The sequence below is a fragment of the Pimephales promelas genome, chromosome 21, assembly GCF_988280905.1.
Source record: "Pimephales promelas chromosome 21, fPimPro1.hap1.1, whole genome shotgun sequence".
NCBI lineage: Eukaryota > Metazoa > Chordata > Actinopteri > Cypriniformes > Leuciscidae > Pimephales > Pimephales promelas.
This window is the reverse complement of record NC_142789.1, coordinates 15,591,327-15,879,684: the sequence shown is the minus strand read 5'-3', so window position 1 is coordinate 15,879,684 and position 288,358 is coordinate 15,591,327. Positions and strand designations below refer to the sequence as shown.

Sequence of the window (288,358 nt, the reverse complement as noted above, 5' to 3'; positions counted from 1 at the left end):
TTTTTTTTTGGGCGAAAAATTAAGTTTCTCCAATCTTCCCAAATTCTGATAGAGGGCCATGAGACTTAGACCTGAGTGCAAAAATTGAGGCTCTAGCCCCTTCCAGAGCTGAGATATCGAAACTCAAAAATTCGGCCCGAAAAAAAAAAACGACAGTGGTACCCCTTACGTTTTTTTTTTTGGGGCGAAAAATTAAGTTTCTCCAATCTTCCCAAATTCTGATAGAGGGCCATGAGACTTAGACCTGAGTGCAAAAATGGAGGCTCTAGCCCCTTCCAGAGCTGAGATATCGAAACTCAAAAATTCGGCCCGAAAAAAAAAAACGACAGTGGTACCCCTTACGTTTTTTTTTTGGGCGAAAAATTACGTTTCTCCAATCTTCCCAAATTCTGATAGAGGGCCATGAGACTTAGACCTGAGTGCAAAAATGGAGGCTCTAGCCCCTTCCAGAGCTGAGATATCAAAACTCAAAAATTCGGCCCGAAAAAAAAAAACGACAGTGGTACCCCTTACGTTTTTTTTTTTTTGGGGGCGAAAAATTAAGTTTCTCCAATCTTCCTGAAACTCTGGATTCTGATAGAGGGCCATGAGACTTAGACCTGAGTGCAAAAATGGAGGCTCTAGCCCCTTCCAGAGCTGAGATATCGAAACTCAAAAATTCGGCCCGAAAAAAAAAACGACAGTGGTACCCCTTACGTTTTTTTTTTTTGGGTGAAAAATTAAGTTTCTCCAATCTTCCCAAATTCTGATAGAGGGCCATGAGACTTAGAACTGAGTGCAAAAATGGAGGCTCTAGCCCCTTCCAGAGCTGAGATATCGAAACTCAAAAATGCGGCCCGAAAAAAAAAACGACAGTGGTACCCCTTACGTTTTTTTTTTTGGGTGAAAAATTAAGTTTCTCCAATCTTTCCAAATTCTGATAGAGGGCCATGAGACTTAGACCTGAGTGCAAAAATGGAGGCTCTAGCCCCTTCCAGAGCTGAGATATCAAAACTCAAAAATTCGGCCCGAAAAAAAAACGACAGTGGTACCCCTTACGTTTTTTTTTTTTTTGGGCGAAAAATTAAGTTTCTCCAATCTTCCCAAAACTCTGATAGAGGGCCATGAGACTTAGACCTGAGTGCAAAAATGGAGGCTCTAGCCCCTTCCAGAGCTGAGATATCGAAACTCAAAAATTCGGCCCAAATAAAAAACGACAGTGGTACCCCTTACGTTTTTTTTGGGGGGGCGAAAAATTAAGTTTCTCCAATTTTCCCAAAACTCTGGATTCTGATAGAGGGCCATGAGACTTAGACCTGAGTGCAAAAATGGAGGCTCTAGCCCCTTCCAGAGCTGAGATATCAAAACTCAAAAATTCGGCCCGAAAAAAAAACGACAGTGGTACCCCTTACGTTTTTTTTTTTTGGGGCGAAAAATTAAGTTTCTCCAATCTTCCCAAAACTCTGGATTCTGATAGAGGGCCATGAGACTTAGACCTGAGTGCAAAAATGGAGGCTCTAGCCCCTTCCAGAGCTGAGATATCGAAACTCAAAAATTCGGCCCGAAAAAAAAACGACAGTGGTACCCCTTACGTTTTTTTTTTTGGGCGAAAAATTACGTTTCTCCAATCTTCCCAAATTCTGATAGAGGGCCATGAGACTTAGACCTGAGTGCAAAAATGGAGGCTCTAGCCCCTTCCAGAGCTGAGATATCAAAACTCAAAAATTCGGCCCGAAAAAAAAAACGACAGTGGTACCCCTTACGTTTTTTTTTTTTGGGGCGAAAAATTAAGTTTCTCCAATCTTCCCAAAACTCTGGATTCTGATAGAGGGTCATGAGACTTAGACCTGAGTGCAAAAATGGAGGCTCTAGCCCCTTCCAGAGCTGAGATATCGAAACTCAAAAATTCGGCCCAAAAAAAAAACGACAGTGGTACCCCTTACGTTTTTTTTTGGGGGTGAAAAATTAAGTTTCTCCAATCTTCCCAAAACTCTGGATTCTGATAGAGGGCCATGAGACTTAGACCTGAGTGCAAAAATGGAGGCTCTAGCCCCTTCCAGAGCTGAGATATCGAAACTCAAAAATTCGGCCCGAAAAAAAAAACGACAGTGGTACCCCTTACGTTTTTTTTGGGGGGGCGAAAAATTAAGTTTCTCCAATCTTCCCAAATTCTGATAGAGGGCCATGAGACTTAGACCTGAGTGCAAAAATGGAGGCTCTAGCCCCTTCCAGAGCTGAGATATCGAAACTCAAAAATTCGGCCCGAAAAAAAAAACGACAGTGGTACCCCTTACGTTTTTTTTTTTGGGGCGAAAAATTAAGTTTCTCAAATCTTCCCAAATTCTGATAGAGGGCCATGAGACTTAGACCTGAGTGCAGAAATGGAGGCTCTAGCCCCTTCCAGAGCTGAGATATCGAAACTCAAAAATTTAGCCCCAAAAAAAAAACCACAGTGGTACCCCTTACGGTTTTTTTTTTTTGGGGCGAAAAATTAAGTTTCTCCAATCTTCCCAAAACTCTGGATTCTGATAGAGGGCCATGAGACTTAGACCTGAGTGCAAAAATGGAGGCTCTAGCCCCTTCCAGAGCTGAGATATCGAAACTCAAAAATTCGGCCCGAAAAAAAAACGACAGTGGTACCCCTTACGTTTTTTTTTTTTGGGTGAAAAATTAAGTTTCTCCAATCTTCCCAAATTCTGATAGAGGGCCATGAGACTTAGACCTGAGTGCAAAAATGGAGGCTCTAGCCCCTTCCAGAGCTGAGATATCGAAACTCAAAAATGCGGCCCGAAAAAAAAAACGACAGTGGTACCCCTTACGTTTTTTTTTTTGGGTGAAAAATTAAGTTTCTCCAATCTTTCCAAATTCTGATAGAGGGCCATGAGACTTAGACCTGAGTGCAAAAATGGAGGCTCTAGCCCCTTCCAGAGCTGAGATATCAAAACTCAAAAATTCGGCCCGAAAAAAAAACGACAGTGGTACCCCTTACGTTTTTTTTTTTTTTGGGCGAAAAATTAAGTTTCTCCAATCTTCCCAAAACTCTGATAGAGGGCCATGAGACTTAGACCTGAGTGCAAAAATGGAGGCTCTAGCCCCTTCCAGAGCTGAGATATCGAAACTCAAAAATTCGGCCCAAATAAAAAACGACAGTGGTACCCCTTACGTTTTTTTTGGGGGGGCGAAAAATTAAGTTTCTCCAATTTTCCCAAAACTCTGGATTCTGATAGAGGGCCATGAGACTTAGACCTGAGTGCAAAAATGGAGGCTCTAGCCCCTTCCAGAGCTGAGATATCAAAACTCAAAAATTCGGCCCGAAAAAAAAACGACAGTGGTACCCCTTACGTTTTTTTTTTTTGGGGCGAAAAATTAAGTTTCTCCAATCTTCCCAAAACTCTGGATTCTGATAGAGGGCCATGAGACTTAGACCTGAGTGCAAAAATGGAGGCTCTAGCCCCTTCCAGAGCTGAGATATCGAAACTCAAAAATTCGGCCCGAAAAAAAAACGACAGTGGTACCCCTTACGTTTTTTTTTTTGGGCGAAAAATTACGTTTCTCCAATCTTCCCAAATTCTGATAGAGGGCCATGAGACTTAGACCTGAGTGCAAAAATGGAGGCTCTAGCCCCTTCCAGAGCTGAGATATCAAAACTCAAAAATTCGGCCCGAAAAAAAAAACGACAGTGGTACCCCTTACGTTTTTTTTTTTTTGGGGCGAAAAATTAAGTTTCTCCAATCTTCCCAAAACTCTGGATTCTGATAGAGGGTCATGAGACTTAGACCTGAGTGCAAAAATGGAGGCTCTAGCCCCTTCCAGAGCTGAGATATCGAAACTCAAAAATTCGGCCCAAAAAAAAAACGACAGTGGTACCCCTTACGTTTTTTTTTGGGGGTGAAAAATTAAGTTTCTCCAATCTTCCCAAAACTCTGGATTCTGATAGAGGGCCATGAGACTTAGACCTGAGTGCAAAAATGGAGGCTCTAGCCCCTTCCAGAGCTGAGATATCGAAACTCAAAAATTCGGCCCGAAAAAAAAACGACAGTGGTACCCCTTACGTTTTTTTTGGGGGGGCGAAAAATTAAGTTTCTCCAATCTTCCCAAATTCTGATAGAGGGCCATGAGACTTAGACCTGAGTGCAAAAATGGAGGCTCTAGCCCCTTCCAGAGCTGAGATATCGAAACTCAAAAATTCGGCCCGAAAAAAAAAACGACAGTGGTACCCCTTACGTTTTTTTTTTTGGGGCGAAAAATTAAGTTTCTCAAATCTTCCCAAATTCTGATAGAGGGCCATGAGACTTAGACCTGAGTGCAGAAATGGAGGCTCTAGCCCCTTCCAGAGCTGAGATATCGAAACTCAAAAATTTAGCCCCAAAAAAAAAACCACAGTGGTACCCCTTACGGTTTTTTTTTTTGGGGCGAAAAATTAAGTTTCTCCAATCTTCCCAAAACTCTGGATTCTGATAGAGGGCCATGAGACTTAGACCTGAGTGCAAAATGGAGGCTCTAGCCCCTTCCAGAGCTGAGATATCGAAACTCAAATATTCGGCCCGAAAAAAAAAAAAACGACAGTGGTACCCCTTACGTTTTTTTTTTTGGGCGAAAAATTAAGTTTCTCCAATCTTCCCAAATTCTGATAGAGGGCCATGAGACTTAGACCTGAGTGCAAAAATGGAGGCTCTAGCCCCTTCCAGAGCTGAGATATCGAAACTCAAAAATTCGTCCCGAAAAAAAAAACGACAGTGGTACCCCTTACGTTTTTTTTTTTGGGGCGAAAAATTAAGTTTCTCCAATCTTCCCAAATTCTGATAGAGGGCCATGAGACTTAGACCTGAGTGCAAAAATGGAGGCTCTAGCCCCTTCCAGAGCTGAGATATCAAAACTCAAAAATTCGGCCCGAAAAAAAAACGACAGTGGTACCCCTTACGTTTTTTTTTTTTGGGGGCGAAAAATTAAGTTTCTCCAATCTTCCTGAAACTCTGGATTCTGATAGAGGGCCATGAGACTTAGACCTGAGTGCAAAAATGGAGGCTCTAGCCCCTTCCAGAGCTGAGATATCGAAACTCAAAAATTCGGCCCGAAAAAAAAACGACAGTGGTACCCCTTACGTTTTTTTTTTTTGGGTGAAAAATTAAGTTTCTCCAATCTTCCCAAATTCTGATAGAGGGCCATGAGACTTAGACCTGAGTGCAAAAATGGAGGCTCTAGCCCATTCCAGAGCTGAGATATCGAAACTCAAAAATTCGGCCCGAAAAAAAAAACGACAGTGGTACCCCTTACGTTTTTTTTTTGGGCGAAAAATTACGTTTCTCCAATCTTCCCAAATTCTGATAGAGGGCCATGAGACTTAGACCTGAGTGCAAAAATGGAGGCTCTAGCCCCTTCCAGATTTGAGATATTGAAACTCAAAAATTCGGCCCGAAAAAAAAAACGACAGTGGTACCCCTTACGTTTTTTTTTTTGGGTGAAAAATTAAGTTTCTCCAATCTTCCCAAATTCTGATAGAGGGCCATGAGACTTAGACCTGAGTGCAAAAATGGAGGCTCTAGCCCCTTCCAGAGCTGAGATATCAAAACTCAAAAACTCGGCCCGAAAAAAAAACGACAGTGGTACCCCTTACGTTTTGTTTTTTTTTGGGGCGAAAAATTAAGTTTCTCCAATCTTCCCAAAACTCTGGATTCTGATAGAGGGCCATGAGACTTAGACCTGAGTGCAAAAATGGAGGCTCTAGCCCCTTCCAGAGCTGAGATATCGAAACTCAAAAATTCGGCCCGAAAAAAAAAACGACAGTGGTACCCCTTACGTTTTTTTTTTTGGGCGAAAAATTACGTTTCTCCAATCTTCCCAAATTCTGATAGAGGGCCATGAGACTTAGACCTGAGTGCAAAAATGGAGGCTCTAGCCCCTTCCAGAGCTGAGATATCAAAACTCAAAAATTCGGCCCGAAAAAAAAACGACAGTGGTACCCCTTACGTTTTTTTTGGGGGGGCGAAAAATTAAGTTTCTCCAATCTTCCCAAAACTCTGGATTCTGATAGAGGGCCATGAGACTTAGACCTGAGTGCAAAATGGAGGCTCTAGCCCCTTCCAGAGCTGAGATATCGAAACTCAAATATTTGGCCCGAAAAAAAAAAAAACGACAGTGGTACCCCTTACGTTTTTTTTTTTTGGGCGAAAAATTAAGTTTCTCCAATCTTCCCAAAACTCTGGATTCTGATAGAGGGCCATGAGACTTAGACCTGAGTGCAAAAATGGAGGCTCTAGCCCCTTCCAGAGCTGAGATATCGAAACTCAAAAATTCGTCCCGAAAAAAAAAACGACAGTGGTACCCCTTACGTTTTTTTTTTGGGCGAAAAATTAAGTTTCTCCAATCTTCCCAAATTCTGATAGAGGGCCATGAGACTTAGACCTGAGTGCAAAAATGGAGGCTCTAGCCCCTTCCAGAGCTGAGATATCGAAACTCAAAAATTCGGCCCGAAAAAAAAAAACGACAGTGGTACCCCTTACGTTTTTTTTTTTTGGGCGAAAAATTAAGTTTCTCCAATCTTCCCAAATTCTGATAGAGGGCCATGAGACTTAGACCTGAGTGCAAAAATGGAGGCTCTAGCCCCTTCCAGAGCTGAGATATCGAAACTCAAAAATTCGGCCCGAAAAAAAAAAAGACAGTGGTACCCCTTACGTTTTTTTTTTGGGGCGAAAAATTAAGTTTCTCCAATCTTCCCAAATTCTGATAGAGGGCCATGAGACTTAGACCTGAGTGCAAAAATGGAGGCTCTAGCCCCTTCCAGAGCTGAGATATCAAAACTCAAAAATTCGGCCCGAAAAAAAAAAATGACAGTGGTACCCCTTACGTTTTTTTTTTTGGGGGCGAAAAATTAAGTTTCTCCAATCTTCCCAAAACTCTGGATTCTGATAGAGGGCCATGAGACTTAGACCTGAGTGCAAAATGGAGGCTCTAGCCCCTTCCAGAGCTGAGATATCGAAATTCAAATATTCGGCCCGAAAAAAAAAAAAAAAACGACAGTGGTACCCCTTACGTTTTTTTTTTTTGGGCGAAAAATTAAGTTTCTCCAATCTTCCCAAAACTCTGGATTCTGATAGAGGGCCATGAGACTTAGACCTGAGTGCAAAAATGGAGGCTCTAGCCCCTTCCAGAGCTGAGATATCGAAACTCAAAAATTCGGCCCGAAAAAAAACACAACAGTGGTACCCCTTACGTTTTTTTTTTTGGGTGAAAAATTAAGTTTCTCCAATCTTCCCAAATTCTGATAGAGGGCCATGAGACTTAGACCTGAGTGCAAAAATGGAGGCTCTAGCCCCTTCCAGAGCTGAGATATCGAAACTCAAAAATTCGGCCCGAAAAAAAAACGACAGTGGTACCCCTTACGTTTTTTTTTTTTGGGCGAAAAATTAAGTTTCTCCAATCTTCCCAAATTCTGATAGAGGGCCATGAGACTTAGACCTGAGTGCAAAAATGGAGGCTCTAGCCCCTTCCAGAGCTGAGATATCGAAACTCAAATATTCGGCCCGAAAAAAAAAACGACAGTGGTACCCCTTACGTTTTTTTTTGGGGCGAAAAATTAAGTTTCTCCAATCTTCCCAAATTCTGATAGAGGGCCATGAGACTTAGACCTGAGTGCAAAAATGGAGGCTCTAGCCCCTTCCAGAGCTGAGATATCGAAACTCAAAAATTCGGCCCGAAAAAAAAAACGACAGTGGTACCCCTTACGTTTTTTTTTTGGGCGAAAAATTAAGTTTCTCCAATCTTCCCAAATTCTGATAGAGGGCCATGAGACTTAGACCTGAGTGCAAAAATGGAGGCTCTAGCCCCTTCCAGAGCTGAGATATCGAAACTCAAAAATTCGGCCCGAAAAAAAAAACGACAGTGGTACCCCTTACGTTTTTTTTGGGGGGGGGGGCGAAAAATTAAGTTTCTCCAATCTTCCCAAATTCTGATAGAGGGCCATGAGACTTAGACCTGAGTGCAAAAATGGAGGCTCTAGCCCCTTCCAGAGCTGAGATATCGAAACTCAAAAATTCGGCCCAAAAAAAAAAAACGACAGTGGTACCCCTTACGTTTTTTTTTGGGGGGCGAAAAATTAAGTTTCTCCAATCTTCCCAAAACTCTGGATTCTGATAGAGGGCCATGAGACTTAGACCTGAGTGCAAAAATGGAGGCTCTAGCCCCTTCCAGAGCTGAGATATCAAAACTCAAAAATTCGGCCCGAAAAAAAAACGACAGTGGTACCCCTTACTTTTTTTTTTGGGCGAAAAATTAAGTTTCTCCAATCTTCCCAAAACTCTGGATTCTGATAGAGGGCCATGAGACTTAGACCTGAGTGCAAAAATGGAGGCTCTAGCCCCTTCCAGAGCTGAGATATCGAAACTCAAAAATTCGGCCCGAAAAAAAACACGACAGTGGTACCCCTTACGTTTTTTTTTTTTGGGTGAAAAATTAAGTTTCTCCAATCTTCCCAAATTCTGATAGAGGGCCATGAGACTTAGACCTGAGTGCAAAAATGGAGGCTCTAGCCCCTTCCAGAGCTGAGATATCGAAACTCAAAAATTCGGCCCGAAAAAAAAACGACAGTGGTACCCCTTACGTTTTTTTTTTTTGGGCGAAAAATTAAGTTTCTCCAATCTTCCCAAATTCTGATAGAGGGCCATGAGACTTAGACCTGAGTGCAAAAATGGAGGCTCTAGCCCCTTCCAGAGCTGAGATATCGAAACTCAAAAATTCGGCCCGAAAAAAAAAACGACAGTGGTACCCCTTACGTTTTTTTTTGGGGCGAAAAATTAAGTTTCTCCAATCTTCCCAAATTCTGATAGAGGGCCATGAGACTTAGACCTGAGTGCAAAAATGGAGGCTCTAGCCCCTTCCAGAGCTGAGATATCGAAACTCAAAAATTCGGCCCGAAAAAAAAAACGACAGTGGTACCCCTTACGTTTTTTTTTTGGGCGAAAAATTAAGTTTCTCCAATCTTCCCAAATTCTGATAGAGGGCCATGAGACTTAGACCTGAGTGCAAAAATGGAGGCTCTAGCCCCTTCCAGAGCTGAGATATCGAAACTCAAAAATTCGGCCCGAAAAAAAAACGACAGTGGTACCCCTTACGTTTTTTTTTGGGGGGGGGCGAAAAATTAAGTTTCTCCAATCTTCCCAAATTCTGATAGAGGGCCATGAGACTTAGACCTGAGTGCAAAAATGGAGGCTCTAGCCCCTTCCAGAGCTGAGATATCGAAACTCAAAAATTCGGCCCAAAAAAAAAAAAACGACAGTGGTACCCCTTACGTTTTTTTTTGGGGGGCGAAAAATTAAGTTTCTCCAATCTTCCCAAAACTCTGGATTCTGATAGAGGGCCATGAGACTTAGACCTGAGTGCAAAAATGGAGGCTCTAGCCCCTTCCAGAGCTGAGATATCAAAACTCAAAAATTCGGCCCGAAAAAAAAAACGACAGTGGTACCCCTTACTTTTTTTTTTGGGCGAAAAATTAAGTTTCTCCAATCTTCCCAAAACTCTGGATTCTGATAGAGGGCCATGAGAATTAGACCTGAGTGCAAAAATGGAGGCTCTAGCCCCTTCCAGAGCTGAGATATCGAGACTCAAAAATTCGGCCCGAAAAAAAACACGACAGTGGTACCCCTTACGTTTTTTTTTTTGGGTGAAAAATTAAGTTTCTCCAATCTTCCCAAATTCTGATAGAGGGCCATGAGACTTGGACCTGAGTGCAAAAATGGAGGCTCTAGCCCCTTCCAGAGCTGAGATATCGAAACTCAAAAATTCGGCCTGAAAAAAAAAACGACAGTGGTACCCCTTACGTTCTTTTTTTTTGGGCGAAAAATTAAGTTTCTCCAATCTTCCCAAATTCTGATAGAGGGCCATGAGACTTAGACCTGAGTGCAAAAATGGAGGCTCTAGCCCCTTCCAGAGCTGAGATATCGAAACTCAAAAATTCGGCCCGAAAAAAAAAACGACAGTGGTACCCCTTACGTTTTTTTTTTTGGGGCGAAAAATTAAGTTTCTCAAATCTTCCCAAATTCTGATAGAGGGCCATGAGACTTAGACCTGAGTGCAGAAATGGAGGCTCTAGCCCCTTCCAGAGCTGAGATATCGAAACTCAAAAATTTAGCCCCAAAAAAAAAACCACAGTGGTACCCCTTACGGTTTTTTTTTTTTGGGGCGAAAAATTAAGTTTCTCCAATCTTCCCAAAACTCTGGATTCTGATAGAGGGCCATGAGACTTAGACCTGAGTGCAAAATGGAGGCTCTAGCCCCTTCCAGAGCTGAGATATCGAAACTCAAATATTCGGCCCGAAAAAAAAAAAAACGACAGTGGTACCCCTTACGTTTTTTTTTTTGGGCGAAAAATTAAGTTTCTCCAATCTTCCCAAATTCTGATAGAGGGCCATGAGACTTAGACCTGAGTGCAAAAATGGAGGCTCTAGCCCCTTCCAGAGCTGAGATATCGAAACTCAAAAATTCGTCCCGAAAAAAAAAACGACAGTGGTACCCCTTACGTTTTTTTTTTTGGGGCGAAAAATTAAGTTTCTCCAATCTTCCCAAATTCTGATAGAGGGCCATGAGACTTAGACCTGAGTGCAAAAATGGAGGCTCTAGCCCCTTCCAGAGCTGAGATATCAAAACTCAAAAATTCGGCCCGAAAAAAAAACGACAGTGGTACCCCTTACGTTTTTTTTTTTTGGGGGGCGAAAAATTAAGTTTCTCCAATCTTCCTGAAACTCTGGATTCTGATAGAGGGCCATGAGACTTAGACCTGAGTGCAAAAATGGAGGCTCTAGCCCCTTCCAGAGCTGAGATATCGAAACTCAAAAATTCGGCCCGAAAAAAAAACGACAGTGGTACCCCTTACGTTTTTTTTTTTTGGGTGAAAAATTAAGTTTCTCCAATCTTCCCAAATTCTGATAGAGGGCCATGAGACTTAGACCTGAGTGCAAAAATGGAGGCTCTAGCCCCTTCCAGAGCTGAGATATCGAAACTCAAAAATTCGGCCCGAAAAAAAAAACGACAGTGGTACCCCTTACGTTTTTTTTTTGGGCGAAAAATTACGTTTCTCCAATCTTCCCAAATTCTGATAGAGGGCCATGAGACTTAGACCTGAGTGCAAAAATGGAGGCTCTAGCCCCTTCCAGATTTGAGATATTGAAACTCAAAAATTCGGCCCGAAAAAAAAAACGACAGTGGTACCCCTTACGTTTTTTTTTTTGGGTGAAAAATTAAGTTTCTCCAATCTTCCCAAATTCTGATAGAGGGCCATGAGACTTAGACCTGAGTGCAAAAATGGAGGCTCTAGCCCCTTCCAGAGCTGAGATATCAAAACTCAAAAACTCGGCCCGAAAAAAAAACGACAGTGGTACCCCTTACGTTTTGTTTTTTTTTGGGGCGAAAAATTAAGTTTCTCCAATCTTCCCAAAACTCTGGATTCTGATAGAGGGCCATGAGACTTAGACCTGAGTGCAAAAATGGAGGCTCTAGCCCCTTCCAGAGCTGAGATATCGAAACTCAAAAATTCGGCCCGAAAAAAAAAACGACAGTGGTACCCCTTACGTTTTTTTTTTTGGGCGAAAAATTACGTTTCTCCAATCTTCCCAAATTCTGATAGAGGGCCATGAGACTTAGACCTGAGTGCAAAAATGGAGGCTCTAGCCCCTTCCAGAGCTGAGATATCAAAACTCAAAAATTCGGCCCGAAAAAAAAACGACAGTGGTACCCCTTACGTTTTTTTTGGGGGGGCGAAAAATTAAGTTTCTCCAATCTTCCCAAAACTCTGGATTCTGATAGAGGGCCATGAGACTTAGACCTGAGTGCAAAATGGAGGCTCTAGCCCCTTCCAGAGCTGAGATATCGAAACTCAAATATTTGGCCCGAAAAAAAAAAAAACGACAGTGGTACCCCTTACGTTTTTTTTTTTTGGGCGAAAAATTAAGTTTCTCCAATCTTCCCAAAACTCTGGATTCTGATAGAGGGCCATGAGACTTAGACCTGAGTGCAAAAATGGAGGCTCTAGCCCCTTCCAGAGCTGAGATATCGAAACTCAAAAATTCGTCCCGAAAAAAAAAACGACAGTGGTACCCCTTACGTTTTTTTTTTGGGCGAAAAATTAAGTTTCTCCAATCTTCCCAAATTCTGATAGAGGGCCATGAGACTTAGACCTGAGTGCAAAAATGGAGGCTCTAGCCCCTTCCAGAGCTGAGATATCGAAACTCAAAAATTCGGCCCGAAAAAAAAAAACGACAGTGGTACCCCTTACGTTTTTTTTTTTGGGCGAAAAATTAAGTTTCTCCAATCTTCCCAAATTCTGATAGAGGGCCATGAGACTTAGACCTGAGTGCAAAAATGGAGGCTCTAGCCCCTTCCAGAGCTGAGATATCGAAACTCAAAAATTCGGCCCGAAAAAAAAAAAAGACAGTGGTACCCCTTACGTTTTTTTTTTGGGGCGAAAAATTAAGTTTCTCCAATCTTCCCAAATTCTGATAGAGGGCCATGAGACTTAGACCTGAGTGCAAAAATGGAGGCTCTAGCCCCTTCCAGAGCTGAGATATCAAAACTCAAAAATTCGGCCCGAAAAAAAAAAATGACAGTGGTACCCCTTACGTTTTTTTTTTTGGGGGCGAAAAATTAAGTTTCTCCAATCTTCCCAAAACTCTGGATTCTGATAGAGGGCCATGAGACTTAGACCTGAGTGCAAAATGGAGGCTCTAGCCCCTTCCAGAGCTGAGATATCGAAATTCAAATATTCGGCCCGAAAAAAAAAAAAAAACGACAGTGGTACCCCTTACGTTTTTTTTTTTTGGGCGAAAAATTAAGTTTCTCCAATCTTCCCAAAACTCTGGATTCTGATAGAGGGCCATGAGACTTAGACCTGAGTGCAAAAATGGAGGCTCTAGCCCCTTCCAGAGCTGAGATATCGAAACTCAAAAATTCGGCCCGAAAAAAAACACGACAGTGGTACCCCTTACGTTTTTTTTTTTGGGTGAAAAATTAAGTTTCTCCAATCTTCCCAAATTCTGATAGAGGGCCATGAGACTTAGACCTGAGTGCAAAAATGGAGGCTCTAGCCCCTTCCAGAGCTGAGATATCGAAACTCAAAAATTCGGCCCGAAAAAAAAACGACAGTGGTACCCCTTACGTTTTTTTTTTTTGGGCGAAAAATTAAGTTTCTCCAATCTTCCCAAATTCTGATAGAGGGCCATGAGACTTAGACCTGAGTGCAAAAATGGAGGCTCTAGCCCCTTCCAGAGCTGAGATATCGAAACTCAAATATTCGGCCCGAAAAAAAAAACGACAGTGGTACCCCTTACGTTTTTTTTTGGGGCGAAAAATTAAGTTTCTCCAATCTTCCCAAATTCTGATAGAGGGCCATGAGACTTAGACCTGAGTGCAAAAATGGAGGCTCTAGCCCCTTCCAGAGCTGAGATATCGAAACTCAAAAATTCGGCCCGAAAAAAAAAACGACAGTGGTACCCCTTACGTTTTTTTTTTGGGCGAAAAATTAAGTTTCTCCAATCTTCCCAAATTCTGATAGAGGGCCATGAGACTTAGACCTGAGTGCAAAAATGGAGGCTCTAGCCCCTTCCAGAGCTGAGATATCGAAACTCAAAAATTCGGCCCGAAAAAAAAAACGACAGTGGTACCCCTTACGTTTTTTTTGGGGGGGGGGGGCGAAAAATTAAGTTTCTCCAATCTTCCCAAATTCTGATAGAGGGCCATGAGACTTAGACCTGAGTGCAAAAATGGAGGCTCTAGCCCCTTCCAGAGCTGAGATATCGAAACTCAAAAATTCGGCCCAAAAAAAAAAAACGACAGTGGTACCCCTTACGTTTTTTTTTGGGGGGCGAAAAATTAAGTTTCTCCAATCTTCCCAAAACTCTGGATTCTGATAGAGGGCCATGAGACTTAGACCTGAGTGCAAAAATGGAGGCTCTAGCCCCTTCCAGAGCTGAGATATCAAAACTCAAAAATTCGGCCCGAAAAAAAAACGACAGTGGTACCCCTTACTTTTTTTTTTGGGCGAAAAATTAAGTTTCTCCAATCTTCCCAAAACTCTGGATTCTGATAGAGGGCCATGAGACTTAGACCTGAGTGCAAAAATGGAGGCTCTAGCCCCTTCCAGAGCTGAGATATCGAAACTCAAAAATTCGGCCCGAAAAAAAACACGACAGTGGTACCCCTTACGTTTTTTTTTTTTGGGTGAAAAATTAAGTTTCTCCAATCTTCCCAAATTCTGATAGAGGGCCATGAGACTTAGACCTGAGTGCAAAAATGGAGGCTCTAGCCCCTTCCAGAGCTGAGATATCGAAACTCAAAAATTCGGCCCGAAAAAAAAACGACAGTGGTACCCCTTACGTTTTTTTTTTTTGGGCGAAAAATTAAGTTTCTCCAATCTTCCCAAATTCTGATAGAGGGCCATGAGACTTAGACCTGAGTGCAAAAATGGAGGCTCTAGCCCCTTCCAGAGCTGAGATATCGAAACTCAAAAATTCGGCCCGAAAAAAAAAACGACAGTGGTACCCCTTACGTTTTTTTTTGGGGCGAAAAATTAAGTTTCTCCAATCTTCCCAAATTCTGATAGAGGGCCATGAGACTTAGACCTGAGTGCAAAAATGGAGGCTCTAGCCCCTTCCAGAGCTGAGATATCGAAACTCAAAAATTCGGCCCGAAAAAAAAAACGACAGTGGTACCCCTTACGTTTTTTTTTTGGGCGAAAAATTAAGTTTCTCCAATCTTCCCAAATTCTGATAGAGGGCCATGAGACTTAGACCTGAGTGCAAAAATGGAGGCTCTAGCCCCTTCCAGAGCTGAGATATCGAAACTCAAAAATTCGGCCCGAAAAAAAAACGACAGTGGTACCCCTTACGTTTTTTTTTGGGGGGGGGCGAAAAATTAAGTTTCTCCAATCTTCCCAAATTCTGATAGAGGGCCATGAGACTTAGACCTGAGTGCAAAAATGGAGGCTCTAGCCCCTTCCAGAGCTGAGATATCGAAACTCAAAAATTCGGCCCAAAAAAAAAAAAACGACAGTGGTACCCCTTACGTTTTTTTTTGGGGGGCGAAAAATTAAGTTTCTCCAATCTTCCCAAAACTCTGGATTCTGATAGAGGGCCATGAGACTTAGACCTGAGTGCAAAAATGGAGGCTCTAGCCCCTTCCAGAGCTGAGATATCAAAACTCAAAAATTCGGCCCGAAAAAAAAAACGACAGTGGTACCCCTTACTTTTTTTTTTGGGCGAAAAATTAAGTTTCTCCAATCTTCCCAAAACTCTGGATTCTGATAGAGGGCCATGAGAATTAGACCTGAGTGCAAAAATGGAGGCTCTAGCCCCTTCCAGAGCTGAGATATCGAGACTCAAAAATTCGGCCCGAAAAAAAACACGACAGTGGTACCCCTTACGTTTTTTTTTTTGGGTGAAAAATTAAGTTTCTCCAATCTTCCCAAATTCTGATAGAGGGCCATGAGACTTGGACCTGAGTGCAAAAATGGAGGCTCTAGCCCCTTCCAGAGCTGAGATATCGAAACTCAAAAATTCGGCCTGAAAAAAAAAACGACAGTGGTACCCCTTACGTTCTTTTTTTTGGGGCGAAAAATTAAGTTTCTCCAATCTTCCCAAATTCTGATAGAGGGCCATGAGACTTAGACCTGAGTGCAAAAATGGAGGCTCTAGCCCCTTCCAGAGCTGAGATATCGAAACTCAAAAATTCGGCCCGAAAAAAAAACGACAGTGGTACCCCTTACGTTTTTTTTTTGGGCGAAAAATTAAGTTTCTCCAATCTTCCCAAATTCTGATAGAGGGCCATGAGACTTAGACCTGAGTGCAAAAATAGAGGCTCTAGCCCCTTCCAGAGCTGAGATATCGAAACTCAAAAATACGGCCCGAAAAAAAAACGACAGTGGTACCCCTTACGTTTTTTTTGGGGGGGCGAAAAATTAAGTTTCTCCAATCTTCCCAAATTCTGATAGAGGGCCATGAGACTTAGACCTGAGTGCAAAAATGGAGGCTCTAGCCCCTTCCAGAGCTGAGATATCGAAACTCAAAAATTCGGCCCGAAAAAAAAACGACAGTGGTACCCCTTACGTTTTTTTTTTGGGCGAAAAATTAAGTTTCTCCAATCTTCCCAAATTCTGATAGAGGGCCATGAGACTTAGACCTGAGTGCAAAAATAGAGGCTCTAGCCCCTTCCAGAGCTGAGATATCGAAACTCAAAAATTCGGCCCGAAAAAAAAACGACAGTGGTACCCCTTACGTTTTTTTTGGGGGGGCGAAAAATTAAGTTTCTCCAATCTTCCCAAATTCTGATAGAGGGCCATGAGACTTAGACCTGAGTGCAAAAATGGAGGCTCTAGCCCCTTCCAGAGCTGAGATATCGAAACTCAAAAATTCGGCCCGAAAAAAAAACGACAGTGGTACCCCTTACGTTTTTTTTTTTGGGGCGAAAAATTAAGTTTCTCAAATCTTCCCAAATTCTGATAGAGGGCCATGAGACTTAGACCTGAGTGCAAAAATGGAGGCTCTAGCCCCTTCCAGAGCTGAGATATCGAAACTCAAAAATTCAGCCCAAAAAAAAACCGACAGTGGTACCCCTTAGGTTTGTTTTTTTTTGGGGCGAAAAATTAAGTTTCTCCAATCTTCCCAAAACTCTGGATTCTGATAGAGGGCCATGAGACTTAGACCTGAGTGCAAAATGGAGGCTCTAGCCCCTTCCAGAGCTGAGATATCGAAACTCAAATATTCGGCCCGAAAAAAAAAAAAACGACAGTGGTACCCCTTACGTTTTTTTTTTTTTTGGGCGAAAAATTAAGTTTCTCCAATCTTCCCAAATTCTGATAGAGGGACATGAGACTTAGACCTGAGTGCAAAAATGGAGGCTCTAGCCCCTTCCAGAGCTGAGATATCGAAACTCAAAAATTTGGCCTGAAAAAAAAAACGACAGTGGTACCCCTTACATTCTTTTTTTTGGGGCGAAAAATTAAGTTTCTCCAATCTTCCCAAATTCTGATAGAGGGCCATGAGACTTAGACCTGAGTGCAAAAATGGAGGCTCTAGCCCCTTCCAGAGCTGAGATATCGAAACTCAAAAATTCGGCCCGAAAAAAAAACGACAGTGGTACCCCTTACGTTTTTTTTTTAGGGCGAAAAATTAAGTTTCTCCAATCTTCCCAAATTCTGATAGAGGGCCATGAGACTTAGACCTGAGTGCAAAAATGGAGTCTCTAGCCCCTTCCAGAGCTGAGATATCGAAACTCAAAAATTCGGCCCGAAAAAAAAAACCGACAGTGGTACCCCTTACGTTTTTTTTTTGGGCGAAAATTAAGTTTCTCCAATCTTCCCAAATTCTGATAGAGGGCCATGAGACTTAGACCTGAGTGCAAAAATGGAGGCTCTAGCCCCTTCCAGAGCTGAGATATCGAAACTCAAAAATTCGGCCCGAAAAAAAAAAACGACAGTGGTACCCCTTACGTTTTTTTTTTTGGGGCGAAAAATTAAGTTTCTCCAATCTTCCCAAATTCTGATAGAGGGCCATGAGACTTAGACCTGAGTGCAAAAATGGAGGCTCTAGCCCCTTCCAGAGCTGAGATATCGAAACTCAAAAATTTGACCCGAAAAAAAAAAAACGACAGTGGTACCCCTTTCGTTTTTTTTTTTTGGGCGAAAAATTAAGTTTCTCCAATCTTCTCAAAACTCTGGATTCTGATAGAGGGCCATGAGACTTATACCTGAGTGCAAAAATGGAGGCTCTAGACCCTTCCAGAGCTGAGATATCGAAACTCAAAATTTGACCCGAAAAAAAAACGACAGTGGTACCCCTTTCGTTTTTTTTTTTTCGGGCGAAAAATTAAGTTTCTCCAATCTTCTCAAAACTCTGGATTCTGATAGAGGGCCATGAGACTTACACCTGAGTGCAAAAATGGAGGCTCTAGACCCTTCCAGAGCTGAGATATCGAAACTCAAAATTTGACCCGAAAAAAAAAAACGACAGTGGTACCCCTTTCGTTTTTTTTTTCGGCCGAAAAAATTAAGTTTCTCCAATCTTCTCAAAACTCTGGATTCTGATAGAGGGCCATGAGACTTACACCTGAGTGCAAAAATGGAGGCTCTAGACCCTTCCAGAGCTGAGATATCGAAACTCAAAATTTGACCCGAAAAACAAAACCGACAGTGGTACCCCTTTGTTTTTTTTTTCGGGCGAAAAATTAAGTTTCTCCAATCTTCTCAAAACTCTGGATTCTGATACAGGGCCATGAGACCTACACCTGAGTGCAAAAATGGAGGCTATAGACCCTTCCAGAGCTGAGATATCGAAACTCAAAATTTGACCCGAAAAAAAAAAAAAACGACAGTGGTACCCTTTTCGTTTTTTTTTTTTCGGGCGAAAAATTAAGTTTCTCCAATCTTCTCAAAACTCTGGATTCTGATAGAGGGCCATGAGACTTACACCTGAGTGCAAAAATGGAGGCTCTAGCCCCTTTCAGAGCTGAGATATCGAAACTCAAAATTTGACCCGAAAAAAAAACCGACAGTGGTACCCCTTTGTTTTTTTTTTCGGGCGAAAAATTAAGTTTCTCCAATCTTCTCAAAACTCTGGATTCTGATAGAGGGCCATGAGACTTACACCTGAGTGCAAAAATGGAGGCTCTAGACCCTTCCAGAGCTGAGATATCGAAACTCAAAATTTGACCCGAAAAAAAAAACGACAGTGGTACCACTTTCGTTTTTTTTTTTCGGGCGAAAAATTACGTTTCTCCAATCTTCTCAAAACTATGGATTCTAATAAAGGGCCATGAGACTTACACTTGAGTGCAAAAATGGAGGCTCTAGACCCTTCCAGAGCTGAGATATCGAAACTCAAAATTTGACCCGAAAAAAAAAAACGACAGTGGTACCCCTTTCGTTTTTTTTTTTCGGGCGAAAAATTAAGTTTCTCCAATCTTCTCAAAACTCTGGATTCTGATAGAGGGCCATGAGACTTAAACCTGGCCGCAAAAATGGAGGCTCTAGCCCCTTCCAGAGCTGAGATATCGAAAACTCAAAAGTTCAACCCGAAAAAAAAAACGACAGTGGTACCCCTTCCGTTTTTTTTTTTTTTGTGCGAAAAAATAAGTTTCTCCAATCTTCTTGAAACTCTGGATTCTGATAGAGGGCCATGGGACTTAGACCTGAGTGCAAAAATGGAGGCTCTAGACCCTTCCAGAGCTGAGATATCAAAACTCAAAAATTCGGCCCGAAAAAAAAAACGACAGTGGTACCCCTTACGTTTTTTTTTTTTGGGGGCGAAAAATTAAGTTTCTCCAATCTTCCTGAAACTCTGGATTCTGATAGAGGGCCATGAGACTTAGACCTGAGTGCAAAAATGGAGGCTCTAGCCCCTTCCAGAGCTGAGATATCGAAACTCAAAAATTCGGCCCGAAAAAAAAACGACAGTGGTACCCCTTACGTTTTTTTTTTTGGGGTGAAAAATTAAGTTTCTCCAATCTTCCCAAATTCTGATAGAGGGCCATGAGACTTAGACCTGAGTGCAAAAATGGAGGCTCTAGCCCCTTCCAGAGCTGAGATATCGAAACTCAAAAATTCGGCCCGAAAAAAAAACGACAGTGGTACCCCTTACGTTTTTTTTTTGGGCGAAAAATTAAGTTTCTCAAATCTTCCCAAATTCTGATAGAGGGCCGTGAGACTTAGACCTGAGTGCAAAAATGGAGGCTCTAGCCCCTTCCAGAGCTGAGATATCGAAACTCAAAAATGCGGCCCGAAAAAAAAAACGACAGTGGTACCCCTTACGTTTTTTTTTTTGGGTGAAAAATTAAGTTTCTCCAATCTTTCCAAATTCTGATAGAGGGCCATGAGACTTAGACCTGAGTGCAAAAATGGAGGCTCTAGCCCCTTCCAGAGCTGAGATATCAAAACTCAAAAATTCGGCCCGAAAAAAAAACGACAGTGGTACCCCTTACGTTTTTTTTTTTTTTTGGGCGAAAAATTAAGTTTCTCCAATCTTCCCAAAACTCTGATAGAGGGCCATGAGACTTAGACCTGAGTGCAAAAATGGAGGCTCTAGCCCCTTCCAGAGCTGAGATATCGAAACTCAAAAATTCGGCCCAAAAAAAAAACGACAGTGGTACCCCTTACGTTTTTTTTTGGGGGGCGAAAAATTAAGTTTCTCCAATTTTCCCAAAACTCTGGATTCTGATAGAGGGCCATGAGACTTAGACCTGAGTGCAAAAATGGAGGCTCTAGCCCCTTCCAGAGCTGAGATATCAAAACTCAAAAATTCGGCCCGAAAAAAAAACGACAGTGGTACCCCTTACGTTTTTTTTTTTTGGGGCGAAAAATTAAGTTTCTCCAATCTTCCCAAAACTCTGGATTCTGATAGAGGGCCATGAGACTTAGACCTGAGTGCAAAAATGGAGGCTCTAGCCCCTTCCAGAGCTGAGATATCGAAACTCAAAAATTCGGCCCGAAAAAAAAACGACAGTGGTACCCCTTACGTTTTTTTTTTTGGGTGAAAATTTAAGTTTCTCCAATCTTCCCAAATTCTGATAGAGGGCCATGAGACTAAGACCTGAGTGCAAAAATGGAGGCTCTAGCCCCTTCCAGAGCTGAGATATCGAAACTCAAAAATTCGGCCCGAAAAAAAAACGACAGTGGTACCCCTTACGTTTTTTTTTTTGGGCGAAAAATTACGTTTCTCCAATCTTCCCAAATTCTGATAGAGGGCCATGAGACTTAGACCTGAGTGCAAAAATGGAGGCTCTAGCCCCTTCCAGAGCTGAGATATCGAAACTCAAAAATTCGGCCCGAAAAAAAAAAAACGACAGTGGTACCCCTTACGTTTTTTTTTTTTTGGGGCGAAAAATTAAGTTTCTCCAATCTTCCCAAAACTCTGGATTCTGATAGAGGGCCATGAGACTTAGACCTGAGTGCAAAAATGGAGGCTCTAGCCCCTTCCAGAGCTGAGATATCGAAACTCAAAAATTCGGCCCGAAAAAAAAACGACAGTGGTACCCCTTACGTTTTTTTTGGGGGGGCGAAAAATTAAGTTTCTCCAATCTTCCCAAATTCTGATAGAGGGCCATGAGACTTAGACCTGAGTGCAAAAATTGAGGCTCTAGCCCCTTCCAGAGCTGAGATATCGAAACTCAAAAATTCGGCCCGAAAAAAAAAACGGCAGTGGTACCCCTTACGTTTTTTTTTGGGGGGCGAAAAATTAAGTTTCTCAAATCTTCCCAAATTCTGATAGAGGGCCATGAGACTTAGACCTGAGTGCAGAAATGGAGGCTCTAGCCCCTTCCAGAGCTGAGATATCGAAACTGAAAAATTTAGCCCCAAAAAAAACCCACAGTGGTACCCCTTACGGTTTTTTTTTTTGGGGCGAAAAATTAAGTTTCTCCAATCTTCCCAAAACTCTGGATTCTGATAGAGGGCCATGAGACTTAGACCTGAGTGCAAAATGGAGGCTCTAGCCCCTTCCAGAGCTGAGATATCGAAACTCAAATATTCGGCCCGAAAAAAAAAAAAACGACAGTGGTACCCCTTACGTTTTTTTTTTTGGGCGAAAAATTAAGTTTCTCCAATCTTCCCAAATTCTGATAGAGGGCCATGAGACTTAGACCTGAGTGCAAAAATGGAGGCTCTAGCCCCTTCCAGAGCTGAGATATCGAAACTCAAAAATTTAGCCCCAAAAAAAAACGACAGTGGTACCCCTTACGTTTTTTTTTTTTTGGGGCGAAAAATTAAGTTTCTCCAATCTTCCCAAAACTCTGGATTCTGATAGAGGGCCATGAGACTTAGACCTGAGTGCAAAATGGAGGCTCTAGCCCCTTCCAGAGCTGAGATATCGAAACTCAAATATTCGGCCCGAAAAAAAAAAAACGACAGTGGTACCCCTTACGTTTTTTTTTTTTGGGCGAAAAATTAAGTTTCTCCAATCTTCCCAAATTCTGATAGAGGGACATGAGACTTAGACCTGAGTGCAAAAATGGAGGCTCTAGCCCCTTCCAGAGCTGAGATATCGAAACTCAAAAATTCGGCCCGAAAAAAAAACGACAGTGGTACCCCTTACGTTTTTTTTTTTTGGGCGAAAAATTAAGTTTCTCCAATCTTCCCAAATTCTGATAGAGGGCCATGAGACTTAGACCTGAGTGCAAAAATGGAGGCTCTAGCCCCTTCCAGAGCTGAGATATCGAAACTCAAAAATTCGGCCCGAAAAAAAAAAAAACGACAGTGGTACCCCTTACGTTTTTTTTTTGGGCGAAAAATTAAGTTTCTCCAATCTTCCCAAATTCTGATAGAGGGCCATGAGACTTAGACCTGAGTGCAAAAATGGAGGCTCTAGCCCCTTCCAGAGCTGAGATATCGAAACTCAAAAATTCGTCCCGAAAAAAAAAACGACAGTGGTACCCCTTACGTTTTTTTTTTGGGGCGAAAAATTAAGTTTCTCCAATCTTCCCAAATTCTGATAGAGGGCCATGAGACTTAGACCTGAGTGCAAAAATGGAGGCTCTAGCCCCTTCCAGAGCTGAGATATCAAAACTCAAAAATTCGGCCCGAAAAAAAAACGACAGTGGTACCCCTTACGTTTTTTTTTTTGGGGGGCGAAAAATTAAGTTTCTCCAATCTTCCTGAAACTCTGGATTCTGATAGAGGGCCATGAGACTTAGACCTGAGTGCAGAAATGGAGGCTCTAGCCCCTTCCAGAGCTGAGATATCGAAACTCAAAAATTCGGCCCGAAAAAAAAACGACAGTGGTACCCCTTACGTTTTTTTTTTTTGGGTGAAAAATTAAGTTTCTCCAATCTTCCCAAATTCTGATAGAGGGCCATGAGACTTAGACCTGAGTGCAAAAATGGAGGCTCTAGCCCCTTCCAGAGCTGAGATATCGAAACTCAAAAATTCGGCCCGAAAAAAAAAACGACAGTGGTACCCCTTACGTTTTTTTTTTGGGCGAAAAATTACGTTTCTCCAATCTTCCCAAATTCTGATAGAGGGCCATGAGACTTAGACCTGAGTGCAAAAATGGAGGCTCTAGCCCCTTCCAGATTTGAGATATTGAAACTCAAAAATTCAGCCCGAAAAAAAAACGACAGTGGTACCCCTTACGTTTTTTTTTTTGGGTGAAAAATTAAGTTTCTCCAATCTTCCCAAATTCTGATAGAGGGCCATGAGACTTAGACCTGAGTGCAAAAATGGAGGCTCTAGCCCCTTCCAGAGCTGAGATATCAAAACTCAAAAACTCGGCCCGAAAAAAAAACGACAGTGGTACCCCTTACGTTTTGTTTTTTTTTGGGACGAAAAATTAAGTTTCTCCAATCTTCCCAAAACTCTGGATTCTGATAGAGGGCCATGAGACTTAGACCTGAGTGCAAAAATGGAGGCTCTAGCCCCTTCCAGAGCTGAGATATCGAAACTCAAAAATTCGGCCCGAAAAAAAAAAACGACAGTGGTACCCCTTACGTTTTTTTTTTTTGGGCGAAAAATTACGTTTCTCCAATCTTCCCAAATTCTGATAGAGGGCCATGAGACTTAGACCTGAGTGCAAAAATGGAGGCTCTAGCCCCTTCCAGAGCTGAGATATCAAAACTCAAAAATTCGGCCCGAAAAAAAAACGACAGTGGTACCCCTTACGTTTTTTTTTTGGGGGGCGAAAAATTAAGTTTCTCCAATCTTCCCAAAACTCTGGATTCTGATAGAGGGCCATGAGACTTAGACCTGAGTGCAAAATGGAGGCTCTAGCCCCTTCCAGAGCTGAGATATCGAAACTCAAATATTTGGCCCGAAAAAAAAAAAACGACAGTGGTACCCCTTACGTTTTTTTTTTTTGGGCGAAAAATTAAGTTTCTCCAATCTTCCCAAAACTCTGGATTCTGATAGAGGGCCATGAGACTTAGACCTGAGTGCAAAAATGGAGGCTCTAGCCCCTTCCAGAGCTGAGATATCGAAACTCAAAAATTCGGCCCGAAAAAAAAAAAGACAGTGGTACCCCTTACGTTTTTTTTTTGGGGCGAAAAATTAAGTTTCTCCAATCTTCCCAAATTCTGATAGAGGGCCATGAGACTTAGACCTGAGTGCAAAAATGGAGGCTCTAGCCCCTTCCAGAGCTGAGATATCAAAACTCAAAAATTCGTCCCGAAAAAAAAACGACAGTGGTACCCCTTACGTTTTGTTTTTTTTGGGGCGAAAAATTAAGTTTCTCCAATCTTCCAAAAACTCTGGATTCTGATAGAGGGTCATGAGACTTAGACCTGAGTGCAAAAATGGAGGCTCTAGCCCCTTCCAGAGCTGAGATATCGAAACTCAAAAATTCGGCCCGAAAAAAAAACGACAGTGGTACCCCTTACGTTTTTTTTTTTGGGCGAAAAATTACGTTTCTCCAATCCTCCCAAATTCTGATAGAGGGCCATGAGACTTAGACCTGAGTGCAAAAATGGAGGCTCTAGCCCCTTCCAGAGCTGAGATATCAAAACTCAAAAATTCGGCCCGAAAAAAAAAAACGACAGTGGTACCCCTTACGTTTTTTTTTTTTGAGGCGAAAAATTAAGTTTCTCCAATCTTCCCAAAACTCTGGATTCTGATAGAGGGCCATGAGACTTAGACCTGAGTGCAAAATGGAGGCTCTAGCCCCTTCCAGAGCTGAGATATCGAAACTCAAATATTCGGCCCGAAAAAAAAAAAAAAACGACAGTGGTACCCCTTACGTTTTTTTTTTTTGGGCGAAAAATTAAGTTTCTCCAATCTTCCCAAAACTCTGGATTCTGATAGAGGGCCATGAGACTTAGACCTGAGTGCAAAAATGGAGGATCTAGCCCCTTCCAGAGCTGAGATATCGAAACTCAAAAATTCGGCCCGAAAAAAAACACGACAGTGGTACCCCTTACGTTTTTTTTTTTTGGGTGAAAAATTAAGTTTCTCCAATCTTCCCAAATTCTGAAAGAGGGCCATGAGACTTAGACCTGAGTGCAAAAATGGAGGCTCTAGCCCCTTCCAGAGCTGAGATATCGAAACTCAAAAATTCGGCCCGAAAAAAAAACGACAGTGGTACCCCTTACGTTTTTTTTTTTTGGGCGAAAAATTAAGTTTCTCCAATCTTCCCAAATTCTGATAGAGGGCCATGAGACTTAGACCTGAGTGCAAAAATGGAGGCTCTAGCCCCTTCCAGAGCTGAGATATCGAAACTCAAAAATTCGGCCCGAAAAAAAAAACGACAGTGGTACCCCTTACGTTTTTTTTTGGGGCGAAAAATTAAGTTTCTCCAATCTTCCCAAATTCTGATAGAGGGCCATGAGACTTAGACTTGAGTGCAAAAATGGAGGCTCTAGCCCCTTCCAGAGCTGAGATATCGAAACTCAAAAATTCGCCCCGAAAAAAAAAACGACAGTGGTACCCCTTACGTTTTTTTTTTGGGCGAAAAATTAAGTTTCTCCAATCTTCCCAAATTCTGATAGAGGGCCATGAGACTTAGACCTGAGTGCAAAAATGGAGGCTCTAGCCCCTTCCAGAGCTGAGATATCGAAACTCAAAAATTCGGCCCGAAAAAAAAACGACAGTGGTACCCCTTACGTTTTTTTTGGGGGGGGGGGCGAAAAATTAAGTTTCTCCAATCTTCCCAAATTCTGATAGAGGGCCATGAGACTTAGACCTGAGTGCAAAAATGGAGGCTCTAGCCCCTTCCAGAGCTGAGATATCGAAACTCAAAAATTCGGCCCAAAAAAAAAAAACGACAGTGGTACCCCTTACGTTTTTTTTTTGGGGGCGAAAAATTAAGTTTCTCCAATCTTCCCAAAACTCTGGATTCTGATAGAGGGCCATGAGACTTAGACCTGAGTGCAAAAATGGAGGCTCTAGCCCCTTCCAGAGCTGAGATATCAAAACTCAAAAATTCGGCCCGAAAAAAAAACGACAGTGGTACCCCTTACTTTTTTTTTTGGGCGAAAAATTAAGTTTCTCCAATCTTCCCAAAACTCTGGATTCTGATAGAGGGCCATGAGACTTAGACCTGAGTGCAAAAATGGAGGCTCTAGCCCCTTCCAGAGCTGAGATATCGAAACTCAAAAATTCGGCCCGAAAAAAAACACGACAGTAGTACCCCTTACGTTTTTTTTTTTGGGTGAAAAATTAAGTTTCTCCAATCTTCCCAAATTCTGATAGAGGGCCATGAGACTTGGACCTGAGTGCAAAAATGGAGGCTCTAGCCCCTTCCAGAGCTGAGATATCGAAACTCAAAAATTCGGCCCGAAAAAAAAACGACAGTGGTACCCCTTACGTTTTTTTTTTGGGCGAAAAATTAAGTTTCTCCAATCTTCCCAAATTCTGATAGAGGGCCATGAGACTTAGACCTGAGTGCAAAAATAGAGGCTCTAGCCCCTTCCAGAGCTGAGATATCGAAACTCAAAAATTCGGCCCGAAAAAAAAACGACAGTGGTACCCCTTACGTTTTTTTTTTTGGGCGAAAAATTAAGTTTCTCCAATCTTCCCAAATTCTGATAGAGGGCCATGAGACTTAGACCTGAGTGCAAAAATAGAGGCTCTAGCCCCTTCCAGAGCTGAGATATCGAAACTCAAAAATTCGGCCCGAAAAAAAAACGACAGTGGTACCCCTTACGTTTTTTTTGGGGGGGCGAAAAATTAAGTTTCTCCAATCTTCCCAAATTCTGATAGAGGGCCATGAGACTTAGACCTGAGTGCAAAAATGGAGGCTCTAGCCCCTTCCAGAGCTGAGATATCGAAACTCAAAAATTCGGCCCGAAAAAAAAAACGACAGTGGTACCCCTTACGTTTTTTTTTTTGGGGCGAAAAATTAAGTTTCTCAAATCTTCCCAAATTCTGATAGAGGGCCATGAGACTTAGACCTGAGTGCAAAAATGGAGGCTCTAGCCCCTTCCAGAGCTGAGATATCGAAACTCAAAAATTCAGCCCAAAAAAAACCGACAGTGGTACCCTTTAGGTTTGTTTTTTTTTGGGGCGAAAAATTAAGTTTCTCCAATCTTCCCAAAACTCTGGATTCTGATAGAGGGCCATGAGACTTAGACCTGAGTGCAAAATGGAGGCTCTAGCCCCTTCCAGAGCTGAGATATCGAAACTCAAATATTCGGCCCGAAAAAAAAAAACGACAGTGGTACCCCTTACGTTTTTTTTTTTTGGGCGAAAAATTAAGTTTCTCCAATCTTCCCAAATTCTGATAGAGGGACATGAGACTTAGACCTGAGTGCAAAAATGGAGGCTCTAGCCCCTTCCAGAGCTGAGATATCGAAACTCAAAAATTTGGCCTGAAAAAAAAAACGACAGTGGTACCTCTTACATTCTTTTTTTTGGGGCGAAAAATTAAGTTTCTCCAATCTTCCCAAATTCTGATAGAGGGCCATGAGACTTAGACCTGAGTGCAAAAATGGAGGCTCTAGCCCCTTCCAGAGCTGAGATATCGAAACTCAAAAATTCGGCCCGAAAAAAAAAACGACAGTGGTACCCCTTACGTTTTTTTTTTTGGGCGAAAAATTAAGTTTCTCCAATCTTCCCAAATTCTGATAGAGGGCCATGAGACTTAGACCTGAGTGCAAAAATGGAGTCTCTAGCCCCTTCCAGAGCTGAGATATCGAAACTCAAAAATTCGGCCCGAAAAAAAAAACCGACAGTGGTACCCCTTACGTTTTTTTTTTGGGCGAAAATTAAGTTTCTCCAATCTTCCCAAATTCTGATAGAGGGCCATGAGACTTAGACCTGAGTGCAAAAATGGAGGCTCTAGCCCCTTCCAGAGCTGAGATATCGAAACTCAAAAATTCGGCCCGAAAAAAAAACGACAGTGGTACCCCTTACGTTTTTTTTTTTGGGGCGAAAAATTAAGTTTCTCCAATCTTCCCAAATTCTGATAGAGGGCCATGAGACTTAGACCTGAGTGCAAAAATGGAGGCTCTAGCCCCTTCCAGAGCTGAGATATCGAAACTCAAAAATTTGACCCGAAAAAAAAAAAACGACAGTGGTACCCCTTTCGTTTTTTTTTTTTGGGCGAAAAATTAAGTTTCTCCAATCTTCTCAAAACTCTGGATTCTGATAGAGGGCCATGAGACTTATACCTGAGTGCAAAAATGGAGGCTCTAGACCCTTCCAGAGCTGAGATATCGAAACTCAAAAATTCGACCCGAAAAAAAAAACGACAGTGGTACCCCTTTCGGTTTTTTTTCGTGCGAAAAATTAAGTTTCTCAAATCTTCTCAAAACTGTGGATTCTGATAGAGGGCCATGAGACTTACACCTGAGTGCAAAAATGGAGGCTCTAGACCCTTCCAGAGCTGAGATATCGAAACTCAAAATTTGACCCGAAAAAAAAACGACAGTGGTACCCCTTTCGTTTTTTTTTTTCGGGCGAAAAATTAAGTTTCTCCAATCTTCTCAAAACTCTGGATTCTGATAGAGGGCCATGAGACTTACACCTGAGTGCAAAAATGGAGGCTCTAGACCCTTCCAGAGCTGAGATATCGAAACTCAAAATTTGACCCGAAAAAAAAAACGACAGTGGTACCCCTTTCGTTTTTTTTTTTCGGCCGAAAAAGTAAGTTTCTCCAATCTTCTCAAAACTCTGGATTCTGATAGAGGGCCATGAGACTTACACCTGAGTGCAAAAATGGAGGCTCTAGACCCTTCCAGAGCTGAGATATCGAAACTCAAAATTTGACCCGAAAAAAAACCCGACAGTGGTACCCCTTTGTTTTTTTTTTCGGGCGAAAAATTAAGTTTCTCCAATCTTCTCAAAACTCTGGATTCTGATACAGGGCCATGAGACCTACACCTGAGTGCAAAAATGGAGGCTCTAGACCCTTCCAGAGCTGAGATATCGAAACTCAAAATTTGACCCGAAAAAAAAAAAAAAACGACAGTGGTACCCTTTTCGTTTTTTTTTTTTCGGGCGAAAAATTAAGTTTCTCCAATCTTCTCAAAACTCTGGATTCTGATAGAGGGCCATGAGACTTACACCTGAGTGCAAAAATGGAGGCTCTAGCCCCTTTCAGAGCTGAGATATCGAAACTCAAAATTTGACCCGAAAAAAAAACCGACAGTGGTACCCCTTTGTTTTTTTTTTCGGGCGAAAAATTAAGTTTCTCCAATCTTCTCAAAACTCTGGATTCTGATAGAGGGCCATGAGACTTACACCTGAGTGCAAAAATGGAGGCTCTAGACCCTTCCAGAGCTGAGATATCGAAACTCAAAATTTGACCCGAAAAAAAAAACGACAGTGGTACCACTTTCGTGTTTTTTTTTCGGGCGAAAAATTACGTTTCTCCAATCTTCTCAAAACTATGGATTCTAATAAAGGGCCATGAGACTTACACTTGAGTGCAAAAATGGAGGCTCTAGACCCTTCCAGAGCTGAGATATCGAAACTCAAAATTTGACCCGAAAAAAAAAAACGACAGTGGTACCCCTTTCGTTTTTTTTTTTCGGGCGAAAAATTAAGTTTCTCCAATCTTCTCAAAACTCTGGATTCTGATAGAGGGCCATGAGACTTAAACCTGGCCGCAAAAATGGAGGCTCTAGCCCCTTCCAGAGCTGAGATATCGAAAACTCAAAAGTTCAACCCGAAAAAAAAAACGACAGTGGTACCCCTTCCGTTTTTTTTTTTTTTTGTGCGAAAAAATAAGTTTCTCCAATCTTCTTGAAACTCTGGATTCTGATAGAGGGCCATGGGACTTAGACCTGAGTGCAAAAATGGAGGCTCTAGACCCTTCCAGAGCTGAGATATTGAGATATTTATAATGGCATAAATGCTACGTGGTATCTCAATATCTCAGCTCTGGAAGGGTCTAGAGCCTCCATTTTTGCACTCAGGTCTAAGTCCCATGCCCCTCTATCAGAATCCAGAGTTTCAAGAAGATTGGAGAAACTCAAAATTTCGACCCCAAAAAAAAAAAAAAAACGACAATGTTACCCCTGTCTTTTTTTTTGTGCGAAAAAATACGTTTCTCCAATCTTCTTGAAACTCTGGATTCTGATAGAAGGCCATGGGACTTAGACCTGAGTGCAAAAATGGAGGCTCTAGACCCTTCCAGAGCTGAGATATTGAGATATTTATAATGGCATAAATGCTACGTGGTATCTCAATATCTCAGCTCTGGAAGGGTCTAGAGCCTCCATTTTTGCACTCAGGTCTAAGTCCCATGGCCCTCTATCAGAATCCAGAGTTTCAAGAAGATTGGAGAAAATCAAAATTTCGACCCCTGTCGTTTTTTTTTTTTTTTTTTGTGCTAAAAAATTAGTTTCTCCAATCTTCTTGAAACTCTGGATTCTGATAGAGGGCCATGGGACTTACACCTGAGAGCAAAATTGGAGGCTCTATGGCGACCAAACGTCACTGGTGAGACAAACGTGCAATGGACGGACGGTCAGATTACGTTTTGGCAGGGGAAAAACTGATCAGAAAATGTAATGAAAATGTAACCGAAGTTGTAGAAATGTAGTGGAGTAGAAAGTATAATAATTGCTGCAAAACGTAACGAAGTAAAAGTAAAAAGTATGCGCTATTTATTCTACTTAAGTAAAGTAAAGATACGTGAAAAATTTACTTAAGTAAAGTAACAAAGTATTTGTACTTCGTTACATTCCACCACTGGAATTGGATGGGGTTTATTGCGGGTTTGGTTTTATTTTTAGGAAAAATAAATATAATTTGACACAAGAGGGCAGTATTGCCCTATTTATGGTTTTGAGTTTAAACTAAACCGTGACATCTACACATTTTCCAAAGTGGACCAACATGATTATTTCACGTCTTGTCGTGATACCGGGTTGAAGAAATGTTGTTTTGGCCACTTTGTTAGATATAATCACAACAATTTTACGTAAGCAGGAATGGGATTTGAACTCAGATCTTCTTGATTAAAGCCCAGTGCTTTATCAATTGAGCCACGGAGTCTGTTGAGTTCAAAGGTGTATTGAATGAATTTTTATTGACGGTTTGGTTTAATTTGTTGGGAAAATAAATATAGAAATATAATTTGACACAAGATGGCAGTATAGCCCTATTTATGGTTTTGAGTTTAAACTAAACCGTGACATCTACACGTTTTCCAAAATGGACCAACGTGATTATGATACGGGTTGGGCACTTAAGTTACAGGAGTTTCTTCCCGTTGCTAAGGGAACTAGGTCGAGTATTTAAAAGGTTATGGTTAACACGGTTAACGTGGTTTAACGTCGATGTAATACGTTGTTTTAGCGTACCTTTTGCTTAAACGAGGAGCTGGGGGAGGCCGAAAAAAATAGACATTTTACTCATTAGGCTGCTTCATTAAAAACGTGACATTTAGACGTTTTCTTCGGCGTGGATCCAGGCAAATTAATCCTTTTCACCTTGAAAATTTTAATTTTTTTATTTATTTTTATTTTATTTTAAATAATAGAACATTTCTCAGTGATCGTAAATAAAACAAAATTTTATTTTTCTCGGTTTAATGAAAACCTGACATCTACACATTTTCCAAAGTGGAATATTTAGGCTGCTTTATTAAAAATGTGACATTTAGACGTTTTCTTCGGCGTGGATCCAGGCAAATGAATCCTTTTCACCTTGAAAATAATAAAATGTTTTTTGCATTTTAAATAATAGACTATTTCTCAGTGATCGTCAATAAAACAAAATTCCATTTTTCTCGGTTTAATGAAAACCTATAGGTCGTGATGGTAAGTTTCAGTTTAAGTGTAAGTTTCACATTTGAGGGCGTTTAAACCGTGACTTCTACACGTTTTCAAAAGTGGACCAACGTGATTATTTCACGTCTTGTCGTGATACCGGGTTGAAGAAATGTTGTTTTGGCCACTTTGTTTGATATAATCACAACAATTTAACGTAAGCAAGAATGGGATTTGAACTCAGATCTTCTTGATTAGAGCCCAACGCTCTATCAATTGAGCCACTGAGTCTGTTGAGTTCAAGGTGTATTGAATGCATTTTTATTGACGGTTTGGTTTTATTTGTTGGAAAAATAAATATAGAAATATAATTTGACAAAAGAGGGCAGTATAGCCCGATTTATGGTTTTGAGTTTAAACTAAACCGTGACATCTACACGTGTTACTCATTAGGCTGCTTCATGAAAAATGTGACATTTAGACGTTTTCTTCGGCGTGGATCCAGGCAAAAGAATCCTTTTCACCTTGAAAAATAATAAATGTTTTTTTTTTTTTTTTTTTTTGCATTTTAAATAATAGAACATTCCTCAGTGATCGTAAATAAAACAAAATTCCATTTTTCTCGGTTTAATGAAAACCGATAGGTCGTTATGGCAGAGGCGAATTAAACATCTGGATATCTCTCCACTGGAGCGTGTTAACGCAATGGGGTTTTACTGCGGGTTTGGTTTTATTTGTCGGAAAAATAAATATAATTTGACACAAGAGGGCAGTATAGCCCTATTTATGGTTTTGAGTTTAAACTAAACCGTGACATCTACACGTTTTCCAAAATGGACCAACGTGATTATGTCATGTCTTGTCGTGATACGGGTTGGGCACTGAAGTTACAGGAGTTTCTTCCCGTTGCTAACGGAACTAGGTCGAGTATTTAAAAGGTTATGGTTAACACGGTTAACGTGGTTTAACGTCGATGTAATAGGGGAGAGCGGGGCACAACCTAACGCTTTCTGGTTTTGGCTCAATTAATTAAAAAATAATTAGGTTAGATTAATACTTTTTTTACACAAGCAACATACACATCTCTGCTAATGAACACTTAAAGTTTTTTTCTAGGACCTACCATTTTCGTACAGTTGCACTGAAAGTGACAGAAGTGCAAATGTTACAACTTACCCCATATGCGGGGTTAATTGTAACAGAGAGAGGGGTTAGTTGTAACACTTGTGTGTAACACACATAATTCAGTACTATTTTATTTGTATAGTTTGATATTGTTTGTGCATCTGTATAGACAGATATCCATACATATCCCTCATCCAATCATCCTTCTATTATTTATCAATATCATGGATAGAGACATAGAAAAGGGCTGCATAGTTTTGTAATAAATAATAATAAATAAAATTATAAATATTGTAATTGCAATTAAATTAGATTTGTGTGTGGCAGCTGCATGATGTACAATTATTATTATTATTAATAATAGCAGTACTGATAAATGAGCTTAAAATAAAAATTTAAAGGGTTTATTGCATTAATAACAGGCCATATTTTTAATAAATAAACAAGTTATCATTCACAGTACACTAAATTTTAAACATTTTAAATCCCAACATTGTTTGTGAAAGTCTAACAAAGTTAAATGTAGGCCTATACTCAAACCTGAAAAGTTGTGTGGCTCCGTTTTCATTTGATTATCATTGTACACTTGGAGGCTTAGTTGTACCACTCTGTTAGAATTAACCCCGCTGTGTATTACATATTTTAAACCTAGCTAACAGTCGCTAGGAATTGCTGACATGTTTCAAAACGGTGCTATGTTTGAGCCAACAAGACGGTGATTAAGGCAATATAAAGTTAGATTTGGAAACGTATACACCCAACTCAGAAACCGAAAAAAAACCTATGATGAAAAAAATTACTTTCATGGTGTCAAAACACTCTTTGTCCAGTATCTTCACGAAATATAATCAAAACTTTCCGCAAATTCGCGGGAGACCGTCTTCTGGCAGCAAGAGAAAAATAGGCCTAGTGGAAAGACGGCCGGCTTGATCCTGACGAACAGTGTAAACGGTCCGTGTTACATTTAACCCCGCGTTAGGTTGTGCCCCGCGCTCCCCTACGTTGTTTTAGCGTACCTTTTGCTTAAACGAGGAGCTGGGGGACGCCGGAAAAATAGACATTTTACTCATTAGGCTGCTTCATTAAAAATGTGACATTTAGACGTTTTCCTCGGCGTGGATCCAGGCAAATGAATCTTTTTCACCTTGAAAATATTATTATTATTATTATTATTATTATTTGCATTTTAAATAATAGAACATTTCTCAGTGATCGTAAATAAAACAAAATTCCATTTTTCTCGGTTTAATGAAAACCTGACATCTACACATTTCCAAAGTGGAATATTTAGGCTGCTTTATTAAAAATGTGACATTTAGATGTTTTCTTCGGCGTGGATCCAGGCAAATGAATCATTTTCACCTTGACAATAATAAATGTTTTTTTTTTTTTTTTTTTTTTTTTGCATTTTAAATAATAGAACATTGCTCAGTGATCGTAAATAAAACAAAATTCAATTTTTCTCGGTTTAAATGATGGAGCGAAGTATGTGCCTAAACCTCACACACAAACAAAACGTGTTTTACTCACACCCAATGATTCACAAACAAACTCAGTGTGGTTTGTAAATACAAAACATCACTCACAAACTAATGCATATTGTTCAGCAAATAAAAAACGTACCTATCAAACAAATACAGTATGTTTTGAATATATATAGAAACGTATTTCTTCAATGACCAAAATATCCTGCAAGTACAAACTAAAATCTTTGAAAGTACAAAACAAAATTCTACACGTACAAAACAAAATTCTACAAGTACAAAGCAAAATTCTACAAGTACAAAGCAAAATTCTACAAGTACAAAGCAAAATTCTACAACTACAAAACAGAATTCTACAAGTACAAAACAGAATTCTACAAGTACGAAAAACTGTCACGTGACTTTTGGCACTATTTTTCCGCGTCCAGGCAGAATCAGATTTTCTCACAAATACAGTGGAACAACTTCCTCTTCTATAGAACAGTAGATGGCGCTAAGATAAGGGATCAATTTACTCGCCTTTGCCCATGGGAAAATGAGCGGTGAACAGGTGTGTTTCTGTCCAACTTTATCTATAATTAACCTTATTGAGGTTTTGGAAAATGTTTATTATATAGACAGAAATCCACATTAGCACTTAGTAGTAACGTACTCCACTCTAGGATAAGGGAATCTATAAGCTGAAAGCTGCCATCATGTTGCTTTTACTTTTTGTAAAAATGTTTCATTTACTGAATGACTCTATTTCTTTCGTTCTCCATAAATTAATGAGAACATTTCATTTAATTGAAAGGGTCCCACTTATTCATTAATTTTGTTGGAATTCAGTCAGCGTAACTGTTAATGTAATAAAATAATGAATGAACAAACCAAACAATATAGCAGTTGTTTCTTCCCTGTGATGTATTGTCCACATTATTATTTTGGACAGACAAATGAAACCCTCCTTTCAATTAAATGAAATGTTTTCATTATTAAGAACGAAACGAAAGTAAGATTCGTTCAGTGTATACATAATCACTACTTTAGTCATTTCACACGCGTCTTGTAGGCTAGATTATTAATCCTGGCGCGTTCACGGCGAAGATCGCGAGTCAGCATTGTCAACTTCATGTTTTCAGCCGACACACTGACAAAGATACACTTGTTTATTAATAAACAATTAAAATATCTTCTTGCTATATTTTACATAGCCTATTCATAATCTTTTGCCGGTTCTTTGTGACAGCTTTAAGGTGCTTTATTGGCAGTGCCACCCTACATGTTACACGCGTCACCACCGCATCACCAGAATAGCCCAGTTTAGTAAACAGAATTAGATGGCCACAATTCTTACACTTCTAAAAGGCAATTCAATGCGGATGTAATCCCTCAGATTTAGTAGCTAATGTAATGGAATACGTTACAAATGACATTTTGGGGCATTTATTCTGTAACGAAATACGTTTTCCCAACACTGCCTATACTACAGCTGAGGAAAGTGAGCGGTGAACGGTGTGTTTCTGTATTACTTTATATAATTAACCTTATTGAGGTTTTCTTTTGCAAAATGTTAATTATTTCTTGACAAAAATCCATATTACCGCTATTAGCACTTCACTCTCTCTAGGGGAATCTAGGCTGAAATATATGTCATATGTTGCTTTAAAAATAATATTAATAATCTCTACATAAGACGCGTGTGAAATGACTAAATTAGTGATTATGTTCACTGAACGAATCTATTACTTTCGTTCTCCATACATTAATGAGACCATTTAATTTAATTGAACGGAGGGTTTCATTTGTCTGTCCAAAATAATAATTTGGACAACATCACAAGGAAGAAACAACTGTAGGCCTATATTGTTTTGTTCATTCATTATTTTATTACATTAACAGTTACGCTGACTGAATTCCAACTAAATTAATGAATAAGTGGGACCCTTTCAATTAAATGAAATTAATTCTCATTAATTTACGGAGAACGAAAGAAATAGAGTCATTCAGTAAATGAAACATTTTTACAAAAAGTAAAAGCAACATGATGGCAGCTTTCAGCTTATAGATTCCCTTATCCTAGAGTGGAGTACGTTACTACTAAGTGCTAATGTGGATTTCTGTCTATATAATAAACATTTTCCAAAACCTCAATAAGGTTAATTATAGATAAAGTTGGACAGAAACACACCTGTTCACCGCTCATTTTCCCATGGGCAAAGGCGAGCAAATTGATCCCTTATCTTAGCGCCATCTACTGTTCTAGAAGAGGAAGTTGTTCCACTGTATTTGTGAGAAAATCTGATTCTGCCTGGACGCGGAAAAATAGTGCCAAAAGTCACGTGACAGTTTTTCGTACTTGTAGAATTCTGTTTTGTAGTTGTAGAATTCTGTTTTGTACTTGTAGAATTTTGCTTTGTACTTGTAGAATTTTGCTTTGTACTTGTAGAATTTTGTTTTGTACTTGTAGAATTTTGCTTTGTACTTGTAGAATTTTGTTTTGTACTTTTAAAGATTTTAGTTTGTACTTGCAGGATATTTTGGTCATTGAAGAAATACGTTTCTATGTATATGTAAAACATACTGTATTTGTTTGATAGGTACGTTTTTTATTTGCAGAACAATATGCATTAGTTTGTGAGTGATGTTTTGTATTTACAAACCACACTGAGTTTGTTTGTGAATCATTGGGTGTGAGTAAAACACGTTTTGTTTGTGTGTGAGGTTTAGGCACATACTTCGCTCCATAGCCTATGTTAAGTTTCAGTTTAAGTGCAAGTTTCACGTTTGAGGGAGTGAAACCGTGACATTTTCCAAAGTGGACCAAGTGATTATTTCACGTCTTGTCGGCTGGAGAAATGTTGTTTTGGCCACTTTGTTTGATATAATCACAACAATTTAATGTAAGCAAAGAATGGGATTTGAACTCAGCTCTTCTTGATTGAAGCCCAACGCTTCATCAACTGAGCAGTCTGTTAAGTTCAAGGGTTTATTGGATGGGTTTTTATTACAGGTTTGGTTTTATTTGTTGAAAAAAATAAATATAAAAATATAATTTGACACAAGAGGGCAGTATAGCCCTATTTATGGTTTTGTTAAACCGTGACTACACGTTTTCCAAAGTGGACCAACGTGATTATTTCACGTCTTGTCGTGATAGGGGTTGGGCACTTGAAGTTACAGACGGTAACTTGTTGTTTCCGTTGCTAAACAACGGAACTAGGTCGAGAATTTAAAAGTTTAGAAAAGGCCCCAAAGTTATTTTCGAGTTGCTATTATTTAGTGTAGGCTAGTTGACCACATTAGGGTTTCACATTCACTTCAGTTGATTCAGCGCTTGTAACGGTGGCTGAGGCGCGCGCTGGTTTGTATATGACATCACATACTTAGTAAGCAGTACGATAGAGATAGTCGGTTGGTCAGTCGGTTGTGTGAGCTCAGCTCATAGACTGTAAAAAATATGGACGTAGTGTCCGTGACGTCACCCGTAGGTTTCTGAAGAGCGTTTTTGAAGACTAAAGTGGGCGGGGCCGGCCGTCGCCATCTTGGCAGTGCGTCACCTCTCGTCACTACTGGATAAATTAAAATGGGCAAAGAGGCGGGACGCGGGTGGAGCTGAGGTGCTAATGCTATGCTACTGCCACTGAATTGACAGCTGATTGAAAAAGTAAAGCCAATGGTTAAAGTTCATGTTTTGCTCTTCGAAATATTATAATAGTTAAGACGTAACTAAAAGTGAGACTATTTACTTTACTTTTTTTTATCAACTTTAATCTCACAAGGGGCAATTAGTTAAGAGCATGTATACAAATACATTAACACAGATCAAACACATTTCTCACAACATACAAGCAGTCAATGTGCATCGTGATGCATTATTATTCTGCTAGTTAAAAATGTATTAATTACTTACAATATTGCTCTAAGCTTGTGCATGTGACAGTGATTCAAGGCAAGCACACAAGTCAGTCGGCATCTCACGTCAAGTTCGTAAAGAGCTTTAATTCAGTCCATTTTACAATCCGATTTTGGCCGCCTCTCAGTTTCTCAGATGGGTCAAACCATTACTTCATAATGAACTAGAAATCCGCGCACATTCAAGGGTGTGCATCTATTGCATGGACGGAGAGAAAGCACTGAAATTATCAGACATACATTAGTGCATGCAAGGGAAACATCTGGTCGATCTCTCCACACTCAACACGAAGGAATGGGCTATATGCACGCATATATTCCGCATTTGACGCAAGGATGCTCGTCCATTTCCGGTTGTGGAGATTAAAGTGGAGGAAAACCGAGGAAAACGGGATTATGGCAGAGTCTTCAAAATTTACTGTCCTCCAGTCTTTGAAATGAAACGTATACGTTTAGATGTAATATTATATATATTTATTTAATATAATTTTAAAAAGAAGCATAACACAACGAGGGGTGTTTGTTTTATCTGTTTTTGTGACTAACGTTTCTTTAGTATAATTAAATTCAATATAAATTCTCGGTATTGCATTGGACTCTACGATCGGCGGAAGTTATCGAGCATCCCTAATGCTTCACCGGAAATACCGCCGTGCATAGAGCCCATTCAACGGTGTGCACAGGCGAAGGTATAATACATGTATTAAATTGTATGACATAATCCCGGAAAAAGCACAAACACAGCTGAGGGTGACGCTAACAGACAGCAGACAAACGACTAGCAGTGAAAGCGGCCGCAAGAATCCACCTGTCACTCAAGTGGCCACGCCCTTAATTATGCAGAAATTTAAGGCTAAAATATAATTTAAACAGATGAGTTGTAAAAAAATTCATCCCCCTCACAGTTGTCATGAAGGGAAAAATGAGCTCAATAGACCAAAGCCACTTTTTGCTCCAGGCTGTAAACATGTTTTTTTCTGCTGTAAAGTTGGGGATTTTAACATGGGGGAGATACAGATTTGACTCGCTTCTGCAGCCTGCCTCAAGCGGCCACTCGATAAATTGCAGTTTAATTCACTTCCGTATTGGCTTCAAGAGAGAGACAGGGAGGTTGCCGCTTAGTGAGCCCGTTCTCATCCCAAAGCGCCATATAAGACGCTTTTGCAAAAGCGTAAATATCCAACGCACATGGCACCCTTTAACGTGAAATGAGACGCAGATATATTTGGGCAGAAGGCGCCCCCTAGTGGTCTAACCCTTACCCTACACCATACCTAAACTTAACCATTAACCGAAGCGTCTCATTAGACGTTAAAGGGTGCCATGTGCGTTGGATATTTACGCTTTTGCAAAAGCGTCCTATATGGCGCTTTGGGATGAGAACGCGTTGGCTTGGTTAACACGCTCCAGTGGAGAGATATCCAGATGTTATTCGCCTCTGCCATAACGACCTATCGGTTTTCATTAAACCGAGAAAAATGGAATTTTGTTTTATTTACGATCACTGAGAAATGTTCTATTATTTAAAATGCAAAAAAAAAAAAAAAAAAAAATGAAAATAAAAAATAATTATTATTGTCAAGGTGAAAAGGATTCATTTGCCTGGATCCACGCCGAAGAAAACGCCTAAATGTCACATTTTTAATAAAGCAGCCTAAATATTCCACTTTGGAAAATATGTAGATTATTTAAAATGCAAAAAAAACAAACAAACAAAAAAAAAAAACATTTATTATTTTCAAGGTGAAGAGGATTCATTTGCCTGGATCCACGCCGAAGAAAACGTCTAAATGTCACGTTTTTAATGCAGCCTAATAAGTAAAATGTCTATTTTTCCGGCGTTCCCCAGCACCTCGTTTAAGCAAAAGGTACGCTAAAACAACGTATTACATCGACGTTAAACCACGTTAACCGTGTTAACCATAACCTTTTAAATACTCGACATAGTTCCGTTGCTTAGCAACGGGAAGAAACTCCTGAAACTTCAGTGCCCAACCCCTATCACGACAAGACGTGAAATAATCATGTTGGTCCACTTTAGTATGGAAAACGTGTAGATGTCACGGTTTAGTTTAAACTCAAAACCATAAATAGGGCTATACTGCCCTCTTGTGTCAAATTATATTTCTATATTTATTTTTCCAACAAATAAAGATCCGAGTTCAAATCCCATTCTTGCTTACTTTAAATTGTTGTGATTATATCAAACAAAGTGGCCAAAACAACATTTCTTCAAACCGGTATCACGACAAGACGTGAAATAATCACGGTGGTCCACTTTTGAAAACGTGTAGATGTCACCATGATTTCTACTGTAAGAAGCTGAAGAGTTCACACATCATAAGAATGAATTTGGAGTGTGTCACATTCATTATGAGTGAAATAGAGGAGGGTAAGAGAATTTGGTGACCTTTAAAATAGTCTAATCAAATTTGGTGACCGTATACTGTATGACATACAATTCGGTGATTTTTACAACTGCAGTTTTGAGTGATTTTTTTGTATTATTATTCTGTGCATTAATATAATAATTTACGCAAAAAAATAATGTTATTATGCTTTCATTGACTACTGGTTCCATAAATTATATCCTAATAAATAATATCCAATATAACATATATATTTTTCTGAATAGCAAAACACACTGAGAAAAAAAACTTTTCCTAAACGTGCACGGGCTTCAGGGCCGTTCTCTTCTTGCGTGAGAACATAAACATTAATGAACACGGAAACACACGTAGTCGGCTACTCAGAAAAAAAATAACACATTGAGCTCAATCTGGGCGAGCAAATAATCATTTATTGTGTAAATAACCATCACTTCTAAACAAACGTTTCGTAAATACCTTACCTTTGGCTTATAGTCAGAAGTTACGCTGTTTGCGTAGATCACGCAGCACAGTGACAACCGCGCCCACTACCGTCACAGAATATGATGGTCACAGATTCTGGTGTAACACCGGCCGGGTCCGTTGCGTGGTTTGTTGTCTTTGAAGTGAGGGGATGGAAGTTCCTTAGTTTGCCGGTCACGTGTGACTAGCAGCCGAATGAAAAGTCTTTACGATTTCGAAGCGTGTTGCGGAGAGCCGCTTAAAACGAAGCTTTGCAGCAAACTTAACTTTGAAACGAGACTTTTACGAAAAAGGAAATAAAGGAAAGAAATGAAAGTAAGACGAGTTAGATGGCTTAAATGAAGCTGTTTTAACCCCGATCTGGATGGGTTATTGTGTCTGCTGGTCGAATTTGGTCTAGCCGATGTAGAAGCATGCGAACACGCCCTTTGTTTCAGAGAGAAGCAAGAACAGAACACTCTCTTGCTGGTTTTAGAGAGAGGCACGAACTTAACGGTTACAGAACTGAACGAACTCAAATGGGTCGAACAGAAAACTGAACACGAGCAAAAATCTAACCGAAAACTCTGAACATGAGGTCCTTTGTTCAAATCTTTAACTTAGACTTTAGTCCAACCTCCCAGAAACTTCTGGCCAATGAGACAATGGCATCATTTTAGGAGGTGGATCTACTTCTGCTTATCATAAATTATGGATGGTCTGTGAGTTGCCTGGTCTCCAGCATTTAGCAGAGAACAAGAGAACACAGTTTAGGATTATATATTATAATCATAAAACAAAGCATTTTAGACAGATTTCAGTCAAGCCATCTTTTGAATTAGGAGAATACGGTTCTTTTGATAGGAGGCACGACACATTCACACTCCTACTGGTTGTATAACAATTACAAGAGTTAATAGTTAACAACAATTACATGATTAATATGTGATCTAAGCATAATAACACATGAAGTGTAGGAACAACAAGAATTATGATTGGTTATAAGTCCAAGAATTGTTCTGTGGTTAGTTTGATTTTATGTGGGAGATCTCCGATCTCAACCGTAAGGTTACTGAGGGTTCAACTCGTGGGGGGACGAGGAAAGATGTTCTGTGGAACATCTCTGTCAGGGGATCAAAGGAGTGCCCCCTTTCTGTGGCATTCTGTTGGTCTGCAGGACCATAAAAAGTCTTCGGAGGGGGGATTTATTGTCCCCCAAAGCAGACCCTTGGCGCCGTTCCGTGTCTTTGGAATGTGGGCTCCAGAACTTTTGGAGTGTTGAAGCCATGTGAATTAATCCCATGAGAGATTAATTTGATTAAGTTGTGTGTGATTCGCCTCGATTCTCTACAATACGCTTCCTTCGTTAATGAATAACTACACAAGAACCAATGAGTAACACAATATTAACAATCTAGTAACTATTATTAACTAACAAGAAACTCTGATTAACGAACTAGTAAGTAATAGCGCACAGATGAAGGTAGTTCACTATTAACTAATCAATAACTTCTATTTTTTAATACTTCCCAGAGAACTACTGAAAAAGTTTATTAATAATCTAGTAACTACTATTAACTAAAATAAACTCTTATCAATGAATTAGTAAGTAATAGCTCACAGATGAAAGTGTTACTAGATACTTCTGTGGGAATTACTAATTATTTGGATTCGTATTATAAAGTGAAGATCATTGGAACTAACTAGTAATGACTCAAGTGTTACTAAAGACTTTTTCTAAAAGTATACTAAAGTTCACCAAAAATCTCAAACGGTTGCACAAATCATGACTAGATCATATAGTAACACTTGAGTCATTACTAGTTTGTTCCAATGATTTTCACTTTATAATATGAATCCAAATAATTAGTAAGTAATAGCTCACAGATGAAAGTGTTACTAGATACTTCTGTGGGATTTACTAATTATTTGGATCCGAATTATAAAGTGAAGATCATTGGAACTAACTAGTAATGACTCAAGTGTTACTACATGATCTAGTCATGATTTGTGCAAAGATTTGAGATTTTTGGTGAACTTTAGTATACTTTTAGAAAATGTCTTTAGTAACACTTGAGTCATTACTAGTTAGTTCCAATGATCTTCACTTTATTATACGAATCCAAATAATTAGTAACTCCCACAGAAGTATCTAGAAACACTTTCATCTGTGAGCTATTACTTACTAATTCGTTTATAAGAGTTTCGTTTAGTTAATAGTAGTTACTAGATTGTTAATAAACTTTTTCAATAGTTCTCTGGGAAGTATTAAAAAAATAGTAGTTATTGATTAGTTAATAGTAAACTACCACTTTCGTCTGTGCGCTATTACTTACTAGTTTGTTAATCAGAGTTTCTTGTTAGTTAATAATAGTTACTAGATTGTTAATATTGTGTTACTCATTGGTTCTTGTGTAGTTATTAATTAACGAAGGAACCGTATTCTAAAGTGTTACCCATAGGACTTATGGGTGTAACGATTAAGTCCGGAAGAAAGTTGAGGTGAGAACCCAACCGCAATTTATTACCAAAACAAGATAAGCACAAAACAAAAGCATGACAAGGCATGGAAAACTCTAAACTGAAACAGGAAAACAAACCAAACCTAGCAAACAAGATACTGGAGTCAGAGCATAGAACAATCAATAGTCGACAAAGACACAGGGCAAACATTAGTTTAAATACATACAGGACTAATGATGAGACAAGGGACACCTGTGAACATTTAACCAATCAACCAATGACAACATGACAAAACAGAAAAGTGAACACAAGGCAAGATCACATGACTAGAACAGGGGATCACATGACAGACAAGAACAGGAACAAGAAACAAACCCCAAACCGTAGGTGTTTCTCAATGTCAAGGATACTTCCTTGGCAGGACGGGTCCTTCCAAGTCATTTCCTTCAGAGGCTAGGCAAGGGTCCTCTTTAGCGTTCGGAGAACATGTAAATGGAACAGGCTAGCAAGTGCACGTCATTGCGTCATTACATCAGTGAAAGGTCCGCTTCGGCGCTGCAAAAATCATTGTGCTGGTGTACTGCACTGTTTAAATACACTTGACAGTCCTTATTTTGTCTTGTCAGTCCTCATAGAAATAAATAAATAAAGGGATAATGTATAACCAGGCGGTTGTTATAGTGAATACAACCCCGCAAACTCTAAAGCAGAGGGGTCTTGATCAGCCGGTTGTATTCGCTGTAACAACCGCCTCGCTATACATTTTCCCACTTATAACATGGCTACCTACCAAATAAATCAATAATTTGACACAAAATATTGATTTAAAAAGGAGTTTATTCATTCAAAAACGATTATATTACCGGAGTTAACAGAACTACCTCCATAGCAACATGATCTAACGTTAGCTGTTAAAACACATGCAATTGTAAAATATGTGACCAACAAAAAAGGCTATGAAGTAAAAATTAAAAAGTTAATCAGTAAAAGGGAACAGCTTTAAATCCCCTAAGCAAATTTGAGCCGATATGCAAATAGTTTAACAAACATTAAATAAATGGCTAAACTGAAATTATACTTGCTTACATTTGAAAGCATATTGCCGTTATCACTCCGACTCCGCTAACGGTCGACATTTTTTTATTTTTTGAACAAGATAGCAAAGCTGCGCATAGGATTGTGGGTGATTTAAGAGCGCGAAGGCTACACATATGCATCCTTTCCTGTGTATGGGATATTTTCCGAACGAAGGACTCAGTCCTTGGTTGAAATTTTGAGGATCCTCGACATTGGAACAGTCCTTCGACGGACGTCGATGACGTAGCATCCTCGAAATTCCGGCTTCCGAGGATCCTTCCTTGACATTGAGAAACGCCTCGTGACAATGGGAAGTGTTCCCATTTCCGGCTGACCTAATCTATGCAGCCTAACATCGATTTATAGAAGTCTAATGTGTTTTGTGTATGCTAAGTCAGAGATGTTTTTTTAGTCTAGATTTGACCAGACAGAGTGTGTCTGCTTCCCGGACAAAATCCCGGAAGACTGTTACAATGTTTGAGTGCTAAAAGGATCTACAGCCAGCAGTCGATTTTGAAATTCTAGATATTATCAACTGGCCAGAATTTTGAAATTGCAATAGACGTGATGGGCTATTATACGTTAAGAACTCGTTCAAGTACTGGGGAGCTAAACCATTTAGTGCTTTATCAGCAATATTTTAACATTTATATGATTTTTAATTGGGACAGAACCAGATTAATATGATCATGGTAAGAACTCTTGCTGCTGTATTTTGGACCAGCTGTAGTTTGTTTATTACGCGTGCAAGGCAACCAGCCATAATAGCATTTCAATAATAGGCTTGATATCATGCACTCATCCCTCATAAAAGACACTTCATGTGAAAAATATTAGAAAACTGATACTTTTTAAGTTCATAGAGTAGGAGCAGGTGAGGAACATTGAATACGTCCAAGGTCGTGTAGCTTAAGGTTGTAACTGACTGAAAAATGAGTTGATTCTTGTATAATAATAAAAAAAACATTTTATTAAAAATCGGTTAACTTATTTTGATGAGTTAAAGCAATTAAAACATGTTGTCATAACTTTTTGATCATATTATTAATATCTGCAAGTAATGTTTTTACAAAGTTTATTTTTAAGATTTGAAGTACACTAACAATACACATTAAATATAATTAAGTACAATTCTTTTCACAAGGGTATACAAGAGAATTTTGTGTGACATTTATGAGTGAACTTCCTTTAAGCACCGCAGTCCTAAAGGATGCAGCACTCACAGCTGTTTTTCACACACACACACACACACACACACACACACACACACACACACACACACACACACACACACACACACGCACGCACGCACGCACGCACGCACGCACACACACACACACACACAGTTTTCTTTATGTGTTTGCCAGTATGTCAATCTTCTTTGCTTATACATGTGTTACATGGCTGATCCTCACGGGTTGGTTCTTGTATGTGTGTGCCAACAACATATGCTTGTGTTGGCATTAATGCATGTTTGGTGTACTTCAGACTTCACATCAGCAGGATGTGGTGCTGATATTAGATAAGGCTTTGAATAATGTCTCAACCTGTCAAAACGGGCCTTCCTTCCTCCATGATCTTTTATTCAGCTTCATCATTAAGAATTAGGAATAGGATTAAAATAACTTACATAACATACACACTTATACAAGCCCATACAAAGATAAAGATGAAGAAAATGAGTGGCAGCTTGCCCACTGAAATACAGGGTGAGTTGTGATTAATCTACTCATAAACTCAATTCAGTCAGTGCATCTACTCAGACTGCCCCAAACAACCTGAAGGGGGTGGATTGAAATCTTGTATATGTAATAAATGAGTGATTATAATCAAGGTATTAATCAATATTTTTCAAAATATCAAATGATTTCGACATTTTGGCACCCAGCAGCCAACATCTGTGACCTGGACGGTCATGACGTGCCTTAACGTCAGGTTCTGAGTGTCAGCTGCATAATCTAGAAATATGCTTCAGTCTATCTGTATATATGAGGAAAATTACTTAGACTATGTGTGTTCCTAGCCAATCAAAAACTGCAACCTGAAGCAAGGACGTAACTGAGACCTTGGTGAATGCTATAATTGCTGTGATCTTTGTCACTGTAAGGGGGGCGGCTTAAAAACTCCTGTGTGAGTTGTGATGCTGACTTGGTGTTTACAGTTTCCAAATTAAAGACATTTTGAAAATCATTTTACTGTTTTTAAGCAAATGATACTATACTATTTATAATACTATAATGTTTTTAAATTTAAAAAGACATCCACCTTAGATATACTTCACATGCCTTCAACCTTTATCCACTGGTCTTGCTGGTGAACAGTGATTTACACACTGTTTGATGTCATTTTTTGTGTAATTTATTCATTTAAAATTTCTGTACTGTCAGTTATTTTCTCTGTTTGGAGAAAACGTCCCTGGGGTATTTGTTCTGACTGATGGTGGAGGACAGATTGGCTTTCATGGTTAAAGTAGTGGAAAGGAAAATCAATTTTACTTTTAAATTGAACTTTGGTTGATAAGCTAAAAGACAAGTATGGGAGTCTGTACGATGGTGTAGGTCTGATTCATCAAGGTAACCTGTCATGTACCTCTGACAGTCTTTACAGCAAGTAATTCAATTTACAATCAGATGAGCCTTCAAGACTTTTGTATGAAATCTGCCATGTTTACTTTGGGACTTCAAGTCACCAGCCAGACTAACATTCTGAATGTGATCTTTTGGGTGCTTGCTCATTCAGAGGTAGGAACCGCCATGATTGATAAGTCTCAGCAACAATGATGTGCTTTCAAAGTCTTGATCCAATGACACACTGATGCCGAACAGAATATATCAGTAGCACCTCAATGCAGAACATGAGATCCACGGGGAGGAGTCGGATCACGATCCAAGGGGTGGAGATGGGTAAGATTAGGGTTGGGTTTAGGGATTAGGGGTGGGTTTAGGGATCAGGGGGCGGAGTTGGTTAGGTTTAGGTGTATGTAAGGTGGGAGGAGTTGGATCTGGATCCGACTCCTCCCCATGGATTTCATGTTCCGCAGTGAGGACCATCTCGAATATATGCACACAGGGAGACCGGAGTGTGTGTTTTTTTTTTTGTCTAGTAATTGTGGCGCGATTTGGGGCGTGGCAAAAGGAAGTGATTAAAATGGTTTTTGTTCTTCTATACTTCTACAACAAATCAGCAATACTGTTGGTATTCAAACCCTGAAAAATAAAAATAGCCGACTATACCACCTAGGTTGTTTACTAAAACCCAGGACCCAAGTTCACCCAAATCAATTTCTCACTGAGGGCTGGACACTATTGACACTCAAACAGTAGTAGATAGTATAAAAGTAGTAGAAAGTATAAAAAAAATGATTACCATAAAATCAGGATGATCTAAATATTAAAACAAGTTATCAAAAAAACAAAAAAGACATATGGCTCTATCTTGCACCTGGCACAAATGACCTTATACACTAACTTTTTTTCCTATTTTTTTTCCTCCAAAGACGCATATCGGTAATTGTATTTGTTGTTAATTACCAAGTCAAAATGAAAACTATGAACAATGTTGTGCTATTAAACGTTTTAATATAAGCAACAATTTGGTGTCAATAATAAAACAATTCAAAGATAGTAACGTTAAGTGCATTTGCAATATATTTGCATTTGACAATTAGGGAGACATCTTACCTTTAAGCAGAAAGTCGTGGGAGTTCATATACCGGGATGGAAAGTCTGTGTCATCGCTGATTTTATTTCTCGCGTCATGTCTGTATCGCCGTCGCAGGGCTCGACATGTTTCAGTAGTTTAGCCTGAAGAGGCGCAATCCGACACGGTTGGTTGTTCTTCTTCACACATCACAGTAGGAGCGATCTTAATGGGTGCCATCACTTTCACATTATCCTCAGCATCACTGATGTCTGTTTCTGTGAGAGTGTGTACTTCTGTTCCCCTCCGCAAATTCTTTGACATAAGCGTTGCCACAATTGCAGTTTGTTGTTCAAAGAAACGCTCAAACATTTACACTGAACTCTTCCACCTATAGTTCAAATGTCCTGTTTAAGTTTGTGTACTGGCAAGCAGAGAATTTGCTGTTTCTCTTTTAACGTGCATGTAGCAGTTGAACTTAGGTGGAAAAAAGAGACAATACATCTTACTTTGCCCAACAGTCGCTCTTCACTGCAAACTTTCATGGCCTTTTGAGACATCAGCTTGAGGGTGTGTGTAAAGCAAGTGATGTGGGGGGTAAATCCAGCAACGTTACCTGCAACAATCATATTGTGAATGTGGGCGTTATCAGTAACAAGAGCAGGACTTTTGTCTGCAATTGTCCACTCGGAGCAGGCATCGCGCAGCAATTCTCCAATGTTTTTGCCTGTGTGGGCTTCGTTTAGAGTCCTTGTTTGAAGAACGAAGCTTTGCATTTGCCAGTTCATGGAAATCAGATGTGCTGTAATTGTCACATAAGACTCGGTTGAACAAGACGTCCAAGAATCATTCGTCAGGGCGACACGGACAGATTGAGCTGTAGCTCCTCTTTCGTAGACCGATACAATTCTGGGATGCAGTTTTCACTGAAAAACTGACGGCTGGGTATTTTGTATTTTCGTTCTAAAGTGTTTATCATTTCTCGGAAATCAGTGTGTTTTCCACCATGCTATGGGGCGCATATCCTTGGAAATAAATCACGCTATAGATGCAGTTATTGCTTTTGCATGATGGGTGTTTTCGGGAAGACTAGGAGCCAGGAGTAGGACTTCTCACGTCTGACGCTGAAATACCAGTAATGTTAGCGTTATCTGCTTTAGGTGCATCTTAATGGCATGACGTCTGGGGAGATGGTGGCCAAGGTTCATTGTATTTCCAAAGTATTTCAACTCAGATTTACAATGTCTGCAAACTACAACGGACTTGTCAATTTTTCCATTTACTTTATGAAAACCAAAGTAATCCCAAACCTCCCATGCTGGCAGGTGCCTTGCAAATTTTTCCTCCTTTGTTGCCCTCCATAGTGCACTGCTGCATTTATTCAAATGAAAGCAAACATGCGCGATTTGAAGATTAGTGAGTGACGTAATCAACTTTACTTCACAGGCACAACTAATTTAAGATTTACATTTATTTTTTTAACATTAATTATCAATATCCATGTTATATAATCGCGATACATCCGATTTAAAAAAAGAACAAAAAATAAATAAAATCGATTATTGACCGAAACAAACGATTCATGATTCAAATATCCATGTTTCAAGATCGATGCATATGCATCGGCAGGATTTGTAATCAATGCATCGAGAAAATGAATGAATCATTACACCCCTAATAATTATATTTGAATTAGTTTTTTACCACTGCATTTACCATAGAAATGATGCATCGTGATACAAATGCACACTTATATCCGATGCACACTTATTTAAATAGATGCATCACATCATTAGCTTTTAAGCCAAAACGAATCTGCGAATCTAACCATCCCTAGGTCCCACCCAATCGACAGCTAGGAAAAGTATTTTCCCGCATATTCTGTTGGATTAAAGTTACCTGCGAGCCTGTGCCTAACAGGCCTTTACAAGGAACATTCTCAATCACAACATCCACCACAGGGCAATCAGCAATAAAGGAGTGGTTATCAATAAAGGAGTGGGTCCCTTGATTATCAGTTGAAGCACGTAACCCTTTCGTCTGGACCTCTGCAACAGGGCATTCTAGTTTAAAGCTTGTCTGGGCACTCTGTTCTCTCTACAATGCCTGGCCACATGACCTGATTGCTGGCAGCATCAACAAATTGGTCTACCATCAGGGTCCCATCGGTTCGACTGATACTCTCTCCTCTTAAACCCAGAAAAAGCTGGCTGTTGCAAGGATGGAGGACTTACACAGGCTGCACAATTAGAAGCTCTCAACTCTCTTACCACTTCCTGAGTCAACTCTTGAATCTGGCCCTTGACTCACGCTCGCCAATCTCACTGTCAAATTCAGCTGTCCAGTGAGGCCTATATGGCCGTTGATTCGATGCATCAAGCTGACTTATTGCAGCATTTGTAGTCTCATACCTCCCATGGCCAAACTCCACCTCCAGCAATAACGCCTCTTGATGCAGTCTTCAAGGCTCTTTGCATCGGTCCATCAAATACAGAGGAGGCAGACCCAGCCCTGGCTTTTTCTGTCCCGTCCACTCCTTGTGGTAATACGTGGACAGAATGCAAAGCCTTAGTACTTCAGACCAGCTCTGCTCTGTTACGGAGACCAGCAGAAAGGGAAGGCTGTTTCCAAGCAGAGGTTGGCCCACAGCATAGTGGTTGCCATCATCTTGGTGTGTTATCCCAAGCTACACGTGCCCCCCTGGGTAGTAAGCTCCTCCAAAAAGAGAGTATAGCTCCTGCCTAGGCGTTGACACAGAGTGCCTCACTGACAGATGCTTCAGAGCTGCAGGCTGGGCAACACCTATCACATTCGCTAGAAAAATACCCTACGTGTCGAACCCATGCTTCTTGTGGGCTCCCTTCTCATGAAGCCAGTTTTCACTGTGACCCCGGTTCGAAGTCCCGGATCGCTGCATCATTCCCCTCCTGGATACACGGACAATTCTTGCTCCTGTATAGTTCCTCTTTAGCCGAACCCTGTCGAGTTCCTCCATACTCTTATAGGCCTTTCTCTCATGTGCAATGGTGAAACCAGTGTTAGGTTGGGTCCATATGTTGTGATCCTTACGGCAATCTCATATGAGTATTTTTCCAAGGTATGGCTCCCTGCAACGAGCCTGTGTCTTTCCTTGGCAGAGCCCGCTCTACCGTCACTGACCAGTTGAGTCTCCCCCGTTATAGGCGTGACCCCAGTGACATTCCATATGTTGTACTGCCTGGTAATCTGCCCAGTCCATATGTGTACCCTCCATATGTTACCTCCCTATGGGCAGGACGTGGCTTCCACAGCGTATTCCTTTCCAATGAAAGAGAATGCTTTCCCAGTGGTCTTGTGGAACAGTAGTGACTTCCCTGGCCTAAGCCCTGCCATGTATCCGGCTCAATAATCCGGGGGTATCCGAAGGCTTTTGTCTAGGCACTGGAAGGTGGCAGCTCTAGTGACGTTTTAATTGGGATCCCAATCTGTTGAGTGAAGCGACTGAAAGGGAACGTCTCGGTTACGGTTCCCTGAAGGAGGGAATGAAGATGTAGTCCCACCTATTGCTGGACCACCGCTGATTACGGGCTCAACTCGGCTCCTCAGCAAAAAAAACAACTGGTGCGTACATACATCTACTTCCATATTTATACCCGCGCCGCAGGTTGGAGAGTGAGATTCAGATCTCTTTCGCCAATGTGCATTGGCTTGTTTTAACAGAACTCGAAGGTGACAGGCTCCCTAAGCGTTATCCTAATCAGTGGACATGTAGACTACGTCTCCGTTCCCTCCTTCAGGGAACGAGGGTTAAATACACAACTGAGATGTTACAGATGCTCAAACAAAAGGTTTTACTTTCATTCTTTGTCTTCCATATAAGCAAAGGAACCACCCACGTATGTCTCCTCTTCTGTAGTCCACATTAATCACACAGTTATTAGAGTCAGCTATAATTTTATCAGTTTGACTCCTGTGCATTTATGCAGTCCTTCGTGTAGAGCATTAAGACTTCTCTCTAGAGCATTTTCACATTCTTATACATGCATTTCAGTGCATTAGGAGAATCATTTTGTCTGACAGTAACAGTCTGTTGCTTCATTTATGGAGCCTTTTATCCCCGTGTACCTTTAGAGAAGCAAACACACTTTAAAGCACACTTTACCCATACATTACATTATAGAGGTATGATTCAAATATATATTTTTAAAGCTGTTAAGTTTTTATGAATCAACCTCACTCAAATAAAAGTTGAAGAAACTATCAAGGATCAAAACAAAGGTAGGACAGGATTTAGACTATGTGGCCATTTCTTTTGGTAGCCTATTTACTGTACAGTAAAAAGAGTCCTTACAGACAGGCTTCCCAGTGCTTTTTAGCTCTTCAGTGAATTGTTCCCTTCTTAAGCGGCTAAAAAAGGTGATCCATTGAGCTTTTGAAGTGAAAAGGGGGCTCTTTCCCTCCTCTAGACCAATCCATTCATGTTTTATTAATGTCATATGCTCATGGGTATAGAATCTTTTAAAAACAACTCACCAGGTCATCCTGTTCGATGTCACAAATCAAATTAGCCCAGCGAGCGATTAATCTTCCCGTCGAACCGACTCTGAAAAGGGCTTGACACCTTATTCATTTTCTTAATTAGATCTCTTATTAGGTGTCACAGTCATCTGCGTTAATTACAGCTTTCTTTGACTCTTGCACTTTTGAGTCGGCTGTGCAAACTATTTGTACAAAGTAAATGCAAAAACGTAAGGAGATTAGAAGCAATGAAATGGATTAATGTTTTAAAACATATGGGGGAAGTGCGGCGATGTGTTGGGACATTAGTTATGGACATAGATGCTAAAAAACAAATGTAAAAAATACAGATAGATATACGGATAAACATAATATAATTAAGACCTATCACATGAGCATGAGTGAGGTAGATAATTGAAAAAGAACATGATTGTGACTATGATATTGCTAACAATTTGAATAGTAACAGGTATAGCTATTCTCAATACTCAATATATATATATATATATATATAACCATATATATATACAGTATATAACAAAAAGTCATATATATATATATATATATATATATATATATATATATATATATATATATATATATATATATATATATATATATCTTATAGTCAATACGTTTGTCCAGTAATGCATTTGGTTCAAAAGCAACGATGTCCTACCTGTCAACATATGTTTTCCATTGTCGTTGTTTCATTATTATTGTAATGTAATGTGCTTTGAGACAAGAGGTAATTTAATGTTGTTTCACGTCTTGTGATGCTTTGCAGACTGCTGTGTGCTTTCATGTGTTTTAAAGGAGGCGTGGCTTTGGAGACACTCTGAAGGGAGGGTGGGATCTCATCCTTTTCAAAGCTTGCTTGATATTGCTAGTAAAATTTAGATTTTTTTTATTTTCATCAAAACAAACGACTGACCCTGATTTATTTCTCCAGAGATTGAGAGTGGCCTTCAAACCATTTCATTGTGAATCTGAAACTAAATTTAGGAAATGTGCTCTTCTTGATTAAAGGAACATCCTTGATCCAACAATGACCCCGCAGAGGAATGAACTTTTCCCTTGCTTTTCTACTCACAAATGACAATACAAAAAAGAGAAAACACTCATGAAACATAATGAATGCATTTTTATGAGCAAATTTTGTAAATTATATCTCTTGGTTTAAAGTTGCAGCACATTTGCAAATGAATTCAATTAAACATGAATAAAAACATTACAGCTTACCACTGAAACTCAGCATTTAAATGGGTCAGTCAGCAGAATGGGAATCAGTTGCCTTTGCCTTTGCGTGAACACTTTCTACCTTTGAGCTGAACAAAATGGGTGGAAAAGGGACCTGTAAAAAATTGACAAAGTAAACAGTTGTGCATGAAGCCTGGACTTTCTGTACTTGCTTTAGTGAAGTATTTGGCCTGCTGTCAGGAGTGAATCTGATCACACAGCAGGAGTGCAATGTTAACCTGGATTTTATTGATCTTAAGGTCTGGCATAGTGGGATTGTATTGTGGCGTAGAGCAGGGGTTTGGACATGTTCATCGCTTTCAGACAGTCTGGTCGTACAGATATTTGCTGATTCATATTCAGCATATATTCTGAGTTAAAAATGTCAGGTTCTAAGGAAATTGAAGGGTTTGGCTCCTTTGCTGGCAGCATTAAAGATCTGCATGCACAACACAACAATTGTCCACTGGGACCGTCCACCTGGAAGAAGCTATTTTCAATTTTTGAATTTATAAAAGTACAGTTATATTTATATGTATCACTTTGTTATTGCAGCATTTTAAATAACAAAACATTCTTGCATTTTTTGCATGCAGGCTATTGTCAAGTGTAACATTTAGCTCCTAGTTGTTGATTAAATATTCCATATTAAATCTTGATTTTGAAAAAAAGGACAAACATCAATGTTCAGAAACATACAAAACTGTATAAATAATTATATAAAGAAACAAGTTGAGTTTTTGTGTGTGTATTAAACCAGCCAAGTGCCAGAGAAATAACATATTTAAAAAAAAAAAAAAAAAAAAAAAACATCAAGAAGATCCAATGAAAATTGTAGGGAGTGAATGAGAATTAATGATGGATGAACAAAGACATGTTATGAAGTAACATTAAAAGAATATTATAATGAAAATCATAACTGCTCTTCCATCAGTGAGGCTTGTCTTTTTATCAAAATACTTCAACAAGAACCTATTTTACTTGTCAAAACAATATGCAACCTATTACAAATGAAATGTTTTTGTTTATATAGTTACTGTCATGGGTTTTGAGGGAGATACTAAACACATGAAGAAGAAGACAATGACAACACTGTACAAAATATTTTCAAGATTTGTTATCACAACATATTTTCTTTTGTCAAATCAACTTTATAAGATTGTATTTAGTTGAGATAACATATTATTTTGAGTTTCTGATGGTTAAATTAATCTACTTCATTGTATTAACTCACTTTTTCCACTTCAATTGACTTAAAATTTTAAGGCAACCCAGGTTACTTACTTTTTTAAGTTAAACCAACAATATTTTTTACAGTGTAGTAATCACAACATTTTTTCTTTTGTCAAATCAACTTAAATAATTTATTTAGTTCAGATAACATATAATTTTGAGTTTCTGATGGTTAAATTAATCTCCTTCATTGTATTTACTCACTTTTTCCAGTTCAATGAACTTAACATTTTAAGGCAACCAGGTTACTTACTTTTTTAAGTTAAACCATCAATATATTTATTTGCCTCCCTTCAGCCGGGTAAGGGCTCCACAGCGTTCCCTTCTATGGGTTGGCCACACCTCCCCAGTGTTATCCAAATCCACTTAGCGGGTCTTGCGGAACAGCAGTGTAATTCTTCCAAGCTAGCTCTCACCGTAAAGAAAACCAAGAAACTGCTTTGGTGGGAAGCTAACCTGGGCGCTGGAAGAGGCCAGCACCATGGCATTTTATTAGGTATCCCAATTCATTGGAAACTCCTCCGACGAGACGTAAGAGTTCCCAAATGAAAGGGAACGTTTCAGTTACGCATAGTAACCCTCCTTCTCTGAGGAGGGAAAGGAGACATATCGTCCCGTCGCCATGCTTGCTGAACCTTTGCAGAGGACTGGACACCGTCTGGCTCCTCAGCGTAAAGCATATGTGTCTGGCAGACGGGGCGCGGAATTCAAGTCCTGCATGCCAATGTTCATTGGCTCGTTTTAATTCACTCAAAGACAATTGGTCTCCCTGGTGTGATCCCAATTCGTTGGAAACTCCTCCGACTAAACATCTCCGTTCCCTCCTCCATACGTAACCAAAACGATTAGTTTATTGACAAAACATACTAATTAACATATGAGCAGAAACAGCTAACAAAATCTTATTTGATGTCCTTTTTAGAGTAAAAACTTAATAATCTATCCAAAAAAAAAAAAAAAAAATGTTATTTTATTTCATCTGTAACAGTGGGCATCTTCACGTTCATTCATTCATTCACATACTGAAACCTGATTCAAATTTAAACAGTATTTTTTGCGTTTACACACACTATTCTGTATCGCAAATTAGAACAAAGCACAAGAATAAAAAACGCACAATTCTCAGCTGGATTCTTGCTTCTAAGGTGAATGTCTCTTCCTCACAGCCTCGCAAGACAACATAGTACATTCATCTAACTAAATGTTGTGTGTTTATGTGGGCATTTACACTGCATGTGTTGCTTCAGATCATTTGCGTTTGAATAGCGTATACTCTCCATGGGCGTTTCACGTTAACAGAATAATGAGCTGCGAGAACGATAATTAGAACAACGGACATCTGTCTCTTTTTATATAGATTACCTAAACAGAGAATATTTATTTTAGTTTTGAATGAGACCATTTAAAAGTACACACTTAAATGGACCATTTTGCAAGATGTAAACAACACTGGTCCAGAAGCACTTCCTGTTTCAGATTTTTAACACTACATAAAAGCTGGGATAAAATACAACCAACAGAAAATATAAAACTGAATCAAAAAGTTAATCAAACATCTTTAAGATGTTTTCTTTTCATGTGAAATAAAGAAAACAGTTACAAACTGAAACAGGAAGTGTTTCTGGACCAGTGTTGTTTAAATCTTGCAAAATGGTATTCACTGAGTTTTGTTTTAAGTTTCGAGACGTGCTCCATAAAAAAAAGTTCACAGAGACAGAGATGTGGAAAGCACACCCTGTGTATTTTCTTAATTCTACAAAAGCACAATGTTTTAATATTTTTGTATGTGAGCACATAAAAAAGTAGACATTTAAAGGTGCTGTATGCGATATTTAGCGACCTCCAGCGGTGATGTTTCAGAATGCAACAACAAATAAAAAATTGTTACAATAAACTGCATTTAGCCGACATGTGATGTTATAGCATAAGCCATTTCTCTAACTATCCGTGTATCTTTCACAATCAGCACGTCACTTCTGATGGATTTCGCAGGAAATCCGACCCGGAGACCTCGCATATAAATAAGAATATTGGCCTTCAGAGGTGATGGCAAAACCCGAAAAGTGGATTGTTGCAATGTGTGATTACAACCCCTTCAAACACAGGCAATAAAAAAATGATTCATTTTATAAAAATAGTTACATATAGAACCTTTAACAGTTTATTTTGTCATATTTCTTGATTCTGTATGACCAGAAATGTTGGAGTATTTTAAGTCTATTTTTCTGCTATGTGCCACTGGGCAGTTAAATGGGTAAACCAAAGATGACATCTTGATGCCAAACTGCCATCTCATGTGACTGAGCTAGAATTAACCAATTGTCTATGTAATTGAAGACACAAATGTCCTGGAGTCTCAATGGAGCCAGTGCTGCGTTCATGCATTTCATGAATGTGCGAGGGTGTAACGCTAGGCAAAATGGAAGAACCTGATATCAGAGTCTTTTACCCCAAAAAGCAAACCTCAGGAACTTCCTGTGTTGTGGACGGATGCAAATTTGGAAGTAAGCGTCTTTCAGATCTGTCATGACAAATCAGTCATCGGAGTTGATTTGACTCAGGAACAACAAGGTTTGTTAACATCTTGAATCTGAATCTCCTCAGAGACCGATTCAGTTGCTGAAGATCTAGAATAGGTTCTATTGATCAATGAAGTACTGGGTGTAGAACCCAGACTCCCTATTGGGAGGTGTAATGAGCTCTATGCTATCCTTCGCCAAGAGGGACTGTACTTCTTGTTCTTGCACCCAACCCTATTCAAGGTCCACAGCAGTCTTGAAGATACTGCCGAACCTTGGTGGCCAGGACCCAAACTGGCTACTGTAACCTTCTCCCACCATAAGTAGACCCACTAAGAAAATGGGTAAATGTTTTCAAGCTTCTATATAGTATATAAGGGGACCAATCTCTCAAGAATGACATCGGGTACTTTGCAGATACTGAGTTCGGTGTCCTGAAGCGGATGCCCGGCAGGGAATGAAAAAATGAAATTTTCTACAGGCCTTGTGAGAAGAAGTGAATTTTGCAGGGCCGCAACGAATTCCGGTGGATTTGCGTTCTCTGGAAACCCAGAGGCATACAAAATGGTGGTGAAAGAACGTTGATTTCCTGAGGGCTGCATGAAAGAGCAAATTTTTTGACTGCCCTCAGAGGCTTGTGCATAGCGTCAGGACCTCTTTCCCGAAGCCTTCCTCGAAAGAATAACAGTCCTCAGATCTGTTTTCTACTTGGAAGGCTTTGGACAAGTGTGATGCTTCGAGGGGCTCGATAGACAACACTCTCCTTTTGCTGTTGCACGTATGAGGTGATAAAGGCGGATGGCTGGGGCAGCTCCCTGGTCTTTTAAGAGACGTAATAGCAATAAGAAAGCCATCTTACAGGGTCAAAGATTTTGCCACCACTGAGTCAATGGGTTCGAAGGGTGCCAGAGATAACCCCCTCTGAACCTTGCCGAGAGGCAACACTATCCTTTTGCAGTTGCATGTATGAGGAGCTAGAGGGTCTATTATTACTCCGAGGTTGGAGGAAGTTTGAAATCTGGTGAGAGGCAGCGGCTGCAATTTTCCGTGTCCCACAAGGGACAGGACTTGTCATGTATAACACAGACCCACTCAAGAAGAAAATGATGGATTTCACTGTTTGGCCTGTCTCATGCCAGTGCATTTCGACTTTAGTTTGTTTTGAGGGAACGCGAGGGAGGGAATGAACCGGAGATGAAATATATTATCATGATCATAGTCTCTGACAGTCTTGAACTTGTTAATCATTTGACATTGAAGATTTACCTCTAGGCAGATTATGACATCACAATTGGGAGACTTTGAGGTTTCAGATGGATCAAAGCTGTGTTCTATCATTAAACATTTACTCATCCTCATGTCGTTCCAAATATTGTATGGCTTTCTTTAAAGGGATAGTTCACCCCAAAAATTCTTCCATCATTTACTCACCCTCAAGTTGTTCCAAACCTCTATGTGTTTATTTGTTCTGCTGAACACAAAGGAAGATATTTGGAAGAATGTTTTAATCAAACAGATCTCAATCCCCATTGACTTCCATAGTAGGAAAAAATAGCTACATACTATAGTAGTCAATGGGGATTGAGATCTGTTTGGTTAAAACATTCTTCCAAATATCTTCCTTTGTGTATAGCAGAACAAATAAACACATAGAGATTTGGTACAACTTGAGGGTGAGTAAACGATGATAGAATTTTGATTTTTGGGTGAACTATCCCTTTAAATAATCTATTTTGAAGAATGACACTGGACCCCTGTGAAGTTCATTGTACATACAAAAAAGTAAATTTTTTATGCTCGACAGAAAAAAGAAAATCATTCTGTTTCAAGAGAGAGTAAATGATGGCAGAATTTTTGGCTAACTATTCAATTAATTCAGTTATGCTTATTCTAAATATGACTATGTTCGGATTAAGGTATATGAAGATGCTGTTTACATTTACTGTACTTTCAGAGTATTGTCAATATTATTAATTATTGCAGTCACTGTAAACATAACCTGGGATGTCTTAATGTATCATAACATTTTCATTTAAATAATCCTACAATGGGTGGTGGTTATAAATAAATATGAGATTTTCCAAGTGCAGAAGCCTTTTCTAAGAACTTGATTGAAGTTTCCTCAGCAAAATAACAAAGAATTGGGTGGTGGTAAATGCATTTGGTTATCTATTCAAAGGCAGTTCTTGCAGGGCTCTCTTCACAGCAAGACTCCAGCATTCTTACTCAGAAAAAAACAGATGCATGAAAGAGAATTGCGAGCTCTTCCACATCTATCCCATAGCACCTTTTATGACCCATCCACATTAAAACCCTGAATACTCAAAATCCCTTGATTCACATTTACATACTTTATTTTTTTTCCACAAAAATCTCACCATTCTGTCTCAGCGGCGCATCTTTCTTGAGGAAGGTCTGCTGTTGGGGCCCTGATTCCTATAAAGGATCGAATGCACACTTGAGGCTCTGAGCTGCTCTGTATCCTTTTAGATAGAAAAACAACAACAAAATGAGGGAACGCCTCATTGAAGAAGAGAAAACACAGCTTTTTGTTTGTAATTCCCTGCTTAGCATTCTGGGAAAACTGCTGGGAGATCGATGTAGCTGTCAATCTCAGGCCCTCTGTGACTTTGCTGATTGAAAAAAATGACTTGCAAAAGAAAAAAAAAACAGAGTTAATAATAATAATAATGATACTTGTTGAGGAGAGGAAGCAAACCTGAGGAAATATGGTAGTAAAGAAGATTTATTATGCGAGTCAGATGGGAGTGTTCTTGCCGTGGAACTGCAAATCTGTATCCTAATTGAATAAGTTAACAAAATGGCCAATGCTGATAAATGCAGTCTGCCACAGGGAATTATATAAATCAAAGATCTGGTTATGTCTGTATATACAGAATGCAAGCACTGCCCTATAGGCAAAGATGCACATGTTGCAATGAATATGTTTTCCTGTTTAAAAGGTTTCACTATTCAAGGCATAGTTGACTACAAGAACCACAAAGTACCTAATTGTAAAATGTAAGTCACTGAGTTTAACCAAGAACAATTCTTAAAGTGAGAAACTAAAAATCAAATGTAACTGTCGTAGGCCAGTAAGAGCTGTGCATGCAAACCTTACTCCCCTGATACAGTGATGTGAATAAGTTTGGACACCCATGCTAAAGTTGCCTAAAAAGAGGAATAAAAAATCATCTTATTGATATTGATCTTAATGCCTTAATTAGAAAAATGAGGAAAACTCCAACCTTTAATGACACCAATTTTCTTTGTGAATGAATAATGTATCATACATAAATAAATGTTTTTCCTTAAAATACAGGGTGCATAAGTCAGGGCACCCCTATGTTAAATTCCCATAGAGTCAGGCAGATTTTTATTTTTAAAAGCCAGTTATTTCATGGATCCAGGATAATATGCATCCTGATAAAGTTCCCTTGGCCTTTGGAGTTAAAATAGACCCACATCATCACACACCTTCCACCACACCTAGAGATTGGCATGGGGTACTTTCCATAAGATCATCTTTCAATGCAAATCAAACCAGCTATTAGGCTAACTGAAGTAAAACCATGCCAATCTCAAGGCATGGTGAATGGTGTGTGATGATGTGGGGATATTGTAATTCCAAAGGCCAAGGGAACTTTATCAGGATGCATATTATCCTGGATCCATGAAATAACTGGCTTTTAAAAATAAAAATCTGCCTGACTCTATGGGAATTTAACATAGGGGTGCCCTGACTTCTGCACCCTATATTTTAAGGAAAAACATTTATTTATTTATGATACATTATTCATTCACAAAGAAAATGTGTGTCCTTAAAGGTTGGAGTTTTCCTCATTTTTCAAATTAAGGCATTACGATCAATATCCAAAAGATGATTTTTTATTCCTCTTTTTAGGCAACTTTAGCATGGGTGTCCAAACTTATTCACATCATTGTATCTAGAGGCTATCTAGCAACTAAAGTGAGTCTGTGGTCTTTAACCTCCTTGTTAAAGCGCCTGCCCCCCATGCAGCAGAGTACGCTTCGAATCCCGCTCAACAACAACAGGGTAATTAAGTAATAAAACATGCTAATGAGATGAGAACAACATTACTGGTCGAGACATAAAGGTAGACACAGTGTATAGAAAACCATTTTAATATTGATTTGTTTCTGGTAAGGCTGCATGTTTATCAATCAGCGCTACTGTAATTGCATGTCTACTGATGCCAGTAAAGAGAAATGAAGCCCATCTTTTCTTTGACCTTTTACACCTTTGAAAACAGATTACACAGAAAACTAAAACATTTTAATGCAACATTCTAAATGACAATATCCCTCATAATCAATGTGGAATGGCAAATGTAAATTATAAGCTGCCAACAAGCATTATAAATATGTTTTATCTTTTGAGAACAACATCTCATCTACCCTATAACTCACTCTACTAAACTAGGGCTTCATTTTTCTGAACTGAATCAGGTCTACGTCCATTGACAGTTTGAAGTTATCATGATTATAGCCTTTAACAAGCTGAATGTCTTCTATTTTGTTGTATTTATGAAACCTACACAGGTATGTTAAAGCTTATCTATTCTCAGAACAGCACAGGACAAACTGGATCATGGACTGAACTTAACTGAGTTAGAACTGCCAACAGGCAATTATCAATGGTAATCTAATTCCAATAGGTGACTGTGGCTTCTTTTGTTGGGCTTGTCTTTATTACACTAATATATTTTGGAAAATTCACTAAGTATGAGTTGCGTCTGCCAAAGAGGCAATTATTTGCACTGTTTGCTGTGTTTAGGTGCCTGATTCACTGTGGAGGATACAGTGGACTATTATAATTCAATGCACTTTACTGGGACTGTACAGCACCACTGTGTGGTCAACTACTCTGCACAGCAGCTCTTCTCTATTATTGTATTATTTTATTATTATGCATTGAAGTATTGATCATTAAAATGTACATAAAGTCATTTATCATCTGATTTTTGCTGGCAGTAGTAACACAACATTAATTTCACTGGGTAAATAGAGTCTTCTGAATAATTTGTACTGAAAATGAATGACAGTGACTGAAATACTTATAGCTTAAGACTATTCAAGCGTCAAAAAGTGTGCAAATCATGTGCAAAAGTGTTGCAACTGTTTAGTGAATTTTTCGTTTGTTTTTCGGAACAAATTCTTATTTTAAGCAAAAAATGCAGGATGTCCATTACATGTATTTCCAAAGACAGCCTTAAATCAGGGATTAATTGTACTTGTTCAAGTATCCAAATCCATGAATACAGTCTCAATTCAAACCCACTAAACAGGTTTAAGGGCATGTTAGATCTTCATATGATGTATTTTAATATGTATCTATATGTATATATACATAAATATATACAGTTACTTTCAATACAAAGCTCCCACAAAATACATTGAGCATGCCGACAAATAAAAAGATATCTGCCCCAAGTAGGTGTAGACAGTGAGGTGACCATTGACCCGGAGGAATTCCAAAACGAACAGCATGTGGACAATTATAGCGGTGAGCAGTAAACTTAGAAGTCTCCCAGTCTATTACCAAAGCCAGCATGGAAGGCAAAACGACAAACTGATGGAGGGATGGGAAAAAATCTCCTATTGATTTCCCCCTCAATTTCACACAGCAACGCTTATCCATCATGATCCTTCATACAGTCGTTTCACAGCTTACATCAGGATTGTCCAGTTTACCTAGGGAGGTAAAGTCTTCAAATATAATTTGAAATCCAACAAAACGGCTCCCCTTAGCTGTATGAGCCCAGAATCAGAGGAAGGTGGTAAGGAGAAATGCAGAAAATCGAAAGAATTGGGCACAGCCACTGGAGTCTGCAGCGTTGGGTTCACTGACCAAAAACACAGATTAGTCAGATTTTTTTTCATATTCCTTGGCACCAAATGAGCAAATCTCGTCTTTATCCCCAGGAATGTCATTCTTTATTGTTCAGTCACAGGTAATCCAGCCAAACACCCCATTGAATTAATGGTTTCGTCCATTCTAACTGAAGAACAGTCACGTTCCGGGAAAATCCACATCCACTGCTTGTGAAGGAGCTCTTTGTTAGGTTCGGGGATGAATCTGAAAACAGACAAAAAGGAAGAGAAAACACACATACACGCTTAGAACAAATGTGAAGAATGCTTCCCAGAAGGAAATACTGAATTTTAGATGTTCAAATCAGCAAAGAAAGCTCATTTGAGCTAGAGCTATTGTCCATGTATGGATGGTTTTAATTAGTCTATTATACAGGTAATACCGATTAGTACCGATTGGCACCGCGTAAATGAATGTATATATGCATTCAGTTGGTCAGCCATCTGCAATCTCACATTTCTGTATGTTCCATGTTTACACAGTGAAAAGAGCTCAGTAGCATTGCCAAGAGGGAAATAAGATTATTTTCTTCCTCCCTGTTTCTCTGTGACTTCAGGGACCCCTATTTAGTCTGTCTGGTAAGTGTGTCTTGCTCTCAATGCAACATTGTGCTTCACTCAGACCGTTATTAACGATCCGTCCTCTCCCTCCTCGGATTGTAGGAAATGCACGATAACAGCCACAGTCACTAACGATTAGCCAACCTTATGTCAGCACAAATTGTCTTTTGATGTGCTTCCCAGAAATCTTGTCGCTAAACCAACATGAATACAAAAAGAATCACTAACACACCACATATATTGTGACACGGCACATCCATCTACACTGTAAAAAAAGATATTTTCAAGATTTGTTATCACAACATTTTTTCTTTGGTCAAATCAACTTAAATAATTTATTTAGTTCAGATAATTATTTTGAGTTTCTGATGATTAAATCAGTCTTCTTCATTGTATTAACTCACTTTTTCCATTTCAATCAACTTAAAATTTTAAGGCAACCAGGTTACTTGATTCTTTAAGTTAAACCAACAATATTTTTTTAGAGTGTACAGTACCTATTTACAGTATCTATCTATCTATCTATCTATCTATCTATCTATCTATCTATCTATCTATCTATCTATCTATCTATCTATCTATCTATCTATCTATCTATCTATCTATCTATCTATCTATCTATCTATCTATCTATCTATCTATCTATCTATCTATCTATCTATCTATCTATCTATCTATCTATCCATCTATCTATCCATCTATCTATCTTATAGTAATAGACAATATTTCCAAAGCATCCATTCATCAAGCAATCCATCTGACTTAGTGCTAGGTGGCGTTTTCATCATAAAGTCGTGATGTCAGTAGTGCAATGAAGCTAATTAAATGCTCAAGCCTGTGGCTTCGCCCTCAGCACATAAAGCATATGCTGACATTTTTCCGTCTTGATGCGGAGGAAGGCAACCAGGTGTGAGCCACAGATTGAGGGAGAGACATAGAAAGAGACAGAGAGAGTGACTGGGGACAGAAATTAGAAGTACCCCTTGGGGCCCCCCATAACCCAACAGACAGACAGCTATCATGCGGCAGAGTTACGCTCCACATACTCCCATCATCCTGGGCAAGGCAAGGCAAGGCAAGGCAGAGGAGGAGGAGCTGTCCATCATAACGGATCCCCTCTGGAAAGGAACCAGTTCATGCCAATCAAAAGAGGTTAGCCAGCCTATGACATCACACCAATCACAGCACCCTGGCTAACATCACTTCTGTGGCAATCCACCAATATTAACATGAGGCAGACGGAAAACAGCTGCTTCTTTGACAAAGGATGCAACAATCTTTGTTTAAAATAATCCGATTTGCTGGACCTAATGCTTATTTTATTTTATATACACGTAAACGCTGACAGCTCTGTGCCAGAAGTATTTTGTGCCAAGCGTTTAGTTTGTTCTAAGCCAAATATTCCTTGTCTTTCCTCTTTAAAATGAAAGCTTTTGTGTGCTGTGCAACTTCCAACCCCCACCTACTATGCGGGAAACACTATAGTGACCTTGATGCAATTTGTCTTCTGCTGTCTGCTAGTATGTATGGCTTTGTCTCTCCAAATGTGGTTTGTTATAGTGGACCATGCAAATACTGCCGTATTTCCTGCATTTCTGCCCAGGACTGTCCTCTTCCATTGATTGGCTGGATTCAGTGTTAACAGCACATCCCAAAGACATTTGTTGTAGACCTTGTGCATTTTAATTCTAAAACGATATTTTAATTTAGATTATGCAGCTGTTAAATGTGACTTTTAAATGAGGATAGCATACAGCAAGACTCAAGACAGCACGAATGTGTTAGAATTAATTTAATGTGACATTGACAGCTGAAAGAGATACAGATACAGTCAAGGCTCTGGGTTCAACAGGACTCTTTGGACAAACTGACTTGATCATCATATGATTTAATGTTAAACCATCACTCGGCAGATTACTTTTGCTCTGAAAAGTCACACAGATGGGATTCTTTGAACAGTACAGGTAACTTGTAAAAAGCCTTCTGTTAAGAACGTGTCTCAGAGACATATTTGCCGACCAAATCTGTCTCAGAGAGGAAACAGCAAGCCATTACATTTTCCCAGAGTGTTTCTGAGAACTGAACATGCTGTTTTCTTGTAAACATTTATTTGAATGTGAAGCATGCAGACAAGAGAATGTCGATAACAGAATTTATGATTGAGCACCAAAAGCTAATTCTTTTTGGGCAAAAATAAAAAATAAAAATAATTAAAAAAATGTTTACTAATTGGTTGGATATGAATCCTCACATAAACTAGAATGTACATTTATAATGAGCATAGTGACAGCATCTAAAAAATATGCATTTTAGAGACATACAAAAACTTTCTGAATCCTTTTAGCTTAATATATTGAATTCATGGAATTATTTTGATTGATTGTCGATTGATATGTTGTTGATATAGATTTATATGTTCAATGCCATGACATTTATTTAATGCATTTAGAACCTGCTGTGTGATTTTTGTGGCCATATTCAACTCATTTCATATTTCACCACTTTACACAAGCCTAAAATCTATAATTGTACAATTTATAATATAAATGTATTATAAAGAAATTTGATGCTGTTTAGATGCTGTCAAAATGTTCATATTGTACATTTCAGTGTCCATTAAAAAAATATGAATGTATGGATTTCTATGAATACTAATGGAACCTTGATGCGTATGCCAAAATTGTTCGAGACCAGCTTGTTTTAGGGGCCAGAGCTGAGGCAGACTGCACAGTAGCTACAGATTGAGCCCATCTTTCCTCTCAAATGAGGTAGATGAAGGTAAAAAAGAAACTAGGGAAATAAACCTGGTCTTGTTCACGTATTGATTTTGTTAGTTTATAAAGGAACTGAATGATATAGCCATTAGGAACATGTAGGGTGAGGGTGTCTCTCAGCCTCTCTCACTGTGTGCCTTCCTCAAAAGAGGCCTGCCTTGTCTGGAGCTACAGGCAAGGAGGGATCCCTCTCTGCAAGACATAAAGAAAAAAAGAGAAAAAATGGTGTCAGGCACACGCTCTGGCTTTTTCTTACTCACATGCCAATTTGAAAAAAAAAAAAAAGAGAGAATGGACGCCATACCAGCGTTTGTGAGTAAATAAGCTTGTGTGTGTAAGCGTGAACCGCAAAGTAAAAAAAAATCAGAGCAAACCAATTACTGCAAGTGATGGTTTTAGCATTTAGCCTTGCTTTTTGTTTGCAATGAGCATGGACAAACGTGGCCAGATTGCTTTAAAGTATCGAGAGGGAGTGTATAGGGTCTAGATGGGAGATGAAGGGTGACCGAGCCAGCAAGATGGTCAAAGGTGTTTATAGAAAGCAAGATAGCAACTCTCCAGTGAGGCAGATCAGACACTCCAGGCTAGAAGGTTACACATTACTCAAATAGTCAGGAAGTGCACACCTACTCTCACACACAAACACACACACACACCCTGAAAACCTCAAAGATAATGGGATAATGTCGGGAAACCCACAAACAAACATGGTAATCAAATCCTCGCCATACCCAGGAGCTTACAAAACAAGAGACAATGGAAGCAAACGACGAGGCTAAATACTGATTTCAGCATTATGCACTTATTACAGGCTACATGGTCACGCTTGAGCCCTTTTTGCTGTGTGTGTTTGCATGCTCATTAATTTGAGTCTGTCCCTACATGGGTGTGTGTGTGTGTGACCGTGTTTGCATACATGCAATTATGCTGCATTAGTACAGTGGCACAGTGTGTTTTGGAATGTGTGACTGCACACGACAAAGAGCGTTTGCTTGTGCATCTGTTTCTTCATCGGTTTGTATTCGGTAATTACTGCAAGGACTACCATGTTCACATTTTTCCATTATGTTATGCGCGTGCTTATAAATTACGCTGACGGGAGAATAGACACTGGAGGAGGCATATATTTGTGGCTTTTTAATCATCCACAGCATATAAATATGCTCACAAACAACAAACACTGACTCAGCAATAATTATGTTTGGGAGTGTAATGATGTTGATGAGCAGTGATTAAAATGTGCAAGCCTAATCATAAGGCTCAAGATGTTGGAAAAAAATAAATAAAAAATGGAAACACCAACCTTGATGAGGAGAAGGACGCCGCTGAGCTTCTGGTGAACCAGTTTTGGTGGCCGTCGGAGCTAAAAAGTTGAATATGGCTGGGTGTTCTGGGAAAGAAAATATGAAGGAGAAAAAGGAAGTTTAATATCAGGAGCAGTTGTTTTTTTTCACAATTACCTGTCTTTAAAAAAGATGGATAAATATGGTTGTTTCTTTTGATTTATTTATTTATTATGTTAATTCTGATTTCATTCACTCACCTTCCTGTTGTCCCAAAACATTTTTTTTTTACATGGAATAAAAAAATAAAAATCCTTGAAGAATTGGGTAACACTTTACTTGAAGTGGTGTGCATAAGACTAACACGACACCTTCATAATCATGACATGACACGTTTTATGCCTGTTTATGACAACTTTCATTAAGTGTCATTCATTCAGTTATGACATTTTTAATGCAAATATGACATTGTTTGAGATTTCTTGTTTATGACAACTTGACATAAACCAATACATCATAACCTGTCAGTGTCTTTGTCATGACAACTTGACATTACTAAGACAACACAACCTGTCATAAACATGACATAGCAGATTAATTATCAAACATATAAGAAACCACCTAGCTTTATTGGTTAACATTACATTAAACTGTCAGGCGGTTGGTTTTGACATTGGCTGTCATGAAGCCATTATAACTTTTCAATGTGTACCACAATAGTTGAAGTCACGAAAAATATTCCTGACACAGTTATACTGGCCTCATGACAGCCCAACACAGTCTCATGAAGATGCGCATCTATACCACGAGTGTCATTTCTCGTGGCATTTATAGGCCAAAAGTGTTTTTTTTCCTGTATATGGTACGCACTAAAAAACCCTGGGTTAGGTTTAGGGGGGAGGGGGTGGGGAGTTCGTGCGTATTATACGCAAAAAAGTGCGTATCATATGTACGCGAAAATCACGTGCCATATACACGCAAAAACTGTTTTTGGCGTATAAATGCCAGGAGAAATGACATTCGTGCCATAGATACGAACTTTCATGAGATCGGGCTGGACAGCCAATGTCAAAGCCAACCACATGACAGTTTAACTTAATTTAATGTCAAGTTGTCTTGACAAAGACACTGACAGGTTATGATGTTATGGTTTATGTCAAGGTGTCATAACAAAGACATCATACACAATGCCATCTTTGCATTCAAAATGTTACTTAATGACAGTTGTCATAAACATATAAACCCTATTTCATATTCATGACATATGTCATGTCATGGTTATGAAGGTGTCTTGCCACTCGTATGCACACACCTTCAGGTAAAGTGTTATCAAGAATGGTTTCACAAACTATTGCCATACAATGACAGTTAATAGCGATCAGGAGCTGCCAAGCACCAAATAAGATATGATTTGTTTGCTATATTTCTGTCAGAATTTGATGCAGGCAAACTGACGAAGATGAAGAATAACATTGCAATACGAAGATTAATGAGAATGCAAATATCAGCCAGGCAGGCAAGCAGGCAGGCGGAGCAAGACACACTAAATGCAACGGTGACCGGACAAACACTGATTGAATAAGAGGAACTTAAATACACATGCTGATTAACTAAAAGACAAACAGATGTGATGATAGAGTTAGTATCCATAGTAACAGATGAGAGGTGTGAAAGTGAAACAAAGGAACATGTGACTAGAGAATAAAAACTAAAAGTCCAAGAAAACTAAACGAAGTGAACAAAACTGTGACAATTTCTATAATGTAATGCATTATTTGTGAGGCACAGATCAGATTTAGTCTTAACTTAAAATATGAATCTCTACAAATTTTTCCACACAATATCCAAACTACAAAACGACACTGGCTCTTGTCCAAACGTGATGCGCTGTATTTGGTTTTAAACAAACATGGATGCAAACAAAGGACATGAGTTTTGGGGTTCAGTATTCAGTGAATATTGAGTTTTGAATAATCAGTAAATAATGAAAGTCTGATTATCTGTTCCTCACAAACCTATCAATGTTCTAATTGTATCATATGGACCATAATTATAGTTGTTGTAAGGCAAGAGTTGTATAATGAATTTATTACTTATATAAAGCATATGGGTTTAGGACAACAAGAATGTGTATGAAATTTCATTTTTGTGTGAACTGTCTCTTTAAGCTTGACATACATACTGTAGGTGGGCACACTATTTTATTTAATCTATTTAATGATATTTGTACACTAATGATGGCTTTCTCTGGTTAGGTTTGCATGCATGGTCTTACCTTGGAAATCTTGAAAATCATCAGACCACCATCGGATTCCCATAAGCAGGGCTTGGGATAGTTTAAACACGTGCAGAAGCCATGGAGGGACCAACCCCTCTGTAATACTATCTACTTGTGTTCACTGTCACGTGACTCTCACAGATTCGCTGTCTGCCACCTCTCTACTGAATCAGCGTATGGGAATACTGATATCCTCATAAAGTTTTAATAATGTATCATGCATACTTCCTGTCAGAGTTACGATGTTTATGTTATTTTTGTCTGACCTGTGTCCTAATGTCTTAAACTTCTTATTTCTTAGGTTGAACACTGCACAGCATCCTTTATAACGCTGAATTAGGACTAAATGAAGAAGATGTGTCTTCTGAACACGAGCTACCGCCACATCATATCATGAAGAATAAACAGGTTAGTGAGGTCCAAAGTTAAATGTGTCCCTCGGTCTGACAAAACAATCTTTCTTGTGTCTGAATCATTTAACAAGTCAAACTTCTGTTTTCAGAACATACAGAAGATTGCATTTATATTTTGTTTAACTTTTTACTTTTCTTTTTAAATTAATCAGATCCAATTGTATGTATGTGTTCGTGTATGAAATGATGTTCAGCATTCTCCGAGCCCTCACCCTCGTGGTCTTGATCTTGTTCCCAGAGGAACACATCCAGCCGGAGTTGTCTGGTAGTGTCTTGCACTCCTCTCCTTCCAGACACGGCTCCATTTCACACCACCACTTCCCAATCACGATGGAGGCTGCAGAGAAAAACACGTGTATGTTTGTGTGTGAGAGAGAGAAGGGAAGAAAGAAATAAGTTTCAGACATGTGGAAAAATTAAGAGTACCATGTCTGATTTTATAAAATTCATCTTTAGCAATGTGACAAATCTTAGCTTTTCACACTTTAAACCATTAATAACCAAGTTATTCTAAATGTTGCAGTCGTGGGTTATCTTGTCTCACACTAGCTTTTCCATCCACCAATTTTTTATGTGAATTTTGGGATATTGAATTAGAAATGCATTTTTTGATTGTAAACAGGAGATAAAGATAACAAACATTTCGGCTATTCAGTGTGGCAATGACTAGAAAGAACGCTGCAAGTCTTCAGGTGATCCTGATCATAATTAAACAATCAAATAATTAGTCATTAGACTCCAGTTTAAGTCCATCTGAAACAGTAGATAATGATTAAAAACAATTTTGTTTGTAAAAAAAAACAATCAAGAAAACAAGTTTAACATTTGAACCCTTGCTTAATTCAAATAAACAGTTCATAGACTCCAGTTTAATTCCATATGGGACAAAAAATAAGACAAGATCAGACAAGAAATGGCGTTCATAAATATTGTGCCCATATAAAAGCAAAAATAAATAAATAAATAAATAAGAAAACATTTAAAAAGCAAAAATAAATAAATACATAAATAAATAAATAAGAAAACATTTAAAAAGCAAAAATAAATAAATAAATAAGAAAACATTTAAACATTTTACAAACCTAAAGGGGGCATGGTTTGTAAATTAAACACGCCAAATGCCTCTCTTTTTATATATGAAATATTGGATATTGAATTAGACACACCAAGAGTGCATAGATTCCAAAAATCTGCACAAAAAACTCATGTGCCAAATTGAGGCAGATGATGGTTTTTTTTTTATTTTTTTTTAATTTTTTATTTTTTATAAGAGGACATGCACATAAACTATAATGGTAACATATTTATACAGTAACTCCCTTGATGTGCAACAAAAACAATGTGACTTTGCCTCAACAAAGGATTGGATAACTGGGCGAACCAGAAGACCAATTTCATTGCACAATCTCAAAATTGCAACCTTGGTCATTCTAAAATGCCTGAGCCAAAGTCTGTCATCAAATTGACAGAACACGATTGAGATCCCAAACGCCAGGCATCTGCTTCAAAACGCAAGCATTTATTGTGTTTTACCTGCATGCAAAAAAAAGAGCAAAGTGGCTTCCAAGATTGCAGGAACTTCTATTTTTATTACAGTTATTTTGCATTTATTTAAGAGGAAGTGAAAATTTTGTTCCCTTGAACACAAGGGATGGAAAATGTGCTTTATTGTGATATAAAAATGTTGTCCGTAAGTTAAATTTGCCGCTTTGAAAGTTAAATTTGGAAACTTTTGTATGAGCTACTGTCCATAATTTATCATGGGTCAGAAATTAAGGTTACACTTTATTTTAAGGTGACAGAGTTACATTGTATTGAGTACAAGTACTGAGTAATATTAATTCACTACATGTACTTACTATAGAGTTACGGTTAGGGTTTGGTTTAGGGTTAGTTGTAATTAGGCATAATTTACTGTTAATTACTATAGAAATGGTAATAGCAAGTAATAGTATTATTATAGTAAGTATGTAGTGACGTGTCACTTTATCACCTTAAAATAAAGTGTTAAAAATCCTGGACATTCAGGTTTCAAGTTTTTACACTGTACTTTTGTAAACCGTGGGTTACCGTTCTTAAATGCATTTGCATATTTATCAGGTCAATAACATTGATTGAACTAGTGACAAGTACGTTCCCGGTTTTAATTAGATAGTCCGTAGTCTATAATTTGTTTGTGTGTTGTTAAACAATCTTTTTTAATATTCTAGTATTGTATTTCATATTGCACAGCTTTGTCGAGGAAATTCAATGTTAGCACTGCAAAATCAAGAGTAGGGTATCATAATTCCAACACAGTCTCAGGAAAGTGCGTATTTATAACACGATTGTCATTTCTCGTGGCATTTATATGCCAAAAATGGTTTTTTTGCACCCCTTGGTTAGGTTTAGGGGGAAGAGGGATGGGGAGTTTGTACTTATTATATGCCAAAAAGTGCGTATCATATGCACGCGAAAAACACATACCATATACACGCAAAAACTATTTTTGGCGTATAAATAGCACAAGAAATGACATTCGTGCTATAGATGCGAACTTTCATGAGATCTGGCTCATAATTCAGGGTTAAAAATAGCATTGCCATATGATTGGTAACCCAGATTTAAGTGCAATGTGAAAAGCCTTGTATTTTACTTTGATATTACATGAATAAAAAAAAAAAAGTATTCAGTGTATTATGACATAAATATTTACTGGATGATATTTGCTGAATATTTTCTCTCTGTCTAAAAGCAAAACATGAAGAAAAAAAAATCCCCACTTCTAATTAGCATCAGTTTTGAGAGTCAATTTGTTTGTGTCCGTGTCAGAGCGCATTTACAGTACTGCTACACACTACATAGGGAGGAGAAAGAAATGTGGCGACGACAGAAATCTGGAGTCTGCCTCGAGTCACCATGTTGTCCCTTGATGATATACGCTCTAAAAATGTTTATCACAGTTTCAGTGTAGCTTCTATTTCAAACCAATACACTAAGATTACAATGGGACATTGTTTTTTTTTTAAAAAAATGGAGGTATAAAGGTAAGGAGCTTTTTCTTTTTAAACCAAGACTTTCAAAACATTCCCTTTTCTGCACTGGTCATACAAATATGAAGGTTAAAGGTTTCATTCCTCCAGACATTGACAATCTACTAGCTGCTGGTGTACTCGTTTTAACATTTGAATAAAAAATAAATAAATAAATAAAATAAAATAAAATTTAATCCATTCAAATGTCAAACAATTCGGTTTACATTGCTCACATTTTCCATTTCAATGTTATTTTACATTCACAAGGCAAAGTCTTAAACAAAACATGGACATTTTCCTGTCCTTACATTTCTAGATCAAAAATGAGGTGGACATATCTGGTCCAGTGTCTTTGAGGGGACTCTCCATAGACGTAATGATTTTTATACTGTACAAACTGTATATTCTATCCCCTTACAGTACCCTAACCCTATACCCATCACAGAAAACTTTCTGCTCTTTTACATTTTCAAAAAAAAAACAACATAATTTAGTATGTTAATTAATCAATTTCCCTCGCGGGAACATTGTATAGTCCTCGCAATGTATGTGATTTCACGTTTTACTATTCTTGTGGGGACATTTGGTCCTCCTAATGTAATATAAACATGAGCACACATACAAGAAGATATTTTGAAGAATGTGGTAGCCAACGGTTTTGGTAACCATTTACTCCCATTTTATGGACACACCTTCATTTCATTTTTGGGTGAACTATCCCTTTAAGTCTGTCCACCAACAAACACTTTCTCAACTGTCAACTGTTCTTGTTCTTGCTGCAGTGAAGAGGATTTTCTGAGGTAAATTGTTTGGGATTTAAAGGTTAAAAGTCCAGATTTCATTATTCTGAACATTATCTTTGCTGTCTCTCACCAAGGTTAAAAGGTAAATATCAATCAATATATAAAGTCTAAGCGAAATCCTCACTCATAGCTTAAATCCAAGAACAGGCTGACTCCTTTCTCCTCACAAACACACTCTAAGCTCACTACTTTACATCCTTCAGATTTTAACAGCAGATCTTTGTAAAATCCTCATTCTACTTTTCTCACTTCTCTGAGAAGGCCCGAAACGCACAGCTTACACTTTCGGCATAGATATGCAAGGGAGAAAACTTTAAGTCTGCATTAAGTTGAAGGTCCAGTAACTAGACAAAACATCTCAGCGAGTCAATGACGCTTTGGAAACGCCCCTGCATGATTGTCTGAAAACTGAAGCACTTGTGTCAACTAGTCCAATTGCGAGAGTGAATGTCACGGGCGGGAGACGTAACAACCAGCAAACGATAAAAGCACATCCGATTTGACCGGCATCATTTAGCCGAAGCAAGTCGATCACAGTGATGCAGGGAGTATAACAAAGTGACGCAGAGTCTCGTTCTGTTCTCAGGGAACTAGGTTTACAGTCGTAACCTGAGACGTTTTATCCAGTTACTGGAACCTGAACTTAACTTCTGCTTTCTCCCTTGCATATCTTTACAGAACTGGAAGTCCGCTCTATGAAGTGAATACTCATCACTTCAATGCAATTTCCTTGAGGAGGGAGCTCTGGAGTGAAGTATGGTCTCCACAACCTCAGTTAAGGGTAATGGGTCACCCCTCCCACTTGAAACCGAAGGTCCCTCCTGACCGGAATCACAGAGTGAGAGTCGTCGAGAAGGGACACCAGGTCCGAGAACCAGTCATCTCGACCAGTACGACGCTACTAGTAGTAGACTTATTCCATCGTGATGGAGCTTCTCCAGAACTCCTGGGAGAAGACTAATCTGGGAATATCTTACAGACGTAGCCTCTGCCATGTCTATAGCACAACGTCCAGCCCCAAGGGAGCTGGGTTAACACAGTCTCACCCCAAGAAGTCATATAACTGACGTCTTGGGACGTCTTTTGACCATACATCAACATCTGCCTTTTTAGGGTACCCTTAAATGTCGGTTACATGACGATCCTGGGCCGTCATAAAACTGACGCTTTACCTTTAACGTCTGTTAGGTGACGGGGTAGGTTTAGGTCTGGGGTAGGGTTAGGATCCGACAACGTCATCTAACTGACGTTTAAGGGTACCCTAAGGGTACGTATGGTCAAAAGACTTTCCAAGATGTCAGTTATATGACATCTTGGGATGAGACTGCGCTGGCTGGGTGTGTGAGGGAGAACCAAAGTGGATAGTACGTCGTACCCTGAGATGCAAAAGATCCACTTCCGTTTGGCTGAAATACCTCCCATATATAATTTCACCACCTTAGGCTGAAGTTTCCATTCCCTGGGGCTCAGCCCTTGCCTCAACAGGATGCCTCCTACATTCTGATGCCCCGGGAATAAACTGCTTTCAGGCAGAGCAGGCTGAAACTGTTTCACGGTGCATGACTGGCCTAGCTTTAACTCTTTCGTGTCTGTGAGGATGGCAGCTACATGAGCAGGCGATAGAACGGCTAGCATCGTGACTGAATCCAATACCACACCAACGAAAGTGGTTCTCTGTAGTGGAGAAAGCACACTCTTCTTGGCATTGAGTCTCAAGCCCATTTCCTGCATGTGTGCAAGGACGACATCTCAATGCCGAACCGCCAACTGCTCGGTCGCCGCTAGAATCAGCCAGTCGTCTATGTAGTTAGAACGGGGCCAGAGCTGAAACTACGCCTTTGGTGAACGTGCGGGGTGATTGAGCTAGACTGAATAGAAGCACCTGATATTGGTATAGCTTGTTTTCATATGACGTCACGCCACTGCGTTGCCGCATGGCGCGAAATACAAATGGAGGGCAGGAAGTGATTTGCTGTATTTAGAAAGTACTATGATGAACTCTAAATGCCTGTGTTTTTAGTTATTTATAGTTACTTGAATCGATCAAACCACAAGGAGTTTTTGTTGTGTAACAAAAGTTGTTCGGGGGGAAAATGCAAGAAATTGATCGAAAAACTCTGGAAAAACGACTTGTAAAAAAGTGTGTGTGTGTAACGTTAGTGATCACTTCGTCAAAGGTGAGTTAATACAACTCAAGTGACTGTGTAATGTGTAACGTTTCCGAACTTTGTAAAGTCAAAGTATGTCTGTAAGACGAGTTAGTTGCTACCTGCCGCCTCGATGGCAGGAAAATATTTCATTCAGTTGAAAAATCGCTCCTCTTCATAACGTAAGGATCACGTCCAACATATGTTTGATTGTTTTGTTTCTTTCTTTCTCTTGTAATAGTGTGTAAAGTAGTACAGTATGGACTTTCCTCCATGTCGTCCATTGCGCTCTTTACTCTCTGCCCTCCATCTGAATTCCGCGCGCCATCATATTCAGGTGAGTGAAACCCAGCTATTCATTATTCCCCGAAATAAAACCATAGGAACTTCCTGTGCTGAGGGAGGATGGAGACATGGAAGTATGCATTTTTTTTTTAGATCTATCGTGACAAAGCAATCCCCAGATCTGATTTGATTCACGATCTGTTTGTGTGTTAGCATTTTGAACTTGAGTTTCTTGACTGCATAATTCAACTGACAAAGACCTAGAATAGGATGCAACCCCCCATTCTTTTTCGAAACAATGAAGTAACGGCAGTAAAAACCTGATACTCAGTCGGGTGAATACACCTGCTCTATACTTTCCTTCGCAAATAGTGTAAGCGAGTTTTCACTTCTTGGTTCATTACCAGAGCTTGCTCGGGATTCACTAACATAAGCAACACCCTGTTTTAACGTAGCGGACGAGAACCAAACTGGATTCTGGCTTCTGGTGTAATTAGAACAGCCACTTTGGTGACCTGAAGCATACTGTCAGGAAACAACAAACTGACTGTTTTTGAACTCCCCTCAGAGGGTGCGAGTTTGACGCAGCGCCGTGGTGACACTGAGCCATGTGCTCACTGGAGACCACTGCAACTCGAGACACCAAGGGTGGCGGGGTTGGTAGAACGGCCCCCTGAGGGCACCAAGGTGGACGGGCACCGTATACTGAGGTGTACACCGCTACACCCTGGCAGGGGCTGCCCTCAGAGGTTTGACAGTTTCGTCAGGAGCTTTCTTTGGCCGAAGCCTTTTTTCGCAGGAACAACAGCCCTTAAATCCATCTTATGGAAGGCCCTGACATGGGTTATAAACTCCAAAAACTCCTTGTACACAGGGGATTGAGATAGCGAATCTTCAATTTCCCTTAACTCGATGCTCAGAACATCCATCTCCTCGGAGGTGGACAGCTGCAGCACCGTAATATACCATTTATTTCCTCAAAATTTAATGTAGCCAACTTATTTAATTACTCAAAATTAAATGCAGTAAAAGATCAACCAGACAAGTCAAAACCGTCTGAACTTATACATGAATCTAACCACTGAAAGTCAGATAAGCATATCGTTTTAACTCCTCAAAATTAAATACAGCCAACGTATTTAATTTCTTCTAAATTAAACAATAAAATATCAATCAGACAAGTCAACACGGTCTGGATGAAACGCTGAACTTATACATGAATCTAACTACAGAAAGTCAAATAAGCATTCATCACTTAATTCCTCAATTAAATGCAGCCAATTTATTTAATTCCTCAAAATTAAACATAGTAAAAGTTCAACCAGACAAGTCAGCATAGTCTGGATGAAAAGAATCATAAATTCATAGCTTGCAATACAATATGTACTCTTAATCAATGCATTTCCACAGCCATTCGATTTTTATTGCATAGTCCTTTTTTTGAGAAAAAGTAAGCAGCAGAGGAGGAAACTCCCGATAGGGCACACATATATACACTTCGGGAATTTTTATGAATGAACAGAGCCCGCCCCCTTATTTTCCTTTTTATATAGAGCTACATGACCGTGCATGCTCTTCGTAGATCAAAAACTGAAGTGAACCAAAGGCAGTCTCAAAAACACGATTTGAAATTGCTGGCGTTTCTGACGTGACAAACTTGTTAGCAATCATGTCCACACACTAATATGGCTAATATGCCACCTACTGTAGATATGAGCCTAATAGCCATCAGAGATTTCCAAATCCGACTGCGTTATCTGTCCCATAATTCCTCACTCCCATGTGTGGTGCACACACTAGCTCAAGGTTCATTAAACACTAAACTCCCTCTGGTTTGAACAGGATGGAGAGTGATTACCACAGACTCTTCCTGTTCCTTGAATAGAATGGCCACACATTATACTGTGAAAAATAGATCTAAAATGCAGAATGACACTCTCTACACACAAAATGTTGTATGTCTTTTAAAAGCAGATATTGCACAGGTGTTTTGCCACAGGGTGCCTGTTCTTAAATGTAATGTTCCTGAGCTTGAAATGCCAGAGGAACCAACAAGCCGCTTTTTCATTACCAGGCTGTGAAGGATTTATATTCAGACACTCTGAATGTTGAAGCCATTTGAAAATGAAAATAGTGAAGTAATACCTGCAAAAGGCAAAAATCAAAAAAAAAAAAAAAAAAAAAAAAAGAGAGCGAAAAAGAAATCAATTCCATGGAAGAGAGCAATGATGAAAACACTGCAGCCCAGATTAAAACTCTGGCCTAACAGGGAGTATGAAATGTGAGCCTTTTTTTTTTTTGGCTCAATTGCATTTACAACAACAGCATAAGTGAATGCAGTTTTGAAATGATCACATCAAAATTCAAATGATATAAATTTGATTATACAAAAGTTAGTTCCAATCCTTGGGATTCGATTGGCTGAGACTCTTTTCTAGCTTACATCGATACGTCAAGTAAATTTACAACAAAATAGATTGAAACATTCATTCAACCAATTTATTCAAAGACATTAGTATATTAATAAAGGAAATAATTAAGAGACAATGACCCACTTTGCATACTACCTAAGATGTTAAATACTTTTTAGAGTGGATAGTGTGCAAATTAAGATGCAGGGAGTGTTATTATGAATCGTTGAATCATTCATTTATTCATTCCAAAACATGGATGTGTGACTGGGCCTGTCCCAATGCCAACATTTGTGGTCTTGGCCACTTGAGAGCATGTGTATGTAACAGGAAGTAATTGTTCGCAAGACTTTCGCAGGTCTGAAAAATTCCAAAACTCAGTGCCCTTTAAAGCACACTAAATCCGCTTTGGAGCGTTGTTGGAGGCTAAGCCTATCCTGACATTTATCATGTATGAACTGAAATCACAAGATTTCAAGGAAAATTGAATACAAATATAATTTGGTTGCAAACTGTAAAGTGTTGCACATTTTATTGGTGCAGAAGTGAGTATTTGTTTATGTAAAACATTTGCAACTGAAATATATCACTTAATTAGAAGCCCCACAATTCAATTGTGTCGTCTCTCACAATTTCAAGTTACTATTGAAAAAAAAAAAACATTTAGAATTTTATTTATAAGTGCTAAATATTAAAAATGTGTAAATAAAGCTCTGTAAAAAAAGTGTACTTGCATTTTTATAACACAATGTTGTAACTGTGTCCCTTTGGGTGATCAAAAGTTCTACACACATTTGCGGTCTTCAATTGAACACGGGTCAAAAACTGGAAATGATATGTCATGTACTATAAGTAGACAAGTGGTAAAGTGCAAAGACCAAAGTGCAAAGTGTGGGTTTTGGAACAGGTCCACTGATTTTATGATTAAGTTATTGAATCATTTCCACAACCGATTTGTTCATAAACAATAATTTAGTATTGGCACTCCTGAATAAATTATTGGTAATTTTGTTGGATACTCACAAAAGTTAATTCAGCTGTGGCTTAATTTGGAAAAATGTTGCAGGCATTGCTAAAATATACAAAACTAATAAGCCAAATTTGTCTAAAAAATGTAATTCACTTTTTTTGTATTGAACCATTTTATAAAATATTGATTAATTTAACTCTAAATAATTATATCTATACACATTTTATTATGTCTGATTCTACATGCTTGTGCTAAGTTTCCATGATTTTGAATTACATTGCCATATTTAAAAAATAGTGAACAATATCTTTTTGCTGTATAAACTTAAAACAAGTTTACACAAAACTTGAGCAACATGTTGCGATGCCCCCCTAAATTCTGGAATACTTTCTGCATTTACTGCCAGCCTTTAAATGTGTGGATACAGCAGAGTCAAAGTGAGACAAATGGTCTGATGTCTGCCGCACCAGCGTTTGACCCATCTGACAGATGGCTCTCTCTCTCCTTCTCACTTTCTTTTCATCGCAAACTTGGCGAGCAGAAAAGAGCTCACTAGAGAGGACACTAGGGTCAGTGCTTTTGCTCTCAGACTTTTATCTGTCTGGATTCAGGCCAGATCCCGTTCAGGTGACCTTCTCAGTCAGGAAGCCAGGCCTTTCTCACCGGGCTTTGATCCTTATATGGTCCCCTCCGGCATCTTGCCCTCTTCTGGATCCTCCCAGCCTTCACAAAGTCACAATTTCAGCATCTTTTTTTTTTGCCACCGTAGCCTCAGCAGGATAGTGTTTCCTCCCAGGAGAGGGCAAGAAAAAGTGGATTATTGGAGCAGAGCAGGACTCGTGGGGCCCAGGTCACATTTTCCTGGTCATCTGTCTTCTTAGAGTAGCTTCCACGCGGTAAGTTTAGGAAGAGGCTGACTCTTTAAGATATTTTTTTTTTTCACGTTTGTGTTGTAATGGTTTGTGGATGCATTTCTTGATTATTCTAAGAGCTGTATGATTAGGAGCAGGTGTTGACGTTTTGGCATGCTTGTAGATCTGTGACCCCGCAGTTTGGCAGCACTGTCATGGATCAGCCAATGCGGCTCGTCGTCTGGCATTAAATAAATCAAGTTGTCAAAAGGGTCTGTCATTAACATCACACTTTGTTGTCCATCACTGATGCAGAGGTGACACTTACACACACATACACATGCCCATTCAAAAGCAAAAGTGAGAGTGACAAAGTATCTGTCAGTCATCTGTGGAAGGAAGCACCTTGAGGAACCATGAGAAATAGCTCTGCATGGTTATGTGGTCTCACTGAACCCCTCCCATTAAAAAAAAAAAAAGATATGAACTAATACTCTTAAATGTATAACATATTTAATTATAATAAATACATAATACACTTTTCGAATATTAATACTTATTTACAACACATGGGCAATTATATGGTTTCACTGAAGACGTGAAATAATACTAAAAAAACTGGGTGGATTTTAAATGTAACAATTTTTAAAAGCACAAAGCAAATTTTACTCATAGAATTGTTTGTGGATATTAATAAGCTTAATAATACATTGACATTTACGCTCATGTTACTGTTTACACAAGTCTTAAATCTTTTTTTTTTATTTTATAAATCTTTTTATTATTTAATTTAAGAAATTATGGTTTCAGTTTTTCATTTTAAAGTCAAGTTTTTTCTCTTCCTTTTAAATTCTCATTATATTTCTCACTGTAAAGCACTATGGATCAACTAAGGTTTGTGTAAAATTGTGCTCTATAAATAAAGTTTGACTTAACGTGTTACACCCAAACAATAATGGCAACTACAGCCTCTAAAAGTGTCACATTTTTCTGTAAACAATGTGTGCTCATCTAGATTTGAATTTTATATGACAGCACCAGGGTCTCCTAGATGGATTCAGCAGCACACTGCATTTTCTCAACGTCACTCAATCGATCACTTCCAGCGGAGATTAAGAGCACTAAGCAATTACACTTTAAATTCTCGTGCTTTTCTAGCAGGTGTTAATTCACAGCGCCGGGTCCGGATCGATACATCAGTGCAGATAATGGCGATCTTCCCCCTCCCCCTGCTGTCCTGCACGTCATCGAAGTGAAGAATGAACTTGCTCTTTAAATCCACTACCGCCACTCTCTCTTACTTTACCTGCGCAGAGAAACTGTCTGTTAATGACCTTGTTGATTAAATAAAGCCTTTGCTGGGCTCTTGGTGTGGAAGTCAACTGTGTTTTGTTTTTTTGAGTATGCAAAGGTAACGGTTGCAATAAAGCCAGATAAGGTCAGAGGGCGAGAAGCACAGCTCTAATGAGCCTGGGGTGTAATTAAAGGGGATCCGAGATCAGGTCCCTGTCTGAGGGTCAGAGAAGTCCGACCTCAGAAGGAATGGAGCGCCGTTAGTCTCCATTAGTCAGTGTTTTACTCAGAAAAAGAAGTGTGGCTTGATTAGAGATTCAAAGAGCAGCACAAGGCCTCTCAACCACGAAGCTCTCCATTCTTAATGAATAGAACTGAGAGTCATCATCTTTTGTCTCGAAGTTAGTGTGTGTTCTTGATGGAACACTTGACTCAGCCGTGGTGTTATGACAAGTGCATTGTTTGGCCGATTATGCTGACAAACTGTCCACAGCTCTCAACAAATTCACAAAACAATCTGTGAATATTTATAGGCTCGGAAAATTCTCAACACATAAATTATGCTATGTAAAATCAACTGTTTCGATGCCTGCTGCTAACCCACATTTAAAACCCTGTGAATTTGTTTGACAAGTGCAGTTTTCTTTTCTGAATTTACTTGTTCCCTATTTTAACTGGATGTGTAGGTGGGACATTTTGAAAGGCAGTAGATTAGGTTAGTTGAATAGGTATAGGTAATTTGTTATTTGCTAGTCAGCTGTGGGCAGGGTATAGTTGGGCAGGAACATTCTCATTCTACAGGATTAATCATCAGTATTTTTGGTCCAAATAATTCTTTGTGAGATGTGACAAATGTATCAATGTGATTAAAAGTTTCAATTGTGAAAGTGGCAAATGTGAGATACTCACAATTGTGAAGTATAAGATTGCAAGATAAAGAGTGATAAAGTCACAATTGAGATAAAGGTTCACAAAAATTTGATAAATTCATAAAACTGTGATACATAAACTTACAATTGTGAGACATAAGGTCACATTTGTTAGATATATACTTGCAATTGCGAAGAAAATGTTACCAACTAAGTGTTACCAACTAATTTTCAGCAGAAGATGCTAAAGGTTGTTTTTTTTTTAAATTTGAAATATGTTAATTTAGATTTGCTTATATATTATGTCATTTGTTATCATCTACAGTGCATTCTGTTTAAGTCTATCAAAGCATCTTTTTTAGCAAACAGACCACCAAAGAAATACATTAATGTTTTTTTAATTTAATGTTAAAAAACTTTTTCAAGACAAGCTTACTGTAAGTCTGCAGTGAGTGCACTAGAGCTTGAGCTTTTCAAAATGTTACGGATACTCTGTGTAGGAGATTCATCTTTATAAAAAGTAATCTGTACTATAAAATGTATATCAAAAGTGACAATCACAATAAAGGTGCTATTTTGACATGCAGAGATTGTCATAGTTTTGGGACGTCTGCCTTTACATGCATATTAACTTTAATGACATCCCATTCCTAATCCGTACGGTTTAATATGGAGTTGTCCCACTTGTTCCATCTATAACAGCTTCAACTCTCCTGGTAAGGCTTTCCACAAGGTTTAGGAGTGTGTTTATAGAATCTTTTGACCATTCTTCTAGAAGCACATTTGTGAGGGTTGAGGTCAGGACTCTGTGCAGGCCAGTCAAGTTCCTCGACACCAAACTCCACTCATCCATGTCTTTATGGACCTTGATTTGTGCACTGGAGTGCAGTCATGTTGGAACAGGAAGGGTCCACCCAAACCATTACCACAAAGTTGGGTGCATGAAATTGTCCAAAATGTCTTGGTAGCATTGCCAGAATGGATTAACAGGAGGAGAATCTGGCCATCACTGGACGCGCAGTTCAAGCCGTGGTAGCACAGATGTCTGAGCTCAACCAACAGCTCCAACACCTGGCTGTTCCCACTGCGCCCAGCACCTGCACCGCAGGTTCCCCATCTTCACACTGAGCCTCCCTGGGAAATTCAACGGACTCATCGAATTAGCACTGAGGGTGCATGCTTGCATACACCAGCTGGAGCAGCAGGCCAGAACAACCCAGTGTTCAAGCCTCAGAGACCTTCCGTCCAGCGGTAGTGAGGCGGTCAGCACCGCCTGTGATCCCGAACCCATGCAGGTGGGTACAGCTTGGCTTTCCCAGGAGGAAAGAGCATGCCAGAGATCCAGGGGCCTTTGCCTCTATGGCAGGGCGGGTCACTACTTAAACACCTGCTCGGAAAAAGATCGGGCCCGGCCGCAAATGATAGGCTACTGTCAGTTTGGATCTCTAAGAACAAGACCTTATCCTCCACTCTCCTTTTGGTTCCCTTTGGAAGCCCTTCTGGACTCAAAAGCTGAGAGTCATTTTTTGGACATATCTTTGGCCCCGACACTCGGATTACCCAGTACAACTCTCAAGAACACCATTTCAGTCAGAGCACTTAACGGTCAAGAACTTCCAGCATCCACCCCTTGGCACTTGTCACATCCGGCAATTACACTGAACAGATTTCATTCCTCCTCCTGGACTCACCGATGGCACCCATTGCCCTCGGTCACCCCTGGCTTATGCAGCATAGTCCTAGGGTTAACTGGGGACAAAATTCTGTTTCAGCCTGGAGCCTGTATCCAGTTCTGTTTTTCAGAGCGAGGCGGTGAATTTATCTAAAGCGCCCGCTGAGTATCGCAACCTGCAGGAGGTGTTCAGTAAGTCCCATGCTACTTCTCTTCCTCCGCATCGTCCCTATGACTGTGCTATAGATTTCCTTCCAGGTAAGTCTCCGCCTAGGCAAATTATACTCGCTTTCTGTTCCTGAAAGGGAGGTCATGGAGAAATATATTTCTGATTCTCTAGCTTCCAAATTCATCCACCCGTCCTCTCACTGTTCAGGTGGTCGGACACAGCTGAGACTGTGTTCACCGCTTTGTTTCGGCTCCCATCCTAGTCGCCCCTGATTCATCACGTTAGTTTGTGGTAGAGGTCGACCCATTAGAGGTGGGGGTAGGTTCTTGTCGTCTGTCTTCTCTAGACGACAAGATGCATCCATGCACGTTTTTTTCCCCTTATCTATCACCTGCTGAACGTAACTATGACATTGGTAACAGAGTTGTTGGCGGTCAAGTTGGCATTGGAGGAGTGGCTTCATTGGTTAGAGGGTTCTGGGGTACCTTCAATCGCTTGGCCCGACCACAAGAACCTTGAATATATTAGATATGCTAAAAGACTAAGTCCAGGCAGGCTCGATGGGCACTTTTTTTTCAGACATTTTGCCTTTTTTTCCTCTCGTGCCGCCCGGGATCCAAAAACATCAAGCCCAATTCCTAATCTCATATTTTTGATCCATCCGAATGCCTGGTTACTCTAGAGTGTATTTTACCCAAGAAAACAGATATCTCTACACTCACATGGGAGATCGAAACGGACAGGTTCGAAGGGACGAAAGGATCGAAAGGACAAGATGGCCTTAGAAAGGATACTGCCTCCACCTGGTTGCCCACAGAAATGATTATTTGTGCCGGAGGAGTTAAGGTCTGACGTTATTCGATGGGGTCATTGCTCCAACGTGGCTTGTCATCCATGATTAAACCGCACCCGCTGTTTAGCCAAGCGACGATTCTGGTGGCCATTAATGGCTTGCGACATTCACAGTTTTGTGTTGGTAAGATGTCTAACCGTCCTCCTGATGGGTTACTCCAACCGCTGTCTGTCCCTTTGAGATCCTGGTCCCACATAGCCCTAGATTTTGTCACCACCCTCCCACCCTCTAATGACATGGCAGTTGATTTAACCGTAGTGGACCAGTTCTCGAAGGCGGCACATTTCATTCCCTTGCCCAAATTACCCTCGGCCAAGTAGACAGCAGCAACTGTCGTAGATGGGGGTCGCCAATTCGTGTCCAAATTTTGGCAGGAGTTTTGTAGATTACTAGGAGCTACAGTCAGTCTGTCTTCGGGTTATCATCCCCAGAGCAATGGTCAAACTGAGCGAGCCAACCAAGATTAGGAAAGAGTGTTGCAATGTTTGGTGTCCATGAATCCTTCATCCCAGAGCAAACAATTTACTATGGTAGAGTACACACACAACTAATTACCAATGTCATCCACGGGCCTCTCGCGGTTTGAGTGAAGTCTAGGGTACCAGCCACCTGTTTTTCCAAGTCTGGAATCCGAAGTCGCGGTTCTCTATAGCCATGATGAAGTTGTAAAATGATCCCAAACATAACTAATGAACGTGCTTAATCGACGATCACTAAGTTTTAGCGATTAAATATACTATCAACAATTAATCGATCATTACTTAATTGTTAGCATCCCTATTAAGTAGTAAGGAAATTTCACAAATTAATCACAATTGTGAGATTTAAATTCACAGTTACTCTATTTTTATATATTAATTATTTACTCCGAGGCAGAAACAGCTTCCATAAGAGACAAAAAGAGCCATATATAGAAAGAGCAAGCAAGAGGAAAAATGAAAGTCCGTGTTTATTGGTGCAGAGTTGCTCTAATCCTGACCCGTCCTCTCTGCGGGCACCTGACTCACAGGTAGAGTTGTTTCTGAGTTCTTCTATCCAGGTGTTCAGAGGACTGTGTGCTCATGGATTCTGACAGCGTCCTTGCAGGCTGCCACTGATGTTCATTATTTCAGACTTCCATCAGACGCCCAGCAGTCACAATACCTCCCCTTGCATCAGATGAGCACTAAACGCTGCGTTAAAAAATTGTTGTTAAGGTGAGAAGCGAATGACACCATAAATATGCAATTAATCTTCAGAACTGGGGCAAAGTTTAATTGCGACTAAACAAACAGACAGAATATGCAAATGCATAAACATTATGAGAGCGGTGTAGTCGTAATTATGAAGTCACACATAATGGTAATTAAAAAGCTTGCATCCCGCAATGTACTTGCTGGTTTAATAGTGTCGCGGGCCAACACTTTTGATTGGGTTTGTGTAAGAAGCTGTACAATTTTATTCCACATGTCTGAAAGATCAAACATTCATAATCATATACATTGTTGTTGTATATACAAGTGGGTGTTGATGAGCTTATGAAGTCATTTTCAACACTTAAAGTGTATCTTATATATACGTGTATGTTTCGCAGGGCTTCTATCAAATGCACCGTGACAACTTGTCATGCTCTGCATTAACGGCCCCCAGCAAAACAGAAGGGCTTATTCTACATCAGTGGTGCTTGCGGAAAGAGAGAAAGAGTGAATGTGTGTGTGTGCATGTGAGAGTGAGTGTCTGTATACAACAGAGAGAAGTGGAAATGGGCAAAACGAACAGAAATAAGCTTGAAGAGAACAGAACGGATTAAAAAAAAGAGGAAATGGCAGTAGACTCTCGCACAATATTAGCAAAAGATGTAGCATTTTTGAGTGTTTTTCTGCTCTTCTGACCCAGCAAAATTGGGTCTAAAGCTGTGTGTGAATAGCCCCGTATGTGTGTATGTGGTGAATAAGCCCCGCATTTGACATGTTAAAAGGGATGTTCTTTACTAAGAGTCTTGTTGGGCCTGACATAACTGGGACGTAGTTCTCCTTGTCAAAGCTAATAATCAATTCCCATGCTGGGATAATCTGACAGCACACTCCCACTAATAGTGCCACTGTCTATATACACACAGCTACATATCTCCCAAAACAATCATTTTTTAATCTAACACAAAATTAGCGAATATACGTCTTCACTGAATCACCGCCGGTTTGAAATAAATATATTAAGGGATTTTCAGCTCATATTTTTTGTTTGTTTACCCTTCAGGTGGAAAGAGGGGGTACGTTTTGTATGAAAGAAGCATCATCACCTTGAGAGTTTTAGACTAAGCAGATTTTATAAGAAAAAGAAAAGAAAAAAGAAAAATATTTGTTAAAGTGGCATGTTAAAAAAAACGAAAGTCTATCCCCAAACCAGGCCTAACTAGTTCTAAAATGCACGTTTGACTTGTTTTAACTAAAAGCAACTTGCACTAACATATCTTAAAATATGCATTTTTTTGGTCTCAAGATTCACACCTGTAATGTGTTTTTTTTTTTCTAGGCCACAATTAAAAAAAGCTACCTTAAATGTCCTAATTGAACTAAGGCCTATTCCTGGCTTATTCTAAGCCCTGTCTGTGAAACCAGGCTTACATATTCAGGAGCAGATCACTTTTTTTATCTCTAAAGTGTGTTTTAGCATGATTATTACTTTAACCATTCAAACTGGTTTGCTGGACTGGTTTCCCAATCTGGACAAGCCTGTGTTTAGAGAAAAGTGCTAAAACTCTGTAAAGCCAGGCAACAGACCACTTAAACCACGCAAATTTGTGTCTTCCTGCCAGTTTGAATGAAATATTTTAAACATACAGTATATGAACTTTCTCTGCACAAAAAAACTTCATATATTTTGTTTGTTGTTTACCCTTCAGGTGGAGAAAGAAGGAGAATATGTTTTTGCTATCCCATTAATAACTTTGCATAAAACGACTTCTAAAAAGTCAGACGACAGGAGGGCGAATCTCCAAATTTAGCCACTCTCTCTTTGGCACGTGTGAAGGATGTGAACCCCATGCCCACTCGCTGACAGATTTTAGTAGGGCGACACAAATTGTGTGAGTGTGTGTGTAATAGAGAGAGATGAGGCAGTGAAAAACAGTGTGTGTGCTGCAAGTGTGTGTGGGGTGTGACTATGTGCATAAGCGCACTCGTGTGTGACAGCAGCAGTGTGTTCGAGTCCATCCCCGCAGGTCCTCCCTCAGGTCTCCGTCAGGCTCAGCAGACAGAGTCGTTACTCATAAAGACAGTATTATTATCAAGCAGAAGATGAGTATATAACCAGGCCAGAACACACATAAGGGAAGCAGAAACTTCCTCCACATCTGTATCACTCGACTGTCTCGATTTCATGAAGAAGACGCAGAGCAAGGCTTCATAAATCAGCATACACTCACTCAAACACTCCTGAAGCTGTTTACATGTATTCCTCTGATGAATAATAATATTGTGTTGGCTTACACAAAAAAACAGACATGATACACAGGATATAGTTCAGACAACATAATGCAAATAGTTGTAGCATCACACAGTGGAAAACAAAGGCTTGCATGTAATTTGCCAATCCCTCAGTTGTTTGTTACTATATTGAAAATATGGTAAAATTATATCTTTAATTTGAATCAACAATATTTCTGAAAAAACAAAGCCTGTCTGCATTAATTTTGAGTTTCCCACTTGTGAATATGATTTCACTTGGTCATTCATGTGCTCAGAGCTCACTTTTACGAATACTGTGAATTCGGACACACTACTCATTTTTACCAACTGATTCTCTTCTACTATAGTAAGAAAGTATATTTGGATGTCGGAGCACCTATGCCTACTTCCCATCTGACTACTATGCATATTCATTCTATATAAAAATAACTTTTTTTTGCCATCTCAAAGTCATTCCTCATGAAATGTAGAGACCAGTCAACTCATCTTTAGTTACAGTATGTGCCGCTTTATAAAATACAGACTGTTTCAAAGTATAGCGTCACAGTAATAAGCTGGACAATAACAGAATTGATGCAAGCTTCATCAAATATGACACAAATTCAAATTCAGCTATAAGCAGCTCTACAATATTGCAAAACTCAGACAGCATGCCATTTTGGATGGCATAGTTAGATGACGTTATCGGATCCTAACCCTACCCCAGACCTAAACCTACCCCTAAACCTACCCCGTCATCTAACCAACGTTAAAGGTAAAGCGTCAGTTGTATGACGGCCCGGGATCGTCATGTAACCGACGTTTAAGGGTACCCTAAAAAGGCGGATGTTGACGTATGGTCAAAAGACGTCCCAAGACGTCAGTTATATGACTTCTTGGGATGAGACTGTGTTACTTTAAACTGGTGGAATGTTGTATTGTCCTATCAGGGTTCAGCATTGGTTTTGTGCCAAATTTCTACTCCCTGTCAGATTATATGGCATAAAACTGGAGATTCCTGTTTAAAAAAAAATATGATTAAGATTTCACATTGCCATGTCTAAATTTCACATGGCCATGTCATAACCCAAATCCTACTCTTAGAAAACAGAGAATTCATATTTATAATCTGGTGACTCATATGTGCAACCATATGTAGATGGCAACCGCATCCAGACAGTCAACTCCTCACACATCACTGCCTAGTCTGTCAACTTCGTTCTTTATCTCACCTGCCCGCATAACAAGCTGCCTAGCTTGATCGATATGCTAGCAGATGTGCAGGACCCAGCCTTCCCTGCAGGACACGCGCATAGAGGCATAAAGTGTGAATCTTTTTTTATGCTATTACACAGATCACATCAGTATGCCGCAAAGAGAATCACATGCTCCAGCTCTAGTACCACCCTCAATGTGGTCTGTTGCGGAACAGGGGGGTGAAATCACCTTATTGAAAAAAAAAAAACCTATACAAAAGACAAATAGTGGAATCACAAGCTTGAAAAAGACTTCTGGGGAATGGATAATGTGATGTAGCACAAAAAAGTGACCTTTCAATGTTGAAAAATGTTGTATTCTTCTGATGGAAGGGAGCTGAAGTGCAATACTAATTTACAGTCGCTTTTGAAGATGTGTGTGTTTTATATAAACCTTATAAAGTGTGTACACACACACCTTAAAAGGTCCCATTAGTAAACATTATTATAAAATATGCATTAGTAAATGCTGAAATTAACATCAAGATCAATTAATGTTTTAGAATTTTTCTTTTTTAGATCATTTTAACTAACATGATTAACTAATGTTAGCAAGCGGAAAGTTGTTGCACACATGCATAGATTACATATATGGTCACACTTTATATTACATGTAGCCTAAGGGCCCTATTTTAATGATCTGAAACGCAAGTATCAAGCGTGAAGCGCAAGTAACTTTGTTGGCGGGTCTTGGGCGCTGTTGCTATTTTACCGGCGGGATAAATGACTCTTGCGCCTGACGCAAGTTTAAAAGGGGTTGGTCTGAAATAACTTCATTATTCATAGGTGTGGTTTGGACGTAACGTGAAATAAACCAATCAGAGCACCATATCACATTCCCTTTAAGAGCAGGTGCGCATGTTGCATGGCGGATTGTTATTATTATGGCGAATTTACCAGGTAAGGTGATTTCACAGTCTTCAGATATTTTTTTCCTGGTTTTTGACGGACAAATTTGTTAGATGTCCTTATATATATACAGTATATATATATACATATATATATATATATGTGTGTGTGTATTGCCACTATTTTTCCGGGGGTCAACAGTGTAATTATAGATCTAGTTACAGAAATTACATGCAGGTATTTTACATTAATTTAAAGTGGGAACATGTATCTATGCAGCATATAGGCCTAAATAATTATGTACATTTTGTATCTGCCATAGACATCTTAAGACTCAGGCTTTAATATTAGGTTGAGCTCATGACACACACATAATGTAAATGTATTTGTACATATATTTTTTTTTTTAATAAATATTTATTTAAGTGTTCCCAGAGGGTGATCTTGATTTAGTGGAGAGGTCATGTGGGCCCCCTTGGCATTTGCATCAAATTTGAATAAATCCTCTAAAATCACGTCAAGGTGACAGTTGAAGCGAAACGTCATATGAGGAAAGCTTTGAAAGTCTGTTATTCCAAATTATGCTTGTCTAAACTTATAATAGCATTCACTTTTGCATGGTCAAATGGCTCACATAGGAATAGTCTAAGCACGTTTTACACCTGATGCAGATTGAAAAAGAAAACAAGACAACAAGGTACTGATGCAGTTTGTAGAGTTCATTTTTTACTTTTGTTGTAATAGTTCTTGTCTAGATACGAACATATCTTTAATATTTAGTAAGTTTTGTCATGTCATTCATTTTCAGACCTATATGGCAAACAAATTGCGCATCTTTTAGAGTCTAAATTAAATTAAAATAAACCAAAAACAGTCAACAAACCTTTTCATTAATAATTATATGGACATTAGGAGAAATCTTTTAATGGAGAAAACCTGGAGAATATATACATTTTTTTCCCAGAACATTTCACTACATCCAATTGTGAAAATTACTTATGCACTAGCCTGGTTAAAACCAAATCATTCTCAATTGCAACTGAGTTATGGTCTGGCAAAGCTTCATAGAGAAATCATTTCCAAAAGCGCGTCACCAACGGACGTACTAGCTCAAATGCCTCTGGACGCAATTGGATAGACCTAAAACCAACCAGAGCGATGAAGGAGATGATGCATGCAGAGAAACGTTCGTCTGTTACAGAACAACTTAGTTTGAATAAACGAGCAAATACTGATTAGCTACTTGCTCTACGTTTATTTCAAATTAACAGCAAGACAACTAGAAGTGAATGTGCTTTCCATAAAATAAATCACACACAGTAAACAAAACATTAACAAAAAAACTTTACAATGAATTTAGACACGCATTGAGACGTACATGCTCAGGCAGATTCGACTCTAAGGCCTTGTTTACACTGTCAATGAAATGTGACCCAATTCCGATTTTTTGCTCATATGTGACACAGATCCGATTTGTTCTATGACAGTGTAAACAGTAAAAAAAACAAACAAAAAAAACGCATGCATTCGGATATTTCCAGATCGGTTTCAGGCCTCATTCATATGTGGAAATAAATCGGATATGTGCCAATGCGACTGTCATGTAAACAGGGCAGATCGGATCTTCTGAGGCATTAGGTGACGTCTCCGCGGTTTAATGACGAGAGAAACCCCCGACGTGCTTCTGCAAAGGGATGGATGGCCGACGATACGGTCTGTACGGGCACGGGAGGTGTTTTCACAGGATTGTAAATGTGCCGAAAATTGTTCATTTACATTTATTTTAAGCATTTAGTAATTTATTTGTAATAAACACTTTAAGTGGGCTATTTAAAACGTGCTAGGACTATTAACATGCTCAATTATATTTTTAAAACAGACGCGCAGAAGGTCTCCTGAGCGCAACTCCACTGTCAGTGTTGTGTAAGTACAGGCTCTAGGCAGTTTTTTTTTGTGTTCATTTACATTTGCTGTCTCTGTGCAGGCTCTTTATTGTATGACAGTGAACAGCAAAGTAATCCCTTTATTTTAAGGCTAAATGTCCCATAGATCGGTCCATTGCAGTACAAATAAAAGCAGTATCAATAATGTCAAACATGTGAAGTGCAGTCAAGTTCGGGTGTGTATGCTGTTTTAACGAGTGTTCTCACCGATACGCGTGTGATTCGTGGAGTTTTAACGAGTTTTATAGACATTGTTTCTTATTCAAAAGTGGTGTTTTGCAACTTCGCATATCGCAGAGCATGAAGCATATTTCGTGTTCGTCCATGTGTGCAAGATAATTTAACCCTGTAAGCATGTGCGATATGTTTCAGATACGGCAAGTGTAAACACATGAATTGGATATGGGCCACAATTTAAAGAACGTGTAAACAGACAGTTAAAAAAATCAGATATAGGCAACAAATCCGAATTGGGCATCAAGACCTGCAGTGTAAACGAGGCCTAAGTTGTTCATCCTCGGACGCGGCACCGTGGGTGCTGTTACAAAAAAAGCGCCAAGCGAAACGGGGTCTTGCCGGTCTTGCGCACCGAAGAGGTCATTTTTGCCGCGCACACCGTCACACCCCTAGTTCCTTGCTGCACTGTTGTCCTCGTGTAAAGCCCGCCCAACGTTTCTGATTGGTGCTGTGATTTCGACGGGTTAGAAATGGGCTTGAATGAGCTCTTTGCTAAAATTGCAGATTAAATTGCAGAGCAAATCTAAATTTGTCGGAAGTTGTCTGGGTTTTCCCAGGCTACTTATGCACATAAATGATGCTAAATTTTGGGTAACATGAAATTTTTTAGCATATTGTTTCTGCAAAGTCAGATCTGGATTCCTACCGTCTACACAGGAGGGTTTGTTCCTTGTTGTGCCGGCCACTTTTCCCGGTAAACACGAGCACTTGACCGTCTGGGAGCGTTCTTCAATGCGGTTCTTGTTGCAACACCGGTGCGCTGCGATGACCTCACATGTTCCTCCCTCTGTGGATACAGACACACACGTACATCAGTGGCACATATGAGATACTCCACCTTCGACATAGTGCCAGAATAAAGTGCCAGAATAAAAATGCACATATTTTAGTTTGATCTGAAGCAGTTTGATACATGACATGCATTAGAAATACACATTTTTGGTAACACACACCAGAGATTCAAGCAAATCAGTGACAAGTACACATTTGAGTCAGCAGTGAGAGAAGAACACGATTTCACAGAATCCACGGCCTATAGAAGTAAGGAAGGTTTCTTTGAACTTTTAGCTTCCATACTTCCATAAATATGACAAAAATTGAGCAGCAAGAGAAGCCTCATTTCTATTAGCGTGTGGGTTGTGTATGAGTAAAAATGGTTTCAGCTTACTTTACAGCAGGAGGGTCAGCCAAATAATATTCCATATAATATTCAAATAATAAATTCTCACAAGGACCAAAAAATAAAATATAAAGCAAGCATAAATACATCATCAAGTTACCTCCAGCCAAAGCAACAGTTAAGAAGCTTAATTTCTTTACATTTTAAATATTTCATTATCCCACACTATATATAGGCCTACTACATAAAATATAAATATAAAATAAAAATATAACTACAACTTAAAATAAAAATATTGTATCAAATTAAATAAACTCACATCATATCACTCTGCTTTTATAGTGACCCAGTTATTGGTTTGGTTACAATTTATTTTGAGATGTCCTTGTTACTATGTAATTATACATTAATTACTGTGTAATTACACAAGCACTGAGTAGTATTAATTAATAACATACTTACTATAGGGTTAGAGATATGATTGGGGCTTAGTTTAGGGTTAGTTGCATGTAATTATGTTAAACGTACTGTTATTATTACTAAAGTAAGTACATGTAACATGTGTATCATTGATTTCACTTATATTCTGTTCAGAAACCTTACACTTTTCCACGTTTTGATGATCATCCGTCATTAATTATCAACAAGATTCAGGTTCTTTTCAATGGTCATTAAAAAAGACATACAGCATGAAAGTGATAAAAAATTCCTATCGAAATATTGATCCTCATTATATATATATATATATATATATATATATATATATTCTTTCTCTTCTTTTTTTTCATCTTCTCTCAACAACCTCACCATTTCTCTGGTAATTTACTAAATCAGTGGTACAGTATATATCTTTGATTATTACTTTTGCTATACATATATTATATATAATGAGCATTGTTCTACACATATTAGGAAATTTATAATAGAGATATACAGATACTCAAAACAATTTTGCACACATTTTTCACATAATTACACCTACTTTCTGTTTTATGTGTTTTGGATTGATGGTATCATCTTGTTTTGTCTTGTATAAAGCAATAAAAATAAATATTGGATGGGAACACTGAACATATTTTCAACAAAAAATCAAGATTATTTCCTATTTTTGTCGGCATGTGGGTATTTTATAAATATTTACTTAAATCCATGATGGTAAGAAGACGAACGAAAATAAATAAATAAAAAAAAAGACCTGAAGCCTCTGCACCTTAATTAGATTAATGTCCAAAGAACGTCCAAAGTCATCAGTTAAAACAGCATTAGAGCAAATGGGCCTTGTAAAAGCCTCTAAAGAGAAAATTATAGGCTCTTCAACAGACTCTTACTGCTAGGCTTTCTATGTAATTACCATGTATTCTTTCTTCTCCCTGTGTTGCAAATTGCCCTTGAAGCATCCTGATTATCTTATCTAAATGACAAGCCTTTTACCCTTGTGTGATGTAAACAAGGGCTTTTATGAGGAGCGCAAGAAGGTGAGGGTTCTGTCATGGTTTGGTCTGAGAAGACAATGTGGAGATATACAGTAATAGCATTTATATGACTGAATAGGTAAGACTCATTTTTAATAAAGTGCCTTGAGACAGTGCAATTATGAAGTCCTCGCAATCATTTCCGTGCTATTTGCCCTTCAACATACACACTTCACAGGATATCTGCAGCTGGACAATATGCACTGCGGCAAAGTGCACCCCATTGTGACTAAAAGAGGAAAAAAGAAAGTGAAAAGATCAGAATGCGCAAAAGCTACTAGTGGGTCACCATAACAATAGCGAGCACCCTGAGCTGGGGGATTGATGAGAGGTAATGGTTCCCCCCTCAAACAGTGGGCTCCCAGCTCCGCACCAACACCAAGTAAGGAGAGAACAAGGGAACAGAGGAGCACAGAAGCGCAGGACGGGAAACGAGCAAGAGGGAGGGGAGGGAGCTCTCTCGCTGGGCCAGGCCGGACCGGTTGAGTAATGACATAGCTTTTGGAAGCGCCCCTCTCACACAATTATAAAGTGGCCAGGTAATTCAGCTAGTGGGGTTGCTGCAGCAAGGCCCTCCATCAGATGCTCCCCTTTCTCCAACACCCGAGGAAACCCTCTTTATCTTCCCCTGACAGATGTCCACCCATCCGCTCCCACATCCCTCAATTACACCACAGCTCATACGAGGACACACCAGAGAAATTGCTCCATACTGAGCGAGAACATATGAAGAAGAGGGAAGGAAAATGGAGAAGACGTTGTTCGCCCTATTTTCCACCAGTTTTTTCGAGATGCACAATTTATCAATTTCACATTGATTATTGGCGGATAGTTTTGAATTTAAGTTGATATTGGATATTTGGTAAAAAAATGAATAAATTTGTATGTGTACTGGTCAAAATTGGATAAATACAGTGTGGCAATAGTTAGAGATTGAATTTATCAACATCATTCAATATTTGATATACCAGCCAATATTAGCATATATACACATATATATATATATATATATATATACATATATATATATATATATATATATATACATATACTGTATATATATATATATATATATATATATATATATATATATATATGAAGAGTTCAGATGCAAAAGCCTCTAAGTGCCATTTGAAAATTTCTTCTAGAATGATCATTTTTATCAATCTTATATATTCAAGTTCAGTAATTTCACTTAAATGACAATTAACAGGTAATCTTCATTACAATTTAAGTGAAATTACTGAACTTAAACATACAATATATATATACATATATATATTTGATATATATATGTTATTCAATATTAAGATATTTTTCTTCTACTTTCAATATTGAATAATAATTGGCTGTTTTTTTATTTACAGATTTTTTTTTTTAAATATAACATATATTAATGGATATTTGATCATGCATTTTATCATGCATTTCCCCTATTTTCAATTATCTAATGCTTACCTAACATTAATCTTATAAAACAATAGGCATGATTGAATAAGTCACAGTAAATCTTTAGCAAATCTCAAAATTAATATAAATTGTTGCACATTGTACATTGATTTGGTGCCTAAATCACAAACATTTAAAACCACTGATTGTACCTTTTAGTAATTATAGTATAGTATAGTATAGAAGTTCAATGGTAATTTATGCTATTACTAACTTATTTACTTGGTATATCATTTTAATACTGCCGATTTATCAGTTACCATCTATAACAGAGAGGACATTACAGTGTGCTTTGCTTGATCTCTTTGCCTTTCCAGTCTTTATCAAACTCCTGCTTCAGGGTCAGAGTGAGCAATGTAAAACTAATAGTGCTAGGCCAGCGATGGACATGATTACCGTTGCTGCGCTGTCATCAGTCCTCACATTTGAGCAGGAGGCATCCATTTGTTCCAGCGTGTTTGGCAACACAAACGTATGTCTCTCATACCTCTCATTAAAACATCAACCCAATCATGCTGACAGGATTACACTCAAAACACTCATGACAGCTCATTCTGGACCTATCACTACTGTGCTCTCTATAAACTCCATAATATCTCAGTGTTCACAGAAATACCTGAAACCACAAAAGATCTCCTCAAATCCCCCAGGACTTTTTTAACCTCTGTTAACAGCTTTAAATGCCTATTGTCTATTTGACTACTCCGTATATGGCTTTCCAATGCTTTCCAAAGATTCTCATACTTATTCAGTTAGAGTGAATCATTGCTCCCCATGGTGTTTTTATTTGTCATTATTGCGGAATGTGGATTTCCATGAAGATGTGAATGGCTTGCCATGAGGAATAGGTTCTTTACGGCTCTGTCTAGCACTAAAGCTTTAAAATCCAGGCTAGTTCATTGATCCAATACTGGCCCAGAAATGTTTTCATCTTGGTTTTTGACTTCAGAAAACGAGCTGAGACACAAAATGAAAAATTGTGGACTTCTACAATATTCACAAACAAACAAACGGCCATTAAAATGTGCTCTGATAAAACGACAAAACATTTACCTGGAGGTAATTGAATGTTTTAGCTTTTTCTCAGCCAGAAGCATTTGTGACCAGAGGGAGACAGTATAACAAGCCTTAAACACAACAAATTGCTTAAACTGTCGACCTGTTTGCCATGCGTCAAAGCACTTAAAGTAGGATATATTCCTGAAACAACATTTCCACTAACCAATGCGTGTCCTCTAATTTTAGGTATAGAGTCAAAGCAGTGAAAGAAAAGCCAGAACCCAAGTACTGAACACTTCCTTTTAAAAAAAAACACTGTGCTGACCTGGCTTGACCCTTAAATGCATGTTTCGCCAATCATTATTACATATTCGGGTCTTTAACGACCAGGATCTAACACATACAGATCTCTACCTGTCGCGATAATAGAAAATTCCATATATTAGAGTACCAATTACGAATAAAATAAAGCACATTTTGTTACCTTTTGGAGTTTGGAAGGGTTCGGTTTGAGCAGATATTTTATTGCATCATCACTGTCCTTGTCAGAGCTCATTTTCCTAGTACTTTCAGCACCTGGCTCACTCTGTGATCCCAAACATTTTTTAAAACTATCATTTTCAAGATCTTCAAAATCAATATTTTGATCGCTGACAGCTTCTTCACCAGATCCACCATCAGTGACATTAATATTTGACTGCATTCAGTACATATTGAATATTACAATATTATTTAAAAGAGTATATTACACAAAAATAGGAATATAAAATGCAATAAATGTTGATTTTAGGAATAGGAATAGAACATAAAAGTCAGAAACAAAAGAGATTAAAGATTATGAACAGAATAAAAATACATCTAGATGAATAAAAACAGCCAAAAATGCCAAGGACAAAACTGAGTATGATACAACAATTACAGGACAAGACTCAAACAACACAGAAAACAGAGTTTAAATACACAAAGGGTAATAGGCAAATAAGACACACTTGGGAACAATCAGAGAACAAATCAACAAGAAAACTACAGAATGACTTACAAAAAGGAGACCAGACAGGGATTAACTTCAAAATACACACCCAAGATAACACAGTCTCATCCCAAAAAGTCATATAACTGACGTTTTGGGACGTATTTTGACCATACGTCAATATCCGCCTTTTTAGGGCCCCCTTAAACGTCGGTAGATGGCGATCCCGGGCCGTCATACAACTGACGCTTTACCTTTAACGTCAGTTAGGTGACGGGTTAGGTTTAGGGTTAGGTTTAGGTATGGGGTAGAGTTAGGATCCCATAACCTCATCTACCGACGTTTAAGGGGGCCCTAAAAAGGCGAATATTGACGTATGGTCAAAAGACGTCCCAAAACGTCAGTTATATGACGTCTTGGGATGAGACCGGGTTGAGCAAGACAGGTAAGATAACACAGTCTTAAAGAAATTATGAAGGAAATAAAATAAAAGCAATACAAAATAAAGCATATGACAAAATAGAGATGACTTTGTCAGTGGTTTACAGAAAAGGCGTAATGACACTTTCAAAGTGAAAGAAGTGTAGAAATCTAGTATATAAAAAAATTCTGCATTGAACAAATTAGACCAAAATTCATCAGAATGAACACTCTCTAAACGAGAGAATATAGAAATATAATACAAAAAATAAGATAAGATTACAAAAAATAAAAACATATTTAAAAAAGTCCAAAGCATTACAACTATTACACTTGATAAATTGGAAGTCATTGATTATATTTCTCACATGAAATGTGTTTAACTGATTTGTGCGACTTTAGGATTGATCGTCCCAATGTTGACTAAAGGGTTTAACATATGTTACCACATTTTAATGATTGGCCCTCAAAACTCTCCTTGCCCATAATTGCTTCTGTTATTAATCTTGCACAAGCTCAGAGATAAATCAGACCGCAGAGAACATTTACAGAACACTTTTATCCAGTAACAATAAAACGCCTTTCAGTATATCTGTTTTATGTGCATGTTGCTGGCTCAAATCGCAAACGATGTGACACAGAAGGTCTATTTCCTTGCACGGTATCTTATTGAGTTTGACTATAATGGCTTGAGGTGAGTCTAATGGAAGCTAATAATAGGTTTACCTACCGCAAGGAGTCTTTCATTTGGGATTTAATGCTTTTTACATCACGTGGCAGCATAAGTGTGTGTGTGTGCGGGTGTGTTTGCTACATTAATCTGTATGTGGGTGACGGCGAGAGATCAAGAGAGGCCAGAGAGGCAGCTTTTTGTACAGCCATCAGACAGGTGGACATTAAACCATCATACACTGGCACCATCTGTGCCCAGAATGAGCGTGGGGTAATGATACTTCTGGACTGTGAGCTAGCGCAATGTTGAATTTCACAGAAGACAAATGGTCATTCCAGCCCTGCTGCTGAGGCTAAACTCATTCACACCATGTTTCTGTTAGCTACTTCAGGTAATCACCACTCCATTAACTGTGCGAATGTGTGTGTAGGTGTGAGAGAGTACGGGGAGAAGATCTCTTTGCTTTATGACCGTGTGCTTGGGAATTAAAGGAATAGTCGTTGCTTTTTTTTTTCTTTTTTTTTCTATCTTTGTGTTCCACAGAACAAATATAGTAAGGATTTTGATAAATATATGAATGGTTTTGAACTATATGAGAGTGAAGAAATGATGACATAACTTCCATTTTTGGATGAACTATCGCTCAAAGGTAAGTGATGTCAGAAGCATGCTTGATACTAGTAAAATTGCTCATTTCTTGACATCAGTAAATGCTTTAGCTAACATGAACTAACAATGAGCAATATACTATTTCATGGCCTGTTCACATATCGCTCAAGTTCGCTATTTCAAACGCACTCATTTTTTCCAAGCACATCCACGCCACCTCAAAACATGTCAGATGAAAACATCTCAACTTTTTTAGAATGCTGCAAGCGCACCGTAGGTCATGTGACAAGAACCAACCACAGCAAACGGATATTTTTTTTTTGAAGAGTGCATGTGTGAACATGCTCTAGTACATAATACGGCGTAGAGCATGTTCACACGTGCACTCTTCAAAAATAACGCTTTAAATCAAACTAAAAGACGTTAATGACATTTGTATTCTAAATAAAAGATACAGATTGTACTGCATGTTGATTGAATCTGGAAATAAAGCAAAATAACTGAGAAAAATGAGAAATAGTCCTCAGATGCCATATCCGTCATTTATAGCAAAACTCCAAAAAGCACAATGTACTCTGATTGGTCGGCTGGATAAGTGTGTTGTTATTGGTCAACAGCTTCAAGCTTGTTTAGGAGTCAGGTCCCTGATTATAACCGACACGTTTCAACACACTAACAGAACTCAACTAGGTCTCTTTTTTTCATTGAAAATAACTCTTTGGAATGGTAAGTTTGCAGAACTTTTTAAGCTTAAACAGCAACATTACACACTAAAAAATGATGTAGAAGTATTGATCATTGTTCTTTCATTGTATTATTTTAACATAGAAACCTTATTTTAAAGTGTTACTGCAAAATTAACCTCTTCTTCCTCCTACATTTTCTCCCTTTCCCTCCCTTGAGGTTATGTTTGAGGTGGGTCACATCAATCAGTTCAACATGGTCATTCTCCCATCAGGCCTTTCTAGACCCAGGGTTATTACTGTAGCACATAGAGCTTACCTTTAAGGGAATCAATGCTTTAGTGTTTTTGTTGAGTCAAAGGCTAATTAAAAGCACAGTAATGAAGGAGTGTGGAATGGAGCAGTGGAGCAAAGGGTTCAGAGTAATTAAAACAGCTCTGACACACTTTTTTCCAAGCATTCCTCTTGCTGCTTACATGGTGTCCGATGGATTTATTTCTGCTTGTGGATATAGATAGTACGGTGACTTCACTTCACTTAGTTTTTTCGTGGCTACAACAAATCAACTTGTGGGAAGATGATCATATTTTGTGGTCACAACATTATTTTGTTGACGTAACGCCATCCTTAATGTATGTTATGGCCGTAGTCTCGATATCCTATGTTAAGTGATAAAAAGCACAAATCCTGTTCTTTTTAACTTTTAACACATCAAAAAATCCCTAAAAAAATTGTTTCTCTCCCCCCGACCCTTTACTAAAATAGTTGCTCATTTGCAAACTGGTGCTGTTTAGTGATATCAAGAACTATAATGACAAGATTAATAACAGGAAGAGATGTGTGAATGTTTTCACATTGTGGTGACAGGAATACATGTGGTAAGTGTCATACCTGAAAATCCAACACACACTTGTGATTTTTAACAAGAATAATTACCAGAGTCTCATTTCCATCACAGGATTAATATCAGTCATGATAGAGCCTGCAATGTATAGAGTGCAAGAGAAAGGGGGGTAGTTGGAGGAGTTAGACAGAGAGCTGGGAGAGAAAACACTCTGATTAGAAATTACTCTAGTGTGGAGAGGTACTCATTCTCAAATGGCACCCATTAAACCGTAATGTATTGTACAGGCAAAGCACACAAAAGTGCAGCTAACCAGACTAATTCACGGTTTTCATCAAACATGGCTTAATTACAGCACAGCCTGAAGGAAAGTGACTCTAATGCTTTTATTTTCTGAAGTTTACAAGCTATTTTATATTTATCAAATGCTCTCTCTCTTCACCAGTCTCTCAATCAGAAATTTTGAGGGTGTCATGATTCTGCCCTCATGTCCTTTTTCCAAGCACATCCACACCACCTTAAAACATCTCAGATAAAAACATCTCATCACAACCATTTCTAGGGTTTACAAAGAATGGTGTGAAAAGGGAAAAACATCCAGCGGCAGTCCTGTGGGCGAAAATGCCTTGTTGAAGCTAGAGGTCAGAGGAGAATGGGCCGACTGATTCAAGCTCATAGAAGAGCAACTTTGACTGAAATAACCACTCGTTACAACCGAGGTATTCAGCAAAGCATTTGTAAAGCCACAATCTTGCAGCGGATGGGCTACAACACTCATCTTCACTACAAATAGAAAAAAAAGAAGCAACAATTTGCAAGAGCTCACCAAAATTAAACAGTTGAAGACTGGAAAAATGTTGCCTGGTCTGACGAGTCTCGAGACATTCAGATGGTAGAGTCAGAATTTGGTGTAAAAAGAATGATAACATGGATCCATCATGCCTTGTTACCACTGTGCAGGCTGGTGGTGGTGGTGTAATGGTGTGGGGGATGTTTTCTTGGGACACTTTAGGCCCCTTATTGCCAATTGGGCATTGTTTAAATGCCGCAGCCTACCTGAGCATTGTTTCTGACCACGTCCATCCTCTGATGGCTACTTCCAGCAGGATAATGCACCATGTCACAAAGCTTGAATCATCATTTCATATTGGTTTCTTGAACATGACAATGAGTTCACTGTACTAAAATGGCCCCCACAGTCACCAGATCTCAACCCAAAAGACTCAGAGCATCTTTGGGATGTGGTGGAAAATCATGTGACTTTGTGCCCTGGATATGCATCCCATGCAGCTCCAGGAACAGGACATTTAGACGGGCCATAACTGTTGTTAAAATGTTCTGTTGTCTTGAATTCTCTTATTCTAAAATATTAAATGAGTACTGTTTTTGTGCCACCTGTTTCTAGGTCAGACTTATGATACTTTCATATCAACCAACACAAACCATGCATAAGAAATATTTTTTTCTTCAAGTAAAACCAACTGAGTCTGTTTCAGTATTGCATTCAGAGGCTTCTCTTATTGATTAGCATAAGAAATTTAAATCAACACGCTTCATCTAAGGGAATATGAACGAGCTGTTATCATGCATTTATGTTTAATAGCTTCAGCTTTCAGCGCTGGCAACCGAAATTTAACTTCTCATCTATAACACCCATCTGAATTCCATCCCTGCATGCATTTAAAGGGTTAGTTCACCCAAAAATTTAAATTATGTCATTAATGACTCACCCTCATGTCGTTCCAAGCCCGTAAGACCTCCGTTCCGTTCATATTTGGAACACAGTTTAAGATATTTTAGATTTAGTCCGTGAGTTTTCTGTCCCTCCATTGAAAATGTATTTACGGTATACTGTCCATGTCCAGAAAGGAAATAGAGACATCATCAAAGTAGTTCATGTGACATCAGTGGGTTAGTGGGCGAAAATACATTTTGGTCCAAAAATAACAAAACCTACGACTTTATTCAGCATTGTATTGTCTTCCAGTTCTGTTGTCAATCCACGTTCACGAGTCCGCAGTTACGCTGGTGACGTAAGACGCTGCTGACACGTTATCTTGTACGTCCGTGTATCCGGGTTCAAGTAAATATGGCTGGGCAAAAAAAATGCAAGTCTTCCTCTGTGTCGAAATCCTTTTATTCATGTTTGCGAAGATTGTTTTGTTTACAGCGTGTGTCTCCCTCAGACTGTAAACAAAGCTTGGGCGCATCAGATAACACGTCAGCAGTGTCTTACGTCACCAGCGTCACCGAACGAGGCTTGACAACAGTACCGGAAGGGAATGCTGAGTAAACAATGCTGAATAAAGTCGTAGTTTTTGTTATTTTTGGACCAAAATGTATTTTCGATGCTTCAAATGTATAACTAACCCACTGATGTCACATGGCCTACTTTTCTAATGTCTCTATTTCCTTTCTGGACAAGGACAGTATATTGTAATTCATTTTCAATGAAGGGACAGAAAACTATCGGACTTTAAAATATCTTAAACTGTGTTCCGAAGATGAGCAGAGCTCATGGAACAACATGAGGGTGAGTCATTAATGACATAATTTTCATTTTTGGATAAACTACCCCTTTAGCAGTACATATTTACTCCTAACAGCTTAAAATGAAGCCAAAAGCCTGTTTTGAGCTCTGTAGAATCATAAGATAACTCACGACATGTTACTCCCTCTGGGCTGACATTAATTTTGCTCACATGACATATTTCTAAAAAATGTGCAGGGAAATGAAGCGTGAATGGTACAAAGACTAAATGTGGAGTTGTCTGGAGCAATCTTATAGCTCTCACTGGCTGGGGAGATAATAATAATAATAAATAATACATTTTATTTAGAAAAGCGCCTTTCAAGGTACCCAAGGACACTGTACAAAATTGGCATAGTAAAGAACATACAAAAGGTATAAAGTACACTGTGAAGTATACAGTACATAAAATGACAAGATGGAGAGAAAATATAAACACCCTCAAATGGCACACATGAGTGCACTGAACAAGAGGTGAAGACAGTGCAAGCAAAATCAGCGGGCTGACAAGTAAGCTAAACTAAAAAAAAATGTGTTTTTAATTTGGTTTTAAAAATGGTTACACTTGTACTTTGGCGGATATCAAGTGGTAGGGCATTCCATATTTTAGAACCTGCCACACCAAAGGCCCTGTCACCCATGGAGCGAAGTCGAGATGAAGGAACTGCTAGGAGACATAGATCACTAGAGCAAAGGGTGCGGGATTGCAAATATGGGGTGAGGAGATCTGATAGGTAGGATGAGGCCAGATTATGTAGGGACTCATAAACAAGGAGAAGGACTTTATAATGGATGCGGTAGTGGACAGGAAGCAATGTAACTGCTGAAGGACCGGAATAACATGGTCCCAGGGCCTGGTGCGGGTAAGCACCAGGACATACTGCAGCCTATTTAGGATTTTTTCCAGAATGCCGAGAAATAGAGCATTGCAGTAGTCAAGCCTTGATAAATGCATGTATAAGTGTTTCAGCTGCAGATGAGTTGAGCGAGGGACGTAGTTTGGAGATATACTTTTGTGATGAAAGAAAGATGTTCTGGTGATATTTTGAATACGTGACTCAAAAGAAAGAGTAGAATCAAAGATTACGCCCAGATTTCTGACTTCCGCAGAAGTTGTAGTGAAATAGCCAGGGATTGATAGCTGCAGATTTTTACGTTTTTTTTTAGAATGTTAGGGGTGGAAATAAGAATAGCCTCTGTCTTATCTTGATTAAGTTTGAGAAAGTTTTGAATCATCCAGTTTTTAATAGCATTCAAGCAGCTAACCAGATTGGATAATGACAATGAGTCAGTGGACAATGTGTCAGTGGGATTGGTGTGAATGTACAGTAAATCTGAGTGTCGTCTGCATAACAATGGTAATCTGGCCAATAGGAAGGATGTAATTTATGAACAGCAGGGGACCTAGGACAGAAGCCTGGGGGACACCATGTAAGAGGGGTGAATTTGGAGATCTGAAATTCCCAATTGAAACAAACTGTTGTCTATCCGTGAGATATGATTTGAACCAGGACAGTGGAACACCAGTGATGCCAAGCAAGGACTCCAAACGAGAAAGTAAGTGGTTGTGACAAACAGTGTCAAAGACAGCTGTAAGATCGAGGAGAATGAGAATACTGACATGGTCTTTTTAGTCACAATGTGAATGTGAATTACTTCAACATAAAAAAAATCATGTTAGAACAACAGGATTTTCCAAATGTTGTTTTGTTTTCTGGACAAAGATTTGTAATCTTTACTCATGCATGCACGAATACACAATTGATTTCAATGTGACAAATGAACATTTTAAATTAACCCATAAAACATGAAAGTATTAGGCAATCAATTAAGACATTTGTCCTTGTATACAGTGGAACCATTTTTTTGGCAAGTGTTCTTTAAAATTTAGTCCAGAACCCTAGGGTTCTATAAATAACCCAAATGAACCTTAAACGATAGATACATTTATTGTTAATAACTGATAATTTGCTGTACAAGACATCTGTAGTTGCCTCAATTAAATTCTTGGCTGAATTAGGTATTTTAAATGTATAGAGAATGAACAAATTGACAAAACAGTGTTACTTTGGACAATTTGAAGACATTAGTTTAGAGAACCTAAATATCTGAATGCATTTAGTTGCTTTCAGGGTTTGAAATTTAACTCTTTCAATCACCGGCCAATTTGACTATATATATATATATAATTTTTGGATTTCATTCATTCAGTTCTTATTCAAGCACATCCAGCCATCTCCTCCCTCCCTTTCTTCCTTTCATCCTCATCTTTTTCACCAAAAAATTATTTGGATGGAGAGATCAATACAGTACAATATACAGTAAAAATAACAATGACTTTTCTGTTAATTAAATGCTTTTTTATCTTTTTTAATCTTGTTCAAGTAAGCCAGATATGCGCAGATTCTGCGCAATACGCAGTTTTTAATATACCATGATGACTCACGAGTTGAGCAGATTTGGCTTACATGACTTACATGGGGCTTACCGCCTCATTTGCAGTGGGTATCATCTGGCGGGTGTTAATTTCAAACCTTGGTTGCATTGAAATTTTAAGTTCTCTCAACTTTCCCTTGTCCAGGTCAAATGCCAGGACTCACACTTTGTTGCTCATTCAAAACAAGAAGCTTTCTCATACTGTAATATAAGGTGGCAAACTGTGTATTCACATGCCAGTATATCTCAAGTAGCTCCTCAGAAACCTGAGTCACAGGAGGGACTAAACTAAAAAGACTAAAAAGACCCAGGGCCCTATTTTAACGATCTGAAACGCAAGTGTCAAAGCGCATGGCGCAAGTAACTTTGTGGGCGGGTCCCGGCGCTGTTGCTATTTTCCCAGCGGGATAAATGCCTCTTGCGCCTGGCGCAAATCTAAAAGGGGTTGGTCTGAAGTAGCTTCATTATTCATAGGTGTGGTTTGGGCGTAACGTGAAATAAACCAATCAGAGTGCCATCCAACATACCCTTTAAGAACAGGTGCGCCAGGCGTCAGGAGCGTTTACAGCCGATGAGACCAACGTTCTTGTCAGGGCAGTGAAAGACAGAGAAGTGACGTTGTATGGGGATGGGAGAAATCCTCACATATCAGCGTCGGTTAAACATTATATACGTATGTTTCTTGCAACTATTGGGCAAACAGGTCTGATCCTTTAGTACTACAATTACCCTTTAAAAAAATGGGTAAGGTTTTTTCATCTTCATGTAAAGCACAATGATTTCCCTCATGTTTTAATATTTTTCCTTGTTATAATGTATGATTTGCAAAATAAAAACTGCTGCATCTGTGTTGATGAGAGAATCAAACTTCAAAGTGTATGCGCGCTGTGCACCCGCAACATTATGGCCAAGCATGCGCGCATAAAATAGCATTATGAACAACGCGCAACGCGCCACTGACTTTAAACCAGGTTTTTTCTGGTCAGAGGTGCAATTGTTTTCTGGAAGTGTAAAATATCACCAGGGAATGTTTGCACCGAAACACGCCTCCTTTTTGCGCCGATCCGCCCAGGGAGCGCAAGTTCATTTCCTAGTTTACCGACGTGCGTCTGTGGAGGGGAAAATCCCGCTTTACGTGGGTGCAAAATAGGAATGAGACATGCGTTTGTGTATAAAGTCATTTGCGCCGGGTGCAAGATAGAGCCCTCTGAGTCAACAACAACATGCAAGAATAGCCAAAGGGCCCATTGGTAAATGCATTAAAAAGAGGCAGCTTGAAGCTTATCAGTTCATGGTCCTGCTGCAAATTTATCGCCTGTCTCAGAGCGTTTCCGCGATGTCAGGAAAGCTTGAAGGAACAATTGGTTCATGCAAACGAACATGACATGTAGCTGTTTCCGGGAATTTTCCAAAAGCTGTAGAAGATCTGTGTGTTTTAAGACTAGGTACACACCCACTCACAGACTCATACGAATATCTGTAACCTCTTTTTAGTACACATACCCAGAATAACCTGCAGCTGAGTTCTGCCTCCCCTGAGAGGCGAAACAAGCAAATACATACAAGTAAATACACACCAGCCAGTGGACACATGCACCAGTGGGTGCTCGGATCAGAGAAAATGCATGCACACATTCAAACATAGCCTCAAGCAAACAGAATATGAGAGCTCAGAGAACCTGGGTGTTTTTCAGACGGAGTCAACGACCTCGCCACAGCTCAGCAACACAAGTCCAGCTTGTTTATTTACATGGACACACATTGCTTTATCTCTCAAAGTTTCCCCTACCTATAGAGCCGGCAGCATGCATGGACGATTTACACATCAAACCAAACAAAACAAATAACCTTTCCTGTTCAGTCCACAGGAGTAGATGTTGAAATTAAGCAGATAAGAAACGTCTTATTTATTCCTGCAGGAAACCGTGTTTGTTAAAGAAGCAATAGGTGTAACTCGAGGATGATATTACAAGAAAAATATACCATTGCTATGTATTTAAAGTCAATACATACATTTGAGAGCTTTACATTTTATTTTTGTTTTATTGTAAATATATTTAAAAATAAAAATACTTGTGACATTAGCAATAAACTCCAGCCATTTCACAAAAACTGAATATTTTTTTAAATAAATGCAAACAATACATACATAACATAATATATATTAATACTGCATATATATATATATATATATATATATATATATATATATATTTTATTTATTTATTTATTTATTTTTTTAAATACAGGGTGCGCGCGCACACACACACACACACACACACATACATGTCTGGATTACTATCTTTGTGCGGTCTCTCCATAGATGTAATTTTTTTTATACTTTTTTTTTTTCTAAACAGTTTTCTATCCCCTTACCTTATTTAGCGAACCCTAGCCAACTTTCTGCATATTTACATTTTCAAAAAAATCTCATTCTGCATGATTTATAAGGTTGTTTCCTCATGGGGACCTCAATTTAGGTCCCCATATGAAACGAGTCCCCATGAGTCACTGTGCATTCAGGTTGAAGTCCCCACCGGGATTGAAAAACATGTATGAAAAACACCGATTCCACCAGAATACTGAGTTCTTAAAGAAATGCTTTGTATAAACATGCAGTCCCTGCTGCATCCAGACTCGTCGTAAAAAGTAATGGAAGAGGTAATTACACCAAAAATAAATGGGCTCTATCAATCCTTAATGAGTGTCACAAAATAGCTTTACACGACCCACGCTGTCTTACGGAGCCCCCAGCACCCAAAGTTACTCTAAATCAACTCTAACACTACCATGAAATAACCACAGCCTGCTGGGGACTTCAGCAACAGGCCTTAATAAGAAAACTGCAGAAACGGGGAAAAGAATGATGCCTCGCACTTCTAAAGAAAGAGAGTTGTGCACCAAACCCGCATATTTACATTGAGGTTACACTTAGGTCAACGGCTGATGGTGCATTATGGGATGCCTGTTACTCTAAATGGAACTGCAACATTCACAGATCTTTTCAGACATTTAGGAAATTGAATTTGGGCAGGGACACCGCTGTAAAAACTGCCTAAAGAAGATGGGTTGGTTCCCATGTTTGCTATGCAAATTGCATTACACTTTGCACATGTTAAATATCAGTAACTTTTCTTATATTTATTTAGTGAATCAGGTTCTTAAGCATGCAGCCAGTGCATGCAAATAAACAATGTATAGATAATATATATATATATATATATATGAAGAGTTCAGATGCAAAAGCCTCTAAATGCCATTTGAAATGTTCTTTTTTAATGATAATTTTTATCAAACTTGTATTTTAAGTTCATTAATTTCACTTAAATGGCAATGATAATTACCTATTAATTGTTATTTAAGTGAAATTACTGAACTTAAATATACAAGTTTGGCTTTTGCATCTGAACTCTTCATATATATATATATATATATATATATATATATATATATATAAAATCATATTATCAGGAGTTGTGAATTCCCCTCCCTGACCAGTCTGACCACATGATGAGAATAACCAGCCTGTTCTCATCCCAAGGCGTCATATACTGACGCTTTTGACATTTCGTCTACATCCAACGCACATGGCACCCTTTAGCGTCAACATGGCCCTGTTCACACTGCAGACAAAAATGGCCCAAATCCGATTTTTTGGGGGTCAAGTGACCAGGTCAGACTTCTTCAGAGATAGAGTGAACACTCAAATCTTGCCCAGATCTGATTTTTTTGAAATGAGATTTGAATCAAACACAGATCAGATTTTTTTTCAATGCGTCCGCAGTGTGAACAACCAAGGATTTAATGTGACTCTGACGTCAATCTACAATCTGCGCCGGCGAGTAAGCACTAGACAAAACAGACACAGTCACAGACAGTAACATTAAAAACTTGAATACAGATGGAGAACAGTGATGGTGGAGCGAGTCAATGGAGGGAGAGTGAGGTGTTAGACCTAATTAATATATGAAGAGATACTTCAATTCAAGTCAAACTTGAAGGTTCCTACCGTAACCGGTCCGTTTTTGAAAAAAAAAAAAAAAATAGCACACAGGATGGAGGAACGGGGACACCGGAGAACATGGCTGCAGAGCCAAAGGAAGTTGAAGAGTCTTAAATGTAATTTTAAAGAAGCAAATGATCTTTTACGCATGCGGGTTAGTTTGAAACATGCAAACAGTTCACATTGGAATCAGATATAGGCCACGTTTTAAAAAGGTAATGTGAACAGCCAAACCAAAAAATCAGAATTGAGCATTAAGACTTGCGGTGTGAACAGGGCCTATGAGACGCAGATATATATATGGGCCAGAAGGCGCCTCCTAGTGGTCTAACACTAAACCTACCATAACCGAACAAAGCTCTGTGCGTGTTATATTGACGCTAAAGGGTGCCATGTGCATTGGATTTAGACTAAATTTCAAAAGTGTCGCTTTACGACGCCCTAGGATGAGAACGCATTGGAATAACTGTGTATACTTGAGTGAAAAAAAAAAAAATACAGCAGAATAAATGAATTGTATTACAATCCCAATGAAATGAATTCATTTCGCATGGAGAAACGTGATTTAAAATTAGTCGTACCCTCTGTTCTCATTTCAAAAATAGATTAATGCTCTTGATTTTAAGATTGCCCCTGAAAGGTGTTTGATCTGATCGTCTATTATGAGAAGGAGTGTTTAAGAGAGTCAGAGACAGATTGTGCTTGTCAAGACATGAACATTGAGAATGCTAAATAAGTGGGGAAATCAGAAAAAGGTGCAAAATCTCCATGCATTCAACTTGCAAAAGCAAACTTACAATTTAGTTTTATGTATTTGAGTTATTATCACGCATTTGGAGATTGAGCATAATTCAGTTGCATGCAGACTGAGAAACAGACGATCAATGTACTAGAAACCCTCTTATTTGTTTGAATAATGTTATACACTTATATTTCAAATCATATCATGGTGTGAAATTGTTGACATTTCAGTTTTAATACACTACAGACTTAATATCCGGATCAGGTTATGGTTTACTCATAGTTGTCTCTCAACATTAAGTCGGGATATGAGAAAGTATTGTAACATCAAACTAAATTATAGCTACACATTAACTTAAATGACAAACCAAGCTAAACACAAACTTCAAATATAAAGAAAGAAAGAATAAAAACAGAACAAGGATCAGGCCTAAACATTGACGACGGTGTCTCTGCCTACAACACTTTCTAATAGCAGCTTCTATCAGCTATGCAGTTTTTCACGGTCTTATCCTGCTTTAGCCTTGCTCTGTTCGTGTTCCCGTCACTGAGCTTCTGGCGTCTCACACACTGTTCATTTATTAATAGGCATAATGCTTCAGTTGCCACTTATCTGCTCCAAATTATGCATGCATGCTAAAATCATTGTACATGTCTGGAGAGAGAAATAGATAGACGGATACACAGAGTGAGAGAGAGAGAGATGCAGTGCTGTGCAAAAAACAAACAAACCCTGCCTTCATTACAATGGCACATTGGGGTCATGCATGAGTTTGCATCACAGGCCTCCATGTTGTTCCAGCGATGTCCATAAGCTCCAATTTATTCTGCTAGTTGTTTTGCATGTTGCTTGTTTTTTGAAGCATTTCTGAAGCATTTTTAACAGGACTGGCTTCACTCCAGAGGCGACATGTTGTGGAGTCTCTCCAGTCGTCTTCTGAGTGCCCGCCAGGCATCAATGCTACTGTCATTACATAGCTATGCATGATAGCGCTCTTTTGTCATGCTTTGTGTGTAATTGCTTGTGACATTCGTACATGTGTTTTATGGTGGGGGAGTTGGGAGACGTTGCCAAGCATAGGTTTATCATATTACTAAAACCATCCTCGCATCGCTTTCTTCAGATTTTCCTTATTTGCAATGCATCCATCACTTCGGATCAATCAACCATCTGAGACGTGTATGAAAATATACATGCATTTGAATAATTGTGGGGCTTGAACTGAGTTTAATCTGTTTGAGAATGGTGTTAAAGCTTGTATGTTGCCAACAAAGCGGTTCTTTCCAAAATTAAAATTCAATCATCACTTAGGTAGGGGCCATTCAGTCGGAACATGTTTTTGCATTTAAAAACGTACACAAAAAGATAAAAATAAAAAGATTAGAGGTGCATTTTTTTAAGTTTAAACCCCTTTTAACTTGAGTGCTGTATTTTTGTCACATCTGTATGACGTTCTTTCTTCTGCAAAACACAAATTAAGTTATTTTGAAGAATGTTACAGCTGTCTTTGTCAATAGAATGAAAGTCAATGGGGTCCAAAACATACAAACACTATCACAAAAGTCACAATGCGTATGATCTGTTATGTTATGTTCTGTTTTTCCTGTTTTCCCACTGTAAACAAATATTGTTGGTTGAACTTAAAAAAAATAAGTAACCTGGTTGCCTTAAAATTTTAAGTTGATTTAACTGGAAAAACTGAGTTAATACAATGAAGGAGATTAATTTAAATCTACACTGTTTAACTCTTTTAGTTTATTCTTAGCTAAAAAACACTTAGTTCTTTAAAAAATATATGTGCTCATTGATGTATTTACTTCGTTCATAATAAAGTATTCTTGTGAGTGTATAATATGCCATTGAAAATACGGGTAAGGGGTTCCAATGTCAGTCGCCATGTTGCCCCTCCATCTTGAAAGTACATTAGCCAAAGAAGGACATTCCCGTTGATTCAAGCTTTGCCTTTCGCGTTTACGTTTGAGTTAACATTCATGGACGAGGTCGAACTGGAAGCCATGTTAATCTTGGACTACATTGGCCACCGTAGGAGTTAAAACGAAATCGGAATTGAGATGAACAGAAACTATTATTCACTGGAAGGTCATATACCTTTTCACCACTAGATGGGGGTAAAATTCACACAGTGTAGCTTTGATCATCAGAAAGCTACACTTATAATAAGTACACTCCTACACTCAAAATAATAAGTTATCTCAACTAAATAAATTATTTAAGTTGACTTGACAAAAGAAAAAATGTTGTGATAACAAATCTTGAAAATATTTGTTCCTTTGTTGAGGGAACCAAAAAATTGAGGGTGAGTAAACGATAACAGAATTCTCACTTTTGGGTGAACTATCCCTTTAAGCCCTGATTTTCCTTGGTCCATCATTCTTGTATTGTCGATTTTAATGTGGTTATGCACTTTCTGTCTCCTGAGTTGTTCTGTTGTGGATTTATTGATTAAAAGACTGTTTTTGTTCTTGAATTCCCTTCGTCGGGGGTTTCACAACAGCCACACCTTGACACAGGTTTGGAACAACATTTGAAGAGTATGTATTTTATTTTTTATGGTGAACAATCCCTTTAAAGTCTAAGAGAATATCAAAGTCGAACAGAATGTAAACACTCATCTCTCAGGAGCTCTATATTTGTGATTGTGTGGTTGGAAAGGAAAACCTGAAATATGGAATATCTCTGACTGTAATTTAGTTTAGAACACAGCAACTACAGTACATGACACCTAAAAGAAAGAAAAAAAAAACAGACAGGAAGAAAACATAGTGTGCAATAAATTAACGGTGGGGCAAAAGGCACAGTGGCTGAAAGCAATCTATTCTATGTCAGTGAGCTCTGAAATTACGTTTTTTGAAAGTGTAATAGTCATGACCCCAAACAGAAAGAGAAACAGTGAAGTAAGACAGATTTATCCACAGATGAGCTTCCGCTTCACCCAAAAAAGATTCCTATTCACTCATTTTAGCGCTATATAAATCTGATTTGATAAACAATGATTTATCAGTTACTGACTTTGCTTTTTTTTTTAAATTGCTGAGCTTTAAAGGTCTCCTGATATGGGAATATTTTATTTTATTATTTCCTTGGTTGCCCTTGTAATGTTAGTATGTTTTTTTTTCAGCCCGTTATCATCCCAAGATTTCCTCTAACTGACGCTTATTATGTCAACATCCGACGCTTTAGGGTACCCTTTAACGTCGGTTAGATGACGCTATCTAACCCTAATCTTACCCCAGACCTAAACCTACCTGCGTCATCTAACTGACGCCAAAGGTAAGGCGTCAGTTAGATGACGCCCCAGGATCGTCATCTAACTGACGTTAAAGGGTACCCTAAAACGTTAGATGTTGACGTATGGTCAAAAGCATCGGTTAGATGACGTCTTGGGATGAGAAAGTGTTGTTTTTTTAGATCAAAAATAGGCATTTTTCCTAGCCTGATTTTAGCCTTTGATTTGAACGCTCTGTTTAAAGGGGCGTGTCTGCTGTGGGATTCATTCTAACCGCCCACTGCTGTGATTGGCTGACATGCTTGCGTATGAAATAGCTACGTATTACATGTGAAACTCTTTTGAATACTTTTATTACAGTACGTTTTACACTGTAAAAAATATTTTCAAGATTTGTTATCACAACATATTTTCTTTTGTCAAATCAACTTTATAAGAATTTATTTAGTTGAGATAACTTATTATTTTGAGTTTCTGATGGTTAAATGAATATACTTCATTGTATTAACTCATAAATTAATTATTATTAACTTTTTTATTAACCAGTTCAATCAACTTAAAATTTGAAGGCAACCCAGGTTAATTACTTTTTTAAGTTAAACCAACAATATTTATTACAGTGTAGTAATCACACCATTTTTTCTTTTGTCAAATCAACTTAAATAATTTATTTAGTTCAGATAACACATAATTTTGAGCTTCTAATGGTTAAATTAATCTCCTTCATTGTATTAACTCACTTTTTCCAGTTTAATGAACTTAAAAATTTTAAGGCAACCAGGTTACTTACTTTTTTAAGTTAAACCATCAATATTTTTTTTTACAGTTACAGCTATCGAGATTAACGAATCTTGAGACGTTTTTAAGTGTTTAGATCTATTCCCATCACATCACTGGCTTGACTTACTGATGCATAAACAGAATTGAACGATTTTGAGAGAAAGATTGCCTGTCTGAACTTGGAAAAATAGGCTACACACAAAATTAGGCCGAACACTGATCAACTGCCATGCTTCGTTTGCAAGCCATGATATCTCTCGAGGAAAAACTCATATCGTGTTCGTACTTCCTAGTTCATTTTCTCATGGAGGGTTAAAGCAGAGAAAGGGGAGGTTACATTTCCTCCATATGACGTCATACGAAGGAGATTCAAGATCAGCCCATCTGAGCTTTCATTTTCTCAAAGGCAGAGAAAGATAGCCAAAGCTCGGTTTATACCGATTGAAATTTCTAGCCACTGAAGGAACTCGTATTAATGTTAAAAAAACTCCATAAAGTAAACATTTCATGTCAGGGGACCTTTGAGAAGAAATTAATTTGTGCTGTTAACATCTGCTAAGAGAAACTACAGAAATGATTTATATACTAATCAAACTGCATTAAGTGCATTATCACCTCATAATGAGAGATTCAAGACTGAAAAAAGATGTGAAGGTCAGATTATATTAACAGGCTATTCAATGTCATATCTCAATTATTCGTTATATAATAAGACACGTAAAAGACCTTGGAGGTCATTTTGATTCCAAAAACATGGAGACAGGAAGAAAGGAATTTAATAAGGAAATGTAGAACCATTAATGAGGTAGATTGAAACCATGTACGTGTCCGTTAAAATGAACTTTTACCAGCCATTCTCAGGGGATGGTGTGTCTTGATTAGATATTGCATAATTGATTCATGGCTATTTGAAAACTATAACTCTGTTTAAACACATCTATTGGCTTGAATTACAGGCAAGTTAAATGTGATCTGTGAAGCTTTTTTTCTGTAACATGATTTTTCTATTTGTTTAAATAAACATGCTGTCTTTACAGTGAGAGACAGATCAGAGTGAAGAAAAAGGTTGTTTACTGCTCATTGCCAACAACTATCCATGCTAATAATTAAAAAAAAACACACACACATATATATATATGTATATATATATATATATACATATATATATATATATATATATATATATATATATATATATATACATATATATATATATATATATATATATATATATATATATATATATATATATATATAAGTGCTACCTATAATAACATAGTCAACCTGAGGCGTTTTATAATGGGCCATTTTAATGGCGACACAGTCGCCTCGGCAGAGATTAAATGTGGACGCCACTTTTCTAATCTTCCTGGGCAACACGCCTTTAAATTTGATTTGAGCTTTCAATGCAGACTGTGAAATCATGCGGCTACACATCAAAGTGTGACTGGGTTTGGCCAGCATGTTAATGTTAAGCAGGTGTATGTCCTTTGTCTTGAGAAAGGTTACGATCTAAAAGTTGACTTTCTGTGTTACACTGAGCTCAATACAAAAAAAGAAAATATTAGAGCAACATCAGTACTACGTTCCCTGCACCTTTATTGTATTTCATTAAACTACATACTGTTACTTCATTCAATTTTGCATTTGTTTCAAATGCATTCTGACTGAAACTCTTAGTTTTAACACTTTATAATGCTTTATAATCTTCTCCAGCCCCTTTAATGCAATATTCTGTTCTCTACTTCTGTTATTATTATTTTAAATCTGTCTTTCATATAAGGTACACTTTCAGATAAAAATAATCCTTTATTTCTTAACTTACTACTCTCTATAAATCACTGAGTTGGCGTATTGCAAAAACTTTTTTTTTGGTAGGTAATTCAGTATTATTTTATTTATATATTTATTTTTTGTTCAAAAGTTTGAGGGTGCATTAATACAGTAAAACAGTAATATTTTGAGATATTACACATTTAAATAATGGTTTCTAAATTCTAATATTTTCTTCAGTGTCACACGATTATTCAGAAATCATTTTAATGTGCTGATTTGGGGATGAAAAAAAACATTTCTTATTATCATCAATGTTGAAGAAACTTGTGCTGCTCAATATTTATATAATTTTAACATTATATAGTCAAGTGCAGCAGTTTCTATTCTACATCACTCACTGATCAAATAGGCTTTGGCGGGACAAAAAGTTGCTTTGGCAGGCGCCAAAAAGTGGATGATCTGACGGTTTTCGAAACTAAAAAAAAAACAGACCAGGCCTCTATTTGAGACTGGCTTTTATTTACTCAAACCTGCAGGCACATCAGGCATGTAAAACAGACAGGTGTCTATTTGGGACTTGGCTATTATTTGAAGTTACGGTACATTATTATACAGACGTATGCACGCACACAGAGTTTTCATGTTTTACGGGGACATTCCATTGACTTAATCATTTTTATACTGTACAAACTGTATTTTCTCTCCCCTTACACTCACCCTACCATCACAGAAAAATTTCTGCATTTTAGATTTTCAAAAAAGATCATTCTGTATGATTTATAAGCGGTTTTCCTCATGTGGACCAAAAGCGTGTGTCTGCAGTAAAATATATAGAATGTAGGCCAAATGGACTAAAGGTTTGACTGGCAATGTATGCATTTGCCTTTAGATCTGGCTAACTATAGCTTTGGTTGAGAGTAATACTACTTAAGCAAATAAAATATATTTGTTGTCTGGTTCCTCCATGTAAAATGATAATGGCTTTATTCTGGTAGCACAGAAGCATATTCATTACTTTGTGTCGGCACAAAGAGCGCTGCTCTCTTCTAGCATTGGGATGGTCTCCTTCTCAGTGGGTCCTCATTTGGCCGTGCTCTTTTTTCTCGCTTTTTGTAGGTAGGTCAAAAGAGAAATCCTTTCTGTCAACTCATTGCTCACGTTGATGAAGTCGCTTGTTAGTGGGACTCTCTTCTCTCTCATTAGAGTGAGCAGAGCTGAGGAGAGCGGGGCAGGGGATGAGTGACCGACCTGAACCCTGTCATGTCAAAGCGGGCTGGATCCTTCTGGAGATAGGCTCTCATTACTCAAGGTCAGGGTTCGCAGAAACCCTCAGCACTGGTCTAAGGACAGAAGCAAAGTGCCCACCAACACTATCTCTGAACTGGCAAGCCGCTAAGGTCAAAAATGCTCAGCATGTTAGGGAACATAAATGTCATAAAAGTAATGAAGTGTTTTAAATGTTGTTACACAATGCTACACAGTGATATGGTGTATATTCAAAACGCTACTCTGTGTATTTAACAAACCAAGCTGATACCGCAACAGTGGTTTAACCAATAGGCTATTTGTTTGTTTGCCCAGTGGCAGATGGGGGGAAAACCTGCTTAAGAATTGATCAAGTTTGTTGAATTTAATACATGTACATGTTACCTTTCATTTATATAGTGAAAAATGCAAAAAAAAACAAAAAAAAAAAAAACAACAACATGTCTTCAAAAGTCATTCAGAATCATTTTATAAAATTCAGTTGAACAAAATTGTGTTTGTGTGTACCTACTTAAATATATTTTGGGGACAAATTTGTACCCAGAAGTGACCAAAACCTGACAAAATCTCCAAAAACCTCCCTTTAGGAACGTCCTCATTTGTAAATATGGTATATAAATAAAGTAAAAATGCAGTATGTTTTGTGTGATGTGTAGGTTTAGGGGTGGGGTTAGTGTAAAGGCATCAAATATACAGTTTGTACAGTAAAAACCATTATGTCTATGGAATGTCTACATTTAGATAGCTAAATAAATGTGTGTGTGTGTGTGTGTGTGTGTGTGTGTGTGCGCGCGCGTGCGTGCATGTGTGTAACAATGTATAGTGGGGAAGTATACGATTGCGAATGCAGCCAAAGTCCATCAAAACAGAACATAACCCTGACATCAAATTAATGAATTTGTCTGCTTCACAAATGCATTAAAATCAACGAAGTGAAATAAAGCAACGCTTATGATTCCCTCCATATCAGACCCTGTGAAAAGATAATTGTTTTCTCTCCCCAGCATCTCCAGAGATGTTTGGAATCACACGATTTATCTCACTAATTTGAACATTAATATCTTCATCATTACATTGATTTGTCAACATCTATATAAACCAAGCAGAAAATACAATAACGGTGTGAACTTGCCAGCTGCTTGGGACGTGTAATTTAATTTGAGACCTGCAGCGGGCGTTGAGGCTTGAAGCGGGCGTTTTTGGGACAGACGGAATTGTGGGTAGTTTAAACTCGTTGACACTCAATGTACATTTTTTTTCCTGTGTACGTTTGCCATAGTTATTTCTTTTGCTGAAAGTATTATAAAAATAAACGAATACTGCATCTGGAGAAAAGTCAATTTCTCCTGTTTTTAAATGTCGCTAATCGAACTTCCGAACGGCCTCATATCACACATTCAGACTGCTGTTGTTGTCACTGTTGTCCTTGCCCGTGCGACAACAGACGCCTGAGTCTTTTTCAGCTTAAATGTCGAGCCTTTCAGAAATTTAATTAATCAACCTCCTGTCCTTTCCCTCAAAACACAGCGTGCTCTCACTGGGTGTTCCTGCCTTTGCTTGTTTACCCCTACTTCCTTTGTTGTGCACTTTACAGTGTCTCTCCATCCACAGCTCTCGATGCTCTGGGGGAGGCTGTCATATGGGAAACAATATTTAGGGGAGTGAATGGGGGGTCATCGGCCAGTAGTGACCCCATCAACACAAGCCACCGTCATCGGTTTGCTCAGTTCTGGTGAGTATTCAGTTGAGAGCTAACATGTTCGCACACACAAGTAGCTGGCTCTTGTTTATCATAAGGATGTCTAACATGATAATTCCCACTTTAACAATGCATTGCAGACTATGGAAGCAAAAACAAAGATCTGACGGAGACCTGAACAGTGCAGTGATTCTATCATCAGCAACTTCCCAACACTCAATCTGAAAATATACTGTACTGAAACACCAGGGTATCTGACTCGACACTATACTGACGCAGCAGGGCGCCTGAAACTACTATTCTGAAAAACAGTGTCTTCAGAAATATACATCATATATATTATAATAGCCTATGATTTTTTTTTACTCAAATCATGGGTTGTTTTCAGTATTTGGGTAGTTTTTGTGTTACCCAGCTCCTGGGTCAGACGTAGCAACCCAGTGTTTGGGTAGTTTTCCTGTGTTACTATAAATCTCATTCTGGTTATCGGACATAACAACCCAGGGAATGAGTTATTTGAGCCCGCTCTCATCCTTTGGCATCATATAGGTAACGGCCTCGGGTGTACATTATTTTTTTCTAATAATTCAACGGCCTGTAGTCAATTTTTCCTTACGTATATCGTTTAATTTTATGCAAAGCAACATACAGAGGCGTGATGTGACTCACCAAAACGACTGTCACGTGGATCTTTTTGTGTGATGGAAATATAAAATATGCTATAAAATATGTAAAATATGATTGTAAATAAAGGAATTATCAAGTTTTGTAAAAAAAAACAAAAAAAAAAAACGCTTAGAGGATTTAAAGTAATTCGTAGACATTAATTGATTTATGAAGTAAAACAAGAAAGAAAGAAAAAAAAGAAGCTATAGAGAAATGAATCAACTACTCGTTAAATCAACCTGTACTGGCCTTATTAGATTTCTCTGGCATCTAACTATCCAGTAAGTTAAACAGTGACTCAAAAAACCTCGCTGGACACTTCAAGTCGTTTCTGAAGTTTATGATTCAACTGTGAAACTGTAACAATATACAAAAGATACAATCACTATATAAGAAATTAGAAAATTACAGATTGACAATAACATAGGGATAATTAAACTAAGAAAATATACATCTTAATATCAAATAACCTTCTCATATGTATCACACAATAAATTTAACATTATGTACTTACAGACATTGCGTCTAACAGATGCAAAGAAAAATGATGCTTAAGGATGAAACAGCGATCACATTTCGCTGAACTACTGCAGTACTATTAGTACATCCTGTTTCCTGTACTAAGGGGTTGTCTGTGACTGCTTTTCAAAATTAAAGTCCTCACTAAAATAAACATGTTCAAAATGAAAAAAAACCCCTGAAAAATCATAAACAAATGCAGTCCTGCTCACAACCCATTATGCTAGGTTAAATAAACAACCCCATTTGCTGAGTAAAATTAACGCAACATGTGGTATGTCCTATATTTACCCAGCCCTTGGGTTATTGTTTTTAAACCAGTGGGTTTTTTTTTTTTTAGAGTGTGGATATAATTATGTGATGTATTTTGTACTGGTTTGGAGGCAGTCATATGCTTTTGTTTTTCTGTTGTGTTTTCTTTTTCTTTTCTCTTCAGTGCTGATTGCTGACACCTGATACTCATTTGCTGATAGCCAAGTAGCACTTCATTCATTGGCTCCTTCAGGGAGGAAGCCAGCTATAAAAGCCATCAAGAAAGCACAGATGGGAAAGAGGAGAGGAAAGGAACAGAGCCACTTTTCTCTCCACAAGGACCTTCTCTGTTGGCCCAGACAATTGTTGCTAGTGTGTTTTGGTGTTAAAAACTGAAAGGGGTGATAGAGTTCTAGTTAGTACTGCTGTTGTGCTCCTGCTGGAGTGTTAATTCCAACTTTCAATATTGCTGACTCGCTTGACAGTTCTCTATTTGTTCTTTTGTTAAATTGAATACTTTATATATAATTTGTAGGGAGGAGAGCAACATTTTTCTTTTGATGATGATTTTTCGGTAACACATTAATTCATGCTTAACTAATGCACAGATAATACTGAATTAATGAGTAACTAATGATTATCTAAGCTGTTCATTAATGATTACCACATTAGGAACTAATTAAGAGTCTGTAAGGTTTGTGCATTAGTTCATACACTAATTGTTATTAATTAAATATGTAATTGTGGATTAATTCCAAAATAACTCATTTTTTAACTAATAGTGTGAATTAATATGTTAATTACCAGAATGAGCCAAAACCTTGTATTTCAACATCCAGATAATATGACAGGTACACTAGTATGCATTAATACATGATTAATTACTTCATTGTTAGTGCAAATTCATGTGCAAATTACTACAATTACTAATTGACTAGTTAATAATGATGTGCCCCAGCAAGTAAAGTCATAACATAATGATAACTTTGCAAATCATTAGCTAACGATTAATTAAAGCAGACAACTGGAAGTTGAAGTGCATAGCTTTGTCTCATTGTGGTAATTAACACATTAATTTACACTATTAGTTAATAAAATATGTTATTAAGGAATTAATACACAATGACACATTGAATTAATAGCAATTCATGTATTACTTAATCTATTAATCATATAGACTCTTTATTAGTTGCTGATGCAGTAATCATTAATTAATGGTTCAGTTCTTCATTAGTTATACATTAACTCACGATTATCTGTGCATTAGTTAAGCATGAATTAATGCATATTAGTGCACCCGTATTGTAAAGTGTTACCGATTTTTCTCCTGTTTTGGGGTTAGGGGGTGCTATTGTCTTTTTTTCTTAGGTAAGTTAGATCTAAAATTGAGTTAGATTCTTTTTTTTGTTTGTCATTTTGGCTATGCCCCCCTCCTGAAGCCTTTTTTGTGATCTTGCTATTATTTCTTCACATACTAAACCAAACTTGCAGTAGATTTTAATGGTTGACTGTGTTCTTTAGTGCTGGGACTGTGAATGAGAAGCTCCATGTGGTCTCTTCTTTTGTCTTTGTAACATTTTCCCTCAATCCCCTGGCTAACTTTGAATCAAGGATCGTAACTATGTATGTAATCGTAACTATACACAAACTTTCTTCTAAGAGCAACAGAGTCGTGCGATGGCACAAGCGTCATCACTATGACACACCCCTTACGGCATTGGTCCTGGCTTTTGTTCACATAGCGTACGTTCCGGGACTGATTCCGCCCATGTTACTAGAACCCCTCAATCCCAGGTCGTGTTTGCGTTCTCACAGAAGGCGTTCAGGAAATTTCCCGGGATCAACGCGCTGTGTGAAAGGGGGTATAGAAAGATAGACAGACAGACAGATACATAATAATAATAATGAGGATGCAGATAATCTAGCTGGATATTGTAAAACTTTAATTAAACTGCAGCTGCAAGTCATAAAGAGATCATTGGGGATTTTCTTAATTAAGTTACATTAAAGAGGACCATTGTTCTTTTCACTATCAATACAATTATTGCATATGCACTGCTTTGATTTCATGCCCACACTCTCTCCTTTAGAAGTGGTTGTGAATGCAACATAAGGCAACACTATTGCTGAGCCTAGCCACATAATGAGATGGCGAAATATTAGGAAATACTAACCCTCCTATTTACCTTGGGGTCAATTTGACCCCATTCAATGTTTAACGTCTGTAAAAACATATATTTATTTTTTTTTTGCTTCAAATTTAATGACTTTTCCTAATTTAATGGGGACAACTCTGTAAACATAAAATTAACCTGCTAATATTTTTTCAAAGTCCTATACAAATTTTGTAACATCGGTGTTCCTTGGGGTCAATTTGACCCCAGGCTCTTTTAGATGTATAATAAAACAGAAGAAATATTAAAATTTCACACACATTTGTTTTGGTTGTTATATTGAGGTCATTATAACATGTTGTAATTTGAATTCATAATGTTCATTGTAATTTTACATATTCAATATCATTTTCAAAAAACGTCCCTCTATTTTAGGGCTCCAACCAAACATAACCATATCTGTAGTATTGCGAGAACTACTAGTAGTTCACATGACATGTGACATAATTCTCAAGATAACTAATAATTCTTTCCTGTGCATTGGGGAGGGGAAAACATCATTTTTGTGAGAAATTTGATGTTTCCCGTGCCATGGGGGAGGAGAAAACATATTTTTTGTGAGATTGACCCCAAACATAACTCGTGTTACTATCCTTGATAAAATAAATCGTTTTTCTTTCCAAATGTCATAGATTACATAAATCTATACTTAGAAATATTATAAAACAAATAAAACACCAGATGTATTTATACTTTTCCAATTTTAGGTCAAATCAGTAAGATTTTATGTTGATTTGTAAATTTGTCCATAGTCGTGCAATGGGTATTCTGGATGTATAAGGGGTTAGGTGGGGTTAGGTGGGGTGGAGAGGGGGTCGGTGGGTGGATTTCAACTTAAAACGTTACATAAGTAGTCAACAAAGACATAAATTAACTGAGACAAACATTTGTAAAAAAAAAAAATAATAAACATATTGTGGAGGTTTAAATTACTGGGGTCAAATTGACCCCAGAGGGTAAAAAGTGTTATCAGATTTGAGGGTAACAGGAGGGCTAATATGACAGACAACCAAATTTTAAACCTATCCCTGATTGTAATATGACAAAAATGTACGTACTGTGTATTGTATCTCTTTTTGTACATTCTAAATAATGCTGGCTTGTTTCAACCCAAATTTGGGTCAAATATGGACAAACCCAACTGTTGGGTTAAAAATGTAGTTTATTTGACCCACATTTGTGTTGAAACAACCCACCATTTTTAGAATGTGAGACACACAAAAACACTGACCATTTGTGTTTACTTCAGTAAATGTAAAAAATCTAGTACTGGTTGTAAAAGACCCTGACATGATTGTAAAGCACTTTGGATGTACAGTAGTACCATTCGTTCGTTCGTACGTTCGTTCATTCGTTCGTTTGTTCGTTCAGTCATTCATTCACTCACTCACTGACTCACTCATTGTTTGTCAGTAGATTTGTAGTAAGTGCAACTCTTGATCAGATCATTGATTGGTTAAAACACCTGGAATGAAATGCTTTGAAGTGATGCAATTTTAATAAACATACTAAAAGACTAAAGACTGATGGACACTGGCATAAATCGAAGCTTGCAAGAAACTGTGCATTTATTCGGAGGTTCCAGGCAGACTGTGCACGCTGCCATAGTTAATTTGGGTTGTACGGGATACAGGCATATGTATGTTCTCATTAAGATCTCTGTGTTCTCGGCCACAGGGCATTAGCTCCAAGCTAATACATTTGGCAGCTAATGAGCTGCAGTGAGTTTTAGGTTAGAGCGAAACGAGGGACTGGGCCAAGCATAGCCTCTCTCTTATACACACTGCTCTTTACTGAGAGCATAACGTCCATGCTAATGAATCAATCATCGCTAGCAGATAAATCACAACTAACATAGCGCTCAGGCTTACTGTCATTATGATGAATCCCTTTATTTGGAGGTATAGGCTCAGACCAATAGCAGACTGTCTCTTGCACATGCAAAAAGTAATGATCATGGACAGAATGTGATACGGTGTGGTGAAACAGAACTGTAATACACTGCACGCTCCACTGACTCATTTTTAAATTGCTTTGGCGTGGCAGGACGAATGCATTTCAGAGGGGCTTGAAGATATCGAGGCTTCGAATGCCATGATGAAGTTGTGCGATGCATATGCCTGAGACCATGAAGATGGGCTAAGAGATGTTTTAAGGGTCTTCATTACTTCTACATCACTCCACATCTTGCTGAAATTTACTTTGCATTGCCTATCTAGATTATAATTTTGATACAAATTGTGGTTTGACACTGGTGGGTAGTGATTCAAAAATGAGTCTGGCAAAACAATGCTATATAAAATGCATGTAGATAAATAGGTTTAGCAGGTTTTAAAATGGAGGAATTAAACACTTGGCATATGTTTTGTTGTTGATGCCAATATGGACAGGTTGTGTGATATGCACACATGCACAAAAAAATAAATGAAATGACACAGATAATATTAAATGCATGTCTACGTGCAATGAGTATCAATACGATTTGTGCAGACAACAATGTGTTTTAAAATAAGATTCAAGTTAATGTTCAAAATGTTATATGGAGAAATTAACATGAATCAAAATTAATGAACAGTACTTTGAAGGAAGTATCTCCATTCATGTTACTAATGTTAACAAATATAACCAAGTTTGGTAACACTGACTTTTTAGTACATACGGTTTCATGAATATGCAAATGAGCTCCGCCTCCACCCACTCACTCAACTCTTTGACGATCACACGTTAATCTGATTGGTTACAGGGTCGTTTGTGACGTCAGAAACACCAGCGATTTAAAACCGTGTTTTTGAGACTGTCTTTGGTTCACTGAAGTTTGATGAAGAAAATAATCAGCAATGCTGTCGACTTATGAATTTACATATTGTAGTAATAAAGTACTTACAAATCAATAACAAACTATTAGTTTATATATTGTAGTCTCTACATAGTTAATATATCAATAGGCTATTTATGAACAGTGAGTTATTCATTCATTTTCACTGTAATTAGCACAATAATTATTGTTGAATTAGCTCGTAGAAAAATAATTGTTAATTGGTTTTTAGAAGTGAATAGTTTTCAATTTAGATTATATCAAGGAAAATGGGAAAATGTGATTTATTAAGTGCTTTAAACCAATCTTTATTGAACATTAACTTTATTGCACACACAATTCAATAAATAATATTATGCTGTTGGGTTGCTACTTGATATCCAATGTAGAATGTGTATCCTGAAGTAAAACCAGTGGGACCACTGCTTTAAGATGCCCTTGAATACACCATAACCTTAACCCTTGTATAGTTAAGGTTTTACATTCTAATATACTGTATATATAAATACATTTCCATCAGAAAGTCGTGTAAGATTGTGAACTGATTCAGTGCTAGAGGGCTATTCAGCTGAAATAATTTAGCTTAAGAAATGTAATAGTTCATGAGAAAACAGTCTGATCAAGCCCAGTTAAACACACTTAGATGAAAAATACTTACATTATACAGTATACTAAATGCACATCAACAGGTTTTACTCCCACATTAAAGAAACTATCAATCATTTAATTGTAAATTAATGCATTTAGATGAGAAACAATTATAGCCGCTTTAAATGACTTGCCTTCATGATTCATCTGCAAGATGTATCCTGATTAGTTGTTGATGTTTTACTAAAAAGTATTATTGTGGCTTCCTAGGAAAAAAAAACACCCAATAAATGACTTTTGACTCATTGCACATAAATTGATTAGTATCTGCAATAAACTCCAATGTCTCGCATTTTCAGATGTTTGGCATGCCAGTCTATTGATTTGGTTTCATAAATGTCAGTTTGTCCCTGAAGAAACTACTATCAAACGTGTTAAACTGTCGCTCCCTCTCTTCGCGGTTTTCTCCACCTTGTACTCCCATTAAAACGAGAGTAATAACTCGCTTAATTATTTTTTTGCATGAAGAACAAAGTTCATAAATGAGCGTTTAAACGAGTCATGGTGGAGCCTGCCACCCTCTCCTTATGACTTTATCTGATAATTAATTAAAAACAAATGAGATACTCCTCTGACTTAACTGCTGCTGAAACATGACCAGGATATTGGAGGCATCCTTTAACGACCTGGGATAGGGTGATAATTAAAAATCTGTCAGGGCGCATTACATTATCAGGTCTGCACGCGAATGGATGTGTGTGTTTGTGTGCGTCTTCCCACAGATGTATCTCTTGACCCCAGCCTAAGTTGATATGCAGGGTTGGCTTCCACAGGGGTCAAAGGTCACAGATTAATCATGGCCTCGAACATTCGTAATTTTCAATTATGATGCCGCGGGGGAGCCAATCTCAAGGAAGGACGTGTGGAGGACAGCTTTACTGAGAGGCTCCTCCTGCCTCGCTCTCATATTTCAAGCACATTGTCACCTGCTTCATAGGCAGAGTGATAATTAAAGCTGTGCTAAACGTTCCATCTTTTTAAGAGCAATCAGTTTGGAAAGGTCACAAGCTGCATACAGTCCAAAAGAAAAAAAGGCATGATAAAAGGGCAAAACAAAGTAAATATGAAATCAATTTGAGTAGGCCCATAATAGTCCATAAAGAAGGTCCACTGCTGGTCAGCAAACTAATATCATCACTGCCACCCACTGAGGTCCACTTGTTAATGGTGGGCTTTAACCTGACGGGCTAAAAGACAGCCATTAACCTGCAGGCTAACTTGACTGAAAACTTACACCTACAGAGTATCAACCTGCTGTAGCCACGCAAACAAAGAGTTTCTTGCAAAAAAAAAAAAAAAAAAAAATGTTATGAAAGTGTCATAATGTTACATTTGAATTGTCCACTGGAGTGGAAATTTGTCTTTGGCTCCACCAATACATTAAACTACTGAGAAACTAACAAGCAATAAAAAAGATACACAGACAAGATCGCATTACATAGAAAAGTACAGTTCATGTCACTTTCTGTTACTTTATCAATCTCTTGTAGTGTTAAAGCCAATTCTAGACAAAAAAGTTCTAAACACATTATAAATGTTACATATGTATTGCTAAAACATATTACAACGACAATGAACTGTGAAGTACTGAAATGTGGAGTTTGACCGTTAAACAGTTTTTCACCATTGTAATTTTACGGATTGTTTTGGCGGGGCTAAAACAGGGCTCGATGATGCACTGGAGCCCATTAGCTCCTGTCACGCCCCTATTGAGTCTGATCTCTCCCCTAACACACAATAACACTCCCCGAGCACATTCACATTCACTGCTCAATCGCGAGTCAGAACAATTAGTTACTACAGCTGAGCCTACAGTTTTCTAGCTAGCTATGCCTTCGACACAGAAATGCATAGGCTACCTGGATGCGATCATGTACAAAACAGATCGGTATCTTCATTTAAATTCAATGAAAACGATCACATCAAGAAGAGGTTTTTAGAGAGCCAACCTTTATGAAGAGCTGAGGATCACCGCCAACGCCCGCCTCTGTAGTGATCATTTTACACTGGATAGTTTTATAAACTTTCCTCAGAGACAACTGGGATTCACTGATAATCCGCTGTTACTGGTGAACGGGGCCGAAACGAAGATCTCCCGCCTCAGTGTTCATCCTCCCGTCTCCAAAAGCTAAGCTAATCAGCTAACGGTAATATCACCGTCAACAGCTTTCCCGTGAGTGGGCGTGGTTTCAGCGCAGCCCGCCGACACGCCCCCAGCGTTTGAGAGCAGAGATGACTGCTCATTTTTTCAAGATTTTGATAGCTTATTTTATGTACTTGCCGGCTTTTTTATCATTCAAATTTGGCTGGGTGGCTAATAACACATTTTTCTGTGGTGTGACAAACTCAGAACACATACTTAATTTTGACTTTACAGGGACTTTAAGAATTTTAATGGCATTTGAGATGAAGGACTTCTTGAATGCATATTGTTATTTGCCAGAGGGATTCTGTAGCACATCCCAGTGAAAAGTTGTGTCAATGACTCCTTTGTTTTGGCAACATTAATTTCTAACTGCTTAAAGCGACACCAAGTTTTGATGGCCTTAAGGACGCACCGGGACGGATATCAGCGCATGTTATTCGTCAGCGTTTTTCAACACGTTTTTTTGTGTTCACACCCAAGCGATTTTCGCTGACGATGAGCCGAGTGAACATGCAAATTCATTCCCTGACATTAGATGGCGCCAATTTACTCTGTAATACCACTCCATATCAGTTTTCTTTAATCAAGATGTTTGTAGTCCCTGTCACGGTTGTCATATCGTTCTAGCACAAACGAGAACAGCAGCTCTACATTCATCTTACCTTGCATCTCCCTTGTCTTATTTCTTCCTGGCTGTGTAGATGGCGACGCTACTTAGCGTATATATCTTTTCGCTGTTGCATGTGTGCTTGTCAAGACCGTTTTGTGTTTGAGCGCCCCCAAGTTGTGTTTTACTGTAACTTCAGAAGCTCCAAACACGTGAGCAAAAGCACCAATCTCATTGGTCGGATAGTTTTTGACGCAGCGTGTCAAACTAAAAAAAAATGAACCAGAGGCGTTTTTTTTTTAAATGACGCTTTTACGAGTGGCATTTTACACGTTGGTGAGCACACTCACATTGGCGCCCTTTGTTTAGTCACGAGGCGTTAAACATCAGAGAATAACTTGTGCAAAATTTGTCCCGGTGTGAAGAGGCCTTTAGTGTGAGCCAGATAGGCAACATCATCTGAAGGGCTTGTTTAGTAGGGCCATGTCATCATCCTATTTAAATAAGACATATTTATATAAGGATATATTATCCTATTTAAAGTGTTATTCATTGATCATAAACTCATTAGTAAAAAGGGGAAAAGCACAGAGGACAGAACACAGCCTTATGGACAGCCTGTGCTCACAGTGAACACATCAGACAACATGAAAGAATGTACATGTATCTGATCCAGAAAACTAACCCTGTATTGATATTGAGGTCAGTCAGCCTTTTCATGAGAATAATGTGAATCTTCATTGAATTAAAAGTTGAGCTAAAATCTATGAATAAAACCCTGGCATATCCTTTGGGATGCATAATAAGTTTATATGTAGTAAGCATGGTCAGAAATGTGCCACAATCTCTCATAAATGAGAAATGTGGAGGTCAAATGACTTCATGGCATTTTTGTCACAGGTCTGATGATTGAGAATGTCCATTGTTTTGGCATTGTGTATGAGTCTAAAAGAAACTGAAAAACATTCTTTTAGTTGAGGAGTAAAATTTTTAAAAAGATGGGCTTTTAGAAAATCTGGGCCAGTGGTCTTCTTCGGCTTCAATTTAAAAGACTTGCAATGACATCTTCCTCATTGATAACTCTTAATGCTTCTATACGGATATCTCATCACATTCCATCCTTCCATCAACAGTATCAAATCTAAGGTAAAAAAAAAAAATAATTAAATCAAGCCTGAATCATTTCCCTCTATCCCTTAACTGTTTCCTTTACTCACACAGTAATTCCAAATTGCTGGTATAGAAAGCAACCCTACTTTCATTAAGGCAGCTTTTCAGCTGCGTAGATACCCAGGGCTTGTTATATGGGAACATTTTCATCGTTTTAACTTCAGACATAATAGTGTTTTGTAAGTTCATCAGCATCCTGGCAGGATTGAAATAAAATGTCCCAGCTAGTCTCCACGAAGCAGTCTCTCTGCTTGGTGACAGGTTTCACTCTCTTCACTACAGCCTTATATTTAGGCAGAAGATGAATTAAATTGTGATCAGATTTCCCTAGCGGAGGTCTGCATACCACTTTATAAGCATCTGGAATATTCCCTTAACATAGATCAATAGTCTGGTTTAAACGACTAGGACAGTCCACATATTTCCGAAGAGTGGGCAGATATTCACATAATAAATTAAAATCCCCAACAATTAACACAGGTTGGTCGGCAGAGTGAAGTGAGTGCTTTATAATATACTGTAGCTCTTTGCTATTCTCTCCCCTGCGGCATTGACGATCGGTCCGAGTACATAAGTAAACATGACAGTAATCTGGCCAAACTCCCATGGGAGATAAAATGGTCTTAAAGAAACTGTCCGGTGTGCTCAGTACTCTGTGCCCCAGCTATTGTCAACAAACACACACAGCCCTCCTCCAATTGATTTAAATGAGCTATGCATGTCTCTGTCTGCTCGTATTTTTGTAGGCCAATATCCTGTTAGGTAAGGGGTTGCATGGCAAGGTTCTGTAAGCCAAACAAGGTTGCTCTGTTTGAATTCACAATCATGTTCAGCTCATAGCATAAGTCCATCTAGTTTGCTTACCGAATGCATGTTTGACAGGGTAATGACGGGCGAATTCTGACGTTTTCAGAGTTGGTGCCTCACGCCTCCTTTCAGCCATGCTTTTTTTCCCCTTTCTTTCACCTCTCCATCCATTTGTCATGCCGCCGGATTGCATAACAATCCTCAGGTAGGTTTACAGATGAAGACCCACCAGTAGAGTGTAGTGACAACCGGTCTTGTCAGTCTGTCCTATAGTTATTCCCAGGCATGAATGCCTTAAGGCAGAATAATATTCGGAGTGGTGCGAAATTCAAGACAGAATACAATGTAAAATAACATTTCCAGCAAGTGTAATCCATTTCAGAAGAGTAAAACTGTTCAAAACAGACTTAAGATCTCAAACAAGCAGATCAGGTCAGCATTGGAGCCAGGAAGTCCAGTCTCAGCAAATGACTCATTTTTCAAAGTGGGGAACTATGACGTCAAATAGGATAAAACACCAACCCCGCAGAAGAAGATCAACGCCTACTTCAATACAACCGGATTAGCCCCACCCACCGATTCGCGCATTACACGCATAGCTAAATAACATAGATGCCTACCTTGTGACCGGATCGAGCTACCGAGCAATACAAAATACTGTGCAGTGCCTGGTTGTGGAAGAAGACAGTCGCTGCATTAGCTTCCTCAGGATTCCAATAGGACGGCATGGATTAACTTAATTTTTAATGACGTTCCAGCTGATGAGGTATAACATTGTCCGTCTGTTCGCTTCATTTCACTGAGGATTGTTTTGTAAACAAGACTGGATTTGCAGACAGATTAATAGTAAAGAACGGTGCTGTGCCGTCTATATTGGATCTGACAGGAATTGCGCAACACACGGACTCTGGGTCGAACATGTGTGGGCCGTTGCCATTTTACAACATTGGACGTTTTCAAAAAAATTTCCTCCACGTGCACCGACGGGTGAGTTGAAACTCATTATAATATGCAAAACTGTTATCCACTCACAGCAGTGGGCATTTACCTCCAAGTCTTCAGTGCAAGACAACCATAAAAAACAAAAGTTTTTTCAGCTAGGCTCAAAACTAGGGTACAAAATAGCCTATTACTTATTCATTTTGATGTTTTTGAATGCAAAAACCAAGCTCAGACAACATAATAACAAAATTTAAAAAGCCAGGTCATGACCCCTTTAACTTGTTTACTAACTTTGGAAAATCTAAAGATTAGTTCTTCCTTGAAAGCGACCTGGTACCTTCTAAGACTTCTATGACTTATGACTTTGATAAAAAAAATAAATTAAAAAAAATGTGATACACAACCCTTGATTGAAAACTTGCACCTACAGAGTATGACACACAAACACCATTTTTAGCAAAATAAAATAAAAATAAAAAAAACAAGAAAAGCTCATGCTATGAAAATATCATAGCAAAATATTACTGGCTTGTTACTTTGGCAAATCCAGACATTAGTTCTTCCTCGAAAGCACTTGTTGAAGCAACCTGTTACAGTAATTTCTTGGCATGACATAAAAAACACATGCAGCCATCCACAACCCTAGCTAAAATTAACATCTCTGAAAGCAGCCCACTTGTAGAGCAAGTCAAATCTGACATAAACTCTACACTTAAATATACTGCACAGGTGTATCTGTTTTAGAACATAGTCTCTCACACCAAAGACATGTGTCTTCTCCACTGCGCAATCACAATCCCAATAGAACATTTCATAAGTGCCAAATCAGAAATAGCTAATCACATCAAGTAACACAGTCTCATCCCAAGTCGTCATATAACTGACGTCTTGGGACGTCTTTTGACCATACGTCAACATCCGCCTTTTTAGGGTACCCTTACGTCAGTTAGTTGACGATCCCGGGCCATCATACAACTGACGCTTTACCTTTAAAGTCAGTTACACTCTAAAAAATGCTGGGTTGTTTTAACCCAATTTTGGGTCAAATATGGACAAACCCGAAATGTTGGGTTAAAAATGTAATGTAAAAATTTAACCCAACGGCTGGGTTAGTCCATATTTGACCCAAAGTTGGGTTAAAACAACCCAGCATTTTTTAGAGTGTAGGTGACGGGGTAGGTTTAGGTCTGGGGTAGGGTTAGGATCCGATAACGTCACCTAACCGACGTTTAAGGGTACCCTAAAAAGGCGGATGTTGACGTATAGTCAAAAGACGCCCCAAGACGTCAGTCATATGACGTCTTGGGATGAGACTGCGTTGCATTCAAGACTTAGCACACCAGGAAGCAGTGCTGTTAACCTTCATTGAAACAGCAAGTGGTGAGTTCACCTTGTGGATATGTAAAGGAATTATGTATATATTGTATTCTTGTCCACATAAATCTTCACAGAGGGATGCTGAGAGCCTGTTGGGCAGGTTTCCATCAGGCAGTTTGGGGCTGTGGAGTCCTAGCAGCAAGACAGTCTTTCACTCCCTCTGGGGCTTGAAAATGGCTGACCACCATCTTTTAGATTTGTCTCACTTTTATTCACTCTAGAACCTTCCATCCAAGCCAGCACGGCGAACTACATTCACCTCTAGACATTTCTTCCTCTCTATGGGATATCGTAATTGGTGACTTTTCAATTTAAACCATGTCACAACTGTCAGAAGCATATACTGAAAAATCTCTTTTTTCTCTTTTTCTCTTAGCCTAGTTCAGTCAAAATCTAACCCACTAAGGCTAAGGCCAAAAACATTTCTTTATGAACATTTGCAAATGCTGACGTGAATTTCCGGCCAACGCAATTGCAAGCTGTGACGTAATGGCTGTGTTGTATTACTCAATGGGGCACTAGAGTTATCATCAAAAATCATTTTTTTTTTCCTTCAAACTGTTGCTCCATGCTAGTAGTCAACCTCGAAGAAGATAGTTTACCATAATGTTCACCACAGAGTACTTGTGTTATGTTATGAATTGCAGTCTGACACATTACGGAAAGCAATGAGGCATGAAATGAGACAGTGTCATTTAAAAAGTGGGAGGGAAAGAGTGGAAGGAAGTACAGAGGTAGAGAAATGCTACTTTGCACTGCAGACTCTCCTTTTCTTTACACTGCAATCTGTATTTATAGATGACTTGCCTCATTTATCAATGCAAACACCTGCCAGAGGGGGAGAGAAAGACAATGAGAGATAGAGAGCTTTCGGTATAAAGTTCGGTCCACATTGCAGGTAATCTAGGCCAAAAACTGCTTGCTTGGACATCTTAAGTTGCCATATATAACTTGTTTAGTTTTTAACGTGATATTTAGGGCTGGTTTATTTAAAAATATTGTATATGATTAATTTAAATAACGTTACGGCAGTTATGCAGAGATGTGTTTGTTGCTTGTGTAAAAGAAAAAAAAAGATGAATCTTACTTAATTATTTTTTTAATAATTGAGCCAAAACCAAAATGTGTTCTTGTTTGAAAAAACTCATCTTGTTTGAAAGAGCATGAATGCCATCAAAACGGTCCCTGCTATATTTGGACACTGAAAATATTAGGTGCTAGTCAGTCTTGTGGAGACCACTGTTTCATTATTCATTTCTTTCCATCTGTCTCCTAGCTTCTTTGTTCCAGGAGCTGTTTCAAGAGGCTTACCAACAATAATTTGCAGTTATTATTTCCAAGCAGCACTGAGAATATTAATCCATTCCTAGATATTGTAGAAATGTTGTGTCAATATGTATGTATGAAATAATAATAATATAAAAAAACTGTTTGTCTCTCTCCAAGGAAAAAGAGAAAAGAACTCACCGGTGAAAAACAGCAGAAGCTGAGTAAGGTGTATAGTAAATATTTTAGAGACTTCCAGCCAGACACACAGGAAAGCAACTGCTTTACACTTCATTTACTGAGGACTGGTAGTCTAAATGTCCTCACTTGTATCAGGAAAGATGGACATCACTTACAACTTATACCACTGTAATACCCTGCAATGCTCACATAAACCTAATGCCCATGTACAGCCCAGTCATACATGTATAAAACCAGTATGTATAAAACCAATAGTGCACTTAAGACATTCTACTATCAATAAGTAAGTTTGAAACTAAATGTCAACTAACTCTCATTGTTGACATGTCAGTGACAGGTATACGGTAAGGCTAGTGTAAGTTAATGGAGAGAAAATATAACGTCACACTCTCTCAAGCACATTTTATTATTTTCAGTGTTTCGGAAAAACAAGTAGCCTTTGTCAAGGTACTACACATTCAGAAGTCATAATTTTCTATTGTAGATAAAACAAAAACAAAAAAAGAGAAAATATGAAAAATATGTAAAACTGAACTAATCTAATCTCAGTAACATTAAAATGTTCTTTTTTAATATTAATACTAAATTAACATGAAGATCTGAGGAGTCTCACAAAAATCTTTTATCAATTAACCCTTCTTTTCGTTGAAGGTTTGAGACCCTTCTCTGTGCACCCAGGGTCAGGTGCCCTTTGGATTTTTAGACCTATACAACTGCAAATCAATAGAAAGGCTTCGTTCCATGTTTACAGGTCAGAAAATACAGCAAGAGAGAGAAAAAATGTGCATCCATATCTTAAATTAACTCCTAGTAATATAGTCTGGTCACAGCGGCCTGAAACAGAGGTGGTCTCTAAGAATGCAAAGCGTGTGCTGCCCTCTTTCCACCATACACACTCCTCCATATGCGCTTCCTGATGTGCACCAAAAATCGCTTTTTCAAGGGTACGGTTTTTATCTCACGCTTGGCTTCTCCTGTGTCATGATTGATGCAAGACGCTCCCAGCCAAGTACTCATTGTTTTTAAGACCACATACCTGAGTTATGAATGTTGCATAAGTTGTGTGAAAGCTAAATATGAAATTCAAGGAGAGAGAGAACTTGCCTGCAGTGGGAATGGAGGCAGGACACATGTGCATTCAATATTAATCCACTATTTGTGGGGAAACTCCGACGGATGAGTGTCGGAGAGAAGAGCAGACATTGGTGAAATGACTTAATAAAAGAGCAGATGTGCATCTGTGATACTTTTTCTTTCTTTTCACCTATTGCACCACAACCATACTTTCCCAAAGTTTCCTTGGGAAAAGCTTCAAGTAAAAGGACAGACCAAATAAATCCACCTTATTGATGCCTTATCTATCTATCTATCTATCTATCTATCTATCTATCTATCTATCTATCTATCTATCTATCTATCTATCTATCTATCTATCTATCTATCTATCTATCTATCTATCTATCTATCTATCTATCTATCTATCTATCCATCCATCCATCCATCCATCCATCCATCCATCCATCCATCCATCCATCCATCCATCCATCCATCCATCCATCCATCCATCCATCCATCCATCCATCCATCCATCCATCCATCCATCCATCCATCCATCCATCCATCCATCCATCCATTTTTGCACTTAAAACAAGTGAAAATACACAGGGGGTTGTATATATACCATATGTCTGATCACATGGTAATGTATTCATACAACAATCAGACCAAGGGGGAATTAAGGCCACAAAGACATGATTCTTGATCTTGTGATTCTTATTTAAACAAACTTCCTCATGTAAATTGCATTAGGCAAGTGTAGTGCATTACCAGAATCTGTATAATGCATGACCTCATAGATAAAACACATAATTTTCAGTTGATACAGTACTCTAATAGTGCACAAATGACAGATTCAATTAATTCAGAAATCGAGAAAAAACAAAACAGTTGCAACTAAAATTAGAAATATTTAGTCATTTTTGCGATTGTTTGTTTGACAAGTGCGTCTTTTCATGTACAGAAGGAAGTGGCATGAGCTTGGGGGTGGTGGCTGGCGACAACACTTGTCATAAAGTTAAAGAATAGTAATGTGAGAAAGTACAATGTAAATAAGCTGTCATAAAAATAAAAGTCTGAGCTTGGCTGAGGACAGCGTGTTGATCAAACAAATATAAAAATATCTAAGATTACTTTAATTAAAAAACAAAACTGCAAAAATTGTTGAAGCTGTGGTATGGTGATTAGCACCCATGCATTGCATTGTGCATTGAGCATTGTGGTGCTCATGTGGCTGGCAAAAGTACAATTCCCAAATTGCATTACCCTTTTTTCTCCTTAATAACCTCTAAACAATATATTGTCTCTGTCTTATAAAGCAAAAAAAAAAGTATACAGGTAAAATGAAGCATCAAGATCAAGAACATAATGTTTTTCCACTTTTTTTTTTATAAGAATACGTATTAAGTACACTTGCATGTTAAACTATCTAAATCCTTCTGCCATTTCCTGTCTACAAATATTTCATCAGAAATTAGGGCATTTGGTTGATTCTCTCAGGGACAGCACATATATGTATAACCTTGAGGCATGCCTCTCAGTAGCAGTGTTTTCACTGTCTGGCCCGAAGCGAGCATGCCAGGACCAATCACGTATCCACTGTCACTTCTGGGGGTTGATCAGGCCTCATCAGGGCATCCTCTTGGCCCTCCAAATACATTGATCCAATGTGGAAAGGTCATGAACAAAAGCGGAGTTTATCTGAGTGAGAGGATCATGTATTACTATAATGTGGTTAATGTGTTAAATGTTAAAACTACAACATAAAATTGTAGCAGCGGTTTCTTGTAGTAACGTAAAAAAAATATATATATATATATATATATAATTTGAAATTAAATAGAGATTCGTGGTCTTCAACCACAGAAGAGTTTTTATAAAGCCTCTATAAATACACATATTAAATAAATGCACATACTGCATTAAGGGTTGGGAAACATAATTTTTTGTGTAGCCTGTCAACCCGATATCATAAAATGCAAGCATTTTATTTATTGTGCAATTAATATGTGAAAATTAGTTTTACGTGTATATGATATGCAATGTAAACCCCTTGGGTAGGATTAGTGGTGTTTGGTATGTGCGTATTACACGGCATAAAGTGTGTATCATATGCACGTGAAAACTGCGTCTCAAGTAAAAACTAATTGCACGATAAATACAATGCATGCTATAGAAACGCTTTTCATGTGATCAGGCTGAACCATATAATTTAATGTGAAATATGTAAGGATATAAAGCAAAAAAATAAATAAATAAATAAAATAAAAAAATACTTCGGTAACACTTTACAATATGGGTGCACTAATATGCATTAATTCATGCTTAACTAATACACAGATAATCATGAGTTAATGTATAACTAATGAAGAACTAAACCATTAATTAACGATTACTGCATCAGCAACTAATAGAGTCTATATGATATAGAATAGATTAAGCAATACATGAATTGCTATTAATTCAATGTGTCATTGTGTATTAATTCCTTAATAACATATTTTATTAATTAATAGTGTAAATTAATGTGTTAATTACCACAATTAGTCAAAGCTATGCACTTCAACTTCCAGTTGTCTGCTTTAATTAATCATTAGCTAATGATTTGCAAAGGTATCATTATGTTATGACTTTACTTGTTGGGGCACATCATTATTAACTAGTCATTTAGTAATTGTAGTAATTTTCACATGAATTTGCACTAACAATTAAGTAATGTATTAATGCATATAAGTGTACCTGTCATATTATCTGGAAGTTGAAATACAAGGCTTTGGCTCATTCTGGTAATTAACATATTAATTAACACTATTAGTTAAAAAATGAGTTATTATGGAATTAATCCACAATTAAATATTTAATTAAAAACAATTCATGTATGAACTAATACATTAACCTTACAGACTCTTAATTAGCTCCTAATGTGGTAATCATTAATGAACAGCTTAGATAATCATTACTTACACATTAATTCAGTACTATCTGTGCATTAGTTAAGCATGAATTAATGCTTATTAGTGCACCCTTATTGTAAAGTGTTACCAATACTTCCAGTGTAAAACAAAATGCCTGCAAACCAATACAGAGTTTCAGTTAGCTGATGATAGGAAAAGTAACAGAAAATAATTTCTTTACAAAAAAAAAAAAAAAAAAAAAACGTTAATAAATAAATAAAACTAGGCAACACAATATTGTAACATTAATTTGAAATCATTTCGCAGCTCTGTGTCTCACAACTTTGTTTGGTCTAGTTGATGAAAACCATTGACTTGGACAAAGTCAACAGAAGCGTCATGAACCAAAAACCTTCATGTCTTTGACAGACCTCATCAGCTGACTTCCATGTCTTGGGGCAGCAGGGGAACTCAGTCATATTATGGTTTGGTGACACTCAGCCTGCCCTCTCGATAAAGAGAGAGTTCGTCTGGATAGTTGAGGCATGAAGCCACTGTGCGCAGGATGACACGAAGCAATTTTTCAGCAGTTTTGAGCAGTCAATGTCTCTCTGTCCGCTGTCGGGGTCTTGAAAGGTCACCACGGCTGCATGGACATTGCGCTTTGGAACAGCCTCTCAGAATTGACTTTGATTCAGTTGGCTTGAAACAAACAAATGGCGGGTCCAGGGTGTCCAACTCTAATGTCTTTCCCTTTGTTCAAATATACAAAGAGCAATGATTCAACTCTTTTTCTTCTTTGGTGTGCTATAAAAATAAACATTGCTCTCTTCCTGCATTATCAATGTGATGGCTACGTTTAGATATATGTGTTTCTGTGTACATAAAGTCACTTGAGATTCCACAGCAGAAATAGAAATGATGGAAAGGAGCCTCCATTAACCCCTTTGGGGTCTGCAGTCACGCCAGCGTGACTAGCTCACTTTTTTTTTCTTCTTATCAGTGCAAAAGAGACTCAAAACACTCTGTTGATTTTGATCTTACATATAGTGTTAAATATTATTCGATGCTGTTAATTATCTATTTTTTTACAAAGTGTTGTGCTTTTTGCCAAATAAAGAAAACATAAACATACTGCACGTTCTGCCAACTCTCTCAATGTGGTCCAATCTGAAACGCGTCCGAAAATGTACTGTAACTCAGCGAATACTCAGTCACACATGCATCCAGACATACATCTTGAATTATCTACTTTTTTAATGAAGTGATTTATATAAAAAACAAATATTCTCAGTTTATGTAATCTATTTGAAAAGAGAGAGAGATATTAGTCACTCATTTCAGGTCATTATAGCTCATAAAGTGCTAATGTGAACACGTCCACGGAGAGCGTGCACTATTCAAACACAAATAATCTGAAGCAAGATGCAAACCTGTCAACGCCCACATCAACTCGATAAAACACATCAAGTTTAATCAGACTCATGTTCTTTACGATGCTGCGAGGAATAATACTAACGCAATAATAATTCTGGCTTTATCTCAAAAGTGCCGGTTTAGTTTCATTTCGAGGAGCAATGGATCCAGTTGAAGTGAAAGAGTAAGTTCTTTATTCTTAAGTGCTTTGTTCCAATCGGAGTCGCTATGGAGGATGCAGAGCAGCTGGCACAAGATCGCCGGCACTGGAAAGAACTGGTTCATCTGGTCGGCTCAACGCACAGGGACGGGATGTGAACCCATACCCAATGCAGGAGCTTAATACTACTAATAATTTGTTCCAATCGCGATATGCAATTTTTACCTTGGATATTATACAATTTGCATGCAAACAAAATAAGTCCTCACATTCTTTCTTGTGAACCACAGCATTATTCATGATCCTTCACGCCCCCCATAAACCCCCCCCTCCCAAAACAAATTGTGTCTTACAAAATTTAAATCAATGTATTGTTTGTGTAAATGATTAGGCAGGAGGATTTTTAGATCATTTTGAAGCAAAAACTCTAGGCGACAACATCCATTAGTCAAAAGTCTTTTTTGAGGTTTTTAAAAACCTGTCAAAAGGTTTTTAAAAGCAACTGAAAAAGCACAAAAGTCAAGGCCAGTCAAAACATCTCAAGGACCCTCAAAACACCTTAGATCCCAGAGGGTTAAAGGGGTCATGAATTGAAATAATCTGCATTGAAACAAGTAATTTTGACCATCAACCCACTGATAACCATTGAAGTCCACTATATGGAGAAATATCCTGGAAAGTTTTGCTCAAAAACCAGGTCTAATAGTTTTCAGGTCCCGAAATGTAATAAAATAGGCAGAACACTGCATAGTTTTCATATCCTTTTCAAAGTTCAGTGAGTGTTTTTTTTTTCTTTGTCCTTTGTTGTTTGGTTAATATTAAAATGCAGACAGTAGCAGGATTATTAGGATGATGCCACTTTAAGAGCGATTGCACGCACAGATCATGTGTTTTGTGTTTGCGTTCACTTAAAACATAACCAACTATGAGAAGAAGAGAGAAGAAGCAAAAACATATAGTGAAACATCAGCTGAGCACTCAGGCTGAGGCCAGGAGTATCTTCAGTTCCCCTCTGGGGAGTTAATTTAGAGGTAAAAGTTAAGCTCATACTGTAGAACTAGACAAGCTCACAGATGACTGATTGACATGGTAGAGTGCTCCATGCTAGAATACAGCCAGTGGAAAGTAATGGTTAACACATAAGAAAATGCAACTAAAAATGCATCTAAAATCTCCACATCCCGAAGGCCTGACGTCCCTCCCAGGTGTATGAATGCACATGCAAAGGCCCTGCTTGTAAAATGTTAAAGCAAAACATCTTAGCCACATCCTGAGGGGCGATCCGTACTGCACGCGTCGTATTAACCCAGGTGTCTGGCCTCTGGTTATGTGTGTCTCTCAAAGCCCTGCAAACCCTCCTCTAGCCCTGTATGTGCAACAACGACAGACACAACCTTCTATATTCAGACAATGAGGAAAAAACAAACCCTAAATAGCTACACTACCATAGAAAAAACCATACACTACCATGTTGTTATATCCAATGCAATGACACACGGGGCCAATGTGATGTAAGCAGAAAAGAAAATTCATTTCAGATGTTATTACATTTTTTTTTTTTATTACAGATTACCAAAACTTTTTTCCACCCCTGGGAATAACTGATGTTTCTCCATAATGGAGCTAAATTGACTGCTAAACCAATGTTTAATTTAATTTTATTTTTTTGGGAAAATGCTAAATAGCATGTGTGGCCTAAGTGACATCAACAGGAAAGTAATGTCAGAGGAGAAGCAAGTTATTACATTTTTATGCAATTAAGAAATATCAATGCACTGATGAATAGTTGACAATAAAACTAGGAAAATACAAGTAAAAAGGGTCAGTATTGATTCGATGCTCATTTTAAAAATTCTTCAGAACTGGCTATCAAATGTTGGCTCAGTGCAGACACCTTTAATAAGACTAAATAACATCAGCAATATATAATTACATCAGTAGCACCTCAGAACACTCTGTTTAGATCAATCCTGCGAGTCGTTTATTAGCCGCCAACCACCCAGGCTAATTTATCACACAGTAATCACATTGTCCAGGTTGACTTATGGCTCAAAACAATACATTTAACAACATCAATATGACACAGTGGTGACATATATGCACTGACTGGAAAGTAACAATGCCAATCTACCACCATACATTGGGTAGGAAAGTGCAGAAGATGCCCGCCTGGCAAGTCAACAAAAAAGACTCAATCCAAGTTTTTTTCTTCTCTGTGTTTTGCATGCTAATGCTTGTCTTGATATTCCAGTTTGGCATGCCAATATGGTCATAAAGCACAGGGGGATGAGGGCATTGAGAATCGGATGACACATCATCTTCCTAATATCCGATCGAGTTCAGTTCTTTCTATTGTGTTTGGCCAGAGAAACAAACTAATTTCCTCTCCAACCACAAACAGTCTCTGTTGACAATGGGGTCAAAAGACTCAATTAACCTCCAAAGAAGAGGGAAAAATTGTACAGAGATGTATTGTGAGAGCAGAGAAAAGGAAAAACGAATACTGCAGATGACTGCAGCTCTGTTGATGTTCTTATTTTGAAGAGATGCTATTCAAGGCTGGAGATGGAAGAAAGAGAGTAATTGATGGATCTTGATAAAGGATCCCAAGAAGCTCAGTGAGGCTTTTGTGAGGCGACGACCCTTTTAGAATCACATGGACTACAAAACTATAGAAAATAGATCTTCTTCCACACATTCGCTCTTTATCGCACAGACAAACACACTCTCTGTTCACACTTTTCAAATGCATAAATTATGTTGCTCTCTCTATATATCTCTCTCTCTACAGTATACATATACAGTTTATATATATATATATATATATATATATATATATATATATATTTATTTCTATATACTGTATACTTTATAGCACTGTAAAAAAAATAAAAAAATATATTGTTGGTTTAACTTAAAAAAATTAGTAATCTGGTTGCCGGTTCATTGAAATTTAAAAATTGAGTTAATACAATAAAGGGGATTGATTTAATCATCAGAAACTCAAAATATTATGTTATCTGAACCACATAAATTTTTGAAGTTGATTTGACAAAAGAAAAAAATGTTGTGATTACAAATCATGAAAATATTTTTTACAGTGTATATATATATATATGAAGAGTTCAGATGCAAAAGCCTCTAAATGCCATTTGAAATTTTCTTCTTTAATGATGATTTTTATCAAACTTGTATATTTAAGTTCAGTAATTTCACTTAAATAACAATTAATAGGTAATTATCATTGCCATTTAAGTGAAATCACTGAACTTAAATATACAAGCTTGATAAAAATGATCATTCTAGAAGAAAATTTCAAATGGCACTTAGAGGTTTTTGCATCTGAACTCTTCATATATATATATATATATATATATATATATATATATATATATAGTGTGTGTGTACTGCGTTTAGTAGCGTTCATACAAAAATAAATGTGTATTTACATAGAAATACACTAAAGATATATTTGTATGACTGCCATTGGACCCCTGAAAGAGATGATTGGTTTGTTTTAAGATAAAACTTCTGGTTTTGGTTTATAAATAAAAATAAAATAAAAAAAATCAACCCCCAAGAGATGTACCTGCAGCGATAGCCCAGCTGTTCTGCTCTGCTGTGTCCATCCTGGGAACAGTTTCCCAAGCTTACTTGCTCCATGCTCCGTTTGACGGTCTGCATTTATATGCGCAAGCACCATCGTAACTGCTGCACCTGCCTTTCTGATTGGAGAACAGCTTTACTTTGGGCACATCTAGTCTTAAAAGCTGGCAGGAGAGTGTGGCTGAAGCAAGAAGACGCCACTGTGACTCCTTTTTATCCACACCCTAAAGATTCTGCTCGGAAAAGCATTTTAGTGTCAGTGTGCTGATAAAAGGGCTGGAAAGGCTCCAAGAAACAAAAAATATATATTTTGGACAATTGAAATCTGCTGATCAGCTATTGACCATCTTACACCCTCTGAGGCTATCTACAGTAAGTATCTTAGACAATCAAATGACCATAGACCACCTTAGTTAAAAAACATCTGAGACCAGTTTAAACAACCATTCTCAAACCAGCTAATGACCATCTTAAAGCAGTTACCACCCAGAAACCAGCTAAAGATTATCTTAGATCAGCTAGTTACTATCTTAGACTAGCCACTAATCATCTTAGACCCTCTATTGACCATCTTAGACCACCTTACACTAGTATATAACCATCTGAAACCACATAATGATCATCTTAGATCAGCTAATGACCATTTTAGACTCTCATTAGGCAATATCCCTCTTAGAGCATCTATTGACCATCTTAGCACCATACTCTAGTAATAACCATCTCAGACCAGGTAAGACAAACTAAAGACCTCCTTATAGTGTTGTTAGTACTTGAGACTAGGGCTGAACGATTTTGGAAAATAATCTAATTGCGATTTTTTTAACCAATATTGCGATTGCGATTTAATATGCGATTTAAAAAAAAAAAAGTTATTTACCTTCTGTGTTAGTCGACAAAGACAAGCAATAAATCATTGTACAGTAGGGATGGGAATCTTTAGATAGCTCATGATCCGATCTACTTTTTTTCTTATTAATTAATCTTAATAACTCTTAAAATATGTATTTAATTACATGTGTAAAAACACATACTTTAAAAAATAAATATAAAAAAAAACATTTAATTAAACCAATTACATGTTAAGAATTTTAAATAGGCTATATAAAATAATATAGCTTCAAAATATAAAAGCTAGTAAATAAAGAGAAACAAAAAAAAAAAACATTACAAGCAATAAACAAAGAGTGGTCTCAGTATTTAAAAGTAGGCTGTCTGAATGTTTTTCATTCAAGAGCTGGAGTGATTTTCCCCTCAGTTTAGATACGATAAGCTGCATTCACACTAATGCATATATCTCTTTTGAAATTGTAAATGTGGTTTGTCCTGTTGGTTTAAGATATAACTGACCGTGTTTACATCAATTTCGCATCATAAAAGCATTTTGACATGCAAGTACATTTACCAATGAGTCGCTCACGGCCGCATGCACCAGCGCTCTTCACAAAGCACGCGTTAGTATTTTAAAATGAAAGCAGCCTTCTCAGTGATTTTCATGGTTTTAATATATAAGCCAACTGCATTCCAAAAGACATAAATAATGCCCCTGTGAAGCATTTGTAAAGAAAATACCCACGGGAGAAAACACGCACTGCAACAGTGTAACGTTATAACATCAAGCAAAGTGGCAAAACCTGTTCAATGAAGCCCGCGAATGTCCTTGTAATTTGGTTCAACCCCGACCTTTATAAAATAACGTTACTACACTCTAAAAAATGCTGGGTTATTTTAACCCAATTTTGGGTAAAATATGGACAAACCCAGCCATTGGGTTACATTTTTAAATGACATTTTTTACCCAATGGCTGGATTTGTCCATATTTTACCACCAAAATTGGGTTAAAACAACCCAGCATTTTTTAGAGTGTATGTTTTGGAAGGTTCGAGCGGTGTCGTGTGTGTGAGTGAGGAAGAGAGAGAGCGAGAAAATAGAAGCAAGCAGATTCAGAACACGGTTTGTTTCTGAAGCACGCGCAGCGTCATCACGCATCTGTGTTTAAAAACTAAGCTCATACTTGATTCTGAAATTCTCTGAATCGATCCAGGATTGTCGAGGAGAGAATAAATAACACAATAAACTGTTCTTTTCTGGACGCCAGACCGCGTAGCGTGGCAAGTTGATGCTTTATCTTGCAGACTGCTTTTCTCTCGCGTGTCAAGTGACCAGTGTAATCGCAGCTCTTGCGATTACAAAATCGCGTTTCATCATATCGCGATTTTATCGCAAATGCAATTAATCGTTCAGCCCTACTTGAGACTATGGTCTCGGTCTCATCTCGGACTCAACCACTTTTGGTCTCGGTCTTTTCTTGGTCTCGGACAGTGAGGATTTTTTTTTCAAGACTATAACTGTGAAAATATCACTAATTTGCCAGTATATTGACTATATTTTTGTTAACATCCTTGCTTTTATTGTATGTGAAACACACTTATTCAAATCCAATCAATAATGTGACTCATTGGTTATTGCTAATTATGTATTTTTGTTACCGCTGCCTATCACCCATGTAGTCATGTCCGTGTATTGTTAAGAAAAGGCGGAGAAAATGGACAACTTGTTTTACGTTCTGTACTAAATGATGGAAGTCACCCAGGAGTATTGAATAAAGATGGTTTATTTCAGCTTTGAGTGTTAAACATCTCTGTTTTTATGGGGATGTGGATCTTTCAGATCAATCTGAGAAGATTTTATATCTCTTTTGATCATGTTTCACATTTTATTGTGTCATGTAGTGTGGGGTGCTGGTCTTGGTCTTGTCTCGGTCTCGCCTTCCCTCAGTCTTGGTCTTGGCACGTAAAAGTCTTGGTCTCGATACACTCTGGTCTTGGTCTTGTCTTGGTCTCAAGTTAGGTGGTCTTGACTACAACACTAGTCTAATAATCCATAGACCACCTTACATTACAGTAGACAATAACCATCTAAGACCATTTTAGACTGCCATCATAAGACCAGCTAATGGCCATCTTAGACAAGTTACCATCCAGACAAACAGCTAATGATTATCTTAGATCAGCTAATGACTAATTTAAGATAAATCATATAAGACCCGTTTAGACGACCCAACAGTCTTCTTAGACCACCTTTAACAAGTAAATAAACATCTGAGACCATCTTAGACCAGTTACTATTCATCTCCCAGCTAATGGTCACATTAGAGCCTTAGACCCTCTCCAATGGCCATGCTAATGTTGCATTCTTAGACCATTTCCCATCCGGCAACCATGCTAATGACTATCCAATAACCATTTACCATCTTAGACCACTTTACACTAGTAATAACCATCCGAGACCAGCTTAGGTGAGCTAATGACCATATTTAATGACTTGCTTAGATCAGTTACCATCAAGCCACGGTCATTTTAGAACAGACTGAACTGTTCTATAGCCGCAGCTGTCTGACTGTACTTTAAGTTCGTGTTCTGATAAGTGTTATCTGCACGTCTATTTCAGTTTCATCAAGAAAACATACAGCGTTGCTAAAGGGTTAATAATCCTGTCATGTCTGAAGTAACACACAGTGAGAGTTTTTCTCTCTCCATGCATTTGGAGCTTGTTGAAGCCAGTCATTGGACATTACACAAGCGGGCAGCACAGGTCTGGCAGGCGGCCAGTGAGCAGACATCTGATCAATCATGCCATCTCATTACCCAGCATCCTCTGCTCTGGCGCAGCCTGACGGGAGCATGTGCAGCCAGTTCGTAAGCAAAATGGGAGTAGGAATTCATCTTCAGGTCACCTTGAATTAAATGGACATTATGTTTATATATATAAAACCACACACCTCACCGTTTCTTAATGTATCTGCAGCAAGGCGTATGTTTGGCCAGTATTATTGTCCGTCTCTCATCTGCAGAAGCTGACAGGTCTAATTTACATGGAAAGTGACTTATGGGGCTTGTGTTGCCCAGAGAACACAGATGGGGTCTCGTGCGCACGTTTACTCTGAGCTAACCCCAATGGGTATAACAACGACTGTTGGAATTACTGGGGCAGAAGTAGTTGACCAGTAATTCATCTTTGAGCTCGGGCCAAAGATCTGTCAAAATGGGTAGAGGGAATGCCAGCTTCTTTCAACATAAAGCTTTGGTAGTGGGGCATGCCTAGGTTTAGAAGTAAACTAATTTTGCTTGATGTTTGAGTTTGTTTGTTGTACAATGTAAAGTGTCAGAGCTGTAAACTACCGTCCCAGGCCAACAAAGACATCAAATGAAACAAAGCTGAAAAAATGGCTTGTGGTGTCAGGAAACCAAATTCATCGACATTTATAACCAGCAGATCAAGTAGATTCCTAAACACTACAGTGTTTGCATACAGTGCCATTCAGAAGTTTGTAGTCAGTAAGGTTTTACATTTTTTTTTATTTGAAAGTCTCTTATATGGTCATCAAGGCTGCAATAATTTGATCAAAAAGCTTAATACTTTGACAATAAAATAACTGTTCTAATTATATTTTATATATTTTTTTTAAATGTTATTTATTCGTGTAATGGCAAATTCCTGCAGCCAGTGTCACATGACCTTTCATACATCCTTCTAATATGCTGATCTGATGGTCAAGATGCGTTGTGGTAACTGTGATGCTTTGTTCAGGGTCATTTGATGAATAGGAAGTTCAAAAGGACAGCATTTATTTGTAACATTATACATGTCTTTACTCTCACTTTTGACCAATTTAATGCAATTCATTCTTTGCTGATCAAAATTATTAATTTCTTGCAAAACTTTTGAATGGTAACTACCTAACTAACTAACTAACTAACTAACTAACTAACTAACTAACTAACTAACTAACTAACTAACTAACTAACTAACTAACTAACTAACTAACTAACTAACTAACTAACTAACTAACTAACTAACTAACAATGAGAGTAAAGGTATATATATATATGACTCACAGAATATGTTTGCAAAATCCTGGAGTGTTAACTACGTAGCATAAAATAGCTCATTTGTCAGAAAGAGAGAGCGAGAGTGCATGGAAAGTGGTCGCGTGACAACAAATTATGGCTGTTTTTCACTCAAAACCCCTTGAATATTATAAGAGGGTCTCAGGGAAAAACGAATTACGATGCAAACGACCTCTTTAATACAATTATGTCTGGAAAAACACAAATGAGTAAGTGGAGCATTTATAAACATTATCTCTTGATTGAGTGTGATGTTATCAACCTCTAATACCTCAAACCTCCAATAATTATGCAGCATCTCGTAATATGTCACGGGTATGTCAATGTCAAATTGTACCATTTTGCAGACTTAACCCTTCTTTTATGGGATATTTTTATTGTTATGGTTCTCAGGAGCACTATTTAAAAGTATAATAAAATCAAAACACCAATAATGTAATGCTTTTTACTCATTCAACACACATCTATCCAAAAATTAAATAATGCATACTGACAATATAAACATCTAAAATAACTATTTTCCTCAATTTAATTTAAAAACAATACCATTAATTAGCCCTTACAACATAATAGCCCAGCAAGCCAAGATAACGTGCCTCAAAATATTCGACTAATCAAAAGTATAAAAGGAACACAATGCAATGTCAAAGTGCAAATCTATCCTGCACGTAAGCAATTTTTCATGATAAACACCATTCTTAATAAATAAACCTCTTGAAACCATGCCTTACAACCATTCTCTTCAGTGCCCCTCTTACTGTTATCTGTGACGCGCTTCATAAACAGCCAATTGCATGGTCTTTGAGGTCAGTGGTTCTGATATTTGATGGGAACGCTCCTAAAATAATTGCAATTAAAGTTATTAGTCATATGCTAATAGGCAAAGCAAAGCATGAGACATAATATCCTTTGCCACCTCAAGCTTTAGGAGCTACACAACCAACTGTTAATAATGCATTAATCTCTTGCTGCACATTGGAAACTTGGATTAACCCGACACAGCTTTTAGATTTAGATTTAGCAACAAAAATAAATAAAAAAAGCCACTGGAAGTAGGACGAGCTGCACTGTTCCAGAAATATAACGAGACCTGTCCTGACTCCTGACCATTATTATAAAATGTTAAATGTAAAAGACATGTTAAATACATGTTAGGTCTGGTTAAAGAAATCTCAAAAGTGTAAGAAGGTGGAAGGAAGGTACTGCAAATTCATGGTCTGTCAATCAAATCCTGCCTGCACACAAATGCCATGAGTGAGCAGGAGCGTAAATGAATGTATGAATTCAGCATGTTGGGGAGTACATTGTGTGTGTATTCATGCAAGTATGGGAATTCCTGACTGCTCTACTGCCCATCTCTCCCTGTGGGTGTTTTCGAGTGACCTCTTCCTGATCCGCTGCATACTACTGTTGCAGGTCCATTAAATCAGTGGCTTCTCCAGCCCCATCAGGGATGTTAAAAGCTGAACATTCTCTACAGGGAGGCAAAGATGGAGCTCTGAGTGCACACTGTACCCGTTCTCCATCAGCACCTTGAGATCCCGTCCATGTCGATATCTTAGTTATTAATAAACCCATTAATGACACATATCCTGTGTCTTTTCAGCCAACCAGTGCAGCTCTTTCAAACGGTTAGGAGATCATCCGTGAACCCCGGGCGCACCGTCCGCAAGCCCTGTCGTTTGTTGTCGGGTCATGGCCATTTGAGGGGACGTTTTTCTGCTCTGTTGAAATATTCATCCATCTGTATCTTTGGATGACAGGAAAGCGTAGTGTTTGTGTGTACGGTACGCGCGGGTCTATTTAGACGCACATACACAGACCGTCTAACATGCCCTCTGGCTTTTTCTAATGATTTCAATAACCTTTTATTAAGGACTGCAATGAATCATTGAAAGCCATCCCTTTTGAAGTAGTTTGCAATTAAGGTTCCTCTAAAATGATACTCTGACACCTGCGGTGTGAAAAAGTGTGAGAAATTAACTAATTTGATTTAGTGTCTGCATGATTCCAGAGCACATTTAACAAAAAATATCATTATTAATATCATTACATTTATGGAACGTCCTTTGGAGTAGATAACCAAGATAAACAAGTATGAAAGCAACCATTTGACAACCACAGAGTTGTATAGAGCAATCACATTAGCTTACATACAAAATGCAGCGGCTAACAAGATTTTTTTTTAGGCGTATTTGATTCAAATCAGTATAGCTGAAAAATATAACTTCTTAATTCGTATTTTGTCTTGGTTTCTACTAAACATATATAATCATCTTTGTAATAAGAAACATTTCTGAAACAAAAAAATTAAGATATTTAAGATATTAGGATCGCTCCTGCATACTAGTCCATAGGCTTCTTGAGGGAATGACACCATCAAAGACATCGTCAAAATAGTCCAAGTGACTACAGTGGCTCAATATTAACTTTATCAAACGACGAGAATACTTTTTGTGTAACAAAAATAACGACTTTATTTCAACTATTCAATTCTTCTCTATGGGCCTGTAGTCAGTTAACGTAGTGTGATTGCGTAGAGCTACATCACAAGTAGGCTCACTATTGGCCGACGCTGGTCATGTGTGTGATGTTTGTGATGTACAATAACAGAAGCTTACGCTATTAAACTAGTAACCTGACTTGAGGCAGAGGGAGAAATAAACAAATAGTTGAAATAAAGTCGTCATTTTTGTTGTTTTTGCGCACAAAAATTGTTCTTGTCGTTTGATAAACTTAAGATTGAGCCCCTGTAGTCACTTGGACTATTTTAACGATGTCTTTTAATGACTTTGAGGACAGCAAATCATTCCCTCAAGAAGCCTATGGACTAGTACAGGAGTGATCTTAATATCTTAAATATCTTAATTTGTGTTCCGAAGATGAACGAAGGTCTTACAGGGTTCGAACAACATGAGGATGAGTAAATACTGACAGAATTTTCATTTTTGGGTGAACTAACCCTAACGATAATGGGTAGTATAGCGCCGTTTTGTCATATAGCGTTCTATATGGCGCTAAAGGATGAGAGGATGAGTTTCACTAGTATGATGCATCGTTGGAAAAATCAACTAGTTAGTCACGACTGTTTCCCGAAACCCACTATCGCAAAGTATCGTTTACCACGTTGGTTTCGCACGTGGTGGAGTAATAACTACTTTTAATGAAACTGTTTAAGATCCAATCGACGCTAGATTTGTTTTATATAAATTACAGACATGTCATTTGAGGACTATTTCTAATTGTTCTCAGTTGTTCTGCTTTATTACCTGACTCAATATTTGGCTCATTCTTACATAGTAGAGCACGTTCGCACATGCACACTCTTCAAACACGTTACTTCAAATCTTTTGAAAAACTAAAAGACGTAAATTACATTTGTATGTATTCTAAATTAAAGGCACCGGTTGTACTGAATGTCAGCTTGCTTATTTTGCTCAAGATAAGGATTTATCGCCTCCAAATGTCATGCAATATAGAAACGATGCATTTAACCACAGGTCGAGAGCTGTCGTTGAAACGAATGTCCGTTGGAACGATGGTTTCGGGAAACACCGACTCGTTAAACTATGCAGATAACGACGGAACTTGCGACCATAGTTGGCTAATGATGCTTTCAGGAAACGCACCCCTGAATGCGAATATAAATGTGGTTTGTACAAGATGGAGGCCCGTTTATATTTTTGAATAGAAAAATATAAAATAAAATAAAATGGTAATTCCGACTTTATATCTCATAATCAAACTATCTCATAAATCCTCAAATTTCTATCAAAACTGTGATTTCGTTCCTTAAAAAACATGTCTTTGCATTTCAAAATGTGACTTTCTTGTAGACTTCTCACAATTGCCCATTTGAAATCTATGTAAAATCATATTTTAACTCTTTCCCTGCCATTGACATAATTTTCCAGCTTTCTTTGTTTTCACTGTTATATTGTAGGGGGTGCTATTACACATCTTCTAAAAAAAGTAAATCAAGTACTGAATCTCCTGACCCAAACACATAGCATACAAAGGCATTCTCATCCTTTAGCATCATATGTGACGCTATATGACAAAACGACGCTATACTACGTACATGGCACCCGTTATCGTTAATATAACACGCGCTGTGATGGGTAGGTTTAGGTGTGGGGTTTGGTAGGGTAGCCTCATTTTATGACGCCTTGGTTTCACGTGTTATATTAACGATAAAGGGTGCCATGTGCATAGTATTTCGCCGTTTTGTCATATAGCGTCACATATGATGCTAAAAGACGAGAACGGGCTGAGCATACATACAGTATGTAATCATATGCATATGCGTAAAAAATAACACAATCATCAGCATTAAACAGCATATAAATCAAATCTGCCTAATGTTACTGAATGAAAAGTCGACCCAGGACGAAATATAGAACTGTAAAGCTTTGAGTGTTTTGATGGACTCGATCTACTACATCTGTTTTGATCATCGTACTGAATCCAATCCAGTCGTAGTCTGGTGCTCAAAAAATTGGGAAACCACATTCAAAACTGTTAATAAAAAGAATGCATGAAGCTACTGTAGAATAAAACAGGGGTTTTTTTTGTTTGTTTGTTTGTTTTGTTGTTTTTTTTAAAGCAGAGGGACTGTTCTTACTTTTGATACAGCAAGTTCAGATATTCACACAACAAAATATTCTGGGGCCATGAAATTTTAATCAAAATGATCAAAAACGCTGGTGAAGGCTGGCCACTTAAAAAAATAATGCTGTTTTTTTACTGTTATTCTGGATAGTGTTTACCTTGATGTGACATTCACTGTGTATTGAATGCGTGCGTGAATGGTTTCAGACTGAATATGAGTGACTACAAAAATAGTAAACCCTCTGGCGCTTGTGCATTCTGATACAGTACTGCTGAATGGACATCAATTTAGGGCCAACATTTTCATTCTCTTTCCACAATCTTTCCACATCTTTCCTCTTTCCACATCAACGCCATCGTGTTGATGCTCAAGTCATCAACTGATGTACTTTACTAGATGTTGACACTGTCCGATTATATTACTTACAAAATGTTTGTGCATATGGTTTGGATTGATGGTTGTGGGCAACAACAGAACAGCAGTGCTATGATGCAATGATAGTCTTCTTCTCTGAAGTTCACTTCCCCACACGATGAGCCACACAGCAGCATGAGATGCATTCCAACAGCCCGAGTGTTCTTGTATGATGGAATCAAACCCTCTCAGATCATTTATAAATGAGCAGGCTGGCTGGGGTCTGGAGTGTGAGACGTGATATGGCGCCATAATCTCTTCTGCCTAGTCCAGATTTTGGCTTCACTCAGGATGTTGCTCCAAAACAAGAAACCTGCTGTAATCTTGGGTGGAAAAGCAATCCCCCATCAGCAACTGGCATTTTTTTTATTTCCATAATGTATGCAGAAAAAAATGGTAGAAGGGCATTGGACTGGCATGTAAAGTTTTTTTTTTTTTGATTTTGGTTTATATGATCCTGGCCACTTGATACCTTAGGCAACAGATAAACAGCCTAAGGAAATGAAATGACTCTTAAGCTACGTTCACACTGCAGGCTGAAACGACCTAATTCCAATTTTTTTGCCCCTATGCGACCTGTATCTGATTTTTTTCATGACAGTCTGAACGACACAAATCCGATCTTTTCAAATGCGACCCAGGCCACTTGGGTATGTGGTCTAAATCCAAAATGAATCCGATCTTTTGAAATGCGACTTCAATCTGAACGGCCAGGTCACATATATCCGACCCGCACGTCATTGCACGCACCTGTAGCTAGCCAATACACGCTAACTCCAACGCGTTTCTGCACTGTTATGGGCCGCTGCAGACGTGTCTCTTCCTCAGTGTTGTGCCTGAACGCGTTCATATACTGTATTACTGCCTGATGAACATTACTGAGAACACGTTCATTCTGGTGTCTGTGAACGTGCGCTCTCTGTCAGTTTAACTTCGTACAGTAGGGTGCCAGATTGATTTCTATAGAGCCTTCCAGGCGAAAACCTGGCTAAAACACATGTATACATGCCTTAAAATGTAGCGAAAAAACACCCAATCTGGCAACAGCGGCCGCTGGTGACAAAGCAAGGAGCGCCGAGGACGCGCACTATCAATTAAACGGGTTTTATGACGAGGTCGGTGAGGATCAGAAAAATCTTACATTTATGTGCAAACTTTGCCTGTCGATAAAATAATTGTTGTCTGTGTTATGGGCTGTGGCAATAATAATAATAATAATAATAATAAAAAGCTCGCAACAATTTGGGAAAAAAAAAACTATTCCGCAAACAACAAGTGACGTCGTTGACCGTTGATTGCTCTTCTGCGCATGCGGGTCACTTCTGGGTCATTTCACCTTCACACAGGAGATCACAAAAGGTCGCATTTAATTGGAAATGTGAACGGCCTTGCAAAAAAAATCGCATTTTTTCAAAAAATCGGAATTGAGCATTAAGCCCTGCAGTGTGAACGTAGCCTTAGTTTGTCAATACATCCAATAATTCAATCTCAATCTTTTTTTTTTCTTTTTTAAATACTATTTTCATATGTGTACTATTTAAAAAAATCAAAATGTTCATTGTACATTTTAATTAATTCTAAAAATGTGTTCTTAAAAGTAAACTAGTGTAATATCTATCCAGTGAGCAGTGTTGGGAAAAGTTACTTTGAAAAGTAATGTGTTGCGTTACTCCCTTAAAAAGTAACTAATTGTGTTACATTATTATTTTTATTTATTTATTTTTTTTTAGAAAAGTAATGTATTACGTTACTTTTATTTTACTTTTCCCCCCACCTGGGCTGGGCTTGCTTTAAAATAACAAAAAAGTTACATTTTTGTGCAAATGTAAAGACACTTTCACACCAAAAGTGAAATAATAAGCTTCAGGCTTAAGGAAATCCAAATTCACACGTGTAAAGTAGAAAGCACAGCTTTTCTTAAAAAAAAAAAAAAAAAAAAAATGTATAGTCATTTTTGCTTATGGTTTAAACTGAATCATTGAAGGTCAGAAGCAAGTACATTGATCAACTAAGTGAGATTAAATTATAGTTTTATTTAACATAATTAGTTATTTGGAGGTTTGCATAGTACTATACTTCACTGATTTTATTTATTTTGAGTAATATACTGAATCTTTTCTTTGTGCAAGGGAGATAAGCACACTCAAATTTAGTCTAGATCTACAATAACCATCATGTTTAGACACAACGCCTCTGCACTTCGATTTCTCTCAACATGGGGACAAGAGAGGTGCCAGTCAATAAATGGGAAAACAAAGTAACTTACATTACTTATCTGAAAATGTAACTCGGATATTTTGTTGTACATTTTGCATTCCTTTACTAATTACTTGAAAAAGTAATCCGATTACGTAACTCATTTGTCATGAGTTACCCCCAACAATGCCAGTGAGTATATCAATACTGTAGTTAATGCTCTAAAAACTGTGAAACTATACAGTACTGTGGATTTTCTGCATACTTACTGTATACCTACTGTCCCTTTCACAATTTTTACATTTAGGTAGAATATTAATAGCAGTCAATTATGTATAGTTACATGCAACTAACCCTAAAGTAAATTAATCTAAATTTTCATTCTATAGTAAGTTTACGTAGTTAATTACTATTCCGTACTGAATTGTAAAATTACACTGTAACAAGGACACCTTAAATAGTGTGCCCCCAATAAATAAATGAATGAAATCTTACCCACCCCAAATTTTGTACAGTAATGCAAAATGACCAGGTGTGTCCAAACATTTCAACGATATAGTGTATATGTCTAATTTCCCAATGTCATTGAAAGGACGTCAACTCATATTTACAGCAATTGAATACTTTTATCTACAAGTGGCTTCTAGCAGGTGGCTTCCTCATCTCAACTCTGTGACTGACAGGATGAACATGAGCTCTGCTGAGAGATGGAAACTCAGATTCTGTGCGGTCAGCAGGAGCGAGGGATTAAGAGTCGGAGGGCTTGCTGAGGAGGGGAAAGAAAAAGTGGAGCAGATGCTTTCCTTTGAGTTTACACACAGTCTGCTCGGTGACCTCTGCTCACGCGTGGACAAAGTTAACATGGCTCTGGAGTGTCATGAAGTCTACAGGAAAAAGAGCGAATCTGCAACTGCAGTGAACTAAAAAAACCAGATAAGCGGCGAGACAAGCTGTTGGAGACAAGGACTGTGAGAGACAAGGAACACAAATATCATAGATATTTTGAAATTAAAATTGACTTATGGCTGTATGACAAAAATATACGATATAATATATTTTTGGCCATATGGTGTATTTGACATCCAGATAAATATACATCATAACGTCTAAACGACTCTCATCATGAGCATCTAGGTAGGAGTGAGGACTACCAAGCTACCGTTTCCCGAGTCATGTCAATGACAAACATGCTTTCTAGGACCATAAACATAACAATCATCCACAGTGGGCTATTTTAACTATATTTTATCACTTGTTTGGTCTCAAACCACTACATATGCACTTCTGAAACTTGGAATACTCATTACTTGTTAAACATCTCTACATTATACATGAGATACTTCTGGTGTGTGTACAGTCTGAACTAGACACAGTTCAGGCCTGGAGAACCACACTTCAGTTTGACACTGGCCTAGAGCCGGCCTGAGGCTGCCACGCATTATCTTCAACCGTATTCTCACTTTCATTATTTATACATTTAGCTCTTCTGGCTAGACACTGATCTGGGACTTGGTCTTTTTCTTCCTGAATCTAATCTTACCCAGTTTGATGGAAATGACAGAACAGGTCTGGGATCACAATTAAGAGCACCATTATGAGCAATGTTCTAAAATCCTTGGCTGGTCGGAAATCCAGAGCTGAATACACACAATAACTCGGCATAAACAGAATAAGATAAACAGAAAGAGGGTAAAAGAGAACATTGCACTTGGTTTGGCATTTAAAGGCGGTACTACTACGGTTTCTCTCTTGGCAACTTATCTTGCCCTCTTTTGTTTAGAGAGTAAACATCTTTACTCCTCTTTTCTCTTTGTAAAAATGTGTTTTGTCAGACTGAAAAGGAAGGATGTTTGTTGATTTCCCCTCTTGTATTTTCCCTCTCTGACTAAATCTAGTGAGTTTATAAACCCTTAAACGATTTTTGTTTTGAACTATTTTGAATGCTCTGACACAGTACGCAGCATTTGAGCATGAATTCAGGAGTTAAACTGCTAATGATCGTTTGTACAAATATATTAATTCAGTCTTTGGAATTGGAATTGGAAGGATGAGGATGAGGAGGATGAGGATAAGTCAGGAGGAGGTCTGTACAGATGGTCTTTGACAGAGATTTTGGCAGCTCTTAACTTAAAAAAAAAAAGAAAAACCTACTCTATTCATTTGCACTCTAATTTTTTTGTGTCCATCTGTATGTCATCTGGCAGAGCACTGTTACATCGTTCTGTATTCATACTTGGATGTGGAGCTTGATTAAAAATACATTAAAAATATAATTCATAGACTCTAAAAGAAATCTGCTAAAGCAGATATTAGACTTTAAATGAGGTACATTACTGTACATCATAGAAATAACCTACAAAAACACTAATAACTTTTTGTGAATATCATATCTTAAAATATATAACTTGACAAGGCAAGGTTAGTTCAAGATGTAAAATTTTATGTGAATATCATCACAAAACTGTATCATATGTATTAATTCTATAAATATAAAGATATGAAGAGTTCAGATGCAAAAGCCTCTAAGTGCCATTTGAAATTTTCTTCTAAAATGATTATTTTTATCAAGCTTGTATATTTAAGTTCAGTAATTTCACTTAAATGGCAATGAAGATTACCTATTAATTGTCATTTAAGTGAAATTACTGAACTTAAATATACAAGTTTGATAAAAATGGTCATTTTAGAAGAAAATTTCAAATGGCATTTAGAGGCTTTTGCATCTGAACTCTTCATATGTAAAAAATGCATATATTTGTTGAAAACTGCAGTATGTGCATGCTCATGCATTCAAGGTATAAGGAAAATATGTACCCAACATGACATATTTATGAAAAAAAAACAAACACTTTTTTTAAGAATGCAAATATTACCTTTGTAAGAACTAAGCAAATGCATTTAAAATGAGATTTTAAAAATGTTTTATTTTTATTTATCTTAGACCCTCTTATATTCTGACCCCCTTAGGGGGCAGAAACCCTGGCAGTGCAGCATCAGAGAGCAAACAATCGGCTTAAGAAAGTCATGACTGCAAGTGTGTGGTCAGCAAGAGGAAGTTTAATACTTTATAGGCCCTATTCAGCTATCCAGTGTCTATCCATGCCTTTTTTTTTCTCCAAGCTCAACAGCTCAACATGTCAAGATCAGACTGTGATTGCATTTTTGTAGCGCTTTATCTTATCTGTATCTCTCACATGCTGCTGTGCATCACAAACATAGTAGAGAGAGGAAAGGGATATCTGTCTGTCTCTCTGTCTCTCTATCCATTTGGCTTAAACAATGACATACAGTAGGCCTACAATGGCATCGGTAAGTTTGACATCAGTAGGTGTCAGTGTAAGTTGACAGCCAGATCGGTCAGCACTTTAGATGTAAAATGCACTTGACACTCAACTGAACTGTACAGTATGTGAACAGAACAGGATTTAGCACTCAGAACACTGACGACCGTACTTAGCCGCAGTGGGTGACCATACATATATGAGAGAAAGAGCTGCAAAATGATGTCTGCACGTGTAAACACACATTTGTCTGAACATGCAAAGTATTGCTGAGGCCAAGCGTTTGATACTATGCTGGAATCTAATCACATCTTCAGAACAGGCACTGCAGAAGCGCAAGGATGCAATTACTCTCCCGTTGACAAGCTCATCCTCTGTAGCTCCAACTAATGACATTAAAATTGACCAAATGTGGTTCACTTGCAAGTGTTATTACTGTAAGATTAGCACTGGCCAAGTTGATACAGTGTCATCTCCTCGATCTCATTCCAATGCAAATATGAGATTAGAGAAAATGTGAGAAACACACTCCCTCTCCCTCTCTCTAACACAGCATCTGTTTTTCCAGCTGGGTGAGCGGGAATGTATTCATGAAGTGCTATCAAACCAATGCAATTATTTTGCTCATTTAAAGGTCGCGTTATTAGATTACAAATCGGTGCTGAACCTCCCACACTGTTTTTAAGGCTGCTTTCACAGTCGTTCGATTGCTTGGTTCAAACCCGGATTCAATTCCACCACGCTAACCTCGCAGGTCTCTTATTACATTGTACATTTGGGACTGAACCGTGGTCCGAGCACCGGTGATAAACTTCTTTGTTTTTGAAAAAAAAAATAAAATGAAATGTTGTTGACAAATCTCTTCATACACCTGGACGAGGAGAAGCGCTTTAGTTTTGGTATCACTCCGATTTGAAGACATTTGTAAATAGTGCTGCGTAAACGCAATCATAATTTTATGAATGGCCCAAAGCCGTTGCTCTTTCAACAGCTTCTGATTGGCCCAAATCACTTCTTATGTAAGCGCGTTTAGACCTCGTATATGCAAAATACAGGTAATCTTCACTCCGTTCACATGGCGCATATACCGGTAATTTACTGGTAATACTGTAAAAAAATAATCCTGAAAAAAAAACGTTAAACTACTGGCAGCTGTGGTTGCCAGCATCATACCGTAAAAATACGGTGTGTTGCTATTTTTGTGTTAGAGCATATAAGTTTTATGCTGTAGCTGACAATACGGTATTTATCTGTTAATTTCAAAAACAGTAACACACCGTTTTTTTTTACGGTATGATGCTGGCAACGACAGCTGCCAGTAGTTTACCGTTTTTTTTACAGGATTATTTTTTACAGTGCAACTTCGCAACTGGTAAATTGTCGGAACCAATTTACCAGTATATTGGAAAAGGTCCTGTTTACCGGTAATTTACCGACTGTAGCTGTGAAAGGGTCTAGTGTTATACTTTATATAATCTGACATGTCTGTATATTTCATTAATAAATTCCATTGAAAGAGAAAACCAGGATGTACATATCTATGAATACAGATAATATTGTAAATAGAATAGATATAGTCTAGAGATCATTGTAATGTTTCTTTATTAATATAAATAAGTTTTTTTGGCATTTGTTGCATTGTAAGCATTTGTCATTTTGAATGGACAAATGGCATTTCAAGCAGCAACGAGAAATATACTATTCATATGGCCACCCAAACTGCCCATTTAAATGAGAGAGAGACAGTCGGTGTCTCCAAAATCGCCACTCAAACCACTACTCCCTAGAGTAGAGCACTATATAGTGAGCTCACCAGCATAATAGAAACTCCACTTTCGGACACTACTCAATCGTCTCTCGGTGCCGTTGATTACGTCATTGCTGTCGCACTATTTAAACGCGCCATCATCTGTCAGCTGGTGCCGAGTGCTAAATAGATTTTTTTTTTTAAATAAATACATTATATTGAGCTTATTTCTCCAAAATTTTAAAACTAAAAGTCATTTCTGGCCGTTTCTGTTAAAATGCGCTACTCCACACATGATTCGAACTTATTTTTATGATCAGCGCAATGCATGATGGTATGTAGGGCTTGGGTTAGTGACCATCGGTTGTACACTACTATTCAAAATGCATTCTGGGACACATTCTGGGACACATTGAGTGGACTATATAGGGCATAATTATCATCACTATACATTCGGACAGCACTACAAAATGGCGAGCTCACTAGGGGATTTCGAACACAGCAAGAGATACCTGGTGATTTTTTTTCTATATATATATATATATATATATATATATATATATATATATATATATATATGTTGTGTATAACCCCTCCCCATAGGCTACAGTGGGGATCACTTGAAGGCTTTCAAGAGTACCGGTGCATATCAATATGCTGTGGCTGGATGAGTAAAAGACGTAAAAGTGTGGCACCTGGCCACCAAGGATTTATATGTAATCATGGGTTATGTAATCTGGATTAGGCCTGTCGCGCTATTCAATAAACCATTTAAATCACATAACAAAAAAATGAGCTTGATCATTTTTCCAGCGGCGATAATTTCTATTTGCATGCTTGTATGTTTTCCTCAATTCTTTCTCTCAAAGATGAGACATGATACAATATGAGACATGTAGCTCTTCTCTTTGAATGACAGCTAACCAATACTGTCTTCTATCGTTTTCTTTAGGTATGATAAAATACCAGTTCAGGGTTTCTCTTTTGGCTGCCAACTGCACAACATACTGCAGCCCTTACTGATACCGTCGGTCTTAAAGATGGCGACGAAAAGCTACAGTGACGTCATGTGACCCGAACGAATGCTCTTAATAAGTGTAACTGTGAGTATGCAAATATGTAAATGATATATCATCAATAGCAGATCACTTTTAAGGGCTAGGACAGTCATGTAAACTGTATTCAGGAAAAACAGCTTGAGCTGACATACATGGTGACGTTTCTACAGATGGCAAAGCAGTCTATAAAACCGCCTATGTGCCCTTTTTTAACTGTATTGATAGTGGTAAAATTCCACTTTATATGAGATTTAATTTTGAATTTTGATGTCTGGATGAGATTGCATGTACCGTATGATCACAGTTTGTGGTAAGGCTAAGCTCTTTTTTTTTTCTCAGCGTCTGTCTCTGTAACTGTGAAAAGAAGTGTCACCAAGTATAGAGTGTGAGGAAGTGTTGGTGCTAAATAACTGACACTTCCACACGTGTGCGTAGAGCTTAATAGGAGTTGAGAATAAAGGCTGTGCGCACGTGTGAACTGATAAGTGTTCAGACCTTGGCTCTACACGTGTGCCATTTGAGTTTGTTTGTCAGGTCGTAGCTGTTCCACGGGGCAAATAAAATGTGCGTTTGAAGTTTGCTGAAGACGCACTTTTGAATTAATCACAGAAACCTCATCCAGCACAATATTTAATGTGACGCTTATCCACATGGGTGGCTTATTTATTTGGGCTTCAGTGGATCACAGCCCAGATAATGGAAAAGGAAATACTGGCGCCTTTCAAACTCAATAGGCTGTGTAATTCCTCTCTAATGTTACGGAGATATGTTTAAAAGAAATACAATTTCACAGTTAAGCGATGTGTAAATAATGAACCGGAGAGCTTCCGTAGAGTTTTGTTTGCTTTCTCTTTTTCTAGAGAAGTGTTTTCCTGTAAAAAACATCTCGGCACTGCAAAAGGTTGGATTCTGAATTGTACTAAAAAGAATTTAGGATTATCTATCACTTTCTTAAAACATTAGGGCTGTCAAACGATTAATCACGATTAATTGCGTCCAAAATAAAAGTTTGTGTTTTTATAATATATTATATTATACTGTGTATAATTATTTTATATATATAAATACACACACATGATTGTATATATTTAAGAAATATTTTCATGTATATACTGTATATATATATATATATATGTATATATATACCCACATATATTATGTAAACACAAACTTTTATTTCGGATGCGATTAATCACGATTAATCGTTTGACAGCACTAATTTACTTTTTACTTAACCGCAAAATAAAAATAAAAAATACATTCATATTTTCAGAGAAGGAATCTGGAATATTTTTTAAATCATCAATCTAAAACATCTTTTAATAAATATTTTATCTCTAAAGCTAAAAAAAAAACATGCCAATGTTTTAAGAAATAATAAAATATAATATATAAAAATGTAAAATGATCTAAAAACAAATTTATCTTAAGCATTTGTTTCTGAATTAAATGTATCTTGTTTCGAATACATAGATATATTTTTTTTAAACAATGAAAATGCTATAATGTAAATCAGCAAAAAAATAAAAATAAATAAATAATAAAAGCAAAGCAAACCAAATAAAACGAACAAATAAAAAAATAAAAAAGCTAAATGCAACAAACGAAAAGTAAAGCAAAAAACAAACAAATAAATCTGAACTAGAAATGAAACTAAACATTGCTTATTTTAATCAAGTACATATTTTGGGAGGAACAGTGGCAGTGTGCCGGTCTTTGTTTTTTTTCTTTATTTGATAGTGTACTTGCCTAAAGTTTTTGGATGTGCATATATTACTACTACATATGCATAAACATAAACATAAAACATGTTATAAACAGTGATGGTTACTGCCAACCTCTCAATTTAACAGTGCACACTGTAGGCCTATGCTATTTGATCCAAGAGTACTTATTTGACTAAGATATATAGAGAGAGATCAAAGATACATGTCTGACTTTGCAGACATCTGAATTTGTTATTCGGGCTTTATGCTTTAAGTTCAGGTTTCAGTGTGGAAAGCTCTGTGAGGAGGCTTCAAGGTCTCAGAGCAGACGAATATGTAGCGGATGTAATGGCTATTAAGTTTTAACTTGATTTGATGCTCATTTGTTTGATGTTCCTAGAATTCGCAGATGTTGTTTATCTCCTCTTTAAGAACTAGCGGCAAGTGTCATAAACCTTCTGTCCTTTTACATTTTTTTTTTTTTAATTCATTCAGAAGTCAGGCCTTTCCATCAAGAGGTGCTAAACAGGGTCTGAAGTACACACACAACGTGCAATGAAAAGAGGTGCGTAACCTTCAGAAATAAATTGTTAATTTGGCCTTGTTATGATCATAAAGTCGTGCTGTTTTATGTTCAGTTCATTTGATATGAGGTATGACATTTTTGCAAACTTGTCTTTAGGACATGTCTAATTAAAAATTGTGGTTATGTGATTCTGAAATTAACCATAATACTTTAAAATCAAATAAACAAAACTAAGCCATACTGTAAAGGGTAACATTGTTGCAACTTGCGATTAATTTTTAAAGAAACCTATTATTAGAAAGTAACCATCTTTATTCAGTGCTGCTGTCCTACATGTCATCTTATGTGATTTGTGCACTGTATTCTAAAGTTCTGAAACGTCCATGTACCTTATGGTGTCCATGTATCCAAACGTCAACGCATGCATGTTCATTGAGTGAGTGAACCACCAAGTATGACAGCACATTAACACACTGACAGAGCCAGCACTTTTGACGTGTTTCTGACACTTCTAAAAATAATCTTGATTTTGTGCTTGTCAAGCCACAAAGAAGAAGATGTGCTCACAAATATCTTCCAGACAGATATGTGCTCTCATTTGTGAGCCACGGTCATGAATTCATAACAAGTAAGCAAGGGCACAACCACACATAAGTACGGTGTCATATTAATGAATAGACTTAATGTATATTCAAGATACGATATGGGAACATATGTTTATATTTTATGGTATATCATGCATTCATGTCATTACCTCGCCTCTAGGTAATGAATTAATGAGGCACTGGACACAAAACAGCCTTAATTTTACTTAATTTTACCAAACTTGTCATAACTTAACACATTTTTAAGTCAATTTAATGGAATTTAAGTTGAAATGACTTAAATATCCAAGTTGATTTTACTAAAAAATGTAAGGCAGCCACTATTTTTTTTCCTCTTATGCTCACTAAGTCTGCATTTATTTGATCAAGATAGCTTTTTCTATTTGACATTAAGACAACTAGTCATTCAGGGAACCTGCTGACATTTTGTACATCCCTATTAACACCAACTATTTGAATAGAGGACGTCTGTACTCTACTTTTAAACCACTGAGAGACAGAAGCAGAGGGTAATACAAAGACAAGAAGTTGACAGGATAGGGCCAGTGAGCAAGGTAAGAGGTTTCAGAGCAATTGTGTGCCCCAAAACTGACAGTAATGAGAAGTTTGAGGCACCGTGCGATTCCATTTTAGGTAATCCATGCTGCATATTCTGCCTTATAGGATTATGGTTCCTGGTGTCATCTTGACATTTTTGCCCCAAACAGATACTTAGACAGCATAAATTATTTGGCTCAGAATATAAAACCTTTTTCAGTCATTAAAGTAGTACAAAAAGGAGACAGCCTAACTGTAACAGTTCATATTATCTAAAATATGTCAAATTGACTTGATTGATAAGAAATGTAATGTCTATTATTAGGAGCACTCATCCACCTCTTAAGTGCAATGCATGACTCATTCCACTGCATTTATAGTTAATTTATTTACTTCATCGTTACAAAGACAACACCGAAAGCAACTTCAATCCTAGAGTGATGTGAAACGGGTATTGATTTACCCTTCCAGAGATCTTGTTTATCCTTCCTTTACTTCCCTGTAACTTAAAGGACCCCTGACAGGCTCCTAACGGCCACCTGGCAGAGTGGGAACAACACACGTGCTCTTAATAAATGACAACATGGGGGACATCTATTAAAACCTTACAGCTCAGTGCAGATGGCTGAACGAATACACATTCAATGTAGGGAAGAGAAAGACAGTAAGAGGTCAGAAGAGTCTGTCCTTGTTTACCGTAAAAACAGCAAGTTGAGGGAGGAGCTAAAGGTGTTCAAACAATAGGAGAGACCGGGGATTTGTCACAGGTTTTGACTCAAAAAGATTTAATTACACCCACTAAGGGTGTATTCACACCTGCCTTGTTTGGTTCGATTGAATCCAACTCTAGTTCGTTTGCCCCCTTGGTGCGGACCTTTTGGGCAGGTGTGAATACAGCAATCGAACTCGGGTGCGGACCAAACAACCGAACCGAGACCCAGCTGAAGAGGTGGTCTCGGTACGGTTCCAAGCGAACTCAGGTACGGTTCGTTTACGGTGTGAACATGAACCGACCCAATTGCAAGAAAGCACTGCGTCGAAAGAGAATATTGCGCGTCGCGTGTGAATGTCTAATCGCGCAAAGATGCAAAAAAAATAATAATTTGCAGTTCATAAAGCATTTGCAGTTCACCACCTTTTGGTGGTGGTTGACGAGTTTCCCCCTTAAAGCGAGTGCCAAGAAAAATTAAATGTAATGAATTATTATTATTATTAATGTAAGGATAGTTACAATACAAGGATGATGATGCGTTAATTTACGTTAAACTGGACAAACTTAATCGCAAGCGTTAACATTGACAGCACTTGTTAGTACACAATAAGAATCTCATTATTTGAATGAGTGAACATAGCCCCTCTGAATGAAAACTTTATACCTTCTCCGTCTTCTGTGCAGTGCCACTTGTAACGCAAAGTTGAGATGTTGCCCAGAGATAAAAAGAAACAGAAGGTGGTCGAATGAAAAGATGCACGAGAGACGAGAGTTGTCGTATTTCCCCGCGTTTATAGAGCAACTTAAACGTTACACTCGTCGTCTTCTCAAAATCCGAATTACAACTTCGTATAGATGACATTGTATCATATGATACTCATTAGTTTCTTCATATTGCATTTGTACAGAATTAACACAAAATTAGTAAAAGAACAAATATTGCAGTATGAAATATATGCATGGATATGCATGGTGCTCTGCTCCATTTTTTGCACTTCCTGATTTCCCTTGAGAATCCTTGTCCAATGAATGGACGACCTTAGCACACGTGTGGTTTGGTTTACAAATTTTGGTTCACTTGGAAAAAGAGCAGTGTGAAAGCGAACCGTACCAAAAAAAATAATAATAATAATAATAATTTATTTGGTCCGGACAAAAGCAAGTGAACTATCGGACTTTCCTGGTGTGAATACACCCTAAAAGTCCAATTATGATTATAAAAAAAGTTCAGATTGTGTACATACACATTCATAAAGTTATGACCACAAATTTGTTAAAACAAGATCAAGTTTGCCAGTAAACAGCACTGTAAAAAAAATATATTTTCATGATTTGTAATCACATCATTTTTTTACTTAGATAATTTAAGTTCAGATAACAATATTTTGAGTTTCTGATGATTAAATAAATCACCTTTATTGTATTAACTCAATTTTTCCATTTCAATGAACTTAAAATTTTAAGGCAGCCAGGTTACTTTTTTTTTTAAGTTAAACCAACAATATTTTTTTTTTACAGTGAGCCTGTTATAGATATCTCTAGATAGACATCTATTGTGGAACAATTAATGAAGCAAAAGCGTACAATAAGTCATGCATGTATCCATTTATGTATGAATTTATTTATTTGAACATATTTTTTATTTTAATGAAATCTTATATTTTTAAGTCATGTAATAAATTCTATACATTTTATATACATATTTATTTATGTATGTGTGTGTCTGTTTGTACACTTTTATAAATTTAGCTGAAATACCTATAACAGACTGTTTAATGGCAGAACCTGTGGTCATGACTGTATGTGTATGTACACAAACTGATTTTGAAAATCGAAATCTCAGAAAGCATTGTCTAAAAAGTGCGAGACCTCAGATGTGTGTATCTGTTGTCTATGTGAGAACAGTGAACACTTACGAATCGCACAGGAAGAAACATCCATCCACACATAATTCAAGCGGCGCGTCTCCTAAAGTCTGTTTTGAAAGTTGACGGGAGGCTCTTTACTTCTTTAACTCAGAAATAATTTACGTTTTCACTTCTCTTTCATTCTGCCTTTTAGCGAAGGGTTCCATTAGGGCCAGGGGATGAGGCTCTTTTAAAAGGAAGCGCTCAATAATTCAAAAGCCATTGTTTCCTGTGATGCGCTTTGCAAACTCATTGACCTTTGATCTATGTTGTTTATCCTTCTGCGCTTGATGGATCTGCCCTGGGCAGATGCGACATTCACTGCAGAGGAATAAATCACAACTCTGTTCGCAAGCGAAAGGTGATGGTGCACCGCCTAGCTGTCTCTCAGATAATACATTTATTAGCAGAACCACAGCGACTTTATCTCCCAGGCAACGCTTGTTTGTTTTAATGCCCGTCTTTGGAAAGTTTGTTCGACTCGGCACAGATACACTTTTCCCTTGATTGAACCCGCACATGCTGCGAGCACACAAAGGTCTGAACTTATCGAAACAACCATCTACTAATCAACTGACTTTGTCCGACAGTAAGAGGCTTATTAGACTTGCTGCGCGCAGCGAAATCCACAAACCTCCAGCTTAGAGACAACTAAAAGTCACCAAGAGGGAGAGTGAAGGAGACAGAGCTGAGTATTAATATGCACAGTGTTGCGACGCACACTAGGGAGGGTATTAGCGGCTATAACAGGCTCCGCTGATGCGTCTGCTTGTGCAATAACATACACCTTTAACTTCATTATCTATTGCCACAACATTGCAAACGGCTTTATGCACATGTGCACACACACACTTAGACCCAATTATGAAGGCTGGAGACATCATCCAGAACTAATTAATAGAGTCCGATTATCACTCATTAACCTCTGTGTTGCTCAGCTCATCCAGTGAAATTGGGAAACCTGTGTATATGTGTGTAGTGTCTTCAGGCTACCAACAAATGGCACCAAATCGACTATTTAATAGCCGCTAACAATCTCACTTAAAGGGATAGTTCACTCAAAAATGAAAATTCTGTCATTAATCACCCTCATGTCATCACAAACCAGTAAGACATGATCGGAACACTAATAAATAGGGATGCACGATATATCGTCCACATTATCTGTATCGGCCGATAAACGATATTTTTTAATGTTATCGTTATCGGCCCAACAAGAACAGTTAGCCGATATCTAAAAGCCGATGAATAATGTATTATTTCCTTCAGCTGAGGCACTTTAGATGTGCACTGTTCAACATGATGCTTTTAAATTGCTTGAAATATGATTGAAATGACTTTAAAAAAGGAAAATCCAGTTAAAGTGCAAAATGTGCAGCGCAAATCTGTGATATCGGCTACACAACATTAAAATAAGAACATCATAATTGTGTTTGTATCTTGACTTTTAATGAGGAGACTTTTTTTATAATCAGGCTCTCAAAAATTGTCTAAACATTTAGATTTAGATTTATCGCCCAATATATCGGTCATCGGCTTTCAAATATGAAGAATTATCGGTTATCGGTATCGGCCAAAATTGTCATATCGTTGCATCCCTACTAATAAAGATATTTTTGATGAAATCCAATGGCTCAGGGGGGCTCCATGCTATTTAAAATAAGCAGGAAAGACATCGTGGAAATATTCCACGTGACTATTGTAAACCAAATTTGTGAAAACTGTGACGTCATGTGCATGTGTATTACCTGTTCAGTCTTTAGGTATGTAGTGTTTCTTTACAAAGTAACATCCCCAATAATGGCTTGGCATGCATAATACAGCATTTTTAATCATTTTCGCAGATCCGTGTGAAATAAAAAACACTACACACCTATAGACTGAACAGGTAATACATATGCACATGATGTCAGAGTTTTTTGTAGTTTACACCAAGACAGTATCACTTTCAAAAACCTGCCCTTTGCAATCCGTTTTCAGCAGTTTGTGTTTTCAAGCCCCCAAAGTGCCACTGTCTTGTAAATGTTCAGCCAAAACGCATTAAAAATGTTCCTTTTTCGTGTAAACAGCCCCTAAAATGTTCTTTGTAATTATTTGTGAAATGTACCAACACATTCTGAGAGATAATTGATTTATCCCAATTTGTTCTTCAGTGTAGTATCATATAATTATCTTTTAATTACACTACAGCTCAAACGTTTGGGGTCAGCAAGATACATAAACGAAAGAAACTAATATTTGTAGTTTTTTTCAGCAAGGATGCATGAGCAAAAGTGACAGTAAAGACAATTAAAATTTTACAAAATATTTCAATTTCAAATGCTGTTCTTTTGAACTAATAACAACATGTTGTTAACAAGTAAAATAACCTGCAATGAAAGAACAACTTATTAAACCATGTTAGACTTACAATCATATTCTTAATTACAACAAACTGTAATCCATCACATTGTACATCGCAAAAGATCCGAGTGTTTACATTGTGAATTTTAATAATGCAAGGCAGGCTGTGGTGGGTTCTTGCTCCCAGAGCTCTCTGTATTAGCCTGACGTGGCCTGAGAAATTAGCCGCCTCTGTAGAGTCACCTAGATTTTGCATAGAATTACATGGAATGGATCAACCAGAGAGGAGGAAGGCTACATCTGCATGGCCTTACCCTGGTGTACTGCATAGATCTGAGGCAAACACTTGTAGAAGTGCAATCAGGGAAAGCAGTTGTTTCAGCAACTAACTATATTCTTATGTTGCTCCACACGCAGATCTAAGGAACATTTCTCTGAGCTGCTTCTCTGCAGTTTTTAACTCTACACCCCCAGGCATCAGTGTATTAAGAAGAAGAAGAAGAACTCCCACTAGAAAAGCTCGAAGTTAGCTGTTAAACCTAAGTTGCATTTGGGATGTATAATACTCTTTGGAAAATATCAGGGGATAATCCATGTCCTCGATAAAGTAAAGCAATCGTGGACAAGATGAAAGACTTTCACTTATTTCTTGACCGGGAGAGCATAATTGAAGTCGAAAGAAATTCTGGACCCCATAGATAATGTTGTGGTAAGTTTCCGCCTCTGTCTGTCCATGGCAAATTGGATTAGCTTAAGAAATGGTGTGCTAGCAACGGCTCCTCTCATACTGTATAAGAGTCCTCAATGGAATCATGCTGCTACAGACAAATCAAAACGAATAATACAAATATTTTTTTTGAGTACATCCTCAGGGGTCACTGATGGCAAACTCAAATAAATGTAAAGCCCTCATGGTTTATTTCAGACACAATAATTGTCTCTTGTGACGCTGGATTACAGTTCATATAGTTGGATACTGAAAAGTTCACTTAACAATATAAATAAATTCATTTATATCAATCAATTTCACGCTACTGCAATACTATTTGGGAAAAGTCATGTGGAGTGAGCAAAATGGACGTATGTATACTGTATATTACACATTATACTGTATATGTATATAAATACATGTGTTTGTGTTTTTTAGAGTACATATACACACACAGACATATATATATATATATATATATATATATATATATATATACACACACAATATACTAGAGCAATTGAATAATATACAGTACTGTGTAAAAGTCTTAGGCCACCATGATGTTGTTTTAGCAAAGGTGTAATGATGAAGACTATATATAATTATTTATCAAACAAATCAAAAAATTCATATGCATTATTAAAAAAGTTGTAAGTGGCAAATATTTAGTTACCTCCCCTCACAAATTGAGCAATAGCATGGAACCTGGCTCTTAAAAAAATAAAAAAATAAAATAAAAAAATAACCTAAATGGAAAGATTGTAAGGCCAAGAAAACTTTCAAAATCTGATAAAAAGTTTTTCAGAGTTTCTTTTTTGAGAAGAAGTCCAGGAGGTCACACTAAATACTTTTTTTTTTTCTTAAAGAAGCCATTGTATGATAATAAAGAAACTAAACAAATAAATATGGAAAGTCATTAAAACATTGCTAAACCAACAAAGCTGCTGGTGAAAAATAAGACTTTTGCACAGTATATGCATGCACACATTTTATGTAAACACAAACTTTTATGTTAGAAGTGATTAATCCCGATTAATCAATATGACAGCACTAGTACACAAATATGTATTCAAAGTGTAATAACAAGTTAATTCATTTTAATTGATTGTTACACCATAATATTTTTCATTCATTCAATTTAAAATTTTCTTGAAAATGATGTAGAGTTCTTTTGAAACCAACCAACCGAAACCTATACAATGAGTACCTGTCTAAGAACTTGGCAGATGTGTTTTAAAGGGGTGATGAACTGAGAAATCAAATTTTTCTTGAGCTTTTGACATCTAAGAGGTCATCATATTATAAGAATATCCTGTAAGTTTCAGATCTGAAAACCTCCTTGTTAGTACGATAAAAGCTTTTATTGACACCAGGCTCAGCAAATGACTCGTTTTTCAAAGTGAGGAACTATGACGTCAAAGAGGATAAAACACCACCCCCGCAGAAGAAGATCAACGCCTACTTCAACACGGCCGGTTTAGCCCCGCCCACCGATTCACACATTACACGCATAGCTAAATAACATAGGCTTACCAACTTCAATGACAAACCGGGTCGAGAGTGAAACTCATTATAATATGCAAATAGCCTATACTTATTCATTTTGATGTTTTTTTTTTATGTAAAAACCAAGCGAACGTCATAAGTTGACCTCAGACAACAATATAATTTAAAAAAGCCAGTTCATGACCCCTTTAAACTACACAAGATTTTTCCATTGACCCCATACAGCCTAACTTATTTTGAGCAATAGAAATGCAAAGAACATGCAGAGCTTCTTCACTTCACAGTTAACATGAGCAAACCATTGTGAAGTGAGATTTTGTGATTACTGAGATTTCAAGATTAGGCACTAAAGCATGAGACTTACATCCTAAATACTCAAGTGTGTCAATGCTGTGTGCTCTGCCCTTTCTGAACAAATGTGGCTTCGATTTTAATCTTCATTGCCAGTCATGCAAAACTAGAATTATATTGAAAGTACTTCTCAGATCTGAATGGCCTCAGCTGGACTGCATTTCAATTGGATGTGAACTTCAATTCTCATTCTGTTCCACACAATACACTTTCAAAGCCAATTCATTCACTTCACGTCAGCCGAGATCAATCTAAGGCCCTGTCCTACGTCTCATCTCTGGCACAAAAAGGCCAGGACTGTAATTGTCTGTTTTATTCAACTCTAATCAGCTTTTGTGACATTAATAGAAGAAAAGTCCAATTCATATAACACAGAAGCTCATGGAAACAGCGTGAAAGCAATGGGCCAGTTATCAATCCAGTGAATCGCAACATTTCACCTAATAAAGGATAATTGTTTGATCAGGTTGTTAAATGGGACAGTTAAGGTGAATTATAGGACAATTATAGGCAATTTCTAGAATGGAATTGTTCAAAATCACACTGGTATTTCAATCAACTCTTTAGCAGAGACACAAACAAAGAAAAGAAAGAAAGATTTGCTCTCAACGAAATATCTATCTACTCATCCATCCATCTATCAGTCTGCATAAATGAAATAGAGAGGGGAATGGAATATTTTTCTTCGAGAAATTCCTTTTAGAAGCAATAAAAAAGACAAACGGACTCCACTCAATCTGAAGATCAGAAGAGTTGTCTCTTTTAGGCTACATGAACAAATTGGTGTCTGGGGACATGACTAAATGTAGCCATGACAACCCTCCCCAATATATGAATTAAATATTGCAAGCTATTAAAGATCCATTAAAAACTATGTCCCAAATATTTTAGAAACACATTATGTTGTAAAGTAGCAAGGGTATCAGTCCCTCCAGAAAAACGCGATTATGCGTGCATAATCAGCCAAAGTCTGCATATTTATGCCGGGGCCGCATTTTTTCAAAAACGCTGCACTTTCGCAACATAAATGGCGATTTCCGTGCAAAATATGCGGAGCTTGCATGATTTCATAATCCTTGCATTTCCGTTGCAAACTCACATATATCTTGACAGAAAGTTGAAAAAATGTTTCGTTTGCTTCACAACAGAGCAGACATTTCCCCCTGTTGCCATGGGAACGTTATGAATCATCATCAAACATTATTGAAAAGCTGTAAAACAGGAGCACGCTTTATTTTTTATACTTTATATATTATTTTAAATTATATAAAAAAAAAAACATACATCAATGGAAAGCTTATTTATTCAGCTTTCAGATAATGTATACATCTCAATTTAAAAAAAAAATAAAATAAAAAAATGAGCCACATATTAGTCTCCTTCTATGGCCATCAGATCTACTAAACAAACTATGAAAGAAAATGAGAAACCAATGAAACAATACATCTCTGATCACCTCCAACATGAACTCTTCTCATTTTCCAAGGGCCTGATATTGCAAAAAAAAAAAAAAAAAAAAAGTCTAGAAAAAGTTCAATAATTTATTATTGAATCAGTTATTTTTCTGGGTGTAATTGTTGAAGGTAATTATAGCATTAAAAAGGCTGACAGTCAGCAGACTGCAGTGGAAGATCAGAGCGGGAGCTCCTTTGTTCCATTCCTAATTAGCATCACTCTCCATTCGAGAGCACGAGTGCTGAAAATGCATGAGCTCTTATAGGCCCGTGCGCTGTAGTCAAACTGCATGCAGGCCTAACTAGACTGGGGGTCTGGACACGAGGGAGAAAAATATTCTAGGACAAATACAAAAAGCGTACAGTGTGCGTGTTTGGGTATGTATGCATGTCTATAATGGTGCTGCAGTACCAAGTGAATAAAAAGCTATACTGTATGTGCACTGCTGGAAAAAAGCAGGGTAAAGTAGATGTCATGGCGGGGTTGCAGCAGGGATGGAAAAAGGCAGAATCTAATCACATCCGTTTTCTTTATTAAACAACTATAACTCTGAATATTAAACACAGAGAACAGATCAACCTGAAAACATGATCTATAGGGTACAATAGGGCTAAAGGCACACTTCAAGGAAAATGTGTGTTTCATTACTCAGAGTGTAAACATTGATGGAGCAACAGATTTTGTGTGAAAATAAATCATAAAAGGGGTTTGTTTGTTTAAAATTCTTATAATTGTATGTGGTAGCAAGGTGACAATTTATTTCTACAAATTCCTTTAGCTAATGTAATATGTTTTCAATAATGTTAATATGCAAAGTTTGTACTATTTTCGGTTTATTTTGTTAAATCAAATAATATTTAGTATCATTAATTTTAATATAATTTTAGTATCATATATATATATATATATATATATATATATATATATATATATATATATATATATATATATTCATTTTAAAAATACAGAAAAAATATTATTTATTAAAGTATAAATTCTGAAAGCATTGAACAAATATGCCATTTTATTATTTGATATTAAATAAATATATATATATATATATATATATATATATATATATATATATATATATATATATATATATATATATATATATATATATATATATATATATATATTTATATATATATTTATTTATTATTTATTTTAAAAATACAGAAAAAAATATTATTTCCACCAAAGGTGCCTTTGCACCTTTTACCCCAAATATCATACTTTTATTTATATTCCGTTATTGAAAAACTGTTGCTTTAATTACCTTGAACAAAATCATTAACAAGACCTTTTTCTCAAAATATAGTCAATAATGTTATCGATTCTCCTTTGATACATAAATTACAAAAATGAAAAAAAAAAAAAAAAAAAAAACAACCATTAAATATTAGATCAAATTAACATAGAATCAACTTTGTGTTGCTGTCCATGATCATTTCAAGGATCAGCCAAATTTCCACGTGCCGTCTAGTGGTTTAAAAGAGAATAAAATCAAATGTGCCTTTTACCCCGGTGCACCTTTAGACTTACAAATGTTAACAAAGGGAGGAAACAAGAAACAGGTTGATCAAATTATCAGGTGGATCAACTATGAAAAATAATGCAAATGAAGGAAATCATAAGGAAAAAACATGATACAATGAAAAACCAAGAATCCAACTCAAACTCAGACATCCTGACAGCTGGGCCTCACTCTCCTAGATTTCTGTAATACAGGAATGTATCTGCTGTACATAATTTCATGTCAAAAGAAAGAACATTCAAACTTCAGTTTTATGCCAACTAGATATAGTATATGAAATGAAAAAAGGGAATTGAGGGCATGCAAAATAGTTGAATTTCACTTAACACCCTTTCCTTCGTCTAAAAGGAAAGCACTACAAAATTATTGACACTCAAATCTCTCTGGTGTTTCTGTCAAGCTCTGAGTGCTCTGAAGATGGGCAGGTAGAGGAGAGGTGGGCAATCAGATGCAATTACATTGGAGGACACAGAGGCGAGATTAGCTAGTCCTGTCAGAGTTAAAAATATAACCACAGTACAGATGCTGAAATGGAGATGGTGTCAAGAAAAGCCACTGTCAAAGCCAAAAGTGAGACTGGGGAAATAGCTGACAGCACCGTGGAGATCTTGTTTGCTCAGGCTGCCAGACTTTAGCAAGTTGTTTGTAATGTTTCTATGTGGGTCATTTCTGTTATATATTTTTGTGCCCCCACCCTATTTGTCTTAATATACACTACCGTTCAAGATTTTAGGCTTAGTAAGATTTTTTTTTTAGTGTTTTATAGAAATAAATCTCTTATACTCACCAAAGCTGACAGTATTACATTGAAAATAGTATATAAATGGCCGATAGTGGAACCTCGTATTCAGGAGGAACAATGCGGTTTTCGTCCAGGCCATGGAACACTGGACCAGCTCTATACCCTCTACAGGGTGCTGGAGGGTTCATGGGAGTTTGCCCATCCACTCCACATGTGCTTTGTGGATTTGGAGAAGGCATTCGACTGTGTCCCTCACGGCGACCTGTGGAGGCTAAGGGCTGTCCAGTCCCTGTACGACCGAAGCAGGAGCTTGTTTCACATTGCTGGCAGTAAGTCAGACTTCTAGGCGGAGCCAGGGGTCGGGGGGTGTCTAGTTTGGGGACCACACGATTTTGTCTCTGCTCTATGCGGATGATGTTGTCGTGTTGGCTCCTTCAGACCAGGACCTTCAGCATGCACTGGGACGGTTTGCAGCTGAGTGTGAAGTGGTTGGGCACCTCCAAATCTGCTTCTGCAGTAATGCGGCTGATGTTACAGTCTGTCGTGGTGAAGAAGGTCAATCTATGTTCCCACTCTCACCTATGGTCATGAGCTTTGGGTCATGTCCGAAAGGACAAGATCACGGATACAGGCAGCCGAAATTAGCTTTCTCCTCAGCTATTTCCCCAGTCTCACTTTTGGCTTTGGCAGTGGCTTTTCTAAACACCATCTCCATTTCAGCATCTGTACTGTGGTTATATTTTTAACTCTATCACACAGGCTATAACAATGCACAACAAACTTGGTGTATATATATATATATATATATATATATATATATATATGTCCCACTTTATATTAAGTGGCTTTAAGTACTATGTACTTACATTGAAGTTACTACTTTGATACATTGGACTTATTGTGTACATACATGTTTTTACATTGCACTTATATTTTGAAAATACCTGCATGTAATTACAACTGTAATTAATTCATGTAATTACATTTGTAATTACACAGTTGATATATATATAAATAATCATTTTAACCATAAAAATCTAAATTGTATTACCATTTAATCATGCAGCTCTATAGTTTCTCTTGATATCAGTATGTTCACAGATGTTTATTTTTTATTTTATTTTTTACAGGCCCTACTGATGAGTCCTGCTGACTTCAACATTCACAGGAGACTCTGTACATGAACATGGTAAAATGAAAAATCAAACACGTTGCAAATGACAGGTATGTAGGCCTACTATGTTTTAAGAATGGCACGACATTGTGTGACTGTTCAAGTCTCAGTCTTTAGATTTGTCCTGGATTATGTTGTGTTGTAAATAAATCCAAACAATCTAAAAGCCATTTAAAATATAAATAAATAATAATCTCATTCTTTGTGCAAGGCTCCTTATAATGATAGGGCCTGATAGCACCTAATAGGGTCATTATGGGAGGGTAATTGTCTTTCTCAGGTATGAAAAGCAGTAATATTACTGAGATCACGCCCCTTCGCATAAAGCTATCTTACACAAAACACGTCATACACATTTTAAAAGACTTTATTGTCTTACCTGAATGAGTAGTCAGGATAATTTTCACATAGTTTTTGGAGCAAATACTCTAGACTATGTGATACAATTTTTTTCGATTTACAAAAGTCTTGTGAAGAAATAATCAGTATGGGTTTCATGACCTTATTTCAGTGACTTTTTTTCACAAACCATGCAAAAATGTCATTATCTCAAAACTACAAACTTTAACATACATGCTGCTGACATATTACTGTAGCCGAGTTTGTGCTGAATACAGTGTAATCAAACTCTAGCCATGAAAATGTCACAAGAAACAGAAAAAAGCACAGATGTCAGAGCAGAGGGCCCAGAAAACACCTCAGACCCCAGAGGGTTAAAACAATTCAGCCTGCTTGATAAAATTACTGACAGCGACATTTCAAAATAGAATTTAAAGAATATTAATAAGAAATAAAAATGAACTTCACACTATTAACTCTCAATATCTCACTGCATAATGTCATAGCTCTTTATTTTCATCTTGTTAATTTTCTTGCCATTATGTACATAATCAAGCTATAATTAATAGAGTAAGAAGACTAGTTTGACTGGAGCACATTGACACATCTTTTATAGAGATAGGCTACTTCCTTAAAATACAACACAACACGCACATACATTTTTTTTTTTAAAGTAGTAGCGCATAGCAACAATGAGACATGTGCTTTAGCAAATGCATTAAAGCAACAGCGTTTTTTTTTTATTGAGAAAATGAATCTAGACTGAAAGAGCAATCTTAATGACTATGAATAATATGACTATGCTTTCAATTTTTGTCACACTAATTATTTTCATAAATCTGGATGTGACCTGAGGTTTCTTTAGGAATGCTTCGACAGAATTGAGAAAAATCCTCACTTAAGTGCAAGCCGAGGTTCACCTTTAACACAATCCCTTTCAATTAAAAATGACCAAGATATGCACAGTATCTTCAGACATCAGGATCTTTAATAATAATACACATAAATGGCATTAGAACCTAAAAATACAGATACAGTGCCCTTATCTAAAGTCCATATATGGAGGGACTTCATATTAGATTTCAGGGAATAGTTCATCTGAACAATTCCAATATAGTCTCAATGCCATCCAAACAGAAGACAGATATTTGCAGTGTCGCAGCTGCTACAAGTCTCCCACAGGAACTAAAACAGTAGCCCACAAGCTGAAAAAGCAGATGGAGATGATAACGGTTTGTGTTCACACGCTAGAGGTCTAAAAAATGTTTAGCATCAATGTCAGTGACCAACAGGGCAGATCTACAGCAGTTATTAGTACCAGGTTTCATGTTCCTGCGCCTCGAGCAAGTGATTTTTGACCAGAGACACTCTAACTCAATTTTATGTTTAATGCTGGTATCTGCCCTTATCTGAACCATTTAGATCGAGTTAGAGAGATAACTGTAATCACTCGGAAACGTTTTTTTGTCGCCTTGCTTTCTAGAAAAAGGCCGTTTTTGGCCACTGTGTTGAACTTGGTTTGTGTAATGGGGAGATATAATGAGGTAAACTGCGACTGGTGTGGAGACACGTGGGCAGTGAGGCTAAATGTGTTCGCGACTGTGAATAAGGGGCGGGTGTGTTTTTAAATCACTGCATTTTGTGCACTCATTCCCTTAAAAGGTGCTGCTACAGTACATGTGTTCGAATGCAAATCACTATCTCTCTTACTTTAGCTGTTTTTAAAGTGTTAAAATGTGTACACTGAACTAATGCCAATAGGTATCTCTCAATATACATTACACTACCATTCAAAAGTTTGTTTTTTTAATGAATTGTTACATTTATTCAGCAAAAACGCATGCAATTCTTTCAAAAGTTAGTTAAGACTTACAAAAAATGACAAAAAAAAACATATTTTCAAATAAATGCTGTTCTTTTGAACTTTCCATTCATCAAAGAATTATGAAAAATGTATCAGTGTCAATAAAAATTAAAATAAGCAGGACAACTATTTTGAACATTGACAAAAAGAAGAAATGTTTCTTGGGCAACAAATCAGCTTGAATGATTTCTGAAGGATCATGTGACACTGAAGACTAGAGTAATGATGCTGGAAACTTTGTAGAATTCACATGAATAAATTATTATTAAATTAAATTATATTTTAAGATATATTAAAAAAGAAAATATTATCACAATACTACACATTTTACTGTTTTTTTTTTTTTTTAATTGTATTTATTTTAGAAATGAATGCAGCCTTGGTGAGGATAAGCATGGAGGCTTGTTTCCACCACAGAATAAAACAATAAAAAAGGTAATTGCGACAATTCATACTTTTTTTTCTCACAATTACGAGTAATAAAGTCAAAATTGCGTGATAGAAAGTCGCAATTGCGAGTTATAAAGTCAGAATTGAGAGAAATAAAATTGCAATTATGACTTTTTCTCAGAAAATAGAAAATGTTAATATCTCGCAATTTTGCGAGTTGCTTTTTTTCCTTATAATTTGACTCTTTAACTCACAATTGTGAGTTTATGTCTCACAATTCCTAGAAAAGATGTCAGAATTGCGAGTTTACAGTATATCTTGAAATTGAGTTTTTGCTAAAACATACTTATTTTACAAGTTGCCCAATTCGTATGAATTCATACGAATGACCTAGCCCTGCCCCCGTCCCTAAACTTATAACCATCATGTGGGTTTAGACAAATCGTAGTGAGGTCGTACGAATTTGTATGAATTAATTACTGGTACGAATTGGTCGTGAGATAGCGTCGGGTCTGAAGCTTCTTTTCATCACAAACTCAACTAATTATCTGTAATCATAGTCTCTGTATAATTATATCTTACACAGTGGTGTTCCCTATAGTTATGACGTGATTCATCGATTCAAATGATAACGTGTGATATGGTATAAATATCTTAAAATATGCTTGGAGGATCAAGTCCTATTATTCACGCCATCCATTCATGCTAACAGTAATTCGATGAAGCGAGTCGGTCCAAATATCTGCAGTGGCTCTGCGTAGGAGAGAACAAGATTAAAATGAAGCCTCGGACACTCGTTCATTCCTCCTGCCGACCTCAATCTATCTCTCTTTTTCTCTCCCTCTCTGCACCTATTCTCCCCCCTCGTCTCCGCACAGAGCTCTCAGTCAGACAAGGGAGAGAAAAAAAAAAAAAAAAAAAAAACCTCTAATGATGAAGTCCAAACCTCCTGCCAAATAGGATGATGGGTGACATTATTCCAGGCAGGTGCCCCTGTGCTGATGAAAAGAAACTTAGAAGTATGACACTGCTATTTATAGTCTCTCTCTTTGTCCTTCATTCTTTCATTTTCTCTCTTAATCACACGCTTACACAAACACTCTTATTAAAACACCTGCTCAAGGGATTGCTGGCACCGGCTACAAAGCCTGGTGTCTCGTTACTTTTACGCAGTTTTTTTATTTATTTAAATGATTATGTATAAAATTGCTTTACTCAACCGTAAAAAAAAAAAAATACAATTATACATAAATCAATTATATATTCCTACAGTTATTTTCCTCAATATTAACAAAAGCTCCACCATTAAACACTGTAACTCAAGTTATTGTAAGAAAAAAACAACGCAATCTCATTCTTTAGCGTCATATAGAACGCTATATGACAAAACGGTGCTATACAACGCACATGGCACCCGTTATCGTTAATATAACACGCGCTGTGAGGGCTAAGTTTAGGTGTGGGGTAGGGTCTGCGTGTCATATTCATGCTAAAGGATTTATGACGTCTTGGGTTTGCGTGTTATATTAACGATGTGCGTAGTATAGCGCCGTTTTGTCATATAGTATTTTATGTGACGCTAAAGGATGAGAACGGGCTGGAAAAAAAATTTAACACACACATTTTGTTTTTAAATAGTAAAAAATAGGCTAATTCACAGAGTGCAACTCTGTAACCCACTCTGACGTCATTTTTTTATTCATTTTGTATTTAGATATTTATTTATTTATTTATTTATTTATTTTGTCACAAAACAGACTTTTGAACTCTAGATGTCCCAAGTTTTGGTAACAGCGTTGCAAAAATGGTAAACTTGATAAAAAAAATAATAGAAAACAAACCAGCTCATATAATATTTAGCTTAAATATTTTAAAACATTTTTTTTTAGATGAGTACCTTTTTTAACTAACCTATAAAGTGAAATAAAATTTAAAAAAGATAAAAAAAACTAAATAATAAAAAATAATACAAACTAAATAGATTTGTGAGAAGTACCTGATTGCATTGCTTGTGAGAAAATATATATATATATATATATATATGCTTATGCCACGTTTACCATTTACACAAAAAGCCCACTACAAATAAAAATAAAATTTTGCGCACATTTAACCATATCCTCCAGTGGCATGTACATATGTTCCAGTTGGCAAGGTGTTGTTCACAGCAAGAAGTAAGTGTTGCCCCTGTCAGGGTTTCACTGTGGCTCAGACTGCTGAGAGACCCTCGCTTTCTCTGCTGGCGGCATGACTACTACATTTCCTCATCATCAGCGGGTTACTGCTCACCCAGCCTACACTTAGCCCACCACCAGTGAGCGCTGGAATAACCGCAGGCCCCTCTTTGGGCACAAATGTCTGCACTCCACATAAACACTGAATTGCGAGTCCTGGTGCAACTGCAGTGAGACATTTGGCACCCACCGATTATAGCTAATGGCGATGTGGACACCCAGGTCATAGAGTCAAGGTCACAGAGGCTACTGAGGTGGAAAATGCAGGATTCTTCCCCACTTTCCGCATTTCTCCTCTACCTCAGGGAGTAGATAGTAAAGGGCAGATTTTTTATATTATTTTATTTGCATTCCCTAAAATAAATGTCAATGCTTGCTAGGCAGAAAATGAATTGAATTGAAGTTGTAGGTACTGTAGGGTTATGTTTTAGGATTTGTTTCTGTGTAAATGAATTGCAGCATCACAGCTACTTTACTGACGTCATGACACTGAGCAGGTCTTCTTTTCAGTCGGCTGTGAATGAAAATGTGGAAAAAACCTCTACAGCATAAAGTGCTTTAAAATGTTTCAAATATGTAAGAAAGACAAGAGAAGATCACAAATATTACAATGATATTGTCAGTGAATGCAGAACATTCCATCAATGGTCAAGTCAATGGGAGATTTTCAAACTCAAAAACTGAAAATTCTATCATCAATTACTAAACCTCAGGTTGTCCCAAATCTGTATGACATTTTTTTTTTTTCTGAAGAACACAAAATGAGATATTTTGAAGAATGATACAGTTGCATTGACTTCCATTGCATTTTTTTTTTTTTTTGTAGTCAATGGGAACCAAAACTGTTTGGTTGCCAATATTCTTCAAAATATCTTATTCCATGTTCTAAAGAAGAATTAAATTTAAACAGGTTTGGAACGAGTTAGTAAATTATGAGAAAAAAAAAAATTAAAAATAAAAATAAAAGACTACTTCTAACACACCTAAGAATGAAATTATCTTAAAATTCAGGTCAAACAAGACTTTGAGCAAGCAAAACTTCATTGGACACTGCAACAACATAGAGCTTCTGTTTTTAATTAATTATTTGACTTAAAAAAAAAACAATAACAATTCTAAGTTTACCATATGCTCTACTTTTGCACAACATAGCAAGCCTGCAGCTTTGAAGCTCTTGTTTTTTTACTGAGCCAAAGCCCCTATATCAAGCCAATTCACTCGGTAGCCATATTTGCAATGCCTCTGAGCAGATATTTTTGGCATGCAAGACCAAGTCCAATCTCCATGAATAGAGAAATGCTGAAATCTCAAAAAATTCAAGGCAAACTAACAAATAAATAGCATATTTCAAATAAAATTTGGACATGAACGGTCTCATAAATGCGGTTTTGTATGCTCAAATGGCGTTAAAAGGGCATATTTCAGTGTGGTCTGCTTACCAAACTCAAAATTAAATAGCATATTTTAAATCAGCAACACATTTTGTAATGTAATGTTGTTTTTATCAAGCTCAAATGGTGTTTAAAAACAAACAACCATGTATTTCAGGTTGGTGCATTTGTCGGACCAATATTCCATGCTTTTACTCACATCTGAAACAGATCAGAATTTGTTGCACATGTGTTATCACAAAAAATCCACACATTCTGAGGCACTTTCAAATCAGATATCTGGACATATGACATATGTCTCATATTTGAATTCCAAACCACCACAAAGGGGGCGACACATTTTCCCACAAAGATAGCTTTTTAATGTCGTATTATAAATAAGACATGTCAACATGCCATACTAGTTTTCAACCTCTGTGTCTAAAATGAATGTCTAACAGTTGGGACAAAAAAAAAAAGAAAATCGGCTGTGGTAAAAAGATCAAATCTGTGCAGACTTGCAGTGCAAATGCAGCCATCGAACATAAATATGTCCAATTTTATCTGCATCCTTACAGTATAGTCATAGGGTTATATATTATACAATAATATAGCATTTCTCAGCTTGATTGCTTGTATCGTCGGAAAATGTTACCATATAATTACCAAGCTCTTTGTAAAGTTTAATATCCAGGTTCGAATATATCTGCATACATGGGGTGATAAGTACCATGTAGCATATTTCAAAACGTTCGATTACTTGTACCATCAAAAAATAAAAACTATTTTAATCACCCAGCTCTAATCTGCTAAATGTGACTAAGGCATGAAGATATTACATTAATACTTTACAATAGCATTTCTCAATGTGGGCATTGAGAAATGCCCATGGACACATCAAAGAATGGGTATGATGGTTTCTATGTCATTTTGATGGGACGTGTGGTGCCGTTCGCATACGGCGTAGACTGACTATAACCTGCCAGTTCACACCAATGCGATTAGAATCGACTCTGTATCATTTCCATAGCAATGACTATTTACTTCAGTGTTTTTATCAGCTTTCTGTAGCACAGCTGCCGAACTTCCAGTGAAAACAACTTAGAGCGTCTAGCACTCAGACAAAATATGCTTATATTATGCTAACACAATATGCTTTTTTTCTTGTTCTTGTTTTTCATTGGAAAAATTAACATGAATGATTCTTGTTGGCTGTGGTTTGTGATAATGTTATTCAAGTTTCAATGCCACATTTCTAAAGGGGTTGTTTAGCATTCATAAATATAATTTCAATTCGCATGGCCTTTTTGCTCCTTGGGAAACTAATAATAAAACTATTTCAACTGCCCAGTCAAATCAAATCTGTTATGTGGGTTTAACAGGTTATTTTTGATAGAATTTTAAAGAAAACTCAATATTGCCACAGGCTACAGCACAGAAAATCACCAACAACCCAATGCTTAATAAACCAATAGCTGAATCAATTTAATGGATCCTTGCTGAATGAATGTGTAATTTTTTCTTTTTTTCTTTTTTATACAGACAATTCAAACATTTGAATGGAAGTGTCAATATAACAACTGAATAATCATCAAAATTCATTTTCAGCGAAGACAAATAGACTTCATTTTATTTATTGTGGGTAACAAGGGAACTAGATAATGGGTAGGAGTGCTCTGGCTCAAAAAACGCAGAGGTTTACATGCACCCTCATAATGCGATTATAGTGGGATTTGGCAATTTTACGACTAAACTTTACCTCATGTAAACGCAATAATTAGATCAAACTAAAAAGATTAAGCTGATAATCGTAGTAACCGTATTTGCATTAAACTATGTGGTGTGCACAATTTTAATCGCAATAAACAGGCATGTAAACTCCTTAATCACATTATTCACGCTCGTCGCATTATGTGCTCGGTGTGTTGTTCACATAACTTCATTCCATTAGTTTGGGCTGATGCATTAACTAACATCATCTAACATCATTTAGTTAGTTAAAGTTAAAGTTAAAGTTAGTTAATTAAAAATGATGTCAAAAGAGTGTTACGCTGCAAGGAATGTAAAGAAAACTCCCACTGTTATCCAGAGACTGTCAGGAGGAGTGTGATAACCCCTGCAAAGCGCATGCCATACCAGATTTCACCTCCAGCCATCGCAATCGCAAGGACCTTACCTAATCTGACACGCGATTGTGGGATCAGCTTTGAAAAAAGTTTTCTTTGTGCATTCTTGAAGCCTCCAAATCTGCGTGATGTACTCAATTCTCATCAGCATCACACCGACCTACCCCCATCAGGGTGGTTTTTAATTACAATGGTGATATGTGTTACTGATTGTCTCTGCCAATTCCTCGTAATTCATTTTTAAATAATTAACAATGAGACGTTGTCATTTGAAGTCAGGCGGGTGCTGTCTGGTCAGGGGATTTCAACTGATATCTCATTAATCATCCTCACAATCTATTACGCAGGAAACACGAGCGATTGAGGAAGTTGACTCTAGGAAATTTGTCTGAAATTGAGAGTGTGTGTGTGTGTGTGGATATCAATCAAGAATATTGTCTTTTACTGTAACCACTGACCCATTCCCTCGGCTCTCTTTGGCCCCTGACCCACATCCTGCCTCTCTTCCTTCTCCTCTCGGATGAGTACGGTTCATCTAAGCCGTTGCACAATAACCCCATATTTTTTGGCTTTGGTCATATTTCCCCCATAGAGAACCATGTCCTGTCTCAACATGCTTCAGTGATGTGGGCACTCAAAGCACAGTGGTTCTTTGAGAGAGAAAATGTTGGGATTTCTGAAGACATTGAGGATATCACTATCTTTAGAAGGCAGAAAAGGAAAATAATATGGTAGTAGAAATCAATGTTGTAGATAGTGGATTTATCTGTTTTTTTATATATAAATGCATTATCAATCAAATATACAGTATAAATGCATCAAAAATTCAGTAAAAACATAATATTGTGAAATATTAGTACAACTTAAAATAAATGTTTTCTATTGAAATATTTCTTAAAATATAATTTAGTCCTGTAATGGCAAAGCTGAATTTTCAGTATTATTACTTCAGTCTTCAGTGACACATGCATTTATTTGATCAAAAATACAGTAAAAAAAAAAAAAAAAAACCAAAAACATAATATTCTGAAATATTAGTACATCTTAAAATACATGTTTTCTATTGAAACATTTCTTAAAATGTAATTTAGTCCTGTAATGGAAAAGCTGAATTTTCAGTATTATTAATTCAGTCTTCAGTGACACATGACCTTTAAGAAATCGTACTAATATGCTGATTTGCTGGTAATATATATATATATATATATATATAAACATTTATTATTATTATCAGCGTTGAAAACAGTTGTATATTTTCTGTGTGTGATGTGGAAACCATAAGGATAATTTTATGAATAGAGAAAATAATAATATTTATTTGAAAAATAAATCTTTTCTGACATAAATGGCACCTTTAAGCAATTTAATTTTATCCTTGCGAAAAAAAACCTATTAATTTCTTTAAAAATAATAATAATTATTTCCTTAAAAAAAAACTCACTGACCTTGAATCATTTAACAGCCGTGCATATAGTTTTTTTTTTTTTTTTTTTTTCAATAATGTTTTGATGTCTCAAGACTGGGAATGACACGAATATTGCTCCAAACAGGTTTCACTTGGCGAGAAAAAAAAAAAAATTGGCTTAACCATGGTGTGAGTTTGAGGCGAAGCAATGTGTATGACCAATAGAAGTCGAAAAAAAAAAATGGTTGAAAACAATCAATATTTTTGCCGTACGGTTCGATGGCACTAGAAAGAAATTTTCCCCTTCGCCATCATGGGTTTAAGTGGCAAAACATCACTCGAATGACAAAATTTCTGAACAAGGGAGACATGGTGTGCACGTCTGAACACAAAAGGCATCCTCTGGAAGCAATCATTGCCATAATAGCTGGCAGGGAGAGCGAGAGAGGTTCAAATGATCAGTCAGTTTTGCATGTTGAAATTAGAGATGACATTTCTCCAAGAAACATAGTCGGGAGGTCTCTGGTGTGTGCTGGAGGTAGCCGGATGTGTGCATGTGTGTGTGGGAAGAATCTGCCCTTTCATCATAGACATTGCTGATCTTTTGAATGAGCAGATGACTTAATACCCCAACATGGCGCTCAAACAGAATCCGCTATCAGACACCAGGGAGAACAGATTGAGCTGAAGATTTCTCATTTTCTCCCTCTCTCCTTTTCTCCAAAGCCATATCTTCCATATACAGTACATTCGCCCTGGCTCTTTACAAGGATTTTTTCAAGCTTTTAGTCCATGTGTGTTATCTTTGAGGCATTGAAGAAAAATAAACTTCTAGCAGATACACATCCATAGTCTGTTTCTGCCAAAAATATTGATCACTCATCCTTTCTAGGCAGGGTTATGTGCATATTGTATCTAATAAAATGCTCACTAGAATGACAATGTTTCCAGTACTTCAATAAGTCCCCCACTTCTTTTATGTGTCTTGGAAAAACCATGCAAGTGGCTAAACAGGACTAAAAAGGTTGTCATGGGACATTAAATGTAATCACACTGAAACACAGCCTTTTTACAGCCTTGTTGTGTTCATACTACTATTCTAACTCACACTTTACACCTTGTAGATCTTAAATAAAGATTAAAAGTCTCTGAAAACTTAGAGGTGTTGAAGTCGTGTGACCGTTGTGTAGTTTATTTATTGCCTACACTCAAATTATTAATTCTGGTGATTGTAGGCTTCAAAATGAATAATTGTTGTTCGTTTGTGAAGATTAACTTGAACAAAACGTGGAAGAATCATAAACTTTTGTTGTTCACAGAGCTTCTTTTCTGCAAAAATCCAACAGTCAATGGAAAATACTTTTGACGTTTTGTTAAGCGAACCAGTGTGATGCTAACTGCCAGGTTGACCTACAGATATGTGTTATTCCTGCAGTACTCTATATACTTAATATAACAACACAAAGGACAACCGCACTCATTAAACCAAATTAATGAGGAAAAATGTTGTCCATACCATGAAAAGACAATGAGGTCCGAAGCAGTATTAGACCGTTTTGAAAAAAAAAAAAAAAAAAAAAAAAAACAGTTCGTTTGTGTTCAACAAAGGAAGTTAAACAGGTTTGGAACATCTTAAAAAAAATTATTTAACCCTTATTTAACCAGGGAAATCCATTGAAAACAAGTCTCTTTACGAAGGAGCCCTGGCCACGAAGGCCGCAATAAAAGTTCCACGTAAAATACTAAATATAATGAGGGTGAATAAATGCACGAGGGTGAATAAATGCAAAATATAATACATGAGGGTGAATACATGACGACAGTATTCATTTTGGGTTAACTATGCGCTCTAAGTGTAAGTCTAGACAGTGTTAAGTAGTGGAGTTATGTATAAACTAACACAGTCTCATCCCAAGAAGTCATATAACTGACGTCTTGGGACATCTTTTGACCATACGTCAACATCTAGTACCCTTAAATGTCGTTTACATGACGATCCTGGGCCGTCATACAACTGACGCTTTACCTTTAACGTCGGTTAGGTTTAGGGGTAGGTTTAGGTCTGGGGTAGGGTTAGGATCCTATAACGTCATCTAACCGACGTTTACGGGTACCCTAAAAAGGCGGATGTTGGCGTATGGTCAAAAGACGTCCCAAGACGTCAGTTATATGACGTCTTGGGATGAGACTGTGCTGTATAAATAGTCGGTAGAGGCCCAAACACAGTCAGTGTGTCTCTATTTCATTATGTACTCCAAATGCACGTCTACAGGTACAGCGGCTTTTCGGAGGTGTATAGGCCATACTGGGAAGTTCCATTGGGAATGTGTGTTGGCTTTGTGTAAAAAGCTTATATGAGCACTGGGAGGCTGCAGGCAGAATCAAAAGGTCATGGTAAATGCATGGATTCTTTCTGGCTTTGTACTAAGAAAACATTTTCATTCCATTGAGAGTATGTGTGTGTCACATCTATGAGAGAAGCCCTACTCTACTCTGATTGATGCCATCCTTACCGGCCTTACTGTATTTGCAACAGAACATGAATATTCTTTGCTTTGTCAGATGGAGTTACAATCACCCGACCAGGCATAACAGCAAGGTGAGCAACGTCCGACTGCATCTGCTGCTTGTTACCATGGTACCCAGGAGTCATCCTTTCGTCTTTACACAAGCCTCGTGTTCCTTCTCTTCTTTAGTGAACATCTCTCCCTCACTCTTATTGTTATAAATAAGTGATATAATTGCAAGAGCAAGACAATGCTCTATGCTATTCAAGTCCATTTAGAAGAGGAGATCAAATGGAACAACAGAAGATTAGATGTGGCAAATATGACCTGATGGATGGATGGATGAAACCAGCTTTGTTTGGCTTGGAGAAAGATTTTAATTGTGAATAACTTTTTTCATTTACTTCTCTTCCCCGAAGGCCATATTTTAGAGTATGCGGGCCTTTGAAAGCAGCCATATCAAAGAGCGTTCATTCAAACATGATGGCTAATTACGGAATTCAAGACTTGTAAAATGCTTGAAAAGCACACAAACAAATTCATTTATTTTCCATGTCATAATGACCGCAGTGATGGACCGCATAATACGATCAATTTCACAATTTCTCAAAGACTTGTTTTCGCACCCCAGTCAATACCTTGGGTCAAATTGTCTTTTCACAAGTGAACAAAAGTGACATTTTCCTTTAACAGACATACATATTGGACAAATATCACTGTTGTTTATACTGATTTAGCTCACGGAGCTGTTAGAAAGAATGTTGGATAGATCCTGAGTATTAACCATGACAAAACTAAAATACCGAAATTGCAGAAAAAAACCCAGATGTTGGGGAAAGAGGCACAATTTTACCCTTGGTATGACAACTCGAAAGCTAAATTTGGCTGTGAATGAAGTGAAAGAGAAAGAGTTACGCTGCGCGACACTGTTTCAGACGGACCCTTTACAATGTAGCACTTCTAAGCAGTGACGGTGAGGCGAGGGTAAACCAAACAGCAGTGCTCTGGTGTTACATTACAGGGAAGGTGGATGCTGTGGCGTTATTTTCCCGTTAAATGTTGAGAGCGCACTATTGTAGCGCACAAGTAAATTAATATAATAATATAACGTGGAATATCCATCTCAGATACACGCTGCTCTTGTAAGAATAGGTCTATTTTCTCTGGGCTCACTCAGAGAATCCTGCACTTAAAGCGTGTTCAGTGCAATCGCGAATCTCTCCTCTTCCCCAGCTAATTTTATGTTATAAGAACGTTTCATAACGTTCCTAAGTTCTAAAAACGTTATTTCTGAGTGTTCTAGGAACATTAAAAACGTCCAGTTTTTTTTGTTGTTTTTTTTGACGTTGTATTAACACTCTTGCTTGATTATAATAATGTTATTAGAACGTTACGAAATAACAATTTTAGGATATACTGGGCGCTATCCTACAATATTAACTAATGACAATAAAACAGACCATCCTCCATGGACATGGACATAGACCAAGTCAATTTATTGCAGTAATTCCTCTATCAACCAGTAGAAAAGTCACAAACTGGAAAACCGGCTTAATTTTGAATAATCACAACATTTTTTCTTTTGTCAAATCAACTTAAATAATTTATGTAGTTCAGATAACATAATATTTTGAGTTTCTGATGATTAAATCAATCTCCTTTATTGTATTAACTCAATTTATCCATTTCAATTAACTTAAAATTTTAAGGCAACCAGGTAACTTAATTTTTTTAAGTTAAACCAACAATATTTTTTTTACAGTGTACAAGAAGGACCTTCTAAGACAAAAAAATCTATTCCAATTTAAATACCAATCAGAATCTGGCTCAAAATATTCCAATTAGTCATAGAACCAATAACATTATATGGAAGTGAAGTGTGGGGTCCTCTCCTGAACTCTGAATTTGACAAATAGGACGAAAACACGAGGGCACAAGAGTTCTCTAAGAGTAAGGTTTTGGATATAGTAATGAATAGTCCTGTGTAGTTTTTCCATTAACGACTGAACAGTTTACTAAAGTGTTTCAATCCAAAATTTGAAATACTTTGCCCTGACTTCAGAAAGATAAAAAACAAACTATTTATTTATTAAATATTTATTAGACCAAAAGGAAATTATATATAACAAGCAGCAGGATACATTGATGGCAGTCACAAAAAGACGGAAGAGTCGAGACAATTTTTCTATTTACTCTTTTTTGATCTAAGTAAACATTAGAAATGCTTTGGCAATATATTGAAACAATTGTCATATGTCATGAATTGAATTCATAGAGAGAGAGAGAGAGAGAGAGAGAGAGAGAGAGAGAGAGAGAGAGAGAGAGCTTTATCCATGATGTGGAAGAGATTCCCCATATTTAATACATTTCTCAAGCTCTACTCTTGAGGTTTTCTCAAACTTGCATATCTCGTGTTTTTTCCCCAGTGGCTGATCAAGGAAAAGTTGGTTTATGAACAGCGGTGTGTCTCGGCGACAGCTACATCCTCGCTTATAAACTACAGCATTCAGCTCTACTGAAGGCTGCCAGCTATATCATCACCTTGCTATCAAATGAGCTCCCACCATTTCCCCCTCCTGTTAAAACGTCAGCTTGAGAGAAAAATCACCACCTCCAACTTTGGATTCATACCGCACGGCTCTGAAAACGAATACTCTGCTGGGGTGCAGATAGAGAGGATGTGACTGTGTCGGTATCAAGTCCCAACAGCCAATAAATTTGCACACGAGGGGGTACACACAGTCAGATCAGTGTTGTGTGTAGCGTTTGTAAGTAGACCTAATGTAATTTCTTACCCAAATGATGGTGTTGTGCAATCATAATGCATTAAAGCTCATTTGGTGTGATTTATGATATCCATGAATTGAATTTAAGTGGCTTATAAGGATGTGCAATGCAAATGTTGCTGTTCCACAGAGTTAGGCTCATCATTTATTAAACACAGTTGGTTTGAAATGCTCGACCCCACAGTTCTAAGAACACAAAAGTGAGGATGGATGGATGGATGGATGGAATGAACTTTATCCATGATGTGGTTTACAATGGACTGTGGTACAGAAACAGTGACAATGTTACGCATTCTTGGCTTACTTTGGCTACTCTCTGCTGTCTCAGACGACGAAATGTTTGTCCCGTTTTAGCCACCGTAGCTTCTTTGAAAGGCAGGGGTGAGCCTTAGTGCAACTCACAACCGAACCGCTAGATGTCGCTAAAAAATACACACTGCACCTTTAAAGATAACATGTTTTGACTTTGCATTTGAGGTCAAAACATCCAGTATTATATTTTTACAACAGCAGACATGGAATATGCACATAAGGAATTATAAAATATCAAAAATATTTGTCCCTATTGCTGATGTCTTATAATTACAGACGTCTGTTTACACTGTTAAGTTAAAAAGTCTGCCGACACCAGCCGGCCACCACTGCCAAGCAAGTTTTAAATGCAAAACACAGTCTGCGAAAAAAGAGAGAGATGGATGGAAATAAAGAGTGAGAGGAAGACATATAGAGGATAATGAGGATCAAACTGACAGCAGTGATTTATAAAGTGTGAGCTCATCGCTGTGACTTTCCTCGGACACTGCTTGCACCTCCGTCACAAACGGTTGACAAACACACACATCGCAGCTGGTGGTTTTGTGGGTAATGTGCTGTTGTGATTAATGTGTCCACAATGAGGGCTGTGTAAACAATGCTATGCACAGCTGTTCCAGAAGTTGATTTTTATGTCCGATTCAGTGAGCTACTCAAAACCCAGCACCATGCTGGTAATGATCTCTCCCATGGGACCAATCGCAAACACACACATTTATACTGACACTTTGATATACAGAGAAACACACATGGATACGACTATCGGATCCACAAACACAAACACTGCCAAGGTGCAATGACTCAACTTGAGTACTAATTCACTTGCACATTGGAATTGAGACGTCGGCATTGCAAAAGGTGAAGCAATTTTCTCTTCTGGAAAAATTTGACCTCAGAGACCAAGAAATCCACTTTAATCGCTCATATCTCTACACATGCTGATGCACATACAGCATTTACAATTTCACAAAGTGTACAAATGTCAGGAAAGCAAAAACGTGCTTTACGTGGTTTTATCTAAATTCATAAGATTAAAGGAGCATTTCACCCATTTCAACATTAATCTTTATTGAAAGTGGATCATTTATGTAGTCAAAATGTAAAGGATTTTTTTGAATTTGGTGCCCTCTTGACCGAGAAAAGACTGAAGGGCGCATTTGTATGTAAGACAACAACTCCCACAATGCACCACATTGTACAGCCACACTACTTTTTAGCATTACTTCCTATCACCACAGCGCTCGTTAGCTTAGCTTCCAAACAAGATGGCTGATATTGATTTCAGTATCTGCAAGTGAAGTCCCACACACTGATCAGTAATAGGCCTGTAGGGTGAGTGGGTCCCACATCCTTGAATAATGAGGAGCTAAAGTTTGTAGTCTGTACACTTTTCAATGAAATCTGACTTTCTGCTTATTATGACGCAAAATGACGATTTTTGCATCATAATAAGCAGGAAGTAAAATACTTATAGGAGTAGTTCACTTCTAAGTAGTTCACAAAAAAAAAAAAAAAAAAAAAAACTTTTGCTGATAATTTACTCACCCCCATGTCATCCAATGCCATTATCTATGCCATTCTTCAGTCGAAAATAAATTAAGGTTTTTGATGAAAACATTCCAGCATTTTTCTCCATATAATGCACTTTACTGGTAACCAAACGGTTCAAGGTCCAAAAGACAGTTTCAGTGCAAACTGCAAACTGTTCAAAGGGCTTTAAACGATTCCAGACGATGAATAAGGGTCTTATCAAGCGAAACAATCACTCATTTAAAAAACAAAAAAACTAAAAAAAAACTAAAAAAAAAACAAAGTATACGTTTTGTAAGCTCAAATGGTCGCCTTGCTCAGTTCTGTGATGTTTATCAAAATGAACAAATTTTTTTTTTCGTGTCATTGGGTTCATTCAACGAACAAAATGAACGAATTGACTCGGAAAGATAAAGAAATGACAATTTCTTTTCAACTGAAGAAAGAAAGACATGGACATCTTGGATGACATGGGGTGAGAAAATTATCAGCAAATTTTTGTTGTTGTTTTTTAAGTGAACTACTCCTTTAAATCCTTATTTCTCCCATCTCAGGGGAAAATAAAGGGAATAAACCATGACCATTCAAAAATATTACTGGGTTTCTAAAGATACAAAGCTTAATGCAAATGGGTGAAGAGTCCCTTTTAAGTTAAAAATATTATTGGTCACACGTAATATTAGGTATCCTTAAGTACTATGTACTTACATTAAATACTTATCAGAATAGTTAGGTACTATGTACTTATTGTGTTCATGTTTTATTGCAAACACTTTTGCTACTATTAAGCTGGGATACGGGTAGGTTAGGGAAAGGTTTGGTGGTATAGCTAGGTTTAAGGGTCGGTTAAGGTGTAAGGGAAGGATCCAAATTGTAATTAGAACAAATTAATTACAGATGTAATTACATGCAGGTATTTTTTTTTAATATACAAGTACAATGTAAAAACATGTATGTATGCAATAAGTGCATTGTATCAAATTATTAAAGAAATAGTTAGGCCTACTCCAAAATAAAAATTGTCATCATTTACTCACCTTCAAGTCGTTTTCACTGCTATGATGATGATACTCAGTCAGTTATACATTTCATCATTCATGACCGGATGAAATCTCTAAATTATTAAAGTTGACTGAGTGTGTTAAAGATATAAAATACTGGATGACCTGTCATTTTCTTCTATTATATTTAGATAAGACAGAGGTATTACTTATTGGGGCAAAAACCATAACACATAATCTCTTAGAATACAATTTGCATTAAAAAATGTACGGTTACTTCATCCTCTACAGTTAAAGACCTGGGTATTAGACAGTCTTCTTCCACCTCAACAATGCTTATCTACGGAACATTATATATGTTTCTGGTGCTGAAAAGTTAGTTCATGCATTCATGACTAGACTAGAAATGCATTACAAGTGGTTTGTTCAGCATCCTCAATAAACAAGCTACGATTAGACAATTAGACACAATAAACAAGCTACAATTTGAATCTGTGTATTGTGAAAGTGCTATACAAATAAATGTAAATTGGTATTATTTAATATGTTTACATTCTGATATACCATCTTATCTACATTTTAAAGGTAGTATAGATCCATTAAGATAAGGTAACAATATCATGCAAACACTGTAGGAACAGTGCAGGAAGCAACTGACATTTCTAACCACGCTCTTTCTCCTATTTCAAATATGTGTTCATTGGGAGGGAAATGAGCTTGTTGAATGAAAGCTTTAGTTACCTTATACACCTTTCAAGAGGAAATCTTAAGCAGTGTCAACAAGCATGCTTTCAATAGTCTGTCATAATGGGATAAATCATGCTCCGTCTGCAAACGATGAACACATTTAGCATTGATGCAACACTTACAGTAAAAGCAGCTCTATTTGCCCAAAATATTAGTGTTTTTGACAAAAAAATAGTCCTTGTTTTGCTAGGGCATGTGTGAAAGAAAGAATGTGAGATGGTGTGAAAGAGAGAAAAGATAAATGAGAGAAGGTTTAAAGGTATTTGTTAATTCAGACGATCATGTCAATGGTTAGACTACAGACTGACAGATAGATAAACACGGAATGATGCAACCAGTGATAAAGTAGGTGAGGAGAACCAATAAAGATTTGATATTACTGACATAAAAAATTTGCCATAACACTTCTTGAGGCGTGAATTTGCGTTTATTATGGAGCATTTTTATGTAAATGATCACAAATACAGCAGTATCAACCAATTAATTCCATGATTTCTATATTAATGAATAAGAATTAGATGTCAACATTGTGTTTAATTTGCTATATAGATGCAAGTAAATGTACAAGTAGCCTACTCAAGATCACATTGGACAGACAGACCAACCCGATCTCACGGGAATTCGTACGAATTTTACGAGGTGGCTAATTCGTAACAATTTGTACGACCTCACTCGTACGAATTAGTACGATTTAGCTAATTCGTACATACTTTAGGAATTAGCAAATTCGTATGAATTCGTACGAATGACCTACCCCTGACCCCGCCCCTAAACATAACCGTCACGTGGGTTTAGACAAATCGTACAAATTTGTACGAGTGAGGTCGTATGAATTAGTACGAATTAGCCACTTTTGAATCATTCGTACGAATTCGTACGAATTGGTCGTGAGATAGGGTAGGACAGACAGACATTCCCTTAACTTTAGTGGCAATGTTTGTTTATCCTCCTCCAGATTGATGGCCTGAAAATGAGCTTTTGTGTCAGTAGTGGTGCGATCGGGAAGTCTCATGCTGGCCCAGAGTTGTCTATGCATCTTGTTCTTCTCAGGCAGGATTGTTCATTGATTTAAGCTCAAGTTTAAGGGTTTGGTTTACCTAATGATTCCCCTGGTTCCTTTCCTGCCTGACCAGAAAGCCCAATGCCTTGGGGACATGCAGAGTCTCGTGCTACTCAAGAGTGGACGCATTTACACACAGTTTAGACTAAGAGCGTGAAAAGCGGATGGACTCGTGACACTGAAATAGCCCATCGCCATGAGCCAAAGATGACTGTGCATAAGCCAACACAAACGCTTAAGATGATACTTTCTGTTGTCGAAACACTGCGATCGCTGGAGGATGAACACTGATCCTTTTCACAGCCTCTGAGGTAGCTAACCTACATGTATATTCAGTGTTACCATTATAGTCTGCTTTATGCTACTGATCTGAGGACAGTTCTGCTTTCTCCTACAATGTCTAAGCTAAAAGCAAAACAGTTTTGGGATCACTGAAATCACTGTTTACTTATGAAACCAGTAAACACTACTAATTTCTGTTGAAGTATTAGAAAGGTCTGGGAATGTATCGTTTACCATTGTAGACATCAGTATAACCTGAGCAAAATGCTAGGGATGCACAATGATTTTGGGACAACATTGGTATCGGCCGATAAAATCTTAAAATGACCATCGTTTTAAACATATTTAGATATCAAAATCGTCTTCCATTGTGATTTCCCGTATATCTAAATATGTTTTGTGAAAGGTAAAACTTCCGAAATCTCAGTGACGTAGACGCACGAGAGATCACTTCCGGCGTAACGTTGAAGACGGTTCAGTTCGTTTCAGTTGGACATCTGATTCAGATCAGTTCGACGGCTGTTAACAAGAGGTAAAACTATATAAATACAGTTCGTTTTCTCACACAAACCGCTCGTTTCGTGTCTCAGGCCATCAGTGTGTAATTACATTCACGAGTCACTAATACATGTTTAATTTTGACTTCTCTGTGCATGTTCTTTGAGGTGGACCCCCTAAACCTGCATTATGTGACTGACAGACTACAACGGTTTGACCGAAAAATGTCAAAATTGAAAATATTGTGGAAACAAAAGACATCTACATCTTGGATGCCCTTGTAGGGTAAGCTAAAGCATATCAAAAATTAATTTCAAAATGAACTATCCCTTTAAGCATTAGATAGAACAAGATTCTGTTCGGGTTTAAAATGGTCTTCTCACTGATATCAGTATCAAACTGTAAATCATGCCCAAATTATTTGGAATCCCCAAACAAAACCAAGGGGGATTTTGGGAGGACACATTAATATAAGGAGTATTTTACCAAAAACAGATCAAATTAATAGACTGGTAACTGACTGGAATACTTGTCTGAATCCATGCACTTCTACAGACCTAATCAACATACCTGGCTTCAAGTGTTACAGGAGAGATAGGGACCAAGGAAGGGGTGGGGGTGTGCTATGATATATTAAAGAAATGTTGGAACAGATCAAATGTTCACTGGACAAAGGGAATGTCGTAAGCGCTGTGTTTTTAGATCTGAAGAAGGCCTTTGACACAGTGGACCATTGTATCTTATTGCAGAAATTACAGCAATTTCAAGTTTCAAATGCAGCTCTGTTATGGTTTAAGTCCTACCTGAAGAGTAGAGAACAATGTGTGAAAGTAGGAACTGTTAAATTCAACCAAAAGACTAAAAGTCCAAAAGACTTAGGAGTGCACAGTGGTCAAATTTGCTTTTATAGGGAGGGGGAGCCCTTATTTATGGTGAATGGTCATCATTCAAAATTGCTCCGTGAAATGACTTAATCTGTTTTTATACCAAAGAGGCTCTTTTTCCAGTATTAAGGTGTAAGGTCGAGTTGAGTACTTATTTAAACAGAGAGAAATACTTTACAAACCAGGCAATGGATTTCACCCTCGGAAAATGTATGAAAGTGAACATGTTTGAAAATATTGGTTGGTTACTATGTTGATTTAAAAGAATCAGGGCCAATTTATTTGGCAGTTTGTTGTTTGATCACACCAACACGCAGGGCTGGACAGGGGTTTTCTAAATAAAAGTTGTAAAAAATAATCTAGCTAGAGTGGTTTGGGGGTATGCCCCGCCAAGAAAATTGTGGTTTTCCTGATCTCGACATGTCCATTTTAAGGTGTTTTTAGGCCCCCAAAAAAGAAATTGACAACAGTAGCTTCAAACGCATGGTCAGTAGCATGAGGTAGGCCTATTTGATCAGATAACAGATTCTTTAACATGAGAATCAGTTTAAATGTTGCAACGAGTGATCCACACTATAATGGTTCGTTTCCACTGAGTGGTACGGTACGGTACAGTTCGATTTGGTACGCAATTATTTGCGTTTCCACTGTCAAAAGTTGTGAATGGTGCCAAAAAGTCGAACCGTACCGTACCACTTTTTTGGGTACCCTTCCGTTGGGGTACCTACTGTAGCACAGTGAAAGGTTACTAAAAAGGTGGAGCTAGACTGCAGAACGGTGATTGGTGGACAGAGTATCGTCACTTGCTCGTGCTACAAGGGCATTGGAAGCATACAGTTGAAATATATTACTACTGTTATTGTGTCACGAAATGTAGTTTTAAGAGTTTTTCAGGCGAGAAAGTAGTTTTTTAAAGCTCAGATCTGTGGTTTGTTTATAGATTTATGATTTGACTGAGATCCATTCCAATCAATCACCGGACGCTCACGCTTGTGTACCCCGCCTGGAACAGCCTTTCCTCAGCGATTCGTTCTGATGTGTGCCGCTGATTTTGATGTCTCTGTAGTGGTTAAACATGAGATATAATTCGTCTTGTTTATGCATTTGTTGACAATACACAATCACATATTCGAAACATGTCCTTAAATAAGAAATGATTCAATGAGTATTTTGTAGATGTTACATTTCAAACAAACGCCAATGCAATCATTCTATGCCCAGAGGAACATGAGCAATTAGTGTGAGCTTTAAAGATCAGTTTCGGCAACTTTTTCTTTCCTAAATTAATCAATATTTTTGGACTATCTAATGGTTCAATTGCTCACTAATTAAGACAGTCACTTGTCGCTACCTTCTGGCTTAATGATGCAAGTTGCGCAAACACGAACAAGCAGAGTGATACAGTGAAAAATCGAACACATTTAAGGTAACTTTATATTTCAATAATAATAATAATGGAAATATATTTAATATGGTGCTTGTGTTATTAAATTAAGCATATAGTATCCACTGTATTTGATCATACTGATTATTTATGTCGATCATTTAAAACTTCTATCGACAAACAGCTGTTTATTAGCTAACGTTACTTGCATCTTTCTTATCTCGCATTGTAGCCTATGCCTGTTACCTGAAGCATGAAGTGTCACGTTGGGATTCGCGCTCGGCTTGCGCTTCTGTGAACAGAAATCCCTCTTGCTTTGATTGGACTCAAACATTTTGACATTGACGAGCGGGTGAGTGCTGAAGCAGCTCAGGCGAGGAGATCAGTTATCGTTGCGATGGGCAAATCATTGCAGCGCCAAATCCAAGTTAATATTAGCCAAATATTTCAAAACTTTCATTATATACACTCAACAAAATGTATATATTTGGTGCTGAAGGAGACGGAGCTGAGCTCCGGCAGGGTGTGTTGTGAACCTGAGGAAGCGGAGCTGCGCTCCAGTGCGCTACGCCCCAATTTAACCTCTGGGAGTGCCTCAAGGGTCAGTTCTAGGACCGTTGTTGTTTTCAATGTAGATAAATGATCTCCCAGATTGCTGTCAGGGTGTAAATTGCCAGCTTTATGCTAACGACACAGTTATCCATGTGTCAGCAAAAACAACTGCGCTAGCTGGGGACCAGTTATCACATGCTTTACATAAAATTTCAAGATGGCTTCAGCTGTCCTATTTAACTTTAAATGTTCAGAAAACCTTCTCAATGGGGTTTTCGATCAACCGGAGGTCCCCTGACAGCAACTTGGAAGTTCATTTAGACCATGAACCCATTCATGAGGTTCATGAAACGAAATACTATAATCATGGATAAACATCTGAAGTTTCAAAGTCAAGTAAACCATGTTTGTAGGAAAGTTAAATCAAAACTAAACTGTTTTCGTTTTATAAGAGTAGAGTTGTCACATCACACGGCTTTATTGTTTATGCATGCAATGTTTTTTTTCACATTTGCCAAAGCATGGTCCCAAACATCAGCGTCCACTCTGAAACCAGTCACTTCTCTATATAAACAGGCAATTAAGATATTTGACAAGAAACCTATGATATGGCACCATTGTGATATCATACAAAAGCAATTTACTTTTGAAAATGTTATTTTAGAATTTTGAAATTGACTTGGAGAGGCGTCACTGCTCTTTTAGACCTTCCACCAGAGCCTCAGTTAGTGGGGATTGTGAGCTACCAAAGTTTAGATGTCCATTCAATGTTATTGCTATGTACATAAATACATTTTTTTTAAGTGATACTGATCTGTCTTATGAGCACTTGTGATCAGATCACCTGAGGCAGATGTTAATATTGAGGGTCTCTAGTGAACTGAACACATGGCAGCTAAAAGCCATACTTCTCTGCAGAGATATAAGGCATCCTATCATAGTATTTTCACATGTAAAGGAACGGTGTTCTGTCGATTTTTGCTGCCTTGTCGAAAAATGCTACCGTAGCACGAATTGATCACAGAATGCCGATTAAAGTCGTATGAAATACAATTATAATACAATTCTAAGTTATGAGTAGCTACTGTATACTGTAGACGACTATTTTTACTTTTACTGTGAAAAGTAAAAATTATCATAAAATATTCATCTTTGACTTGTCAAAGTACACCTTTCCTCATAGTAACTGAAAATTTCAGTTATTCTTTTTCAGCTGGCTGGCCGTACAAATATTCATATGGTAGTAAGCATTTTTTAAAGGGAAATTATATATTATAACAGGAAAATGTACGTTTTGTAAAAAATCTGTGAGTCTGCACATGCGCATAACCGGTAAGTAGCAAATCTCGATGGGTAGCATGAATTGTCAGAACAACGGTTTAAAAAAAAATTTGCAGGTAAACACAAACAGAGCATTAATGTTTTTATGAAGGCTACAAATGCACACATCAGGTGATCTAACAGCTGGATACGCCAAAAATCTTGCAAGGTTTGTGAATTAAATGTTTATTTTATATTCAAAGACTTTGATTTAACTAATATAATGATATAAAATATGCATATTTGCTGAATGAATCACTAAAAGCCTAATAGGAAGGCAAACACTATTTGATACTTATAATACCCTTATAATACCATTTAATACCATAACACAATTTTCTTTGTTTACAGAACTGTTTAAAATGACGGTAACCTAATTTAGATGCTGAGTGGAGCACCTCAGGTGCTTGTCTTCTGAAGACATTCAGAATTTAAGGCCAAAATGTGACTATGGTTTCTTAAATTTACTGACCAAACATAAAGACTAGTCATTAAAAAAATACCACATATCGGCCTTGGCGATATATTGGTCAACAACAACTGGACAGTCCAGACACACAGAATGATATATTGAAAGATAAATAGAACAATGAACAGAACAATATAGATAGATGGATGGATGCAATTGCAATTTTCACAATGATTTGTCTGCGTCTACCTCAAGTGAATTTGATAAAGTTGATTTTTTTTTTGTTATTTTGTTCAGAACGAAGGAATTGTGATGTCTGTTTGAAACCAAAAAGTTGGATTCTTAATTTAGCCAGAATCGTGCAGCTCAGATGGATGGACGGACAGACGGACGGAAAGATGGAGCACCCTGGAAAGAGGTTGAGATGGAGTGGGACCCCAGGTGTGTCATCTTCCACAGAGGAAATTGAGCAAACGAAGGATAAGTGAGATGGAGCACTGTGTCTTAGAGTCGCCAATCAAACTGGCCATTCTGTCCCATTAGCACTCTCAGCCTCCCCTAACACACTGAAACAATCATCAGTCAGTAGTACCGAGGACTTAACATGAAGATGCTTGTTTTTACTTTTTGGACTCTAAAGCCCTCCCAGGGATGATTTTTTTTTTTTTTTATGCAACCCTGCAACCTTTTTTACTCTTGAGGAAAGTTTATGAAGACATACTCAAACTCAATGATATTATAAAATGGCAGCAATATGCAGGAAACACTGCACAGACAGCATGAAGAGCGAGAGCAACAGAAGTGTTGTAGAGTGTTTATGGCAGGCTCCAGATGTGCTGGAGCCCAGGGCCCCGACAGTGTGTCGTTCCCCATAAACCAGCATTCCCAGTGTGACAGAGAGCAAACGGGACAGGGGGTAGGCAGGATGAGTATAAGACTTAGTGCACAGAGCTTACATTAGGGGGAGGACGCGAGACATAAAAAAACAAGCTACCAGAGGCAAATAATGCTTATGCAAGTCAATTAAAGAGCCAGGGACTGTGTGGAGGCAGACAACCTTTTGTTCCAACGAAGGCTGGGTGTTATAGATGTGATTAAAGATGAGGGGTGACGTGCTTTATCAGGTAACATGGCAACTATTTGCTGTAAAATTAACTTTTTATTTCCTTTTTTATTTAGAATACATACAGTATGAGTGAGGATGAGGAACAATGTTTGCTGTAATACATTGTAAAGAGCTGGGTATATTACTTATACATTGTAGTCAGATTACAAATTACATATATTTCAACATCGTGAAATGTAATGTTGACTTGTTGGCGTGTGCAATTTCAAACTACATTTTCAAATGTATGTATGTGGTATTTTGTTACATTTTAAACGTTTGACTTTTAGAAAAGGAAATTAAAGTGGAGGAATAAAAAGAATTAGGGCAAATCAATAAATTATATTTTACTTCCATTGTGTGAACATATCATATACAATCCAAAAGTAACTGTAATCTGATTGAGCATTTTAAATCGTAATATCGTAATAAATCAAGATTACATGTAATGTGTTACTACAGTGCAGTTTATGATGTAGAACTCACACATGGATCGATGGCAAAGAAAATGAGACATTGAATTAACTTTCTATTTCAAACAATAAAGTTTTCCATTTCAATTGGCTCTTAATATGACTAAAATTGAATGCAAGACATTCATACATTCAGTCTTTTCCATTTCCCACCAAGATTGGGCCTCACTACCATACAAAATACTCATAATAAACCCCCTCCATTAGCGCTAGTAGCTAATTTTGTGGGTTGGGGAATAAAATTGGTCCTGCTGACCAAAACCCAGACATCTCTGCATGTGTCCGCCTCATTGTTTGAGAGGGTGTATTGTATTTCTGCCCTGAGCCAGTAAGAATTATAGCCACTAAGAGCAAATTGTTACAAATGAAACTGATATTTCTCCTTTAGAAGATCTCCAGCCGCTTCTAGCATGAGTTTTTAAAAACATCAAAATCAGTTCTGAGCCCATCTAAAAAGTACAGCAGAATCCATTTACCCCCCCCCCCCCCCCCCAAAAAAAAAAAAAAAAAAAAAAACATGATTTATCGCTTTGCTCAAGGTGAGCTGTGATTGTAGTAAACTAAGAGGAAATGTGCAGGTCGGATGTCAGTGTGGTGGTTTCAACCTTAAGATTGCGAGTTAAAAGACAGTCTGTCAGTGCAGGGACATAAGTGATATCAACCATATATCCAGCACCTACTTTAAGGTTCAAACCACTACTTTAGTCAAGTGGCCATTAACGTGTTCATTCTTACTGTATGTGCGTTTATCCTGGCGTTCAACCACACATGTTAGTGCCTAACCCAGCTCACCACATTTAAATAAGTGTCTCGCAGCGGCACAAGTTCAATCCCCCTCAATGGGAAAGAAGCACACAGCTCAAACTCATCAGTGCTAATGAGAGATTACACTGGCTTAAGCAAATCACTCACAAAACAATGGTCTGTGTAAACACGAGCCCAAGCACGCACACACTGAGCAAACACTTTATTCGGATTAAATTCAGTTCACATAACATTATCAGCTTTCATTATCATTATTATATTTAGTGCATCCAAGTAACGCGACATTAAATCAATTCTCCGTCATATTCTGTAGATGCATTAAATACACACAAAACACATGCACAATTGATGTGAACCCCCTAAACTGTATTTTGATTATGTTAATGATTCATTTATTGTATTTAAAGTGCTGATAAAGTACTATATATATATATATATATATATATATATATATATATATATGAAGAGTTCAGATGCAAAAGCCTCTAAATGCCATTTGAAATTTTCTTCTTTAATGATAATTTTTATCAAACTTGTATATTTAAGTTCAGTAATTTCACTTAAATAACAACTAATAGGTAATTATCATTGCCATTTAAGTGAAATTACTGAACTTAAATATACAAGTTTGATAAAAATCATCATTAAAGAAGATAATTTCAAATGGCATTTAGAGGCTTTTGCATCTGAACTCTTCATATATATATATATATATATATATATATATATATATATATATATATATATATATATATATATATCCTCGTGAAAATGAAAATACTTTGATCAGCTTTTTTTTTTTTTTTTTTTTGTCAGCTATATGAATGAATCTTGCCGATTCACTGATTCACTATTTTAGATTTATATTTTATGTTGTTTATTTGTTAAAAATACACTGGCTCTAGAAGTGTCTAATTAAATTCTTTCTTCTTAAAATGTATTATTTCTTGCATCACAATATCACACTGCCTCTATGAGCTTTAAATTAGGTGAGATTGCCTTTCTCTCTGCCTCTCTCTCTCTCTCTCTCTCTCTCTCTCTCTCTCTCTCTCTCCTTAACAAGTCCATGAGCCAGTTATGAGAGGAAAAGACTGCTGAATATCCAAATGCAATTTATGAGTCATTAAAGCAGAGGACCACATTAATATTTCATCGGTCTTATTACACCAACGATTGCTAGGGAGAATCCTATAAACATGCACGCGTGGCTACAGGAGCATATGTGAACACACAGACACACATGCACATTCTTTCCTGAATCTTTTTAAATGTATGTGGGGTGACAGACGTGTGTGCCAATCCCAAAGTCTCAGGAAAACAACATATTTATACACATAGAGTACCTGCAATACCACTTACATTAATAAGAATCATGCCTACTTAAACTGAGATAAATTAATTTTGAATGCTACTTAAAAAAAATATATGATGTGTGTGTTTGTATATATATATATATATATACACACACACACACACACACACACACACACACTTTTATGTACGAATCTTAAAATGTACACAGACAGACATAACCAACAACAATAATACATTTATTCCATTTTATAAATATTTACAACCAATGCAGGTGTTGTTAGTTCTGTCTACCTTGATTTTTTAAAAAAGGCCTATGTTACCGTAATCATTATGTTCTTTTATCTATATACCAATGTTACATTTTTCTACTACTACACCATTGTGTATATGGAATCATATATAGATTTAAGAAAACAATGAACAAGAATCAATGTTTATCCTTTTTTGACTGTGCAATTGGAGTCCCACAGGGATCGATCTTTGGACCATTTTTATTTAGTTTACATATTAATTCAATAAATTAGCCTACTTTTTTAGGTAAACTTTTTATACATACAATAATTCCGCAGGTGTAACATTACATTAAAACCAATATACATGTTACAAACAAGCTATGAAAGTTTATAAATATATATATATATATATATATATATATATATATATATATATATATATATATATATATATATATATATATATATATATATATATATATATTGCAGATATGTTTGATGTAGAAATTAAATCAATGCTCTTTCGTCACCTCCTCTTGTAGGGACAACCTTAGATAAACCATCTGTTACAGAATATTGTTAGGCTATAACATTAAGATAACTGCCCTTGGACAATCAGTTTTTTTTTTTTTTTTTTTTTTAAGAGAAATCCAAAAATATGTTTGTTATAAAACGTTGATAATTCTGTTGCTCTACAACTATAAAAAAAATAAATCCTATGTTCTCAGCGTTCAGTTTTTGCCATTGCTTCAACCCTCCGTGGCTTCTGTTTCCTAATCATCTGCTAAAAGCCTGGAACCGAATCAAAGGCATGAAGAGGGAGGGGAATCTAACATGGGCATTGTACTGTAGATCAAAGTTATGTTAAAGCCCCGGAGGGGGTAAAGTGGGGTCTGCCAGGGTTCTGCCAGCATTCCCGCAAGCCGCAGTGATCCTGCTGCTATTAAAAGAGTGGTTGGATCCGGTTGGCTTATGGTGGAAGACATACTGCGGGGTGCTGGTGGGCCAAAAGTGCAACAGAGGTGAATCCCCTTGAGACATTGCTCAGTGTTCTCTCTCTGTCCGTCATGAATAATGCACAGGACTGTGCTGACCTTTCTGTTCAGGGTTCAGATATGAACCGGACTCAGTTGAACTTGTTTGATCAATGCAAACGGGAGAGTCGTCTCAGGATCTCATGGCTTTGTTTTAATATTCTCAGAGTTTGGGGTCCGTAAGAATTAGTGAAAGAAGTTTCGTATGCTCACCAAGGATGGATTTATTTAAAACAAAAATACACTAATATTGTGAAATATTTCAAATAAATTATTTATATTTTAATTAAAATTGATGCATGTGTTGGACAAAGCTTATTTTTCAGAAGCTATTACTCCTTCAGAAATAGTTTTAATATGCTTATTTGGTGCTCAAAAAACATTTCTTATTATCAATGTTGAAAACAGTTGTGCCGCTTAATAATTTAGAAAAAAAAAAAGTTTTTTTTTTTTTTCAAATTCTTTGATGAAGAGAAAGTTCAAAGAGCAGCATTTATTTGAGCGAGTAAAATTATATAATCACATTTTTGGAGCAGTTGTTTTTATTTATTTATATATTTATTACATCTTCCAGCCTTCTTCATAAAAATGATATGATACATACAGTATATGCTACAAGTGAGCAGTCCAACATGTAACATAACCACACTGCTCATATTATAAGCTAATCAATGAAAATGTCTAGACTGCAAGCTGCAGAACATCTATATACGAGTATAATTGCTGCATGGAAAGTATGTTGAGGAGCACAAAATATTACAGCAACTGAATTAAAATAAATTAGCCAAGTATATTGCTACCATTATGAAAATAAGTGACCCCTCTGGGAAAAGTATAATGTGATAATGTAGCGTTACTTTTAGCATTCCCCCAACATCATTTACAAGTAATCTAACCTGTGGCAATTCAAAATCCCACAGGTGTCACTTCAAAAATTTTAATATATTGCCTTTATCACTCAAAGAGCGAGTCACAAGATGAGAAAAATATCCATGTTCAGGTTCTTCCGTGTGTGCGTGTCTGTCTGAGAAAAAAAAAAAAAACTCTCAGACGCTCTGTCTGCTGGAGAAGGTGAGAAGAGATGATAGCATGATTTAAACAAGATGTGAGCTCTGAAAACATTGATCCACCAAATGCATTTCATATCAGCAGAGTCCTGAGACACGGGACCTGATTAAAGGATAATGGCACATTACTCCCTGGAGCAAAAGGTAGCGAGAGGGAGAAAGAGAGAGAGAGAGAGAGAGAATGAGAGAGAGAGAATGAGAGTGTACTAGGGCAAGAAGTGACAGAAAGAGCCTCGGCACTTAAAGCAAGAGAGGACACGGCATTCATCAGCTCTGAAATCCATGACTGCTCCTTCACGCTAGAGCTGTGCAATACAGCTTTAAAAAAAAAAATCATATCTTGGTATTTTTCATCCTTTTGATAACATTTGATATAGGCTACATCGATGATTATCTATTTGCTCTGATTTTTTTTTTTTTTTTTTTAATGAGCAAAGCGCCATTGAAGCCAATTTAAAATGTTTAATTCAAGAAGTAAAAAATGCAGTAAAAGTGCTAAACAATCAAGGAATGTTTCACACTGTTTTCAACTAAATTACAATATGTTTAATTATATATAATCATTTGCCTGCATCAATATACTAACAAATGGTAGGCCTACTTAACAGCAATATTTACCTTGATATATTATAAAACAAATGTTCAATTTTAAAATTGAAAACACAAATGAATCACAAGTCATATTTCTGAATCGAACTGAACTGTAACAACAGTTTGTCTAGTGAAGTTAAAATCATAGAAGCTATTAAACATCTTAACGCTCTCAGAAAATCAGTCACAAAACAAGAAGGGATTAAAACTAGACAAAATGAGTTTAATAGCATGTGAACAATGACTAATTTCTGCTGTTAGATCTAGAGTAGATTTGACTGATTTCCATGAATCATTTAATTGAAGAGATTCAGAGTTAATTTACAACTGCTTACAAAAGTACCTGCGCAATATTGGTAAATACCAACGTTTATCACTAGATATTTATTATATTTGTGCTAAAAAAGGGGTGATGAACCAAGAAATCAAATTTTCCTTGTGCTTTTGACATCTAAGAGGTCATCATATTATAAGAATATCCTGTAAGTTTCAGAACTGAAAACATCCTTGTTAGTCCAATAAAAGCTTTTATTGACACCAGCCTCAGCAAACGACTCGTTTTTCAAAGTGGGGAACTATGTTGATAAAACACCACCCCCGCAGAAGGAGATTAACACCATTGATTCGTGCATTACATGCATAGCTAAATAGCATAGATGCCTACCTCGTGATGACAAACCGGATCGAGCTGTAATTAGGGGTTTCACAACTACTGATTTTTGCTAGTCGACTAGTTTTGCATAACAGTCGACGACTAGTCGACTAGTCGTTAAATTCTAGGGGTGTGCGACAACACGAATAGTAAATGTCTCCACGATCTGCTTTTGAAGAAATATGGTAGTAGTATCGTGTTACAGTGTATTCTATCAGTTCTGGCGCCTCTCAACTGTACAACGCGACGTAGCCTAAACATCACACGTTAAGGAATAGGTACGGGACACTGCAATTCACAAAAGTTCATTGTTTGCATAAGCCTTGCTGGTTAAACATTTAATTCACGCGCTGTTCTAACGTGCGCTTTCCTGAGCGCGCGGCAAATCCCCGACGCTCACAGGCATTAGAAGCCTGTCGAACAGCGCCTGAATACTGGAATAAGTTATCTTTCAAGTCTTATTATGCTAATACTGTTAAATACACACAATGTTTACATAAACAGAATTGGCTATGTCTAAAGTGCAGCCTCCCCATATAGAATGTGAAAGTAAACATTTGAGAGAAAATCTGGTGTAGGCTAATATGCGGCTATATTAAACACGTCGCGTGCTGGTCTAAAAGCGAGAGTAGTACTCGTATTTTCCGAACTATAAAGCGCACTTAAAAGCCTTTAATTTTCTCAATCTGGCCTTTTCTCAAGCTTTATAATCCATCCGCTTTGTCACACGGCCAGTTCAACCTCGTATAAAATATCTCCCGCTCACGAGCGCTCTCTCTAACACACATACGAACAGACACTGCTGTCAGCAGGCTGCGAATGTAAGTTACGTGCCCGCCCCAGCGCGCTCACGCTTACTAAATAAACGCCTCACCTCCGACGCCGCGCACTCGCTGCATTCCCTTTAGCACATCTAGTGGATGCATAACGCAAACCCAGTCAAACGTTTGAAAAATGTTCTAAAATAGGTCATTGAAGGTGCGCCTTATAGTGCTTATAGTATATAGTACTGCCGCTTGTATTTAACCCTCTGAGACCTAAGGGTATTTTTACAATAAATTTTCCGTCTGGTGTCATTTACTAAAAAAGCTTGTAAAATATCAACCCTTTGGTGCACAGACAATTGACACACCTCTTTTTTTTCAGGACAAATTGAACTTTCAGCATATTTGTGTTACATTGATGTCACCTGAATGTAAAATAAGTTATGGGACCATAAAGACAAATGAAAAAATAAATCGGAAATGGAATCACTCAATTATTTATTGAAATCACACACAAATAAATAAAAGCTAAGCAATTTTCCTCTGGAAAATAGTTTGTTCATGTCTTTGGAGTCATGGAGCACAGGAATAAACATTATAACTTGTACAGAACAAAAACTATTGAGATTTTTCCAAAAGAAGTCCAGGCGTTTGGGGCCTCATGAAATTCACTGGTGCCAAGCCTCAAAACAGTTCCTATCAGCAATCACACAGAGGGCCACATCACAGGTTTTGCATTTCTATTTTATTTATTCTTTTATTTATTATGTTCTTTTTATTCTTTTATAACAAATTTATACTACTATAATACTTTTTACAGTAAATAAATAAATGGCACTTCAGCTGGGTCTATCCTGGTAATCTAGTTCCTCATCTGTCAAAAAGCTCTGTTCTCCTGAAAATCCTTCATCCTGCAATGCACCAAAATAGACCAGCGCTTTATTTACGTCCATTTCGCTGTGTTTCTCTGTGAATCGCGCGTCTCCGTGAGTCTCTCTATCTCTCTACACTATATCTGCGCTTGGTTCATGCGTAATGACGCACACCAATGTTTACAACGGATCAGCCTGTAATTGGTCAAAAAACATCACGTGAAAACATCACGTGATATCCAGAATATCCGCTAGCATCGAGCTAGCGGCAAAAATGACGGAATATTTATGAATTATGGACTTCAAGAGTATCAAAGTTTGACATAAAGCGTTTGGATTTATTGCTGAAAACCTCTGAAAGGAAGCACAAGTTCCAGGCTGGATAGAAAACCTTCTGTAAAGGCTAGAAAGACCCGAAAGACATCCCCATGATGGCTAGCTCGTTAGCTTTCTGCTGGAAAAAACGGTAAGAAAATCGATAAATATGTCATCGAGTTATGTAAACATTTATCGGAGGTGACGTGTGGCATCGTCGACGATGCCGTCGGGCTCAGGGGGTTAAAGGGATAGTTAACAAAAAAAAATAAATCTATATATATGTCATCATTTTGTTTCCGACTAGTCGACTAAGGCCAACAGCGCCAACTAGTGGTTGTGACAGTCGACTAGTCGACTAGTCGGCTAGTTGATGAAACCCCTAGCTGTAATACGAAATATTGTGCAGTGCCTGGTTGTGGAAGAAGACAGTCGTTGCTTAAGCTTCCTCGTGATTCCAATACGACTGTATGGTTAAACTTTATTTTTAATGACGTTCCAGCTGATGAGGTAAAAAAAATGTCAGTTTGTTCGCTTCATTTCACTGAGGATTGTTTTTTTTTGTTTGAACAAGACTGGATTTGCAGACCGATTAATAGTAAAGAACGGTGTTGTGCCGTCTATATTGAATCCGACAGGAATTGCGCAACACGTGGACTCTGGGTCGAACATGTATGGGCGAATTATTCCGGTTGCCATGTTACAACATTGGACGTTTTCAAAAAAATTTCCACCACGTGCATCGATGGGTGAGTTGAAACTCATTATAATATGCAAAACTGTTATCCACTCACAGCAGTGGGCGTTTACTTCCAAGTCTTCAGTGCGAGATGCCCATAAAACCAAGTGTTTTTGACATTGGCTCAAAACTAGGGTACAAAATAGTCTATTACTTGTTTTTGAATGTAAAAACCAAGCGAACGTCATAAGTTGACCTCAGACAACAATATAATAAAATTTAAAAAGCCAGTTCATGATCCCTTTAAATATAAGGTTAAGCTTTATTTTGGTTGTCCACTTTAGACATTCTACTAACTATAACTTTGCAACTACATTTAAACTCATTAGATTATTAGTAGACTGTTTGGTTAGTCAAATAATTTGACATGTAGTTGCTGAGTTACATATAGTCAGTAGAATGTCTGTTGGGGACCATCAAAATAAAAAGTCTACTAATACTCTAATGAGAGTTAGTTGACATGTAGCAGCAAAGTTACTTATAGTTGTCTGTTGGAGGACCATGAAAATAAAGAGTTAGCAGATATTAAGTAGACATTACTAAAACTCGAATGAGAGATAGTTGACCTGTAGTTGCGAATTACTGTTGGTATTAAGTGTAACCAAATATCATGTGCTAAGAAAGTGTGGTAAATAGCTATTGCTTATTTTGACCTTGATTTTACTGCATTTAACAGTTTGTATTTAACTGGAAATGTTGGTTCATCTGATGCTTAAAAAACTAAAAATAAATATTAAAATGAATTACACATCATTCCACTGCTGTGAAAAAATATTCACACTCCGGTGTTGAAAGATGTTACGCGGTTCCAGCATCGACTGCAGTCGCACATCCCCTCCTCTCTTATGCAGATCCTTCTATTGACTTCACAGGGATCATCCTGCCATCTGTATTCCAGAGAAGGACCATAGATTCCTTTCAACTGATACTCAACACCTTAAGGACACTCAAAGGGCATTCGGAGCCTTTCAGAAACTGCTGCGTGTACTGTACAAAACATGCTTTCATAATTGCCAGTCCTTAAATCAGAACCCTGTGAACTTTAAAGTCTCGCCTTTTTCATTTAAGATTTTCAACAAAGACATTTTTCAAGTCTTCTAAGCCAGCAAGTCAACCTTAAAAAGTCATTTGGAGCCGCACATAGTGAGGAGATACAGACAGGAGTGAGAGACTGCTTTTCTTTCAATCCTTTTTCATCACAACAGAAGCTGAAAACTGACAGCTGCAGCCCTCCATCTGACAAACACACACACACACACACGGGCACAGCATTGCCCTAGGAGACGGCAGGTATCCACAGTATGTGACAATAACCAGCTCTGTTATGCAGATCTGCAAACACACACACACACACACACACACTTATGGACAGCCCTGGCATACTTGCTAATGGAAATAGAAAATGCTATAGTATAAGGAGAAATATCAACTTGTTTCCTTACTCAGTGTTTATAGGCAAACTGTGCCGGTTCCTCTCGGGGACATGACGTCAATGACTGTACAGTATGTTAACACTTAAACACATACCTCTGGTTTTTATAAACCCAGGACGTCACTCGCATTTTTTAGACCTCAACCTTCTAAAGTTGGACATCCACCTTCTTATTATTCCTCAATCCATTTAAATGATACAAGAATGTCTGTTTTCGAATTAGTATTATTTATTTGAGAATAGCACTTGGCCATATCAATGTATCGATTATATTTCAATATGTTTTGGAGACCAGATGTACATTGTACACAAAAATAGGCTCAAATCATCTTTAAATCTGACCGGCTGGCAAATCGAGGCGTTTTTATTGGTCCAATGAGAGTCATGTCATAAATGAGAGTCATAAAATCACATTTACAAGACACCCGGCTGCTACAACAAGCACTTCAAGAACTAAATGCTGGATTTGGCAAACTTTGCATGATGGCCTGCTGCCTGACAGTGTCTTCCTGTTTAAGTTGGTGGTACTTGGCCAGAATATGCTAGCAATGCTAGCAATAAACTAGCGATTTCTTTTTACTTAGTAAATGCCCCCATTACTAGTGTTACACGCTAGTTTTAAGAGATAAAACTCTTTACATTCAATTATCATGAAAACAAATCTCAGAGAACGGTTGATTAGGTACCGATGTTTTATCAGACCAAAGGTTCATTTTGCACCGGAGTTCTCCCTTCACACTAGAAGTGCCAGAATTCCAAAACTACTAGAACGGCCACAAACGGTCATTTTGACCGTTAGATTCAAAACAGTGTTGACGAATAATTTTTGTAATTTTTTTTCGTCAACCACATTTTTTTTCAAAGACGAAAACGAGACGATATAGCCTATAGATAACGTAAGTATTATAGATAACTGTAGTCCGGTTTTATTTGCTTATTTCTGATCAACAACTAATGTAGAAACTATTATATAGCAAACACTGCTACAGAGGTGACCGGATGGACCTTTCTGTTGACAGTTGAGAGAGAACACGATCAACCGCGGGATACTTAACAAAAAAATACCGCAAAATTCAGTGCGGTCAATATGACCGTCTATGGCCGAAATAGGTAAATATGTTCATTTTTTTGTTTTGCCTTACGTTTACGTAACTTAATTTATATGAAAAGCATTTTAAATGAAAATACAGACAATTTTAGGAAAAGTCAGGTACCAGGTACTAATAAAATAAAATAAAATTGTATTATTTTTTTCAACAAAGTTATTGTAGATATAAAATTCAAACCGGTCAAAATGACCGTTGTGGCCGATCTCGTGTTAAGGCTTGTTATACAATACAGATATTTGCCTACGACAGTGATAAACCAAAGACTCGGGCTTATGGGGCTATTTTTGGTCTTTTGAAAGTACCTGATTCTTTTAAACTTTTCAATTTTACTTTAATGTTCAATGGTTGAAGGGTGAGTTGATTACATGTCATCTCATTGTAACACTTTTTTAACGTATTGCGTTCATAGATCGAGCCTTTCACTGATTGTTTACAGCTAACGGAAGTTACACCCATAATTTGCGCAAAGCGCCATGGGACATAGGAATAAGTTGGATAGATTATCATGACAGAATATATATATATATATATATAGAGAGAGAGAGAGAGAGAGAGAGAGAGAGAGAGAGAGAGAGAGAGAGAGAGAGAGAGAGAGAGAGAGAGGGAGGGAGGGAGGGAGGGAGACAGGGAGGGAGGGAGGGAGGGAGAGAGAGAGAGAGAGAGAGAGAGAGAGAGAGAGAGATAGAGAGAGATAGAGAGAGATAGAGAGAGATAGATAGATAGATAGATAGATAGATAGATAGATAGATAGATAGATAGATAGATAGATAGATAGATAGATAGATAGATAGATAGATAGATAGATAGATAGATAGATAGATAGATAGATAGATAGATCAAGGTTCCTTAAAGTCTGATTCACCCTTCTATAGAAATACTTGAAATTACATTGCAAAGTTCAAAGGTTACAGCCCAACAGGAATGACCTCTCATTCAGGAAAATGTCCTACTTGTGAAATCATACTGAGCATCATCTGTTGGACCTGCTCTCTGACTGAGAATATTTTGAAGCTTCCTCTAACAATCCAAATCTGATCCTCGCTGCTCCCCATCTTTGGTCCATAAGAAGCATATGATTCGGCTCCATCCCTGCTTTAGCCCACAGGCTGTCAGACGGCTGTTTAAATAGACAATTTCTGTAGTCCATTACGGCTGATAAATTGGATTTAGACCAGAGAAGCAGCGCGAATGAGTGGCTAAATACAATGCTTGACACATTCTCTTGGCTGAGAAATGCTTGTGCTGGCTGCTCCGGCTAGAGCAGTAAGACAATTATCATACGGAGAGTGGCAGAGTCCTCCATCAGGCCTAAAAACAGAAGCAGGCAGACAGGCTTGGGTCTCAGCTTTTTGGAAAAAGAAATCGTTTATGCAGGACACTCTTCTCTAGGGCTTTTTTTTTTTACTGCTTTTCCTCATCTCACTGTGGACAGTATTTAGAGTTTGTTTAGCAGAGCTGAGCCAAGAGCTGAAATGATCTAGAATGTTTTGTTCAGACAAAAAAAATCTACATGAAAATATGCATTGTCTTTTTTCAACCCATCACTTGACAGGTACGAGACTCAATTAGCTATTGTTTTAAACATCCAGTCTTGTTATTTTATGTGGTGGATGATGCATCTGTGTGCGTGCTTGACATAAAAAGAGGGTTTTGATGCGTCTTTGTAGACAAGAACTCAATAAGATTTGGAGGTGGCTGTCAGTTAACAAAAATAAATGTTTACGGGAAGATTATTTACGAGAGAGAGAAATAAATAATTTCCTTTACTCCACAATTTCTTTTCAAAATGATGTTTTGTAAAATGGACAATATCATTTTTATTTAGTGTGATTTAATTTAAAACTGATACTAAATTTTGTCTCAGAGTCTCAATTGACTGTGTCTGATTTCATATTTTTAATTTACGTTTTAATGACTTCACAAAGAAGAATATGATCATCAATTTCTAAAGGATTGACGGCTATAACGTGAAACTAGAGGTTTGCCAAAGCTAAACGTTCCCCTAGGAGATTGTAAACTGCTGCCCAAGTGGACAACTTTTTTTATTTTTTTTTATTTTTTTGCATGATTGTGTTTATGGGGTGCAATATGACATGTATGTGTGTTTTTTTTTTCTTTTTTTAAAAAGTCTTATTTTTTCCTAAATTTCACCTTTATTGTAAGCCGCGTTCTCCTCTGTCATTTGAACGACCGCTTTACATCCTGAGTCTATGAAACCACTCCCCCAGAAACAGGCAATGGGCTCAGATTGGTTAGTTTGGGACGGTGTGTTGTGATTGGCTAAACCGGACGTTGTCCGGATACTTAACTTCCATTACCTTTACGGGCGAAAGTTGCATATGCGTTCCTGTCAAATGTAAATAATGGTGTCGATACTGCAGTATCAGTATGACCCAGAATCAGACCGAAAAAGCGGCGATGAAGAGAGTCAAGCAGAACCTCACCACACGGCTCTTATAAAACGTTTCTGAATGGTAATTTGCCTATATTTTTTTTTTACTTTATACACGTTTGTTTTAAACAAATAGAATCAAACTAATTGGCTACTATAACACAAACAGCGATGACATTGGTTTACGTTCTTGATCAAATCGAAAAATAACGTCATAAAATAAAAAATTAGTACAAATACAAATTCATGTCCTAAATGTTTGTACGCATTTGTCGTAGATACAAAATAGCATCACTAAGTGGATATAAGGCCAGCGCTGGAATTTGAAATTATACATGCAAATACATTCAAAAGCCCAACAACTGCTGCCTCTGGTTTTAAAGTTGGAACTGCTTCATGTTTTATTAACAGTTTCTTGTTGAATCCGGTGTTGAATTCGTGGAGATTCTGGAAGCTGTCTTCCCTAAAATGCGCAGCACAGAGAGCTAGATTACGATTGAAATTTTCAGGAACATAATCAAACATAAATTCTATTCATTGTTGACGAACTAAAACATCCACGCCAAACCCGAACACAGAAGACCTGACGCTGGGTGAACACGAGCCACAGAAATATGGCCATGCCCTGTTTTGCATATTCCGAAGGGAGGGTTGATGCAAATGTATGTGTTAGTGATGTCTAAAACCCGGCTGTAGGCAATATACTTCCTGATTTTTAAAAGACGATATCTCTACTTACATCGAACTACAGCGCTGCAACCTTGCAGATACTATTCATGCACCAACAGAAACATTACACACTATTTAAAATGAAAAAAGTGAACTTGCAATCAACCACCCCTTTTATATTTATTTACAATACAGATTGTTTCTAAGAAGCTTTAGTGATAACAGGAAATCAATGCAACAAATATAGTTTTGGCTATACAGCAGCTCTAGAAGAAAGTCATTGTCTAGTATAAGTAAGTTCAGCGTTGATTAATTTCTGTTGTACTAAAAAAATTTTTTTATTAATTTAGGGGAGGTTTACACAACACTGTTTGCAGTTAAAAAAATCCATTCTGGACACTCATTTACAAGTTTTTGAAAACGATACCATTATCATCTCCATGTTAACTTAAAAAAAATAGAATTGTGAAAACGGTGATGGCATGCACATTCGCATTACATGTTTAGTCTATAGGCACGTGCGTTCGAATGTGTATGCGCACATGCAGGCACATAGACCTTCTTGGCATTGCTACTTGGCATGCATAACACAGTGTTTTGACAAATTCAAATATATATATATATATATATATATATATATATATATATCACATATATCACAATAAGGAGAGACGATTACAACATTCGTTCACTTCTCAGATTGGATTGAAGTTATCATCCATGACCTTGAAGCTCAGTATGTAACTGTGCACTGGCCCTTTAAATACGCCGGTTTCATCAATGGATTCACTCAATTAGGATTCAGTGACATATAATGACTGCTAATTTGTCAGCGTATGATTTGGAAGCATTGAAAATTAATTCTTTTACCATTCAAATGCTAATTGCACAGTTATTTATAGAGTATAATAGTGCTCGTCTTCACGCTGCCTGAAAGACAAAAGGCTCCTGTGACACACACACACACACAGCCATGAAGGGCCGCACAGATGGAAATCACACACGCACAGGGCTAAAAGATAACCTTAGTCTGTAAGATTAATGAAGAAGTGCTTCATAACTGCATGGACAGCAGTTTCGCTCGCCTATTTCATCTTCACAATATTGATAAATATGCAGTCTGCAACTAAGCCTCCAGTTAGCCTGAAAGTACCTCAGTTACGAGGGAAATACGAGACTCATCTGCGGAGATAAAAATGGTCGAGGATTCCAGAACTGACAGGTCTCCTTCAATGTGTCACGGGTGAGCTCTCTCGCAATGATCTCAAAGCGTTCTCGTCAGGGCTGGGCGGCATCTCTCTGATACACAGCTTTATATCGGGCCATTAAGGAACTAATATCATGATTTAAGCCCGCGGAATTGTCGCCTTTATGGCCCGAGTGCGTTTTTTACAAGCTGCTCAGATTAGTTTCTGTCTATCGCTCAGGGTAAAACGTGCAATCTAACATCTCATAAGACCAAGAAAAGGGCGATAAGAGCAGAATTTTTCGTGCCTTTAAAATCTAACCTTCAAAAATGGATTTGCAAGTGTGTCAAGATAAGCAAGGAATTACACAACGCCTAAACGGCTAAATGGGCAATAGCAACAGTGTTAATAAGACTGTCATTCGTGACATTGACATTTGTTTTCATGCTATTGGGATATTATTGTCTCGGATGTGATATAATCCATGGTACATGTTGAAGGGAAGAACATCTGGAATCAGGCGGGTTGGAATTGTTGTTATTTAAAAAAAGAAAACGGTCCTTTATTGGCATTTCGGGTTCAAGGAAGAAGAACATTCATGCAAACATTCTATTCCACAAAAATTTCTTTCGATTTTTAAAATGTTTTTCAGGTTCCTACCATGTGATGTCACAGAACCCAAAGCTCCATTTCTGGAGCTTGCAATGCTTTTTTACAATGAGGGGGATGTTTTAAGCTATGAAACTTGAAGGATGTTCCTCTTATATGTGAAAATATAAGTCCTGACACCTTCATGAGTGTACCATTGACAAACAAGCTGTATTACCCATCATCTGCATATATAATTGTTTTAAGAGACCCTCAGATGTTACATTTTTGACACAAGCTAACTCTAAAATGCGTTTATGGCACTGCGCCCAATATGCCTGGCAGCACAACCCTCAGCTGGGCAGCTGCAGACCGTGGCCCATTTAACAATGTTAACATATTTATAGAGGGGGAAGCTGAGACGATGGCCAACTCATGAGTCCTGGTGACAGGTATTCGTTTAGACCATCTCCTCTGCCATTACTACCCCTCCCTGATCAAATGGAGACCATCTGTCTGCATAGCAACACAAACACACACGGACGCAGACAGATGTAAATGCCTGAACAGCACGGCCCTCAATGATGAGTCTCTGCGTCTCCCAAGAGCCGCATCTGCAAATAATGATAGATGCTGGTCATTTTTCATGGATTGATCCTGTGCATCTTCTCTGGGGCAGGTTCTGGCTGCATCCTCTAAGCACTCTCTCCTTCGGCCCCGCAGCTATCACACTCGATCCTGAATAATAAATACCGGCTAGCATTTCAGGCCAAAACTGCAACTCATCCGAGCTTATGTTTCCTCTAAAACTGGACTGAACAAACGACGTAATTCTAGACCGACGTGGACATTGTTTAATCCCAAAATGGTCCTCATAAAACGATGTAAACGTCAGTGCAGCCTTTAAACTGATTAATCTGAGTCTATTTCTTTGGTATCGTTTTACTCGCCGTGACCCGATTAATGCAGAATTTCCTCCATGAGACAAAATATCCGAATACATTTAGATCCAAAACAAGGTGGTGAACCATTAAGAACTGCATTGAGAATTGCCTTAAAATGGTGCTAGCTAGCTAGCTAGCTAGCTAGCTAGCTAGCTAGATAGATAGCTAGATAGATAGATAGATAGATAGATAGATAGATAGATAGATAGATAGATAGATAGATAGATAGATAGATAGATAGATAGATAGATAGATAGATAGATAGATAGATAGATAGATAGATAGATAGATAGATAGATAGATAGATAGAGCTCTCATAGTTTTCATAGCCACACAGGAAGTATGAAACAATATCTTGATGCATGCAAGATTGAAAACTATTCAGTAACCACGAAATGGGCTGTTAAACTCGACTAGCTCGCCTCTTCTCAGAGCGTTTGCCCCTCACGTAGTTGTTGGGTAGAGAGTGCTATCAGAGGTGAAGGGGCTTTCATCTGTTAAGTGTGACTTAAATCTCGTTCATTGATTCGGACTTGAAGTGGTGCTCAGGCTAATTCCAGCGGAACAGTAATTCTCCACACTCCTGCATGCAAGCAGCCGTGGACCAGAGTAAGGAGCCGTGGCTGACAGACCTCACATGCCTCAGTAATGCACAGAGATTGAGGGGGTTCAAATATTACATCCATTATTCATTCAAATATATCATTAGGATTTTAGGGACAACATACATACAACCTGAACCAACATGTCCTTGTCATATAAACTTTATAAATTATAATATATATCTATTTTTTTTTTTTTTTTTATGAAACGCATTGATCTTGACAGTCATGAGGATCTTCTGTATGATTTGACTTCATGTTTTATTTTTTATTTAGTTTCTGCATGTTGGTTAAATTATATGACTTTAATTTGACATGTTAGTTTATGTTAATAATCAGTAAAACATATTGTTATTTCTTATTAAAAAAAAATCTAGGAATAATTATACATTTGTCTGTCTAGATAGAAAATATAAAACCATTTGTTAATTCATAAAAAAAAAAAAAAAAAAAAACAGGTCACATCCATAGTATATCCAAATGAACAGAGTCATGCTAACCCAGATCATTTGTAGCAAGAAAAAAAGTGGAAAAATACAAAACAGAAACATTTTCAAAACAGCAGACTTCATTAGACTTTTGGACTCCACCTGTGACTGTGTTGAACTGGCGTGACATGGACGAAAAATGCTATATGTGGACTTGCCAATCAAGAATATTGAAGGAATCCATTGGAAAAAAAGGGTGATGGCATTTAAAAAAAAATAAATAAATAAAAAACTCACAGATGTTTTGAAGACACAGCTGCAGAGCCATACCGAGCCATTCTTCAAGCATGACGCTTGATGTCAAAATGGCACCTTTGTGCGTGACCAACAAAAAAAATAAAAAATCTGAGAACGCCACTCCAAGGCATATTACCAACATCCACAGCTGCTACCTTCTCTCTCTTTCTCTCTTTCGCCTTCTTCTCTGTTCCTCCATGTCACAGAAAGTGTCACAGTGTCAGGCAGAGGCGAGGACCTGTCACGCAACACAAACACACACCACCTTAATGAGAACTCCTCCCTGCCTCCTCTGCAACTCTCCGCACTAAACCCACACACACATAAACACATCACAATCGACTGTCACGTCTGGCCCGGTACACCCTCTCCAGCCTTTCGCGGCTTTTGGATTTGGCGTGACAATTTAAATGTATTCAAGAAAAGTTGGAGAGATCGCAAACTGCCATCCTGTTTTGCCCTCTCCAGCGAAGAGTAAAAAACTATAATTGCTTCATCCTCGCTTCGGCGGAATGGACGAACAATGCAGCGGAAGTGACAGGCGGTGAAAGAGAAGATATATACCATGAGTCACATACACATTTGAGAGTTTTCAGCTTATGAGAGTTCAGGGTCTCTATATATTTATTTTTTTATTTATTTTTTGCTGGGGCAGTAATCAATGCTCTCTGTGCCCTTTCCATCCACAGGGAAGATATTATACACTGCTTTCCACTGTGACAGCCACTGCTCTGATCTAATGTAATGCCTCATACGCACACAGACTTCTGGGAAATGGAGATGGTGGGAAAATGCCAATTATTTATTTTTGAAACATGAAATTTTGAAAAATAAATTCATTATTTTGTTCTTATATAGGACTAGTATTAGATTGTTTTGTTTACCTGGCAAAGCTGGCCTGAATCCCATTCCCAAACTCCTCTAAAACCTTCAAAATAGTCCGGGGTTTCCCAAAAGCATCGCTTACAATTATTAGGGGTGTGCTGATTCACTAATTTTCTCGATGCATCGATAACAAATCCTGCCGATGCATATGCATCACTCTTGAAACATCTCTGTCGATTTAAAATGCTAAGAATTTAATGTATTGTGATTTGATAACAATTCGATGCTTTAAAGGTACAATACGTAGGAATTTTGTAATAAAATATCTCAAAATCACTTGCACAGTGGGATATATTTCCTGCAGTTGTGTACTTACAATATCCCAAAAGTCTTTTTTTCAGAGAAATTCTCATTTTAAATAAGTTGCCGTCCTGGAAAAAAAAAAAAAATGTCGCCTGTCAATGATGTTTCCGCTCGTACTGCCATAACCATGACATAACCATGGCGACAGACGTGGAAAACTGCATAGTGCTTAACGCTAAGCTGCACGCTGTTGTTGTTTCGTTCAATCATTATGGACCATGGCAAGCAGACTTTGGGACAAAAAAAAAGTGGCGTTTTCGAGATGCCGAGAGCTCCAACTCTGCGACTAACTTGGAGCAACACCGCTCTTGCATGTACTTTATTAGACAGATGAGCAAATGTACATAAAACAAAAGGATGTATCTGTGTTTCCTCGCAACACATGCAACTGTCATTAATCAGCGCAATATAATCACAGCTATATTGCGTTTTATACTTTGGTAATACTTTATCACTTGTGTTTTGACCGAGGTTATGGCAGTCCAATTAAATATCGGATATGTGTTTTTAAACAATATTCCGCCTTTACTTGCAAATGTTTGTTCAAATTTACGTTGAGTATGATTGGTTTGAACACGTAAAACAACACGGCATTGACAATAAACACGTAAAACTGCACAGCATTAACCAAACAAATCATTTGACAAATAGCTGTAACGGGATAATATACCGTAGCATAACATTTTGCGTTTCTTGCAGTTAATTCATTATGGTGACATAAAATATTGCAATCAGACATACAGGTCATACAAAAACAAATAAATGACCTCATCCATGATCATGATTCAATAAAGGGTTCGTTCACCCAAAAATGAAACCCTTTAATTCCATAACATCTCTGGATGGTGAAAACGAAATCTCCCATCATTCAACTCTCACTGTTTTGGGTCGTTCGTTTCCACACAGACACTCTTTTGACTGCACTCTTTAACGACGTTCAATCATCTAAAATTAATTGTTTGAATTGTTTAACTAGTAGAAGTTATTACTCTGCCATCTGTGTGTGTGACATCATTGGCCACGTCTACATGCATCAGTAATCGGATTGACGGCTTCATGTAAACACCTCAATCGATCCGACTGAGTTCAATCCGAATGAAATTTCGATCCAATTGAAAGGGGTCGTTTATTCATTTTTTTTTTTAAATCTAATCGAGAGAACATGTAAGCGCTTGATCGGATTGAAAACTGAAACTGAAAGGACATTGAAGTAGCTTTATGACGTATGTCGCGAAACGAGTTGTCCTTCCTGTTGAACAAAATCTTATATAAATTAATGTCCCATCATTCGAAAATTCTCCTTTCACTCAGCGTCTGTGAAGTGGAGCAGGACAACGTCCTACCAGTCCTTGTTTTGGATTCTCATCCACAGACGACTGCGTGATAAATATTAGCAGCACGGCACAACGATTCATATGCAATTTTTTTTCCAAATTATGACCAGAAATTGATAAATATTAAGTCTGCTGTTTAAATCAAATAAAGAACCAATGTAGGAGAAGATTTATGCACGAACAGCAGGAAACTGTAGAAAAAATCTATTCCGATTTTAATATTGTGAAATATAAACACACACACCAACCCGATCACGTTTAGCGTTCATGTAAATGCTACGTTCAGATTCATCAATAGGAATGAATTAAGTCCGATTGAAACCAAAGTTGTGCATGTAAATGTAGCCAGTTGAAAGAATTTGGTTGACGACTGAGGTGTAACCATGTTACTACGGTTACTGTAAACAGTCATGACTAGTTATTTTCCACAATGCCGCATTGTTCTACGGTACACTGTAAATGATTTCTGTTGTTTTCACAGGATTATACTGTTTTTCTCAACAGTTTCTTACTGTATAATCTATGTACAGTAAGTTACAGTAGATTTAGTTGTTTTCACAGTATTAAATTGTTTTTTCAACAGTTATGTACTGTGCACACAGTTGACAGTATGTTACTGTAGAATTGCAATGCATTCTGGGAAATTATCAGTTACTGTTAATCTAAATACAGCAGTGCAATTGACCGCGAAAAACACCACACACAGTTCCACGGGTAAAATTGCTAGCCTACTAATGTTATTCTTACATTTAAAATAAAAATGTAGCACTGGTTGACCATTAACAGTCATAATTTATGACATAATTTATGTCAGTGGGGTGTGAGAGCATATTTGACTTTGGAAGAGTTTCTCTGTCGTGTCAGTGGTGCTGCTGTCTTTTCTGCCGACCTGCAACTTCTTCATCTGGTAAGTAATAATTCTTATAATGTGTATGCAAACGGATTCTAGCTAATAACTTTAAAGTTATTTAGAATAGCTGACCACGATTTCTATATTCAATTTAATATATTCTAGACATTTTAATATAATATGTATATGATAGGCTACTCTTCAATGTAGCCATTTGGGATGTTACTGTAAATTCAAATACATTAGTACGAAATGACCGCGAAAAATAACCACAACAAGCTGCCATTTTATGAAGAACTCTTCAGTTCCCTTCCCTCTGTAAGAACACGCAGGCCGTGCATCGCGTCGCTGTCGGTCGGCAACGTTTTCGCCATACATCTGGTTAGTAATTCATATTTTTATGCAAACCATATGAGTTATTTACGTTAACAGATTAACGTTAGAAAGAAGTGGCCGCGGAATGTTCTACGTCTGTATAAGTCAGACGCGGATTTCTTTTATGTTGATAGCCTTACTTGATTAAATGTGATTTTATTAACATATATTTCATATGTAACCTCTTATACGGTCAAAATGGTCTAATCATTTTGTTATTTACCACGTTAAGTCGGTGGAAGCGCCTGCACGTTCATTATTTTATGACTTACAGGGGTTAGGAATTGCTAATCGATAAATGTATCCTGAAATCGGACATCCAAGGTTAGGATTCGGATTTATTGTTATAAAATTAAAGTGCCGATTCCTCTTATTGATTTTTTTCACGCTTATTTTCGTGTAAATCCTGACCTGGCGTTCTGCCATTATAACGTTACCTCAGTGATAAAGTTGGACCGCGGAAAGCGCCCAAGGTGTATTTTTGTCCAAAATACAAAGCTATGTGTGACATTTACAGTATTTGTTGTGGTCTTTGTTAATCTTTGGTTATCATTAACGACACATACACGAGGGAGTTAGCCTGGTGTTGAACACTTTACTAGCGAACTTAGAATCAACAACAACAACAAAAAACCCGGGTCATACCAACTACACAAACTGCCTGGGGGTGTTCCGGTAGGAACCATTCACTGCATATACTACAGTATTGTCGGCTATAATATCTTTTTTTTTTTTTTTTTTTTTTTTTACTATGTGTAAACTGACATGTACTCATTTGAAGGGAACGATGCCTTGTCAATCTTTTTTTAAGTCATGTAACTTAGTATCACACAAGCAAGATTTAGCCTACGTTTTCACGTGATCGTAAATGAATTGATTTTAAACGACAGTCCAACAAACAAGATTTTAGTATTAAGTGAATTACACTTTAGACATAATTTTGTCTGTTTTTGCTGTTTAGCCAAAACAACAACAAAAACGTACTATATTTTAACTGTCTTGTCTGTTCTCCTTTTCCACAGGTGTTAGCTGTGCATGTTAAGAAGACCCCTATCCATCTTGATGACCGATGAATTGTAAATCTAATCTAATTTAATTATTCTATTTATCTAACTACTACTAGGCCTACTATACCTTGGTCCAGTACTGACCCACTGAGAACATTTTAAACGGATTTTTATCCATCTGTGAATTTTGTCTATCTGCAAGTTGTTTAGAATTGTTGTGTGAAAATAAACGTTACTGTACAGTTTAAGGTTTAATTGCATAAAAGCTTGGATAGAAAACTTCCTATTGCAAAAGTTAGAACATAAGTCTGCATATAAATAATTATTGATACCGTAATGCAAGTTTTTCATGGCACATGTGCATGATGAGGTTGTTTTGTGTTTATTTTTTTTGTTTAAAGGACACTGGATAACTTGTCATTTTGTTATACTCATCTGGATTGGTGGTATACTCGTCAAAGCTTTTATAGTTTATAAGTTTATATGTGTCTCCCAGCCCTGCAAATCTGGTCCCTTAGATAGAAAGCAGCCAAAAACCCTTTAAAATCAGCAACTGACCAGTTAGACGGTCTATCTCAAACCAATAGACAATCTTAGACTAGTTTAAGCTGTTTTACCCCAGCAGGGAGTGGGTGGATGAGTTGTTATGAACTATCTTTCTAATAGATTGATCAGATAGCACCCCTTTAATCTTTTCTATTTTACCTGTTCATGATAATTTTTGCATGTATTTATGCATAATTGTTCATGATTGTCATGCATGATTTTTATTGTATTATATTACATTTTTATTATTAATGTATTTAATTGTATTAATGTATTTAAATGTATATTATGTAAATGTACTAATGTGTTTGAAAATACACAATAAACCTTGTGCAGTTAAAGCTTCAATTGTTCTTTTTTCTATTTCCCATTAACAGTTAAAATAATATTTCTACGGATTTTCTACAGGTTACACAGTAGCACTATAAAATAAATACAATAACATTTCATACTATACAGTATTATTAAAAATTAACAGTGTAATTCTGTACTTTAATATGGTAAGAAATTACAGTAAAATAATGTTATTTAATTTGCAGTATGCTTAACAGTACTGTAGTTAGTGTTACGGTAATTTTACTGTTAAATGAAATACAGCAAGTACTGGATAATTGTTGCCAGTAAGTTACTGTTAATTTGACAAGAAATTTTTTACAGTGTAGTTATGCAGCGATTGACGTTGTATGGGAAACACACCCCAGTTTAGCTTAGTTTCAGCTGTTTTCATAAGGGTTAGTTTGGTGAAATGGTTTATTCTTGGAGTGTTTCAAAAGAAGAATGTCACACATTTCTGCCGAGGTCACTTTCGAAAGTGATAAAAAGGAAAGTGGAGCGGCACAAGCCTCTCAGTGTCTATCTGAGGCAGTTCTAATAAATAATGTTTCTTCCAAATACCCGCAGTGAGCTTTGCCAAATCGGCAATGGAAGCACATAGTAATCTCAGAGCTGTGTTTCTGTGATCCAACAGCAAAAAACTAGACAGTGATGCATGCAAGTCATCTACGTAAAACAATAGGGATGGAGGCTGGGGAAAAGCTTTCCAGAAGGTAATGAACACTGGCGGCCAGAGGTGAAGGATATGTTTGTTGACTAGGTCATTTAGATGAGGAAGGAAACCAAGTCTCGCTTTTTTTATCCTACATAACACAATGAAACAATAAAACAAAATGTACACAATAAACTGTTTTTATTTAATCACAACTGAAAGTTTATAGTGGTTTTCAAACTTGTTATGCCATGGACTGCAAAATATGAAGATCCCCTTGTATGATGTTATAAAGACAATGTCAACAAGTTAAATTTGTATTTAATTAGTTCTAAATAATTATATATGCAAATTTAATAACATTAATACTTTTCCACACACGTTTTCTTGTGACATAATGACACAATGCATAGTTTAACAACTAAGACTCCTGAAGTACAGTATTATTAAGTGCATTGTTCCACTGCAAGCATATATTGGCAACATTTTATAAATAGAAGTGTTAATAAACCTAGAGGTACGTCTGAAATGAATAATGATTCGGTGATTCAGACAGGCTTATGATTTTCTTTTCTTGAAAATGGAAAACAAAGTTGTTGAAATGAAGAAAAGCTCCAGAAAGAGAGAGAGAGACAGAGAGAGAAACATGACCTGTGGCAACACGGATTGATCTAAACCTGAATCACACTTTGAACTACCCGGTCAATAACCGTATCACTAATCAAACTTACACCCTTGAAGGGGGAATTTCATGGAACAAAAACAAGAAATAAACGAAAAAGAAAGAAAAACAAGTGCATTCATTGCTCTCCGACCTTAAGCTCAATCAGTGAGATCAATAGTGGAAACTCCTGCCAATTATATGCAACTGCAGCCAGTGAATCCCAAATATATCCTGCTATTGAGATGAGTACAGATTGTTTACAGTTTAGGGAATGGCACATTTAGGATTATAAATCCTGACTGTCGCTAAACAAATTAGATGTTGAGGTTCAAACTGGTTCAAGCCATCTGCGGTAGCATCCACTGGAAGAGCCAAATAAAGAGAGAGAGAAACACTATGGCTTTATATCAATCTCTCGCTTGGATTTCAAATAGCAGAATAAGAATTCATAGAGCATTGAATGAGAGGCACAAAAAAGTCGCAATGATTTGTGGGCTGAAATTCATTTTACATGGCTCATGTATTCTGCCTGCATTGCAGTCACCCAGATGGGGAATTCTGTGTCTGGGATCATTTCACTTAACGGAAGCATTGACCGCTGATCGGTTCCACGTCTCCCTTTCAAACTTCTCTGGCTAAATTGACTGACAGAAAGCTCTTCTAAGAATTCAACCGCAGGGACAAACAAAGACGTGAGTCAGATGCAGCTGCAATTAGCGCATGTAATTAGATCTAAATTCTGAAATGCAAATGCTATGCTCTGGCATGAATCAGAGTCCCCCAGACTGAGCTCTTCCACGATGGACGTTCTTGAGATGTGTGTAGTCATAGTGAATAAGCCCACAGTGATGGAGAGAGCTTCAATGCCCACCTTATTTTCAGATAAGAGAACAGGTCTCTAATCCTGTTCTGTCTCATTGCACTTGGCAAAGAAAATCCTTTAATGCACATACCGTGCTCCGTCTTCTGAATGACAGTTTTGCTTTGTAAATATGAATAATCTCTGTATCTCTGTGCTGCATGTGCTCACCAGGGGGAAAAAAAAAAGATTAAGAATATTTCTTCCTGCTATCTTTGCAATATCAGTAAATATTGCCATTATTAAGGAGCAGAAATCCGAACAATACGCTTTCGGGAATGATCTGCTTGGGTAAAGCTACTTGGGAAATCTGGGGAAGCTTGATATGCCAGTGTGTTTTTTTTTTTTATTGTGTGTGAAAGCACGCAAACCAACAGGTATCAGAACAATGGTCTCTTACACACAATATGCAGATAAAACATCCTGCCACGTACAGTTCCGCACGATTCAGCTGTTTCGTATTGTATGCAAAAGATGTACGAAGGATTGCGCCCGATGTGAATTCGACTCAAATGTTCACACATGCAAGCGCGCACACATACACACTACCATAAAAAGAACTGTAATAGGATTCTTCAGCTTTTCCAGTGACTGCCTTCACTATCACACACACAGTTAAGAGCACTAATCCATGACAAATTGTCTCATCTGATCCATGACAAATCGTCTGAAGGCCAGATAGAGATGAGGAAATTGAGAGAAAAAGAGGAGGTCGAGAAAAATACGGAAGGGGGAAGGGGATCAGGAGCAGCTCGAAAGAGACATATAACAAAAAGAGAAAGACGGAAAGAAAGAGGAAGAAAGCATGGGGAAAGCAAAAGAAAGTTCCAAGAAAGTGCAAAAGACGACGTGAAAGAGAAAATGCACGAAGGCAAGAAAGCATGGAGATAGCAAAAGAAAGTGCTAAATAAAGTGTGAAGAATATGGAATAGAATAGAAAGTGTGATTGAAAGAGTGAATATACGTTTGAAAAGAAATAGGGAGGAAGGAAGGAAAGAAGGAAGGAAGGAAGGAAGCACGGAAGGAAGCAAGGAAGGAAATACTAACTACAGGTGCCACTCAATGTTATATATATAAATGTAAATGTCTCTTAAACAGTATATCTGGTTTAGCCATTAGGCTTCAGTTCAAGCTTCAGTTTAAAGTCAGGTTTATTGTGGTGCCAGCGCATGAGTTTGAGCATGTGAGAGTAAATCATCCCAGTCAAACCAATCAAACCTCGCCTTCATCCAATTTACTAAGAAATCAGATTACTACGCCGTTCCAGTGAGCTGCATGTAATTGAATTTGGTTTTGTCATCAATTCCCCCTTCTAATTAGTTTGCCACAATTAAAAGTAGGTGTGAAATTAATCTGATTAATTCACAATAAAACAGCAGCACCAACGTCTTCAACAACTATTATTCTCTGCATTAATTTGGGAGATATTATTGTGAATGTATTTTTATTTTTTTTAATGAGCAAAGAAAACATTATGTATAGACTCGAACTTGCATTGCCCACATGCGCACCAAAACTCAACGTTCAGCATCTGATTAGGTTTATGGCTAGTACAATTTTCTACTGAAAATACAATTATAATGTTACAAAATACTTATTTTTCAAATAAATGCTGGTCTTTTAAAAACATAAGTACCTGTACATATACACTCTACAAGTCAAACGTTTTGGATTGGTGCGATTTTTTTTTTTTTTTCATTGTTAAGTCTCTTCTGCTCACCAAGGCTCCATTTATTTGATTAAAAAATATACTATTGTGAAATATTACTACAATTTTAAAAAGCTGTTTTCTATGTGAATATATAGTAAAGTGGAATTTATTCATGTGACGGTTAAACTGAATTCTCAGCATCATTACTCCAATCTTCAGTGGCATGATCCTTCAGAAATCATTCTAAAATGATAATTTGAAGCTCAAGAAACATTTCACATTATTATCAATGTTGAAAACAGCTATTAACATTTCTATTTCAGGATTCTTTGATTAATTGAAAGTTCAAAAGAACAGCATAAGTGCATAAATATATATATAAAGATATGTATGTATAAATAAATGGATGGATGGGTGACTAACATAAAAGCATCCGGTTAGATTTTTTATTAATATATTTCATTATTAGAAACTTGATTTTGAAACTTGATAATTTGAGGAAGGCAAGAGCATTTCTGATTTATAATCCACTGCCGTCATTGGTTGTATAACAGGAGACAAATGTGACGAAGGTTAAAACAAACCCAACATGCACTTATTGGAACCTAATTTGCATTCTACGGAACGTGCTAACGGCGAGCAAATAAATGAGCAAAGAGATGAGGCTAGTTTTTGTCTCTGTTTCTGGGCTACACCACCAGCCGATGGGGAAAATATTCAGCAGCCAAGACCAGAACGGCCAGGGCCTTCGTTTGGTAAAGACAGAGGAAGAGAAACACTGCAGCCTGGGATTGTGTCATGTCACATTCTGCTCATCTGTCAATGTAGTGGATTATTCCTTGAGAGACCAGAATTGGCTGCCCGGAATCGGACCGCCATCAATCTCGGCTGAGAGTGGAACGCGGGCGGGGGCCGGTCCTGCCCGTCCTGCTCGGGCTCATGGGAAGCAGACGGCTTGGAGACGGTGCCTGAACAGGTGATGGAGCAGTGGAGCGACTCAACTCGTTACTCAATATAAGCCTCAGCTGTGACGGAGGGAGGGTTTTTGGTCGTTTCTCAAAAAAAAAAAAAAAAAGAAAAGAAAAAGAGAGAGGGTTTTGGGGGACAAAGAGAGAATTCAAAAGCAACCAAATCCATTTTGGTATTCATGTCAATCTCCTGTTATAGGAGGTAAGCCGATTTCTGCAATATTGTGAAACGCCTGAACTGTATGGAGGATTACACTTGTACAGAGACACCTCTGACCTGACAACTACTGTATCCATCCTCCTCAGACAAATAACCATTCTGCTAACTGTGCAGCTAAAGCTACCTGAATATGTAAGTTTCCAGTAAGAAGATGCATATATATATATATATATATATATGCATCTTCTTACTGCTAATAGAAACTCACACATTCAGATTTGCACTTATTTATTACAAAAAAATTGCATGAATTCTATATTCAAGACATGAACAATTCATGTTTTTCTGCCTCTTAAAAAAGAAAAGAAATGCAGAGACATTGACTACGTTTACATGCAGCCAATAACCCGTTCAAAACCGGGATATTAGCAATAACCCGGTCGCGAACGGCCATGTAAAACCGGCAAAAACCAGAATATGCGCATATCCCAGATTTTAAAAACCAGGATATAATACCTGGGGTACCCCTTTTCTTACCCGAATTTGTGTTCATGTAAACGCGTATCAGCATATCCCCATAGTGATTTGTGTTCTGCGGATGTTCTATTCTCAATGAATCTTGGTATTTTGAGTAGAGAAACTTCTTGGCGCATACAAAAATCTGCGTGTAGTATACCGGAAGTAAACATGGCGAGAGCATACTTTGAGCGAGCTCAGTCACGTTACCAGCATCAAAGCGCAAAAAGGCGATCGCTATCTGCCCCGAACTATTCATTATCCGCGTGCTGCTGTTGTTGTTGTTTTTGGATACAGGAAGAAGAATCGGAAATGACGCATATTGCGTCTTAAGGTTGTCCGTACATCTAGACGCCAACCGCGCGTCGCCGTTTACATCGGGATATTGCAATTCCATGTATACAGGAGAAACTCTCTCTGCTCACGCATGTAAACGGGTTATTCCTAATGCTTTAGAAACCCGAATAGTGACCTTAACCCGACCATAACCCGAAAATTGGCTGAATGTAAATGTAGTCATTGTATCGTTATGTTGCAGGCTGGACTCAAACCTGCATTTCCCACATGAGCACCTAAGCTCAACATTTAGCATCTGATTGCCTGACATGCCTTTTCTGCATTATATCTATAGCCTCGTTTCCATCCACTTTTTGCGCTGTTATGTTATCGACAAAGTGAATATGCGAAAAAAAAAAACAATACGAAATTTGCTGTCTTCTGACTGTTTCCATTCAATTGACCTTTTACCGATAAGATTGTGTGCGTGATGACGTCACGAATGACGAAAGCGATTTGTCGCATATGTTTTGGTGTATCGCAAAAAAAAAAGTGACTTCAGCCGTTTCCATAAACATTTTTTTTTTAATTTATTTATTTTTTATCGCAAATTATACCTTTTGAGGTTCCAGTCAGCACACCCTCAACACCGAAACAAACAAACAAGAAAATGGAGAGAGTAGGCTATTCAGGCAGTTAATTGAAATTTGCCAACTTACTGTCATTTCAATTAACAGTTACACAAATAATTGCAAGTGTCCGAAATATCAGAAGACGACGGCAGAATGAAGCAGTTGCTCATCTGATAGGGCTCGAAAACTACCCTTATTATGCGACGAAGCCCAAGCGTCTGGGAGAGACCACGCAATAAGGAGTTCTGGCAACCTGCGCCGAGTATAGAGTGGTAGGCGAAACTTTCGGGGTTAGCCGGGGTTAGATTTCTCTGTCGTTTCCCGTCAAAAATACATGTTATATCATTTTCTTCCATTAAATGGAGAAAATAACGAGTCTCCTCATCTGTCCACGAAAACCGCTCCGAGTCCGCCATAGTGTTTGTTGTGACGACGACTGCACCTTGCGCGTGAGGAAATTATCACGTGACACCACATTTTTTTGCGTGAAAGCCCTTTTTCTCGACAAAAAGTGTTTCCAAACACGTTTTTCGCGACATTTAAAATATCGACATAACATTTATGCGCTAAAGTTAAACGAAAAAAAGGATTGTGTCGACATTTGCAAAAAAAAATCGATAATTGGCGTTTCCATCAGCTATATCGGTAAACATTTTGATGCGCAAAACCTTTTTTCGCAAAAAAACCCTTGGATGGAAACCTGGCTTGTGTGAGATAAAAGTGGTGGAGTAAAAAATGTCATCGGGACGTGTTGCGTGCTGGACTTGAATCTGAATTGCCTACATAACCATCACAACTCAAACACTCAGCAACCAATGTTCCACATCTACCCTTAAGATAAATTCAACTAAACTTAACATTTACAACAGGTTATTCTTCCCTTAGTACACTTCAAACACTCTTCGTTATTCAGCACAACATCTAAAATCTTGAGTTGTCTTCGATAATAAATGTTCATTAATAGAAAATGTAAACATTCGCCTGCATCGCATCATTTATGGAAGATTTTGGCTCAGGCATTGAAACTTCCACCTTGATTATGGAAATACAATTGCTCCTGGTTACACTGAAACACTTATGTCTAACCCACAGAGTAATATGGTGCCATTCTCTCCTATCTGCAGGGTTTTGAAGCTTTTTTGGCATTGATATAAAGTGTTTGTCCTCGAATATCATTGGTGGGGGTGTTTCACAGTTAAATAAATGATGACAGCTTTTCAAAATGAATCATGCTCTGCTTTCCTTGACTCAGTCTCATTTTTAATCTTGGATACTTGTTTTAATAGGCTTTGATTGCCGGATAATAGCGCCAATGGATAAAAAAGAAAGCCTTTTTTTTTTCTTCTTCAAAATGTTAGATCTCTCTCCAGGCAATGGAAATCTATTTATATTAAAAGGTCTTCTTAATGGAACTAGAGATAGTTTTAGAATTACAAAATACATTATAATTCAGGTATTAATCATAGTTTTTTAATTCCTAGAAACACACGGTCCGAGTGATTATTTCAAAGACGAGTCAGTATTATCGAAGTACTTATTTTTTTCTCTCAAAACTTTAGAACCACACACGGTTGTATAGCTGTAAGTAAAAATCATAAAAAACAAAGCAGTAACATATATAATAAAACAAAAATGTCAATGATGTAAAAGTAAAAACTTAAAGGGTTAGTTTACCCCAAAATGAAAATTCTTTATTTACAACATGAGGGTGAATAAATACTGACAGAATTTTCATTTTTGGGTGAACTAACCCTTTAAATCTATTTCAGTGCCTTTCAGGTTTTATCTAACATGAATAGCATGAAGGTTTCCGATTTCCAGACATGATTTCTGTGTTCTTCATACATTATTATGCTAATCATCAAATCAGATTTCATTTTTCTTGTCAAAAGTCTTTACGCACTTGAGACGTCTTGAGAAAACCTCTCCATCCAATAAGTTATTACTCAAGCAGTTTGAGATATTCTCTTATTCACAGTTTACACAGACTCAAAGTCAGCTGAGATGGCAGAAGATAGCAGGTAATACTGAAGGGCCAGTGCTTCCTGCAGACCTGACATCAAGGAAGCTCATTAACAATGCTGGCGATACACACAGCTTTAGATGTTTGTTGATTCAGCTAGCAACAAACCCGGCTTTTGTGGGAAGGCTTGTGGAGCTCAGTGGCATCTAATTAGCCTGTTCCATGTCTTTTCACCTTTGCCATTACAAAGGAATCACATAAAACAACTCCATTAAGCCTGGTTCATCTACAGATTCGGTATTACAAGAGCTGCATACAAAAATGTCATACTTTGAATTATGATCGAATCAGACAGTCTCACTATCGGACTACATCTTTTACTCAATTGCATTAATGTGTTATTTTAGTGTGCAAATTATGTTATTTCAACTCTTAAAGGAGTAGTTCACTTTTGAAAAAAAAAAAAAAATTTTTGCTGATAATTTACTCACCCCCGTGTCATCCAAGATGTCCATTTCTTTCTTCAGTCAAAAAGAAATTAAGGTTTTTGATGAAAACATTCCAGGATTTTTCTCCATATCATGCACTTTACTGGTAACCAAACGGTTTAAGTTCCAAAAGACACTTTCAGTACAAACTGCAAACTGTTCAAAGGGCTTTAAACGATTCCAGACGTTAAATAAGGGTCTTATCAAGCAAAATGTTCGCTCATTAAAAAAAAAAAAAAAATTATAATAATAATAATAATAATAATAATAATAATAACATACAAGTTTTATAAGCTCAAATGCTCACCTTGCTCTGTTCTGTGATGGGTGTTCGTGACTCTCCTGTTCGAACTCTTTCATCAAAATGAACAAATCTTTTTTCGTGTCATTTGGTTCATTCAACGAACGAAAATGAACGAATTGACTCGGGAAAAGATTCGTTCATTTTGATGAACGAGTTCGAACAGGAGAGTCACGAACGTGCATCGCAGTACAGAGCAAAGCGAGCATTTGAGCTTATAAAACTTAAACTTTGTTATTTATATTAAATGACCAATCGTTTCGCTTGATAAGACCCTTATTAATTGTCTGGAATCGTTTAAAGCCATCTGAACAGTTTGCAGTTTGCACTGAAACTGTCTTTTGGACCTTAAACCGTTTGGTTCCCATTGAAGTCCATTATTGGATGACATGGGGGTGAGTAAATTATCAGCAATTTTTTTATTTATTTATTTTTTTTTAAGTGAACTACTCCTTTAAATAAAACATTTCACAAAAGTATAAAATATATATATATATGAGATTAAGGTATGGTTTCTAAAATGTTTTTAAAATGTTGTACTGCAACATTACTTAATTGCACCCAAAATACAATGTTTTAAAAAAAATGAGTTTGCTAAGGATGGAGAGTACTCAATTGTCCTGGAGAGAATGGGTCTGGGGCACTATGAATTTTAGCTATGGCCATTTTTACCATTAAAGATAAATATAGCAGGTCAGAAACCCACCGTCATAAACAGTCTTCGCAACCCTTTTTGTTTGGGTTTTATGCAAACAAAACATGCAGAACCATTAAATCTTCAGCAAAACAAGAGAAAATGTCTTCAGCGGCTGCAATACGGATGTGTGCAAGTGTGGGTGTGTGTTTAAAAGCTACAACCCTCCATTATCGAGCCCGTCTCGACCTTCCTAACACCAGAGATGTGATTTCACACATGGGGTTTTGTCTAACTTTTCCATATACCGTGGAGAGTGTGTGTGAGTGGGGGGGGATTTCTTTTTGTTGTTTAGCCGATCCCTTAAATAATTCAGGGAACACTTACAATGGGACACGATCTTCGTTGAACACTTCTGGCACCATGCTCTGCTGGGCAGGATAAAAACCTGGATGAATGGTGTTAAAAATTCATTCGGGTATTTCTGACATACATCACACTTTTCTCTTTTTTCACATTTTTCTATTGGATTAATGGGTTTGAAGTGCTTTCTGAGATGGGAAGCTTTCTCACATCTGTATGGTGTCCTGAAGACGGTATTCTTTTCTTTTTTTTTTAACAAACTAGTTTAAGTTTGCAGTAATTCAGGCACTAATCAGACTACGCAGAACTACGATGAAGTAACGAACACATTTACTACATAATCTATAAGGACAAGACATTGCAAATATTTAATGAGTATGCATTAAAATGCTTTGGAGTTCCTTGTCTCCATGCTCCGATGTTGAAAGTATGCCACATCGCTTCCATTTGCATACTTAGTGTTGAAGAAAGACCCACCTTGCTGTATCTCTTCCCGCCGGCCCTCATTGAGAAACACTGCTTAATTGCCAAATACTTCCATAGAGCAGGCGATAGACGTAAATTGTCATTTCCACCAGAGCCTCTGTGATCAAAGCTGCTCGTATTCACAGCATGCTGATAGGAGAGTTTAGCCTCAAGCCTGTCTCTCGCACACACACACACATGCACGGCGGCAGTTTGGGTAACTTACGATGCAAAACCTCTTACAAGCCACTCGTTGATAGCTAGAACGAAGTATCTTGAGCTGGATTTCTACGTAAATCTCTTTTCAACATTTGACCAAGAGAAGAGGATAACAAGCCTACCACAAAGGTTCTTAACCACTAGGGTGACCACCCGGTAATTGCTCAATGTTGCAAGATGTGATTATGCGGCCAATGCGGGACACGTGTGTTACTACTATACAATGTAAATATTGAATTACATTAGTTGGAAAGCCTATTGCCAAAAAGTTGGATGATAACATTTTAGGCTTTGTTAATGTGCCCAGGTTTGAGTAATACAGTGTAATTTACTCTATTGGACCTATTCATTCCACTAAAAATAATGAACTAAAATAACTAGTATATGTAAAAAAAAAAAAAACATATTTTATACTAAGTAGGGACTATTTTCCTTTATTAGACCATGCAAACAATAAATGCGTTTTTACTAGATTCAGTTTACCTTGAACTTACTATTAGAGCTCGACCGATAAAGGATTTTGGAGGCAGATACCGATACAAATATTTTTTGGTTTTAAAATCCGATATTCCGATATAGCGGCCATTTTTTTTTTTTTTTTTCAGAAACGCACAACAAAACATTAACAGATTTCCCTGACATTAGTTATTTGTAGCTATTTATGAGTTTTAACTAAAATAATATGATACATTTTAAAAAGAAACTTGTTTCTTTTATTGTCACACAGAACAGACTGATGATAGTGGCATTAGCTAGCTTTATGGTTAGCTAGTCTATGATGAGCAATGGATAACTTCATACTGCAAATTGTAAAACATACGTTTTCAATATAACAGGCCAAGAAGAGATCCGTCTCATTGCTATAACTGTCACGCGCTATTAAAGAAATACTTCAGTCACATTATCAAAAGTTAAAAGGACAGTCAGTCAACTACACTCGAACAACGTAACTTAACTATTACTAGCTTTTTACGCTTCACTCTCGGTTTATTTAACAGCAGCAAAACTGGATAGTCACAAATTGTGTTGCTTATTTGAGTTAAGAGAACTCATGGGGATGTTCTTTTAATTGTTATTCCACCAATGTATGTCTCATGACCAACTCAACGAGTGTTGCCAACAGGGACTGTGTAGAGTGCCCTCTGGTGGACAAACTATACAACTCCAACACTCATGATATGGTTCATGAAATATTTTTTGAAATATTCATGTATCTGCCTTTATAACTGCCGATACCGATAGTTTGGAAAATGACTAATATCGGCCGATAATATCGGCCTGCCGATATATCGGTCTGGCTCTACTCCATATGGTTCCTTTGCTTCATCCACACATTCGTCAAATTGCTCTCTATGCCACATTTCTTAGATATCACATTTCTTAAATATAATATTTCTTATTGTGGTATTGTAATTTCAAGGAAGAAATGAAATAACACAGACATAACTGAAATGCGGGACACCAATTCCAATTTTGGGACTGTGGTGGTCACCCTGTTAACCACTGCAATGAGCGCTTTATGCATTTAAATGCATTTGATAGAAATACTGTCAATGCACAGTCATCTCAATCTCATATGTCTTCTAAACACAGTGTCTCCAAGCAGACAAGCACATCTACAACACATGGACATCCACAACCAGCAGAGTTCAAACCGAGAAGGAGATAACGAACACATCACTGACTTAATGAAAAAGAACATACGGTTTAAACGAGACACTGACCCAGTATCTGTATGGCGTTGCGGCCCGGGCGCGTCACATGATGCTGCTGGATGGTCTCGTACAACGTGGCGTGGCAGAGCAGTAAGCAGCTAACACTTATCCACAGACACAGGAGCCAGGACATGGCAGGAGCACCGGCTGAAGAGAAAAGACATCAAAGACTGATGATAAAAGCAGAACGTTTATTCTATCTGACACACACCTACATGCATGTACGATTTCAGCCCTCAGCTTTATTGAATATTGCAGTGTTAACAAGCATCATTTCACATCGGAACTTTTACTTAAAAATGACAATGCAGTTTTAAAGTACACAACTTTAGGTGTCCTTGTTGCAGTGTAATAATTATACATTTAAGAAATAAGTTATATTAATTAAACTACATGTACTTACTATAAGGTTTGGGTTGGGATTAGGTTTACACCGTGTCATAACTTCACGCGACGCGATAAAATTCGACACTAGACGCGATGCGACTGTGAGACGCCACAAGTCAATCAAAAATCACAGCCATTCAGAACAGCGTGTGGGCGGAGTCTCTCTGTGAAAGCGCAATGCTGGCCCGCACTCGCATTGGAAATGGGTAAGGACATAAACAAATCAAGAAATAACATGATTAAAAATCAAAACATTAACAAAATATACTCATTGACTAATTCTGTTATGAAGTACAGTTGTATGTTTGCATAGAATTAATTTTGAACGCTATATTGAGATGAGATCTCTGTGTGGGCGGATCTGTCAGCCGCGACGTGGAATAAATAGGAACCGTTTCTAAATTAGAAACTTTGCGTGTTGCCGTCGCGTCTGGTTAGAGGACAAAAACTCTGATTAACATGGAAAAGATACCTTTTATCGCACGTCGCGTGTATTTAGGACACGGTGTTATGGTTAGATGCAAAATGTAGTTATTACTTTAGTAACATCGTGAAATAAGTGTTACCAGCCGCATAATCACTAAATGGGATAACCTAATTTACAAGTTGCATTATATATGGCAAGATTTCTTAAAACTAGTTGATAAACTTGGACTGATCAACACTGGAAGACACAAAACACATGAGTTCCCTCATGACTGATTTTATAACAACAAAAGATTAAGGTCAAAACAAAAAGCCATTTAATAATCCATGATTTGTAATCACAACATTTTTTCCTTTTGTCAAATCAACTTGATTTATATAGTTCAGATAACATAATATTTTGAGTTTCTGATGATTAAATCAATCTCCTTCGTTGTATTAACTCAATTTTTCCATTTCAATGAACTTAAAATTTTAAGACAGCCAGGTTACTTAATTTTTTTAAGTTAAACCAACAATATTTTTTTTACAGTGGCAACCAAAACAAAAATACAACTCTTGCGATGTTTACCAAGTCCAACTTTAAATTTACAAGGCAGATGCTAACACCAGAATTATTAACACTTTTAAATGACTCCTTGACTAATCCACTGACAAAAACAAAAAAACAAAAATCCACTTTAAATGGCAAACAGTGTTTAATTAATGGATTTCACATTGAGGTATCCTGCACTCTTCAGCCTGACACGACGGATCATCACTCAGAGTCCCCTCAAATGACATTGAAATTTCCAATGAATATTCATCAAGACCCAAAATTAAGCATATAATTATTAACAGCACCATTGTAATCCTCTTTGCTCCACTAAAGCCTCCTTTAATCCACAGTTTTGTGGAAATGTGAACCGTTCCCAGAGGAGTGCTATTCTCTCCCTGGCTGGCAAACTGCCTCAAAAACTTCAACTGTCTTCTTTCAACACAATAAAAGGAGATTTAGCACATGCAACATGCAACAGAAGATGATCATCTTCAAGCAAAAAAAACATCAACGTTGGACTTTAGAAGGTCACCTAAACCTCAACACCTCCACAATGTATTCTGTTGCATATCTTTCATTTTTCCAGCTACTTTTATAAGTCGCTCCTCCATGACATGGTGTCTGAGATTCCGGCAGGTTATTGAGAGCAGCTTTGGGAGCCGGTGCTCGCCGCTGTCGCTTAATTAATGCATTGATCTGATAAATCATCTGGTCGGATGCTTTTACATGTTACTTTAAGATCCGCGTGTTCATCACTGTCTTCGGACACACCTGCGCAAGACCAACGCGGCACTCTACACTTAAAAAGGTGTGCCTAGACATTTTTGAGTGCATAAATAAATAATAAAAACTAAATATGAATATTATTATGATTAGGTGCATTATGTAGATTCACATTTCAGTCTCAGGGAAAAAAAGATGTTATAAGTACAAAATAAAGCCCACATGTGTTATTGGATGTAAAATATTGTTCTCATGTCCACCTATGCCACAGCATCAGCATGGAGCTTAGAAAGGATCGGCAGCAAAATCCTATAAGCTCATCAGATCTGGACCGTATTGAAACTGTCAACTCTTAGTATGTTTGATGAGCTGTCAATGACTCAGAGATGCACAAAATACATGCTTAAAAGTGGCTGGTCAAGTTTGCCATTTCAAAACAGCACACACCTGCTGACTTTCTAGTCTTTTTTTTGTGAAATGACCACCTATAGATTAGGATTTGATCTTTTCCTTGCATTCTACCAAGACAAAAGTATCACACCTAATCTTACCTCTGAGACACAGTCAGGAGAACGTTAAAGAAACGTGCCGTCAATGTCCATCCAATATCCTCATCACATAATCATAAATCCATCCATGCTCACGGGAAAGAGCTTCCCAGCAAAAGTTCCTGCTCGGATCTGCGGATCAGAGGAGGGTGAGGAGGGGGGGGGGGGAGGGATGAGGAGACTTTTGTTCCTGCTCCTACCCTTGATCCCCTCTTCTGTTGCAAGTCCTCCTGGCTGCAATCCACCGAACACAGTCAGGCATCCGACAGCAGAAACTCCCGTCACAGCTGTGAAATGCTGTCAGAAACTAGCTGGGGTTTGAGGGACGAGCAGCTTGTCATGCCACCTTTAAATCACCAGAGAAGCAACGTATTCCTCCTGTTTCCCAGCCTCCTCACGCTTCCCTCTGAAGGTGAAGCTTCTTTGGGGGATAACAAGCTAATTTGCCTCTTCACTTTTTGGTCCTGCACATGCGACGACACTTCTCTCTCTCTCTCTCGTGCGCTCGCTCTCTCCGTCCCTCTCTCCTCTCAGCTCTTCTCTCCCATTGAGAAGCCACTCAGTCTGAGGCTCTCCTCTTCCCAGTGTACTGATTGGTGTGCACACGCATGTGTGTGTGTGAGTGCAGGCGTGCTTGTGTGTATGACAATACTGCCTTCGCGAGTGGGAGAGCGAGATGCATCACATGTCTTAAAGCAAGACTGCCCACTGTAGCCAAACAAAAAAAGGCACCTATACAGTTGATATAACCTTGTGTGTGTGTGTGTGTGTTTTCTGTGTGCAACTGCAGTCTAGAAAGGAGAAAGAAAGTGTGGTTTAATTTCCCAATATGCTTCCTTAATTCTTCATATTTTGGAGGGTTTGAACAAAGAGACTGAAATATGCTCAGAGCAAAACACGTTTAATAGAAGTGTGTCCGCAGCTGCGTTTGCAATCATCTCATTATCCTGAGATTCCTGCTGTGTTTCTTTGCCTGTTTGTACAATCTAAATGGCTCTTTGTGTTGCGCGCAGCTCTCGCTGGTTGTTGAGTGTTGCCAGAATAAAGTTGCAGCTGGCATGCCAGGCGCACCAACACAGTCGTCCCCTTTATGCGTTGAAGCGGTTGTGGGAATTCAGAGGTTTTTATGATCTGAGATTATTTTTGGAAAATAAATAATGACAATAAAAAAAATAAAATAATAATAAAATAATACATAAACAGAAAATGATATAATTATATTTAAAATAAATTTTAAATGATACAAAAATTACTAATTTACTAGCCTACTAGTAATAATACTACTAATAAAAAATATGTTAGTAGTATTATTATACTAGAAATATATAAAAGCAAAATGAACAAATAAATGATAAAAATAGGACATCACACAAATAATTTTTTAGGTTACTTTTATTTTTTATTTTTTAGTTATTTTTATTTTTTATTTTTTATTTTTTAGGTTACATCCAGGTTACTTCCTTTTTTAAGTTAAACCAACATTATTTAAAAAAAAAATCATGATTTGTTACCATAATATTTTTTTCTTCTGTCAACTCAACTTAGATAATTTACGTGGTTCAGATAACATAATATTTTGAGTTTCTGATATTAAATCAATCTCCTTACTTTCAATTTCAATGATCTTAAATTTAAGGCATCCAGGCTACTTCCTTTTTTAAGTTAAACCAACATTATTTTTTATAGTGTATATATATATATATATATATATACACACACACACACACACACACACACACACACACTGTAAAAAAAACATTTTCAAGATTTGTTATCACAACATTTTTGTCTATTGTCAAATCAACTTAAATAATTTATTTAGTTCAGATAACTTATTATTTTAAGTTTCTGCGGATTAAATCAATCTCCTTCATTGTATTAACTCACTTTTTTCCAGTTCAATCAACTTAAAATTGTAAAGGCAACCAGGTTACTTAATTTTAAGTTAAACCAACAATATTTTTTACAGTGTGTGTGTGTATATATATATATATATATATATATATATATATATATATATATATATATATATAGTATTTATTGTTATTAATATTATTATTACTACTACTATTAGTATTATTATCAGTTATTTTTTATATCTTGCATTCGGCGCAATTGACTACAACGACGCATGTATCATTCCTATTTTGCACAAGACGCACAGCGGACTTTTCCCTCCACAGACGCACGTCGGTACATTAGGGAATGAACTTCCGCTCCCGGGGGCGGTTCAGCGAAAAGAGGACACGTCTTACGGCGCAAACATTCCCTGGTGCTCTTTTGCAGTTCCAGAAAACAATTCTGCCACAGACCAGGAAAAACCTAGTCCAAAATCAGTGGCGCGTTCTTCAGATGTTATTCTAAGAAGGGCGCATGCTTGGCCATAATGTAGTGTGTACACAACACGTTTTTGCTTTTCTGATCTACACAGATGCAGCAGTTCTCATTTTTACAACCCATACATAATTACAAGGAAAAATATTAACACACGAAGGAAATCATTGTGGTGTCCATGAAGATGTAGGCATAAATCTGCTTACACATTTACCCAAATTATTATACGCCTGTTTAACCGAAGCTAATTTGGGTGGGTTTCTCCCATTCCCATACAATATCACTTCTCTGTCTTTTACGGCCCTGAGGAGAACATCTGTCTCCTCGGCTGTGAACCGCTCCTGGCGTGCGCCTAGTAAATCCGCCATAATAATAGCATTCTGCCATGGAACAAGCGCGCTTGCCCTTGAAGGGAATGTGAGAAGACGCTCTGATTGGTGTATTGCACATTACACCCGAACCACACCTATGAGTAATGTAGCTACTTCAGACCAACCCATTTTAGATTAGAGTCAGGCGCAAGAGTCATTTATCCCATCGGTAAAATAGCAACAGTGCCCACAAACTAGCGAGATCCGCCCACAGTTACTTGCATTTCGCTTTTGATATTTGCGTTTCAGAACGTCAAAATAGAGCCCTAAAAGTAAAACGAATAAGTAAATAAAGTGAGATTGAATATATAACGTTTTTTTGTGTAATTTAACATATTTAATTATTGCACGTTTGCGTATTCCGAGTTTGCATTATACCGTTTTATTTTCAATTTGGAGAAACTGAATGTTTTTTGCGCAAGTGAATTGAGTAAATACATGCTGATATTTAGACTCAAACTATAATAATGATCATGTTCACACAGTGCACACAATGCCTCTGGACTGCCGCTACTTATTTGAAAAAGTAAGTCAGATATTTTGTTGTAATTTTAAAAGCATACTTGAAAAACATTATCTGATTAAGTTAAATGTGATTCTAATCATAATTTTCACATAATTTTACTGATTCCCACAGATTTTGTGCTCACATCCAAAGTGAGCGCACATAAAGCAGCCTAATATACCCTGCCAAATTATGATTTTAAAAATATCTACAGTATATGCTATCAATGTCAAAATTGTGCCTTTAAGACCCATGTTTGGGGGTTCCCCCGGAGCCCTGCGTTTGTTGGACAGGGGCTGAAATATGCTGAGCCAATCTGTATTCTTTTTCCATTTCCCTCTAAATTAAATATGTTCGTTCAAGGTAACCTTGTCGAATGCATCCTTCCAACACAGTAGGTATTTTTACTTCAGATTCAGTCATTTTAGTCATTTAACTTATTTTAGTTATTTGCCAAAGCAACATTTTCATGTTCTAGTTTTTCATCTAATATTTATTTTAGCTTTATTTCAATAACCAAAAACTATTTTTAAATGGGTCATGAAATGGAAAATGTTTAATCATTGTCCTGGATATGCAAACATATGAGAGGTTAGTCTACAATAAAATATTACTTCTCCAACCACATCTATGCTGTATTAGCAACAGAAACCCACTGTATCTAGGGGGCCAACTGGGATATGAAATGTAGGCAAACCAAGTCTCTTGAAATTTTACAGGCGTATGCTGAGGCAGTCGTGTCAAAATCTATTCCTACTTTCTTGACACAACTGACTACATCGTGACATTTCAGTGACAGTAAAGCTGACAAATGCTGCATAAAGCAGCTGGAGCGGAGAACCTGCACACACTGTCGTCACATGAATATCTAAGAGCTTGAAATATGTGTGAGAGCGAGAGCGAGTACAAGGGTAGATGAGCGAATCAAGATCGGACAGATAAAGCACTTGACTTCCCCAACTGATGCTTAAATCTGAGATTCATTTCTGAGGGTAGGAACATTGTTCTACATGAGCGCAGACAGTGAGCCTAGCCAAAGGGTGTTTTTTGTCCTGCTGTTGTCTGAGACACTTGCTGGTCTCCACACGCAAGACTGCCAAGACTGGAATCGCAGGCTGCAGTGGCACAAATGTTGTTAAGGGGTACAGGGGAAACGTACAGTGTAATGAAATAGTAAGAGGTAGATATTCATTCCTTTCTCAGAAGGGTGCCCTAAAGAGACCAAGTAACTGAGGTAAGGTAATTGGCATCCATTTAAGAGTAAATGTTAACAAGTTGTTTTTTTTCTGCATGTACAGTACACCAGTAGTGACTGATGATGCATGACACTTAATCACATTGCAATGGCTTGAGATTGTCTACAAATGGCAAACTGCATAAAACAAACTTCATAAAAAGTTTTCAATTCATTTTACAGTGTAAAATACCTAAAAACCCTTTAAATTAATTTATTAGTACTACTCTAGTATTAAAGATACAAGCTCTAACTAGATGATAAAATAAAATATCAATGTTTAAATGCTGAAAAGCTATTAAAATTCACTATGCTACAACTGCAAATCTAATTTTATTTATATAGGCCTACATATGGTTCAAATTTAAAGGTGCTCTAAGCGATGTCACACGTTTTTTAGGCCAAAACATTTTTTGTCACATACAGCAAACATCTCCTCACTATCCGCTAGCTGCCTGTCCCCTAAACAAACTGAGGCAACCCGCTCCACGAAACATAACAAACTGTTCCAGCCAATAACTAATTAGAAGGCCCTGGGGGTGGGGGTTGGGGGGTCAGTGCAGATGAAGAGGAGGGAGGGTCTATCTAGCCTCCGTTTTGTTTGAAAATCCTTTAAACGTCAACAAGAAGTCACGTCACCCGACATCAATTTAAATAAGACGGTAAGAAAGACTGCAAAATTCTATTTCAATCTATTACTGTGCGTTCACACTGGACGCAAATAGAGAGTCTACCGCGTCTAGTTCGACGCTTGACCACTTTGTGTTAATTCGCGCGTCAAGATTGAAACTGACGCCCGTCAAAAACAAACAAACAATTAAGCGAAATTTATGTGCGTCACGCGCATCAGAATCGAAACCGTTTGGCAGCCATCTTTTTTATGTTGATCGCGCATTCATCGAGAGAGTCACCGCTCTGTATTTGCTCTGGAGAGCAGAACTGCGGCGTGGGGATCATCGTCGCCGTATTTGTGCCCACCGGACATTTTGGAGAGGAACCGTTTGGCGAGTTTCACCATTTGCTCGCTTCAGGAGCATGACGGCCGCTGTCAGCGGTACTTCCGGCAGTCCCGCGCCCAGTTTGATGATCTCTTGTCCCGCATTGGAGCGAGCGAGGACTACCGTAGCCCTCATCCATCTCCATGTCTCATGTATTGAAATAAAGTTTGGCCGTGTGTCCACCAAAGCGTTTTTAGCCAGCTGAAAACGCCAGACGCTCTGCTGAAGACACTGTGCTTTGGGCGCTTGAGAGCGTTTTGGCAGCGCAGCGTTTTTTTTCCGTTGAGATGTTTCGTTGCTATGATACAGAATATCCGCAGCAGTTTGAATGTTGTGACTGTTGGTTGGTGTGGTATTAGTCCCGCCCCTCCTCCACTGTGATTGGACGGCTGGCTTAAAAGCGACAGTGATGAGCGCTGCGTTTTATCCAAAGTTGAACATTTTTCAACTCCCAGCAACCAGTAAAAACGCTGGGTGCTCGGCGCTTCAGCGTGATAAAAAAACGCTCAGCGCCTCGATGCGCTCAGGTCGTTTAAAAAACGTGGCGCTCCCATTGAAAACAATTGAAAACATACGCCAGGCGCGTGGAAAAACGCTTTGGTGGACACACGGCCTTTTAAGTGATAAAATATTTGCTTTGTTGTGCATTAGAACCACACCAGGCATTTAGTCATATTACAAAATAATTTATTGAAGCTTCCAGAGCCTTCACCATGTGAGCAAGCAGCAGGCTCCTGATTGGTTAACGCGGCGCAAATTGATGGCAAAGATTTTTCAACTCGGGCGGCAGACGCAAATTCGTGTCAAACGCGTGAATGCACAAATAGCACTAAATAAATCATTTGCGCGTAACATGCTTAACGCGCCATACGCTCAATTTGCGCCATTCGCTACGTCTCATTCGTGCTGCAGCAATTTTTTACTCGTGTAACGCGTCTTTGCATTGGCTTAACATTGAAATCATTCGCGCCTGATGCGCTATTCGCGTCCGGTGTGAACGCACCATTATGATATCCGTATATCCCCCTTGTTTTTTTATTATTCTTTTTTTTATTTCTCTTCTCACTGTTAATGTCTGTATCCTGTCTGTATCCTTTCTGTATCCTAATGTCTGACTCGCTATTCGCGTCCGGTGTGAACGCACAGTAATAGATTGAAATATAATCTTGCAGTCTTTCTTACCGTCTTATTTAAAGGTGCTCTAAGCGATGACGTGACTTCTTGTTTGACCTTTAAAGTATTTTCAAACAAAACGGAGGCTAGATAGACCCTCCCTCCTCTTCATCTGCACTGACCCCCCCAAACCCCACCCCCAGGGCCTTCTAGTTAGTTATTGGCTGGAACAGTTTGTTATGTTTCGTGGAGCGGGTTCCCGCAGTTTGATTTTGTTGCCAGTTGTGGAGCCTGGGTTTAACACTCTAAATCGATTTGGAGTGCATTATGCCATACATTTACAAATGTAAATGCAATATGTAATAAACAGACTTAAATTTATGGCAATAGTCTATAAACCTTCTTCCAATCTTTAGAATTTTGAGTTTGAACTTTCGTTTTTGCGGTAGCTCTATATTTATATGGCATCACTGTCGAAGAGTAATTAGCTTTTGAAGTGGATTCACTTATTGTAGAGTTAACAAAAGTTATCACAAGCATTGTAATGTTTAAAATGGATGTGATACATGTTAGCAGACCGAGAAGATGTTAAAACTAGCAGTTCATTCATTAATCTGTAAGACCTTACCTTCATGCTCCGGAAGAACACAAAGAGCGCATTGCTGAAAATGGACGGTGCTATATTAGGTCTATATATTGCCTACTTTGGGCAAATATATTGCCATTTACTAACTACAACAGGAAAAAGAGCATGGCGACAGATGAAAAGAAACGAGGCAACCAAAAATTAAGGTGCATTACGTCATGCTGCTTCCAGTCTTGACAGCTCCATTGATTGTAATGGGAACAATCTTGTTTTGACATGCTGACATAATGTGAGGAAAAAGGAAACCAAGAGTAATGAGAAAAAAAAGTTTATGAGTCCCTGTGAACTCTGAGCATATACCTTGAATTTTATTATGGCCGCCCTGTTGACCACTGCTTTCATCAGAGTGTTAGCGCCATAATGTAATGGCTGTGACTCAGCAAAAACAGCCGCTAAAGATGAAGGACTTAATGGCATGGACGTGAAGCACAGAATGTGACAAAATTAGTTTAATTTGTAACTAATGCACTGCCACAAAAGCACAATAAAGGAGGAGGAAGGTTGAATTATGGCAGCAGGGCAAAAAAATATAAATAAATAAAACATTCTGAATTAGCTTAGATGAACGCATTAGCATTTGACTAGCTGTGTTTTTTAAAACTCCTTTTGTGCTGGCTGACTTCATGAAAATGTATGGCTTCCGAATGTGGCTCATGTTTATTTTAGGCGCGTCAAAATCACATTTCTGTTCCTTCAATGTTGTGTGCCACTTAAACTTGAAACAAGGTCTTTCTTAAAACATCTTTATTCGCCTCTAAGGACGACTTAAAAGAAAAATCATCCAATTAGCGGTTTCTCACGGCGATTATGTATGCTTACGACAGCGATGCTGTTCTGCGTCTCACTGTTTTGTCATCTGGGGTTTGGATTTCTCGTTTATGACTATTTTTTTTTTTTTATTTACGTCGTGAGGCTTGCGTTTTGGGACACCACTGGCTTTATCATTACTGTAGCTTTCGCTCTCTACCCTTCTTTCAGTTTCTATCTCTTGGGCTCCTAATATTTACAAGCATCTGTCGCCACTGTCCATGCCAAACTGGGCTAGACCAGTCCAAACACCAGGAGCCAGCTGTTTGAATCCAAGCTACACAGATAAAAGCTGGTCTAGTGCTGCAGCTACTCATGATTTCTTCATGCCACACATGCCACATAGTCGTAAAATGCCTTAAAGGGGCAGTTCAAGCAAAAATGTAAATTCTGTCATCATTTACTCACCCTCATGTCATTACGAAACTGGAACACAAGAAAATATATTTTGAAATGGGTCTCTGTGTTTTTATTTGTCCATAAAAATCAGGTGAACAATGGACAAAACAGTTTCTTTGATTTCCCAGCCCATTCTCACCCCCAAGGCGTCACTTAACTGACTGCATTTGGACATGCTTCAATATCTGACGCTTTAGGCGCCCTTTAGCGTCAGTTAGATGACGCCCTAGGATCGCGTGTACCCTACCCCCACCCCACACCTAAACCTAACCGCGTCCTCTAACTGACGCTTTCCTTTAGTGTCAGTTAGATGACGCCGTAGGATCGCGTCATGTAAGTGACGCTAAAGGGCGCCTAAAACGTCAAATATTGAAGCATGGTCAAAGGTGACGCCTTGGGGTGAGAATGCGTTGGATTTCCACAGGTTTGGAATGACATGAGGATGAGTAAATGATGCCAACATTTTCTTAACTTCTTGAAGTCAGTAACCATGGTAATGTCAACCAGATCAGAATCCAACACCCACTTGGAGAGTAGCGAGTCTTACTGGGGCGTACTTTGTGGAGTGCATGTTTTACAACAAAAGATGTCTTCAGATTGAAACACTCCAAAGCAAGAAGAGGGAAGTGCGCTCAATGATTCATAAACTTAGTGGAGTGAGTGTCTGAAGCACATATGAAACAATCTTTCTTCGCTTGGAGGTGCCTCAAGGCCAAAAGGGCCTGGAAATGGAATACAAAAGCTAAAAAGTGTTTTGCGTGATCCAGACAAAGGCAGCCTTTATCGCATGAAAACTTCATGGATCTTAAACAGGAAACACTGACTTGTTCTTCATCAACCTTTAGCTAAAATGAAAGTAAAAATGTTTTTGAATCTTGAAACATAAGACATTGGAGTAGAACCTCACCCTGAATAAATGATATTAGACCCCACTAATCTACAGTGAATGTCAAATGTCTCCTATTATTAAGGTGGCCATACATCCTCTTTGTGAAAATTAAATTGCACTTATGGTGCTATTTTAAAAGTTCACAATTTTATTTTTGTCTCCTAAAGGTTTGCATGCATGTGGTGTAGTCCTAAAAAAGTGTTTTACACAGTCGCACCACATTCGCATGTTGCTTTGGAATTATTCATTGTGAAAAGTTACATTTTTTCTTTTTTTTTTGTAATTGGGTGGCAAAAAACATAACAATAATACTAATATGAAATGTAGAATTCCAGATAAGATTTTCTCAAATTTGGCCCTTTCTTTTGGGGGACAATAATATCATGCACTTTGATCTTTGAAACTTTGCAGACATTTTACATACAGCTTTATAATACTACAAAAAAATATCTGAAAAAGCATAATAGGGACACTTAAAATGCATCTGGAATGGATTTTTTAAATCGCCAAAAATGTCAGTTTTTGGCTTTGTTTTCCAATCAATGTGCTCTCTTCAGTCCTCATACATTCTAAGTATATTTGCATCGCTTTGACCGTTCTCCATAGATCCCGCCTACATGCATGCCACAAGTGGTCGCTTACCACGCCTGCATACTATTGATCAAATACTTTCTAATCATTGTTAGTCTAATCCCAAGTTAGTTTGTGAGCTAAATTAACTATATTAGACACTTTAGTTAATGCATTACATATCATGAACTATGAAAAATACTTATTTTATAAATTTATAAATAGAAGTTAATGTTACTTTGGGGGTTAAGTAACCGCACCTCTAATGTCTGCAGAATATGGTCACCCATATATTATGTCTGTAACTTTATTCAGCACTTCATAGAGCCTGACTGCAATGTTATGAAGTTGTTTGTCTGTTGTGCTGACCTGATTAAAAATCCACAGTAAATATTATGTTCCTGTCACCTCATTTGAATTTCAGTGCAAGAGTTGCACACGGCCCATGAGTTAAACCAAATTCACCTCAGCAGGGTACAAATACCAGTTTATTTTCATATGCGATGTCTGCTTTGTTTTATTGCCAGACTTTACAGTACTTTCAAAATTAGGTAATGGAAAAAAGTAAACAGCACAGTCCAGATGATAAAGCATGATAATGACTTCATTTTAATACTCACAACAGTCATGAACAATTCGGCCTTCCTGTTAAATTGAGTTCATCAAAGACCCCAAATTGATTCTAATGGCTGAAAAAAAAAAAAAAATGAATCTGTAGGCTACTCTATCCAGTGCCTGATTTGAAATCCCCAAATTGCATACTGTATGTCAACTGAACTATTTTATAAAGATCATTAAAGTCGCCATGAAATCAAAATGGTTAATCTTTCTTATTATTTATTTATTTATTTATTTATTTTTTTAATGAAATATTACAGCATTTATTATAAATGATTTGAAAATGATTTTCTCTGCTCTCTTCCTGTTAGTCACAAGATCCCAGCAATAGTAGGCTACCATAACCATCCAACGCAATCAATCATCAATTCGGGACAAATTAAGCCCCTCACGTCACAACTTTTTATTTTCTTTTTAGAGAAGCCATTTCACTTGGATATCCATCACAACAGGGAAGAAAAACTATCGCAACTTCTGTTTCAAGCCGACTTAAATGGTTACATTATTAAAATAACAGAATCTATAGAATTATTATTATTATTATTATTATTTACATTTTGCAGACTATACACAGAGCATACTAGTTCACTAGATTAGATTTCCCAAACTAGAGTTCCAGTGGAAACCGTTCCACAGATTTGTGCTTATCAGTGCGTGTGCGCCTGCTTTTCTGTGAACGCGCCCATCTCATCAGCAGCATCCATCAGAAAGTCAAACTTTATTCCTTCATCTGGACATGTTTACACCTAACGTTACGTTCACACTGATTTCAGTGTAAACAAAGCTAACGAACCTGCCCAACAAGTGCTAATTTAGGCTAAGCTATCCATAGCCTACACATTTGGGCAAACAGGCTATTTAGATTACTAACGTAACACTAAGACATAAAGTAACTGTTTGATAAAGCACAATTACCTGTCGAGAAGAAATGTTGCAAGCTCTGTATCCAGCTTGAACCTCTGCATCAAGCTTGAACCCAATTAAAACGTAGCCTAAATCTCCACCTTTCAAAATGCCGATCCGATTGTAACTTGCGCGAGGGGTGGCATATGTGCACGACTTGTGATTGACAGTCAGATGTCACACCCCCCTGCGCTGTTTGGACCCGATGAACCGGGAGCTGTGGAGTTTTGCAAAACAAATTACCATGCTCCAGGTGGAGTTAGAAGCTCGTTTTTTTTTTTTTTTTTTTTTTCTAAAACCACTTTGTTGTCGATTTCACTGAATATGATCAAAAAAGTTTGGCCAACGGCAGATTTAATGATAAAACAAATGTAAAAGTAAAATAAATACATTTAAAGGAAAAACAAAGAAAATAAATGTATTCTATATTCTTTCGAATGTATTTTTTCTTTCGAATTAATTTATTTACCCACATGTCACGGCCATATGCAGTCTACTTACGCCTAAAGCGCAACTTACGCAACGTATGACGTTGGAAGTAGCATTGTGCGTCATGCTTTCCTGTAGCTTAAACAGTACAGCGTTGGCGCTTGCAATGCCAAGGTCATGGGTTTGATTCAGGGAAAGCAAGAACTGATAAGAATGTAAATGTGTACCTTGAAATGCAATGTAAGTCGCATTGGATAAAAGCGTCTGCCAAATGCATACATGTAAATGTGTAGTGTAAATATCAGCATTACTCACATAAGTTGCGCTTTAGACTAAAGTTGATTCTAATGTCCGTTTGGCTGGAAGCTAGTTATTTTACTTTATAAAGTTTTAAATATTAATATTTTTCTTACACAAACTCATCGCTTTGATTCAGAAGGACTTTATTTACCCCACGGAGCCGTGTGGAGTTCTTTTATCGTGGATGGACGCACTTTTTTGAGCTTCAAACTGATGGTTGCAATACACTGCTATTACAAAGCTCGAAAGCATCAGATTGTTTGATTTTTAATAACTCTGATTGTATTCGTCTGAAAGAAGAGAGTCATGTGCACCTAGGATGGCTCGTGAGGAAATTTAATTTCAAAGTGAAATGCTCTTACCAATCGGGAACCAATCGGTGTATGACATCATGGGACCGCGGAAGCAATTTGAAACCATACAGAGCCGCTCTAATTCAAACATCAAATGGGCATCGCAAAAGGCTACACCCTGGCAGACTCAACTCAACAGGCGGACCGCATCATTGTTTGTGCTAAAAGTGGTGCAGTTGTTTAGGAAATTTGCCCCAAAGCGTATTTGAAATCACAGCATGTCTCTATTTGTTCAATTATTAGGTCCTAATTAGCGGTTAACAAATAAAAAAAAAAATACATAAATAAGCTTGTTGCTTCATTCTCCTGCAGCATTTTGAGAGACAGGAATTTGCAGTTTTCTTCAAAATCAATATTTATGATAGCTTCAGGACTGAGAATGATGTGGAACGCTGTGTATTGAAGGCTCGTCTTAATTATTCCCTCATGGTAAAGAAGAAGAAACACACAAGCCTACGCGCTCTAATTGACACAGTGTAAAATCTCCCTCAGGTGCATGGCACAGAAAACTGGTATAAAATAGGGTGTTTGTGCATTTTTCAAAGAGGTTTGAAGAATGGTGCGGGATATGACAGACTGAGACTTCATATTTGTCTCTGAGGTGTTTACGTGCGAAAGAAAGAGAGCAGATTGGTGGCTTTTCGCAATCCCCGTGGAATAAACCTTCTATCAGCGGTTTGAGAAGATACTGAGAGTATCTCGGGTGTTTATTTTGCGTTGTATCCTCTTCTCCCTCTCGCACACGATGTTTGAAGTAGGTCAGACATGTTGTGTCGGTAAAGTGTGGGGACCTGCAAAGTCTCAGCAGGAGATTTCTTCCAGCCTTCGCACAAAGCAAAATAATTGACTGATACCGAAATACTTTTTTTTTTTTTGGTAGTTGTTGAGATGTCTGCCACGGTAACATACTGTACCTGATTTGAATCAAAGACTGCACGTGTTTCTGTTTATAGGAATATGTTTAAAGGGATAATACAAAAAAAACTGATAATCTTTTTATGCTCACCAAGGCTGCATTAATCCAGTCTAGTTTCACATGATCCTTCAGAAATTTTGTGTTTTTATAAATGTTGAAAATAGCTGTGCTAATTAATATGTATTTGTGGAAACCTTGAATTCGTTTTAGGATTTATATATTTACATTTAAAATTACCATTATTACATATTTAAACATGTAAAATATTTCTATAATACTTCATATCTACTGTCATCAGACACTGGTGGAGGCCACAATATAGGAATAGGAACCTGTTAATTTAGTCTTACGAGACAGGAGTGATTAGTCGGAAACCAATGCAAGTTTCAATATGCAAGCACAAAAAAAAAAAAATGGAAAAGAAAAAAGCTCCATGATTCAAAGTGGAAACTCATTCTCCTCAGGGAAACATGAAAATTCTAATTACATTTACTATGGATTTCTGCAATACATCGGCCATAAAACATCTGACCTTCAATATACTTATGATTTAACACCATTTTTACATTGTGCACAATGAATTTATTTTATGTTCAATAAAACATAAAAAAATGGGGTCTGGGAATACAGATTTCCCTATTTGAAATGACAGCTTGTCTTTTTAAACTGATCAGAAATTGCTTATTAGGGTCATTTGGTCATGAATCAGGCTAAACTGATCATATGCTGTCCATGAAGGCACAACAGAAAAACAACATATATTGTGGTGCAGTCTTTTTTATTGCATTACAAGACCAATAGAGCAGATTTAAAAAATCCATATTGAGTTGTTTAAAAACTAAACAAAAAAGCCTCAAAAGCCTTATACAGAAATATATCAGTATGTGTGCACAGCTTTATGTGTTTGAGAATAAATACAAAAGATCATTATTCCATTATTTACAGCGCTAAAAACTATTCCACCGATCAAAAAGTGATATTTGAGGGATCTTTAAGGATTTGTAAAGATGAAAGAAAAAACATTAAATCTAAAAACCAGGTTGCACAGAGTGCAAGACCTTTGAAATGATGGCTAAAGTTTAAGATATATAAAAAATGGCACTGATTCAAATGGCAATACCACATGGTTTTCAGTGTAATTTCCTGAATAAAATGCAGACTGCGACTGATCTGGAGACTACGGCGTTCAGATGCTGACCTTCTGCAGCCAACAGCCTTAGGGCTTTAAAAAGATTGCACCTCAAACCCTCTTTTTTGGCATTAAAAAAAAAATACTCTCAGGATTTACTAAAGACACCCAGTGTAAAATTAGTGCTGAAAAGACATAGGCACACTTATTTTGTGGCTGACCTTGTTGCATATGCATTTGTAGGACTTTCCCTTTCAGAGTTCAGACTCATATTTATGTAGAGAATATTTAAATGAACACGTACTGCTCTGAGACAATCCAATCCCCCTCCCCTGGTTATGCCTGTAGTGTTCCCCATCACATAAATCTCTCATTATGCTATGTTATCCCCAAATATACAGTGATGATATTTAGTGATATCATAATGAGCGCTTTGCAAGATAATTGGTAAAATGACAGTCTTTTTTTTGTTTTACAGGGTTTCCAACACACCGTACACTCTTAGAAAAAAGGGTTCATTGGTGTTCTAAATATGAATCATAGGGTTCTTTACTCAACTCCAAAGAACCTTCAATGCCAAAAAAAAAAGATTCTATAATGACAAGAAAGAACCTTTTTGGCACAAAGGTTCTTTATAGGCTATTGTTCATTCATTTATTACATTATTCTGCAACATTTTGGAGGAGAAAAACTGAAATGGCACTCTTCGTGTGATATTGATGAACAACATAAAGTGATATAAATATTTTCTAACCCCCATATCTTGAATTTTTTCATAAATACATTTTAGGGTTTTGATGTTTGTCAATAATATGAAATGAAGAGTTCAGATGCAAAAGCCTCTAAATGCCATTTGAAATTTTCTTCTTTAATGATGATTTTTTATCAAACTTGTATATTTAAGTTCAGTAATTTCTCTTAAATGGCAATGATAATTACCTATTAATTGTTATTTAAGTGAAATTACTGAACTTAAATATACAAGCTTGATAAAAATCATCATTAAAGAAGAAAATTTCAAATGGCATTTAGAGGCTTTTGCATCTGAACTCTTCAAACATTTAATCCGGAAAGGACAAAACAAATAATAATGAATGAACCCAAAAAGGATATATAGAACCCTTTTCCTGGTTACAAAGAACCCTATAAAGGGTTCTTCTTATTGAACCCTTAAAAAAGAGTTCTGTATAGAACCTTTTAGGGGTTCCAAATACATAGCGCTGATAGAACCTTTTCTTCTAAGAGTGATAAGGGTTAAATCAGGCAAAAATAAATTAATTATTTAGCTGTCTCTCTAAAGTGATACAAAAGAGAAGCAACTGGATCTGAATTGGACATGGCAAGATGAGACAAAAGGAAAGACACAGAGAGGTGTTCCGTCCCCTTTCTTGCCCTTTTAACGTCCACTCTTTGCTTACGTACTCCAGGCCATTCATCTCACAGTCTCCCAGTGGAGTTGAGGGAAATGGACTCTTAGTCTGCTCTCCATAGATCACCCATTGACACTGATGACCCGACTTTTGGATTCCTACATTTGATGTTTCTTTTTTGAATCAATTATTCAAGATCTCAGATTCATGTCAGAGAGCACGCCTATTCATCATTTCTAATTGTCATGCACCACGTCGCCATTGATCAAAGGACCTCCACCTTCCTCCTCAATATTTGAAGGCCATGAAAAAATAACTTGTGAAGTAATTCAAATACTGACACTTCCTCCAAAAGCTCAATTGTGACTCTTTTATTCAGATTGTGGCTTTACTCAAGATAAACGTCAGCTTTTGAGGAAAGTTTATCACCATATCAGAGCTACAGTATGAATGACAGGTAATTTTGGTCTGTTCTTGACAAAAAGGCTAATGTATCTAAAGGCTTTAAAAGACTTGGAATAAAGCACATGTCACAAGAGTCACAGACTCATTTTTTGATACTTTTATGGGTTGTGTCACTTTTGAGCTTTTGACTAGGAGAACTGTCAAGTTTGGGATAAATAATCTGAGTTTAACCAGTGTTGCCAGATTGTTGGACCAGAGAAAATGCATTAGATAGATGAACAAAACTTTTCTTTGCTTCTTTGTTCATTCATGTTATGTTAATACATTTGAATTTGTGTACAAGAAAATTATCACCATGAAATAACGTATAGTGCAGGTCAACACATTTTGTTCTTTAACACAACCTTATTAAGTTTTACCAATCACGGACAGGTCAAGGATAACCCATCAATCAATTTTCTGTCTTCTCACATCTTTGCCGTGAGAAGTGATGACTCATGAGTGACAGGGTTTTAGTGGTGGGAGATGACAGCTTTCTGTCTTCAGCAAGCGTTCTGTGTTACTGTACTGTCTTATTTGGTGTTTTTTGTCTATCTCAAGCATGCCCTTGCCCATGCTATTTGAGCGAGGATGACACGCAAAGCGTTGAGTATCGATGCAGCGTCTCGTTCCCCAGTCAGGGAACAAGGGTGACAATAGTAACACGAGATATTTTGCCAGTTTAGAGTTATTGACTGCTATATATTTTGATATATCTGTCATGTTCTGATCCATTTTCCTATTGTAGAGTTGAGAAAGTTGAGAAATGTATTAATTTTTATTATTTAGTTTTAAGGAGATGGTCCTTGTCAATCTCAGGTGACACTGGAATTAAATTCTATCACATTATTTTAGAAAGTTAATGTTTTGGGTGGCTTTTTCTTGCTCAAGAAGAGCTTGTAGAGCTTTTGGGCTATAATCGCCAACCTTATCCGGCAACACTGATCTTAACGATCAAAACTCACTTTGGGCAAAAAGATTTATCAGAAAGACCACTCGTGTTTGACATACCATGTAAACCTGCACCTAAATATGTATTATAAAAAATAAAAATAAAAGACTCAGTTTGAGTCATTGTTAATATTACATAAACAAACTTAATGAAAACATTGTTAACTAAAAAACAACAACTAAACTTAACAAACTAAAAATACATTTTCAAGATTTCAAAATGATCAAAAAAGAACAAAAAATATCTATATGTTTTTATATACAAATTGTAGTTTTGTATAATAGTTATATATTTTAAAACATTTTAGAGCTCACCTGCATTAATCATATAAATTATGATTAAAATAAAATTATATTAGTGCACAAATTTTGGCTGGCTTAAAAAAATAAGCTAACATAAAACTGAACTGAGAAAACTCACGCTAAACTGAAAACTAGCAAATGATACAGTGGAGAAAAAAATAATGAAAATTAAATAAAAAAGGCAAATAAAATAGAAAACTACAATAATATCATAGAGCAGCATGGAAATTCAAGCTCAGGTATTTCAATGGAGTCAAGTTCATAATTCAAGTCAAGGAAGCAAGGCTGTTCACTATATGACCTCTGGTAATATGATAGTCATGCACAAATTATTGGAATAGCGATTATTGGAGTTTACTGTGTGTATCAAACAAGCAGACTTTGTCTGATTCAGCTCTTTGTTGTTAAGATGCTAGCAATTGATTTGAGCTTTGGTCATGTACAGAAACAAATAAAGATAGTAGTGACCTCTGAGACCACTGGATGATGAACCAACAGTATACAGAGGCATGTATTCAGTCGAGCTACTAGGGTCTGCTGAAGGGTCCAGAGTTAACACAAGATAACTGAGGTCATTTGTAGAAAACGTAAATGTGAATTACCCTGTAGGTCTGTTTTTGTATAGTGTAAACAGCCAATAAATAACAGCAGTCTACTCAGAATGAAGTGAGATTAGTCAATTACTTAAACACTTTTGGCCAACAAGAACAATAAAAAAATAAATTAAAAAAAACAGTTTCAAGTGTACCAGAAAATGTCTGAGGTCAATCAGAAAGGATGAAAACCCTGTCTGCAGGAGACCAAAGTATGAAATGCATTAACCTTTATAAAAAAAAATAAAAAAATAAAAAAAAACACATACACTACAGTAAAACAAACATCTTCCCTGAAAATGTGTTTGATCAAGCAGTCCATTTGCATTTAACTGCAAAAACACTGGGCTAGTCTGAGGTAGATAATATTGGCATTAGGGTCGGTAAGGCTTTGGAATAAAGTGCAAGTCACATTTCTAATGCAAATGATTACCATCTTGTATCCATCTTCAGTGAGCCCTCACCATGACCTTTTCTAAAGCACTTTTTCATTCTCTGATAGACTAGCATTATAAAGAAGACATTTTCTTTCAAAATGGCTGCACAGAGCAAAGGTTGAGGGCACTCACAGATCTCTATGATACTTTCCTGTGTTATACATGGTTGAATCTACAGCTAAAGAAACATCTTTACCATCTCTGTTCTCCCTAAATGAGAATTGTTATTTACTCACTCTCATATTGTTCCAAACATGTTTAACTTTCTTTTGTGGTTTTTGTACATTAAAGGGGGTGGTTTACTGCTTTTTTTTTCTTGTTTGTGTTTATGGGGTGCAATATATAACATGTATTTGTGTTTTTTCTTTTTTAAAAAGTTTAATTTTTCATAAATTTCACCCTTATTGTAAGCCGCTTTCTCCTCTGCCATTTGAACGAGCAGTTGACTTCCTGAGTCTATGAAACCACTCCCTCAGAAACAGGCAATGGGCTCAGATTGGTTAGTTTGGGCCGGTGTGTTGTGATTGGCTAAACTGTAGTGCACGTGTCCGGAAAATTCATGCCTATTACCTTTACAGGCAAACGTGCATGTGCTCCGCTCCAATGTAAATAATGGTGTCGATACTGCAGTATCAGTATGAGCCACAATCAGACCCAGAAAGCGGCGATGAAGAGAGGCAAGCAGAACCTCACAACACACGGCTCTTACAAAACGTTTCCGAATGGTAATTTGCCTATATTTTTTTTAACTTTATACATGTTTATATTGCAAAAAATAGCATCGAACTAACTGGCTACTATGTACACAAAAAGCATTGGCACTGGTTTACGTTCTTGATCAAATTGAAAAATAACACCATAAAGTATACTGTATATACATGAAAAATACATTTACAACATTATACATATACAAAATTCAGGTCCAAAATTTTGTATGCGTTTGTCGTAGACACAAAATAGCATAACTAGTAGCCTAGTGGCTATAAAGCCAGCGCTGGCGTTTGATAAAACTTAAACATTACGTCTGAAATTATAAATGCAAATACATTTAAAATGATTAAGTCTTAGCCTACTTACAGATTGTGGCCCAACAACTGCTGCCTCTGGTTTTAAAGATGGAACTGATTCATGTTTTAGTAACAGTTTCTTGTTAAATCCGGTGTTGAATTTGTGGAGATTCTGAAAGCTGTTTTTCTTAAAATGCACAGCACAGAGAGCTAAATTATGATTGTCATTAACATAAATTGTACCCATTGTCGACGAACTACAACGTCCGTGGGAAGCCCGAACACAGAAGACCTTTCGACGAGCAGCAGAAGTATGGCCATGCCCCTTTTTTTGCATTTTCCGGAGGGAGGGTTGATGTAAATGTATGGGTTAGTGACGTCTAAAACCCGTTGTAGTCCCATTCGAGTCATTTTTGTAGGCATTAAACTTCCTGATTTTCCTGAAACTTCCTGAAGTCGATATCTCTGCTTACATTGAACTTTCAGCGCTGCAACTTTGCAGATATTGTTCATGCACCAACAGCAACATTATAACATATTTAAAATAAAAAAAGTGAAATCGCAATCAACCACCCCTTTAATATATACTAAAATTAGTCTATTTTATTTACAATAAAAGAGTACATTAATATGTATGATATAGTACTATTCAATTACATTTTCTAAAAATCGATTATTTTGTTTTTATGCATCGATGCAGAAACGTTCACATCAGCATCAAGATGCATCATAAAATGATTATATTCCACAGCTCTAGAGTCTGAGACCTGGAGCACTGCAGTGATGCCAGCATATCTCACCAGCACACAATACAGTTACATCCAATAGGTCTTAAAGCCAGTCAGATTTCTAAAGGATATAGAGGTATCAAAAGAGGCTGATCGTTATAAGGCAAAACTGCTTGTATCTATAAAAACTGAATATGCCTAAAGCACATGTGAATCCTGTCTGACCTGTAAGTCCTTCCGACCAATGTTCTAGTTGACCCATTAAAAAGTAAGTTGAGAAAAAAGACAGGAAATCCATACTTATTTACAACCGCCAATTCAGGTTGAACATGAAGGGTTCCTGCTTGCAAAGCCCAGGTCAAGGATCTTTTCATTTTAACTCCTCAGTGGTGGAACTACCCTGAAGCAACTGTAAAAACAAATAAGACCACAAAGCCCCAAGACACTTGATCTACTCTAGTCCTAAAAAAAAAGAAAAAAATCTAGAAAAAGAAAAAAACAGTGTGTTGTTGGCTTGTGGTAATTACATTTATTTGCATCACTGATTTTAAGTCCCTTTGGTGCAATAAAAAAGCATTTTCAAAAAAGAAAAAAACCCACCATTGAAATGCAAAGCATGAAATGAATTTAAATGGTAACGCTTCATGCCAAGCATTGCCAAAGTGAACAGATTAAAAAGCCACTTTTCCGCATTTGGGCTAAACCATTCTTATTGTTTTACCAACCCGATCTCACGACCAAGTCGTACGAATTCGACGAATGATTAAAAAGTGGCTAATTCGTAACAATTCATACGACCTCACTCGTACGAATTAATACGATTTTGCTAAATCGTACATATTTTACGAATTGGCCAATTCGTATGAATTCGTACGAATGACCTACCCCTTACCCCGCCCCTAAACCTAACCATCACGTGGGTTTAGACAAATCGTACGAATTAGTACGAGTGAGGTCGTACGAATTAGTATGAATTAGCCACTTTTTAATCATGCGTCGAATTCGTACGAATTGGTCGTGAGATAGTGTTGGTTTTACCATCCCATTCCACTCCAGTCAAGCCGGTATGGAAATGGTTTCATTTTCCACATGTGGGCCTGGTAACTAAGCTCTTTAGAATGTAATACAAATGTGCGTTATGGAGGATGATCAGATATTTCTTTTAATTTTTATAGTTAACTTGCATTAACTTTGCTCAAATTGCGCGCTCGGCCAGCTACAGAGAAACTGGCAGCCAGGCAACAGACAAGTGACCACCAATCATGACTGATAACATTATTACTGGCATTCTACCAGCATGGTTCCGGAAATTACGGGCTGAGAACATTTTGGAATTGTGCCGTGCTAAACCAAGCTAAAATGGAAATACAGCTGAAACAATTCCTCACTTTTTTTAAACCATTCAGCCGGATGGTGGAAAAGCTCCTAAACATAAAACATTTAAAAAAATCCACTACATAGTATGCAACTGTGACTGCACAGTAAATGTACAATTTAAATTTGCCCTTTATTTATATTAATAATGTATTAAAAAAGAGTGACCTTCTACATTGACATTGAAATACCAAAGGTCCACTTATTGGAAAGCTAATTAAAAGTGCTAGATTTTTACTTTTTTATTTTATTTTTTAAGCATGTATGCATTTCCTTAGGTTTTTGGAGTATTTGTTATTTTCTGCTCCCCATCTTTGGTTGCTACAGTTAAAATCTATGGGAATTGCTAGTTTTAGCATCCACAAGATAAAAATTCTAAGAGTTAAAGGAGAACTCCGGTGCAAAATGAACCTTTGGTCTAATAAAACATTGGTACCTATAGTCAACCGTTCTCTGAGATTTGTTTTCATGATAATCGAATGTAAAGAGTTTTATCTCTAAAAACTGTTTAGCATATAATGCTAGTACTGGGGGCATTTACAAAGTAAAAAGAAATCGCTAGTTAATACCACTAACAAGGCTCAAAATAGCCCCACACTCACACAGTAACATAATGAGGGTCCATATGCAAAACGAAGCATTGAGAACTTTATAAGTGTAGAGATTGTTTAATAAAGAAGATACTTTATAAAGACAGTTCACTTTGTGTATACAGGTGGCGCCATCTTTGAAAAACAAGTCAAACCACGAACGACGTGCTGAGTAATCTGAACTGTATGAAGTTCAGCGAACTTCTGAACTGTATAAACAGCGTTCAGGGATCGACTTATCGAGACTATTTTCTAAGATGGCTCCTGTCTGTGTACACAAAGTTAACTGTCTTTATAAAGTATCTTCTTATTAAACGGTCTGTACACTTACAAAGTTCTCAATGCTTCGTTTTGCATGTAGGGACCCTCACTATGTTACTGTGTTAGTGTGGGGCTATTTTGAGCCTTGTTAGTGGTATAAACTAGCGATCTCTTTTTACTTAGTAAATGCCCCCATTACTAGCATTATACGCTAAACAGTTTTTAGAGATAAAACTCTTTAGATTCGATTTTTTCAATTCTGATTTGAGCTTCTTCCTCATATCAAAAGTCATGCGCCATTTACGTCACTTGAGAGCAACATTCATCACAATTCAATTCACACTTCAAAGATTTAATTAACCCAAAGTTATCAAGACAGTTGCAAATGTAGTCAGTGGAAGGACAGTGATGTATCAGAACTTACAATTATTACATTGACAGATCAATATAAAAGCAAAACACGAGGGGTCAACTTCATCTTTGTTTTTTTCATATTTCATGTGCATACATTTGCTGGCTTTCACGACAGATTACACTAGAAATGAACACGCAATCATTTACTTTAATGTTCTCCGTGTTAACTTTCATATGACAGCATGCTGAGTGACGTCATTTTATCGTTCTTTCGCGCATGAGGGTCAGTTCAGGACTATGATCAATTCACAATGGAATCTGATATTGGCCACATTCAAAGCAAAAATGTGAAAGCTACCCATGTATTCATGTTAGCCTCCATAGTACCTGAGGCCCAAATAAATGACTATCTGGGGTATCTGAGAGATCAAATGTCTGCTCAAGGATGAGAAAAATTAGCTGAGTATCTCTCATTCTCTCTCGTGAAGGAGAAAAGAGCGTCTCTAGAGTTTGAAGTGTTCGTTCTTTTGCTGCACAGAACAAGGACAGAGGTTGAGCGACTATTAAATGTGGCACAGTGATCGAACAGAAAGAAGTTTCACTATCTCTTTATCTCGGCATGGCAGCACATTCCCACAGCCTCAAACATTTGATGCCCAACAATATGAAAGCAAAAATCTACAAAGGTTAAAGAATCCGAATGGTGCACAGTGGACAGATACGTTTTAATTATTTGCAGCAAACCAACACAGGCTCATTGGAAAAGCTTACCTGTGGCAACAGTTTTGCAAAATACGTACTTATACTTACATATCACTGCAGTTTCCAACAGAAATGAACACTAGAGGCAGTGAAACGACAAACACCAACATAATAAAACAATGTATTCACATTAATCTATTCTGGATAAAACTAAACACGCTTTTAGCCACTCTCACTGGACATTTCACTTTTGAAACCGTTGCGTAGTGCACAACGCAACGTATTTTGCGTTTTGCAAAAATTTTGCCATATATACTTACGATTTTCTAATGAGCCTGGGTTGACAAAAACACATTTGACTGATCTCACATAAAGAAGCCGGTGACATCATGAAGACATCAATATCCTCTCTACATGATCATATGACCACGAAAGACCTTTTAAATACCACACCACTAAATCATTAGAGACTTTTATTCTTAAAGGGCCAGGCTTGATGTGATTTCTACATTTTCCCTTAAAGAAAACTCAATTTAAATGGCCCAAACTACTCCAAATAGACTTCAAACTGGATTTCGAAGGCGATGGCGCCTCATACAAAATGGCACCCCTGACATTAATTAGAATACACATAGTTTTCAGTTCTAGATTATTGATTTAAATAGATAAATTACTCACTCTCATGTCATTCAAACCCTGTATGACTGGCTTTCCTCAGAAAACATTTATTTATTATGTTGGCAACTCGGGATTTCACTGTTGTTGTTGTTTTTTTTTGTTTGTTTTTTTTTTGTTTTTTTTTCAAATAGGGACATTCCATTGCAGTTGTGCCACGAGACTTTTGCAACTAATTTTATGCCTGGTTCAAATTACACTATTTTTTTCTCTGTTACGATAGTCACTGTGTCAGATTACGCGATTTTGACTCCTAAAATCTTGTCGTGTCGTGGACAAGACACTTGTCATACTACACGTTGCCAAAGACTTGAGGTAAAATAATGATTCATTTTCTTATATATATATTTTTTTCTTTTTAGTTAACCTTAGGACCATCGTCTCTCTTTTGTTTCGCCATTTTTGAAAGTTGTGTATGGAAGAGCTTCTGTGCTCCTATTGGTCAACCTCATATGTGACAGAACCTTCGTGGACGACCGTTGAAAAAATTAAACATGCTAGACTTTTTGTCGTGATGTCGTGAAGCATCGCAGACGCGATATAGGTTGTCGCTCACTATGACACACTAAACAAGATGATACGATCGAATCTTGTGTACCTACGCCCTGTTGTCGTTTACGAATCCCCACGACACCCTACGTCAAACAGATCGTGCCAAAATCGGGCTAGAATCGCGTAATCTGAACATGGCTTCTCCTGGATCAACTGTGGTCCTCAGGATGATACTGTTATTTAATTTTCACTACATAATAAAAGACCCATGTTTGCAGTTGTGGCACCTTGACATTTGAGAACATAAAAATAGTCGGACAAAAGTTTTAAAACTACTGATATTTATAAAATTTCTTTATATAAGTATTGCATAAAAAAGTATTTTAAATGTATTATTATTTAAATGCAATTTTAAACAGTTTTGTTCGTCTGATCATTTGTGCAGATGGTTGACATTTCCGGGATATAAGATAACAAAACAAACAAATAAGATTTGTTATTTGAATGTACTGAAAATGAATTAAAACAAAACATGTTTTATAGAATAAAGTGATGCATGTCATGAATTCAAATGATCAAATTATTTTAAAAGGAATAATGCACTTGGACACAAAAATATGCACATCATGTCGTTGACCTATATATATTTTTTTTTGTCCTCGAATTTTCCATGGAATTTATAACCCTTGGTGTATATGATTCATGCCCTATTCAAGACTTCTGAAGCCATATGTTAATTTTATATGAAGAACGGACCAAAATGTCTTCATTCCTCCCTGGCTCTCCTTTCCACAGTCTTAATACTTCCTCAGAGAAGTAGAAATCTCACATAGAAGAACAAAACATAATCTTTACAATAAAGGAATGATTCACACTGTCTCAATGATCCAAACGGTAACAGTCCAGTGGAAAGGGAAACAACAACAACAACAAAACACAATTTCAGCCCTTTCATTAAAAGAAATCTGGCTTCAGATTAAAATGGACACTAGTGCATGACTATGGGCTACTTTGATTTATGATTTAGAACAACATGATAGTGATACACTATTCATTTTTGGATGAACTATTCCTTTTAAAATGCATATGTAGGCTAAACACATGCATATCTGTATTTCTGGCATCTCACAACCAGCAAAGCATGTTTGTTCTGTGTCTAAGGATCTGAGCGGGAGTTCTCCCAGATGAATGAAAAATCGAGAAGACTTGTGTAATTCAAATGAACCTGAACAACCCTGTCAGATGCACAGACTGTGAGATGGGCCCTCTGTGGCACTCACATACATACATACACACACAGACACAGAGGTGACACAAATCAGTCCTCCTCGACCCCTGTCAGGTAAGAGCCGAAAATCCCGATGACTGATGAGACCGTCGCACATGGTGCCTACGATAAAGTGAGTTGTCAATCTGGGATGGCCGTCCTCTGGCAGAACGCTCACCTTCTTACCCCCTTGAAAGAAATGGCAAAACAAGTTGGTGTGACACCTTATGTCTTACCATCAAATAAACTCCATATTCATTGACATAGCTGCAGTCATTCGATCAATGCTTATGTCTGGCTTAAAAAAGGTCTACAGCTTGTGGTGAAAGGACAGAGTGAGTTTATGAGTCTCTCAAAATGTCATTTGTAGTTGCGTGCCATTTAGCAGCTGCTTTTTAATCAAAGTGACTTACAGTACATTAATTGCTGGGACAGTACCCCTGAAGCTATAGTGCTCACTTCAAGGTCACAATGCTGAAAAGGCTGGATGGATTGCCCAATTTCTTGGTTAGCAGCACATCTTCTTAAACATTATACGCTACCCTGACAAAATGCTTTACAACAAGTGCACATTCAATTGATCCAAAGTGACAGTAAAGACATTTATGTTACAAAAGATGTCAGTTTGAATAAATGCTGTTCTATAGAATATTTGGATAACCAAAGAATCCTGAAACAAATGTATCACAGATTCCATGAAAGTATTAAGCAGCACAACTCTTTTCAACATTGACGATAAAATCAAGTTTCTTGTGCAGCAAATCAGCATATTAGAATGATTTCTGAAGGATCATGTGACACTGAAGACTGGAGTAATCAGTGCTGGATATTTTGAATGCCATCACAGGAATGAATTATATTTTAAAACATATTCAAAACTTTGTCTTTTTTTAATTGTATACTTTTCTTTTACAAATTACAATTCATTTTACAATTGTTTGTATTCGCAGATGAGCATGAGACTTCTTTCATATTAATATCCCCAAACAGAAGTGTATGAAATGGACCAAAAAATATTGAGGACTCATTCTGCACCACCCACATTTTTGTCCAATCAGATTAAAAAAGTTTTTTTTTCAAATCTAATAATGTAATAATTTACTTACTTAAAGGAGTAGTTCACTTTTCAAAAAAAACTTTTGCTGATAATTTACTCACCCCCATGTCATCCAAGCTATCCATGTCATTCTTTCTTCAGTCGAAAAGAAATTAAGGTTTTGATGAAAACATTCCAGGATTTTTCTCCATATAATGGACTTCATTGGGAACCAAACGGTTCAAGGTCCAAAAGACAGTTTCAGTGCAAACTTCAAACTGTTGAAAGGGCTTTAAACGATTCCAGACGATGAATCTTATCAAGCGAAATGATCGCTCATTTAAAAAAAAATAACAAAGTTTAAGTTTTATAATCTCAAATGGCCGCCTTCCTCTGTTCTGTGACGCACGTTTGTGACTCTCCTGTTCGAACTCGTTTATCAAAATGAACAAATCTTTTTCAGAGTCAATTTATCGTTTCGTTCGGTGAATGAACCAAATGACACAGAAAAAGATTCGTTCATTTTGATAAACGAGTTTGAACAGGAGAGTCACAAACGTGCGTCACAGAACAGAGTAAGGCGACCATTTGAGGTTATAAAACTTAAACTTTGTTATTCATTTATTAAATGAGCAATCGTTTCGCTTGATAAGACCCTTATTCATCGTCTGGAATTGTTTAAAGCCCTTTGAACAGTTTGTAGTTTGTACTGAAAGTGACTTTTGAACCTTGAACCGTTTGGTTCCCATTGAAGTCCATTATATGGAGAAAAATCCTGGAATGTTTTCATCAAAAACCTTAATTTCTTTTTGACTGAAGAAAGAATGACATGGACATCTTGGATGACATGGGGGTGAGTAAATTATCAGCAAAAGTTTTTTTTTTTTTTTTAAGTGAACTACTGCTTTAATTGGCAGAACAGTACTATGCTTTACTGCAATGGTGAGATATTTCTTTATTAATTTAACAAAATACAAATATGTCTAATAATGGGGGTGGGTTGAGGGATTCCTTCTTTTTTGTCTTTAGCTGATCACATGCCACATGTTAACATGCTGTTTTGGTTTTCTCAGCGCTTGGTATGTTAATGGCCAGGGCAAGCCTGTAATCTCTATAATCTGTTCCTATAACTTTAGTCTCTCTCACTCATGCAGTAATGCAGTAGCTGCTAAATCGACACAAGACTCAAACAGAGTGAATTTTAAATGGTTTACGGCCATTAATTGGATCCAAGGAACAGGAAACACACAATTAGAGGTGCGCATGCACAAGTAGGTCATGCACACACACAAATCCAATGCTGTGGTTTTCTAGATGATGTTCCCTTCAGATTACTAGCTGGCTGAATATCAGTGTTGCCATTATAATCGGCAGTGCAGCCATTACAAGCATTTTAATTAATTACATCCCTACTACCACAGAAACCCACTATCTTTCCACGCCTCACTGCCTTCAACTTAATCTGGCCAACTCATGCTGACAGCACTCTCTGGCCTGTGCTCATCTACCACTGCAGATCGCTCTGAGGATTTCAAGGAAATTCCCCTAGATTAATTGCTTTACTAATCCTGAAAATTATAGTTAAAACATCATGTTTTAACTGTAAATATAAATACATGCAACATCTAATTCTGAAGCAAATGCCTCAATCAAATGTGTCAATCACAATGATTAGCCAAATTGTTGATGGCTTTTAATATAACTTTACATGTCTACATTGGAAGCAGAAGCACAAAAATTGCATTTACGTGTATTATTTAAAACAAAATATATCAACTCATTAATGAGTGAAATCGAAAAACGGAAAACAATCTTTCAATAAAAAATTGAGCAGTACTGATTGTAAAGTATATAATGACTTGTTGCTACTCAACATTAAGCACTTCTTCATTGTTCAATAGGATAATGTTCCAAATAATGCTAACCATGCTAATGCTATGATAGAGTACAAACCTTATCTATAATACTCTAGCAAACATTAAGATCATCTTCACAAATGTGAGACAATCAACTGGTAAAGAACGAAACAAATTACATTGCTGTCTTAAATTCAACAAGCAAAGGATTGATGAAAACCCTAATGAATTCCCTGTAGTTTCCTCTTAGTCCAGATGTTTCTAAAAAAAACTAATCCTCAAAGGTATTGTGACCAACAATTGTGTAATTTCTTACTCCCCTTCATGTCATACCAAACCTATGACTTTCCTCTGCAGAGCACAAAAAATATATTTTGAAAAACGTTGGAAACCAAATTGCCTTTGGTGACCACTGAATTCTATTGTATGGACAACACACAAACAGAGTCATTTCTTTTTTTGTGCTCCACAGAAGAAAGTTGTCCAGGTTTGGAATGACATGAAGGTGAGTAAATGCTATCAGACTTTTCACTATCGCTAATGCTGTTCCATTACAACATGTTGCACACAACTGCCCTGCATCCAAATACGCCTACTACCCGTATTACCCTATATAGAGAAGCAAGTGCAAACTCGCTGTATTCACAGAACAGTAAGCGAAACCAGAGTACCTGAATGGCCTATTTCTGGTGAAATTCTTAAAGGAGTAGTTCAACTTAAAAAAAAAAAAAAAAAAAAAAACTTTTGCTGATAATTTACACACCCCCATGTCATCCAAGATGTCCTTGTCTTTCTTTCTTCAGTCGAAAAGAAATTGATGTTTTTGATGAAAACATTCCAGGATTTTCTCCAATGGACTTCATTGGGTACCAAACAGCACTATCTTAACATTACAGTGATAGTGATAGAAAGTACAGTGATATATAGTACTGGTAAAGTGAAGACAATGGGAACACTGGGAAAGAAATTTTCTAAAAGTATACTAAAGTTCACTAAAAATCTCAAAAGCTTGAAATTACTTTAGTGTTTGGTTGCACAAATCATGACTAGACCATGTAATAACACTTGAGTCATTACTAGTTCCAATGATCTTGCTTTATAATACGAAGAGTTCAGATGCAAAAGCCTCTAAATGCCATTTGAAATTTTCTTCTTTAATGATGATTTTTATCAAACTTACTGAACTTAAATATACAAGTTTGATAAAAATCATCATTAAAGAAGAAAATTTCAAATGGCATTTAGAGGCTTTTGCATCTGAACTCTTCATACCTATCCAAATAATTAGTAATTCCCACAGAACCTAGTAACACTTTCATCTGTGCACTATTACTTACTAATTCACAACAGAGTTTATTTTTAGTTAATAGTAGTTACTAGATGGTTAATAAACTTTTTCAGTAGTTCTCTGGGAAGTATTAAAAATAGTAGTTAATAGTAAACTACCACTTTCATCTGTGCACTATTACTTTGTTAATCAGAGTTTCTAGTTAGTTAACCCTTTCACGCGTACGATCACACCGGTGTGATCAGTCTTGGCTGGTCCCTGGAGCGTACGATCACACCGGTGTGATTAGAACGTTCAGTGCACACGTCAGCAACTGCTAAATTCAAACTTGCTCTCGCGCGTTGGCTGGCGCTCAGCCAGAGACAGACGCACTCAGTGCTGTCATATATCACAACTATTGAGAGTTTTCAACCACATAATGTTTATTTTAGGTTTCAGACATTTAAATACACATATGTACTAGCAAAACAATGATTTTGAGTTTGTAAAATACATACAGATGTCTATGGAAGCGGCAATAATAATCCTTTCAATTATAATAAGACGACACATTTTATTCATATCAGATACACATTGTGTAAGTAGCTTAACATTTGACCCTATTCTTCTCCCAGTTCACCAGCCACTTACTATCATGTATTTCGTGAGAAGTGGATGAATTGACGTTATAAATCCAACAGATCCGATTCTCTGAACTGAAAACGAAACTTAAATGGCGCCGCCCGTTGTGCATACAGCTCAACTAACGCGATCGTTATAAAGATGTCTAAACAACAAAACCCATACACTTGCACATATTTGACAATCGGAATATCAGTGTTTCATGATATAGCTAATACATTTTTGAATATTTTTAATAAAAAAGGAAAAATGACATAAAAGCAGATCATCATTCATTCCGCGCTCTGTTCTGGTTATGCTGTGTCACGTGACAAGCATTGACGCGTCACCATGGAAACATTAAAGTGGCAAGTTCTAAATAACGGTCGCCTTGAAAAACTCACGCTGGGGGGTCAGTTAGAATATTTTAAACTTACGTGTGAAAGGGTTAATAATAGTTTCTAGATTGTTAATATTGTGTTACTCATTGATTCATTAACGAAGGAACCGTATTCTAAAGTGTTACCCAAAATTCTTACACATTGGACCTTTAACATTGATTAGTGATTATAAAATTACTCTCACAAGGATAATAGCTTCCTGTTGTGTTTTTGTCTAATGCAGAATTGTTCAGAGGTATCAAATTTGTGCTAAATTTAGCATAAGAAAGTAAAGGTGAATGTCTTTGAGGCAAATTAGAAGCGGAACTGGAGATTCATATTATTTGATTTCCATTACACGAGAGTAGATGTTAAAACTTCATGCTGATTTATACTTGGCTTTCGCCAAGGTAAGCTAAGACGTAGCTTTAAGTAAGCTATGCTTCTCCATCCATTTACGCTTCTTTCCATATGGTGGTGTGACTCCCCTTCTGTCCGGCGTTAACGGCTGCTGTGTACTTGCCGCATCAGCACACACGACGACTGCAACTACAGTGTACTAGTGGACCACCACGACAACCGTCTGTATTGAGCCGAGTAGGGGACATCTCTAGGGTCTTCAAGTGGGCACCTTCCGTCCTCAGTGTTTTCGTCGACTAGCCCACGACACCTCAAGAGGGCTCGACAGTGACCCTGGCGTCCCAGAGTCACCCACCCACAATCACGCGCAACCCAACCATACGCGCCAACCCGTTTGATAATGGCTGCCGAGCCCCACTGTTCAATGTTCATTTGCACAATCCGTCTCAACTTTTGACATAATACCCCACAATACTGAATGAGTAAAACAATGTAAGAGAGAAACAGCGTTGACACTATTCCATTAACGTTTGAGTTCTGTTCCGTATGTGACCACACGATGCATTTGACATTTATCGACATCATAAACTACAGTGTGCGAATGTGACCTGTGCTCTCCTGGGTTTCAATAATAGGTTATACTTTGTTCTTTAAGAAAAAGAGTCTTTCTATTGTGTGAAAAGCCTTTTAGATGTGCTTGGCAGGTCACAGTAAATGGAGGAAATGATATCATGTCCATGTCGCTGACTGGAATAAAAGTGTATTCAGAGCGTCTCGCTCTCACTTTCTTGCCTACACTGTCAGTCAATCCTTATCCTTTGCTGAATGATCCCGGTGGCTTTGGGCTGCTTACTGGAAAGTAAAAGTGTGCATGCCTGGATTGTGTGGTAACTTAATACAGACTCCAATATAGAACATCTGCATATGCGCTTAGGATATTTTTAACCAGATGATCAATTGTCAAAACACAAAACAACTATGTCTCACCTTTAAAAAAAAAAAAAAAAAAAAAAAAAAAAAAAATCGCAGACAGTATCTGCAATGTAGGACATGAACAACATTCAGAATTTTTCTCATGCTGTGAGCTAGAGTGTCAAGATAATTTGTATTTGGCTTATTTTTTTCCTTCTTTTTCTATTACGTGTGAAAAAACAATACAGCATAAATGCACACACACTGAACAGGTTTGATATAATGCTTTTTTTTAAAGCATCACATTTTGATTCATGTTACACTTGTAGTTTCATCAACTGCTGAAAAAGCATTTGCAGGATTATATAGATTATATATATGTTATAAAGAGCTTTTAAATGCTGAATTTGTTCATAAATAATGAGGATTTTCCATTTAAACAGCATTTTCTAATTACCCTCAAGCTAATAAGGTCATATTCAGAATAGGAATAATCAAATTAAGAGATGCAGTATTCCAATTTTAGTCGCATTACCGTAGACATGCATAAACGGAATGTGGCTCCCCATATTTGCACAATACGACAAACAAACCACAGTAATTTATCTGCATAATTAATGACACACACAAAAAAAAAAAAAAAACGAATGGAATGGTTCTATAAGCAGTTTAGTCTGAATGTGGATTGCTGCTGCTAAAAGCCACTGATATGTGCTACTCCAGTTTCTGTTCATTTTCAGCCTTCGTTTTTTTGTTTTACCCTCTGATCCCATTTAAAAAAAACATTGCACAATAATGTCAATAAAACCAAGCCTCTGGTTATGTTTTAAATACAGAAATCCATCTCTGCCATGTGCTTCAGTGCCGTTATGAAATGTATAGGTTTATCATTCATTGAAAGTGCATGTTTTTACATTACAAGCACCAGAAATATTTGAAGTACAAATGACTTCATGACATGTACTTTATTAATACATATGAATTAGGTGATGCTGACTCTGTAAGTAAACTTAAGGCAACTTTGAGACTCTTGTTATTATGAAATCATGTTATTAATGCTCTACGTATATTCAGTACTGAATGTAAACTATTCTATATTAAAATCAAATTTTATAAAATATTGCACTGTCAATATAGAGTATAGTGTGATCACATAATATTCAAACACATATATAGAGCAGATTTGGAAATTCATACCATAGTAGGCCTAGATATGCTTGAGTTGGATGGACTTGTAGTCTTTAATTATTCATTGACATACTGCCATGCCATTCATATCAAGCCAGCTAGTTACCTTTCAAAACCTACATTGGTTTAGTGACAGTAGGGGTGAGCGGGGCACAACCTAAGGCAGGGCTAGCTGTAAAACACATGGTTTAAATATATTCACACATGCTAGCATGATAAAACGTCCTCTGCGTCTGAAATAGAATACTTCCCTAATGTATAGTAAAGAACAGCATGACAAAAGACTGACTGAATGCATTGTATTTGAAATACAGTAGGCAAAAAGTCCCCAGGTATCCTAATGCTTCTGCTGAGATTCTGAAGAGTGCATTCTCTGGAAACTATTAAACTATCCCATGAGGCCATGGGAGATGATTTATGAATGGAAGTGAAGTGATCAATTGATGCTGGTAGGTCACATGACAGTAACAACATGGCGAATGTAGTACGTCAGAATTTCTTTCATACTTCCGATGTTCATTCTATATAGAGTGTACTATTTTTAACTAGTGCAAAGTAAATTCAAATTCATGTAGTACCTTGGCACTACATTTGGTATACGGTAGCACGGTTAACTGTCAACGTGTCTCTAGACTTTTGCTTGCTGTAACCTACCAGTCCTTTGCTCTCCATCTAGCCGTTTTTAACAATGTGTGCGTGAACGTTCCTACTCTTGGTAGTTGGATGGCAAGGGAAGCTTTTACTGCTGAAGGAGTCAGACCTGATTACGGACTGACATGCAATTATATTTCGGGGGTACTAGCTATTTGAAATACTCGATTGATTTTTTAGTTTATCACTGTTGTATTATAGTGGTATTATTTAAATTGGCAAAAAATTACCTTCATTTGGAAATATCAGGTTCTCAAATCAACCTGACCCACCTTTAAACATCTCAGTTCTACGTGGGATTTGCAAATACACTTGCTCTTGAAAGATGGGTCAGAACCCAATTTATTTGGACCATCTTGCACCTCAAAATCACAACCTGTAAGCATGAATAATAATTCATGCTTTCCGTTCTCATCCCAAGGCGTCATATATGACACTTTTTCCAAAGCGTAGACATCCAACGCACATGGCACCCTTTAGCGTCAAATGAGACGCAGATAAATATTGGGTGGAAGGCGCCTCCTAGTGGTCTGACCCTAACCCTACCCCATACCTAAACCTACCATAACCGAAGCGGCTCATTTGACGCTAAAGGGTGCCATGCGCGTTGGATGTCTACGCTTTGGCAAAAGTGTTGTATATGACGCCTTGGGATGAGAATGTCTCTATATTTTTTACCAGATAGTCAAAATACATAGTTATGTGTTTTATTGTGTGTAGGTTTCCAGATAACTGGCTAACTCGCGCTACTACCGAGTCGACTTAATAAAATACTTCTGTTAATCCGCTATGGGCCACTATACCTAAAACTATTTCTATACTTTGAGTAAAGATTGAGCAAGATCATTAAGGTATGCACCGTTATTGTTACAGTTCCAACACATGCAGCGCAATGTAGTAAATTAGAAACCAATATAGTTTTTTTTTTTTTTAAATTATGGATATTCTCTTGTTATGCTGATGCTGAGGAATTATATCTGCAAGCATCACTGACAAACTTCCTGCTCAAGTCGTTCTTGCGATGGAGGATCGGGTTAAATAACTCGTTTTTCCAATGTTTCATCATTGGACTCACGGCTCAGATTGATATGGTAAAACCTACGTCATTGTCACTGTCTTTACAGTGTGTACAATCGCTGAGGACTCAGTAAGCCTCCTGAGCTGAAGTTCAGTTATGGTAATAGCAATTTAGCTTCTGACAAGCGCTAGTAAGCGGTAGACCAATCACAACAGACTGGGCCGTCTGGCCAATCAAAGCAGAGTAGGCTCTCAGAAAAGGAGGGGTTTAGAGAAACTGAATCATTCGACGAGTCGTTTGAGAATTATTGAAAAATGTGGTGATGTCTAATGTATATTATGAGAAAATGAAAGTGTTTTTTGACCTTTAACGCATGTAAACCTGTTGCAGGAGACCTCCAAAACAAAATTAGGATGCTTTACTGTAAAATAGCATAGGGGCACTTTAACATCCCCTTTTATCTATCGATCCAACGACCGACGGACGGACGGAAAGACAGACAGACAGACAGACAGACAGACAGACAGACAGACAGACAGACAGATAGATAGATAGATAGATAGATAGATAGATAGATAGATACATACATAGACACATAGATACATAGATAGATGGATCTTTAGATAGAAGATACACCTATCTTATCTATCTGTCTTTCTGTCTGTCTAAAAATATACTTATTCTTTTATATTATTATATAACACTAATTTATCAGAAAGCACATAACCTTTGAGTAAAAATGATGGAAAGTTGAATTAGATTTAATTAATGTCATAGGTGCTATTGTAAAGACATTCATCTAAATGCCCCTTTTAACAATAAACTCAAATCACGTTTGGTTTTTAAATGTGGACTGTGATCCATGCTCTTTTACAGTAATACATTTGTGAGTCAGCTTCAAATCTAGAGATTAAAATCACCACTCATGTTTCACATGGATCCATCCATATGGACTGTGAAGGGTGAAGTGGCTGTGGAAGCAGTCAAGCGCTGTAATTAGGGATTACACCTTCACAAGTGGGGCTTCAGTAAAAGCCTATTAAATGTACCTACTGTATGGCTCAGGATAAGGATTTCCAACATTTTTCTTTCTCATTCTTTTGTCTTGTCTACTGACAAGCCAGGTCACCAAAACAAAAGAAAAGAAAAGAAAAGTTTTAAACTTCAATATATACCCGAAAAAAGTTTCTCTAAGACAGTAGCGGCTGGACATTTTTGGTGCTTTAAGTATGTCTGAAATACCACCAAGTATATTAAATAATCTATTTTATCCTTTTTATTGTTTTAATCCATACTGTAAGTGAAGTGAGTTCTTGTGGACAGAATGGTTGTTGGGTATACTGCTGCTAAAACATACTGTGTTAAAAATTTACCACAGTACAATATCAGCAAATATTGTACTGTACATGACAAAGCAACGATAATCCTAAAGCAGTTAAAGTTGCATTCCGTAACTTTTTTTGGTTAAAAATTATCCAAAATAAATCTGAGCAAATAGAACCAGCCAGTGTTCGAAACTATCTGCTTGCCTTAGCTCGATTCAAAACACTTTAATAATGAAATATTAATAATGTTTTTAATTCCAGAGGCACTGGTGGATTTCCGCGGGAAATTTGAGCATGTCTTTGCGTCATTACGTCACATCTGTACACATAAAGAAGAGTCTCGGCTAGTAGGATATATTGAGTCATTACGTCACATCTGTACACATAAAGAAGAGTCTCGGCTAGTAAGCTATGTGAGGATGCTGGAGGTGGAGATTTATAGCCTTTTCTCGCAGCATTTGATATAATTATAATCAAACTTATCAATTTAATGGCGGATCAAGAAAGGTTCAAAAGACAATCACCAGTGACAACTGGAGATTTACCCATTGTAAAATGCAAAAGACTTCAGAGTACTGTAGACTGCAACCAACTCAACTGCTTTATCACTGCTGATAAAATTAGCCATCTTTTAACAAGATGAAAAACTTCATAATGTAAAATGATGTTATCCTAGATGGACCAGATCTTCTCAATGCATGACTTGAGATAGTGGATGCAGATGGAGCAGTGGCCAGCTCTTTTTACAAAGAGACATGTAAGTTAAGTACTTATATCCCTTTTTCCACAATGAGAAACCACATTCTGTCTTTTGGCTTTAGAAATGGCCTGTAGGCCTGGAAAATTTCCACGCATTCCCATGCCTTGTTTGTGTGTGTGCCTGTGTTGTCATGCCTCAACAAAGTTAATGTGAAGATTACCAACTACATGACAAATATGACTAAAAAGAGCTCTTTCCAAGTCCCATGGGCTCCTAGAACCTCATCTAACCTACTGTGCATCACTAATGAATATATGTGTATAGTCACTCATCATTTCTGTATCATTTAATCCTAAATGCCATGAGGACACGTATACCTCCCGTCTCTAGTGCTATACTCCCTGCGAGCTGAGAGGAATGAAAGCAACATCCTTTGGAGAAACCCGCTTTGCCTGCTGTTACAGATTACTTAAAGCATTTGTACAATGAACAGTTCATAAATACAGACTTAAACATGAAGCTAAAAGTATTTTTAACTAATAGACGTTCATTTACACATCAATGATGTTTTGGAGGCCTGAAAATACTAACTTTTGAAAACGGGTTTCAAAGTACAAGTTTTTGAACACGCTAGCCTTATCTTCTCCTTATGAACAGCAAAAATGCAAATTTGGGAACACTGTGTTCAGTCTTTAGCTGCGTTGTGTTTCTTTACAAACCATTCGCCTGGCATGCATAATACGGAATTGTAAATCGTTTCCGAATGATCTGTGCACGGATCGTTTTGACAATTTTGTCGCTCTACGCGTAAAAAAAAAAAAAAAACTGAAGGAAACACTTTTCTGTTTTTGGTTCATTGTTGTTTTGTAAATGTACCCTTAGACTTCTCTATTGTTCAGTCTCTTACGCTCACCAAACCTGCATTTATTTGATTAGAAATGCAGCAAAAAAAGTAATATATTTTAAAATTTAATTTATTCCTCTGATGGGAAAGCTGAATTTTCAGCAGCCATTACTCCAGTTTTCTGTTGCCTCATAGATTTTTTAGGATTCTTTGATGAAAAGAAAGTTTAAAAGGTAATAGAAATGTATTTCCGGTTTCCCCAGATTTCTGCCGATGCTGCCTGTGGACACATTATCTAGCTCCAGAAACTCTTCCGAACATGACTCACCCTTGCGAGAACCACGCTAGTCCAAAATCTGAACTTGATTTGATTAAAAAATCCAATCAAGCCAATATTTCATCTCCACTCCATCAAATAATGCCAAAGTCATTGTAGCCATCGATATTTCATTTGTTTTCAGCGGCATCCCTCGAGTGGGTTTCCCTACACAGATGCCTATGACTGTGTTGTTTAATTTAATCACCCTCCATCTCTGCCGTTGGATTAACAGTGGGTGTACCGCCCATGCACACCTATTCTCAGTATCCCCATTGGTCCCAACTTTTCCCTCTAAAGCGATCACACAGTTTCTCGTCATTCTTTATTGGATTTTTTTTTTTAAATCCCATACATGCAATTACTACTGGAGGTGACCAGAACAGTGGGTGGTTCACAGGAAGAGGGGCATACGTTAGTGGTTTCATCTCATATTTGATCCTTGTGGGACATCTGGACTGATCTAGTAACATTTCTCTGATCTCAGCACTATCCCAAGTGAAATCCCATGTTTAGACCATCATCCCAAGTTCAGATCAATCATAATTAATTCTTATTCAAAGAATGAATTAATTTATTGTTCAGTGAATGAGATATTTATTAAGGCGAGACAGGTTTTTAAGTAGACATCACCATGAAACTTTCTCAGTTGATGTCTTTCACATGTATATAAAAAAACATACAATTTTTAAAAAACTTGCAATCATTTAATTATGCAAATTAGGTATTATCTCATTAAATATGTGCGATTTTGCTTATATTTTCAGTTGATAGATCTGAATATATCATAAAGCCAGGCGCAAATGTTTACACACAAGATTTTCAGGATATATGCTTTCACAACCAAGGAAATCAAATACTGTCCCATAGCCTTAAAAAAAAAAAAAAAAAAAAAAAAAAAAAAAAAGATTTGACATATTTGTTTGACTAAAATGTCACATAAATCAGGCCAGGAATGATTTAGTAACAAATCGCTTTAATCTGACATCTTCAGAATAGTGCTAAGTTTATACCTGGAAAGTTTGGTGTACATATGTGCTACATGGGCTGAGATATTTGTACTGGAGAATGATTGAGAAAAAAAATGAGAAAAACTGATTTATTCATGTATTTTTATATTATATAATATTAAAATAAATTAAATTATGAAGATAATTCTTATAAAATAATTAATATTGATGTTAATATTGCAATAAATGTGTTTTTATAAAAAATGAGTGATTAAAAATGAGTGATTTATTGTTGAATTTATACATTAACTGAATAATAAATATACTATTATTAATTTAATATTAATATAGTATTATTTTTTTTTTACACATTTAAATGGCTACAAGATCTGACAACATTTTTAGGAGTTTCAGTAGCTCCTTTTAGTTAAGTACATCGAGCAAGCAAAAACATTTTTTCCTTCTTCTTTTAATGAGTGAAAAGTATTTTGCAGGTGGGCCAAAAATTTGTGGTGGAGCTTCGCGGCAGGAGTTTGGCTGGGCTGCAATGCCAGCTGGTGCATTTACAGATTGATTCCCTGCCATCATTTACTTCAAAGTTCTTCCTCTACCTCTCGCACTGTCTGTCTTATGCAGTCTTTCTTTCTTCTCCTCCATCCCTCTGTCTTTCTCAGTCTGACTATCACTCTCTCTCTCTCTCTCTCTCTCTATCTCTCTCTTTCTCTGCACATCTCTTAACATATGGTGAGAGAACAGTCCTGACCTACTTGCAGCTTTGCAGCTCACCAGCAACTCCTGACTCGCTCCTCTTCCTGGTTCCGAACCGGATGCGGCACTCTCCAAAAATGTACACAGTAAATCTTACTGACATCTTTCGACCTGCACTCATTTTTCATAGTGTGCAGTTAAGGCATTTGTTTGAAACAGTCCGCTTCCTTATATAATATTAAGGGCTGCAATGCAATGCAAAAAAACAAAACAAATAAAACTCTTAACTCTTTCTAACTGTAAGAAACTTCCATACATAAAATCCAATGTAGAGATTAACTTTTATATCAAACGAAACTGATTGAATATCTTCTGCTGTGTTTTCTCCTCCTTATTTCATTTCAGTTTTTCTGGCCCACTCGTTTTATATAGTTTGTTATTATTTCAGATGTGGATCGAAGAGTCTTAGCTTGAGTTTTGGCGCCTTGATTGACATCTAAAGGCCGAGGTTAGGTTGGATTTATAGTTATAAGTGGACATAATCCATTCTCTCTCCTCTCCGAACCTGAGCCATTTGTATACATGAAGGTCACACTATCGATGGATGCCATTAAAAAACAGGCAAAGCAAGGTGAGGCTCTTTTAGATCAATATGTTAACAATCTAAATCCTGAACAGCAGTGGCCATTTAGAGCCAAGCTTTTCATTCCTCTATCCATCAGACTGTGAAGCTTTTCAAATCTGATTTCCAAAGCTTTTTCACAAAGTTGATTTAATATTTGCCAATAGTTTGTAGGATTAGTAAGTTAAACAGCTATTTTATTATTCATTTAATTTTGCAGAGAATGTATTCTCAATATATATTTTATATTCTTTCTTTTTTATTGTTAGAAATTCTTAACAGATAAATATTGTAATGGAAATTATTACTAATGGTAACTTAGAATACTTGCAGTATAAAACTACTAAACTAGTGGGAGTATACTTTAAAAGTCTACTTTCATAAACTAAAAAATGTGCTACAAATATTTGACTAAACGATCAATATACCTTTAGGTTCACTTGTAGAATATTTCCAGTACAAATGAAAAATGCATAATATCAGCCCATTCTCACTCCCAAGGCGTCACCTAACTGACGCCTTGGGAAGCATTTGGACATGCTTCAATATCTGACGCTTTAGGCGCCCTTTAGCGTCAGTTAGATGACGCCCTAGGATCGCGTGTACCCTACCCCCACCCCACACCTAAACCTAACCGCGTCCTCTAACAGACGCTTTCCTTTAGCGTCAGTTATATGACGCTGTAGGATCGCGTCATGTAAGTGACGCTAAAGGGCGCCTAAAACGTCAAATATTGAAGCATGGTCAAAGGTGACGCCTTGGGGTGAGAATGCGTTGATAATATAGTTGACTCCACTTACTTAATTTACTATTTACACACAAAAAATGTTATTTTTCATCCAGAAAGTAGTAGTAAACTTAAAAGTATTGTACTACATGCAGTATACTTAAAATATACTTGAACTACTTAGGTATACTTATCCTTAAGTATCCTATTCATTATCCTTTAACTTTGGAACCATTTGGTTGTAAGGGTTATTTTACTGAAGATAAATTCAATTTAAATTAATCTGTTCTGGTGTTTAAACTGTAAAGGTGAAAGTAGCTTGAGTGCTGTTACTTGAAAGTGCAATGGATACAATGTACTTGCAATTTATGGGTAAAGTCCTTGTTGCCTGAGATAAATATTTAGAGTGAGACAGTTCGCCATTATTTGCTTAATCAGACTCTCTTTTAAAACCATATCTTTGGTTGCTGTTTGTGAACTTGCAAGTATCCCTGCCAAGTGCATACTTTAAGGTTACAGGATTCATTGGAGCCACCTAGACTGAAAGAGTGTGGCGAGTTGATGTAAAACATCTCATGTAGTGGCTTCAGAAGTGATAAGCTTCAATGTTTATTTTCCCAGACGCTGTGTGAGGCAAAATTGACTTTTGCTATCTCAGCGAATAGCAATTATCTGGGGTGCCAGAAGCTTCTGTGCAGCGAAGACTAATTAGTTTCATTAACCTGCGTCAAAGATAAAAAACAATTGCCATAATGTAATTGAAATGCTAGTTTTACCCCCCCCCCCCTCCTCCTTATATTTTTCATCCTTTAATTTGTTCTGTTAGAACATTTCAATTTGATAAATGAATTGATCAATTTGATGCTTTTTGATGTTCACTTTATTTAAACAATTTCTTCTGACATTGTATCATGGTTTCTGGTTCAAATGCGATTACTTAATCACTTAAATTGACTTGAAACGTTTTTTGTTTTTTTTTTACACTGTGCTTAATTGGAGCAAAAACTATTTGTTAATTAATAAATAATACAGGAAATTTAAAAAGAAAATATGTAGCTAAATAAATAATCCGTGTCAAGTATTAAGTTTACACCAATTTGAATATGAAAAACTATTATTGACAATAACTGTGAAATTATGCTTTTAAAAAA

General features: G+C 37.5%; 1 protein-coding gene across 5 annotated transcripts; it reads right to left on the bottom strand.

The window, feature by feature from the left end:
* Window positions 1-61,721: 61,721 nt before the first annotated feature.
* tafa1b (TAFA chemokine like family member 1b) lies at window positions 61,722-257,189 on the bottom strand. 5 transcript variants are annotated; one of them, XR_005623111.2, is made up of 6 exons: window positions 257,064-257,189; window positions 243,052-243,189; window positions 94,489-94,629; window positions 71,008-71,132; window positions 68,125-68,211; window positions 61,722-63,691 (listed from the first exon to the last, which is right to left on the bottom strand). XR_005623111.2 is itself a non-coding variant. In XM_039673543.2 (5 exons), exons 2-5 carry the CDS (start codon window positions 243,173-243,175, stop codon window positions 63,674-63,676), a joined length of 408 nt encoding a protein of 135 aa, XP_039529477.1. In that variant the 5' UTR covers window positions 243,176-243,189; window positions 245,668-246,271; the 3' UTR covers window positions 61,722-63,673. The 5 variants fall into 5 exon arrangements, 1 of the variants encoding a protein (XP_039529477.1); XR_016148486.1 differs by lacking the exon at window positions 257,064-257,189 and adding an exon at window positions 256,151-256,201; XR_005623109.2 differs by lacking the exon at window positions 257,064-257,189 and adding an exon at window positions 245,668-246,269.
* Window positions 257,190-288,358: the final 31,169 nt, after the last annotated feature.

What these genes read in the sequence shown, in the direction of transcription:
- tafa1b (XM_039673543.2), bottom strand. Translation starts at nt 243,175, where the DNA reads ATGTCCTGGCTCCTGTGTCTGTGGATAAGTGTTAGCTGCTTACTGCTC. An exon ending in CAACGCCATACAGATACTGG is followed by an intron (nt 94,630 to 243,051) that starts GTCAGTGTCTCG and finishes CTGTATCCACAG; the next exon opens with AGGGAGGAACATGTGAGGTC. An exon ending in CAAACCCTCCTGTGTAGACG is followed by an intron (nt 71,133 to 94,488) that starts GTAGGAATCCAG and finishes TTTTCTCTGCAG; the next exon opens with CCTCCATCGTGATTGGGAAG.